General features: G+C 26.5%; 6 protein-coding genes and 5 long non-coding RNA genes across 18 annotated transcripts in view; 6 read left to right on the top strand and 5 right to left on the bottom strand.

Moving 5' to 3' along the window:
- Window positions 1-1,853: 1,853 nt before the first annotated feature.
- On the top strand, window positions 1,854-2,410 carry LOC135926489 (uncharacterized). 2 transcript variants are annotated; one of them, XR_010571895.1, is made up of 3 exons: window positions 1,854-1,991; window positions 2,048-2,171; window positions 2,220-2,410. It is a non-coding gene; the product is annotated as an uncharacterized LOC135926489 (long non-coding RNA). The 2 variants fall into 2 exon arrangements; XR_010571894.1 differs by lacking the exon at window positions 1,854-1,991 and having other exon boundaries at window positions 1,998-2,171.
- Window positions 2,411-44,765: 42,355 nt separating this feature from the next.
- LOC135926886 (solute carrier family 2, facilitated glucose transporter member 1-like) lies at window positions 44,766-67,689 on the bottom strand. The gene is made up of 8 exons (XM_065462820.1): window positions 67,308-67,689; window positions 56,508-56,786; window positions 55,715-55,902; window positions 55,156-55,459; window positions 50,889-51,016; window positions 46,514-46,623; window positions 45,110-45,127; window positions 44,766-44,778 (listed from the first exon to the last, which is right to left on the bottom strand). The coding sequence occupies exons 1-8, from the start codon at window positions 67,687-67,689 to the stop codon at window positions 44,766-44,768; spliced, it is 1,422 nt and encodes a 473-aa protein (XP_065318892.1).
- Window positions 67,690-87,347: 19,658 nt separating this feature from the next.
- LOC135926885 (uncharacterized) lies at window positions 87,348-109,995 on the top strand. Its single transcript, XM_065462819.1, has 7 exons — window positions 87,348-87,604; window positions 87,644-87,759; window positions 87,868-88,050; window positions 99,767-101,008; window positions 101,149-101,227; window positions 108,240-108,388; window positions 109,849-109,995. The coding sequence occupies exons 1-7, from the start codon at window positions 87,523-87,525 to the stop codon at window positions 109,993-109,995; spliced, it is 1,998 nt and encodes a 665-aa protein (XP_065318891.1). The 5' UTR covers window positions 87,348-87,522.
- A 2,013-nt stretch (window positions 109,996-112,008) lies between these two features.
- On the top strand, window positions 112,009-132,248 carry LOC135927168 (small G protein signaling modulator 3-like). Its single transcript, XM_065463120.1, has 10 exons — window positions 112,009-112,055; window positions 114,203-114,430; window positions 116,592-116,696; window positions 118,114-118,172; window positions 121,419-121,524; window positions 121,664-121,740; window positions 122,624-122,675; window positions 131,222-131,307; window positions 131,397-131,519; window positions 132,054-132,248. Exons 3-10 carry the CDS (start codon window positions 116,631-116,633, stop codon window positions 132,235-132,237), a joined length of 753 nt encoding a protein of 250 aa, XP_065319192.1. The 5' UTR covers window positions 112,009-112,055; window positions 114,203-114,430; window positions 116,592-116,630; the 3' UTR covers window positions 132,238-132,248.
- Window positions 132,249-138,781: 6,533 nt separating this feature from the next.
- Window positions 138,782-140,976, bottom strand: LOC135926884 (GATA zinc finger domain-containing protein 4-like). The gene is made up of 4 exons (XM_065462818.1): window positions 140,682-140,976; window positions 139,432-139,564; window positions 139,091-139,357; window positions 138,782-138,980 (listed from the first exon to the last, which is right to left on the bottom strand). Exons 1-4 carry the CDS (start codon window positions 140,974-140,976, stop codon window positions 138,782-138,784), a joined length of 894 nt encoding a protein of 297 aa, XP_065318890.1.
- A 6,469-nt stretch (window positions 140,977-147,445) lies between these two features.
- On the top strand, window positions 147,446-226,670 carry LOC135926042 (4'-phosphopantetheine phosphatase-like). 7 transcript variants are annotated; one of them, XM_065461700.1, is made up of 19 exons: window positions 147,461-147,490; window positions 147,711-147,727; window positions 147,771-147,850; window positions 147,894-148,087; window positions 177,086-177,272; window positions 180,276-180,368; window positions 187,855-188,012; window positions 188,136-188,719; window positions 191,788-191,975; window positions 192,145-192,226; window positions 206,030-206,139; window positions 214,128-214,283; window positions 214,847-214,959; window positions 215,429-215,516; window positions 215,650-215,776; window positions 217,441-217,632; window positions 225,498-225,652; window positions 226,009-226,178; window positions 226,295-226,669. In XM_065461700.1, exons 1-19 carry the CDS (start codon window positions 147,465-147,467, stop codon window positions 226,509-226,511), a joined length of 2,937 nt encoding a protein of 978 aa, XP_065317772.1. In that variant the 5' UTR covers window positions 147,461-147,464; the 3' UTR covers window positions 226,512-226,669. The 7 variants fall into 7 exon arrangements, with proteins under 7 accessions (XP_065317773.1, XP_065317771.1, XP_065317769.1 ...); XM_065461701.1 differs by lacking the exon at window positions 147,711-147,727 and having other exon boundaries at window positions 147,446-147,558; window positions 215,650-215,719; window positions 226,295-226,670; XM_065461699.1 differs by lacking the exon at window positions 147,711-147,727 and having other exon boundaries at window positions 147,446-147,516; window positions 147,774-147,850.
- A 12,343-nt stretch (window positions 226,671-239,013) lies between these two features.
- Window positions 239,014-240,049, bottom strand: LOC135927496 (uncharacterized). The gene is made up of 3 exons (XR_010572100.1): window positions 239,962-240,049; window positions 239,680-239,841; window positions 239,014-239,151 (listed from the first exon to the last, which is right to left on the bottom strand). It is a non-coding gene; the product is annotated as an uncharacterized LOC135927496 (long non-coding RNA).
- Window positions 240,050-240,123: 74 nt separating this feature from the next.
- On the bottom strand, window positions 240,124-240,440 carry LOC135926049 (uncharacterized). Its single transcript, XR_010571777.1, has 3 exons — window positions 240,382-240,440; window positions 240,278-240,334; window positions 240,124-240,173 (listed from the first exon to the last, which is right to left on the bottom strand). It is a non-coding gene; the product is annotated as an uncharacterized LOC135926049 (long non-coding RNA).
- Window positions 240,441-241,727: 1,287 nt separating this feature from the next.
- Window positions 241,728-242,040, bottom strand: LOC135927390 (uncharacterized). Its single transcript, XR_010572071.1, has 3 exons — window positions 241,915-242,040; window positions 241,846-241,881; window positions 241,728-241,747 (listed from the first exon to the last, which is right to left on the bottom strand). It is a non-coding gene; the product is annotated as an uncharacterized LOC135927390 (long non-coding RNA).
- Window positions 242,041-280,797: 38,757 nt separating this feature from the next.
- On the top strand, window positions 280,798-281,480 carry LOC135927399 (uncharacterized). Its single transcript, XR_010572072.1, has 3 exons — window positions 280,798-281,092; window positions 281,143-281,270; window positions 281,316-281,480. It is a non-coding gene; the product is annotated as an uncharacterized LOC135927399 (long non-coding RNA).
- A 5,037-nt stretch (window positions 281,481-286,517) lies between these two features.
- The window catches only part of LOC135926882 (probable serine/threonine-protein kinase clkA), a 3,435-nt gene continuing 1,594 nt past the window's right edge, over window positions 286,518-288,358 (top strand). The window contains exons 1-2 of the mRNA XM_065462816.1: window positions 286,518-287,142; window positions 287,405-287,541. Coding sequence (XP_065318888.1) covers window positions 286,518-287,142; window positions 287,405-287,541 — 762 coding nt within the window. The remainder of the gene's footprint in view (window positions 287,143-287,404; window positions 287,542-288,358) is intronic.

Raw genomic sequence — 288,358 nt, 5'->3', positions numbered from 1 at the left:
ATAATCTTTATTTAAGAAATATTTTTTTAAAAGTTTATAAAATTCCGATGGCGGGTATTAGGAACATATCGCAACCAAATCGCAACCAACATTGTGCTGACTCAATTCTGTAAATACACTCTGTTTTTACCAAATTCACTGAGGCATTATCAGATCAGAAAGCTGACATGCAATTTATGATAATCTCGAATCTGCTATATTTACCATTATATGGTTAGCTATGTCTTTGGATTTTTCGCTATTTCAGGGAAAAATTTAATAGTATTATTGAAACGACCTTAATTTTGATGAAATAGCGGAGGAAATATTTCCCTTATTAGATGCATTTGTTAGAATTGCATATGTGTGCTCATTTTTAAAATCGTCAAGAATTGACCTCCTAGATTTAGGTCCTAAAACATTGATGATAGCCTTGCTCATTTTTGTTCTACAAGTATAGTTTTCATTTATATTAGAGTCATTAAATATTATAGGAAAAAGATTCTACCGCGATGATAAGTATCTCTGAATGTTGTACTACAAGATAAGTGATTACAATTCCCGCAACTGTAGTTTCATCTGTATTATTTTTTATTTGGAGTACCTTATTATGTATTTAAACGTGATACGTAATAATTAAGCGTCTATCCCTATAATGTTTTACACACATACACTGTAGATTACCAATTGCGGTCGTTTTGCGGGACATTCGCATAAAATATATTTTTAATTGTAAAATTAAAATCGTTTTTTTTATAAAATTTTATCTTGTTTACATTCTTTTATATTTAAAAAAGATCCTTGGTATTTTTTATAAATTAATATATTTTAATAAATCAAGATGTTATTTTATTTTAAAAAATAGTTACCGACTTTGTATTTATATAAACTAAATAAAAAATAATAGGCTCCCGCAAATTTTTTTTTTAGCAATTTTTATATTTCTACCGCAATTTTTATATTTCTCTCTCATAATACCAAATTTTTCCCGCAATTTGAAAATTTTGACCTGATACCCCACCCATCCTCGCTCAATGTTTTTAATTACTTTATTTAGCAATCTTTTCCTTGTTTCTTTGGAGTTCAACTTGACCAAGATTTATATCGAGTCAATTTATAGCTTAAATTTTTAATGCTTGTTTCTGGTCGTTATCTGACTCTATACTTACTAATGAAGTTTAGATAATGTATCAGCCACTATGTTTTCTTTTCCTGAACGATATTCAATTTCAAAATCATATGCGGACATTTTCCATGCCCAGCGCGTTAATCGATTATTGGATATTTTTGGTAGTTTATGTTTATCACCAAATAATTTTCCCAAAGGTTTGTGATCTGTTCGCAATATAAATTTTAGTCCAAAAATGAAAGTATAAAAATTTTTCCATTCCAATCAAAAGTGCTTGTGCCTCTTTTCTTTTGGTGCATAATTCTTCTCTGACTCCAATAATGTTCGCGAAGCCAATGCGATAAGTCTGCTAGAACCATTTATAACTACTTGAAGTAGCACAGCTCCAAAACCAGAGTTAGAGGCGCCATTCTAATATAATTGGCAAAGACGAATAAGGAATTAAAGTTTTATTTGTTGACAAAAGCAGCTTTATTTTATTAAATACATCTTGTTCCCTATCAGACAAGCTCCAGGAACTTTTAATATGTAATGGAGCGGCTATACCATGAATGTGGTAAAAATCTCTCGTGAAAATTCACAAGTCCTAAAAAAGATTGCAATTGGTGTACATTCTTAGGAGTTGGTATCCTCGAATAGCAATCATGATAATATATTCCAAATAGAATGTAATATAAAATGAACTATAATAATATTATATAGTATTTATCACAGTAACTATCCTCGGCCCACGGTAATATTAATATTTTCTGCTCCATGAGAGCCGACCCTCTCTCTCTTCAACAAGAAACATGACATGTATGTAATCTTATTTTATAGTAGGCACAAGTATATTTATTTTTCAAATTCTGGTATAACTTGTGGAAAAATAATACTATGACAAGTAATCAAAATACACAGGATCAAATATTTATAAAATAATATAATAAATATTTACAGGGGGTAATCAGAGGGAAAAGGCTCGAGAAAAAAATATGAAAAAGCAGAAGGATAACGAAAAGTCTAAAACAGGAGGAGAGAAAGGAACAAACCAAGGTCAGACGTTACAATCAAGGCAAGAAAGGTAAGAATTATATTTAAACATTTAAAACATTTTACTAAATTTTTTTAGAGATGCACAATTGATGAGAGATAAACAAAAAAAAGCAGAAGAAAAATAAACTGCCATATAAAATTTTCCTTTAACATATTCACAGACTATTGTATATCAATTTTTTAAAATTTAATATTATTTATGACTATGCTTTTATATTAATATATCATTTAGTTAACTTTATCTAATAAAATTAAAGCTTTTTAGTATTTTAATTATATATATATATATAAATCTAAAGCTTAGTAAGGGCTTGAAATTTAAAATATTGAAAGAGAACTGGCATATTAAAACAAACAGCATGCCCAGTTAAATATTTTGCCTGGCCTAGCTTGAAAAAAATTGGCTTAACCCATTTTAATTTTTTCTAAAAAAGGACCAGGGGTTTGAACTCGCCAAGTTTTGCAGATCTCTAATCATGATATTACAGTGGCTTATCTATGAACCCCTGTTGAGAAATGCAATTTTTTATTTAAATGCCATTATTTTCTTAATAACTTTTATATAAATATCCATACTTTGTTGCAAATTATTTTAAAAATTTATTACACTTTTTTCTAAAAATTATATTTTATCTATAGAATTTGATTAAATAAAAATTGACCTTGGAAATTAAGATATTAATACAATTTGATATTAAATTATTTTAATGCAAAAAATTTATAAATTAGTTACTTTAAAATTGGTTTGTCTCATAGATTTAATAATTGCACCTATTATTTAAAACAGGGCCAATTATTTATTGACAATCATTTATAGATATGATATCCAATTTTTTATTCTTAGCAATTCTTTAGCTAACCTACCTTTTTATGTTTCCTGATATGTTTTTTAGTTAGTTTTATATAAGGGCTAAGCTGGTCATTTTATTAACCCTTTAACATCTCACGATTTGTTTTGACATCATATAATATAATAATATATTTTAAATTTATAAAAGCCAATAGATTTAATTTAACAACATATGATATAAATATAATAAAAATACTTTTGTATTTTATTAAAATTATTAACGCATATTATTTTTAAATTTCATTCAATCATATATTTAATTTTATCTTTACTTTTTTTTACTGAATTATATGATTTTATAATGACAATATAATGAATTCTGTGTAATACTAAATAATTCTAAATTTTTTATTCATTGTTAAAGGTAAGAGTATAATATTATAAATAATTATTTTATTTTATTAAATAAAAATGACTTAAAGTGTATGACGTCAAAACAAGTCATTGGGATTTTAGAATACCTTTTTTAAACATTTTTTTTAAAAATATTAATAATAATTCTATAGTTATAATTATATTTCACCATAAAATATATTCTAAATCCAATCAGATGATACCAATTTTGAATTTGGCATTGATAAGACCTATGTCCTCTTACGCATATTATAATTTTACATTTATTATATTTTTTAAAATGATTCTGTATAATTCATAGATGCCAAATAATTTAATACTAATCGAGGGAGACATTTCGGAAACTAACCGATGAATCAGATAATGAAGAAGATATTTTGCACAATCTTTACTATGATTCTCCTTCAACTTTTTCAATTCCAACATCTAATATTCTTCAAGTTGAGATAAAAGATCCAGAAAATAATGATAATTAGGGATGTACCGATATTTTTTATCAGATCGGGCCGATATTTTACCCATTCTAAAATATCGGTTATCGGCCATTATAAAATTTTCCGATCCGATCCGATAAAAAATGGCGTCTTTAACAAAAATAATTTTATAAAATTTTTAAAAAATGTTATATCTAAAATCATTTATTTTTAATAAATAAAATCGAAATATTTTTATGGATATTTTTTTAATAATAATAATTAATTAATAAACATTCTGCAATATTATTTTTTTTTTGCGCATTCTGTTTATAAAAGTGTGCGATTATCTCTTCAGAATCTGTATTTAGTGAAGCTGGTGATATTGACAGTTACCATCGCCTCAGGCTGACCTCTGATAAATTGGAAATTTCGCCTCAGGCTTACCTCTGATAAATTGGAAATTTTGATATTCCTAAAAAGAAATCTTCGATATATTAATGTTAAATATTATTTTAAATATTTATTTCAAATTTCATAATATAGTTGTTTATTACTTATTATTATGTGTATAGATTAATGTTATATAAAAGTGATTTAACAATAAAAATATTTTATATACTTTTAGAATTGCATTTGAATTGAATATAAAATATAACTGATCATTATAATATATTTAAATGACATTAGTTATAGTATAGTTAAATTAAAAGTATATTAAAAATTAAAACAATTGGTATCTTTACAGAATACAAAATAGATATGATATCGGATCGGTAATCGGCCGATATCAGCTTAACATCGGATCGGCCTTTAAAATGTGGTATCGGTACACCCCTAATGATAATATTATCATCCAAAATAATATGAAATGGAGAGCATGTGATATCCATCAATTGGACACAAATTATACTAATAAATTTTCCACTTCAACCAATATATTAACTCCATATCAATACTTTAGATTATTTATTTCAGATAATATACTAAATAATATACATAAGTGAACAAAGTAATTTATACAATTTTCTGCAAATAAATCGATCGCTAAATCTTGATATAAATGAATTGGAACAATTTTTATGCATACATCTTTTTTCTTCTTTAGTTAGAGTTCCTTTATATAGACAATATTCGTCTACGGAATTGGCTTTCCCTCAGATTACGGAAACTATGACCTGGTTTCAAATATTTCGAAAATATTTACATTTTAACGATAATTCTCAACTTATCCAAAGAAATCAAGATGGATATGATAAATATTTTAAAATTAGACCCTTTATTTCAGGGATTCAACAATATGCGAAAATTAGAGATGGAGGAAAGATTATGTGTTGATGAAATAATCATCCCGTTCAAAGGGTGGAGTCTTTAAAACAATATATAAACTCAAAGGCTCATAAATGGGGTATCAAAGTTTTTGCATTAGCAGGATCCTCCCGTAATATGATTTTAAGGTTTATGCCGGAAAGCAAACTAATCCAACACCATCAGAATTAGGGATAAGTGGTGATACATCCTTCAATTAGCTAAAATTATTCCAAAATTTCAAAATCATAAACTCTTTTGCGATAACTACTTTTCTTTAATAGCATTGGCTAAAAAATTAAAAGAAATCGGTATATTTGGTAGAGACTATTAGAAGCAATCGGATGAAAGATTTCAAGTTAAAATGCGATAGAGACTTAAAAAAAGAAGGTCGCAGGAACTATATATGTAAAGTTGATAAAAAAGAAAATATAATAATTGTCAAATGGTATGATAATAAGTTTGAGCATGTAATCTCATCTTTTGTCGGTGTTCATCCGATAGTAAATGTAAAAAGATAGTCACTAAGTACAAAAAATATATCGAAGTGCCAAGACCAAATATATTAAAAATATATAATGAATGTATGGGAGGAGTCGATTTACATGATATGCTTGTTGAATGCTATCCAGTAGATATTAAAGGGAAAAGGTTTTACCTGTAATTTTTCATCTCATTGATATGTGTGTAGTAAATTCATGGCTTTTGTATAGGCAACAAATATGCCATGGAAAAGAGAATAAATTCATGAAACTTATCAAATTTAAAACACATATTTTCAACGCACTGTTATCGGCGGGCAAAATTAGTAAAAGTAAATCAGGGAGACCTTTGAATGAACCGATAATTAAAAAAAAAGTTCTTCTATAATGGCTCATATATCTGGTATCAGATATATATGACAACATTGGTCATTTGCCGGATGCCTGCGAAACGAGGAAAGATACAAGTTATGCATAAATGCATACTCCAGAACAAAGTGCCAAATGTAATATATATTTATGTTTTAATCAATATAGAAATTGTTTTCGAGATTTTCATAATAAATAGATATTTTTTATTACAATATGGCTGATGATGTCAAATTGCATCATTATTTTTTTCTTACCTTTAGGCATCTATGGAAGTGTATAATATAAATGAATAATTTATAGAATTTTTTTTTTAATTATTAAAACGTTGGGCGTCAAAGGGTTAATAATGTTATAATATATATTGGTCTTTTTTATTGAGACTATTCCTTAGGGATACAAAATTTTCATAGAGAAAGATTAATGGAATCATAGTTTAGCTTAATATGGATTTATATTTTGTAGCAAACTGTAACTGCCATAGATTTTTTCCACTTAAGCAATCCCACATTATATGGATTATTGTTCCTTAAAGACAATCAAGATAAATAGGTTCAGATTGCACTTGAATGACTTTAGTGTTGTTAAATAGCTTGTTGAGCTAATTTCAAAAATCGCTACCTCAATATTTTGGCCATATAAATATTGTCTAGCCTAAAAATTTTTCAAATAGATGTCAAAACCTTTGGCCACCCATGAGCAAAATGTTCTGACTTGTTTAATATTTTTCTGGATAAAATATTAACTTAGTTGTTTTTAAAAATTGACTTAAATTATAATAATACTAATGACTGTATTCAGAACACTATCTAAATTAATGTTATACTCTGATTCATTTCTAAATATGATATTATACTAGTATATGTCAATTAAATTAATATCATTATTCACTCAGTTTAATCTTTTCTTCTTTTGATTGGCACAAATATATTTACTCCATTCTAAATATATATTATTGATATAGAGTGAGACATTATTTTTCTTAAGATTCATTGTTCAATGAATGTATTAATTTTTGGACTCCAGGATTTTTAATTACCTTTATATTACCATTACTACTTGTATTTAAATGATCTAAATTTAAGTCAGAAATCTGTCTTCCAGATATTCCCTTAAAAATATCAAATGTTGCTCTTGTATTGAATGATAATGTATTATTTTTTTAAACATGTAAAAATGAAGGTGACAACCAAGCATATTTGGAGCAAGTAACAGAGTTATTGATCATTCGAAGCAATAAACTTTATTAGATGGTCATAAAAATTAAAAAATTTTTTTATAGTTTGTTTGAAAATTAATTTATAGTGAAAATAAAACATTTACATTTGGATATATTTTAATTTGGGTGAGAAAAATTGTCAATTTTTAACCATAATTTATTTTAAAAAGTTTACCCCTTTTGCTACCTGTTGATTTAGGCCTAGTTATGTTAATATCATTTTTAGAGTTGTTATAGTATCTTTTTTATTGGTTTTATGGGATCTTTATTATATGCAGAAAATTCTTATATATTATTTTTTATTAGCAGTATCAAGATCAGTGCTTGAGACCAGATTAGTACTTTCTTGACTGAAACATTTAGTAGAAGCAGAGATGCACCGATTTCACTTCTTTTCTTAGCTGACGCCACTTCTATTTAAAAATATAAGCTACACACAGAGATGCACTCCCACCATAACCGATACTAACATGGTGTAGGCTGATTTCCATACCAAGCAAAAATATACATCAATTTTATGCCTTTGATAAGTGCAAAATGGATTTATTTCCAACACGAATCTAGGAAAATAATTCCCCGAAAAAAAATCCCAGAAAATAAATCCCCGGAAAATAATTCTCCAGGAAAAAAATTCCTTTGGAAAATAATTCTCCGGGAAAAAATTCCCACAGAAAATAATTCCCCCTTTTTTTGATATTAAATTATTTTTAGAAAATTAACATAGGAAAAAGAATCACCAAATAAAATATATAAAATTTTTGTTATAATCAACAAATAAAAAAAATTTCTATAAAATTTTTTTTAAAAAAATTTCCCAAATAAAATTATTAAACAAAATTATAAAATAACTAGTGATTAATATTAAACCTAACCAAATTTTTAATTTATTATTAATTAATCCTAACAAATATAATGTATAATGTTTATGACATTCTGAACCCAGATATGGTGAAAATTAAACAAAACAATATTTGTAAAATAAACGAATTAGATACCTAGTCTCTGTCATATTAAGCAAAATATTTTTATAAGCTAAGTAATGATAATGACCAGCCCAGATTTTTTTTGACCCGGATTATAAATTCATTCCATTTTTTTGACCTGGATTTGCATTACTTTAATTAAATCAAAATGTTTCTAAAATAAAATGGGTCATTCCATGTCAAATCAATCACATTTCGGCCGACCCCTTTCGATTTCGATGAAAAATCGTAGGCTGGTTATATATGTTCCCATTAGATTATAAACAAAATTTTAGCGCATTAGCAACTATATTAGCGGAGATATTCGGGGTTAAAGGTCTAAAAAACGTCTTTTTTTGCTTTTTACTGATGTTAAATAACTAGTTTTTAATTTTAAACTAAATATGATCAAATATTGAATATAATATCAATAGCTAAGTTAATAATTGATGATTATGGCGAAAACATCAAAATTAATTTTTGATAAAATATGGGTCATCTTATGGTCAGTTGAAAACTTGAAATTAATATTTCGAAATGTATATGATCTCCGATTTTTAATTTTTTTAAGAAATATTATCCGTTTACTATTTTTTTAATAATTTCTTCAACAATTAGCATGGCTGGATATTTATTTTAAAAAATATTGCGATTTTTATACTTTAAAAAAAATAGATGGCGCTATATATAATAGTTTTAATATGTTAAAATTCATTTTTTTTATTGATTAAAAATATTTTAATGTATATATATCATACTAAATCGATTACAATGTCCATTATATATTTTTATTTGTAATTCAGATCATAAATTTTTAAAATCTTAACAAATTTAGCCTAATTTAGATAGTTTATAAATTAATTAAATCTTACTTCATCTAAAGGAATACAAAGCCTGGCTAGCTTGTGAGATTTCTTCGGGAGATAATATATATGTTTGACTGGTAGGAGTAGAAGGATTGACCAGCTAGAGTATATGAGATTTAGGCAACACTAAAATATCATCTTTCAGAGGAAATTTAAATGCGGCTGAAGGTCCACAAGGGTGTAAAAATTGGATTTTTACTTCTTTATTTATATCATTTTTATCGATTATATATCCTAACCACCACTTATCATCATATACACATGTTATATATCCATTAATATTTTAAAAATTAATTTTCTCATTTAAATACGAAACTTGTTTTATATTATATTTTTTGGAATTAGAATATATTTTGGTTTTTAGTCTATTTTGATCAATGGGAATAACCCCGTGAATTTTTTGGGTCCCATGTATAAGCAGTGCATTAAATCTTTTACGAAGGGCTAATTCCTCTTCGATATATTCTTGATTGGATACATATTCAAATTGAATTCCATTAATATTTTCTTTAGCGTAATTATATAATTCTAATGGGGTTAGGATTTGATTTTTATTTGGCCTTTGAAGACTAGCTCTGGCAACTAATCTTTTGACAGTTCCTCCAATACCGTCACATGCATTTTTGCGGTGAGCAGTGGCAAAGAAATGCCATTCGGCAGGAATATTAAAATCGTATTTATGAAGACATATGTTCAGAAAAATTTTGCGATTCTTGTATTGAGACGCTGCTTCATCTGAAAAATATATTATTTTTTCTGGTTTAGAATTAAATTTGGATAAAATAACAAAATTTATATTTTTTAATTCTTCTCCAGATTTAGAATATGCTACAAATGGATGTATAGTGGCCTGCACGTTGTTCCAATGAAATCCCTGAACTTCATCTTGTAAAATGAAGGAATAATTCTCAGAATAATCTAGAATTGTTAAAAATTCCCCATCTATTAAATTTTTCTACATTTGTCATCAATTTCACATTCTGATGAATGGCGCAGACACAAACAGTGTGTGTGCCACTAGCTCCAACTAAAATACAGTTTTTTGGTCTAAGTTCGGCAAATTTAGAGAATCCAATTGATATATTTGGGTATTCTTCCTTAAACATATTGAATATTTATTTAAGCTTATTTAATATAAATCTTTGGACTGATTCTTTCTCGCCTTTAACAGATACACAATCTTTTATTCCAGGCATGAGTCGGCTTATTTCATCAGAACTATAATTTTGTTTATTTTTATTACTTAAAAAATTTTTCAAAATCTTCGAAATTTTCTTTATCTCTGGTTATTTTAATAATTTAAGATAATGACAATTTCATAACATTCTTGATCTTGATGGGTATGACTTAGTCAGGGGGGGGGGTATACATGATAATTAATGTGATTTTCGATTTTTCCCTTAATAATTTTCCTTCACTCCTTTAATCCTGCCTTTTTGCTCGTATGCTAGTCGGATTTTTTAATTATTTTTAATTTACATTGCAATATTAAAAAAATTATTAAATTTTTTTATCCTGCGAATATCTCAGGGGAATAAGGTTTACAAAGTTATATAATCCAATTTTATGATATATTATACATTAAAATATTTTTAATCAATAAAAAAATGAATTTTAACATATTAAAACTATTATAAATAGCGCCATCTATTTTTTTAAAAGTATAAAAATCGCAATATTTTTTAAAATAAATATCCAGCCATGCTAATTGTTGAAGAAATTATTAAAAAAATAGTAAACGGATAATATTTCTTAAAAAAATTAAAAATCGGAGATCATATACATTTCGAAATATTAATTTCAAGTTTTCAACTGACCATAAGATGACCCATATTTTATCAAAAATTAATTTTGATGTTTTCGCCATAATCATCAATTATTAACTTAGCTATTGATATTATATTCAATATTTGATCATATTTAGTTTTAAATTAAAAACTAATTATTTGACATCAGTAAAAGCAAAAAAAGACGTTTTTTGGACCTTTAACCCCGATTATCTCCGCTAATATAGTTGCTAATGCGCTAAAATTTTGTTTATAATCTAATGGGAACATATATAACCAGTCTACAACTTTTTATCGAAATTGAAAGGGGTCGGCCGAAAATCTTGATTTTTTTGCTCATTTGACATGGAATAACCCAAATATCCTCAAAGATTTGAGGTTTCAAATAATAAAATGAAAGTTTAAATCTAGTTCACACCCATTTTCATCAACTTTTATATATTTATTGAATATCAAATTTTTATTTTATAAAAATATTTATTTTTACACAAATTATAATCATGTCCATGAAGTTTTTAGAAATATATTAAAAATTTTAATCAGTTGGAGATAGAGGCTTTTCACAATTGCCAAAAATAGTTAGCCAATTTTTCAATTGGTATAATTTTGTTATGTAATATATGAAGTGTTTTTCTGATAATTTTTAGAATATAAAATATATTGTGTTCTATGTCACAAATTTGATATTTGTAATTAGTTGGCAAAAATAATAGCATGACTTTTACAAACTCTTGAATAGCGCCCTTTTTGTTTTTTATGCAAATGATAGGCTATTAAATGATATAAATAAATATATATATTTCCATATCAAATCAACTGAAGATTTAACCCGACCCTCTTCGATTTTTTTTTAAAATTTGTATGATGGTAGTATATATACTAACTAGTAAAAAATTTAATTCTCAACTCAGCTTACTTCATGAGATATGGCCATCTTTAGAAACGCGGAAATTCCAAAATACACTATATTTAATTTTAAATATCTCAAAAAGTAATTAAGCTAAAGACATAATTTAATTATTAGATAGCTCTAGAATAGCCCTTTAATATGATATAAAATTTATTTTATTGGAAAGTCTATTATTAAAAACCGGAAATGACTATAAAATAAAAATTGCTCTTTTTTTTCTTTCAAATTTTTTTTACAGATATTATATTTCTTAATATTTGTACAAAATCCTAGATTGGGACGAGTATTGGGCCAAAGTTATTACACTTTAAATATAAGTGGTATGGCTTAAATCCTATAATATTATACGAAATGTATAGTTTACGAAACAAATAAAAAGAAAATTTGATTGGGATCGGGCCGGATATAATTTTTTATAAATCCTTATGACCGTTTTAGAAAAATTAGGCCGTATGTAGATCACTAGTAGACATTGTATCATATTTAACATAAGTTTAGCTATTTTATTTTAGAAAGAAAATAATTGTAAAAATATTTATAACTTTATTTAGTTAATTATTTATATTACATGAATATCAATGTGAGATTAATATTGTAATAACATTAATTAAATAATACCATACATTAAATAATCTAATGAATTAAAATAAAATTTAGTTTTCATTTTTCCTTCCATTGTAATAAATGAATTATATTTTTGTGTCCCAGGAATTCGTTTGACCGTTAAAATCTATTTTCGAGATTGGTTTCCATTCTTAAATATTCAACGTTGCTGACAAATATGTAATTAATCCCCGAGATATTAATTCCTGCATAATTATATAAATCCATAGGAGTTAGTATATTATTTTCATAAGGACGTTGCAGGCTTGCTCTAGCCACCACCCTCTTAGTAATTCCCCCTAAACTATCGCAAGGAGTTTTGCCATGTGCAGTTGCAAAAAAATTCCATTCTGCCTTGGTCCCAAAATAATATAATGGTTGTAGAGGTTTACAAAGTATTTTTTGTTTTTATACTGGGTAACAGCTCCATCAAAAAAATAAAAAATTATTGAAATCTTATCAGATCTTTCTTTCAAGAATAGAATTAATTTTATTTGAAATAAATAAAAGGAACAAGTATTGTGTTTTGATATAACCACGTAAGTTACGTTTGATGATATCGCTTTCGCGGTAATAAATCGTAAATGGATAAAGTGTTGCCTGATTATTAATCCAATGGAAACCTTGAGGGTGATCTTGAACTACAAAAGCGTAGTTCTCTGCAAAATCGGATATTATTAAATATTCCTCATCCTTCAAATTCGATTTTAATGTCTTAAAAAATGAAGATTGTTCAAAAGAATTCTATGCATGAGGAATTAAATATAGATTATAGAACATTTTAACAATGGTTGGCGGCAGACCATACCATCCTCGAAACGTTAACTAAGTCCGCTAGCGAATTTGTGGAGTATTTGATTGAAAAATTAAATATTGTAATTCCTCATATTTCGTATAATATAGGATTTAAGCCATACTACTTATATTTAAAATGTAATAACTATTGGCCCAATACTCATCCCAATCTAGGATTTTGTACAAATATTAAGAAGTATAATGTCTATCTGTAGAAAAAAATTGAAAGAAAAAAAGAGCAATTTTTATTTTATATCCATTTCTGGTTTTTGTTAATAGACTTATTTTCAATAAAATAAATTTTATATCATATCAAAGGCATATTCTAGAGCTATTTAATAAGATTTAAATTGTGTTTTTAGTTTAATTACTTTTTGAGATATTTAAAATTAAATATAGCGTATTTTGGAATTTTCGCATTTCCAAAGATGGCCATATCTCATGAAGTAAGCTGAGTTGATTTATATTTTTACTAGTTAGTATATATACTACCATCATACAAATTTTAAAAAAAAATCGAAGAGGATCGGGTTGAATCTTCAGTTGATTTGATATGGTATACAACATATATATATATAAATTCAGTGGCAAAATAGGAAATTTGCGATTGAATCTGGTCTATACTGAAATATTAAATGCCTACTATAAGAATTTAACTGGCTGAATACAAAATAAATATAAACTTGCCAAATTATATACGCCCAATTAAAATAAATATTGACAAAACTAATAAAAAAATGTTGACCATTTTAATCAAAAAACATATATTTCAGACGTGATTATCAGCACTGAGTATTATATATTTCAAATTTATAATTATTATTATGAATTTTTTTCAAAATTTACAGAAAAGAAATATTTTTATTTTATTAAAATGATATATGAAACAATAGAAGTTATATTATTATTAATATATGTTCTCCAATTGAAGAGAAAAAATTAGGTAAGTCCCTTCTCTCTTCTAAAAAATCAATACATAAATTTTTCAAAATATTTTGTTTTGCGGCATAACTACGATTTTTTGGGAGTGTAGGTCTCACCATTGACCGATTTTGCCCATGTCGACGGCTATTTCCATCCTCACTTTACGATTAGTTCCCATATCTTAGGCTTTTTGTGACCTATTATATGCTGAAATCGATTATTCCACCCTTCACATACATTATTTATTCGATTTTCCCCTGAATTCGTAACGTTAAATACCCTCCATGTTTCAGATGTAAAAAATGGCTCTTGCCTTTGAGAGTTTTTCCCATTTTTTAACTCTCCATTCATATAATTTTTATCAAAATATAACAATAATTCTCTGTTTCATCCGATACATTCGCCTTTAAATACTCCATCCCTCGTTTAATATCATGGACAGGTAAGAATGCTAATCCATCGATCATTGCTGCAAATAAACATAACAATGGATAATTACATTTTGATTCTAATCCTAATTCTTGAATCTTTCTATGGGTAGATTGAGTTAGATGATAGAAACAGCCTTGGATGGTGATATCTCTACCTAAAAGCTGAAAAAATAAATAGATTAAACTTTTTATATAGGGTTTATTTAATATTTATGTTTTTATTAATTTTGAATAATACAAAATTGGTTTAATTTCTTGACGCTCTTGTTTACTATTTAATTAAAAAAAATCTTTTAACAGTAGCTATGTATTATTTAAATGCCTGCTTTTTTCGATGAACCAGAGCTCTAGGATGTTCAGACAAACCATGGCTTTATTTTTAACTTTTTTTATTGGGATAATATTATATCCCACAAAATTAATTTAGCTATATCACTATTTTACAAATGAAATTTATATTTAATTACTTAAACAAAGGGATGCTAACCCGGCAGAAATTTTAGCCAAGTTAGGTTTGAATCCCTGCTTTTTTTTATAAATCATATGTTTTTTTTAAATTATTCTACCATAGCGCGCGATTATTAAATTTAATGTGATGTGATTCAATGCAAATTTATTCACCGCTCTGTGCCATTTTGATTATTTTATTAACTCCACTAAACGAAAAAAAGTAAGAAAATATAAAAAAACAGAACAAATATCTTAATTAATAATGACTAATTTGAAATATTCGTATTTACGACTCATGTTGCAAGCAGGGTTGCCATGTCTCCCCCCATCAGCGGGAGACTCCCGCAATTTTTTAATTTACACGCAGATATCTCTCCAGCAAAACTACCGCAATTATAAATCTCCCGCAAAAACCTACCACAATTTTTTAATTTCTCCCGCAATTTTATTTAAAAGTATTTTAACGTTTTTTAATATATAAATAATAATTTTGAGAGACATTAATTGATTATTTTTATATTTTTAAAATAAATTTTAAATATTTATTCGAAAAACATGTCTAGTTTGTAAATTTCTTTCTATCCTGTTTTAATCAACATCATTTCATTCATATAAGTCAGTACAGGGGAGTATATCAGCATCGTTTGCAATACAAAAATATTCTCCAAAAATAATAAATAATAAAGACGCAACTACAGTTGCGGAAATCGTATACATCTATCATGTAGTTCAACATTCACAGAGTTATATCATCACAATGTGGGTCGAATCTTTTTTCCATGATATTTAACGACTCCAATATAAGTGCGAACCTTACTTGTGGTAGATCAAAAATGAGCAAGGCTATCACAAGTGTTTTAGAACCTGAATCCCAGAGGTCAATTCTAGACGATTTGAAAGATGGGCATCCATATAATTCTGACAAATGCATTTAATAAGGGAAATATTAAAACATTTCCCTTGATCTTTCGCTATTCCAACAAGAATAAGAACATTTCAATAAAACTATTAAATTTTTTTCCTCGGATAGTGAAAAATCTAATGATGTAGCTAATCACATAATGTAAATATTTGATTCAGGGTTATCAATGAATTGCATGTCAGCTTTCTGCGCTGATAATGCCTTTGTAAATTTTGGCAAAAACCAAAGTGTATTTACCGAATTGAGGCAGCAAAATAATGAATTAATATCAATTGACTGTATATGCCATATACTACAATTCTTGCAAGAAGGCAATTATCTGTGGATGTCGAAATAATTATGATGAGGTGTTTTAACAAATTTATTTCACCAACGAAAAGAGTTAATGAATTAAAAGAGTTGGTGGAGTGATCTGACTTGGAATGGTGTGAGTTGTTGCGATATGTACCTATAAGGTGGTTATCATTAATATTTGCCATCGATAGAATATTAAAATTTTACAAACCCTTAAAAAAATACTTTTAGATTTTAAAAGCTGTCCTAAAATTTTGAAAAATTTTTTTCAAGTATGAAATGGCAAGAAGTATATTTGGGATTAGTTTCACATGTAGAAAATCTACTTCATGCAGTTAATATTCAGTTGCAATCAGAATATTCTTTATTATTAAAGATTCACAAAATCATGCTACAGCTCTTTTTATCTCTACAGTTAAAAATTGATAATAAATTTTATGGCGCTATTCTTAAAAATATTAAATGTTCAAATAATACTCTAATTAATACATTTTTAAATGAAGCAGATATTTTTATTAAGACAATTTTAGAATATTTACAATCAAAATTTGATTTACAAATGTATAAATATTATGACCTTGGAACAGAAACCGTCAATTGATGGTTTTTGTAATTTAATAAATATATTAAAAATACCGTAAGACATTGATGTCTTGTTTGAGGAGATTGTAATTCTCTCTATTTTTTATGATTCGTCAGAATACTTAAAGTTAGATTATCTAAAAGCAGAGGAGAAACACGTAGAATTTTTTCGTAATAACAATAAATCCCCATGCTTGGAAAAAAATTGCGAATATGTCTTCTCCTTACCTCATTTTAATGCCTCAATTTTAGCCTATGAGGACCGCGTGGAAAACGGATTGCTTTAACAACATTAGAACCCGAGTTAATGGTTAAACAAATTTATAATATGTCATACCAGGAATTTTATAAATATCTCAATAACAATGTAACGTTTAGTTCCATTATTTAAATCTCAAATAAAATATAATTAACATTATATTTAATTTTCCATATTTTTTTATTTATACATTCGCATAAAATAAATATATTTTTTACATTGTATATCAAAAATAGAGAGCATTATAATATCCCCAAACAAGACATCAATGTCTATCGGTATTTTTAAAATATTTGAACATTTTAAAATAGTTTTAGCAATGGCGCCATAAAATTTATTGTCAATTTTTAACTGTAAAGATTAACACATCTGCAGCATAATTTTGTGAATCTTTGTTAAGATTCTTTGATTGCGACTGCACATTAACAGTATTTAGTAGATTTCCTATACCTCTGCCATATTACTGAAAAAAATTTTCAAAATGTTAGGACAGCTTTTATAATCTTTATTTAAGAAATATTTAAAGGTTTATAAAATTTTAAAATTCTATAGATGGCGGGTACTAGGAACATATTGCAACCAATATTGTGCTGACTCAATTCTGTAAATACACTCTAGTTTTTTCCAAATTCACTGAGGCATTATCAGATCAGAAAGTTGACATTTAATTTATTGATAATCCTGAATTTGCTATATACCATTATATGGTTAGCTATGTCTTTGGATTTTTCACTATTTGAAGGGAAAAAATTTAATAGTTTTCTTGAAACATCCATAATTTTGTTGTATAGCGAAGGATCAAAAGAAGGTCAATTCTTGACGATTTGAAAGATGGGCATACATATGCAATATTCTAACAGATGCATCTAATAAGGAAAATATTATAATAGAATTCAGGTTCTAAAAAATTGATGATATCTTTGCTCATTTTTGTTCTACAAGTAAAGTTTTCATATATCGGGGAGAGATTCTACCTACATTGTATGATAAGTAGCTCTGTGAATGTTGTACTACAAGATAATTGATTACAATTGCTGCAACCGTAGTTGCATCATTTCTTATTTTTGGAGAAAATTTTTGCTTTGCAATGTATGTAGATTCACTCTCCCTGATTATTATAATGTGATTGAACAATAATAAATAAAATAATTATCATTGTGTACAATATTACCTTATTATGTATTTAAATGTGATACGTGATAATTATGCGCCTATCCCTATAATGTTATACACACACAAGGTAAATTTCCAATTGCGGATGTTTTGCGGGACATTCGCATAAAATATATTTTTTATTTTTACATTGTAAAATTAAAATCGTTTGTTTTTTTATAAAATTTTATCTTGTTTACATTCTTTAATATTTAAAAAGGATCGTTGGTTATTTTTTATAAATTAATATATTTTAATAAATCAAGATGTTATTTTATTTTTAAAAATAGTTACTGAATTTGTATTTATATAAACTAATTATAAAAAATAATAGGCGGATAATTAAGTCAATTCAAAATCTCGGCCCGGCCGGGATTTTGCTGGCCTTTTTAGCAAATTTTTTATTTCTACCGCATTTTTCATATTTCTCCCGCAATTTTCATATTTCTCCCGCAAAATACCAAATTTATCCCGAAATTTGAAAATATTGATCTGGCAACCCTGTTCATGACTCAAGTAATTTTGGGTTGGGTCGATTTTTTGACCCAAAACTTGGCTCAGTTTTTCACTAAGTCGATTAACAACAGTATACTCAAAAATAATTCCTAAAAACATCAGGAAAGAAAATAAGAAATTTAAAAAATTTCAAAGTCCACCGCTCCAAGATATTTTAAAATCAAGGAAATATTATATAATTAAATCATTAGAAGAAACCTAGAATATTTTCAATGGCATTGATTTCGGCCTTTTCAAAATCCATATAAATTGTGGTAGGATCTATCACTAAATTACTTTCTTGAGCTTTTTTAAATGAAATCTTAAAAATTTCTTCATACGTTTTGTTCTATGCGTTTTTTTTGTAGTAATAAATATGCCGCTGTAACAAATAGCGTTTTCAAAGGTATTCTAATTACATAGTTGCAAAAATAAATGAGGAGTCAATTTAAAATTTCCGTCTATATACCAAGACATGATTTCGGCTAACATCTTGAGTATATAATCGGTAGCAAATATAATTATTCGTTCATCTGCATCTTCGCCATTATCATGCAAAAGAAATCTCGTTCGTGGGAGATCCCGTAGTAGCCCAATCCTCAATATTAAAAGATATTTTCAAAAAAAGAATATTATTTATAGGCTTAAATATGATTTAACCTGAAATGCTTAATTATTCTAATGTGGTCGGAATAGAAGGAAAATTCTTTATTTTGTGATTTCCAAGTGTACGCTTGATACTATCCTCATTCGGAAGTGTTTTTCTGGATTCGGAAGACAATTTAAACATTTCTTCTGCGTACATTTGGCAAGTATTTTGATTTGTTTCAGAGGCTTTTCTTTTCATAGTGTTTATAGCATCAATTATATATTCATGTGGGTTTATAGGATGAATATGAAGCATATTTTCCAATGAATAATCATTTTCACTGATATTTCAAAATAACTGGGAATTTTTTCAGCAACATTACATATTGTACATTTGTATCTTTTAAAATTTATCGTAATTTTATGATAATTGTAGGAATAGCTTTCATGAAAAATTTTAGCGTGCTTATTTAACGGAAGAATAAACATAAAAAATTAATTTATTAAAATTATCAAAAATATTTTAAATGGTAAAATAAAATAAAAGTAAATTTTATAAAAAGTATTAAAATAACAAAATAAAATTCGTTTGATTCGAAATTACAAACAATATACCACCCAAATATATAAATTTATTTGAACATAACTTTACTTTCAATGTTATAAATAATAATAATATCAAGGAACAAACTAGGATTATGTAATAGCATTTCCGGAGTTGAAAATTTTTCAGATAAATATAGTTTCTATTTTAAGATTATAGTCTCTGGTGTTTTCTTAATTGAATTAAATATATTTAAAATAATAATATTTATAAAAATAAAAATGATTATTTTTTTAGAATAAATAGTATATTTTTTGGGTTCCATGTCAATTCAGCGAAACTTTTATCGCGAAACACTTTTTCCCAAAACTTTCATAGCGAATGTCGTTTATCGCGAATGAATTTTATAGCGATACTTTTATCGCTAATCCACATTAGAGAATACTTTTCCGTGAAAACAATATAGCGAAACAAATATCGCGCATTTTTTATAGCGAAACTCTTATCGCAAAACCTTTAAAGCGAATACATTAGAGCGAAATTTTTATTGCCAATCAATAATCGCGAAAATTTTATAGCGAAGTCAATATTGCGAAACATAAATCACGAAAATATAGCGAAAACTATTTCGCAAAATATAATGCGGCCTATTATTATTTTTTCATTTTTATAAAAATAATTTATTTTATTTATATTTAATGTTGATATTTATTTATCAACAAGTAAACATATTATATGATATATATTTTTTATTTATATTATTACGTGATACGTGATAAAAGCGTTTTCGCCCTCTGGTTGTGGATACAACAGAGCTACGCTAGGTTTTCCTCAAAAATCCATCAAACTGGATAGTTAATTAAGGGGAGAAAAAAAATGAGGAGCCCTTCACACGTTTGTGGGCAAGCCGCACGTACTTGTACGCGCAACAGTCCGAGAACTGTTGCTTAAACGTCTATAGAACAAAAAGAAATGGGCAAAACAAAATATTGAAATGAAAAATGGATTTCTTTTATTTGATATTTTTTTAATAAAAAAAATGATATGCTACTATTGTAATATTATTTTTGTTTCAATTTATTAGTGATTTTCACGCTCAAAATTTTAAGCAAAAAATATTTTTTGAAGTTCAAAAAGATTTTTAACATATTTTGATAAAAATTTTAATATTTTTTGAGGAATTCTTTTGTGAATTTTATAATAAATAAACAATCTTTTAGGTGAAATCTTTTATAGTTTTTTTTATCATTATTAAAATTATCTATTTTTTTAAGTATATTAAAAAAGAGGTGGGTTTTCTAAATAATATTTTTAAAAAATATTTTTATTTAACTTATTTATGTTATATGATCTTTTTAAGGAAAATAATTTAATCTGACAATTTTTATATTCGTTATTGAAAATGTTCCTTGAAAGACAATTATCATAATCGCTATTTTAAACATATTAGATTTTTTTTTTAACGGTAAAATATGTATTTTTAACATGTTAAATTAAAATTTTAATTAAGATGCACCATATAAAAGTGACAATTATCATAATCGTTATTTTTAAAGTTTTTTGACGTAAATCGGTTAAAATAAGTATGGTCAACATGTATTAATAAAACTTCAGTGAAGATGTACCCTAGATAAGTGACAATTGTCATAATCCTTATTTTTAAAGTTTTTTGAATTTTTTTGATGAAAATGGGTAAAAATATTAATTGTAAACTTGTTAAATTAAAATTTCATGAAGATGTACCACAGAAAAATGACAATTGTAATTATCGTTATTTTCTTTTTTTGACGTATATGGGCCAAAATAAGTATTGATAACATGTTTAAATAAAACTTCAGTATGTACCCAAGATAAGTGACAATTGTCATAATCGTTATTTTTAAATTCTTTTGACGTAAATCGGTTAAAATAAGTATTGTTAACATGTATTAATAAAACTTCAGTGAAGATGTACCCTAGATAAGTGGCAATTATTATAATCATTATTTTTAAACTTTTTTTGACGTAAATGGGCCAAAATAAGTATTGATAACATATTTCAATAAAACTTTAGTGAAGATGTACTTTAGATAAGTGACAATTGCCAAAATCGTTATTTTTAAAGTTTTTTGTATTTTTTTAACGCATATGGATAAAATATATATTATAAACATGTTAAATTACAATTTCATGAAGATGTACCATATAAAAGTGACAATTGTCATAATCGTTATTTTTAAAAGTTTTTAAATTTTTTGAAGCAAATGGGTTAAAATATAATTTGCTAACATGTTAAAATAATATTTCAGTGAAAATGTACCCTAGATAAGTGACAATAGTCATCATCGTTATTTTTTAAGTTTTTGAATTTTTGACGCAATTGGACAAAAATATAATCGGCAATTGTAATCACTTATCTTGTAGTACAACATTCACAGAGTTACTTATCATACAATGTAGGTAGAATCTTTCCCCATAATATTTAACGACTCCAAGATAAATGAAAACTTTACTTGTAGAACAAAAATGAGCAAGGATATCATCAATGTTTTATAACCTGATAGGTCAATTCTTGACGATTTGAAAGATGGGCATACATATAAAATATTCTAACAGATGCATCTAATAAGGAAAATATTATAATATTTCTTTTGATCTTTCGCTATTTTAACAAAATTAAGGACGTTTCAAGAAAACTATTAAATGTTTTCCCTTCAAATAGTGAAAAATCCAAAGACATAGCTAACCATATAATATAAATATAGCAAATTTGGGATTATCAATAAATTACATGTCAACTTTCTGATCTGATAATGCCTCAGTGAATTTGGAAAAAACCAGAGTGTATTTACAGAATATAGTCAGCACAATATTGGTTGCAATATGTTCCTAGTACCCGCCATCTATAGAATTTTAAAATTTTATAAACCTTTAAATATTTCTTAAATAAAGATTATAACTGTCCTAACATTTTGAAAATTTTTTTCAGTAATATATGGCAGAGGTATATTTAGGAATGATTTCACATGTAGGAAATCTACTACATACTGTTGATGTGGAATCGCAATCAAAGCATCTTAACAAAGATTCACAAAATGATGCTGCAGATGTGTTAATCTTTACAGTTAAAAATTGACAATAAATTTTATGGCGCCATTGCTAAAACTATTTTAAAATGTTCAAATATTTAAAAAATACCGATAGACATGAGGATATTATAATGCTCTCTATTTTTGATTTACAATGTAAAAAATATATTTATTTTATGTGAATGTATAAATAAAAAAATATGGGAAATTAAATATAATGTTAATTATATTTTATTTGAGATTTAAATAATGGAACTAAACGTTACATCGTTATTGAGATATTTATAAAATTCCTGGTATGACATATTATAAATTTGTTTAACCATTAACTCGGGTTCTAATGTTGTTAAAGCAATCCGTTTTCCACGCGGTCCTCATAGGCTAAAATGCGTTCGGATGAGGCATTAGAATGAGGTAAGAAGACATATTCGCAATTTTTTTAAGCATGGGGATTTATTGTTATTACGAAAAAATTCTACGCGTTTCTCCTCTGCTTTTAGACAATCTAACTTTAAGTATTCTGACGAATCATAAAAAATAGAGAGAATTACAATCTCCTCAAACAAGACATCAATGTCTTACGGTATTTTTAATATATTTATTAAATTACAAAAACCATCAATTGACGGTTTCTGTTCCAAGGTCATAATATTTATACATTTGTAAATAGAGTTTAAAATTAAAACGCTCAAAAAAAATTCGAGAATAAATACTCAACTTTTAGAAAATACTGAATATAATTTTTTAGAAATATTTTCGTTAATTTAGCGGTGGGTTTAAAAAAATTATTCGGATAATTTTTTTCCGGGGATTTATATTCCCCTATATTTTATTTAAAATCTAAAAAATGGAGAATATTTTTCCGGGGAATCATTTTCTATGGGAGTTTTTTTCCGGGGAATCAGTTTCCAGGGATTTTTCTCCGGGGAATTATTTTTCGCTTACCTTCAAACACAGTCTCTTTTTTAAAAATAAACTGAGGGTGATTTAATTTGTACTCATGTTTAATAGAATCTAGCCATATAAATATTTCATTTAGTAAAAAGCCTAAATTTTCTTCAGAATAAGAAATTCCAAGTTAGGATTGTCATTTAAAAGCCGGGGTAAAAAATAAATAAGGTGTTCTTACCTTTATTTTAACGCATTTAAACTAATACTTATATTAATATAAGTAACACAAAATTTCATTAATTGCTGAAATATAAGTAACACAAAATTTCATTAACTGCTGAAACTAGGCATAGAGAACTAAATTTGTTGGGAGGTATATAAAACCAAGCGGACTGAAGGTTGCTCTCCCACTTATCCCTTACCCACTTTTAATTTATCCTCTATCCCTTTATAAAAGACTTTCTCAACCTGTGGCAAAATATCTAGTGTATTCAAACAAATTAGCAATGCTCAAAATTTTATTAAAGTAAGAGTGCACCAATTTTTAAAAAATATTGGTGGGGTCAACCATGTGCTGGGATTAGGCAAATCAAGTGAATTTTTTTTCTTACTTAAACAATATATGTGTTGTACAAAAATAAAGACCCATTTTATTTTTTATACAATAATTCTATCCTAATTATTAATAGTGTGAGGAAAAACATATATTTTATTTATTTCTAATTGACAATAATTTATCATATAAATAATGTATAAAATGAAAAAATGACAAATAAATTTCGTTCTAATAAATATATCTTTTATTTTATGTTTTATCATTTTCACATAAAAGAATATTATATGAGTGAGCGCGAAATACTTTAAATTAAATAATAAAATTTAAAAAAAATAATTCCAGTAAAAATATCATAAATTTATACCAAATCAGAATTCAGCAAAATGGGAGATTTGATGGAAACATTCATGGGAGGGGGGGGGGGGGGCTAATTGTAAATATTATTTCATATAATTTTTTTAAAATTAGATATCATCTAAAAATTGTATAACGTAATCATTGAAGAATATCAGTTGTACAATTTTAAACTTATCATAAAACATGATACTTTACAATTTTATAATATTCTTTGGTTGCATAATTATTATATTTGTACACAAATAAATTTTAAAAAATTAAGCGTGATTCTGAAACTCTTAATATAATATGTAATTATTATTGAATAGTCAAAATATTGAAAATGTTTAAAATTCTAACATAATATTACTAAATTTTGCAGGTTAAATGACTAGATATTACCCATAAAATTAAATATGCTAAAGAATTTTTTCTAATATATAGAGGAATAATTTATAAAATTTATAAAGAGTTTTCCGTTCTATTGGGGTCTTGTATTCTATATAATCAAATTAATTTAAACAAAGAATATCACCGCGAAATTAAAAACAGTTTTTCCTTAAAAATAATATATAAAAAAAAGTTTAGGAATAACTTTTGTAATAATTAGATCTTTTTTTCATTTACGATAGATAATTATTTACAATTTAAAAGGCATGATAAATTTATAAGTGCCATGTTTTACTTATAAGGAAAAGAAAATATCAGATTAAATATCTTAAAATAAAGTGATCTGACAATTACCTTATTTTTTAGATAAATTTTTTGAATCTTTTTTCCATGGCAAGTTTTGATAAAATAATACCACTTCTATCAACTGTATTATATCCAAAGAAAACGTTAGTAATTGTGAATAACCTATTTTCGAATTACTTCAGTTTCAACCAGGATATCGTTAATTATTTAAAAAAATATATACTGAACATTTTATATGGCATTCGAAATAAAATAAATTGGGCCGAAACCAAGGAATGCCCATAATGAGGATTTTTTATTGTGAGAGATATTAAAAAAATTAAATTTAAGTCTTGGAATATTTTATAGAGTAATTATATATTTATAAAAATGAGTAACGCCCATTTTTAATATAAAAATTTTAATTTGCATCATTGTTGTCAGCAATCCCAACTCTTGCCTTTTCTAAGAAAATAATGTATATTATTTTTTCACGCGTATTATATTTTATGCTTGGGCATTCCTGGTTTTAGGCGCATTCCTAAATACATTGTCAAACACATAATAACTTGTGAAAATCAGAAAATTTTCCAAAGCTATTAAAGTAATTGTCATACACTTCATTTTCAGATAAATCTATTAAATTCATATTATGTTGATAATTTTCAATTTTTTTTTAAAAGTAAAAATTAAATTTTATAAAAAAGTAAATGATTGTTAAAATTTTTATGTAAAATAAAGAAAACCAACAAAATATAATGCCCTTAAATTTAAACCACCTTTTAAATGGGAAATATTATGATTTGAATGAAGATTTAAAGATAAAGTATTGATTTTTTTAAAGTTTTCATTCGATGAAAAGATAGACAAGATATAAAATTTCCTGAAATAGGCAATAATTTGGAAATCTGTATTTTATAAAACAATCCTGTCGGGAATGTATACAACAATATAAATACTTTTTGCTAAAATTGTAAAAGACTTTTTTTTACCGGATTTATACTCATAAAAATTCAAAAAAAATAAATAAAAAGTCGATATAATTACTGCATATTTGATTGCAACATTTTCTGACAATAAACTATACCTTTATCAAATAGGAAATATATACCTATAGCACCACATAATACTTTTTTTATAATTTATATATAATTTAATAAGTTAATACATTTGTTCATTTTAATACTATACCGTATTCAACCAATAAATAATTATAATTTGATGGCAGTATTATCCTGGTTTAAAAAATTAACTAATTTAAAAAAAATATATGTGCTAATTTATTTAAATATGAATAAGGGTGAAAAAATATTGTAATATTGGACTAATATTAAGCCCTCATAGTTTTATCGGTATCGTAAAAGCCTTTATCATCCCCTAATGGTTCTTTAGGGGATCTTTTAAGCGTTATAATTAAATTAGATGTTAGTGAGGACATCTGAGGATTGGAAGGACCGAGGTTGGTATAAAAATCTGATTGGTTATCATTATTTTTGTTATCTGAATTTACAAGTTTTTGGCATCGGGAGGATTTGACATGACATGAATATATGTCTAAAGAAGGATTTGAATTATATAATATGCACTTAGAGGTGAAGTCCTTTGGACTCCATATTGAAGCATCAAAGTTATTTAAATTAGTGAAATATGGAGAGGTTGTATTATAATAAGATGGAATGCTGGGTGGGTGTATGGTTGAGACATTGGCGTTTCTTAACGTATGATCAGGATTCTTTTTATTAAAAGAGCCCATGTGATCATTATTCATATTTTCTTGTGAAGATACTTGGAGACGATAGTCTGAGAAATATTTAATAAAATCGATACTTTTCTTATTAACTAATAATTTTGCCTTTGGCGATTGTGTTTTGCAGTTTGGTTCATAATTAAAAGTGCCTGGATAAGAATTTTGAAAAGTTGAGTTATTTGAGACAGTTATTTTAGATATCTGACGGTTATAACGTTCGATTTTAGATAATCGATAAGGAAATATAGGTGCATCCGAGGACCCAAATGGTGAGTCTGATTCATTTAAGTCAAAATATCGTATAGGTTTTAATTTATCGTGAGTAGGGTCAGATTTACGTTGATAATTTAAACGGGGTGGTAAATTAATTTGACTTATATTCGACCCGACGTTTAGATTTAACTCATAGGGTAATTCTTTATATTTATTTTGGCCAATTATGGAATATTGTGTTGGTAAAGAATATTTTTTTTTTTGAAGGTTGGTTGTATTTTCATCTAAGGTATTCATCATAGTGTGATCTACCATATGTAAAGGATTGGAAATATCTTTAAACGAATATATGTTACGATTAATAATTGCTGAAGTACGTTGCGAAGTCTTATCCATTTGTGATTGAAAACTTCGGCCCAATATAGGTATATAGTCTGTAGAAGAATGAAAATGGTTTGGCGTATTATGCAAGGATGTTTTATCTTCTCTTATATTGTGTATAAATGAGGCCACGTTTATGGTGCTTGATCGATCTCTAAAATCTTTGTTTATAGATGTTGTGACAGATATGTTACTAGATTCTTTAAAAAAAATTCCAGAGTTTTCAATTTCCCAGTGCCCTTCCGGAGTTGATCTAAATTTATTGTGTACGTTATTCCATGTTGGGTTCATATCTTCTGCTCTAATTCTTTCAGATGGATAATAGGGTTTGTTTTCATCATGTCGCAAAACAAAAAATGAATTTCTAGAAGAATCACTGCTATTTAGACTACCTGTATGAAAACTACTACGCCCACTACTCATGTTTACAAATCCTGAATCATCTCTTATATTCTGTTGAGCTATAGAAGGGATTTGATGTTCATAAGTTACAGATTGCAAAGCGGAAGTACAATCTTTGCTAGATTGAGAAGAGGGTTTTATATGCAGCATATCAGATTTTAAATTTTTGGCTAGAATATGAGGTATAGTTCGGAACCAAATAGCGGTATCTGAACCTGTCATACATATTGAAGAGCTATTCCTCCCGTATTTAATATTTAAAATTGTGGCGGCTCTTTCGGCCTCAATTACTGTTGGATATTCGACAATCACAAAATTAGCCATAGTCTCACAATGGAATTGATTTAGGAAATTAAAAGTGTCGTTAGGCATGTTAGAGCCTGCCATAAAAAGCTTATACCATACTGCGTCGCCTTGAGAATGAGTGGCTTGCATCCCGAATTTACTATTTTTGCCTATATCACCTTCATTATTCATGTTAACTATATGACGAATCAAACTTACAAGTACATCCGAGTCAGTGATTGGGACGTTGTAACCCATGACTAGGCGTGAGTTATCGAATTTAACATTCCATAAATGGGGCATATTAAGACGCTTCACTTTTGTGCACTCTTTGTTAATCATTAACGTTTTTGACCTTTTCTGAATGCTATATAGCACATCCTGCCAATCTTGAGTTAATCTCTTAATCTTTCTTAAAGCACTAAGTAATTTAAGATTGACATAACCTTCTTTATTTCTCAGTATATGTTTTAACATGAAAGTGTCTCGAAGCAAATAATCATCAGTAAACATATTCTCTATTCTGTCAACTATTAACTTTTGTACCTCTTCTCCTGGAGGAATCCATTCATAGAGGCCTGATTGAGAGGGTTTAGTTATGTTTGAATATTTATTCTTATATTTGAGCGGAGGTAATGAGATGCAAATTTCATTCTGTAATTCCTTATGAAAATTTTGTAAAGGGGAAGCGTTAATATTGGTTGCATAATTTTGGATGCGGGCATTAGTAGTCTCTAATCCATAAGGTGGTAAATGGGACCTTTCGATTTCAAAGGGTGTTTTTGTTATGGTGTCATTTCGGATATAACGTTTATTCTGATAATTATCTCCGCAAATTTGAGTGGGGTTATTGCAATTCCTATATTCAGAGGCAAAGGAATTCTCTTCGAATGGAGAAAGAAGGTAGTTTATATCTTTTTGGAGATTATTATAGTTAGCCTCGTTATATACTTGCATATGAGGAGCCAATACCTGGGTTAAATTCTTCTCAATAAACTCTTTTCTTGCTAAAAATGTTGAATTATAATTTGGGGGTGGACCTATGCACATATTACTCGAAGGATTAGAAACCAAAATAGCAGAAGAGGGATACAAAGATATCAGATCTCCTCTAAAAACAGGCACATATTGTTGCTCTTGATTGGACTGATATGAGGATATCTTTCCATTACCACCAGTAACCAAACTTTGATTCATTTTAGGAGAAAAGGCTAAAGATTGTGTGTAAAACGATGTTGGGTATGGAATTGGCGGTGTGGGAAATATCTGAGGCCCGGTTAAAAAGATAGGCGGAGGTGTAGGAGTTAACGATGGTGATATAAGAAATGGCAAAGAATTCAAAGGCGTTAAGGGGGATGAAAGAAGTCTGGGAAAGCTTGTTCCATATAAATAATTATTTCTAGAATTTTGAATAGGAGTGCCACCCATCATCTGATTTTGGGCTTGTTGAGGTAGTTCAGACAGCATCATGGGGTAAAAGGGAATGAAAGGAATACTGTAATCTTGAAAATTATTAGGATTAATGAATGGAGTGGTGTTATAATCCAATTTATCATTTTGAGCACTCTTAGCATTTTTGTTAACATTATTATATGTATTATGAAAGTTGTTGTTTTTGTTAAACAAAGGGTGTGCTACATTTTGATGTATTTGTCTTATTTGATCTTCAGTGGGATCCATAAAACCTTAATTAAAAAAAAATTTTGCTTTTGAATGTAGTTCTGTTATTAGAAATTTAAGAAACAATATGACATACTTTTATCTATCTTTATTACAATAAAACAAAAGTTAAAAAAATTTCTATCAATTATTTTTAATATATTTTATGAATTATGATAATTAGTTGAAAACGCAAATAAATAACGTTTCTAAAGATAAAAAAATATTACAGGTTAGCCTACAGTGATGTGGGCAGGATTTGATCTAGGTTGGGGAGGGATTACTAAATTTAATTGAGACCTGCACCCTCAAACCCCCATATAAGCTATTTTTTAATTTCTAGTAAATTGCACACTAATTTAAAATCTATGCCAATAAGTGCTTTATCAGTGCCTATGGTATTTTAGCCAATATAGCAGCAAGTATTATAAAGTGGGAAAAATTATCAACAAAAAAATTTTGGTCAACCTTACGTAAACATTTATTATGAAAATTTTATCTATGATTAGGCCTTGCCTCGTTCATTTTTTTTTTGAAACTTATTTAATTCAGATTTTAAACTAGGACACATAATTAGCCTTCTTTTAAAAATTTTGTTTATATATAGACGGCTAAACCGATTTCTGTTTAGAAATAAGACAAACGAGGTTATATATTATTTTAACCTGTTTGATAGATACTAGAAAGAAAATAGAATTATTGGCAAAATAAGAAAAAATTTGCATCATACCAGAATGGATATAGAAAAACTAAATATCTGGTTTGCGCGAATATTTAGTGCCTGATTAGTATTTATCAATTCCTCAATCAGTTTTATGCACTGCATGAATTGTAAACAATCAGTGAGGTGTCTTAAGAAATTTAGAAGTTGGCATGAGAGTATTATCTTTATGTAGTGAATCCTACGATTTTATAGCGAAAATCGTAGAGACTATTATGTAGTGGAGTTGTAGGGGAGACCAGGGCAGTCGGTGCAATTTTTGTCAAAATCATCATAGCTCCGAAAATAATGATCATATAAGATCTTACAAAATACCAATAGATACCTTAAACATCTACCTATAAAAATACAATGTTATATTTTTTAAATATTTAATAAATATTTCTCTAAAAAGGTTTTAGCAAAAGTCATTTTTTGAATCTAGTAGCCCCGAACCCGTGGTTAGTCACATCGATGGGGCTAGTCGAATCAAGTGGTTTGTTGGGACAAAAATTTTTTTTTCAGATTTTAATATATAACCATGATACTTTATTTATATAATATTCTATTTACAATTATAACAAATAAAATAACAATCTTTTTTTGGCAGAGAACTACTCTACATTGAAACCAATCTTCAGAATTATGAAAACTTTAATAATCATGTTTATATATAATACACACATCTTTTATTAATTTTTTATTAATAATAATTTACTCAAAATTTTTCAAATTCTATATTTAAATATAAAACATCATTTTATTTTATTATCAGGCTAAAATATAATCTGATAACTAAAATGTTCATATCCAATAAAATGAATTAATTTGAATCATAATTATATTGTCAATTAAAATAGATATATATAAAAATATTTGTTTGCTAGATATAATTCATTTTAAATAAATTGATATTATTATCAGGCTAAAATTTATATGCTAAAATGTTAATATCTAATAAAATGTATTAACTTGAATCATATTATATTGTCAATTAAAATATATATAATATATTTATATATATTTGTTTGCTAGATATAACTCATTGATAATAATTGATCTTATTATCAGGCTAAAATTTATATATGCAATATATATAATATCTGTGGCAAATATATTATATTATCACAATATATATGAAGATTTTAGTTTGCAAGATATTTATTTAGGTCTGATATTATATTAAAATTGAAATGTATTATGAAAAATCACATTAATAAATTTATAAAATAATTATTATTTTATATGTTACATTTATAAAATATTATTTTTTAACCTGTAATAAATGGTATATTTCTTATGAGATATCATTTTCATACAGTTTTATAGCTTTTTCATCCTTTTTTGTTAAAATTTCCTATTTTGAATTTTGCATATATATTTGGGTACCATAATAATATAAAAATTGTCTGATTGCTCCGACTAGCCACGATTCGACTAACCTCAATGGTGGTAATATTATTATTTTGATCTTATTTATGCATTATATATCAATCTGAAACTTTCCCAAATTAAAATAGATATTTAACTTCATATAATGTCCATTTTTGTCATGTTTAAACTTTTAATTTTTTAATACAACCTAATATTATTAAGTGAAAATATTGTAATTTTTACGTCAAAAACATGTTATAACTGATAAAAATTTAAATAACTAAATATTATAAATTATTTTCTTCCAAAATATGGATATTTTAGAATTCTATTTTAGACCTAAATTTCAATTTTTAATCTTTACTGGGTTTAAAATAAAATCCTTTGAACCGACAAGTCCCTTGCGCCGACTACCCCTGGTCTTCCCTATAGAAGAAACAGTTATGTAGCGAAAGTGGACGTACAAAATTGACAGGTTTTATCAGTTTTGCGGAGATGATGAGAAGGATAAAATGCTAATTACGAAAAACAACAAGGTTTCATGTGGATGACAGTACAAATGAAATTCAGAGGAATACTTGGAGAAAACAGATTTAATGAAAGTGGAGGATATAAATAACCAATTAGGAGGATTGAGGATGAAGATATAATCAGGGGGTGGAATTTAATAAAGTTTAGAAGAACTCTACTAGTGGCAGTTTAAGATGCAGGAATAATCAAGGAGGATAGTAAGAGTCTGAAATTTAAAAATAATGAAAGAGAATTAAAACAGGTATAGAAAAATTAGTAGGTAGATATGATCAAATTTCTTAACAAGAACTTGAGTGTTATTGGGTGATTGTAAAAAAATAATATTATATACGTTTTTAAGTATAATCAAATTTGCAAATGGGGAAAAATGAGACCTTTGAATCTCGTAAAAGGAAAGAGTTGTATTTGGAGATGTATCTATATTATTATTTCATGATGACATTTGGTTAAATGTTAGATATGATTTGGTGACATTTAGATGATATTATTTAGTTAAACTTAATAACATGTATTAGGAGTCTATAATAGATGACATGGTTTTTTTGATGTAAACCTCCCGCCCATATATCTTTTGTTTAACCCGTTCGCCTAATATTAAAAAAAATATTTTTATGGTTGGTCTGGGACTTTATTTTTTTATTTTAATGTATTTTTATTTAAAGTTAAACTTATAAAAAATTATGAAATAAAAAAATGATTTTTATTAAGAAGTATGTTCTGCTCATTTCACCCAAAAACATTTAAAAATTCACACGCCGATTGTTTAATAAATATTTTTTAACCAGCCCGCTCACTCGCTCAATGTTGTTAAAGACTACTTTTAAAAGTAGAACACTTTTAGGCTACTTTATGTTATGTTCTATCTCCCCACTTATCTCGTATAACTTATTTCTTTTCTTTACGTTTTTCTCCACTTGTTTTTTTTGTTTTCCCATCTTCCCTTTTTTTTGTTATGAAATTGATATTATACCTTATTTTTATATTGCATTTGAAACTGGTTCTAACCAGTTTCAAGAATGATTGTATAACGATTATATAACAACCTTTTTTTTCCTTTGTTTTAAAAATTATAAAGGTTGGAAAAATACCTTTTTCTGGACCATTAAATATTTTCTTTTGATTGTGTATAGACATTTTTTTTATGAATAATTATTGCGCGTAGTTTTATTATTTTGTGAATTGTGACATTTAAACAATAAAGTAAATACTAAAATTATCCTGGATGATGACTAAGATAAAAATCGGTCCCAACGTCAACCAACCTGAAAATCCCGGTCCCACAAATTCTGCCGATCCCACTCCATATCCCACGGTAGAACCGCTCGCGGTCGTAGCCCCAAACCCAACACTTTACAATTTTTTAAAAAATATCTTTTACTTATTTCTATTTCCATAAATAAAAAATATGACTAAAATTTCAAATATATACATATAATTTATTTATTTTTTATTGTATCTCAATAATAATACATTCTAGACTGTCATCCCCAAGTCTAGAGCGACGATCAATGTATAAGCTATAACTAAATAATCGTTCAACAAACAGCACGCAATGATGCAGTTTTAAATTTAATATACATATTTTTTCGGGATTAATAAAAAAAATTTCGTTCGGGATCAGAACGGGCAGGATAAATTTTTTTAAAAAAATTTCGGGCCGGGCTTGAAAAATTAGGCCTGATGCAGATCACAAAATATCTTATGGCCATGAATCACCATGCTTTGATTGGGCCAGAAAATCAACTTTCACATAAACTCATCTACCTCAAAAACTATTATAGATACAGCTTTGATTCATTATTTTAAAGATTACGATATTAAATTTACTTGATATATTACTTTGAATGTTTTTGCTGAAACTACTAGTTTTGTTTAATGATAAAACCTTCCGCCACATCTTACAATGAAATTTATACCCTGTGTTAGTTTTTTTTATCGAGATTAAAATTCAGGAAATGGAAATTCCATATTATCATCATTTTTAGGGGAAATTACTCTGTCATGATCTGTACTAAAATTATCTTCAATATCAATCTCTATGGTCAACATTTAAATTATTATAAGAACTTGGATTTATTCTGCAGATTTTTAAACATAAATTTAAATTTAAAAATTAAACAAAAAGATAATTTTTATGTGTATTTATTATATAAAATTGAAAGAGTAGTATTTATGGCACAAAAATTTCTACTTATGTGAAGAAAGCTTGGAAATTAATTGAAGTGGACTAAAGCTCTGTTTTTTAAATAACAAAAAAATATTGAAATTAGAATATTTTTAAATAAACTTGATGAAAAAATTACTTATTGTAAGAATTTTGCCTATCAAAAAAATTTACAACCACCCATTTATTTTAAATATTGCCCAGGTAAATATAGAAACTTAGAAATTAATTAATACAAGTTTTATTAGTATTGAAGGCATTCTTATGGCCTATTTGAGAAAATAGAGACTAAAAAAAAATTTCAGAAAAAGAAATAAATAAAATTTTTGAAATTCAAGTTAAGGCTAAAAAAATTCTTACTTTAAGTCAGAATGGTAAATCATTGACTTCTAACACGTTTCTTGCTAGAATATCCATTTCAACAATAAATATATATACGAATTTACAAAAAAATATTAAATAATTATTGACGGTCCTATATTTTCAACAGCATTATTATTTTTATATATGATTTTTTATCCCAATTTTTAGGAAAGGAAAAACAAGATTAAAATTCAAGTAATTTCCGCTTCCAGTGTTGTTTATCGATTCCCAAAATCGAGAAAAAATAAATCTGCCTCCAATTATTCAAAAATTAATAATCAAGAAACAAATTTAAAAAATATATATTTCATTAACAATGTGTAAATAATATATTATATAAATTCGGGGTAAGTCAATAATAAACAAAAAATAAATTATTTTCTTTTTAATTGACTTTATTTAGCTAGCCCGAACCTCAACTTTATTCTGATTTACTACCACCCTCAAATTACAGATGGGCCTACCCCCCCCCCCCCCCCCTTTCCCACCCTTATTTAACTAATTTTAAATAAAATAATGTATTTACATCTCAATCGAATGTTAATATAATACATTTATAATTTGGCATATAATTAAGAGAAATATTTAATTATTTTTTTGGGGGTGGGAAATAAAATATAACATTATTTTTTTAAATGTCAAGGTTGATGAAGAAAAATAATGATTTCGTCCTTTGAATCTTTTATTTTATTATAGATTTTTTTACAAAAAAATATTATACATGCATTTATTATTTAGATAGATAGAATAAATTTTATATATTTTATCTAACTAATAAACGAGTTAACTTTTGTAAATATTTATCTAGTATGGCAAATAATTATATTAAAATGTCAGATAATATATAAAATATTATAGGGAAAAGATTAAGATTAAAAAAACAGGAAAGAAGGAAGAAAGAAATGAGAAAATGCTCTTAACCATTTCACCTGAGTCCAAGGTAATTCTACTCTCCATAAACTATAAAGATATCAACCTATTCCTTAACATTTACCTAAAAAATAGGGAAATCCAAATCAATTAACAAAAAAAGGAAATCAACTTAGCATACTCCCTACTTCTTTATTTTCATTTATCTCCCTCTTGCCCCTTTATTCTAATGGTGATAACCTCTTCACAACTCCCTTCCATCCTTCAATTCAGTGATGATTTCGCGCTTTACACTCCCCTCCCCCTTCCCATCATGGTAGATGTTCCTTCCTGAATCGAAATTTTAGCATTAGCTAAATTCTATCACATATGACTGAGACTGGATTATTTAATTTCTTGCCAATATAATGACTATTGTGTATATAATTTTTTAATAATTTTTGTATATATTCAAATTGCAGGCTAATTTTTTTTTTAATGTAAATGGAACTAACAAGCCTGTTAGGCAATTTAGTTACTGTATTTTTAAGTCGAATTAATTTTATTAAGGGATCCGGAAGAGGCATTTTTTGCAGTTTCCCTTACGGCCAAAAAATATGATCTTCCTCGTCCCGTTTAACATCCTGGAACGCGTTCCTAAAAAATATCTAATTTTATTTCTATTTTATTAAAATATATATTTTTATTTATTAGTCCTTAACATATAAATCAATTATTATTTCTAAATATTAATTAGGATATTCTGTAATTAATATTTATATTTGTGCGAGTGTATATAAATTTGAGTATCAAATGTCAATTCTCAGCGTTATAATTATGCAATAAATATAATTAAATTTTCTTATTATTTTTCGGAACTTGTCGAACATTCCTCCCAGAATAATACCCTTACTTCCCATATTTTTTCCTAAGTTCCATCGTATCCGGAACGTTCCATTTCATCATTGTATCCGGAACGCTCCTTTTTATCGTAGTTTTATTTCTTTTATTTTTAAATAATTTTTAGTTTTGCCATATAAATTAATTAATTAGAAAAAGTATTATATATGAGGGAATTTCTTTTTTTAAAGATGGCAACATTCTGTTTATTTATGGACGTCTTTTGAACTTAAAAAATCAACTAACTCTTATAATATTATAATCTTCACTTTTTTATAATAAAGTTGTAATGTTTTTCTTTTAAAATCCTGTATCTCGAGTTTGAACTCCATTCACAGTTAAGTCTTACTGGGGTAATAACAGGACCCTTATTCCATGTCCTGTCATGTAAGGATATTTCTGATTGATAGGCGCTATTAAATGGAGTCATAATTGATTGGAGGCCGACAAACAAGTTTCTCTAGCCACCAAAAATAGAACAGGTATTGAAGCCTAAGATATAACATCGGTGCAGCAAATACTATAGATTTAGGGAGATGAGTTACCGGCCATTTACCTTATGTTTTACTATTGCTCATAGATCAAAGGAGAAATTTTTTTAATCATTATTTTAAACTACTGTGGTTCACAAATCTATGAAAAGATAAAAATAAAAGTGACACAATGATTGATAGAAGAAATCACTTGGCCGATATAAAAAAAATAGTTTAAATAAATTATAATAAAACCTAAGATTTTCATAAACAAATTGCTATATCATATTTAACAGATATATGAGATTATTTCACAGCGTGGGGCACATTAATTAATTTGGCTGGTATATTGACAGTTTCGAGCTGATATATAAAGTCTGTGTATAAGGGAAAAAATATTACTCAGGACACTCTTTATTTCGAGGATAGGTTAAACTAACGAAGCATTAGAACTAGGAAATTCTTTTGAAAGAGAATATGATTACCTATGCTTTAACTTAGTAGGCGGCGCTAGTGTCACTAAAAAGAATCTTCTATAAAACACCAAACAGCCACCAATCATATATTCAAAAATTAAAAGCAATCATTGTAATCAAGAAAGGGAGTATAATAAATTACCACGACTCGTACTTGTAATCGAGAACATTATAAAGGCATTAAAAATTAAATGAAGCAACATATTATTCCAATTTATACCAATCTAGCTTTTCCAATCATAGCACTTTTACCACCATAAATGATGGCCGCTGTTATCTACCACCCTCACTAAGATTGTATACCATAATAATCCAAAGATCGCATACCGATTTAATCAGTGGTGTATTCCTTAAAAACGGGGGGGGGCGGTTACGATTTTTTTTATATATTATCATTATTTTAAATATTATGTAGCAAATAAATATACCACCGAAACCGATATTTATACAAATTGAAATATATATAAATATGAATTAACATAAATCTTTCATTTCATCGTTTCCCTTTGTTGTATTTTTCTTTAAAAGGATTTCAATCGCCTGTGATGATTCCTTCTCCATATTTCGATACATAGATATGTAGTCCATTCTATATCGAAGGTGCATTAATATTCAAGAACATTAAATTTTGCAAATTATTTACTCTTAAAGTCGTTAGTTTATTTGCCATGATCAAAATAAGATAAAAGCCCTTTGCACACTAGGCAGTGGGATTAAGTATCCACATTTATGAATTTTTAAAACTCATTAGGAATATCTTCATCGATATATTGTCGAAGCCCATCATATTCATTTTTTATTTTTGGCAGATTATTTTTATTTGCTTTTGGCCAAATCGCTCATCAAGGATCTTAGGCCAATTTTTTTTGGAATAAAATATATATCGGAAAGAATTTCTAAAATAAAAAAATAATTTTATTAAAATTTATTCAATCTATCCTCGTTCTCAAAGTTATCCATTAGACGGAAATGCATGATGCCTTCTAGAGAAATAATAAATTGATACTTTTAATCTTACCTGTTTTGGATTTTTTGTATATTTTAAATAAAAGTTGAATTTCTGAATCAAGGGACATATGTAAATCTTTACCCAGAGAAGGATAGTTCCCCATTTTTTTTGAAGGGCAATAGAAGATAAGCATCCAAAGGAGGATAGGGAATATTAAAAATAAACACTATTTCTAGATTAATAATTGATATAAAATTTACATTATTAATAATTTCTTTCTCATTTATTCACAGATAACATTAGTACAGTTTGAAGATATACATGCTCGTGGCTAATATTTAGAACACGGTTAGTAACAACTAGTTCTAATGATTATTTGTTGTTCCTGGCCTAAATAATCATGAGGCCGGAAGAGTATAATAATTGTTTTGAAGTTATAAATGATGGCTCATTATAAGATTTTTAAAATGAATATCATAGAGTTGTTATAGCATAATGGGTGTGTAAATATCGCAGCAGAAAGTCGCAAATTTTTTTTATAGGGTTATGGGTAGATTTTGAAGGGGATTTTTCTCCAAAGAACTTTCGGTCATGTAGACGCTGCCTACTTAATATTTTATTATTGTCATCATGTTTATTATGATTTTTTTTAAAAAATCAGTTAATCAACAAAAACAAATGGTTAATTGGCAAAATAACACTGAAAAACTTAATAAAAATATTCCAATTTATTATTTCTTTTAAAGTAAAATGATATATCATAACCAACAACCTACCTAATTGGAAATTTCAAATTCCTATTTAAACATTTAAATGTTTTGTTAAAATTGGACTATTTCTCGCCTGTAATCTTGTTAATCGGCGAAGTCCTAACAGTTGAAAAATTCGTAAAATTTAGAGTCAAGAGTATATTTTCCAAGATTGAGAACTCCTTTAAGTTTAAACCTGCATATAAGCTAAGGTGAGTTTTCGCTTAAGTTGGCTCAAAACATTTTAATAATGTAGCCATTTATCACCATTACCTGTTAATGGTTAATCTCACTATACTTTAAATGAATCAGAAGTGGATGCGACTTATAGGGATTTTTGTAAAAGTAATGAAAATAAAACTTTCTCTATCTTCTATATGGTTAAAAAAATATGAAATAGATTTTTGATTATATAAAAAGAAAAAATCAATTCAAATTCAACATTCTTGGAAAAATTAAAATTTTTTGCCTCGGAAAGGGAAGGGGGGCTCAGCTCCTTCTCAAAATTTAAAAAGGGGGTTGATAAAAAAGAATAGTGGGAGAGGTCTTAGCCTCCGTACCACTCCCTCGCAATACACCTGATTTAATAGAAATAGATACATGATCTTCAATATCGATAAAAATGAATTAGGTATTTCCTTCAAAGATTTTAAACTTACTAAATAAAACAATAATATCTTTGAAATCTTATTACTATTGCATTCCCTTAATGATAGAAAATTTATTAAGAGCTAACCTCCACCCCTACCCCCATAAAAATATCGAATAGTAAAATCGATGATGTTAGAAATATTATATAATCCAAATTAATTGAGGCAGTATTAATAACCTCTATCCAATAAAATCATAATCAAAATATTTAGGTATCATAATTTAGGATAGGAATAACAAATAAACATTGATTGGTGATAAATGTTTAGCTATTAATGTGAGTATAGTCAAAATTGTTACCTGAGCATTAAAAATTTTTTTTTTATTGATAAATTAGAATTCTTTTGCCAATTATTTTGTTCTTAATCTACAAATATTATTTATTTTTATTTACTACCCACCTACCCCCTTTGGATGCCTACCCATTCCTTTCATAAAAATTAAAGGCAAATTAATGGCTTCTACCCATTCTCATATAGACACTGGCCATGGGTTACGTTAATTCATTATGAATTCTATAATGTATCTCATTATGTAAAGATTTATGTAAAGATTTATGTAAATAAGCAGGAGCACTGCCTACATTCACATGAGAGAGAAATTTATTGGAGGCAATCCCCTATGACTTATCCACCTAAAAATGTTGTAATCTATTTATAATTTTTTGATAATCATTTTTTATTTTCATAAAAACAAATATAACTATATTATAACCTATTTACTATGAAAAACGTTCTAAACATATTAAAAAATTATAATTTAATTTGATTCTATTCTAAAAATCAAAATCGATAATATGAATTTTTATTCGTGGAAGTTATTGTTTATAAAATTTAGAATAAAATAAATACAGTAAATTTTGCACTAGATTAAAAAACTTTTATGTTAATAAAGAAATTAAAAAAATTATATTAAAAATGCTCATATATAAGCTGTCGAAAAGATAAATTCTTTTATTAGTATTTTGGATGATCTTTTAGAAGTCAAAGCAAAGTGTATCAATAAAAAAACAGAAATTTTATACCGCATACGAATTGTTTATTTTTACTTGCTCATAACTCTTCAGGAATCATAGCAGGGATGTGAACCCTTTAACAAAAAAAGAGGGTCGGGGTTCAGAGATAAAAAAAGTTCAGGTTCAGTTCGTAGTGCATAAAGAAATATTGACTCATAATCTGGACCTGCAGAGGTATCATTTGCAAGGACCAGTAATAAAAATTAGCCCAGCCCGGATTAAAATTTTTTTTTAATTTTTAAACCCCCTTTTTAAAATATATTTTATTCTTAATTTTTAGAGATAATAATGTCAATTTAAAATATAATGTTTTAAAATATTCGGCTCGGTCCGGGTATTGTTTTAAAAAAAGCAAATTAATGGATATCCCTAAACTAATTTCCAGGTGAAATTGAACTTACATTAATTGACAGAACCTAAATTCATAAGAGCACGTCCAGTGTCCCAATGCCATAAAGCCCGGATAAATGAAGGGTTACGCAAATAGGAATAACGATAATCAGTTATAGATATAGAGTATACTCAAGATAAAGGAGCTATTTGGCACTTGAGAGGAAAAAAATATTTTTTGGTTATTATAGGAAACATACATAAATTCCAATAGCCAAGGCCAGCACCGAGATATTGAATATTAATCCAAACTTAGGGCCATTTATATTCAGAAGACTTCCATTTTGGAATAGCGGAGACACATATAGTTTTCAAGGGTTCTGTTATAATAATCTCTGGGTTAGCAAAAACGGTCCATATCTGAATGGCAGTTCCATGTCAATTCAGCGAAACTATTATAACGAAATAGTTTTTCGCGAAACTTATCGCGAATGAATTTTATAGCAAAACTTTTATCGCAAATCCACATTAGCGAATACTTTTCCGCGAAGACAATATCGCGAAACAAATATCGCGAATTTTTTATAACGAAACCCTTATCGTGAAAAATACATGACAGTGAAACTTTTATCGCGAATCAATAATCGAGAAAATTTTATGGCGAACTCATTATCGCGAAACTTAAATCGCAAAGACAAGATAGGGAAAACTATTTGGCGAAATTTATCGCTGCCGTATTAATTATTATTAATTTATTTTATTTATATTTAATGTTAATATTTTATTTAGCAACAAATAAACATCTGATATGATTTAATATTTTTTATTTATATTACGAAAATGTTCTTTTATTTGATGTTTTTTTAATAAAAAAAAATGATATGCTACTATTATTGTAATATTATTTTATACAATTTATTAGTGATTTTCATGCCCAAAATTTTAAGCAAAAAATATTATTTGAAGTTCAAAAAGATCTTTGAACATATTTTGATAAAAATTGTAAATCTTCGAAATAAAATCTTTTTTGAGGAATTCTTTTGTGAATTTTATAAATAAACTTAGGTGAATCAGAGACCTTCATGGGCCTTAATTTTTTGACCAGGCCCGGCCTAGGCCTGCACTAAAATTTTTTTTTAGGACCAAGCCCGGCCCATATCTAATGTTAAAAACAATTCCTAAATCCGGCTCAAGCTCATGATAAGTTTCAAAAAAATTTCCCAAACCCGGCCCAAGCCCATATCCAAAAATTTAATTTTTTTTTATTTAATGAAAATAAACATTGTTTAAATATATTTAGGCAATCAAGGGCCTGCCGTGGGTCTAAAATTATATTTCCTAGCGGGCCTGGGCCGGGCCTGGATTTTTAAATTTTTTTTAATGGGCTTGGGCCCAGGGTTGCTAGGTCAAAATTTTCAAATTGAGGGATAAATTTGGTATTTTGCGAGAGAAATATGAAAATTGCGGGAAAAATATGAAAATTGTAGTATATGTTGATAAATATTGATGTGATAATAATAAAATATTTAAATATAAATAAAATAAATAAGGTCGATGCTCGGGGGTCAATTTGGTTGCTTTGATTTTGGAACATTTTTTCGACCAAAAACACAATCAAAAATCATGCTAATTCGATTCAACCAAGCAATTTAACCACACTAATTTTACCTTATATAAAAATAACTTGAGACCGAACAATATTCGTCTTTATTCGCAATATACTTACTGTTTTGAATAATATTTAAATATTTCTAGAATTTTTATTTACTGCTCAATAAATAAGCTATTGATAAATACTCATTTATATTATGGCGAAACATTAATTTTTTTTTAAATTTACCCACTCTACCCCATATATATATAATGTATTTTTTTTATATAAAACTTTAATATCTAATGTGTGATTCATCGGTATTTGTTATTCACCACTAATTGTGATTCATGGCTATCTCTGATTCCGTGCCATTTGTGTTGTGATTTCCATGCTACACTCTCCCCGGCCGAAGTCCGGGCTAGGGCGACATACTAGTTTATTTAATCTTCCAATGATAGTTATAATTTCATTTTTAGCTTCCATTTAGAAAATGTTAACATACATCATCTTTGCAAATTCTTAAGTAAAATTTTTTTTCTATAATATTTTCACCAAAAAAAATACAAATTGGATTCTTTCAATTCTTGGTAAATAAATTTGATTATAAAAAAAAAGATAATTTTGAGATGATGAAAAATAAATAATGAAATTGAAAATTATGATGAATCAAAAGGGAAATGAAGTTGAATAATATAAAATATTTAACTTGGAATTAAAGACAAACATAACATGATATTTAACATTTATGAACATATTATAGCATCATTAAATGAATTAAAAGATTCTAATGACCCAAGTACCTCTTCCATTGACGATGACTATTAGCAAGTATTATGGATGAAAATTTTATATTAAGTCTATTTATTCTGAAAGAAATATTGATAGGCTCACATGGGGCTTGTATTGAAATGTAGGCAGTTGATAATGATTTGGCTATGGTAACCAAATTAATACAACACACAAAAAATATTACAAAGACTAAGAGGTTAATATTAGTTACTATTTCTATAAATAATATTAAAATGTAGCTAATAGGGACGATATTTTTTAAAATTACATTACATATCTAAACAGTTATTTGAAAATGAATAATGTTATAACTGGTTTCTATAATATGAAATCAATAATTCAAATTATATCAAACAGAATTCAATAATTATGTTGAACAAAAAAAACAAGTTTAATAAAAAAATATTTCAAATTATTATTTAGCTTTATAGATGAAATATTTTTCCCTGTGCTAGATGCCATTATTAACCACTTAAATGATTAATTTAATTATGATTGTTTAAATTTTTTATCATAAATATCTATTTTTACTACCGCTGGAATTATGGATAATAAAAAAATAGAAGGATGGCAAATATCCAAAATTTGTCACACTCACTTATCAAATGAATGACCAAAATATTATTCATGAATATTATGATTTTCGCTCTTTAAATTTGGAGTCCCAAGCAATCATTTGTTGCGGAGATCTTTAGAAATTTAGAAAGATTGACGCATATATTGATGAAAGTAATGTATTGATATTTTACTTGAATTGTATATAATTAAAGGTATTGCAAACTAGAAAACCACCAAAGAAAATAACAACGAAATCATAACCAAAACAAAAAAATGGATAAAATATTCTTTTATATTACCATACCGACTTTTGAATCAATTAAATTCTTACTCTAATTTAAATTTATTATATAAATATTTATTAACCCTTCCTACTATTTCCTGTTCAGCCGAAAGAGCTATGAGTAAAGTAAAAATAAACAAATTCGAATGTAAAATTTAGGACCCTTTTTTAGAAAATTTACTGTTAATATCCAGCGAAATTGATGTTTTTGAAAAATTTACAATTGATGATATATAACACAATTTGCCTTGACATCTATAAGGTTATCCAAATTATTAATAAGCTAATATATATGCTTTTTTGAAAATGTTAATTTAATTTTTATAATTCCAGTGCAAAATATACCGCATTCATTTTATTCTAATATTTTATATAAGTTCTATGTACAATTAAGGTTTTAAATTAATTAAAAGTAATATAGGTATTTAGAATCAAGCCAAATATACCTCTTTAAAATTACTCGTCTTATTTTTACAATATTTTAGATCGTCTTTTATAGAAATATTATATTTTTTTTATGAAAATAAAGTGATTATCAACCAAACTATAAAAAGATTGCATTACTTAAATATAAGTTAATTTATACACGCTTGTGGCTTATTTTAAAAAAACGGATAGTAACAAGTTGATTATCACCAACAAATTTTAAAATTTTTTTTCTCCTAAACAGGCTTGAAGAATTGTAAATAGAACTATGTTGTAAGGTAATAAATGGATTCTTTTTATAATACGGCCGCGATATTTTTTTTATGGGGATAGGGGTAGATTTTGGAAGAGGGTTTGCCTCCATCAATTTTTCTGCCATGTAGACCCTGGATAGAAGATTTATTTTTTTTAAAACATGAGATCTTGAACTAGTGTTAATCAATGACCCAATTTGGGTCGATTTTTAAAAACGGCCCGATTAAGATTTCAAACAAAATAATATTATGTAAGCCCGTTTTTTGCTGATAGCAGAAAGAGAAAAATATTGAGACTTACATAATACTATTTTGGCTAAAATCTTAATATGGGGTTAACAACATTATCACAAAAAAAAACACGATTTTCAACCCGGTCTCCTCAGATTTTTCCTAAATATCAACAAGAGTTTGTATATTATAACTAAGAAAAAAAAACTTAGCCCCCAACTCCAAACAGAGGTTGAGATATGGGCCTCTAAATGTAAAAAAAATGGGGCATTTTTGGGAAAATGGACTCAATTTAATCTTAAATATTTTCGATATAAGTGAGCTAGAAGCGTTATTTAAATTTCTTTATATAGTCTAATGGTAGGCATTTAAGGTTATATAATGTCATATTATTTATAAATTTTAAATGTCAAAAACCGGATTTATATATTTACACATGTTATAAAAACATTACGGTTTTTAAGGAAAAAGGTTTTTAAGGAAAAAGTCAAACTATATACAACGTTTAATATCTAGTATATATTTTGGTGCAGCACGCTTAATTTGGCATAAAAATATAAAAATTTATTGTATCCAAAAAAACCTTAGCATAACTCGTTTTCAAGTTATATTTGTTTCTAAATTCTAGATCATTGTTTTAATTTATTAGGGGTGGGAGGGGGGGGGCAACGCATTTTATTATTTTTAACATTTTATATATAATATATATACAATAAAAATAAATGAGATATGACAGAACGGTGAAGGTATTCTATTTTGTAGACAATTTGAATCTATAAATTTAAAGTTAAATCAATATTTATAAGTTTTGAAAAAGACTCAAAATATTTAAATTTGCTGGAAATAAAACAAAATTAAATTTTGTATTTATTATTTTATAGACTTTCGATTGAGTTATCTTGAGCAAATAATTCATCATCTGTCATAAATAAACGAGACAGTTCATCGGAAGTTTTATTCTTAGTTTCTGGTAAAAATTTGTAGGTGTATAGCCAGAAGAAAACGAGAAGAACGGTAAAGATCAAAAATACGTAGTTTTCGAGGTATTTCTGAAAATATATTTAATCATAAGATACTTATTTGATAAAAATGTGCATCAATGACCTATCGGGATAATCATAATTTCAAAAAATTATCATGAGTGGTCGGTATGGGAATCCCGAAAATAAATAAGTTGTGACCCGCAACTTTTCGTAAATCACTTAATCATAATTTTTCGTCACATACGACTTTACTTATCAGGATTTTCAAAAATTAGTCGAGGTCAATAAGTCAGGAGGTTATACCCCAAAATCCAGAAAATATAAAAAACTATCAAAAAGAATATAGGAAATATTTGGCCAAAATCACGAAGATGCAAAAAAAATAGTATTGTTGATAAAAGCTTACAGTTTCTGAGCAAAGATTGTAATTAGATAATTGAGCATCTTTATTAATAAATAAATATAGGAGAGACTGGGGTAAAGTTTTTGACGGAGTAACAATGTTCGCAAATAACTTCTTAACCCTTGGCATAAACACTCTAAATTTAATGTGTGTATCTAATTTCTAACCTATGTTCATCTTTTGAAGAGCTTTCCAGGTTTGACATATTTTGCCAAAAAACCGTCTTTTACCCCAAAATTATAAAAATCACCCTCAAGTATTCTTTGCTTTTGGCAAAATATATAAAGGCACAGAATTTAAAAATTCCTATACATGTTCCTTAAGCCATAGCTATAAATTAAAATTTATCGGAAGTTTATAGCTAGAAGTCACGTAATAAAGATTTGCCCAATATATATCACCTTGGGGTAAAGTTGCTCTGGGTAAAACGGTTAAAATATTTCGTCTGATTTTAGCTGTGAAAATTAATTTTTAAATATTAACGTCTACACCATATAAAAAGATACTTTTGTATAAAAAGAAACATTTAAGCTTGGGTGCTATTTGGAATAAAATTTTATGAGCAGAGAAAGAAATATTGATGTGTTTGATGTGCCTAAAATGGGCATATTCAAAATATGCTACTTTTTATATAATTTTTTACATTCTGGTATTGTATTGATTAGTTTATATTAAAAGTAATGAATAGCTATCAAAATTGCAATATTTTGTTCAATTAAACAATATAGTTATGTTCAATTTTATTTTAACCTCTTTACCCCGAAGCTTAGTCATTTTACCCCTGGGCATGGATAAAATGATACACTTTACATAATCAATCGCAGCTCCTAAAGTATTATAGATAGCGAGCTAAACATTTTTTATTTTGTAGATGAGGGATTTGTCTACTTATAAATATATTTTGTTCTGTTTTGTTAATGTTTCAAAATATTATGGTTAAAATGCAAAATACCAATCGTTTTACCAGGCCTTCCCTTTATATATTTATATATTGAAAATCCTATATAATATTTACTTTAAAAAAAAGATTATTTTTAAAATTAATTTTAAATATTTTAAAATTTTAAATAAATATATAAATTTTTAATTCGGAATCACCAATTTGCATTTAAGGATGTATATATCAAATTAATATATATAAAATATTTTTGTAAAATTTTTAAGAAGATATAGAAACTTATATATATTTTATATATCGATATTTACATCATTAGATTGCAAATTTTACGGAAATTCTAGATATATATTTATATATTTATTTATTAATTAAAGATGTTCAATTTTTTAATTACTTTATTTGATCCGAAACTGGAAGTTTTTATCAACAATATTATTTTTTTCATTTCTTATATTTTTTTTTCCGTCATTTTGGCCAAATATTTTTATGAACAAAATTATTTTTTAAAATTTTCCCTATTTTCTTTTACATTTTCGTGATTTGAGCAACATGATATTTTTTTACATTTTTGTGATCTTAAGGCAACACGAAGTCAGGATGCACATTAATATATGGGTGTGAACCGTGAAATTACTCGGGAATGATGGGTCACAGCGTGAGTGTGAATAAAGTTTAATTTACTAGGTGTGCCTAGGCGTGACGAGTTCCTCTAAAATTATTACCGGGTGTGATTGGGGTAAACATAAATTTCCCATGAATCACAGAAATTTTAATTTTAAATTATTTTTTATGATTAAATATTTTATATTTCATAATTAAAATGAATATTTTCTAATTTGATTTAAATCTTTAAATAAAAGGGATAATTTTTAAAAACTAAAATTCTTCCTCATTTTATATACAACATTTTTTTCCCCATCCAATTATAAAATTAAAGATGAAATAATGGGTTAAAATGATTTGAAAATCAGAGGCGGTAACTATACTAGAGACATTGATAAATATAAAACGCCAGAAAATGGGAGGAGCAAAGTTTGGGATAATTTTTTAACAATATGCAATAAAGGAAACCTACAAAATTTTGGGCAAATTGCCAAAACGTTATGTCATATAAATGTTAATCGGTACTAGCACGTTATTAAGGCATAAATATGTCTTAAAAATACAAAACAATTGTCAGACAAATCAAAAGCTGTCTTACAGAATCCAGCTATATCTTATTTTAAAAGATCTTAAACTTCTAAATGTAACAGAAAGTGAAGGGTTGTACTAGCTGTAATATTAATAAGGACAACAAAATATAAAAGATATAATTGTGAGCATAAAAACTCGAATGAATACTATAGTTCTAAAAATATAAAATTAGGATTAAAAGCGTGATCAGAAATAATTATTTGTCTATAACTACCGATTTGTGGACGGATGACTGTAAAGACCAAGTTTTTTAACCATTGCAGCACATATTATCAATATGAATTTTGAAAACATTAGTTTTGGTCACAAGGGAAATGAATGAAATTAAAGGGTAGTCAATTAAATTTTAGAAGAGTACATAGAAAAATCAAATTATAAAAGTAAATGTATAGTAGTGACGTGACTGATAATTGTACATATCCTATAAGCGCCTTCAAAGTGCTTCTCTGAATAGCTTCATGTATAAATGGTGAAAAAAGATAGTGCAATATTTTAAGCAATCTACAGCAAACAGCAAGCTAAGCCTTTAGCAGGATATAATAAAGAGATGAAACTCTGTATATATCATGATACAAAGTTTTTTAAAACTATACGATCAAATGTTTACTTGCTTAGCAAACAAGAATTTTTCAGATTGGCGACAATTATATAAGCATCATACGCGAGTTAGATAATTTTCTATCAATATTAATCGTATAATCTGAGCGCAGATTCTCATCCCACATTAAATGAAATTTATCTATGGAAACAAAAATTAATGAAATTTTGTTAACTTTCAGAAGATGATACAATAACAATAAAACCACTAAAAATAAAGCAATATCTTATAAAAGAAAGATTTATCATGCAGCCACTCCACAAGGTAGGCATAATTCTTGATCCAAATTTTAAAAGTCTTGTGTTTTTAATCGCCGAAAAGGCGACAAATGCTTAATATATTAAAATTTGATGATATGCATAAGGTAACCAACTCTCATTTTTAAATTTTCTTATTTGATTTCCACCAAGCATTTAGAGAATTTCTACCATAAAAAAAAGTAAAAATCAATAAATTTAAAGTTTACGAAGCAGGAAAATTTTCTTCCATTTTTAAGGAAATTAGCCAGTAATTTAGTCAGCCCCAGCAACAGTAAAAGGTTATATTATTCGAGGAAAGACGAATACAATTAAAATAAAAAAATATGGGCATTCTTCTTTTTTTAAATAAAAATTTTGATTTATAAATGGTAAATATTTTTTTTGTTATTTATATGGAATTAAAGAAATAAAAAAAGCAGAATTATAATAATTTAATGAATAAAAAACTGAAAGGATAGAATAAATTCAAAAAGACGTAAAAATTTTAGCAATAAAGTTTTGAGTAAGACAGAAATAAAACACCGTGAATTATTGTCTTATATAAGCGGGTGGGTCGGGCCAAAAAATTTTGAGCAGTGGGCGTGTAAGGCAGTGAATTTTTTTCTTGCCAGCAGGCGGGCCATGAATATTTGGTCGTGCCCCTCTAATATGCAGTTAAGATTGTTCGATTTTAACCTTAATTAGACAGCTTATGCTAATTTGAAGAACATTTATATCCATCTGATTTTTGTTCTATTTAATTTTACCAACAAAAAATAAATAAGCTTAAAGTTACCTAATTTTAATTGCACATTTAATTTACCACTAAAAACAAAAAGATCGAAAACTCATTATGTATCTATGCCAATTATTGTGATAAATTCTTTAATATCTTTTACCTTTAAATGAAAAGGGCTTGGTTACTTACACTAACAATAATTTTTACCTATAGGCTTAGTTATTTTCATAATGCACAGACAGTAGTTTAAAAGTCCTTACATGAGCCAAAGGAAATAGCAGGCCAACTAAAAAGTTTCCTAACCAGTTGAAAATTACAGAAATACTCATAGCCTTCGGTCTTGATGCTTGAGTGAAAAGTTCAGCCGATATAAACCAAGCTATAACACCTGTTTATGAAAAAATAAAATATGATATAATAATTTATAATTAATTTCGCAACACACCATTACCATAAAATTATTTCTGCAAAAAATATTACAGCGAATTTCGATTATCACGAGAAGATATTTACACAAATATTTTGTGTCGAATCTATTACTGCGAAGGTCCAGTAATACATCACGGCAAAAAACATTGAATGTATTACCGAAAAATTGTTATTATCATTAAATTACAGTCAGTGTATTACCGCTAATGCAGTACTACAAAAAATTACTGAGAATGCATTCCAAGTCAAGTGGCTAGGGGATTTGGCGTTGCAACACTTTATCACTTAGATATTTTATGAAACAACACTTAATAACGAGAATATCATCATAACACATTTAATCACATTTTGAAAGACTATTATTTTTATTATAAATATTTGTTTCCTCAAATTTGTGCAAAAATTTTGTAAGTTAGTGCAAATGGTCATAAAATATTGTATGTTTATCACAAAGACCTGACTTAGAATACTTTTTTTGTAAAATCTGACTTGGGCTTATTGAAAAAAAATAAAATATCAAATTAATCAGGTTTACTCATTAAAGTGAATTCACTGTTAATATTTTCAATTTTCCTTTAGAGCAGTTTATAAATCACTCAAAATTATTAACAATGAAGTTTTAAAAATCTTGGTCAGGTCATAAAATAATAAATCCTAAATTCTGGCCGCTTAAAAATAAAAATCGGGCCGGAATAATGTTTTTAAGAAAATTCTGGGCCGAGTTTAAATGTTCGACTTCTGCAGGTTTCTGATTTAGATATTCTAAAAATCGAAATTCGCTATGCTTCAGAACTGTAACATAAATTATTAGCCAATATTTGTTCAACTTTTATGATAAAAATTTATAATTAATAAAAAAAACAATAGAGTTCAGTTTTATAAGTCTAATTTTATAAAAAAAATTTATACCCGGTTCTTATTTATATTTAAGAATATAATTTTTTTGAGAGCATTTATTTTCACCCTTTTTTGATAAAAAAGAAAACAAATATTTATTTAAATAAAAATAAAAAACTTTCAAAATGTGATAAAAGTTATGTGATCACGTGCCATGTTATAAAGTGTCTCATTATCAGATATTGTGTGAGGAGTCTGAGTGATAAAGTATGACGGATGAAGCATTGTGTGACAATTAGAATAATATAAATTAGAATAGTATATAAAACTTTTTCTTAATTTTCCCTAAATAATACGGGCTAAGATGTTAATATATATTTGATATTAAGTTAGATTAAATCAATGGTTAAATAAGAATGTTTAGTTTAATTTTACCAATAAGGGCTGAGACAAGGTTGCTCGTTGGTATAATTCAGATTGGCCAGTCAGTAAAATCAGATATATACTTATGGCTACCTTTTACGGTAAAATAGTGACGAAAACAGTGGTAATGGTTTGCGAAAATAATTTTCTATTCGACTATAATGTTTTCACTTAGATATTTGAGGAAATCCATTCACGTAATTATCTTTTCTTTGATATCAACATTCACGATAATACCTTTCTCAGAATATGTTTTACACTATTGACATGTTATCTTAATTTTACATAAATTTTAATTAACTAATTAAACATTTTATTTATAGCTTAACTTCTGTTAAAATAATTTCCTGTTCATAAAAAGCAAAATTAGTTTTTTTTTCTATCAACTCTTATCTAGAGGTCAAACATCTCCCTTGAGGCGTGCAGGTTCCTAATCGATCAGTCTTTCGAAGAAAACCAAAAAGAGATTTTTTTAAAATATAATAATATAATTATGCAATTCAATGGATATTTGTCTCCTATTTGAATTATTTAAAAAAAATACTTTAAAATTTAAAATCCATGCCAAAAAATGTAAGATTGGACTCGTTGGAATAACATTCAAATGGAAACTTTTTATGTTGATTTCCAAAGGCAAATAAATAGATAATTTTAATTTCATAAATATAGAATATTACTTGCCTAATAGTCAGATAATGAGGGTGACATTACACAAGTCAAGAAGAATGAAAAATTATATAATAATATTCAAATCTGATGTAAAATTATTCTGACTAAGCTTTTTAAAAAATTCCTTAAAAAGAAAGTTATACTGTCAAAGTTGTGATTATTGAAGCTACCCTGCATTCATTTTAAAACGGCTGTAAAAATTTAGGGGAAAAATTAAATTTTAGAAATGAATAACATTGTTTATGTGTGTATCCAGGAATATATAGAGGGTGGGGGGGGGGGTTTATAATTTTTTCGAAACATTAAAAATTTATTATAAGAACCAATTTAGTGTTTGCATGGTTCAGTTCGGTCCGACTGAAGACATATTAAAAATAAAAGTTTACAAAGGATTACTTTTTAATGTGCATGAACACTTAAAACAGATTATTTAATGCCTAACATTTTGTAATATCTCATTCATTGTTTGCTTTCTCTATTCTTTTGCATTAAGAAACAATATATAAAAATATATATTTATTTTATTAATCAATATATTTATCTAAGGAAATATTCTTGAGGGATAGAAGAGCCAGGAATAGGCTCACGGTGACTGGGACATCAGAGGAATCTAAAAAAGATGATATAAATGATCTAAAGCTACAATATTTTATTATATCCAATTAATTCCAACAAATTAGATTGGTGGTAAGGGAATCAATATCGATAATTCTGGCCAAAATAGCGACTATCTCCCACTACAGACTACATGTTCAATCTCTAATGTAATTTTAATTATGGATAAATAATGCGATTTATTTTTCTGAAGATTATTAGAATATTTATATGTAAATCAATTTTATGTTATAACCAAATATCTATCACATATTATATATATCAATATGCAATTAATTTATATTATTCAATAAATTTGGTATTAAAAATTATTTAATGATATAATTAAGATATTAGTAATTTAACACATTTGATTTTTAATAAATTTAATGAACAATAAATCTTTTATAGTATAACAAAAAAACATATGTTAAATGAAACCGGTCTAGCGGTTCAGTCTCATTTTATAAAAAAGACCGGACCGGATTGCTGCAGACACTAAACCAATCATATTTAAAAAAATATTAGAAAATACAAAATTTTAAGAGCGATTATAATATTGTTAAAAAATATTATAGCTATAACCGCTATATAAATCATAATAAAATAGAGAATTAAATATTTTCTTAAAAAGTTAATCAGTATCGTTCATAAATCAAAATTTAATCTTCTTTGAGATTGCGTTAATTTTCAATCTGATATATGATAATTTGCAATTCACAATTCATAATAACCTTTTATATTTTGTCAAATATTTTTGCTATAGGGAGAGGGGGGTTACCCTCTCTTCCTCCGCAAGATAGGTGCCTGACATTGCGGCTTAGATATGAAGATCGTGAGATAACGGAATCGAGTTCCAGACTAAGGCGAAAAGGTAAAATTATATAATGAACATGTAAACAATTTAAAATCAAAAATATATCATGGCTTTGAATAATAATTTTTCTATTCTATAACTATTGGTGAATAAATATAATTCCAACAAGCGATCTTGTAGAGTGATAGTTATTATCTAGCCTAGGCAGATTTATTTTAAAAGAAAAAAAATACTTAGGTTGAAAAATAATATTTAGTCGATTAAATAAAAATTTATTGAGCCCAAATGTTAGAGGAAAGATATTGTGTTAATATATTATTGTATATGTTTTCATTTAAACTTATTTGATCAATATTTGTATATCATAATTATTGAATAAATCTTGTATCTTATAAAAATTATATTAAAAATTAAAAGTTATTTAGATGATTCAATGCAACTAGTTAATTTGAAATTTAAAAATAGAACCAATTATTTAACTAGTAACTTGCTAGTGAGAAAATGCACTTTTGAGCATAAATCATTTGTCAAAAATAACTAACAATTAAGTGTTACTAATAAAAAAAATTATATTTTATTAAAAAATTATTTGGAAGCAAAATTTAAACAGGGACAGATGTGAACAGCTCTATATAGCATCTCTAGAGACACTCCTCAAGTTTTAAGTTTTATGTTTTTTCTCGTGTTATAAAAGAAGGGCGGACATTTGACCTTCATTTATTATCTAACATAAATTATGGGGAATGGCTCATACTAACCGGGTCCGATGGCGAAGAAGCACACAAAAACAATCACAAATGCTACCGAAAAATAGGAAGCGATTCCTTGTTGTTTTTTATCTCCTTTAGAACCAAGTGCTAAAGTCAGGGTCAACAATATACTGCACACCCACATACCAGCCAGACCTAAAAGATATAAGGTGCGACGCCCGGCTTTTTCTATGATAACCATGGATAGAACTGTCATCAGAACATTTATGGTTCCCATACCGCATGTCGCATATATTGCTGAACCACTGCTCAGTCCTGCGCTTATGAAAATTCCAGTAGAGAAAAACATGGCCTATTAGCAAAAAAAATTTGAAAGAAATGTGAATAATGTAAAAAAAAATTTATGATACATACCATAATCATTAATATTTAGTAGTGAATAATCTTCAGTTTTAACCATTATAAATTATATAGATTATACCTAGAAAAATTATAGATATATTTAAGTACTCTAACAAAAAGGTTTACAGCAACTCATACTCATTTTTTATAAAATTTTTTATATTTAAATAGGTATTTTAAATTTCAAAAATAATTGAATTCCTACCGCATTAATGCCACTGAGCTGTTGTGAAATATGGGTTTCACTAGCAATGATCAACGGTTTACGATATATGGGTTTTGAAAACATATCTCTCCAGGTGACTGGAGGAAGTCGTCCTTGTTCTTCTGCCTCCTTCTTCATTTGATCTATCTCCTCTGTGACATCATCTGTATTACGTAACTTCGCTAGTGCTAATATAATATAACGATATATTGGATCATTAAATCAGAAAAATGTTTTTGTTTTAATCAACAAATAATTTAAAAAATATTTTTTAAAGCAAAGAGCACCATCGGGTCGTCATCTTAATTTTGAGAACAATTATAATAATTTAAAATTGTTATTACATAAATAATAGTTAAAAAATTAAGACCTATATAAAACAGTCGTTAAACTCACCATTAACCTAAATATATACCAGCATACTTTAATAACAGGTAAACTCGTTACAAGGATAATATGTTATCGGAAGAGAAGTATTTTAGAATTTAGATTTAAACTATTGTAAATCTATTTGGATTATAATGGAAATAACATTTATTAAGAAATTTTAATTCAGATATATATAATATATTTTTTGAATGTTACAATGACTTCTACAATCATTTAAACCAATCCTAAAGCTTTATAAAATGACCTTCTTAAGAATTATCAAATAACCATAAGTAAATATAAATATAAAAATTTTATTTATGACCTTATTTAAAACCAATTTGTTTAGCTTTTTTTCTCATTTCTCATTTTTATTAGTTTATAAAATTTGCTATTCCTAAAAATGCAAAATATAAAAACTCACCATATCTAGCCCTGATCTCGTCATTTTTAGTGATTAGCAAATACCTGGGGCTTTCCGGCATAAGCGGGAGAAATAGGCATTGTATTATCGCCGGAATAGACCCAAATGCTAATAGTATAGGCCATTGGTTTACGCTTCCCAGTAGTTGTGGCATGCCCAATATTTGTGAGAATAAAATAGATATAGTTATGGCTAATTGGTGGACTGCTCCAATTGCGCCTCTCATAGATACAGGCGATATCTCTGCCAAATACATTGGAACAGCCCCGGAAGTGATACCTATATAGTATTTGTACACATAAACAAGTATCTTTAAAATTTCCTATTTTAAAAATTGAAAGAAACTATTAATTTTTTTTTTACTCATATATTTTTTTTCCTACAATAATTCTAAGAATCAGGGACCCAGAGCAAGCTTTATAACAGGAACAAACTTTTATAATTTTCTGAACTGTAACCGAACCTTTATGCCAAATCGCAAAAAGAAGATAAAACCCTTTATATTTTTTTTGAACCGGTATAAACCTTTTTTGTTTATAGAAATAAATTATAATTTAGACCATATATTTAATAACTAACACCTCACTTTTCCCTAGAAAGTTTTTATTAATTTTATAATGGTCCTTTTTTCTAATTTTCTTGCTAATCTGATAATTTTTTCATATTTATTTTATCTTATTCATAAATTTAAATCTAATAATATTGCAAATTATAGTATAGATAAATAAATTTTAAACAAACATCAATTATTTCTAAGGTATTTGCAAGGATTTTGATTAAATAAAAATATAGATCTATAGAATAGAACACAATAGAGGATGTCATGTTATCATTAAAACCATTATATATTCTATCTGTGATTCTCCAGACACAATAATTAACTTTAGGTGATTTTTATCCTGGCTAAAATCCATAATGGAAACAAAAAAATTATTGCTTCTTTAACAGAAGCAAGAGAACTCAATATAAAATGATGCGTTTTGTTCCACGATATATCTGGATCCTAGATGTCAAGTACATTTGTCGTGTGGTGAAAAGGAAAAAACTAACCAATATCATTGAGCAAGACATCGCAGGATATCCATCTTCATAACACTGAAGTTGAAGAAACTGGTCTACTATGTGAAAGTATAATTCAAAGAAGATGAGAAAATAGAAAAATTTTCTTTCTCAAAAGAATGTCTCAAGATGTGATGTGAGGCTTGAAATTGGAAATAACAAAAGATTCCCTAATTTATATCATAAGGTTGAAAGAATCCCGAAAGATACTACATTAATGGCCTACTGGGAGTCTAAAAATATGAATATCCTTAGTTATTCCAGCTAGACTATCAGACTACGCAACACAAGTTTCAGTTGAAAAATCAAAAAATTTATTCTATCAGAGCGTACAAATAAAAATTCTAAACTTTTAGAAAACATATTAATTATACTTATTATATATTCACAAATAAATCTTAAATAATTATTATACTTTGTAGTTTGTATAATTGAATCCCGTGAAAAAAAACCCGAAAAAGAAACCCCCGGAAAAACCCCCAGAAAAAAAACCCCGGATTTTTTTTCCCATATTTATAGAATTTACTTAAGACCTAATAATATAGGTTTTTATTTAGATTATAATGGATATACTCATATTTATAAGGTATAGACATAGTATTTTATAAAAAAATATTATAAATATATAATGTATTATAATAAGCTAAATTTTTTAGGCCCTAATTCATTATTTAAAGATTATTCATATACCTTCCAAAATGCTTAAACAAGATAAAATGCTGAAGTTCAAATTGGTATTGGAAAAAAATACCCCAGTAAAATAACCCATGTATTTCTTATTTTCGTAAAAATTATTTGCTATAGTAATAAATACAATATCCATCCTTAATTAAGATATTAAGTAGACTAAATTTGACAAAATTTTGTTATAAAATATATTTATTTTATTGGAAATCATGACTATGTATATACAAATATAATAATTTAGAATAATAATTATATGGGTTGACATCGAATATTGAAGGAAGTCACTGTTATATAATCTGGAAGGCTTCGCACCGCATCACGGTATTCCTCGCAAAGTTTTTAACCGAATCTGGGTATTATAACTCTCTGATTTTGCTTTAGGTGCCCAACTATCTACAAGCCATCGTTCAAGTTTGGTTTTATCGGAAGCCATTAGGAATTTCATTTTTTTAATCAATACCCAGATTGATCGGTGTTTAATCACAACCAGATTAGAAAAACAATGATTCCAACTTTCGCATTGATTATTTGTGCGTTCTTCGTCGGATAGAGTGTTCTGATTCATGTTCCAAGTTTCTGGAGGAAATCGAGGCTTAATTCGACGTGGTTGGAATTGAGAGTTGCTTCTTGACCTCCCTTGATGCTCCATTGATATAATTTTTAATTATTTATCAATATAATATATTGCCATGGACACTCGCTTATAAATTTATTTATCAATATAAATTATTGCTAGGTTATGCTAAAATATAAGAGTGTATAAAAACAATCCTCCACTTAAAAAAAATATAAAATTCATATTTGTAATAAAAAAAATTTCAAGTAAAAATTAGCAAAAAAGTAAAAATCAAAACAACATTTACCTTGCTTTACCCAACCCCCATATATTAATACGATAAGCATCCCTAATAATTGCAAATCCTATGTTATATGTGAGATTCAAAAATTGTTATTTATAGCGTCAAATTTGATAAAAAAAATACTAATTAAATTTGAAATTTTTAAAGTTTTATTTCCGGGGGTTTTCCATAAGGTTTTTTCTAGTGATGTTAAGGTAACTAGTTACTTGTAATGGCTAAAAAATAACTGTAACTAGTTATATTTTTAAAATTGTAACTAGTAACTGTAACTAAAATTTTTGAAATGTAACTGCCAAAAGTAACTAGTTACTTTTAAAGATATATTCAAATAATTAATTTTATTTTTAATATGTTGTGATAAATTAATTTTAAATTAAATTTATTTTTTAAATTAAATTTGTTAATTTAAAATTTTGTGAAAATGTCTGATTGTTCCTAACAATAACACAAATACTTATATGTATGGCAGATGTGCAGGGATTAAAATATTGTCAATCTCTAAAGGATACTATATTAGCTAGTATTGAAAAAAGGTAACTAAAATCAAATAATTATTTATAAATTAATAATATCATGTTATGATAATGACAACATCATTGCTGCAATTCTTCACCCTTTATTTAAAATTGACTGACCTTGGATTATGCAAGAAAGGAATAAAGCAAAAAAGGAGGAAATTTTAAATTTAATAAATACCTTAATACCTCAAAGTGAATCCCAGATGAATGAATCATGCTCAAAACCAACATCACTTGATGTAGTTGGATTTTATGACCGAAAGCGCCAAAATATTCTGGATAATAAACTTATAGAAAACTTTATCAAATCTAATAACAACACTTTTTCTTTATATAACGATTTTCCAAAGTTAAAATTACTCTTTATTAAATATAATGTTGTTCTAACATCAAGAGCTCCCGTAGAGCGCTTATTTAGTCTAGGTAAGCTCATTTTTGGAGATAAACGAGCACGTCTCCTAGACAGGGTTGCCAGGTCAAAATTTTCAAATTGTAGGAAAAATTCGGTATTTTGTGGGAGTAATATAAAAATTGTGGGTGAAATATGAAAATTGCTAAAAAAACGGGATTTAGAATTGACTTAGTTATCCGCTTATTTTTTATAAATATAAAATCGAATCTCCCAAAATAAAATGGTAATTATTTTTCAAAATAAAATAGCCAACTATTTTTCAAAATAAAATAGCCAACTATTTTTCAAAATAAAATAGCCAACTATTTTTCAAAATAAAATAGCCAACTATTTTTCAAAATAAAATATCCAACTCTTTTTCAAAATAAAATAGGTAACTATTTTCCAAAATAAAATACGCAACTATTTTTCAAAATAGGTAATTATAGTACGTAGTGAAGGTCACGGTCCGGTCTTTGGTCCGGACTGGACCGATACCCTCGGACCGGACCGGACCACGGTCCTTAAAAAAGATCGATCCAGACCGTGGTCCTAAATACCGGTCCAGGACCGGGTTTTTATTTGTTTAAAAAACATTTTTTTTTTAACCTAATATAATTTGTTTTATCATTTTATTAAATATAAGAGTATTATATAAACAATATAAAATTAATTATGAATAATATAATAATTAATACAAATATTTAATTTAAATAAATGCTAATGTCTTTGTTTGTAGAACTTCCTTGGAAGGAATTAGAAGAGGGACTTAATGGAGGCGGTAGATCTATTCCATTCTTTAACCAAGAGCCCATACACATCAAAGCTTGTATTGTTTTGTTTGAAAGCCTATTCCCTTTTTTAGTGACAAGATCTCCTGCTTTCGAAAATATTTTTTCACAGGGGACAGATGTTGCTTGAATTGCTAAAAAATTTTTAGCTGCTAATGAGAGGACTGGAAATCTATATAATAAACTATATTGACTATTTAAAAAATATAAAGGACCTTACACTATTGGCTTTCCACCATACTAATATGTCATCCTTTAATGAAACAAGAGGTTCATTCAAATAGGTGTGAAGTTCTGATATATTTTCTTCAATGATTTATGCCGATATATAATCCCCTTCTGAATTTCTTTTTTGGGATAAAACTCTTTCTAAAAAACTAAATTCATTGATTTCCTCCTGGCACAAATGTTTGAAAATTAGGATTTAATAAATAAATATTAAAAATATACCTGAGAATCCGTTATTCCTGTATTTTTTTTATTTTCTATTTTCCTTAAATATTTTGAAAATTTGGTCATATACTCAATTCTATTAAGAGTATTAGGCATGTAAACTTGTTTTAATCTCGGATCCAATAAGCAAAATAATTCTTTGAGATATTTCTGCATTTTAACCAGCATGTTATTAAGAATTTCTTTTCTTGTATTGTTATTATCCTTTTTTATATTATTTAAAATTTTATTATTTATATTCTCCATATATAACATGGAAATCCCAACTGTAGGGTATTTGGATCCTGATAAATCAAGTGTGGTTTTATTGAAGGGACTTAGAAAATCTACAGCCTCTCTAAGGTCTTCATTTTCACACTCAGTAAAGAAAACCCCTTTAAATTGTTTGTAATTCAAAAAAGTACTTCTTTTATAGCATCCATGTTCTAAAAATTAAATATTTTTTAAAAATAATTGGATAAAAATGTTACCTCATAAATTGTATTCATCATTAAATAGGAGCTATTCCATCTAATAGGGATATCAGAAGAGATTTTAAATTTTGTAATACCCTTATTTTCACATATTTGTACATATATTTGATTTATTTTGGGTGATTTATTTATAGAAAAGGCTGTCTCTATACTTTTCTAGGATAGTTGTAATATATAATAAACCTTCCTGAGATATTAGGTTTAGAATATGGGCACAGCATCTAAAGCCTTTAAATTTTTGTTCCTTATAAATATTCTGCAAAATATCCATGCTTTTTAGAATGTTATTGGCATTATCTTTAGTACAGGCCAGTATATTCTCCTACAATTGATATACATCAATTACTTCTTTTATAGCTAAGGATATTTCTTCAGAAGTATGAGGAAATGGGATATGATTTATATCAAGTAAAGTATTTTTTAATGTAAAAGAAGAATCAATATAATGTGCAGTAATGGCTATAAATGAAATTTTATTTATATTGCTCCACATATCTGTGGTAAAGCTTATTAAAGAATTATTTTTATTTAAAATATCTTTTAGAGAATTTCTTAGTTTCTGAAAATTAGCTGTATAAAAATTTTTAACTTTGATTTTTGACCAAATTGTAGCAGTTGAGTTTAAATATTTGATTAAATTATGAAGACCTGAACTTTCAAAAGTCTTCATTGGCAGAGAGTCCATTATTACCCATTTTATTATTAATTGGTTCATATGTTCAGTTTGAAATTTATCCAATGGTATTGAAGAAAGTGATTTTGTGCTTGTGAGGGCATATTAAAATTAAGAGTAGATTGTGTTTTTGAGATATTTCCATTTTCATCATTAGAAGTATATATTTTATGTTTTATCAGATGTCTGCTTAATGTACCTAATTATTTTATTAAGAATAAGGTTAAATTATTTTGACAATGAATTATTCAGACAGTTTCTTAAGAAAAAATAGATATATAAATAATAACCAAAATATTTTAATAATACTGCTTATTTTGATTAATTTATTGCTTAAAAAATTATAAATAATTATTTTGTTACTTGTTGCTGACGGTATGTTAAATTTGGTATTACAGTGAACACATATTCTATGTTTTTTATTAGGACTATAAGTAAAATGTTTCTTGGACAAACTTATGGTTTTCATATTGTAAAAAAAAAATTAACAAAATCTAAAATAACTCCTACAGAGTTGTTAAAAGATCTAGATACATGTATCTAGATCCTGTATCTAGATATAAAAATGTGGTATCTATATATGTATCTAGATAGATTTTTGATTAAAATATAGGTATCTAGATATTTTTTAGAAGATGTGTATGTATCTAGATCCATTTAAAAAGTATCTTTTAACAACTCTGAACTCCTATCATAAAATAAAATATACAAAAAAATTATATTAATTGAATAGTAAAGTAAACTTAAATATTAATAAAAGACCGGCCGTAAAAAATAAGACCGGCCGTAAAAAATAAAAAGACCGTCCGGACCACGGTCCTCAACAAAAAGATCAGGGACCGGACCGTTGACCTTCACTAATAGTACGACACAAAATTTCTTAAATACTATCTTTATTATTAAAATAACATATTGATTTATTATAATATATTAATTTTGTTTAAAAATAATAACCAACGATCTTTTTTAAATACAAAAGAATGTAAACAAGATAAAATTTTATAAAAAAATTGTAATTTTACAATGTAAAAAAATATATTTTATGCTAATGTATAAATAAGATTTTATAAAAAAACAAACAATTTTAAATTTACAATGTAAAAAATAATTATAATCAGTGCGGGGAAGTTGTTCTACAGTATTTAGTTAATAAAATGGGGGAAGGGAATATGATATTTTGAGGCATCAAAAATCTTCAAAGCATAAATCAGTAGAGGGCAGTCTATCAACATCTATTGCAAAACAAAAATATTCTTCAAAAATAAGAAATAATACAGATGCAACTACAGTTGCGGAAATGGTAAATACCTATCATGCAGTACAACATTCAGAGAGCTACTTAACATCACAATGTTGGTAGAATCTTTCCCCATAATATTTAAAGACTAATATAAATGAAAAGTATACTTCGTAGAACACAAATGAGCAAGGCTATCATCAATGTTTTAGGATATAAATCCAGAAGGTCAATTCTTGACGATTTGAAAGATGTGCAAACATATGCAATTCTAACAGATGCATCTAATAAGGAGATATCAATACATTTCCCTTGATCCTTCCCTATTTCAACAAAATTAATGTCATTTCAATAAAACTATTAAAAAATTTTTCTCCAGATATGAAATATCCAAAGACATAGCTAACCATATATAATGGTAAATATACAGATTTGGCATTACCAATGAATTGCATGGCAGCTTTCTGATCTGATAATTCCTCAGTGAATTTGTCAAAAACCAGAGTGTATTTAAAGAATTGAGTCAGCATAATGTTGGTTGACAGGTTCCTCCTAATACACGCCATCGTAGAATTTTAAAATTTTACAAACCTTTAAAAAATAAATAGATTATAAAAGCTGTAATATTTTGAAAAAAATTTTCAAAAATAAATGGCAGAAGTATATTTAGGAATTTTACATATAGGAAATCTACTATATGCTGTTAATATGCAGTTGCAATCAGAAGAATATAATTTAATAAAGGTTCACTAAATGCTGCAGAAATACCAAAGTAAGAATATTATTACTATTATCGGATAATTATTAATAAGATTTAATATGATGTCATGTTAGAGGAGATTGTAATGCTTCTTTATTTTTATGATTTGCTAAAATATTCAAAATATTAATTTTACAATGTAAAAAAAAAATTTATTTGATTTTATGCAAATGTATTAATAAGATTTTATATAATATAGAAAGTCAAATAGTTATAGTTAATTATATTTTATTTGAGATTTAAATAATGGAACTAAACGTTTACCGTCGTTATTAAGATATTTATAAAATTCCTGGCATGACATTTTATAATTTTTTTTAACCATTAACTCGGCCTCTAATGTTGTTAAAGCAATTCGATTTCTCTCCTTTCTCCAGGCAGTCCTCATCAGGCTAAAATGCGCTCCGATGAGGCATTAGAATGAGGTAAGGATAAAACATACTCGCAAATTTTTTCCAAGCATGGGGATTTATCGTTATTACGAAAAAATTCCACCCATTTCTCCTCTGCTTTTAGACCATCTAACTTTAAGTATTCTGGCGAATCATAAAAAATGGAAAAAATTACAATCTCTTCAAACAAGGCTTCAATGTCTATCGGTAATTTTAATATATTTATTAAATTACAAAAACCATCAAATGATGGTTTCTGTTCTAAGGTCATAATATTTATGCACTTGTAAATAGTTATTAAAATCAAATCTTGATTGTAAATATTCCAAAATTGTCTTAATAAAAATATTTGCTTCATTTAAAAATACGTTAATTATAGTAATATTTGAACATTTTAATATGATATTTTTAGCAATAGCGCCATAAAATTTATTATCTATTTTTAACTGTAGAGATGAACAGAGCTGTAGCATGATTTTGTGAATCTTTATCAATAAAGAATCTTCTGATTGCAACTGAATATTAACTACATGAAGTAGATTTCCTACATGTGAAACTAATCCCAAATATGCTTCTGACATTTCATCCTCGAAAAAATTTTAGGACAGCTTTTAAAATCTTTATTTAAGAAGTATTTCTTTAAGGGTTCGTAAAATTTTAAAATTCTCTCGATGGCAGGTATTAATGATAACCACCTGATAGGTACATATCGCAACAACTCACACCATTCCAAATCAGACCACTCCACCAATTCTTTTAATTCAGTGACTCTTTTAGTTGATGAACTAAATTCGTTAAAACATTTCATCACAATTACTTCGACATCTACAGATAGTACATTCATTGCCTTCTTGCAAGAATTATGCAGTATATGGCATATACAGCCAATTGGTATTAATTCATTATTGTGCTGCCTCAATTCGGTAAATACACTTTGATTTTTAGCTATTGTTGAATAATATATCAATTATATTTATAATCTTTTGCTTGACATATACTTTATGGAATAGTATAAAAGTAAGTAGTGAAAAATATTATTTAATCAATATTATTCATCCACTAACTTTATTTAAAAGAATTAGAGATTAGAATAATATCCACTTCTAAAAGTTCTATTCTTCTAACACAAAAATTTTGAAAATGTCGAGTGGAGCACTGCAATTTTAGATAACGATATAAAATATATTAAGTAATTTAAAATATATTTATAATAATTATACATACTGTTCTAACTTCTATTCTTTCTAACACAAAAATTTTGAAAATGTCGAGTGGAGAATTTTATAAAAAATATATTTTAGAGCGGAAAAATAAAATAAAAGAACTAGACATATTTTCGAATAAATATTTAATTTTAAAATATAAAAATAATCAAATACTGTCTCTCAAAATTATTATTTATATATTAAAACCATTAAAATGCTAAAAAAAAAATTGTGGGAGAAATTAAAAAATTGTGGGAGCTTTTTGTGGGTGATTTCTAATTGTGGGAGTTTTGTGGGAGTGAGATGTATGTGGGTAAACTAAAAAATTGTGAAGGACTCCCACTGATGGGGGGAGACATGGCAACCCTGCTCCTATATAATAACTTTGAAATTAATTTGTTGTTAAAAGCAAATAAACATTTATTAGATTCTAATTTTTATGAAAAATAAATGTTTTTTTTTCAATGCAAATATATATTTTTATATTCGATGTAAATATTCAATTTTGCGATATTTTTTTATATAAATAAATTGTATATTATTTTAAATAACTGATTATACTTTGTTTATCCTAATTTTTTTTATATTAAATAAATGCATTCAATAAATAAATAATGCGCATATGAAGGATGTATAAAGTAAGTAACTAGTTACTTTTGAAAATAACTGTAACTAATAACTAGTTACTTTTGTAAAAATGTAACTAGTAACTGTAACTAGTTATGTTTTTGCCAATGTAACTAGTAACTGTAACTAGTTATGTTTCAAAAGTAACTTTTAACATCACTAGTTTTTTCCAAGGTTTACTTTCCATGGGATTTTTTTCCAAAGGGTTTTTTCCATGGGATATTTTTCCGGGGGTTTTTTTTTCCTATTACCATAAGGACTAGTATATTTTATATTATCTTAATAAAATCATTTTTGTTTTTGTGGCTGTCTGTTTTTATTTAAGTTTTTTTGATATAAATAAATATGATAAAACATGAAAAAACTTTTATAATATTTTAAAACTTTAACCGAAGAAGAATCTTTATAAATTTATAACTAAACCCTAACCGAACCGGAACCTTCATAATTTTTGCCCCTGAATCGTAACCGAACCGAATCCTTCATACATCACGGTTCGGGTCCCTGATAAGAAGAATAAAAAATTCAACTATAATGTAATATTAATTTATTATACTATGCCTACATAACCTATTGTATTTATTAGGTATTACAAAATATATATCTTGGTAACCGTTATATATACAATAATATCTAGAATTTAAAATCTACTGAAATATAAGACTTGTTATTACCACAATTGAGTCCTATAACGAGCCTTCCAAAAATTATCATTTCATAGGACCGAGTAGCTTTGGAACATCCCATCAATAGCGCAGCCAAAAATGCAGAACTGTTGTTGAATATCAAACACCCTTTCCTTCCAAATCGATCACAAAAATAGCCCGAACAGAGACCACCAATCATTCCACTTATACAAAATATGGATACCGTAAGTCCCCATAAAATGGATAAACGAGTCGAATCTAAAGTTTTTCCTGCGTGTCTTCCTTCGTATGAACTTGAATACCATTCTCGTAGAATAACTTCGGGAGCGTTGACCACACCTATGCTGTAACCAAATTGGAAAGAACTTAGGGCTACAATAGCCACTGTGGTGGCTAACATGCGAGTCATTCCATATTCCTTAGAATAATCTATAAGAAGTCAATTTGTCATGTATAAGGGATATTTCAATTATCAATGTAATTTTTAATTTTGTATTAAAATAATGTTTAAATGCCTATAATTTTCTTACCATTATCTCTCATACTTGAATAGCTTTATGGCAAACTCGGGATATTGCTTTACTTGTAGGTAATTATTAATATTAATATTATATTATATTATATTTTACGACAAATTATTTTTTTGAAATTCTAGAATATCAATTCACTTAAATTAATAGAGATTTTATATATCTCTTTTTATAAGTTGGTTTGCCGAGAATGAGATAAAATATTTAGACAAAAATATTAGTATATTATTTAGAAGTTACATCAGGAGCCTCGATATTTAGCCTAGCTTTTTTAGAACCCTCCTATTTTATGATAAACTATGTAAAGCTTCAAGCATTTTATTAAATACTTTTTAACATATCAACATTTTTCTTAAAGCAAAATCTCACATTTTAGCATTGTCAAACCGTACCTCCAAAACCGAATCTATATAATTTAATATTTTTAATGAATCTGAACTGATCCTTTTTTAAAAAAAAATTAAAGGAGTTAACCGAACCTTGGTCGATAAACTTTAAACTTCATATAGGTTTTTATTTTATAAATTTTAAAGATTATATAAAAATTTAGGGGTATGCCTATATTAAATATTGGATCGGATAGGCAAAAATATTTAGCGATTTCAAAAAATAGTAGATCGAGCTCATATTTATATTGTTTTTGTTTATTTTATGATTGTATATAAAATTATATAATTTTTTTTATTTTATAAATAATTTTATAAATAATTTCATAATATAAACTAATGATTAATGAATGGAACTAATTTACAATTAATTTTTTATAATATTTAAAAAAAATAGTTAAAAATTGTATTTTTGTTATAATATAAGCAACAAGAAAAGGATTTTAAAATATCTATTGAGTCACATTAGTGTTAGCTCGTTGTTTAGCCAATCTTTAAAAACGATGAACTCAAGATCTTGGTTGTAAGTAAATTCCTCAGACTTATTAATTTATCCCACAAATGGCAGAAATGTTTGGACTTCTATGGGCGAAATTTTGAGGCTTCGGTAATAATCCTTTTAAAAATCGGCCAAATAGAGATGTTTAGCAACATTATATTCAGCCATAAACATTGGAAATATTTTAAATGTGATCATTAACTTTTGGAGAATAAAAAAACAAGATACATTTAATCATTCGTGAATAGTAGGTTCTTTGAAAATAGAAAAAATTGATATTTTTATGGTATTGGTTCAAAGATAGATGGTAAATAAAAATAAATATCATATCAGTATCGGATCTGTTTTATAGTAATTTAGGAAAGAAGGATAGGTGAAAAATTTGTGGATGGGCACAGCCCTAAAAAAATTATATTATTGTTATCTTATCTCTTTGGCATATTTATCTATAGGCTTTATTTTTTTATATTTTTTATAATTTTTATTAAAACTATTGTGTATTATAATATGTTAAGTAATCTAATCTACTATATATTATATTAATAATTTAAAATTTTATAAATAAATTAAAAAATATATCAATTGTCTTTAATAAAAAAATAAGATGATTCTATTTTTCTATCTTATATTGCACGATTTGAAATTACCAATTTGCAATTTCTTCCATAAAATCAAGGAACTAATAAATGGTACATCCTGTGCACTTATATATCTTGATCCCCGATATCTAATATAATTGTCAGATGAACAAAAAAGCAGGTTAGAAAGTACTCTATAAAAATTAACATATAATTAAGGCACTTGAGGATGAATGTAGTATTGTTAAAAGGCTCGTTTTGAGCCGATTTTTAAAAAAAGACTAACTCAATATTTTAGCCAGAAAAATATTGCCTAAGTTTCGAGATTTCGCTAATAGTTGTCCAAAACAAACAAAATCTTCAGGCTTGCGTTATATTATTCTGAATGAAATATTGAGTTTGCCGTTTTAAAAAATCGGCTAAAACGAGCCGTTTAACAACACTAGATTAATGTTTAATGATCCGGCCCTGAAATTTTGGATTTTTATCGCAAATAAAAAAAAATATCAAAAGTCAAATGTCATATAATATAAAACAAAAGAAATGAATAGGTACCATTATAAATTCTTTTAATACAAAGGATTAATAAAAACACTGATAATCTGAAAATTAGAGCAACCGAACTCTATAGAAACAATAACCATGTCTGCCTTAGCTACAGAGATTTTGATCGAAAGAGCATTTTCAGGATTAAAATATATTTTATAACTACAAATAATAAGATGGCTAAATAATTGTATGATGATATTTTAATTGTAAGTTGTAATAACAATTGTAACCCGTCAAGAATGACGGGGAATCAGAATTTTCTCCTTATGAATAAATAATAAATGTTACTTTTATTTGACGATGAATGAATCAGAATAGTCAAATGAGAGGAATAGATTATCCGTATTCATTCTTGATTTTTATAAATTTAAAGGCCAAATATATTATGAATATGGAATAAAAAAATATGATTTGTGAGTTATGATATTTATCAATTCTTTTAACAAATTTTCCCACATCCAGACGCTATGGTTTTTGCCCTCTCACTTCGTATAAATTCTACATTCATCAGAATCATTTAAATGCTTTAAACTTTCCTAAATACTCTTTTAAAAAAGACCTGCCATCATAGATCTAATCAATTATGGGGGCAAACCTGATTATCTCACATTCACTGTGGTGATATTCACCCCATTGCAATGGGCTATTTAGAAGATTATTAGCAAAAATAATTGCTACGGGTCAATATCCAGGGTCGGGTTTTAACTTAGTATACGTATCAATTAGGATTTAATGTTAAGGTATAAGGCAAAATAGCTTCACATGCAGGGTTGCCAGGTCAAAATTTCCAAATTGCGGGAGAAATTTGGTATTATGTGGTAGAAATATAAAAATTGCTAAAGGCCCGAAAAGTGCCTGCCTTCGACCGGGATTTTGAATCGATTTAATTATCCGCCTATTATTTTTATAATTAGTTTATATAAATACAAAGTCGGTAACTATTTTTCAAATACTTCTTGATTTATTAGAATATATTAATTTATAAAAAAACCAACGATCTTTTTTAAATATAAAAGAATGTAAACAAGATAAAATTTTATTAAAAAAAACGATTTTTATTTTATGTGAATGTCCCGCAAAATGACCGCAATTGGAAATCTACCGTGTGTGTGTATAACATTATAGGGATAGTCCCTTAATTATCACGTATCACGTTTAAATACATAATAAGGTACTCCAAAAATAAGAAATAATACAGATGTAACTACAGTTGCGGCTTTTAATCACTTATCTTGTAGTGAAAGATTCACAGAGATACTTATCATCACAATGTTGATGGAATCTTTTAAACCGTTTAAATGAATTAGCCCTTTTAAATATTTATAAGGATAGATAAAAATTTGATTCTAGATGAATTAGCCAAATCTCAGAGAAAAGTAGACCTCTTTTTATAAATTCAAATCTATGATTATCATATTTTCGTAGTCATAAAATTTTTATATGCAAAACTTAATTATAAAAATTCTTAGTCATAATATTTATGTATTTTTAATAAAAGTATTGCTTTTCAATAAGAAATATTTATAGATTATTTTGTATTAATTATAATTGTTAAATTATATTTTTTAAAATACCATACAAGAATTACTTATATTTTATTGAATTATATATTTTTTAATATAGTTATTTAAATTTTTAATATAATAATCTACATAAAAATTTCTACATTTTGAAATTTATTTTATTGTATATTATCATTAAAATAAATGCATAGTTAAATAAAGAGATTTTATTTATACTAAAGTATTTTAATAATAAATAAAATCTATATCTAAAATTTAAAAAAGAATTATTTTTAACACTCAATCAGGTATATTGAGTGATCTTAAAAAATGTAAGGTTCGGGGAGCAAATTTTTTTCTTTCTAAACTATATGGATTAATTTACAATTGACTAAACATAGATTAAATTTTTAGAATAATGTTTTCAGTGTTCAGTCGCTTATTAATCATAAATTTAGCCAAAATTTTTACTAATATTTTTTTTATTCATGCTTGTTACTATAGTGATTAGACACTAATAAAGCACATAATATTGTAAATATTTAAAAGTAAAGTTTGGGGGCTTCGCCCCCCAAAAAAATTTAACCCCCCCCCCATCATGGATAAATCCTGGCTACGCCACTGACTGGATTGAATAAGAAGTTTTTAAAATTTTTGCATTTGTTTATCTTTTTAATTTCAGCCTGTGTTATTAAATTGAAATTTATGTTTGAAGGGAATGATGAGACACACGTGTAGTCTTATATGAGTGATTTGTCGAGGGCCCAAGGTATGGTTGTCATACCATCAGGTCTTAAACCATCTACTTGAGATAAATTTGATGGTTCAAGATTGTTTGGAATGTGTGCAGCTGTTAAGCTTCTATTTATTATATAGAATTATTAAAATCAAATTTTGATTGTAAATATTCTAAAATTGTCTTAATAAAAATATCTGCTTCATTTAAAAATGTATTAATTAGAGTATTGTTTGAACATTTTAATATAATATTTTTAGCAATATCGCCATAAAATTTATTATCAATTTTTAACTGTAGAGATGAACAGAGCTGTAGCATGATTTTGTGAATCTTTTTTAATAAAGAATATTCTGATTAACTGCATGAAGTAGATTTCCTACATGTGAAACGAATCCCAAATATGCTTCTGCCATTTCATACTCGAATAAATTTTTCAAAATTTTAGGACAGTTTTTAAAATCTTTATTTAAAAAGTATTTTTTTTAAGGGTTTATAAAATTTTAAAATTCAATCTATGGCAGGTATTAATGACAACCACCTGATAGGTATAGATAAATTTCGAAGCTTAGAAATGACACCCCGGTCACCGATAGGCTTGGACAGCCGGACCAACTCTTTTAATTTATTAACTCTTTTAGTTGATGAACTAAATTCGTTAAAACATTTCATCACAATTATTTCGACTTCAACAGATAGTATACATTTATTGCCCTCTTACAAGAATTATGTAGTATATAGCATATACAGCCAATTGGAATTAATTCATTATTGTGCTGCCTCAATTCGGTAACTTTGGTCTTTGCCAAAATTTACAGAGGCATTATCAGCGCAGAAAGTTGACATGCAAATCATTGATAACCCTGAATCAGCTATATTTACCATTGTGTGGCTAGCTACATCGTTGGATTTTTCACAATCCGAGGAAAAAATTTTAACAGTTTTATTGAAATGTTCTTATTTTTGTTGAAATAGCGAAGGATCGAGGGAAATGTTTTAATATTTCCATTATTAGATGCATTTGTTAGAATTGCATATAGATGCCCATCTTTCAAATCGTCAAGAATTGACCTCTAGGATTCAGGTACTAAAACACTTGTGATTAGCCTTGCTCATTTTTGTTCTGCCACAAGTAGGTTTGCACTTATATTGGAGTCTTTAAATATCATGAGAAAAATATTCGACCCACATTGTGATTGTTGCATAATATATTATTAAAAAAGATTCACTTAATATTATATTGCATTTTTATATACGAAGCCTTTAGCAACAATTGATTGACCATAAATTGATTTACGATAGATATATATATATTGAGATTTTGTGAAAACGTTTTTAATTGTATCACTTGTTTTTTTTATATTCGATTCTATTTTTATATAATAAATTATTCTGGATTAACACTTTCAAATAAAGACGATATATTTAAATTATTCTGGATTAATACTTTCAAATAAAAACGATATATTTAAATTACTCTAAATTGAACACTTTTCTCTTTTGTTCAATATGGTGGAGGATAGTAATAATAACATAAAAGTCTTACTCAAAACCCTTGACCTAAAATTTATTGCCGAAAACATAACTGATGAACCTACTAAGAAATATAAACTGTTCGAGACAATAAATGAAGATTTGGCGTTGAGTATAATGGATTCGATTGATAATTTATCTTATGAACAAATGAAGGATTTAATACAAAAAAAGGTTGAAAAGAACAAAATTACTCGTATAATGGAAGTTTTTAGTACTAAACCAGATAGATTAGAGACATCCAGAGAATATCTGGATAGGCTGAAGGTGTGCGGATCTGGCCTTAATTCAGAATTGATAGCAGTTCAATTCATTATTAATTGTCACAATGAGAGATTAAAAACAAGATTGATAGAAGAAAACACGATAGACTTGATTATCATTGAGGAGATTGTTGTCAAATGTCAATCATTGGAGTTTAATAATAAAAAGTCCTTCATTGAAAAAGATACATGGAGAAAAGATGACAGATATGGTGCATAATTCTATACGACATGGAATGAAAACAAGCATTATGGTAGGACCTACAACAACAACAACAACAACAAAAACAACAGCTACAACGATAACAACAACAACAACAATTTAAAAAAACAAGAAATTATACAAACGCCATATAATTTGAGGCCAAGGAATAAGATAAATTTTATTAATGATTTTATGATTAATATGCAACTTAATAATCTTAATTTTTCTTTTTTGATAGATACGGGTTCTCCAGTGACATCCTTGCCCATTAAAGATTTTGAAAAATTGGAGAATTTTGAAGAAATTGAGTTGGAAAATTGTTCTATAAAATTATTCTCTTATGAGGGTTCTCCTATCACAGTCGTTGGTCAGGTCTCGAATATTAAGGTTAAATATTTGAATACAATTAAATATTTAAATTTTTATGTATTGGATGGGGAGGGACCACCTCTATGTGGTCAAGACTGGATTAAAGAATTTGACATAATCAAATTCAACGTTGATGTAAACACTATTATAAATAATGAGATAGGAGATAGAGTAAATTTTTTAACTTTTAATAATCCGTTATCGCTTCGATTAGGAATCGGTTGATATAAAAAAAAATAAATAATAAAACATTTTTTTTTTAATGACAATGACTTTAATTTACGACCTTAATTTTAAAAGAATAAAATTTTGAGAATTAACTTTACACAACTCCGTTTTTGTTAAAGTGAGCATCAATCAATTATGACGTGGGGGTATTGTCACTGAGAGGATCAGTAATGTCATTGGAAATTCAGATTTTCTAAGATCAAAATTGTTAATTTAGATCATAATGTTTCTTTAATTAGAATTGTTTTCTATGATAATACGCTTTTCTTATATTTTTTTTATAACCATCCCCAAATTTTATCATATATTTTCATGATTGTTTTTTTTTGATTAAATAATTTTCTTCATTATATTAATTTTATTCCAAATATTTTTATTGTTTATTGGCCACCTATAGTGTTAATTGTACCTATCGTTAGTGTAATCTATACCTTTTTTAAGGGTAATTACATAAAAAAACTATCATGTACAACTAAAGTGCCATTTCCCCATTAGCAATTTTCCTCATTATATGAATTTTATTCCAAATATATTTATTGTTTATTGGACACCTATAGTGTTAATTGTACCTATCGATAGTGTAATCTATACCTTTTGTAAGGGTAATTACATAAAAAAACTATCATGTACAACTATGGTGCCGATTCCCATTTATTCATATATTTTCAAATCAAAATAATACATAATCCGTTCCCTCATTATTAATCTATGTTTTCCCAGTTGACTAACCATATTTTTAGTTTATATATATATTTTTTTTTGTTGTTTGTTTTTTTTTGGAGGAGGTGCATGTTGCATAATATATTATTAAAAAAGATTCACTTAATATTATATTGTATTTTTATATACGAAGCCTTTAGCAACAATTGATTGACCATAAATTGATTTACGATAGATATATATATTGAGATTTTGTGAAAACGTTTTTAATTGTATCACTTGTTTTTCTTATATTCGATTCTATTTTTATATAATAAATTATTCTGGATTAATACTTTCAAAATAAAGACGATATATTTAAATTATTCTAAATTGAAGATTTTCCCCCTTGTTCAATAGTGATGATATAGCTCTGTGAATGTTGAACTACATGATAGATGTATACGATTTCCGCAAATGTAGTTGCATCTGTATTTATTATTTTTGAGAATATTTTTATATTGCAATCGATGTTGATTGATATACTCCCCTGTACTGACTTATATGAATGAAATGATGTTGATTTATTTTGGAAAAAAATAAAACAGGATAGAAAGAAATTTACAAACTAGACATGTTTTTCGAATAAATATTTAAAATTTATTTTAAAAATATAAAAATAATCAATTAATGTCTCTCAAAATTATTATTTATATACTGAAAATGTTTAATACTAAAAAAAAATTGTGGGAGAAATAAAAAAATTGCGGTAGATTTTTGCGGGAGATTTTCAATTGCGGTAGTTTTGCGGGAAAAAGATGTCTGCGTGTAAACTAAAAAATTGCGGGAGTCCCCCGCAGATGGGGGGGGGGAGACATGACAATCCTGCCCATACTTCTTATTTAGCGGGCCTTAGGCCCGATTTTGTCCGGTCTTCGGCTGGGTTTTATATTAATATATTATACTTTTTAATTGAAATTTACAAATCTGAAAAATTATTCTGAATTTATATTTGTCAATTATTATACATACAAATAATGAAAGTAAAACATTACAAGAATAATATTTTTAATATTAAATATTAAATATTTTCGATTGCGGATATAAAAAAATTTATTGTTTAAAGAATTACAAATGATAAAAAAAGGTTGACCTCAATTGATAATGGTTTTTAAAACCATGCAAGACAATATAATTCTTAGTAACCTACATTGACAAAAGGTCATTAACGTTATGTTACCATTTTAGACAATGTTTTATTGAATTGACTAATAAGGAATAACTTGTAGGCCTAACCAAATCAATAATTTTCGAAGAAGAGAATAAACGGCTAATCAAAATCATGAGACTATATGGTGGTTATACCTAGATAACAGTGAAAGATAGATAAGTAATCGAAAAAATTATTTTGAAATATTAAATTTCTAGAAGATTATATTTCATTTTTAATGATATATAAAAGACTAGATAGTTGATCATTATTTCTCATCTAAATTATACAATCAAATGCTCTCAGCTTAGCAGCAGGAGTAACTTAAATTACATAGCCACACAAATAATAGATGCTGTTTAATTTGCAGTCATAGCCATGACACTCACGATAAACTTATGTAAGAATCTATTATGTTATGTTAATTGATAAAATAAAAACACTAAAAATCTTAAGAAATAATTATGCAAATATATTGAAGCCTTGAGTTATTACATGGTAAGGATGCCATATTAGAAATGAATCATTTGGTAACTATAAAATAAGGATATAAGTGATATGATAAAAGCAATTATGATTTTATATATTATTGTCGCACCACTTCTAGTTAGTATATTATATCTTAAAATAATAGTAGTTTGTAATAATATCAAAAATATACTCATATTAAAAATTTAACTCAAAACTGTTTAAATAGCTTTCCTAAAAACACATAAAAAAAGAGATGGAAATAATGATATCTAATAATCCATTGTGAGAATATTTTTTAATATAAATAGATGGCGTTAAAGAATTGAATGCAAATTGTTACTTATATTTATTATTAAAAGCATTGATTTTTAAAGTGTTATAAAATATTAACGATTATATATTATATAACTATATCTAGAGAACTGCAGGGGCTGTCCGTAGTCCGACCCGATCCGAGCCTCGGTCTTGGGTCTGGTTCGGACATTAAAAAAATATTTTTAAGGCTAGGACTAGGGTCGGGTTGTTAGAGCTGTGCGATCCAAAACTCGACCCTACTCTAACCCGAAGAATAAATATTAATATTAATATCCTAAGTAATCATTATAATTCATAATGTCAATTATAAAACCATATCATTTTTTAATTATCAAATTTTATCCTTAACATGTCAATCAGAATAAGATGTCAATCTTAATTATTATTTTATAATTTATATAACAAATAATACCAAACTATTTTATGTGATTATATTTTAGTGCATTGCATTACACAGTTAACGATATTTTTACACAGTTTACTTTCATCATATTCTATCAAATTATATAAAATATATTTTACTAATATCTATTTAATTAAATAGCCTCATATTTTCATAATAAAAAATTCTTTCAATGGATGTAAAATTAAAAAAAATTAGTGAAAAAATTAAGAGCATTATGAACTAAGCGAAAAAACGCCAATGGAAAATCTGAGGTCTGGAAAAAGTTTTCATTTATATACGATGAAAACAAAGAGAAACCTAATTATGTCAGTTGCAATTTTTGCAAATATAGTTATTTATAATTTTACAACAATAGGTTAGTATATGTATACAGAAAATATTTGATATTATTACATTTTAGGCCCCAATCAACTAAAAAGGCATAAATGTGTATTTACAATAGACAGTAAAAAAAAACTTAATTAAAAATTAATAGCCTTTTTGAAATTGATCCCAAAAACTCAAAAATTGACCAAATTAGAAAAAAAAATTGTACAAAGGTGTATACCATAATTTGTGGACGTGATTTGAGATCATTTGATTCAATTCATGGAAAATGATTTGTTGGTTGCCAATATTTTGCCAAAATTGGCTCAATATATGGAAATATTGATGTTAAAAGGATCAATCCAAATCCCATTACAATTTCTAGAAATTTAATAAATATTGCTGATGGTATACGCAATAAATTATTCCCAAAGTTAAACGCATATATGAATGAGAGTCGATGTGCTGGTAACAAATATATAAAAATAGGTAAAATTATTTCTAATTTTTAAATTCGATTATATTTTAGCTTTTTTATAATATTTTTTACAAATTAAATAAAATGCGATTATAAATCTTGATTAGTTCATGGCCGTTAACAAACTTTTATTTAAGGTGGTGTTGAATAAACATACATAATTTTTTTTTGATTATTATAATATTCAAACTCAATTCGTAAAATTTTATTCGGATTGGACTAAAAAATGCGTGCTCGGGTCGGGCTCAGGCAAAAAGTTTTTTAAATTCGGACTCGGGTTGGGCTAGGACTGCGAAAAATTGAATTTGCAGACCTCTAACTATATGTCTGTAAAAGGGCATTTTACCTAATATTTTGTAACTAATTCTATATAATAGAGGATTATCAATTATATGTATACTTACTTTTTATAAAGAAATTTCTTATACTTGTTTATTTCTGAATATTTTCAGAAAGAGGCATGGTAATTATGATATTTGATATATTAAGCGCACTAGCCCTAAACGTCATATATATACCAGAGAGATATATATAACAAAGCAACGTATGGTTTTCTCATGAAAAGCCCATCAAACTGGGATAAAAGATTGGAAATAATTAAGAGACCATTCACATTTTTTGGGCAGGCCGCAGTTACCTTTGCGCGCAAGAGGCAAACCTCTTACTTATGCGCCCATGGGAAATTAGGGTAAAAGCTCATGCCCGATTAAATAAAAAATGCAATTATGGAAGGGTAACATTGGCTATATTAATTTTACTTCAATTAGTATTGCGAGAAAACCTAGAAATAATGATTAAATAAAATAAATACCAGTATACATACAGAACTATCACTTATTTTTATCTCTCCTTAAAATCTCTCTTTAAAGATAGAGACAACAAATCAAGTGTACATAAGACTGGCTGCAAGAATAAATAGACTCAGTCCATGAATATGAATAGTTTGGCACGAATAATAGGAAATTTATATTAGTTAAAATAAAATTTGAATAATATTCAAAGACTTAAGTAGAGAAATATAAAATTGAATAACCATCTAAATGAGTATAAAAATTTAGGTTTAGGTGTAAATAAAATATGTTGCAAACTCCGAAATTGTAATGAGATAAAAGAAGAGGAGGAATAGAATAACTAAACCAGCAAAAGGAAGGAATATTTATATAAGGAAACTAACGGTTCATAAGATAGTTGGTTTTTAAGTAGTTAATTAATGGAGCCTTTGTTGTTATTTAAATGAGTGAACTGAGTTAGGCTTATATTCATGTTTAGAATGTCTAATATAGTTTTGTTTAGCCAGTAAGTCTTGTAGTTGCAATAACTTTTGTCCTTATATATTGGAAGCCAACTAAGGGCTTCACAAGGCAGGTTATTTTCCACATTCCTCAATATATACGCGAACAACTGAATTCTTCTTTTCTATGGTTGTACTGAAACAGGAGTATGTTTTGATAATCTCCATAAACCAACTTTTGATATAATTCTTGGATATATGTAGCCGTTTATAAGCCTCAGACATCTATTAACAAAAACCTAGAGTTTTAGTTTGTGTTTTGTTAATATCCCATGTATCACATCCGTACAGAAAAATGGGGATGATCATTAAATTAAACATCTGATCTATTCTTCACCGATATTTCTCTAGCCATCCATAGGTTGAAATATTTATAGAATACAGATTTTGCGTGCTTCAATCTCATTTCTACTTCATTTTTTATGTGACCCTTTATTATAAAGATTCACCCCAAGGTATTTGAATTTATTAATCAATCTTATTCCTAACAACTCTATGGTGTGATTTAAATCTATCTCTGCCCCTGGAGAAGGCATAATATGTTTTAATTAAGTTTATAAGCCCAATTTTCTTACTATATGATTTCAGTATATCGAGTTTTCTTTCATAGATTTAGTGATAATAACTATGTCATCAGCTAAGGAAATTATGCGATGCTTCATGGAGGTTATATTGAGAGGATAAGCTTAATAAATTGAAAGCATCAAGCGTATCTGCAATAATTTTATTCATAATTATATTAAATAGGATCGGCGACAAGACACACCCTTGCTTAACGCCTTTACGTACCATAAAAGATGGAGATTGAACATTGTTAAAATTAGACGATAGAGAGCCGTAATGATTACTAAGAATTTTTATAATTTTATAGTCCACGCCACTGTCAGTTAGGATTTTTCATAAAAATTTATGTTTAATACAATCAAAAGCCTTCCTGAAATCTATGAAGATAAAGAGTAAAGGTAGTTTATATTAGTAACTTTTCTGCAAGATAGTTTTTAATGATAAAATTGGCTGCAAAATGTTTCTGCCAGGTCTATATGCACAAATATTGTTGGAAAGCAAATGCCTCGTAGAATTTAGTATTCGGTTCAGTTTTTTATAAGTACCATAAAAACATTTGATGCTATGGAAGTAAGCGCAATAGCTCTATAGTCATCGAAAGCAAATGGGTTTAAAATTTTTGGGAAATTACAAATAAATGATAGATTCTAATCTTTCGGAGTGACGCCTGAAACTCAAATTTTATTAAAAACCATTAGTAGGAAAGTTAATATTGTCAGGGAAGACTTTTAGATATTCAGTTCTAATACAATATGGTCCAGCGACTTTATTATTTCTTTACTTGAATATAGCCTTCTTTATCTCTAACGTAGTAAAATTTGGAGATTTGGTCACTCCTCATAGATGGTACAGGGTATTAGGAGTTAAACTTTTTAAAATAGTAATCAAGCCATAGTTTTATTTGCTCTTCTAGGTCACGGATTATATTATTGCCTATTTTAAGTTTGGGTAGACATTTGAAATTTGTAGATTTACAGAAAATCTTTAGTTTCTTATATGCATCTAACAGTCTATTGCATTTCATATCAACCTCTATCTCTTTAGCCTTATCAACAATATACTTCCGTCTATCAGACCTTAGGAGCCTTTGTACAGTTTTCCATAGATATTTATCTTTATGACTCTACTTTTAGTTCTAATATCTTGGAATCCATTATCGGGGAAATATATTCCTTAAGAGGAGAGCCCAGCGTCTACATGACAGGATTTTCACTTTATACAAACTCCCTTCAAAAACCTTTACCTACCCCTCTAAAAAATATTTATGTTTTAGATAATAAATTCAATTAAATCCTCCATTATTTACAATGAATTCATTATTATAACTTTATGAGTTTGCTTAAATATCTAAACCTTTTAAATGTAATTTAAAAGGATAGCAGAAAGTTTTATTTGGAAAACAATGTGTATGATTGTTTGCAATATATAGATTTGGTCGATGAATTGTATTATAATAGTTCTATAATAAAAGTATTAATTTTTACAGCAATAAATTTTGTCCTATTTCATCACAAAATTCAATAGATAACCCCCCAAAAAATTTATCCTACCCCCATTAGAGCCGCCTACCCCATATCCCCTTAAAACAATAGGATGCGAACTGTTCCTACCCCTCCCGCTCACGCTGGGAGGGCCTCTGACTCTTGTATATATAGTCTATACAAGTACATAGTAATATGTGCTTAAAGTCACTCCAACACTTTTCCAGAGTTGAGTTCCCATTAGTTATCATGAATTGATTAATATCTAACGAAAGCCGGGTAGATACCTCATCCTTGACTAGGGGGAGTTTTAAGTTGTGAAAATTATCTTTAAAGTGGAGTAGACTAGGTTATTTTCTCATATCAGTACAAATTGTATTTTTATTTCTCCCTGTGACTCTTAATCATTAAGTGCCCTTGGCCATTTTATGATCCAAAATATTGATGGTTGTGATCACTCTTACGTCGCAAAACCATTTATAGATATTAAACAATATAATCTGTGAAGAATATTTATTTCTGTAAAAGGTAAAAATATGTTGATTTTTATGTTGAAAGAAAGTATTTTCGATTTTAAGGTTTTTGATTTTACATAATTCTAGCAAAGAAAAACTATCTAAACCTTGTTAACCGATCTTTTTAAAACGATCGAATCCCGATCACGATCTTTTCAAAAAAAGAGGATCGACATCCATGATCGACCTTTTTTTAAAAAAAATATCGCGATCACGATCTTTTTTTCTATTTAAATTTCTGAAAGAAATTTCTGACCGATGCAAATTTAACTAATATATGTTATAAATTTATTGTAATTGAATAATAATATAATATAACCTATGCAAAATTAACTAATATAAAAATAAATTAAATATGGTAGAAATTTATTGTAATTGAATAATAAATATAACAATTATAATATATTTATTTATAATTAAAATTAGCTTTTAATAATAAATTTTTTTCTAAATTATCATAATTTAAACATCCGCGTCTTTCATTTAGAACATGTTTAGCTTTACTTAACAAGCGGGCAAAGGTGTATTATATTCAATAAATATTTTTTTAAAATTAATATAAGTATTAAAAATATTCATGGAATCATCATTTGAATAAAAATTTTTTTTAACGGAACAAGCATTTTGTACAGTATTTTCCCCCAAAAAATCATCAATATCATCCATACATTCATTTGAGGTATCCGCATATGGTCTTTATTGCATATTTTCCAAATGGGCAACTAATCTTTCTTTTACCATCATATTTTGTGGCAGATTAATATAAGGCCAATTAAGTTTAAATTTAGGGTGAATCATGGCTGCCAAAATGTTACTGTCTTCATACAGTGAAGGAAATCTATATTATGAAATGATAATTAATTTATTATTAAATAAGTGTTCCTCTTATTCATATAAATCAAATCAAGTATCTGCAAAACTTAACCCTTTAAAATTTTACAGTCAAGTCTGGCACATCATCTGTATGGTATTTATTTATATTTGGATCATATCATAAATATTGATTAAATGTAAACTTAATACTTAATATACAAAGAAATTAACATTGTAATTTATTTACAATTTACAAAGAATAATAATCAAAATATTAGCTTAAAATTCAAATAATCTAATAAATTTTTAATGTCTTCAAAGGCCCATTAATATTTTATTAGATATCAAAGGTTTAGTAGAACTGGCCTGTTAAAAATATTTTACTAAATTTGCCAGATCTTTATTTTTTAATATATTTTGCAGATATCTGATAATATAAAATAATTGCATAAAAAAATATTACCTTTTATCAATACCTCTAAGAACACTATCTACAAGGGGCTTACAATACCTCAGGCAGCTAAATTGAGTTAGATATCTCTGCTCCATATTATCCTCCCGTTCCAAAATTTTTAACGAGATCGCCAAAGGTTCCATAACCTATAAAATTTAAATTTATTTAGAGAATATCATTGTATTACTGTTGCTTACTCTTTAACAAAAAACATTTCTCTTGCCTAAACATTGCAAATCCATTTGATCACATACTTGTTCTACTTCTGAAAACTTTTCAGAAAGCATCTTATCTATTAATTTCACGGATTGATAATAAGAATTCCATCTTGTCTTGTTGGGAGCTATTAAATATCTTCCCAATTTCTCCAATAAAATATCCGCCATTTTTGACGACATATTTTGTTTATTAACTAAAGCAAAACATTTTGCAAAAGTGGATCTAGATATTCATTTATAATTGAGATCACTATCTGCCATCTCAGCATCTGTTGTTGCAATAAGGTTAAGATTATGGCAACAACAACGTTGATGTTTTGGTAGACTGATAGTAGGAATAATTGGGTCATCAACGGATAATATGTCATCCAAATTTATCAATTCCATATCCTCACTACTATCTTCTTCATTTTCTACAAAAACTCTAGAAAAAATAAATTTATTTAAATATTTTTTGCTAAATATAAATATTACTTAAATGCCTTGACAAAGTTAGTTCCATTGTCAGTCACCATCTTTACCACCTTATTATGAATTTTATAGAACTTGTGGACACCCATGATTTCGTTGGCCAAAACATCATATGTTTGCCACCCAATTATCCTCCTCAGTGCCAAAGCGGCTGATCTTCTCTTGAGGGTTAACGGTTCCATACAATGTGCAGTAAGTCCAATAACAGCCCTAATAAAATAAACATTATAAAATTCATATAAATATAATATACCTTTGATGGCCACTCCAACAATCAGCAGTGGTGCAGACAAATCTCTTATAAGATTTGTCGTCATATAAGAGAAGGAAGTAGATATCCTGTTGCCCAGTGTTTGGCGACAAATAATTTTTGTCGCAGGAGAAAAAGTTTTAATCATTTTTTCAAATGAAGGATCATCAACCAGAGACAGTGGTTGGAAGGTGTCAATAATAAAATCCATGATAACCTTGTCTGCTGTTTTTTGCGATACAGCTGGAATGTTTAGATTGTTAAAATTTAATTTAGATTGTCTGGATGTGCAACCAGAACCCCTTTAGTTTTGCAGTGATATGTAGAGAATTCGTTGAGGTGTTTGGTAATCTCATTTTTAAATTCACTGTGCTTTTTCTTTATAAAAGAAAAAAATAATATGTATCAAAGTTGGATGAAAATAACTTCTCCTGAATCAAATTTCATTTTTAAAATTTTATATGGAAATTTAAAGTTAAAAAAAACAATGTACAGGCTAAATATAAAACCTATATAAACAAAAAAATGATAAAGGGTTCAACACAAATTTTGTTAAACATATTAAATTATATTATTTAATTTATATATGGTTAAAAAAGGTTCATATAGGTTATTTTAAATTTTAAGTTTACAATATTGTCTTTATCTATCATTATTAAAAGTTGCCCAAGATGATATGGGCTAAAGATTTTGATAAAATATTTTCCTATATATGAATATAATTAGCCTTTTTGGCATTTATGAACTATGGATTAAGGGTTCAACAAATTTTGTTAAACATATTAAAGTATGTTTTATTAGTGGTTAAAAGGGGGTAGGTTATCTTAAAAATTTAAGTTTACAATATTGTCTATCATTATTAAAAGTTGCCCAAGATGATATGGGCCAAAGATTTTGAGAAAGTATTTTCCTATTATGAATATAATGAGGCTTTTTGGCATTTAAGAACTTATGGATTGAGTCAAATGATACAAAAAATACTTTCAATTCAAAATATATTATTAAAAAAAGCCCTAAAAATGTTTTCAAGAGGATTATATGATCAAGCTCAAACTGAAACTATAATACTAATTGATTAGATTTAACATATAATAAAGAAATAATAGAATAGATATTTATTTTTCTTTTGGTGAAACATTGCTAAGTTCAATACAAATTACATTGAACTGGATGTTTTAATTATATTAAAGAAAGTCAAAATACATTATAAAGGCTTAATTATTAGTTATTACACTTCCATTTATTATAAATACTCTTCTTTTGAAAATTAAACTAATATAATAGTAATATTAAAAAAGAAATGCCTAATTATTATATATAAATAACAAAACCAAGATGAACTCTTCATCAAATATTTTATTAATTATACTGTATCTAATAATTGATTTTTTATATAAAGAATCTGTATCTAGATTCTATTTCTGTAGGACCTGCTCAACTCAGGAATGTAATAAATTAAATTTAAACATGTTGACATTAAGATTATCAAATAAAAAAAATTTAAAAGAATTACTTGTAAATGTCTCTTTAAGTTCGAGGATGATATTGGAAGATAATATTATCTTCTTACAGAGACGGCATTTGGTGCTGATCATATTATAAAAGTTGCTTTCATCCATTTCACATAAAGTAAAATACTTACGTAATTTCAAAAATGTTAAAAGATTCTCATTCTCACTTATATCTGCTGTTACATCAATAGTAGAAGCAATAGAATCTTCTAAATCTATAATGGACATTTACATTTACCTATTAAAATAAATATTAATATATTATTATAAATTTATATTAAATAACTTGTAAGAGCTCTAAATCTCGTAAAATTTAGGAAATGAATAAATATATAATAAATGGTGAAATGGAAGTTTATAATGGAAGTTGATAAAATATGAAGATAGATATTTTTTTTAAAAATAATATTTTAATTTAATTTTCAAAATCTTTATTTTATTTATTGCTTTTTAAGTAAAAAATTAATTTTTGAAAAGATCGGGATCGAATTTTAAACAAAATGATCTCGATCCTCAATAAGTCAGAATCATAAATCTCGTAAAATTGACAAATTTGCGATCGAATCCAGGATCGTCGATTGATTCGATCTTTTAACAACTCTGGTTAGGGCATGACATAGTAGCGTTACCGATAATATTTTTCTTGTAAGATACGTCTTTACCAATTTTAGCAATAAAATCTCCGAAAATAATCAGATTGTACCTTTTGGGTAATGCATCAATAATATTTTCTAGCTCATCAAAGAAAAGCAGTTTCTCTTTTAGAATTGGGGGTGCATATATATTTAAAAGAATTGCTGGTTTAAAGGCTGTTAATATATAGGGCAGCCATTCTTTCTGACATAGGTACTTCCTAAATAATTGGTAGATATTATTCTTGATCAGAAAGGCAGTACCCGACTAATTGTTCATAGTCGTTTTAAATTTAGCAATGTAAAATCTCTAACAACAGCTTTCATGTCGTTTCTCATATGAGTTTCCTGCAGGGAAATCAGGTTCAATTCTTCATTAGAGAGTAATTTGGTAAGAAAGATATTTTATTATATAGACCGTTTATGTTATAGGTAGATAATATTCAATTTATAAATAATTAGTCAGTATTTAATATGATATTTTAAGTTATATTAAGAAAGCTCTCCAATATTATTTAGCTCCTAGTATTTTAAGAAATGTTATTCAGCTTCTATATAATAAATGCTGTTGAAGGAACTTATAAAATAATAACTATTTTATATTTGGAAGAAATAGCCTTCTTTTCTTCTTTTTCTTCTTATCTTCACTCTTATATTACTCATAACTCTACAAATACTATAATCGGATAAAGTGTAGTTCCACTCTTTTATGATTAAACTACTGAGTTACAAGGTTTGTTGGTATCATTGAGAATCGGCATAATTATATGGAGGGCGGCCCTCCATGTATCACGTTCATTCACTTTGGGCAGGTCTATGACCAACGAGCTTGATATGATATGATATTATCTTCTATTATTATGGATACTGAAAAAAATATTAATGACCAATATATCTACCAAACTATTTTTGCAAATATGAGTAATATCATATGAAAGATTTTATAATTTTTTTTAATAGATGATAAAGATATTAAAACTTTATTGTTGGAAGAAAAAGCCTCTCAAAATAACTGGATAAAATTCTATGGTCTATCTCCCATCTTAGACCTTTCAAAAGAGTTTGATTTAATAAAAGTATTTAACATTACATTCAACGATTATATAATTATATAAAAACGAAGTTATTTGTTATTAAACTTCTAGAAGATAAATAAAAAATACAGTATTTATATTTTTTTGCAGATTGATAATAGCTGTTCAAAACACTCTTTACAAAATTTGAAATACCTTATAGTTAGATCAGGCATACCCATTAAACTAAGACCTTTGATATGGAGTATATTAATTGATACATCTAAAATTAACACCTATAAATCTACATTGAAAGTTGATTACAATGATTATTTTAGCCAAATCATTAAAAAAGTAATAACTGTCTTGTAAAAATATATTTTTTGCCAAATTATTATAAATGAATGATTAGGTTAAGCATTGATATGATATTTTTGAATTTATAACTTGCACGTGTATTGTATTAAATGTAGTTTAAAGTCAAAATGCATAATTGTAAACCAAATATATCTAATTATTCTACTATTTGTTAATATATTGTAAATAGATTTTATATAATTTATTATTTAAATATATTGCTATATTAATGATGACATATTAGTAAATGTTTACTTTTTTAAAATATTTCTAGATTATATATAAATTAATGGGTGATAAAATGTATTAATGAAATTTATATAATTCTAATGCCCTAGATAATATATAATTTTTAATATAAGAATTTGCTGATTTTATTTAACAATAAAAATTAAAAAAAAAATTAATTAAAGAGTTTGCAGATTTTATATATTTTTCCTTTTTGGGTGGTAAGCTTCTTCAATATTCCATTTTATTTATTCATACAATTCATTTTATATAATTTATATTTAGTCATTGGCTTTTTTTTTGTTGATCCATTGGAGTTTTTGCCTTCTCTTTCATTTACCCATCATATCTAAACTCTTAACCTTGTTTCTATATAGTTAGGCCTTCTCATCATACGTCTATACCACCTAAGATTGATCACCATATCTTTGTTATAATGGGCATTACATGTTAACTTCCCAGTTATTTGTATTTCTTATCTTATCCTTTTTTGATACCCCTGCCATCATTCTCATCTCCATTGCCATTAAACTTCTCTTGACTGATTCTTTGCTTGTCATGTTTTTGAATTATATAAAATAGTTGGTTGTATTATGGAGCTTTGTATCTTCACTTTTAATTTGTGAGGAATTCCTTTGTCAAAGAGCACTCCTAATAAATTTGACTGTGGCTGCTTGCAACCAAAAATCGGGTAAATGGAAAAATTTCATGTACCCCCATTAATGGTGCAAATAGAAAAATATAAACTTATAACCTTATCTATGGTGCAAATAAAATTTTTTGGGGTAAATAGCAAAATATAAAATTATAACTTTATTTATAGTGCAAATAGAATATGGGGTTAAATAGAAAAATACAAACTTCATTTAACCTCATCTATGGTGCAATTAGAATTTATGGGGGTTAAATAGAAAATATAAACTCTTATAACCTCATCTATGGTGCAAATAGAATTTAGTAAATAGAAAAATATAAACTTATAACTTCGTGTATGGTGCAACAAGAATTTATGGGGATAAATGGAAAAATATAAACTCATAACTTCATCTATGGTGCAAATTAGGGATGTACCGATATTTTTTATCAGATCGGATCAGGCCGATATCTCATCCATTTTAAAATATCGGTTATCGGCCAGTAATTTCCTATCCGATATAAAATGGCGTCTCTAACAAAAAAAAAATTATATCTAAAATCATTTATTTTTATAAATAAAATCTAAATCCAATGTAATATTTTTTTAATAATTAATAAACATTCTGCCATATTGTTATTTTTTTTGGGGCATTCTGTTTATAAAAGTGTGCGATAATCTCTTCACTCAGGTTTTGTGAAGCTGATGATATTGTCAGTTACCATCGCCGCAGGTTGACCTCTGATAAATTGGAAATTTTGGCATTTCTAAAAAGAAATCTTTGATATATTAATGTTAAATATTGTTTTAAATATTTTTTTCAAATTTCATATATATTTGTTTATTACTTATTATGTATTTTACAGAATACAAAATTATACATGATATCGGATCGGTAATCGGCCTATATCAATTTAGTATTGGGAATATCGGATCGGATCGGCCTCCAAAAATGGTATCAGTACCATCCTAGTGCAAATAGAAAATATAACTTTATCTCTGGTGTAAATAGAATTAACTAATATTCCTATATTAAGAATACCCTATATTTTATAAATAATTTGTAAAATCATCAATTATAATTATGTCTAACAGCCATTTTTATTTCGAATATAGCAAAAACTTAAAACATTAAATAATTTCAACATTTCGGTTTAAAGAAGATAAGACAAAATTAAATTTTTTTCCGAGGTTTTTTTGTAATATTTTCACAGCGAAAATGGTACCGATTAAGATACATATCGCACATGACTGATAAATCATCATTTAACAATAAATGACATCCATGGCATAGCCATGGTTCTGCTAGTATATTTTAATATAAATCTTGAAGTTTTTTCCAAGCATCCAGGTGTAAAAAGGGTGTTCAAGGATATCGATAACTACAACGTTATTTTCTAGGCATCGCATATCGAATGTTGTTTTAATTGGTATATCGTCACTGCAAACTAATATATTGTTTCCAATTTTCTTTATGCGTTTAATTTACATACTTTGTTTAAAATCCACACATATTTTCCTATTTCTGTGAGTGAGACATAAGCCTTAGGTTTCATTTCTGATAAAAATATATAAATATTTTATAAAAATAATTTACTACCAAGATTATTAGCAATATCTGGTATATTATCTGAGGACTCTTGTAAAATCCGATTTTGTATATTAAAATATAGCCAATAAAAAATTAATATAAAAACTTGAATAATATTTTATCCTTTATTAAGAAATCAATAAATTCCTTCCTCAAATTTTGTGGTAGTGAAAATAATTTTATATAAAATAAAATACAAAATCTTATATCCGTACTTTCTAAATTTTAACAATTTTATTTTTCTAAATTTTTCTTGATAAATCTATAACTGTAAAATCCAATTTTTTTTATGTCTTACCTGTCTTTTCATCCTGGCTGGCAATTTGATATTCATTATCTCCATATTTTCATTGCCTAAATTAGTAAAAGAAAATAATATATAATAAATATATCAATTCCAAATAAGATTTACATTCTTTCTCTTTTTGTTTATCTCTATCATTAATCATTTTAGATCTATACTAAATTTTTATTTGAATATAGAATAAAAAATACAAGATAATTTATGATAACAGGATGTCACAATCATTAACTTGATTATCTTAATTAAAAATATTTTAAAATAAAAAAATATATAGATGGTACATTAGCAGGGTCTGAAATATATAAACGATTTTAATATTTTAAAAATGCCAATCTCATATGCAGAGGCAGCAAAATCGTAGAGAAGATCAGATGGGACATTAAATAAAATAAATAAAAATATATAAAAGATTTTAATATTTTGAAAATACCTATCTTTTATCGAGAGGAAGCCAAATCTGATGGTATAACATAGAATAATACATCATCTTGATTACGTTTACCGTAATGTCTATTTGTTTTTCTATAAATTTAAATTTATCCTGTGGGAGATGGGAAATATATTGAGCTTGTGAAGTAAGTTTTTGAAAAATATTATAATATTTTTCTCATTGTGATAATTTATTCTTGGGAATAATTTTTAATGTATGAGTATTAATGGAGATATCAGATTGGCACATCGACAAATTTTATAGGCCACATGATAGAATAAGCTTTAGTCGATCTCTTGCTGCACAGTTCAGGACAGTATTTGTCTAAATTATAGGATGCACGCAGAGCCATTATATGCCTACATGGCAGGGACATTGTGGATGGATAATTACACGTACATTTCTAATGATACATTTAAAATAATCCTGTATCATATATCTCCACCGCTCACCAATTTCATCAATATATTTTTTTAAAGGCATAAGTTGTTAATATGTATCTACGTTCAGGAGATAAAGCATTAAATGAAAATAGAAACTTTGTTTTATATTTTTTTTCAAAGTTCATAGAATTTACAATGGCTGACGCATTTTTGAAAAAACTATTTAAGGTTGAGAAGATTGTAATAATCTTTTTGAATTTTTGATTCGGTACGATTATTTGTGGCATTATAAAAATGAGACACAGATGGAGGGAATCAAATCACTCATTCTTTTTTGATATGATGAAAATTTGTTCACAAGAAAATTTTCATTAGAATAAATATACGCTCTGAATTTATATGAATGTGGTAATGAGAAAATAATATTACACATTTTTTTAAACCTGGGGCAATGTTCTCTGAAAAATAAAGTATCCATTTATTTTCACTGAACTAAATTTGATATTTTATCATTTTGTTCGATGAATGTACTTAAAGATATTCCTGAAATAATTCATCCAATTCGATATTTTCAATATTAAAAATTATCAAGTGTCATAAATCGAAATTTTCTCATTGTTTGTAAATTCGTATTTTTTTTCTAAATATGATATGATTTGATGAATATATTAGCTTCATTTTGAAATGATGTTATTTTATCATGATCCTCCCATGAATTTGTTTTTCAACCGGGCCATAAACCTTATTGATAACGGCTTTTAATGTTGTAACTAATTTATGCTTTATTGAAAGCATCACCACCGCAATTGAATTTTCGGATAATTTTTTAAACATGGTATCTAGAAGATAAGCCTCGGCCAACTCATTTTCAAAAAATATATTTAATATTGAATTGGAATTTTTTAGAAAAAAAAATAGAATTTAATAGATAAATAATTTTTATAAAGTCCTTCTAGAGCCGATATTAATGTTAGTCTTCGTGTTGAATTCGTATTTTTCCTAAAACGGTTACCCTATTTGTGGATCCTGAATTCGGCGTAACATTTAATAATAACTATATTCCTCCATATCTATAGATAATAAAGTCTGCCCCTTTCTGCATTATAAATTTGGAGAAATGTATATATTTGAAATTAATGATACAGTCATTAAACTTTGCTTTATACCAAAATTTATCCCACTATCAGCACAAAACGTTATTACATTTGAAAGTGAAAGGCTACAAGGATTTCTACGAGTCCAACGAAATATTTTAGAATTTTACTTGAAACATCACTTTTTTATTTAAATTGCACAGAATTATTGGGAATTTTTCGTATTTTCCTTATTAGATGCATTCGTTTATAAAGAAAATGGTGACTCTTCTTCAAATGTTCTAAAATGTTTTAGTGTTGTTAAACGGCCCGATTTTTAAAAACGGTTAATCCAAGATTTTAGCCAAAAAAAATTATACAAGCCTGGAGATTTAAAAGGTTTGGACATCTATTAGCGAAATCTCGAGGCTTATATAATATTATTTCGACTAAAATTTCAATTTAAAATTGCCGAAATCAAGCCGATTAACAACTTTAGATTTCTTCGTTTCAGGTAGAGTTGTTAAACGGCAACTCAATATTTTAGCCACAAAAATATTGCCCAAGCCTCGAGATTTCGTGAATATATATCTAAACCTTTATTCCTTCTATGAGCAAATTAGTCAGGCTTAATCAATATTTTTCTGGATGATTAATTGAGTTAGCCGTTTATATAAATCGGCTCAAAATGAGCCGTTTAACATTATTTCAGGACCTAATATTCCTATTTTTGATGCCTTTGTTCTTCCACATTTTAGCTGTTTGAATCAGGAAAGAGAATAGGCAATTAGTTTATAGTGCAATCTATAGATAAATAACTAAGCAAATATCATGTGACAGATAATATCGTTTCGGCTATTGCAGTATTATCATATTATAAATTATTGTTTTTAAAGTATGGCTGGATATTATTTAATGATACCTTATTTTTTTATTTTTACCTTGTTGAATGTTGTTTTTACATTCGGACTCTTCCATGGATATTTAATTTTATATTGCATATTATACGAATTGCATTTGAATTATTTTCTTTATCTTCTCTAATCCATGAATAAGTGGAATTCCAGATATTTAGATGTTACGATTTAAATTCTTTTCAATAAATTTCTGTAATTTATATATAATTTAAATTAATTGGGTAAAATTAAAAACGAAATGAAATATCCAACTAGATGAAAATTTTACTTAACTGATTAAGAATTATCAAGTTAAATAAAATTGTAAATTTTTTTAATAATATTTTTTAAAAATGCAGAATTGCTATCCTTTTAAAGTATCATTTTTTTTATATTGAATGAATTTTAAAAATTATAGAATACTTATTCACATAAGATCATTCAGAAGAAGTAATTATTTATCCATAGACTTATATTAATATAGACTACTCAATGAGTAAATAAAGAAGTCTATAAAATAATCGCCATTTGTAAAAGGACAACCTTTATACTAATAAATCTTGTTTAAAATGATATTAAGGCTTCATTTTCTTTATATTTTATTTAAATGGAATATAAATAGCAAGATATAAAATTTTTCAAAAAGATATAATATAAAAATAATTAACTATTTTTAAAATTCATATATAAATGAATGTAAAAAATTATTATATAATTTAAAAAAATTTATAATAATAATATATAATAAGAAAATGAATGTAAAAAATTATTATATGAATTAAACAATTTTTATAATAATAATATATAATAAGAAAATAAAGTAATAAAAAATAACCTCAAGATGGAGCATTTTTTAAAATTTTGTATATTTTTTATTACAAAAATACGAATCGAATATTTGCATTATTTGTATTTTCGAATTGGATAAATATTGTTATTCATACGAATAATAAAAACATTATTTTATTTATTCATTAAAAATATAAAAATAAAAAAATCAAGGTATTTTTTGAAATGAATCTTTGAATATTTTTTTTTAAAAAAATTGTCATTTCATTTTGGAAGATATCTTGTGCATGAAAATTATAAAAAGTTTACTTAATAATTTTAAATATTTATGAATAAGTTTTAATATGAATAGTTTCGAATATTTCGAATAATGTCTGTTGAATATATAAGGTAAATTTTGAATAATATCAATTTTTTAAAGTTTTTTCTTTGTTCTCTTTCCTAAAATAATAGATAGTAAAATAAACAAAGATGCTTTTTTATATGTATGACTGAATTAAAATAATAAATAGCTGTGTAAGTTTTTGGTTAGCCCTATAAGTCCCCTCATGACATCAATATGATGCAATACATTATTTAATGAAGGTATTCAATTCTTATAAAGTACAATATAAAAAATTTTAAAATGGACGCTGCATCAAGTGGTTCAAATTTTATACACCTTATCTCTAGATTTATAATTTCATTTACATAATTGCACTGCAATACAAGAATATATTATCCTTTGCATGTATATTACTCATAAAGCGTTTCTAGCTATTAAATTCTTTAGAAGATATAATGCTTGAAAAGTAGTTTTATATTTGCACTTCCGCGACCGAAAGGGTTAAACTAATTTTAATTATTATATTTTTGAAAAATTCATAAAAAAATCTGAGAGTAATTTTTTTATAAAATATCGAGAAACATAATTAAATAGACAACGTATTTTGGTGTCAAGAGTAAAAAAATCAGGAGGTTTGCATCAAAATCAAGATCTACAGGCGCGTAGCCAGCGGGGAGAGGACAACTCCTCTTGTAGAAAATATTAATGAAAAATATATATAATGGCTTTGAATTGTGAATTGTAGAGTATTCTATTTCAAATAGTTATATTCTATTCTAAATGTTAGCAAAAATTTAAAATTAATTTAAATATTTATTTCTTATATATTAATATTTTATCTTACGAAATTTTAAAGTCTATTACTGAAGGATTGATTACAAAATCTTTACAGTGTGTGAAATGTTCAGATACCCAAATAGACAGAATTCGCTGAACATAATTATTTCTGAGACAAAAGAAACTGCAAAATACCTGCACGACAAGATGGAGCCTTCGACATCTGGATCTAGAAGAGTCTATTTTGTATGCCCTTGGAGAAATATCAGAATCATCTGAAACAGATATTTCATTTGATGCTGCATTATTAAATTAAATATGATTGCCGATTTTTTTATTATAATGTATTAATAAACTATTTATTGCATAATAATTTTATACAATTCAGAAAAATGGAGTTGTATGAAGTTACGAGAATCGTGAGTATTATTATATTACAACTTAGAAAACCAAGTGATAATATCGACGAGTAATTTTTCGAGATTTTTGTGATTGTTGAGGTGAAGCGAAATTATATGATTTTAAAATTTATAAGCCTAGACTTTTGCCGACACAAACAAATCGTTTCAATGGACACAATTAAATATTACTATAAAAATAACTGTTTTTATTCCACTTTTGGATTTGATTTTGATTCAAATCAATAACGATTTGTGAATTATCAAATGACTCTATCTAATTTACAAATATTATATCTTATAACTCCCTCTGATCCGAGGACATATCAAATCTTGATTTTGAAAAATTTTAATTTATAGGATATAAATGTAACTTAAGGCCAATTCATTTCAGAATTTAAATGGTATGAAAAATTTAATTTTTTAGATATTCCTCCAATAAATAGAGTGAAGGCATTGCATACTTTAATATATCTTATAAGTTTTCCATATATATTAAAATTATTATATATTTTGGCAACGATACTAATTAGTTCAAGCACAAATGGGAGGACCATTTCTTCATTACAGAAGAATAAAAGCCTATATCAAAAGTATGACATTTGAATGAATAGACTAGTTGTATTCCTCGAGAGCAAATTTTCAACACAGAACAAATTATTAAAAAATTGGCGCAATCAAAAGAAGCTTGAATTTTCATTTATGAATGATATTTTGATTAACTTTTTAAATCATTAAAAATGTTTAATTTCATATTTTATTGTGATTTACATGCCGATTTATAAGCTATAATATTTTTTAACCATATTATATTCGCTCTTAATATTTTGTATTTTCCATTATTTTATTATTTATGTTCTAAATTATATTCAAATATAATTGATTTCAATTAATTTTATTTAATAACTAATTCTAATAAATTTTATATGATGTTTAGTTCTAATAAATTTTTAATGCTCTAAAAAAATCATTTCAATATAAAAAAATCCCCCCCCCCTTTCTAGCTACGCGCCTGAAGGTCTAGCAACCCTTATTTTAAGTTATTATTTGTCAAATTTAATATTTATTTTATCTCAATTTCTATAAAACGACTCAATCAAATTTAAAAAATGAAGTTCCATATATTCTTTAATAAAACACGAATAAGGATTTCAAAATGCGACGATATTTTTGAGCCAGCCAGTATTATACCTTTTTAAATAATAAACATGAGCACTTTAATTTTTTATTCTTTATTTTATAATTGGAATTCAACCAGGCAAAAAAAGGTAGAATATGTAAGAAATATAACATTTAAATTTTTCGGGTCACTGTCCGCTCTTGTACCATTAGCATATGGCCTGGCCAACTATCTAGAACAGTGGCGTAGCTACGGGGGTGTTCAGGTTTGGACCCCTCCCAGAGCAAAAATTTTTTTTTAGATTATACGTTCAAAAGACTTAAAAGTGATTTTATATGAATTATATTTTTCTGGTTTTGATGTTTGCGAAAGGATATTATATTACTATTGAAATTATTCTGGATAGTATTATTATAAAGTCATTGAGAATAATCTACTAAATTATAATAACATATTATTGATGCATTTAAAAAATAAAGGGCCGAAGGCCCGTTAAAGGGGGTCTGGGGGGCAAAGCCCCCCAGCTTTTATATGTATGGACCCCCTCTAAGGAAAATTCCTAGCTACGCCACTGATCTAGAAGAACTCTAGTTTGTTCCATTTATGCTTATAAAATTGGAGATCATCTACATAAGTTTTTTGATAAAAATTTTGCTCCACTTTCACCATAAACATAAATAGGCAAACTATTATGGCTTCTTGATCCATATTTTTGCCTTAATGATCAGTTTATAGTATATTGTATGTATATAATTAAACTACAATTGTTTGAATTTGTTTTTAATGTTATGCATTAAATTTAAATATTCAGCAATGACTGATAATTTAATGAAAGTTATTTATTTTATTTAATATTTATAAAATAAGATATAAGGAATATATTTTTCACCAGATTTTTTTTAAACCTTTTCTTATTTTTTAAAATTTATTATATAATTGTGATATTCAATCTGGCAAAAATAAAAAGTAAATATAAAATTAATATTTTTTGGGCCACGGACTAGGCCTACATTATATTTATGATGTTAAAACCCGCCCAGCAGGGGCTGCATACCCATCAGTACTCTAATTGGAGGAAAATCAAACGTAATATTTTAGCCAAACAATGGAAAAATCTTCTGATCCAATTTTATCTTTAAGAAAATATCTAAACTCTGGTCAATCTGTTTCTAATTTCTTTTGGATCTAGAAGATATGCCACAAGCATAGTATTGCTTGCCATAAGGGAAAACCTTTTTTTCAAATAATAATTTAACTATTACACTTATCCTCGAATTTGTAAAATTAGTGAAATGATTCCTTCGATTTTCAAGCCGGGGATAGGAAGAATTAATTGGTAGTATTGAAATTTTTAGAGATGCTAGAGGTCGGTGGATGCTTGTGTTGATGATAGAAGTAAAATATCATTTTTTCTCGAGCATTTATCATTTTTACGCTGTCTATATTACGTTCCTTTAGTCTGCTCACTCGAAGACGGAATGTGTTTTGAGCATATTTATTTTACATTCATAAATTCCTATTTCTCCCGCAATAAAAAGTTGTCGCATTGATGAGATTTATATTAGGGCATATAATTTAAACATGAAAATTAAGAAATTTATAAAAGAATTCCTAATAAATAATTTCCATTGTTTATTGAACATTTTCACCCAAATCTTATATAAATATTTTATAATATTTTTGCATGTTTTAAAAAATAAAATTTTTAAAGTTTTTTTTTTTAATATAAAAATAATAGCTAGATTGAAAAACAATCTCCATCGTTCGGTGGCTTTGTAATTTTTCGTATTTTCCCCCTTTTTCTTTTCTTTTCCCCCTTTTTCTTTTCTTTTCTTTTCCCCCTTTTTCTTTTCTTTTCTTTTCGTTTTTTAATATTTTTTTCATTATTTTTTACGTAATTATATGTTTAAAAAACATGTTTCTTTTGTTTTATTTTTTTTGGTTTTAAATTTTAATCCGAGAATTGTATTACTTCTAAAAAAAATTGAAAACTAACAACTTGAATTTTTTTGAACTAAATTAAACTAAAAAAATAAATCTTTCCTCCCAATATTTATTGATATTCTGTATAGGAGCATTTTTTCAGGATGGATAAATACTATTAAAAAGCTATATAGTACCCCTCTAATTAGACGAGTATTTAAATCAGACAGGAATGGCTTAATAAATGTTAGGTCTTGCTTATTAAATAGATTCATAAACGTGCAACGGTTATAGAGCTCTTTGATATTTCGCATGAAAAAAAATTGATATTGCATGTATGCTTAAAGGTAAAAAATAACTCCATTTGAGCCGATTATTAAAAACGGATAAGTTAGTATTCTGTCCAGGAAAATATTATGCAAGCCTGAAGATTTTGATAAAATTTTTCTGGCTAAAATATTGGGTTAGCTGTTTTTACTCAAATGGAGCGATTTTGCATCACTACTTGAAAGAAATTCTAGAAGGTTAAGTTAAACAATCATCGTTTAAGTTTTAAAAATATCTGACTGGGTAAAGCTAATGTCTATAGATAAATTTCTAAATTTCAATATCTTAGATAAAAATTTTACATGCGGAGTAATTCAAATTCAACCCTTAAAAATTGCAATATGTTTTTCATTATTCTATTCTTTATTTTATTCTAACTTAAATATAAATACTAAAGAAACTCTCCAAAAAACAAGATCATCATAATTAATTATATCTATATTTATTCCCCCCCCCCCCACACTCCCACCCCCTCCAATCAACCTTCTTCACTCTCTCTATTTATAAATGTAAAGCAAGTGACCAAACTTGCCACCCAAACATGTTTCTTACCTTTAGCTTCCTCTTTCGCTTCCAACAATCCCTGTACCCTATTTCGTATAATTCATACTTCTCTATTCCATTCATTTGAGAATAATTCCAAAGAAATGTTCTTTCCACATTCAAATATAACAAAATTATCTGCGTATATGGGCATAGTGTTCTCGTCGGTCTTCCCCGTAAAAACACGTGAACAAAAAGCTTGTGAAATGATTGTAACGATGATAACGAATTCTGGATATTATGAAAAAGGGGTTTGGGATGAGAACTTTGAATATTACTTTGAAGATTATATTGAAACTGAAGTCAAGCAGTTAATGGAGAGTAATAGGAATGAGAATATCCAACAAGTTGGTACTAAACCCTTTGATGACACTAAAATTATTGATGAAAAATTCAATGTTAATATGTTGAATAATAGTTTTACTAAAGTGGACAAGTCAAGTAACTTGATTAAAATTAGCAATGTTTTGAATATACCCGATGAGGACAATTTATCGAGTAAGGATATCCTGAATTTGGCAGATGATATTTATTTTAAATTATCAAAATCACTTAATAAAAAAGTGGATCATGGAGATCAGCAATGTTTTTCAAATGTTATATATAATAATATATATTCTAATGATGCTAATACTAAAGGAACTTTAAAATCTTTTGGCTTTAATAATGAAGAAGTTTCCGATGTTATAGATGTAGCTAATAATTACCCTTATGATTTCGGAAATAGAATTGAAACGAATATTAATGGTAGGGAAGTATCCAAAAATACTAGATTGTGTAGTAATTTGGAAGATTTGATAAGAAAGGGGAATATTAAACAGAAATGGGTTGAAGTCAATTTAGGAAATAATGATATTGATGAAATTAAAAAAATAATTTTGTTGGATCCCAATGATATTTACGAGGAAGGAAGCGAAGATGTAACAAATGTTTTTATAAAGACACATGAAAACTTTAACAATAATAGGATTATAAACTTTAATAGAAATGATATAGTAATCGATGAATATGGAAATAAGAGAACAATAACACGAAAATATGGGGACAATGATATTCAAAAACAGAGGAAGAAGCTAATCGAATATACATATATTAAGGATTACTCCCATAATGATAAATATTTTAAAAATAAAAACAAGGATAAAAGTATAAATAATTGTATTTGGATAAAGTCACGATCACAAGAATCGAGATATACGTGTCCTACAATGCAGGTTACTTTATTGAGCAATATTATAAAAGTTTTATTTTAAACTTAAAACTATATTTAGCTTTTTTAATCTTAACTTATTTTGAGAATGGAATTACAAAAATAATATTGTAAACGAATAATATTATATTGTTAAACTTTTAGGCTGATATAGATGTTATATTGCGCTCATTAGAGATTTGGGAACCAGAATTATATATGTTATTAAAGCACCATTCAATAGGTTATTTCACTTTTATTGCTATATAATAATGCCATGTTTGAATAGTTGAATTTTAATAAGGTTTTAGTGAATCAAGAATATAAAAAATTATGCAGGGGAGATCGGGGTCAGAAGGAAAAGAATTGCTTTGTGGTAAATATTTATTTAGCTACCGAATTTAGTAATTGCCTCGTATGTTAAAAATTAGGAAACAAAATAAATAAAAATCAGATCTTAAGATTTATAGGAAGTCAATTTTTTGTCAACATGGTCCATGCTCTGGTTTAATGCAAGGCATATTGGTAGGTACTTCTTCATCTTCCTAAGCCAATAATCATATTCACCACAGACCACTTATCAAATCAAAATTAGCAAAAAAAGAAATAACAGGCAAAAAAATTAATTAGTAAAATGAATAACCAAATCATAATTAGAAAAAAGGAAAGAAAGGAATGCAAATAAAAAATAGCATACTCCGAACGCCTTTTACATTCTTTCCCTCCTATTTTGTTCGCATAACGATGGCGTTTGCATAAATCTTTACTCCCTTCAAACCATGAAAAACATACATCTTAAATTAGTGGCTCGGTCTGATTTGGTCTAGAACCGATTTTCAAAAACACCGAACCCTAAATCACAAAGTGAATACTAAACTGAACTATGAAGACTAATATAAAGAACGGATTATTGTTCAGACTAATTTTTTTTTTAATGAATATCTATATAAATCTAAATATAATTATTATAAAATTGGAAAATTTCATTCATTTATTTGCAAATATCAAAATAATAATATGATAAAATATGACAATTAACACGACAGTAATTTTCATTGGCTTTAGAGGGAGAGGCAGTAAAGAGGGGCTAGAGTACCCCCCCCCCCCACCCTTTAATTTTTATTATTATTTTTGAACATCCACAAGGTTCAGGTTATTTTAAAGTTGTCAAAATATTTTAGTAATTATAAACAAAAAATTAAGTCTTTTTTACAATTATTTTTATGGGCCCCCGATAATTAAAAAAAACTAAGGTTTTAATCGCTTCTAAAAAAACTAATGATACCTCTGATAACAATAAATATTTATAATAATAAGATTTGCTTCAATAAGATTAGAATATATATTTTCTTCATTATGATAGATTGTAACATCTTGCTTGATAATGTATTTATCTTCTTTATTACTGTCACCCTGCGTGAAAAATAATTGTTTACAGAGCTGAAGTTGATTGAATTGTTTATTTTAAAAAGATACAGGGTTTCCCATCCAAAAAAGGAAAAGGTTCAATCAAAAAAGGAAAAGTCCCAATCAAAAAAGGAAAAGGTTCAATCAAAAAAGGAAAAGTGTCAAACAAAAAAGGAAAAAGTTTAATCAAAAAAGGAAAAGGTCCGATCAAAAAAGGAAAATTGTCAATCAAAAAAGGAAAAGTCCCAAAGGTTAAGGAAAAAGTTCAATCAAAAAAGGAAAAGTCTCAAACAAAAGAGGAAAAGGTTCAATCAAAAAAGGAAAAGTGTCAAACAAAAAAGGAAAAGGTCCAATCAAAAAAGGAAAAGTGTCAATCGAAAAAGGAAAATTCCCAAAAGAAAAGGAAAAAAGTCAATCAAAAAAGGAAAATTCCCATTCAAAAAAGGAAAATCGTTATTTTTTAAAAAAAATATATAAACTTTTCAATTTTTCTTAAATTTATTTATTTTTGTCATTCCTTCTTATTTTATTTCTAACTTTTTGCGATTTGTTTATTTTATTTGTATCTTTTCTCACTATATCTTTTCTCAATTTTTTTCTTCTCATTTTTGTGGTTTGACTGAAAGTCTTCATTCTTGGTCTGGATGGGTATGACTTGGTTTGAGGGTGGGGGGGGGGGTGTAAAAATAAATTTTTGTTTCGTACTATATTAAATATATATCGTAATTGTAATTAAATAATTTCATATGTAAAAAATTATAATAAAAAAGTTGTCTGCCAAAAATTTAGTGAAAATTAAATATACTTAAAAGAATTATCAAAAATGAGAAGAAAAAAAATTGAGAAAAGATACAAATAAAATAAAGAAATCGCAAAAAGTTAGAAATAAAATAAGAAAGAATGACAAAAATCAATAAATTTAAGAAAAATTGAAAAGTTTATATATTTTTTGTTAAAAAAATTACGATTTTCCTTTTTTTGAATGGGAATTTTCCTTTTTTGATTGACCCTTTTCCTTTTCTTTTGGGAATTTTCCTTTTTCGATTGACACTTTTCCTTTTTTGATTGGACCTTTTCCTTTTTTGTTTGACACTTTTCCTTTTTTGATTGAACCTTTTCCTATTTTGTTTGACACTTTTCCTTTTTTGATTGGACTTTTTCCTTAACCTTTGGGACTTTTCCTTTTTTGATTGACAATTTTCCTTTTTTGATCGGACCTTTTCCTTTTTTGATTGAACTTTTTCCTTTTTTGTTTGACACTTTTCCTTTTTTGATTGGGACTTTCCCTTTTTTGATTGACAATTTTCCTTTTTTGATCGGACCTTTTCCTTTTTTGATTGAACTTTTTCCTTTTTTGTTTGACACTTTTCCTTTTTTGATTGAACCTTTTCCTTTTTTGATTGGGACTATTCCTTTTTTGGATGGGAAACCCTGTATTTTTGTCATTCCTTCTTATTTTATTTCTAACTTTTTGCGATCCCCACCCTCAAACCAAGTCATACCCATCCAGACCAAGAATGAAGACTTTCAGTCAAACCACAAAAATGAGAAGAAAAAAAATTGAGAAAAGATATAGTGAGAAAAGATACAAATAAAATAAAGAAATCGCAAAAAGTTAGAAATAAAATAAGAAGGAATAACAAAAATAAATAAATTTAAGAAAAATTGAAAAGTTTATATATTTTTTTAAAAAAATTACGATTTTCCTTTTTTGAATGGGAATTTTCCTTTTTTGATTGACCCTTTTCCTTTTCTTTTGGGAATTTTCCTTCTTCGATTGACACTTTTCCTTTTTTGATTGGACCTTTTCCTTTTTTGTTTGACATTTTTCCTTTTTTGATTGAACCTTTTCCTTTTTTGTTGACACTTTTCCTTTTTTGATTGGACTTTTTCCTTAACCTTTGGGACTTTTCCTTTTTTGATTGACAATTTTCCTTTTTTGATCGGACCTTTTCCTTTTTTGATTGAACTTTTTCCTTTTTTGTTTGACACTTTTCCTTTTTTGATTGAACCTTTTCCTTTTTTGATTGGGACTTTTCCTTTTTTGGATGGGAAACCCTGTAATTATTAATAGTATAAAGAATACAAGAGTGGTGACCTTATATTTTATAATCATAATATCCAAACTCATAAAATAGTTTCCAAAGTGCCATTATTAAATCAAAATTATTCGAATTTTGATTTTTAATAATGTATGATATCAGTTAAAATGACTTTATAATCTAATTTTAAAAAAAATAGAAGGTATCTTTCTAAGGAAAAGAGTGTCCAAGATTATTTATAAAAAAAACTTTGAATAGCAAAAATGTAAAAAAACTTTCTTTTTCTATTAAATAACACGATAATTAATATACGTATATAGCTTTTTTAGTCATAGAGTCTTCTTTTTCAAACACAGTGTCTTTTTTCGATTAATTAGCCTGGTTAAGAGGTCACCTAGTTTCTAAAAAAAGTTATTCTGTTTTTGGAAGAGGGTACTATGTGATTAAAAAAGCTATATTTGTAAAAAATTAAAATTCATGTAAAAAAAGAACCAAGCTTTGTTTTCAAAAAATTCTAAAATTTGGGTAATTTTTTTTATGACTATTAAGATTATTTAATTATACCTATTAATTTTTTGTCAGTGTACTGCTTCGCTTCGTTTTTACATAGTTGTCTTACAAACTAATCTAGCAATACATAGCACAACTAATTATTTGCCTAAGCCAATTTGATGACCTCTGTGGTTTTGTGATTACCAAAATTTTTTTTAGAATATACTTTGTTATAGCAAGAGTAGCTACAAAAAATTTATAACATGAGAAGGAAAATAGTATGTGACGTTGCAATTTAATGGATTTTTCTTATAATTCTTAAAAAACTAAATAATTTAATATATAAAAAGTTTCGTTAATTTAATATGGTAAAATATAAAGTTTTCGAAAGCTAAAAGTAAAACAATACTGACACATGAAAACAACATAAATACGGTACAACTAAAAAGTGGGATTAAAATAGTAATTTAAATTACCTCAAATCAGGAGATAGCCATATAATTTTTTTCAGAACCGATTAAAAAAATAGACTAAAAATATATACCTCAACTGAGGTATAAATGAATTAAACAATACTTCGCTCTAACCTAGGACTATTACATATCAACTAAGAGCTTTGAATAGCTATTGATTTTTGATTAAGCTGCAAAATTCTAATATCAAAGGTGCTTTATAACACTCATATGGACACCTATTCTACAAACTTTTAATTATCCTTATTCAAAAGGCAAAATACTCAGGGACTATGCAGTCAATTCGAGTAGAACTCTGAAAGCTCTTTCTTACTAGAGACTGGACCTTCTGACATCAGTGTTTACAGCTAAACTATACCTTATGATATGATTCGAATCTATTGGAATCAAGATATACCCCAAGTTTGTATTACAATTCCTTGGACAGTTTTGTAAAGTCCTTTTCATTTAACTCCATTCTGAGGGCACAAAATATTTGAACCAATAAATAATGTAACCTAAATAGCCTTTCTTTTGTTCCCATAATTTTCGACACTATTGACTCATTCGAACCTCAATCACAGAAGATCCAAACAGGTTACTATATGCGCCAAGGATTTCCATTAAGATCTGGCACTAATTACGTTTCAATCCACTGATCATGAAGTCCTATTGACTTATCTTAAATGTTGTTGTTTAAAAAAAAATAGGTTAATAATTATATTTATAATAATAAACTAATATAAATAAAAAAAGTATCGGTATCTTTTTGAAATTTATCTTAATAAATATACAAATATTTGTATCGTAGATAAAGGATGCATATTTCGAAAGTGTTAAAAAAGATAAACTAAAAAATATCAGCAATACTTCCAATAATGAATATATTTTAACTACACAAAATAACTGGATTCCAACCTCAGCAGTATATTTTCATATAGATTAAAAAATAAATATTTATAAAATATATTACAAGTTATGGAGTTGCAATTAAATTAAATGTAACCAATTATTACAATAAATTTAAAAGAATACCCCAAAAAAACTTTCATAATTGTTATTTATTAATATATAAATATTTGTAAAATTTGTATTTTTTGATATAAAATATTTTTAATAATTGGATAAATTTTGAAAAATTTTTCTAAGTGAGCCCCTCCTCCCCTGCTTCTGCTTTAAAATCTAGCGACGCCTTTGACTTTGGTAACAGTTTCCTTGTACTCTTAATATTTAAATAAACAATTGCATTATTTTAATGTAAATATAGTATTATACTTATTGTTATTATTACTATTAGTACATATATATCTTTTAAGATACATTGAGTCTCTTTTAAATATTAAACTCCCACCTCTCGCTTGGATGCAAGCTGCTCTTACGCCAAAGTTTATAGACATCTGGAGCAAAAACGCTCCATTCAGATAATATGCAAATTAGGCAAGACAAAGAGACTGGACAGCATTCCGTTGAATACTTATAATCGGATCCTGTTCAAAGGAAATCTCCATCGCGCTTTATTATTTAAACCAAACACCCAAATTACACAGAATGAAAACTATACGACTCTTGGCAGATCTAATAATTCCAGCCTCAACCATATGCTACCCAGGTTATGAATAGCTAGAAACAATATCTAGCTCTAAATCAGGCTTCTTACCTACTAACGAAGAACTTAGAAGTGCTATCAGCCTTCGATTTGACTGCAAAATTGTAACACTAACATCATGCGCTCTCTGACACCAATATCGATAGCCTTGGCTATTACTTTACATTGTCGCCTTTTAAAAGGCAGATTACCCAGGAACTAATGCCATCAATTCTTTCATTAATAGAACGTTGAAATACACAAATATTCCTTCCACGCTGAAACTCTCTTGACTCATTGACAATCAAACCAGACACAATGGAGTGATCCTTGTTCCCTGGAGTATACCCCACGCTTAGTGATTATACTTGTGTAAGATCCTTGTACGAGATCCTTTTCTGTTAACTCTCATGAGAGCAGAAAAAGTAAAGACCAATAAATCTAGCCACCTAAATAATCGATTGTTAGTTACAGTAGGACACCTGTGGAGGAACTCTCCCTAAAATTATTCAAAACAATAGGGAAAGCATACATTAATCATAGTTAATTCAAAAGGGGGTTTCTATATGCGAGAATTGAAATTTGCCAAGAGTCATTAAGCCTCATTATTTTAAATAGTTTTATTTTTTATAGATAAGGTATAATTTTTAGATATGTATATTTTTCAATATTCATAATCAAAAATTTATCTTATTGTAATTTTCTAATATTGAATTTTAAAATAAAAATGTTAAAGATTAAAAAATATATTAGTGTAATTTGTAAAAAATATTTACGACCTGACCCAATATAAAAAATAAATGAAGATTATTTTAATAAAATTACTAGGTGTAGGTATAAAATTTATAATTTGAATTAAAAATAATTATAATTATGTGAAAAATTTGTAAAATATTTAATTTTTATTTTATAAACTTATTAAGTATCTTCTAACGAATAAAATAGTTTTGAAATGAAAATAAGATAAGAAATACGAGAAGTAAATCAATGTTATACAACAATTTTTATATACAAATATAATAGTCGTGATTTTAAAATTCGACTCGACCCGGGTATTTAAAAAAAAATTTATTAGGTCCTAAAACAATGTTACTCAATTGGAATATGTTTAAAAATGATTATCTTTAATACTACAATTTTCAATAATTCGCAACATAACTATACACTACTATTAGATGAAATTCTATTTTTAATAGTCCTAATTTTTAATCTATAATTAATTTAATATAATTCAATTTAAAATATATAATTCATTTTCAAAAAATCTTATGTTTTTAGATCTTTCAAAAGTTCTATACCAGTGGTTTTCTATATATTTGGCCGAATGCATTCCCAATTTTAATGTTTTGCTGAGACTTTGGGATTTGATTTTAGTTTATGGTCACCATATCCTACTAGTTTTTGTAGTGTCCCTGCTTCAATTTAAGGTTTGCCACTTATATATAAATATATTTATAGTATATATGTTGTAATTTTATAAAACCTAGAAATAAATATATTCCCTATTTCAAGTAACATATTGATAAATAATATGGTCGCTTTAGTATTATAGCTTTTAACTCCTCTTCTATAAATTTCACAGGAGATAAATTTTAAAATATGTCTTATATTATAAGAAATATATAATTGATTGCATAACTATATATTTGATTACATAGAAACTAATGTTGTAAAGTAACTGGTTGAAAATACAACTATATTTTTGAGAATATAACAAATAAGTAACTAGTTACATATTAAATTAAAATATGAATAATTGCATATATTTTAAGTAAATTTAATTTTTTTTAAGATCAATTGGATAACCGAAAATTATTATATTTGAATGATGTTTCCCAAATTTATAATTACTTTTTATCGAATATAATGTCTCACTCACATCAAGCTTTGCTGTTTTCTGTAGAATAAATGTTGGGTATATTTTTTTCGGTACAATTATTTCTTTATTTAAATGATATTTATGTTTATTTTCCTAATCATATTATAATAATAAAAAAAATTAGGAAAAGACATTCAATAAATTATATATTAAAAAGGAATAAAAAGTTAAATTTTTTAAAATATTTAGATTAAATCCATGAGAACTGTGGAAGCGAATAGTTTTAAAATCTCAAAAATATTTTGTATATTAAAAAAAAAGATATACCGAAAATGATGAGTTAAATGTAACGTACAATGTAACTAGCTACTTTCAAATATAACTATAATTAGTTGTTTCTAAAAGATGTAAAATTATTTATTTTTTAAATTGGTAACTAGATACTTTACAATATTAACTTTTTATAATAATAATAAAAGCATTTAAAATTATCTTTTGAAAGTTTTTTGAATGAAAAGGGTAGGAGGGGATCTCTAAGAGTAAATGACCCTAACTTTATTTCGATAAAAATGGTACTAGAACCCTGCAATAATCAAACAATAAATTTTGATATTCCAAATTCACAGTACACATAGGCGTAGCTAAGATTTTGCTAGAAGGAAGGGCACCATTAAATTGGTTCTCCCAAAAATTATTGGAGATATTTACGATTGTCTTCAGGCCTTTGGCTACGTTATATTTTTTAAATAATAGTTTTTTTTTCACTTTTTATTATAAAAATGATTTTTTTTCTAAATTTTAAATATTATATATTTTTAAAAGATTTTTTCAAAATTTAATATTTCATAATTCAATATTTATTAAAATTATTTATTTTTTTACTATATTTTTAATTCAATAAATAATAGTAAAAATCATATAAATAAATGAGTTTACATAGTTATTCTTATCTATCAACGAAGAATATGAAACTGATGTAGAGATAGATCGAATTATATTAATTGTTATTCCTTGCCAAGATAAAAGCCTTCGTTTGTATTTTTGTTCTTCGATGTTGCGATATCTTAGATTCTTGAAAAAGGCTCGGGAGTGAATGTTAAAAGAATTAGCATTGTAGCAATTATTGGTATGAATAAATGCTTGGAAGGTAAAACGGAAGGATATTTGGTAGATTTATGTTTTGCGTCAACAATAGCATCTTGGTTTAAGTCATGAAATCTTAGATAAACCATCAGGAAGCTTTCCATTAGCGTTACAAAGTCCAGTCGGCTCAAAAGTTGAAGGAATTCCAGAAGATTTTATGGAATATAGTATCATTACATTTTGTATCTCTAGGAAATCTACCCTTACATCTTTTTAATGCAGGGAATGACGACCTTTTAAGTCAAAAGTCTGACAAAATGACCAGGTGTATGGTATAACCATATCGCAATTAAGTCTGAATCCGATGGCATGACGTAGCTCATCATTTATAAGTAGTAAATCAAGATTACTTAAAGGAATGGCTTCTCGAAAATCATAACCGTTTCCCGATGAAGTTGAAAAGAGAAGGAACACAGGTTGATTTTTCGATTTAAGAAATGCGACAAAGTTGCCAATCAATATTTAGTCATTATTTTAAAAAATTATTAATTTTTACTTATTTTTCTATCAAATTATTGTTTATAGTGATATATTGTATATATTTTTGGAAAAAGGGGGTGGAGGAGTGTGGGGGAAATATTTTATTAGCGTAAAATGATATTTACAAGATCACGGACATTTCCAAAAGGTATGGGAAATCTTCCCCGATTCTTCTCCTGGCTACGCTTATGCAAGTAAATATAGTAGGTTTTGATCTAAATAATAACCTTTTTTTAATAGTAATTAGCGTTTTATCTTATATGTTAACTAGGGTTCACTTTCACAGTAGTTATAAATTTCATAGTTTAAAAAGGTATACTTGTTATTAAGAAGTTTAAAGGACACAATTATAAATAGATCTTAAAATAAAAAAAAATTAGCTTTAAAAGGTTATATATTCTCGCTTAGAACTAATTGAATGTTAAGATATTTTATTTTAAAATTCATTATAACTTTATTAGTCCGAAAGTTTGAAAAATATCATGAATAAATTGGCTCCATCGAAAAACGTCAATAAATTGATTATGCGAACACTTAGCCAATCCCTAACACTATTTGATTCGGCTAAAAAGATAGATGACTTAGTAAAATATAATTTTACCTTATATAAACTACTATGTTGTTATTTAATATGTCTGAAAAAAGTATATCGAGCTATATGTAAAAAAAATAAGATATTTCAATATTGACAAAATTAAACTGCAAGTTTAATGGAGATTTTAAATGTTCAAAATATAACATATATAAATTATATTAATTTTAGTAAATCTTAAAAAAAGGGTTAAAATTATTTAATTTTTAATAATTATAAGCCCGCCCTGCCCCTCACGTCCACAAAATATATTGATGTATGCCTACCTATCCTCCAATATATTATTCACCCCCTTAACACCACCAATTTAGTGAAAAATATTATTTAAACAACAAATGTAGGTGGGAAAATTGGTTTTATAACATTTTATGGACGAGATGGATAGGATGGGCTTGTATATATTAAAAATAATCTTTTTATTTAAAAGTAAGGTATTGCATATTTTACAAATATAAGTAAATATATTAAAATAAAATATTCAAAATAAATGTAGAATCCAACCAATCAATTTAAACAATGCTTTGGAGAGTTTTTCACGATCAGACTGCAAATTATATTTTTTTTAAATTGTGAGCCTATAGCTAAAATCTGCCCATTGCATACCTATAGTCAATATATTTTATTAAATAACCGTTTGCTTCTTTAACGTAATTAACCCAGCAGTTTTCACATACGATATAAATTTAGTACTCTTTCTAAATGTTGTTATTTCAAATAGATTTTTTCTCCGTCTCCCCATACCAATTCAAAGAACTCCGTAAATGATACTGATAATAATATAGTATACGATTTTGATAGTTTTTCCAATATGTGCTGCACCCTTTTGGAGTTGAGAGAGGTTTATTTACAAATTAGGTTATTGGAAAATGGATACTTTTTGCCTTCAACTAACCAAAAATGTCATAGTAATAACTGTAAAATTAACATTCCTGAAATTAGATTGGGCGGTAACTTGAACTTAGTTAGGGACAAAATATTAACAAAACTGAGAGAAACAATCTTGGAAGTCAGACATTTTTTCGCTTCGTTGCAATGGGAATGTAGTCATCACACACATTATGTAATAATTTACTCAATATATTTATCTTAACATGTATACTATAATTATTTTTTGAATTGCGATAATTCAAATTTTCAAATTTGAATGATTGGAACATGCCTATATATATATCATTTGAATAAGTAGTATTTCGCATTATATAATGTATTCTAGTTTAATAATAATAGTTTAATTTTTTAGTTTACTATATTTTGAATTATGGATCGCTATTATACTTTCCCCTATATTTAGCCTCAATTTTTATAGATAACTCATAAGGAATTTTTTGTTTATAGTTAGTCCGAATCCCTGTAAGTTGTAATAAAACAAATCAATTTCTTATCTAATATCTATAAAGCTAATTTTAAAACTAGATAAATCAAAATCATTAACTAAATTTTCCTGGTGAATCTTTTATAATCAATTATTAAAAATTTTGTTGAAATTAAATTTTGATGTCAATTTCAAAAGATTTTTACATGACAAAATGTTAATTTTATAGTTATATATACATTTACATATAAATTAAATTTTACAGTAAGTTTCAACTCTCTTTTATAATTTGAGAAAGTTTTATAAGTATCTATTTTGTCTAGATATTATTTCAATCATGATAAGTCAATTTAGAGCTTTGAGGGTCTTGCTAAACCATGCACGTCAATTATGGCAGTCAATATGAAATATAATATTTTAAAATCTTGAAAATAAAATTTCATGTCTGTGTATGATTGGTATTTAGGATTTATGTTAAGAAATCACAATCTCTCCTTACTTTTATTTGGCCAAAATATTTATTAAAGTGACCAAAATTAAGTTTCAATTTTTATATATAATGTAAAATTATTTTATATGTATCATTATTAAAAAATAAAAACTCCAATTCATTATAAAACTATTGGTTTAAGAAGAAGCTAATAAAAAGTTTCCCCTACACCTTCCCCCCCCCCCTTTCCAATGCATACAACATACATATCACTAAAATCATTGAAAAGGAAGAATTATAATAAATTTTTAGAAAAAAGCTTTTTTATGTAATAAAAATGACAAACCAAAATTATTTATATAAAAATCGAACATTGTCAAAGACATAATATTTGGACTTAAAGACCTCCAATAAAATTATAGAGTAAAACCCCACCTATTCCCTTCCCTTGGAAAAATTCTAACTATGCCTTTGTCTGGAAGTGTGATACCAGAGTTGTGTATTAATTTTTTTTCACGCCTGACTGCCTACGAAGATAGAAAAGATTTTACACTCTTTAGACATGGCAGAATTTAATTCTCTAAAAATTATGCTCACTCATGAAATATTACATTTTACTCATGCCCAACACGCCCTCTTCTATCTTGACATATTTTCAAAATGTTTGTTTATTTGACTTGTATTTTAAATATATTATTATAACATTAAAGAATTAGTTGTAAAGAAGCAATTTATAAATTTTTATGTATATAATTAATAATCTAAATTCTTTGAGATCCTTGTTTGACGTCATGGTAAATCGGAACTTGATATTATATGAGGTATTGAAAACCATCCTTGAAACATTAAAAAATCTGTCAAAAAAATATTTTTTTAATTTTCACTTAGTTATCTGTATACTGTGAACCAGAAACAAAAAATCCATAAATAAACAAATATAAATATAGCATAAAATATTAAATTTCAAAAGTTTATTTTATTAATTTTATTAAATGATCTGAAAATTAAATTTTAAACTCCATCAACGTGAAACATGAAAAATCGTGAAATCAAAAAAGGTTAACTAGGATTTTTAAAATTAATTATTAAAAATGCGAATCACGAGTCATGAATTTAAAAAAAATTACTACCCATCAGATAAAATTTGAAATAAAATTATTATGCCCACTCAGGATTCCAATATTGCTGAAAATTTTAAACTCGAAGCACAACTATAGTTAATACACCTTAACTTGCTGGTGTTTCTGACGCAGTTTCGAATCTTAGTCGGGAAAATTTTATTTTGATTTACCATTGGGATATGTATATGTCAGACAAAGAGTGAAGGTCTAATGTGGGCTAGTTCTTAATTTTTTTATTAATATGTTTTTTTTATAACTTGCTAGCCAGAATATATTTTATAGCCTTTAATATTGCAAAAAATAATATATGTTAAATATTACCCCCATATAAACAAATTATTTAGAATTGTCTTCCCGATCATGACGTGTTAAATGTTACTTCAGAAAAAATATCCCAGTTTAAAATTTGCGAATTAAATAAAGTTATAAAAATTGAACAAGATAAAAGAAGCAATAATAATTGGGGAAGAAATAAAATTTTCAAGGTCAAGAAGAAGAAAGGCTTTGCTATTCATGCATTTGAAGGCAAGGAGAAGGATGAATTGGCATTCGCTAAGGGTGACGTTATATCGGTAAGTTATTACAATAATTGTATTCTTATTGTTACAATAAATTTAGAAATTTAATAACAATTTAATATTAATTATAAAATAGAGTTGAAGTTTAAAAAATATTATATTTTTCTAAATAACTTCTTTGATGTGAAGTTACTTTATTTATACTATTTATAAAAGAAAATTTGAATCTCCTCAAACAAGACATCAATGCCTATCGGTATTTTTAATATATTTATTAAATTATGAAAACCATCAATTGATAGTTTCTGTTCCAAGGTCATAATATCTATACATTTGTAAATCGAGTTATTGAAATCAAATTTTGATTGCAAATATTCTAAAATTGTCTTGATAAAAATATTTGCTTCGTTTAAAAATACATTAATTAGAGTAATATTTAAACATTTTAATATGATACTTCAGCAATAGCGCCATAAAATTTATTGTCAATTTTAAATGTAAAGATGAACACAGCTGCAGCATAATTTTGTAAATCTTTTTTAAAAAATATTCTTCTGATTGCAACTGCATATTAACAACATGTAGTAGATTTCCTAAGTGTGAAATCATTCCTAAATATGCCTCTGCCATTTTATTCTCGAAAAATTTTTTCAAAATAGGGCAGCTTTTATAATCTTTATTTAAGAAATATTTTTTTAAAGGTTCGTAAAATTTTATTGAGGCGGGTATTAATAACCACCTGATAGGGACATGTCGAAACAACTCACATTATTCCAAGTAAGATCACTCCTCCAACTTTTTTTAATTCATTAACTCTTTTAGTTGTTGAACTAAAGTTAAAACATTTCATTACAATTATTTCGACATCCACAGATAATACATTCATTGACTTCTTGCAAGAATTATGTAGTATATAATACAGACAATTGATATTAAGTCAACATTGTGCTGCCTCAATTCTATATATACACTTTGGGTTTTGCAAAATTCAGTGAGTCATTATTAACGCAGAAAGCTGACATGCAACTCATTGATATTCTCAAATCTGCTATTTACCATTATATGGTTAGCTATATCTTTGGATTTTACACTATTTGAGGATAAATTTTTTTTAATAGTTTTGAAAAACCCTTATTTTTGTTGAAATAGCAGAGGAAATATTTCTTATTAGATGTATCTGTTAGAATTGCAAATGGATGTCCATCTTTCAAACAAGAATTGACCTCCTGTTTTCAGGTTATAAAACATTGGTGATAGCCTTGCTCATTTTTGTTCTATCAAGTTTTCCCTTAGCGTGGAGTCGTTAAATATTACGGGGAAAAGATTCGACCCACATTGCTATGATAAGTAACTCTGTGAAAGTTGTACTACATGTTACGTGTATGCCATTTTCGCAACTGTACTGTATTATTTCTTATTTTTGGAGCATATTTTTGTATTGCAATAGATGTAGATACACTCCTCTGCACTGATTATAATAATAATGTGATTGTACTAAAATAAATTAAATAATTATCATTGAAATAAGTACAATATTACCTTATGAATTTAAACATGATACGTGATAATTAAGGGCCTAGCCTTATAATGTTATATATAAACACACATGAAAATGATAAAATGTGAATGAATGATGATGATTTATTATTGGATAAAAATAAAACATATGATTAAGGTAAGGATAGAAAGAAATTTACAAACTAGACATGTTTTTTGAATAAATATTTAAAATTTATTTTAAAAATATAAAAATAATCAATTACTGTTTCTCAAAATTTTTATTTATATATTAAAAATGTCAAAATGCTAAAGAAATTATTGGGGGGGGGGAGACCTGGCAACCCTGTAAGGAAGGCCAAATTTGCTAAATAAAGTGTTCATTTTAAGACTGATCAAATAATATATTCTTTTACAACTCTAATATTAAACTCATATCATAATTAAAAAGAGCTTAGTATTTGGTACTGTTATAAAATAAGTTGGTAGGAAGGGGGAATAATGGCTCCAGGGGGGGGGGGTATATAACTTTTGTTACGGTTACAAAAAAAAATCTTTGTCCTGATAATATAGAAATTGAACTTTGGTATCAGATCATGCTTGGGCCTATTTGCCATAGGGCTCGGGTCGGGTTAAGGCAAAAAAAACGATTAGTACTCTATAAACCCCTTCTATTTAATATTTAAAGCACTCTTTATTTAAATTAAACGCATATCAGATACTAAACTCAAAAGATGACCATTGTTGGTTGGGAGAAATGAACGGTGTTAGAGGCTGGTTTCCTTCTGCTTACATAAAATTAATCAAAGAATCCTTCAAAATAGTTACATTTATTTTTTTTCAAATTTTATATATGATTATGTACAGTTAGGCAGTATAGCAAATACTTGTATCTAATATATAAGATACTTTTATATTTTTTGTAAATTGTAGCTTTGACATTTTTAATAAGATTTTTGAATCTATAACTAATATAATTTATTATCAAAAGAGACTCGCATCTTTTCCTTGCCAAAAAATACAGAAACTGATACTTATATAATTTGTTTAAAGGATTCAATATTTATTTTTAACCATATTTTTTTCGTTGATTCTTGCATTATTTTCTTCGTTATATTTTTCTTATTTATACAATTTTCCATATTTATATTAATAATTTTATACTTTTTTGGCAAATTTCGTCATACTTTATTCTAAATTAGATATTTCTACAAAAAGTGCTGGTCTACCTGTAGTTGCTCATAATGAATAGGCTAATATTAATATTATATTTGAATTCATATTTTATGATTATGTCTTTTACTTTATCTACAGTATTCTCTATTCTGAAATATTTTATCAATTATCATTATATTAAAATAATCTTATATAAAAAGAGGTGGTGGTTGGGAGGATAGAACATATTTATTTATATTTCGCATAGACTGCAAATCCGGCCCAAATACACGGGTCGGGCCGTATATTTTAAGACTGGATATTTTAAAACGTCATTATTAGCTATATAAATTAAAAATAAATGTAATATTTTAAAAAAATCCGGGCCGGGCGGTGCAAATAGTGCCTCTGCAGGTCTCTGATATTTCGTCCAACATCTTGGATTATCCTTTAGTCACAATGTAATATTTGGGTTAACCAAATTCTTTAATTGTTTTGTCTAAATAATTCTTTTTATAATATTTTGATTATTAATTGTAAAAAAATTATATCGTAGAATATTATGAGAATATTTTTATTTAAAAATTTTTTCTAAATGATTCAAATAATGTTGAGATAATTCCTGAAAGAATAAATCACCGAATTTTATGATAACTTTCATAAAAAGCATCTAGTATCTAAGATACTCTTATTTAAGAAAAAAATAAAAGTATGTATCTTTTTGACATTTTTAATAAGATATTTGTATCAGTACCTAAGATATTTTTTATAAAGTATCTTTATTTGGATCCCTTTTTAAAGGACCTGCCTAGCTCATTATAATCTCCTAGTTTTTAATAGTCTAAGTTTTTTTAAAAAGAAAATTTATGTTATTTATTGCAGGAATAAACATTCTGGAAAAGAAAAACAAATAATGGGTAAATTAATGAATAGATTGAATATATTTATAGAAAAAAGATTAAAATAAGGATAAAATTACAAACTATTAGAATGAAATGTCAAATATGCTGGTGCGGATCATAGTTTAAGGAATAAATATCAAATACTTTCTTACAAAAAAAAATTGTATTATTCATTAATTTTAGAGTTGCGCAGCTGGTGACGATTCAATACATGAAATGGTAGCTCATCTCATTAGAGGACCGTGAGTGAATTAAATTTATATTAAAAAATAATTTTAAACAATCGATTATGATAAACATAATTTTAAACAAAAAATTGGGTATTTTAATATATTAATTCTAGCCAGGCGCGTATGGAAGAATTCACTATGGGAAGGGGGGGGGGTGTAATTAATTTTTTAAAGAATCATTCTATGATTATTTAGGAATATTTTAAGTTTCAGAAATTTATTAGGACTAGTGACTATAAAATATTGATAATTTATAAAACACAAATTTAAATATAAATAAAATAATAAATGTATATAATCGGCGTATGAATCACTACACTATAAAATAAATGTCTCGAAAGAAATTTATAAAAATATATAAATTATTTTAAGCATTTAAAATTTGATATATAAATTAGAGATCTGCAAAGTTAGGCCCGAGTCCGGCCCGGCCCTAATATTTTTAAAAAAATTTCAGGCCGGGTCGGGTCGGACCTTGGAAATTTTATTAAATATATCTAAATTTATCAATTTTATATTGAATTTTTTATGTAAAATAAAAATTGTTGATTTAATTTATTGAAACTAAACGCTATATAACATATGTCTTTTATTTTAAGTAATTATAAAAATTAATTTCTATATTTAAATAAATTCGGGCCTGGCCGGTAAATTTTTTTAAAATAAATTTCAGGTTCGGGCCGGGCCGGCAAAACTTTTAAAAAAAATTTCGGGTTCGGGCCGGGCCGGCAAAACTTTTTAAAAAAATTTCGGGCCGGGCCGGGCTTGAAAAATTAGGCCGGATGCAGATCACTTATAAATTACGTTTTTAAAAATAGATGTTGAATATATAGAATAGTTCAAAAAAATACTCTTAAGAATTATTGCTTATATAGAAACTTATAGAGTATTCATGAAAAAAATAATATGGTGCATTATAAATGGGGGGAAATATAATTAACAAGCATATTATAAATTTATAATGTAAAATTCAATCGTCTTTGAGATTGAGTTAAGTTTATATTATGAAACACCCATTCAAAATATTTTTAGAGGTATTACTTCTCATTAATGTTGCTAAACTGCTTGATTGAGCCGATTTAAAAATATGCCTAATTAATATTTTATCCAGAAAAATATTACGCAAGCCTAAAGATTTTGCTTATAGATGGCACAAAGGTTTGGACATCTATTAGCGAAATCTGGAGGCTTAGACAATATTTTATTATTTTTCCGGCTAAAATATTGGGTTAGCCGTTTTAAAAATCAGCTCCTATCCAGTCATTTAACAACAATACTGCTCAGGTATGTTTTTATTCTTGTTAAAGAAGTAAATGCTCTTTCATTGGTAGAAGTTAGGTAGAGTTGTCAATATTAAATAGTCTAAAATGATTTGAAATTATGCGAAGCATCGATAACATTTTTTTTGGAACATTATTAACCATATTTAACCATTTAGACGATAGTTATCATTCAGCTAGTAATGCATCATGGGATACTTTAATCTCTTCGCAATAAAAATCTGTCAAAAATTTAATTTTTTCTCTATCAAGATTTGAAATAGATTCGGAAGATTACAGATTTGCACGTGCTGCCTGATCAACAAACCTTTTATTCACTTGAGTTATAAAGAAATTCAAGAGGGAGAGTTTATTTTATTGTATATTTCTACTGAGCTTATTAATAATATAACGACGGGATCGCCTTGCTGCGGTAGACAAATATTAAATTCATAGAGCTTTGCTTTTGACTCAACAATGACATATAATTTATGTTATTCGTCATCTACATTTGCCCTAATTTCCTTAAGTTCAAATATAATTTTTTCAGCTATTCTCCTAATCTCGATCAAATCAATGTCATTTTTTTGAAATATTTTACTTTCGTTTTAATGAAAAAAATTTCAAATGATTTGGTGGAAATTTTATAATGGTAGATAAATATACAGCGCTGAGGAATATTTGAAATCGATATTAATACATAGAATAAATTAATAGCATATTTATTTCTGCTGTGAATATAATAAATAAATATATATTGGAATATAACATGATAATAGGAATCGGTAATATTTTTGAAAATTAACCGGCATCTAAATTTTTGGCCGGAAGGTGTCCCTTCCTCCGCTGCATATCCGCCTGATACTAGCAGTCATAGAATGACAGCTATGATGATCATTTACTTAGATTGCTCCTTTTTATCATTCAAATAAAATATAAAATAATTTTCTATAATAGATTTAGTTCGATTGTCATTAATACTACTAAGGCTGAGTCCTAGTAGTGTTATTAAAATCTCGATCTAGTCAATTTTAAAAAATTTAAGATTTCGCCAAACCAAATATCTAAGCTTCGATATTTTGCCAAATGATGGGAAAGAGATTTAGCTCTCTCTAGGAAAAATCTTGAGGTAGAAATATTTGTTTGGCTAAAATCTTGATTTAGATGTGTTTTTTAATTATAGGCTAAATCGCGGTTTTTAAGAACATTACGTCCTAGCATATTTTTTAAAAGTAAAACTTTTTAATTGTTTTTGTATCTTTATTATTAACCAAAATTTTGAATTTGTAACTCCAAAGAAATTCTAAGCCGTTAGTTAACCAAGGGGTGAATGTAAAATTTTGTAAATGTAGCAAATTATTGGTACCCACACACCTCCCCCATCTCAAAAAATGAAGATGAAGAAAATATATATGTAATTATAAGTAATAACTTTTAAAATATTGACTATAATTTTTCTAAAAGGCACATAGAAATTTAACTATATAGTGAAAATCAATATTATATATAAGAGAAATGTGACCTGACACTGTTGTTAAACGGCTTGATTTTTAAAAAGGCTAACCATAAATTTTAACCAAAAAACATTAAGGAAGTCTGGAGATTTTGCTCATAGATGGCATTTGGACAACTATTAAGGAAATCTCGAGGCTTACGTAATAGTATTTTAGTTAAAATAATCAAGCCGTTTAACATTATCTGGACCAACGTCAGATGTAAAGTTGGCATAAGACTTGCGAATGACGCCCCTCCCAATAACCCTCCCCCCTAGCAAAATCCTGGATGCGCTTATGATTGGGACCTTAAAAGATATATAATATAACTTTTTTAAAATCATACTAGGGCTAGGCTCATGCAAATTAGAATTTTATGGGCTGCCAAATGTTGTATCGAATTTTATTATAAATTATTTTATAATATATTCCATTAATGAGGCTTGATTTTTTAATTAATAGATAAAAAGGTGGAAAAAAATATGATTAACTCTTTTTAAACACAGTTTATGTTCCAGCGTGCAAGATATATTTAAACACGGTTTAATCTCCAAATCAAATTTTTCATTCCTCTCAGCAAATCCAAAAAATACTTGGGAAGTAATACAACGGGTAACAAGACAACAATATATTTTTTAAATAAAGAAAAGGAATTTGTTTACAGTTGAAATTTTAATGATATTTTTTGGCAATAGATAATCCTGAGTTATATAAAGCTGTTTTATATATTCGTATTTATATTTGATTTTAGGTAATACAAGAGATATCCAGAGATAGTAAAAATAATGAATTTTCAAATCCAAAGCTTAATCTATGCAACGCCTACAAGTCAGACACCATATCTTTTTCTTTAATTTTTTGCACTATAATTAATTGAAGATACGAATGGATAAATTATTATATTTAAATGGCATTTTTGGGATGTGGGTTAAAGGTAATCTAGATTTTGGACAAATGCTATATCATAAGTTTAAATTTACACATCAAGGTTTTAAATTATTTTCAAATTTTAAATAACTAATTGACTAAGAATCCATAAGGCTCCATCTTAGCTTCTCTTGTTATTTTTATATTTCTAAATGGCTGTCCGAAATAATAGAATGGATTAGCCCAAAAAGTTAGAATAGGTAAATCATTAAACACATACTAAAGTTATCATCATCTTATGTAATTTTATTTTTTTGGCACCCTAGCTGTTTTTAATATATTTTAAAATAAAATATTTTTAGCACTATTTTTTTTTTATATTGGCATATACTCAAAACGCGGAAAACTGATATCAAATACATTTCTGAGCCCCCCCCCCCCCCAAATTTTTCCTCCATAATGGAATTTATGAATCTATTTAATAGTTTTACTTAAATAAAAAAATATTACATAAATTTAATTAGGCTTTCTATTAACAATAAAATGACTTATGAAAAAAAAATGTTTACAACAGTTTATATGTACATTTGCTATCAACATTTTAGAACAATATAACTTTGTATTCTAAAATCAATATTATATTAAACTAGAACTATGAATTTTAGCCTAATATAGACAAAATATTCACATTTATAATACCCTACCCCTCCCGGCACTTTCATCCCTACCTTTTCAGTGAGAAAACTTGACTACGAGCTGACGATTATAATTGATTTTTTCCGAGTTATGAATCCAAACTACTAGTCTTTTAAATTTGTATTTAAATATATAAATAATCATGTAGCTTAGACGATAATAATAAGGCATTACTAACACCGATTCAGCTATTGGAACAGGTTTCTATAAAGATATTTTTATTTATTCAAATATTTTAACTCTTCATCCCTTCTACTTACAACTAAATAAATTTACATTATATATTTAGAATTGATCATTTTAAATAATATCTATTAGATAATATTTATATTCACACGTTTTAAAGTAGGTGTATTGCTTAAAAATTTGGTGATTTATTTTCCGAATGAATTTTTTTCCCAAAGATTTAATTTCGGGGAATTTTTTTCAATGGTATTATCCGGAAATTATTTTCCATTGAAAAACATCTGGGAAACTTTTTTCCGAGGAAATCTTTGGTGATGTTTTCATAAAAAAATATTTCTGGATTTTTTCTCCAAGGTATCATTTTCCGCTTACCATAGTATTATATGGAAATCCATAAATCAATTTCTTTTATTTTTTATTTTTAAGTTTGTAATAAATGATTAACAAAGACAAAAAAAATATAGCTAACGAAATATCGCAAAAATAAAAAATACTATTAATTGAATGATTTCCATATTGCATAAGTATTATTATAAACTCATCCTACATTATATCTCTCTCATCCCAAGTTATTACCTGTCAGGCCTATCCTGTCCATATCTAGTATCGTTTAAATTAAGCAAAACTATGATTTTGGAAAAGCAACAGGACAGGATGATATTCCAATCGAGGCCATAAAATAAAATTTATAGGTGATAAAACAATCAAAATTTACCCAAAATAACCTTTGGTCAATCCCTAATCTAAATGGTTTATAACTGGATGCAAGCCTTACTTCCAACTTTTATTAGTTTTACCCTCCGTTTACCGATCGGTATATCAGCTTTCCTTTCATTATTTGCAAACTTTAATGAAGCCCTGACTCTCACATTATTGATTCCCATCAAGTCATTGCAACTAGCATGGAGTAGAAACGTCCAAAATACTACATATCTCAGCTCGTACAGACAAAGTGAATTACGTGTAATACCTACATTTGAAGTCTGTGCAAAGGAATTTTATGCTCTCTTCCATCATTTTAAAAATCTGTCACGAGATAGCCATGTGAACATATTAATAACTGACTAACATAAAAGTCAGAATTTATATATGCCCCAATAAACCATCACCCTCTGTGAAGACAAACTTTTAATCTCTGCCATCAACTCAATAGAAAGTTGAGAGCTACAAATATCCCTTCCTGATTGTAACCTCTGACCTCAGCTCCGGTAACCAAATCAAACCCAGTGTAATGACCCTTTTATATACTTCTAACTTGGAATAGAATTTTCGTAAACGTTTTGCCACAATAATTTCTATTAACTTTATCATGAGAGCCAAAAGTAAAACCCAATATATAAAGTCACCCAACCATTTATTATTTGTTCCGATAGTTTCAGACACCTATGGTTCATTTGAATCACACGCCCAAAATATTTAAAACATAGGAACGCTGGTTTAATCATAGGTAATCCAAAAAAGGGTTGTTACTTATGGCAAAGAATATCTATCGGAATTTACCTACCCAAATGTATTTCAAAACATGAAAAATTAAATCCTGATGACTTAACTTAAATTGTGTTTATTTATTAATAATTTATTTATTTATATATTTTATGTGTAGAGAATGTTATATATTATGTATATATTTTTAAATATAAATTTTTAACTTCAATATTTTATTGAATCCAAACCCTAACTCTTTTTTAAAATTAGGGTTCAGGGTTCAATAACTTTATTTTAAATATTGAATTTTTATTTATTTTAAAATATATATTAAAAATAAACAATTAAAATTAAAATATAAAAAAACATGTAAATTTTTAAACACAATTTTTTTTATTTTCAATATAAAAGCATTTTCTGGTGAAAATTATTTTGCGTGGAATCTTTTTTATTATATTTTAGAGTACTCCATTTTATGTAAAAATTTTAAGATTTTACCAGCATATTTTGTAACTATTTTTTTAACAATAGATAATAATATATATTTAAGGAATATATATTTTTATTAAATTAAAAGTAAGACTAAAGAAAAGAACATAATCACAAGGTAAAATAGAATGATAAATTATTTTTATGGTAAAGCCCAAATATGGTAAAATAAAGTTTATAAAAATTGATGTTTCTATTTTTACTAAATTTTATAAGTCATTATTTTTCTGGACCACGAACCCTGAACCCGGATCTGGCTTAGAGATATTTCACTGAACCAGAACCCAAACCTGAACCATTGAAGGAGGGTTCACAGCCCTGAAAATATCATGTATGCCTAAGAATATCAAAATTTGAAGAAATTATAAATATTTTATTTTTATTTTCTTAATGTTATTTTTGATTATTGACATATATATTTGAAAAATAAATCTGTGAATAATTTGTCCTTCTTGATTGATTCAAAAACTTATAAAACAGGGAGTCCAAAATACAATGTGCTTATCCACTCCACGAGAAGAATGAATAAACAAAATTTTAATTAATATAACTTGCCCGAGTTATATAATTTATAAAATAAGTCATTATAAATTAACAAATTACAGAGGGGTATGGATATAATAAATTTCTACCTTTTACTAGGAACCCTGTTTAAAAGTATAGAATTTTTAATATTTTTTTAAAAAAATTATATGTATCCAATCGAATTTGTTTAACATAAAAAATTAAAAAAGAACAATTCTGGAGTCCCACAACTTTCATGACGGTTTAAGTTAAAAAATTTAAGCCCTCATTTTATATCCCTATCGATAATTTAATTGTGAGAAAATTATTCACGAATAATTGGTCTCTTGAATATACCCCCGAAAATAGGGCCTTCTCAATAAAAATTCCCGAATATTTTAGAAATATTTTTGCATTTTATTAAGTTAAGAAGAGAATAATAATTAAACCACAGTGACAAAATATAAAAAGCACATCTATTTCTAATTATAATTAGTGCTGTAAACGTTACTTCAAAAAAGAAACGCGTTAATGGTTATGTTTGAAAAAAAGAATGCATCATGTGGAAAGGAATGCGTTACTCGTTAAAAATACTAAATATTATATATAAATTTTCTTTTTATTTTCATTTTTTTCTCATATTGATAATAAAAATAAAATTATACAAAAATAAAATATTATAGGATAAGTTCTTTTTGTAATAATTTATTTTTAACATCAATTATTTTTCAAAATTTTGATCAGATAAACAAAAGCGCTTAGTGCTCAACACATCGTTTGCTGTACGTTCAACCATCGCAGAAGATGCGAGGGTTCTATTATATTTAATAAGTTAGAATTTTAATTAGGGGAATTTATTATAATAGGTTCTATTTCAAAAAAACTTATATCATCTTCACAAGAATCTTCACTCGTAAAAAATTTTTTTTTCAGCAAATATAAAGATATATCCTTTCCATATGTATAGGCATATATTTATATATATTTTTTTAAAACTAATAATTGCATTCTGAACTTTTCTTAAGCTTTTGACAATATTTATATATTGAAAATTAAGTTAAATTTGAATTATAATATATATTACCATGAGTATAAATATAATTTTATATTTATTATTAATATTATTTTTTGCTATTCCTCATCAAATTTTTTAAAATTTTTATCAGAATTAAATATGAATTCATAGTTTTACCTTCATATTGTTTTTAAAAATTTGAGCTGTTGGACATCGTGGTTGAAATATTTAAATTAGGATACAATCTACACTTAAAAAGTGTAGAAAGGATGCTGTTAATTTTCTTTATTGGCGTAAGAAATGTTTTAAACTGGAGCTATGGCCTACTTAATATTTTCATCTAAAGAAATAAAATAAATATGCAACTAATTACCTGGCGGCTGTGAAGCTGTTGTTCATCTAACGAGAATACACTTAGAAACCCAGCCAACCAACGAATCTTTAGTCAAAATCGACTTCAACAATGCTTATAACACTCTTTCTCGGAATTCCTTTCTGAGCTCATCCAAGTATTCTCTTTCCTGGTTACACTAAATTCTTTTATTAATGCTATCAACAGCCTTCCACTCTCCAATTTGATACCTATAAAATTCCTTAGATTGACAGCATACAACAGGGAGATCCTCTAGGTTCTTTATTTTTCTGTTTAGGGATCAATGAAATTGTTAAATCTATTAACGAGGCATGTTCATTATCATTACATGCATGGTACATCGATGATGGAATCCTTTGTGGTCCAAACGACGAAATCAATAAAGCTGTAATGATAATCACGGATGCAGGGCTATCCATTGGTCTATCAATCAACTATGAAAAATCAGAATTCATTCCAATTAATTCATCTGAAAACAATTTTCATAATTTCAAACAGATTAATCTGGAGGAATTATCTCACTTAGGTGCTCCCGTTGGTGGACACACAGCCATATCATCCTTCCTACAATCTACACTCGAAACCCTTAATGAGTTGGCTATTTTCCCTTCTCCCCTCTCATAAAGCCTTTTTTCTCCTAAAATATTTCTTCAATATCCCAAAAATTCTTTACGCGCTCCGCTCTACCCCTATTTTTAAATTTCCCACTTCCTTAGGCATTTATGAAAATGGGATTAAAGTCCTAATTGAAAGTATCCTTAATCTAAAATTCCATGAATTAGCATGGACACAAGCCACCCTTCCTACCAAGATGGGAGGACTAGGCATCAGATCCCCTTCCGATCTTACCTTAACTGTCTTTATATCGAGCTGTCTTTTAACCAAAAATTTAGTCAATCCTAATTCCTTAAATTCTGACCTTTCCTTTGATAGTGCAATCATTGAATGGAAATCTCGATTCATTGTCGACCACCCAATTCCAGAAACGAACAAGCAGAAGGACTGGGATAAACCCATTATTGCAAGCTGCGTCGAATCTCTCCTTTCCAGTATGCAATCATTGGACCGTCCCTTATTCTCCTCTCTGCTTAATGGTTCTGGACATGAGTTCCTCGAAGCCATTCCATCCGCGAACTTACAATTACAATTGACCCAAAATGAGCTAACTCATTCTATAGGCATCCGTTTAAATTGCTTAATAACCCAACCCCACATCTGTGCCGGCTGCAGTTCTGCTGTTTTGAGTAATGGAAGGCATAGTCTACATTGTCGTTCATGTAAAGGCCGCATCGTTAGACATAACATTTGCAATTCTATAATTCTTAGAGCTCTGAGATCCGCTCAAATTTTTTCTATTCTCGAACCCTCTGGTCTTTTCAGATCTGATGGGAAACGCCCTGACGGGATCTCTCAAATTCCCTGGAAGCGAGGTCAATTCTTGGTCTGGGATTACTCTTGTATTAATTCTTTGGCTCCTTCCAATCAATCCCTTAACATTCTGGAGAACAAGGAGCTTCTAAAAATTGCAAAATATTCAGAGATATCCCAAGATCACTTATTCATTCACATCATTTCCACTACCTTGACTACCTTTGGGAATCGTGCTCTTTCTTTCTTCAAGGAACTTGGATCGCTAATCCGCAAACTAACAGATGAACCTCGTGAAGGCTTCTTCTTAAGACAAAGACTAGCAATAGCAATTCACAGGGCTAATTACATCAGCTTCATTGGCAGCCTCATCTCACATGATGATTAGAATATATTTTATATAATTTTAATCGCGTAATGAATAATTTATTTATATAATAACTTTTCAATGTTCATTTTTATATTATTAAACATTAATATAATTTTATTTATGTACATTGTCAAAAAAATAAAAAAGTTATATTTATAAAAAAAAAAATATTTGAGAATATAAATAAACATACCCTGATTGATTCAATATTAATTAGATTAACAATCTTGACTGTACAAAATTCAAAAACATAAATGTAATAAATAAAATTGAAGAACCTTGATAGTTGATTTGAATTAAAAACTCAGATTAAATGATTTAAATTTAAAAAATATATAATAAAATATATTTCATATTTTTTAAGAAAAAATTTAAAGTAACTAATAACGCTCTGCGTTACCTTTATTTAAAAATACGTATTACTAGTTACCTTTGAAACAAGTAACGAATTGTGTTCCTTTCTCTAAACGAGTTAACTTTCATCTACATTAATTTACAGCATTAATTATAATAAACTTTCATAATGTACATAATGATTCATGGACGTAACAAAATTCTCTAGCAAAAATACCCCGTGAAATGAAAGAAACTTTCATAAGAAAAACAATGCCCAAAACATTTTTTGAATATACCGGGTGGCTCAAAAAAATGTCGCGTTTTGAAATACTTTAAAAAACTTCGCTCATTCTTTAAAAATAAAAGTTCATATTTTATTTAAAGGTATATACTGACTTGTTAATCAATCCTTAAAAGGATCGAATTCCGATCATTATCTTTTCAAAAAAGGGATCGGAATCCATGATCGTCCTTTTTTTTAAAAAAAATATCGCGATCCTTTTCTTATTTTATAAATTTCTGAAAAAAATATATGCTCGATGCAAAATTACTAGTATAAAAATAAATGAAATATAGTGTCATTAAGAACATATTTAGCTTTACTAAAGTGCTCCACAGGAGCGCTTGATGGCAAATGTGTTATATATTTTTATTTATATCAGTAAACAAAATATCAATTAAATTATCATTTAAATTAAAAAAAATTATTTAGGGAAAGCGCATTTTGAGAAGAATTTTTCCCAGAGAAATATTTTGTATACAATTATTTGAATAAGTATCAATTAAGCTTAAATTAGGAATGAATTATTGCTGCTATATGCGATTGTACTAATAGAATGAAGGAAATCTATATTTTAGGAAATGATAATTAACATTATTATCGCAGTTGAAGAAAAGATAAAAGATTCTCATCTATATCTGTCACTTCAATAACTGTATATGCATTATAATCTAGATCTATGGACATTAGTAAATATATACAAATAATTATTTTATTTTTAATTCAATAAATAAAACTTGAGGTTGTATATCAAATTCCTATAAGAAAAATATAAAATATGGTGGAGAATGGTAAAATGTGATGGAGATAGATTTTTTTAAAAAAATAATATTTTATTTTAAAATATTACATTTTATAAATTTTTTAAGTAAAAAAAAATAATTTTTTAAAAGGATCGAATATTTAACAAAATAATCTATATCACAATCCTAAATTTAAGAGGAAATCATAAATCCGGGTAAATTGCCAAAATTAGGATCAAATCCAGGATCTAGTATGTTAAAATTTGGCAAAAAATAACCTATGATCTAAAAATAAATAAATAAATAAAGAGATAGATAGATGTTCCAAGGAGGAAGCAGGCAGAAATAACTCCAATAACTATGTGAGTCATGGTCAACCCATGAGTTAAAAATAAAATTTGAATTAACCCGTGATTGGGCGTAATATGCTTTTCCAAAGTAAGAATAGAAATATTGCCTGAATCACGAAAATTTTTTTTTAGGAATATAACCTTTTAATAATAATATAAATAGCAATATATTTTTTTAAATTTAAATTTAATTATTTTAGAAAAAGTAATATATCTGAAAAATAAACATTTTACCTTACATTTTCTAAATAATTAATATAATTTTTTTCCCCAATAAACTTTTAGGTTACGTTTAAACCCTCATTAAAAGGTTTTAAAACTTTAAGGAAACCTAATGAAAAAGTCTTGAATAATTGCACAAATATGTTTTTGCAATATTTTTATCTTTCTATTAAAAAAGTGTATTTCGTGTTTTTCGATAAAGTTTATAGTTTTCGAATTAAACTTTTTTATGTATTGGACACAGCCTTAGAATACCATATATAAAACCTGATTTTTTCTTACAAATTCAAGAACTTTCACAAATTTAATAAAATAATAGAATAAACCATTAGAATTTAAAATTTTTATAAATGGGTTATATGTTATTTTTAGTCTTTATTTATTAAAGTTTTAGAATTTTATCAATTTTAAATCTTTCCTTCTTTTATCAGGAAATATTCCAGAAAAAATTTAGTCATATCTTTCCGGTAATGATTATTTTCTAGAGCATATAATTGTTTACTAGAGAAAAGACGAACGAATTAGTAAAATTCCGTTTTAATAATAATGATTGTAATTCCAAAGATTTTCAGAATAAAAGCATATTAATAAAATCAAAATTATTTTTTAAAAAATGTAACGAAAAACCTGCAATAAATGAACTTGTTACAATATTTTAAAGAGAAAATCCTCTCTTGGTAATGCTTTTACTAAGTAGAATTCTAAATCTTCTACGGTAAAAATATATTAGTATGCTTTAAAAATTTTAGAAAAAAATGAAATCGAATTTGAAAATAGTCAATTAATTTTTCGGTCCTCAAAATATTGTCTTTCATAAATGGGTGCAGCGAGCTTAAAAAAATAAACATTCTGGACAAATTGATGTAAAATCTTTAGTACAAGTCCAAGTAGGTGGGGGTTAAATAAAAAATAATTTGTGAACACCTCTTTAAAACTACATACCATTCGCCAGAAGATTTTAGTTTGTTTTTATAAAAATTGTCCTCATATTAATTTACAGTAAAATTCATTTTAAAAATTAATGTTTTTTATAACTTGTGGGGCTCATAAATTTTCTACAACTCAATATATTTATAATATAAAAGTCTTTAGAAAATATTGAGGCTACCCACTACAAATTCAAATCTCCACCAGAGATAAAATTTCGAAGTTTGATATGTGCCGGATTAAAGTAAATATTTATATTTTTAATATTTTTCTTTTTCGCATTTTTCTTTTCTAAACTTTTCGTTTAATATAATGTTATCTTTTTTTACCAAGCCACAAAGTATTGCATCATTGGTTTGAAGAAATTACCAAATATCAAAAAGTTTTAGAAAAATGGTATGATCCTTATTCCTTTCTAGTGACACCCGTTAGATTCCATATTATAAACGAATTCAAGTACATATTTATATTATATATTTCTATAATAAAAATAAAAGTTCTATAAAGGAAATATATTATTAAGATATTAAAGAATTTATATTAAAATTTAGGGTAACATTTAAATCATTTAAAACTTTTTTAATTTTAAAGACCTAAGTGCCAGAGTTATGGTCCAGTGTGTGTAAAGTACCTTACCTACCATATGAATTTCAGAAAATTTAGATTAATCTTAATTAATATATAAAATCTTGAGAAAATTGATTAAATTTGGTTCAAAATCTCATGAAAAATTTTCTGAAATCATATAGTAAGTACTATTCGCATGCTGTAATAGAATTAACAAAATTAAAACTTTTAAAATTAAGAAAATGGTACAAGTGCTTTAAATTAAAGCCTCCAACATCTACTGAATTTCATTAGGCTATACAACATATATATTCTTTTTTGAATTAAAGTCACTCCATTTTTATATTATTGCTATTATAATATTATTGATATTTCAATGTTTACAACTCTTACATACAGGTATTTATCGCATTTCAATTTTAGGCTAAATCTAGAATGGGAATTGCCTTTGAATTCTCCTAGAAACTGCCTTTCTCAAATCTTTACAAATAGAGCCCCCTCACAAATAACGGATAAATTCATTGTTAAAGATACGAATTCTTATCAGGATAATATATCGCGAATTCAATTATCTCTCAAGCATAATTTATTTAGTTATGATTTGTAAATTTTTATGCTACTAGATATTGAATTATAAAAAACATTTGATATATTCGTATATATTTCATCACATTCTATAGTATATTTTATATTGTATAAATTTTTGAGAGAGGGAGGGGGATAAGAGGGGGTAGGAGATAGGAGTGGAAAAGGAAGAGATTAATCATTCGAATTTTATTTAAAATTCTTAAATAAAATATCATGCTTTTACGTGATAGGTGATAAAAACATTTCGCCCTCTTGTTGTGGGTACAACAGAACTATGCTAGGTTTTCCAATCTAACAAACTGAATATTTAATATAGAGGGAAAAAATAAGGGACCTTTTACACTTTTGTGGGCAAGGCGCGTGTATACTTGTACGCGTAATTGTCTTAGAACGATTACTTAAACACTTATAGTCTAAGATAAAAAGAATTTATGTCCGAAACATATATTTAATTACTTTATGGGGTAGGATAAGGGCTGATTTTAATTTTAACTGTCTATGTTAAATAAGCTGTTGGTATTGATGTTAGCATTTGGATAAATTTAAAGTCTTGTTGTCGTTTTGACCATTTAAAACATATATAATTTGATAAATAATTAATAATTTTTTAATTCGCTATTCCATTCCCATTTCAATTTGTCACTTTTTATTGCTATTCTATTGAAATTCCTGTAGTGATTAGAAATTACAAGTATAATTGCATTATAATACATAAACAAAAGCGTAGCCAGGAGGGGGGGGGGCAAGGGGAAATTTTCCCCCCTCTTCAGAAATTTTGCATTTTTTGTTTTTTGTGAATATTATTTTAAGCTAATAAAAAATATCCCCCTTAGTCCTTTACCCACTCCCTGACCCTCAAAAATGTATGCATATATCTTAAACAATAATTTGAAAGAAAATATGTAAAAGTTGATTTTTTTTTATAAAACTATTCATCATAATTAATAAATTTTTGGAAAAAAGCATTGACCCTCAAAAATGTATGCATATATCTTAAACAATAATTTGAAAGAAAATATGTAAAAGTTGATTTTTTTTTATAAAACTATTAATCATAATTAATAAATTTTTGGAAAAAAGCATTTTTATATATAAAAAGTGAACCAAAATGGTTTTTTAAGAAATGGAATATAAGCCAAATATAAGTCTTAAGACAAAAGTGAAATGTATTATAATTATTAATAATAGATCCATAAAAATACTAAATAATATAATATATCAAATATTTTTATAAAGTGAGAATTTTAATTTATTTATCTTAATAAAAGAAAAATATAATTATAAAACTATTGATAAAATTAAATCATAAATTAAATAAAAAAATTAAAGCATAATACAAACATTGGAATATTATATATCGTAGATTTACAGTATATCTAATTTTATCAATTATCATATGACAAGTTATTTTACAGAAAACTATAAAATATTGATAAGGACATCAGAGAACATCTTTTAAAGACATTGTGGGATGAATAATATAAAGATTAATTTTTAATATCATTTTTTATTTAAAATAAGTAGATGGCGTTAAATAATTGAATGCAAATTGTTGCTATATTTATTATCAAGAACATTGATTAGTAAAATTTGTTAAAATATTAACTGTAATATATTCTCTAACTGTAAAATATGTCTGTAAAAGTGGAATTTTACCTAGTATTTTGTAACTATTTCTTTATAATAGACAAATATCAACTATATGTTTACCTTTTATAAATAAATTTCTTATACTTGTTTAGAATAAATTATTACCATGCTATTATATAAATGTATATACAAGTAATTTATTATATTTTATATAAACTAATAAAAATATATTTCATATAAACTAATAAAATTACATTTCATATTTGGGCTTTTTTTAAATTAAAATTAACCTCCTATAAAAATATTTTATGACTATATAGACTAAGGTAATCCGGCCAAGGTTGTGCAAAAGCGGGCCGAAGGCCCGTCTAAAAGTGGGTCTGGGGGTGAAGCTCCAGTAATTTTTTAATTCCCCTCCCCCTCCCTTTAGGAAAATCCTAGCTACGCCTATGTACATAAATATATATAAATAATGTTGATACAATGAAAATATATGTAATAATATATAATATTATATTATGAATTAGTATATTCGTTAATTAGATGCTATATGTTTATATAAAAATATAATATCGGGTGGTATTGTTTAAATGCCTAAGATTATTAGAATGTAGTATCCTGCCTTTTATTGTATGTGTTATATTGATGACGTGCAGTGGCGTAGCCAGGATTGATCCATGGGGAGGGTTTTAAATTGGGGGCTTCGCCCCCAAACCGCATTTTAAAAATTTGTCAATTTTGTGCTTTATTGGAGTCTATAATCACTATAGTAGCCAGCATAAATGAAAAAAATATTAGTAACAAAATTTTGGCCAAATTTATGATTAATACGCGACTGAAAGCTTATTCTGAAAATTTTATAAATGTTTAGTCAATTGTATATTAATTCAATCCATTCGGTGTAGAAAGAAGAATAAAATCGCCCCCCAAACCTTCCATTTTTTATGATCACTCAATATATCTTATTCTATGTTAAAAATAATTATTTTAATTAAATTTTTGCATATAACAAAATTTTGCAGAGAATTTCATTATAGATTTTATTTATTATTTATACAATAAAATAAATTTCAAAATGTATAAATTTTATACAGATTATATTAAAAATTTATTCTAAATAACTATATTTAAAAAAAATAGAATTATACTAAAATATGAATAATTCTTATTCGTATTTAAAAAAATATAATTTCACAATTATAATATAATTAATACAAAAATGAGTATATTAATAAAACAAATTCTTATTAGAGATCCGCAAAAGTAGAAAAATCGGGCTGGGTCGGGCCTAATATTTTTTTAAAAATTCGGGCCGTGTTGGGTCGGGTTTTGAATTTTTTTTAAAATATATCTAAATATAATGTTAAATATTTAAAAATATTTGTTTTTATTTATAAAAACTAGACACCATATAACATATATCTTTTATTTTGAGTAATTATAAAAATGAATTTCTATATATAAATAAATTTGGGCCAGGCCGACAAAACTTTTTGAAAAAAATTTCGGGTTCGGGCCGGCAAACTTTTTTAAAATAATTTCGGGCAGGGCCGGGCTTGAAAAATTAGACCCGATGCAGATCACTAATTCTTAGTGCAAATGCAATATTTTTATTAAAAATAGTATAAATATTATGACTAAGAATTCATTATAATTACTTTTTGAATATAAAAATTTTATGACTAAGATCATATATAATAATTTAGCAATTTTAAAATTTGAATTTATAAAGAGAAGTCTACTTTTCTCTGAGATTTGACTAATTCATCTAGAATCTCCTTATAAATATTTAATATTGCGAATCCATTTAAACGGCTTTCACCGGTGCTATTTCTTAAATAGGTTTTTAACCTTTTCAAAGTTGAAAAAGACCTTTCATTAGTGCAGGTGCTAATCGGTAAGGTAGCTAAGATAAAAACAATGTTTTGATATTAGGCAGGGAATCTAAAGTGCAATTATAAGAAAGGGCCTGCAAAGCATATTTTGGTCTCAAAGAGTACTCTATTCTGTCAAAATTTTTATACCAAAATTCAACATCACAAAGTAATTTATCATACGATCCTGATAATTCATCAGATTAAAACTCTGAGATTTTCTTAATATCCTCTCGCGTTTCAAGTGTATTTAGACTCAACTGGAAAAAGAAAATGAACGCTGTTTAAAATAAAATTGTGAATAATAAATCTTTCATTTAATTGAAATTAAAATGTATCAATAAAGGGAGTAAAAATATTTATTTTATAAAAATTCTCAATCGTAGATGCATCAATATTTAAGCGATTGGACTATCTAGAAGCTACTCTAGTTTTAAAATTTTTAATCCCAAACATATTAGCGATCACCTTTACTTTCTCATTATATTTACCAAATTAAATGATTTTTCTTTTATTTAAAAATTATAAAAAATTAATTAGAATTTTTTCTTAATTATTTTAACATTATAAATTTTATTATTAAATTTATAAATATCTAATTTAACTATGCCAGAAAAAATTTACGTATCAGGTCAATTCAGCGAAACTTTTATCGCGAAACACTTTTTCGCGAAACTTTTATTGCGAATGTCGTTTATCGCGAAAAGTTTTTATAGCGAAGGTAAAATCGTGAAACCAATTCTGCGAATTTATCTCCGCGAAACATCTATAGCGAAGACAATTTCGCGAAGCCATTGTCGCGAATTTATTTCCGCGAAACCTTAACCGCGAATTTATTAGAGCGAATACATTTTAGCGAAACATTTTACGCGAACACTTTACAGCGAATTTTTTATCACGAATATGTTTGCGCGAAGTCATTATCGCGAGCGCATTACCGCGAAACAATATATATATTGCGAACGCATTTATTTAAAAGAAAATAACATATTATTTATTATTTGATGTTTTTTAATAAAAAATGATATGCTACTATTGTAATATTATTTTTGTTACAATTTATTAGTGATTTTCACGCCCAAGATTTTAAGTAAAAAAAATTTCTTGAAGTTTAAAAAAATTTTTGAACATATTTTGATAAAAATTTTAAATCTTCTTTGTAAATATATTTTTTTTGACGAATTCTTTTGTGAAATTTATTATATACAATTTTTAAGTGAAATCTTTTATAGTTTCTTTTATCATTTTTGTAAAATTATCTATTTCTTAAATATATTAAAAGAGGTGGGTTTTCTAAATAATTTTTTTTTAAATATTTATATTCAACTTATTTATGTTATTTTATATGATCTTTTTAAGAAAATAATTTAATGTGACAATTGTCATATTCGTCTTAAGATTTTTGAAATTTATGACTCAAAAGGGTAAAAATATCATTTATATTGTAAAGATGTTAAATTATAATTTCAATTAGGATGTACCATATAAAAGCGACAATTGTCATAATCATTATTTTTAAAGTTTTTTTACAATTTTTTGACATAAATGGGCAAAAATATAAGTTGTTACATGTTAAAATAAAATTCCACTGAAGATGTCATAGATATAAGTTACAATTGTCATAATCGTTGTTTATAAAGTTTTTTGAATTTTTTTGTTGCAAATGGGTAAAAATATAGATTGTAAACATGGTAAATTAAAATTTCATGAAGATTTTACCATTGAAAAGTGACAATTGTCATAATCGTTATTTTTATAGTTTTTAGAATTTTTTTGATCAAAATGCGTTAAAATATATGCAAATGTGTTATAGCATTCTCTCTTTCTTAATTGGTCCAGGTGTTTCCTTGTAATACCTTTTTCTGTATAGACTTGAAACATAGTGTCGCTTTCCTTCAAATTAATTGTCCCTTTGTCCCACGTGTCATTCCCTTGTACTTTATACCAAACAAAATCTCCTATATTAAAGGTTCTATTTCGTGGTAAAGTAACGTTTATTTTATTCTCCTTCTCCTCCAACGGTCTCAATAAGTCCCATTTAACTCTAATATAACGGTTGAACATTCTCTTAGATGGTGTAACTCCTGTATGTCATTACGCGTATTTCTGTAATTAAATAAAAATTTGTCATGATTAGCATGAATCCCCTTGGCGTCGATATCATGACCCAGGAACCTCACTTTGTTTTTGAAAAATAAACTTTTCTAACCCGTACTATAATATTCTCTCAAAGACCTTTTTGATGTTGTTTAAATGTGCTTCATCGTTATTTCCAGTTATTAATAAGTTAACAACATAAAATATAACGTCTGTCATATCACCGAAAATCTGATCCATGATTTGTTGGAATATAGCAGATGAAGTTTTCAACCCAAAAGGAAGTCTGGTAAATTGGTAGTATCCCTTATGTGTAGACATAGTCAAAAATTTTCTGCTATTTTTATCGATCGGAACTTGTAGAAAAGCATTTTTGAAATCGATTTTGGTAAATTTTTTTCTTTCTGAAAGTTTAGCTATAAGTTCATTTATACGTGGAAGTGGGTATCTAAAGTCTTCGAGAGCTGGATTTATAGTGTCTTTAAAATCTGAAAGCCTGATGCTCCCATTATCTTTGTATACGGCGGTTATAGGACTCGCCCATCGCACATCACTTACAGGCTCATAATTTTTTCGTGTATCCATCTATTCAGTTCTTCGCCCACAAGATCAATCTTTGAATACGGTATACGTCTTGGTGGTATTATTTTAGGTTGGGCGTCACATCTTAAATGTAATTTAACATTTACTTTGTATTTGCCGGCCCTAAACCCGGCCCGGCCCGTTTAATAAGTTTATTGATTTCGTCTTCATAATTGGTGTCAACATTTCCTATGAATTTATTTAAAATATTTTTAAAGGCATTGATCCAGATTGTTCCTAATATCGCATTCTTTCTCGCCTCTACAACTACTGCTAGTAAATATTTAGTGATTCCTTCATAACTTACTTTAACTTGAGTTGTCCCGATGATTTTAATCAAGTTTCCGTCGTAGGCTGTAAGCCGCAAACTGAATTTATTCATTTCTCTTATACCAATTTTTTTAGCCATATCATGAGGTATTAGGTATACTTTGATCCAGTGTCAACCTGCATAGTAGTAGTAACATTATTTAATTTCAAAGTAGTCATAAAAGCACTGTCATCACCTTTGTCTCTATTTTCAGCCAGGTTGTTGACATTGAAATCATTCTCATTATTGTCTTTGGCAGTGCCAACTTTATTTTCCCCAACTTCTTCAATGTTCATATTACAATTATTGCTATCGTAGAAGTTTTGATTATCATACTGGATTTGTTTTCTTTGATTAAAATCCTCCGATTACGATCGTCATATTCGATTTGTTTTCTTTGGTTATCCTTATTATGCTACCTGTTGTTTCCTTCATTATTATTTGAATTGTTGTTAAAAGATAAGTAATTATTATGATCTTGATAGTCAGATTGAATCTGCCTCCTATGATTATAATTAAACCAGGCGTTGTTCCTACCATAGTTGTTGTTATAAGATTGATGATTATTATTATGAAAGTTTCTGTTGCTATTGTTATACCGATAATTGTAATTTTGATAGTTACTATCATAATACTGATTATTACTATTGTTGTTATTATTAATATTGTTATTGTTTCTAACGTTACTATATTAATAATTTATAATTACATATTAATAATTTTTAAAATTATTTATATATTAATAATTTAGACTTTTTACATTTTCATCATATCATTTAATATCTCGCTATTTTGATAATCGTTATTGGGTTTAGTTAACGTATATTTGATAACTTTGCCATTTTGCAAGGAAGAACATGTTCCTGAAGTACTATCATCATGCCATGCTCTGTCTACCGAATATCATTATTCTGCTTTATCATTTTAATAAATCAAGTGAGAGATAAATGTTTTTCATTGTTTCCCTAGTTTCGTCACTGTTATAGGTATTCACCATAAGTTATGTTAAAAGTAGCGCGCTACATTTTTTAAATAGCGATAAGTTAGTTACTTTATTTTTATAAAAATAGTATCTAATTAATAGCGCCGCCATTTATTTAGAGTAGCCATAGCTAAAAAAGAGGGGAAGATTGATAGTTGTAGAGCAATCTCTGAAAATATTTAATACGTAACTTATGATATTAATTTATTTTTAATATTTAATTATAATTTTTTATAGGAAAAAATTGTAGTTTAATTAGTTTTTTAGATTCCTTAACTTTTATTTCTAGTAGACTCTTTTATTTTTATTTCTAGTAGACATTCCTTTTTAAAAAAAAATACAATTTTCGAAAAGATAAAAAAAAAATTATTTTATAAAAAAAATTATTAAAAATACGCAATGAAACAAAATCAATTTTATTACGCGAAAAAAATTAACTAAAAATCAATATATTCAAAAATAATCTAGTTTTCCTCTTTTTCATATAAAAATAAATTACATCCTTGACATTATCTCTTTTTCATATAAAAATACAATATATCCTTGACATTACTGTAATAATAACCTACTAATATAATAATAAACATAATACTACAACACGCCCCCTTAACAAAAATCCTGGGCAAAATTATATATATTTTTTATATCACTATTGCAAAAAAAATTAATCAGCGTATAAACATTCAATAAATGATTAACATATTTTTTTCTTTAAACATTATTTTTATGTCTGTATTTTTTCTTTATCACTTCACACACTCAATCAGATCTTGGTAATCATCTCAGTATTTTTTTAGAGGGTCGATTCTAACGTTGCCATCCTCCTCTCTTTTAGGCGATTTTCATAGTAGCCGTCATAAATTTGTTGTCATCCTAACATTATGTCGTTCCTCTTTTACGTTGGACGGTGTTCGTGGGCAGTGGTTGCTTCTTGATTACACGATTATTTACACCATTGAAGTCTACGTTATTTATTAACCGGGAACTTTCCTTAAATATTTTCCTTTTTTACAATTTTCTTTTTCAACCATTTCTATGCACTCTCTTCCGTAATTGATCCCTGTGCCTGACACCTTCACTATTATCATTAAATTTTACCCTATTTAATTTGTTTCCCAAATTTTCTATTACTACACCTTTCTCCCATTTTCTTGAACTTCCATATAATCTAATCCATACTAATTGTCCCACAGTATATTCCAATTTCCATCTATCAATATCCTCTACAATTACCGCCGTTTTCCTGGGTATTAACATATCTAAAAACATCCTTACTTTCCGACCTATCATTTCTTCGGCCGGAGACAAACCATCATTACCCATCGCATTATTATAATACAAATGCTTCTCCCACATTTCTCCTTTTCCACTTTTTGTTTTCTTCTACCATCTTTTAACCGTCGCTAGCATCCGTTCCACCTGTCCATTGGAACTGGGATGATACGGTAGCGCTAACACATGATATACACCCGTTTCACAGAATCTCTTGAATTCTTCACCGATAAAAGCTGGTCCACCATCCGATACCACAGTTTTCGGAATACTAAACTTCGACCATACTTTTTTAAAATGTTTAATCACAATATTCGCCGTTAACCCATGAATTTCTTCAAATTCTATCCATTTGGAGAGCGCATCTACCACTTAATATATACTTCTTTCCTTCATATTCGAAAAATCAACATGAACCCTCTCTCCTGGTTCTACAACTTTTGGCCATGTACTATTTTTATCCTTACGGGGCTTGTCAGACCATGCATTGCAAATCTCACATTCTTTTCCCAATTTATCAATATCCTCGTTCTTTTTCAGCCACCATACGTATTCTCTTCCCCATTGTTTCATAAGAGTAACTCCTTGATGACCTACATGTATGACATTCAAAATTTTCTCCCACAATTTTCGGGATATAACAGCTCGGGGTCCCCTCATAATACAATCGTCCACTATAGTTAATTCTGTTTCAATATTTTTGAAAACTTTATCATTATTTTTCCATGGTCTTTTTCCCATTAGACATAATTTAACTACCGCTAATTCTCTATCTTTCCTTGTAAACCTTTGTATATCTTCCCATGTCGTTGGGCTACCTTTTATACTTCGCATTACCGTACGTACAAGACATTCTTCCCGATTATCAATTTTAAAAACCACCGATTCATCCAAACTTTCGCCAGCACCTAACCTCGACAACAGGTAACTGGTTTTCTTTTCCCCTTCGATATTTTAAATCCAAATCAAAACTTCCTACTAACAATAACCATCGCTGAAGTCGAGGTGATAACATCAACTCTTTGTTATCTTTTTAAATAAATGTATCAAGGGCTTATGATCTGTAAATCAACAAACTTCCTACCTATAAGGTATTCGCGACATTTCGTTTATCCAAAAATCACAGATAAAGCCTACTGTTCTATCACTGAATACCACTTTTCTACCTCTCGAAACACTCTCGAGAAAAATAAAACAGGTCTTTCTATTCCATCTATCAAATGCAACATCGCCCCACCTACTCCTCTATTACAAGCATCTACAGCTAAAACTACTTCCAGATCACTATTAAAACACACCAGAATGGGCTCCTTCCAATTCATTCTCTCTTTTAACGTTCTGAACGCAATCTCTTGTTCCTCCTTCCATTCAAAATGTACCCCTTTCCTTAATAATTCATATAAAGGAGCAGCTACTTCCGCAAATCTCGATATAAACCGATGGTAATAATTTACCATTCCCATAAACGACTGGGCCTCTACTTTACTGGTCGGCCTATTCGAATTCGCAATACTCAAAAAATTCTTATCTAACGATTTAACCTCCATTCTATTAATTCTATGACCCAAATATGTCACTTCAGTTACTCCCAACACACTTTTTTCACGACTCGCCTTTAATCCTTTAAGTCGAATTCTAATAAATACTTCTTCTAGCCTGATATTATGTTGTTTCATTGTTATTCCTACAACCAAAACATCATCCATATAATAAAAAACACCCTCTAAACCTTGGAAAACAGCAGCCATTGTCCGCTGAAACATAGGGGCTGATACACTTAACCCAAATGGTAATCGACAAAACGTAAACAATCCCTTGAATGCCGTAATCGTTAACAACTTCCTAGTTTTGACATCGGTAATTGCAAAAATGCACACGAAAAATCAATCTTTGAAAAATATTTTCCCCCTTTCAAACTGGCCAAAATTTCTTCTATTCGCGGTAACGGATATTTCACCTCTACAACCCAAGAATTCAATGTCACCCTAAAATCGGCACATAACCTCAATTTTCTATTAGCCTTTCTCACAGGTACCAACGGAGTTGCCCATTCACTGTACCCAATAAGACAAATAATTCCATCTTTCCCCCAGTTATCCAACTTTTTTTCCATTTCCGCCCTCCATTCAAATGGAACTCTTCGCACCGGACAATACTGCGGTACACAACCTTCCTTTAAACGGATATTAACTTCATAATCCACTAAACACCCTAATTTCTCCTCAAAAATTTCACTATAACTATTCATTAACAAGCCTCCAATTTTCCAAACTCGAAAATTGTTCCTTTCCTTCCCCTCCATTAATTCTTTTTCCTCTTTTTTTCTTACAAATTTCGCCGGGAAATTCTGTAACACTGGTATATCTTTCTTTTCATTATCCAGTTCCTTACACATTTCTTGACTCATAATTTTCTCCTCTATTTCTTCTGTTTTCGTGTCTATTTTTATTTCATCATTATTTCTCTCATTAATACATTTTCTACGAGGTATTTACCTCTCTAGGCTTGTCATTTTCCATAATATTAACACTTTGCGACAACTCAGTATATCTAACCTTTCTTTTTTTTAACTGGAACTATCCGCGTTTGAGACATATTTTTTTTTACAAACTCACTTTCCCGATTACCCATCATACCTTTTCCAATGATTTCATCTTTTATATGACACTATTCTTGATTTTCTATTTTAACGTTCTGAACTTCAACCATTTCATCTCGTTTAATTTCATTTGAAAAATTACCAAAAATTATTTAATGGACCAATCTTAACAATCCATTCCCACCCCATAATCGTCTCCACCTTTTTATCAACAATCCACAAATTTAAATAATCAACTATACCATTTATTACAAACGGTATTTCAATTTTTCCTTAAACCTTTATTTCCAATCCATCAAACTGTTTAACTATCATCTCCTCTTCAATTATATTCTCTTCTGGCCAATATTCACAATAATTTTCATAACTTGCAATCGATATCGCCGCACCTGTATCCAATAGCCTAGATATTTCTCTACTTTCTACAACTACTTCTACATGAGGACATTTATCCTTCTCACTTTTGCCCTCTAATTTTAAAATAGGAATTCTATAATTTTTCATATTTTCACCATTTAACAAATTTATATTTCTTTTATCTACTAAATTTCTTTTAACTTCTACATCTCCACCGACCCAAAATTTCACTTCATTCTCTAATGCAATAACTTCCATTTTACTATTTTCGCTATCATTTAGTCACCTCTCCCGACATTCTATAGCCCGATGTCCTTCCTTCCTGCTCTTAAAATATATACTTTCATCTTTATCTTCTTTCAAAATATCATTATTTTGTATCATTCTTACATTAGATGCCGGTGCTAAGTATTTCACTGCCGGAAATGCTTCCCCATTTATCGGTTCTCTTACATAACAATTCTCTTTTCTTTCACATTAAAATGTTCTTTGATTATTTCCAATAATACGATACGTCGGGACATAACATTTTTCACTACTACGTTCAACTCCTCCACATCTATTACATTTAATCGGTTGCTTATTAAACATAGCACCGTTCTGCACACAATTTCTACTTATATGCCCCAATTCCCCACATGAATAACATCTTACATTTTGCATATTAATCTTTGGACGATTAAATCTATTTCGGAAAAAATTTTACTTTTCCCAACTTTCCTTTTCATTTCTCAGCAAGTTCATTGACGTATTATACTCTTTTAAATTATCGTATTCCTTATCATTCATTCGATCCTCTTTTTTGAAATCCTTTTCATACCTTCTCTCACAATTTTCTCTATGACTATAATTATTTGGTTTATCATCTCTCATTCCATGTTCATCTTTAATCTCTATTTCTCTTTTATTATCAATACCTTTTCGTTCATTTTCCGACCTAATAATATTGATACTTTTCCTCATTATTTCTATCATATTTTTATTTAACATTTTAAATATTTCATCTTTTAAATTTAACATCTCTTAAGTCATTCTTTCATTTTCATTAAAGTTTTTTAATTCCCTTTCATTTTTTCCTTTTTCCTTTTCATTACTTTTGATTTCAATTTCTTCCGTGATTTTTATTCTATCTCTTTCTATAACTTCATTTTTTTCCGATGTAACACAATACCAATTATCCATAAACATATCACTACTACAGCTATAATACAATAATTTCTCTGTGGAACCATTTTAACATAATGCCTTGACAAAATTGGTTCCATTGTCAGTCACCATCTTCACCACCTTATTATGAATTTTATAGAACGTGAGATATACCTTCGATGACGACTCCAACAATCAGCAGTGGTGCATACATAAGAAACTTCAGACAAATCTCTTATAAGATTTGTCGTTATATAAGAGAAGGAAGTAGATATCCTGTTGCCCAGTGTTTGGCGACAAATAATTTTTGTCGCAGGAGAAAAAGTTTTAATAATTTTTTCAAATGAAGGATCATCAACCAGAGACAGTGGTTGAAAGGTGTCAATAATAAAATCCATGATAACCTTGTCTGCCGTTTTTTGCGATACAGCTGGAATGTTTAGATTGTTAAAATTTAATTTAGATTGTCTGGATTTGCAACCAGAGCCACTTTGGTTTTGCAGTGATATATTTTTTTATGTAGAGAATTCGTTGAGGTGTTTGGTAATCTCATTTTTAAATTCACTGCTTTTTCTTTATAAAAGAAAAAAAAAGTATGTATCAAAGTTGGATGAAAATAACTTATCCTGAATCAAATTTCATTTTTAAAATTTTATATGGAAATTTAAAGTTAAAAAAAACAATGTACAGGCTGAATGTAAAACCTATATAAATAAAAAAACAATAAAGGGTTCAACACAAATTTTGTTAAACATATTAAAATATATTATTTAATTTATATATGGTTAAAAAAGGTTCATATAGGTTATTTTAAATTTTAAGTTTACAATATTGTCTTTGTCTATCATTATTAAAAGTTGCCCAAGATGATATGGGCTATAGATTTTGATAAATTATTTTCCTATATATGAATATAATTAGCCTTTTTGGCATTTAAGAACTATGGATTAAGGGATCAACAAATTTTGTTAAACATATTAAAGTATGTTTTATTAGTGGTTAAAAGGGGGTAGGTTATCTTAAAAATTTAAGTTTACAATATTGTCTATCATAATTAAAAGTTTCCCAAGATGATATGGTCTAAAGATTTTGATAAAGTATTTTCCTATTAATATAATGAGGCTTTTTGGCATTTAAGAACTTATGGATTGGGTCAAATGATACAAAAAATACAATTCAAAATATATTATTAAAAAAAGCCCTAAAAATGTTGTCAAGAGGATTATATAATCAAGCTCAAACTGAAACTATAATACTAATTGATTAGATTTAACATATTATAATAAAGATATAATAGAATAGATATTTATTTTTTTGGTAAAACATTGCTAAGTTCAATACAAATAACATTGAACTGGATGTTTTAATTATATTAGAGAAAGTCAAATATACCAAGATTAACTCTAAATATTTTATTAATTATACTGTATCTAATAATTCATTTTTTTTATAAAGAATCTGTATCTAGATTCTATTTCTGTAGTACCTGTTCAACTCAGGAATGTAATAAATTAAATTTAAACATGTTGACATTAAGATTAGTAAATAAAAAAAATTTAAAAGAATTACTTGTAAATGTAGCTTTAAGTTCGAGGATGATATTTTGGAAGATGATATTATCTTCTTACAGAGACGGCATTTGGTGCTGATCATATTATAAGAGTTGCTTTCATCTATTTCTCATAAAGTAAAATACTTACGCAATTTCAAAAATGGTAAAAGATTCTCATTCTCACTTATATCTGCTGTTACATCAATAGTAGATGCAATAGAATCTTCTAAATCTATAATGGACATTTACATTTACCTATTAAAATAAATATTAATATATTATTATAAATTTATATTAAATAACTTGTAAGATCTCTAAATCTCGTAAAATTTAGGAAATGAATAAATATATCTATAAAATAAATGGTGGAATGGAAGTTGATAAAATATGAAGGTAGATATTTTTTTTAAAAATAATATTTTAATTTAATTTTCAAAATTTTTGTTTTATTTATTTCTTTTTAAGTAAAAAATTAATTTTTAAAAAGATCGGGATCGAATTTTAAACAAAATGATCTCGATCGCGATCCTCAATTTAAGTCAGAATCATAAATCTCGTAAAATTGACAAATTTGCGATCGAATCTAGGATCGTCGATCTTTTGATTCGATATTCCCCGTCATTTTTGACGGGTAGTTTTATAATATTAAAATGATTTATATATATATAATAATTTATACAACACTATTAATAAATAAAACTTATATATGTTATATTATAATTATATAATAAAAAATAATATAATAAAATGATTTGTATATTTATAATTTATAAAATGATTTATATTTTAGTAATTTATAAAATTATTTATATATTATTAGGCTTTTTAAGATTTTCATTCATTTAATTCCTTGCTTTGCTATTTAGAGGTGGAACCAAATTTCATATGCTATCTTTAACCTACCTAGAAAGGTATTGCAATAAAATGGATAAAAATAGTAATTTAAAAGGAAATATAGATTGGTTTTCTATTGATATAGGTATTTAAACATTAAATTTATATGCTATACTGCCTAAAGATTTATATTAACTACTGCTTTGCTATAACTAACAAATGCTTGATTAAAATGCAACATAATATTGATATTAAATTACATGATAATTTTTTACAAACATTGCAAAATGCTCAAAGAGTATCTATTGATATAGGTATATTTTCTTGTTTTCTTTTTTATATGCACATTATTTTAAGGAGGCTCCTTGGCAAAATTAGCATACCTAGTCAATGTACCTAGGAAAAAAACTATTTACAACATTGATGGCAAGGAAGATGTATAAGCTTATATATTCTTTAGATTATTTATATTTTACAAAGATCTGTGAAACAGAAGAAATGGGTGCACAATTACATTTCATAAAATTTGAGACAAAATGCATAGAAGCATGTTTAGATTTCATACAGAAACATATAGCAACCTTACCTGAATTTCAATCTTGTAAAGTTTTAAAAGCTACTGGTGGAGGAGCTTATAAATATATAGATTTGATACAGAAGAGTCTTAATTTCAAGTAAAAATAAAATTATATAATAATGACAAATAATCAAGTTTGTTAATTTATCCTTTTAAGGATTGAGTCAAGATCAGATTCTTTTCAAAAAATATAAAAAAATAAAGATAATAATTTTCAAAAAAGGATCATGATTTTTTAGTGGATAATGTCAAATTTTGAGGCATGACTAAAATACGCGCCCCTGAAAACTAAGCGTCCCTACGCACCCCCTATGAAAGAAGCTTAAATTAAATTATATTAATATAGAATCATAATAAACTTCAAAAGATTAATCAGAAAATGTTATTTTTGATTTTAATTAAAAAATGGTAGTAAAATTAAAAAAAATTTTTTTTTTTACATCAATAAAATACGTGCCCCTACGCTGTATCAGGTCAATTCAGCGAAACTTTTATCGCGAAACACTTTTTCGCAAAACTTTTATCGTGAAACACTTTTTCGCGAAACACTTTTTTGCGAAACTTTTATCGCGAAAAGTTTTTATAGCGAAGGTAAAATCGCGAAACCAATTCTGCGAATTTATTTCCGCGAAACCTTAACCGCGAATTTATTAGAGCGAATACATTTTAGCGAAACATTTTATGCGAACACTTTACAGCAAATTTTTTATCGCAAATATATTTGCGCGAAGTCATTATCGCGAGCGCATTACCGCAAAACAATAAATATATTGCGAATGCATTTATTTAAAGGAAAACAACATATTATTTATTTTTGATGTTTTTTAATAAAAAATGATATGCTACTATTGTAATATTATTTTTGTTACAATTTATTAGTGATTTTCACGCCCAAGATTTTAAGTAAAAAAAATTTCTTGAAGTTTAAAAAAATTTTTGAACATATTTTGATAAAAATTTTAAATCTTCTTTGTAAATATATTTTTTTTGACGAATTCTTTTGTGAAATTTATTATATACAATTTTTAAGTGAAATCTTTTATAGTTTCTTTTATCATTTTTGTAAAATTATCTATTTCTTAAATATATTAAAAGAGGTGGGTTTTCTAAATAATTTTTTTTTAAATATTTATATTCAACTTATTTATGTTATTTTATATGATCTTTTTAAGAAAATAATTTAATGTGACAATTGTCATATTCGTCTTAAGATTTTTGAAATTTATGACTCAAAAGGGTAAAAATATCATTTATATTGTAAAGATGTTAAATTATAATTTCAATTAGGATGTACCATATAAAAGCGACAATTGTCATAATCATTATTTTTAAAGTTTTTTTACAATTTTTTGACATAAATGGGCAAAAATATAAGTTGTTACATGTTAAAATAAAATTCCACTGAAGATGTCATAGATATAAGTTACAATTGTCATAATCGTTGTTTATAAAGTTTTTTGAATTTTTTTGTTGCAAATGGGTAAAAATATAGATTGTAAACATGTTAAATTAGAATTTCATGAAGATGTACCATAAAAAAGTGACAATTGTCATAATCGTTATCTTATAACTTTTTTATATTCTTTTGACGTAAATGGGCTAAAATAAGTATTGCTAACATGTTAAAATAAAACTTCAGTGAAGATGTACCCTAGATAAGTGACAATTGCCAAAATTGTTATTTTTAAAGTTTTTTGTATTTTTTTAACGCAAATAGGTAAAAATATAGATTGTAAACATGTTAAATTAGAATTTCCTAAAGATGTACCATAAAAAAGTGACAATTGTCATAATCGTTAATTTATAATTTTTTAAAATTTTTTTGACGTAAATGGGCTAAAATAAGTATTGCTAACATGTTAAAATAAAATTTCAGTGAAAATGTACCTTAGATAAGTGACAATTGTCAAAATCGTTATTTTTTAAGTTTTTTGTATTTTTTTAACGCAAATGGGTAAAAATATAGATTGTAAACATGTTAAATTAGAATTTCATGAAGATGTACCATAAAAAAGTGACAATTGTCATAATCGTTATTTTATAACTTTTTTAATTTTTTTTGACGTAAATGGGCTAAAATAAGTATTGAAAACATGTTAAAATAAAATTTCAGTGAAAATGTATATTAGATAAGTGACAATAAAGTTTTTTGAATTTTTTTGACGCAAATGGGTAAAAATATAGATTGTAAACATGTTAAATTAAAATTTCATGAAGATGTACCATAGAAAAGTGACAATTGTCATAATTGTTATTTTATAACTTTTTGAATTTTTTTGACGTAAATGGGGTAAAATAAGTATTGCAAACATGTTTAAATAAAATTTCAGTGAAGATGTACCCTAGATAAGTGACAATTGTCTTAATCGTTATTTTTAAACCTTTTTGAATTTTTTTGACGCAAATGGGTTAAAATATAGATTGTAAACATGTTAAATTAAAACTTCATGAGGATGCACCATAGATAGGTGATAATTGTCATAATCGTTATTTTTAAAATTATTAGACGCAAATGGGCAAAAATATAAATTACTTACATGTTAAAATAAAATTTCAGTGAAGATGTACCATAGATAAGTATCAATTGTCATAATCGTTGTTAATAAGGTTTTTTTGAATATTTTTGTTGCAAATGGATTAAAATATAGATTGTAAACATGCTAAATTAAAATTTCATGAATATATACCATTGAAAAGTGACAATTTTATAATCGTTAATTTTAAAGTTCTTTGATGTAAATGGGTTACCCTGAATTCAGACTCAGCACTATTTTGCCACGAGTATACAAAAATATTTGTTTACTGTGAATGCAAGGCTATACATTTTTATAATGTAGCATTAAAATTTATTAATTAAAGGAATAAGATTGTGAATCCATATCTTAAAAGTTTAGAATTTAACATAGGTTACAGCTATCTTTAATAATCACTTTGCATATTTTTATCAAATTTTAAGCAGGATAAAAGGAACAACGATTATGAGAATGAAAATATCGATTTGTTATATTGTTTGGACTGAAATTTTATTTTAACATGTTAACAATTTATATTTTTGTCCAATAAGTCAAAAAATTCAAAAACTTTAAAAATAACGATTATGACTATTGTCACTTATCTAGGGTACATCTTCGCTGAAATATTATTTTAACATGTTAGCAATTTATATTTTAGCTTATTTGCTTCAAAAAAATTTAAAAACTTTTAAAAATAACGATTATGACAATTGTCACTTTTATATGATACATCTTCATGAAATTTTAATTTGATATTTTTACAATCTATATTTTTACCCTTTTGTATCAAAAAATTTCAAAAAACTTCAAAAACAACGATTATGACAATTGTCACTTATCTATGGTACATCTTCATTGATATTTTATTTTAACATGTTACCATTTTCAATTTTTGCCCATTTGCTTCAAAAAAATTTAAAAAACTTTAAAAATAACGACTATGACAATTGTCACTACATCTTCACTGAAGTTTTATTTAAACATGTTAGCAATTTTTTCTTTGCCCATTTGCGTCAAAAAAATTCGAATAACTTTAAAAATGATTATGACAATTGTCACTTATCTTGGGTACATCTTCACTGAAGTTTTATTTAAACATGTTATCAATACTTATTTTGGCCCATATACGTCAAAAAAGTTTAAAAATAACGATTATTACAATTGTCACTTTTCTGTGGTACATCTTTATGAAATTTTAATTTAACAAGTTTACAATCTATTACCCATTTGCATCAAAAAAATTCAAAATAAATTGTCACTTATCTAGGGTACATCTTCACTGAAGTTTTATTAATACATGTTAACAATACTTATTTTAACCGATTTACGTCAAAAAAATTTAAAAAACTTTAAAAATAACGATTATAATAATTGTCACTTTTATATTGTGCATCTTAATTAAAATTTTAATTTAACATGTTAAAAATACATATTTTACCGTAAAAAAAATCTAATATGTTTAAAAATACCGATTATGATAATTGTCATTTTTCCAAGGAACATCTTCAATAACGAATATAAAAATTGTCAGATTAAAATAGATCATATACATAAATAAGTTAAATAAAAATATTTTTAAAAAATATTATTTAGAAAACCCACCTCTTTTAATATACTTAAAAAATAGATAATTTTACAAAAATGATAAAAAAAACTATAAAGGATTTCACCTAAAAGATTGTTTATTTATTATAAAATTCACAAAAGAATTCCTCAAAAAATATTAAAATTTTTATCAAAATATATTTAAAAATCTTTTTGAACTTCAAAAAATATTTTTTGCTTAAAATTTTTGGCGTGTGAAAATCACTAATAAATAGTAACAAAAATAATATTACAATAGTAGCAAACTAGCAAGCATATCATTTTTTTTATTAAAAAAATATCAAATAAAAGAAATCCATTTTTCATTTCATAATTAATATCAGAGACCCGCAGGCCCGGCCCTAAACCCGGCCTGGGCATGGCCGGGCCGTATTTTAAAATTTTTAAATATACCCGGGCCGGGCCTGAAAAATATTTTTTTAAACATATCCGGGCTGGGCCGGGCCTAAAAATTTTTTTTTCAAATATATCCGGGCCCTGCCTTAATATTTTTTATAAAAATTTTTACATTATGAGTTAATAGTTATAAGATTATATTATATTATAGTTATGATTAATATAATATTGGGTGATGGTTAACACTACCTAACAACCCACAGATCGATCTAATTATTAATTTCCTGCAAATTTATTAAAAGTATTAATATATTTTTTTATAATTCATATCTAAATTTTTACAACATATTTTACCAAAACAATCAAATAAAGGAATATCTTAAATAAGCCCCAATATTCAAGTATTATTAATATATTTTTTTATAATTCATATCTAAATTTTTAGAATATATTTTAACCAAAACAATCAAATAAAGGAATATCACTTCTTAAAGTTTGTAATACCTTTCAAAGCGAAAAGGAGAAATAAAATTGATTTTACTTAATATAAAGTATTTTTTAATTGAAAAATTTGTTTTACAGTATCATTTTATTTCTCTTTTTCTCTGTCCCAAATTCAAGCAATTACGTATGTAGTCAGGGACAGATCGCAAAATGACGGAAAACTATATAAAAGATTATATTAAATTACAAGAGGCTCAGGAAGTAAATGAAATACCATCGACCAGTCAAATTACGACTGTTGTTAAACAAACTTAATCATTTTATAACAAATGGGGCGATGGTAATTCTGATAATATGTCAATACCGGATGATGAATATTATATTTACATAAATGATAGATAAAACATTTAAGGTGGATAATTTGTTAGAGTAATGGGCGGCTCATCAAAGCGAATTTCCAATTTTAGCAAAATTGGCAATTCCTGCTTTAAGTGCAAGCTGTGAGCGGAATTTTTCCACTACTGGGAGAATTCTTGAAGAAAGAAGAAGTAATCTTTAACCTGAAAAGATAGATATGCTTCTCTTTCTTCATGATAATTTGTGAATTTTTAATATCTTTCTTGAGTATAGGGTTTCGTTTCGTCAATCATGCTGGTTTTTTACTTTGCAAACTGTCAAATATTTATTGCATTTATTATATTTACCTTGAGTCATGAAAGTTTTTAATCCAACATTTTTCATTATTTTTTTTTACAATATTATATAATACTATTATCTTCTTTTTTTAAAAATTTATATTATAAAATAAATTATATTAATATTGTGCAATTAGATTATATTTTCAAAATACTATTTATTATACATGCATTTTTTTAAATAGCGATTTATTTTTATTTTATAAATTAAATAGTAAATTAAATACAATATATTATATTCTCAAAATATTTTCCATTTTTATAAATTAAATATTAGTTTTATTTTTTTTAAATGTAATATAAAATATAGTATATGACAAATATTATTACTATTTTTATGAATATTAGTTTTATTTTTATAAATGCAATATAAAATATAGTATATTCTCAAAATATCCATTTTTATAAATAACAGTTTTATAATTTTTATAAATTCAAATATAATATTCTCAAAATATTAGCTTTTTACATGTATCTTTTAAATAATAAGCGATAATACTCGCTGAAAAATATGGTAAAATACCTCATAGGTGAATTTTGGTATATACCAGGTCGAATATAATTTTAAAAAATTCCGAGCCGGGCCTGAAATTTTTTTTTTAAAAAATATCCGGGCCGAGCCTTAAAAATTTTTTTTTAAAAATATCCGGGCCGGGCCTTAAATTTTTAAATAAGGGCTGGGCCGGGCCGTAAAAATTTTTTTTAAAAAATATCCGGGCCGGGCCTAAAAAATTTAAAACCGGGCCGGTCCGGGCCGTGCAAATGGTACCTCTGCAGGTCTCTGATTAATATAAATAAAAAATATAATATCATATAATGTTTATTTGTTGATAAATAAAATATAATATAAATAATATAATAGGCCGCGTTATATTTCGCAAAATAGTTTTCGCTATATTGTCTTCGCGATTTATGTTTCGCGATATTAACTTCGCTATAAAATTTTCGCGATTATTGATTCGCGATAAAAATTTCGCTCTAATGTATTCGCTTTAAAGGTTTCGCGATAAGAGTTTCGCTATAAAAAATTCACGATATTTGTTTCGCTATATTGTTTTCACGGAAAAGTATTCGCTAATGTGGATTCGCGATAAAAGTATCGCTATAAAATTCATTCGCGATAAACGACATTCGCGAAAAAGTGTTTCGCGATAAAAGTTTCGCTGAATTGACATGGAACCCCCCTACGCGCCCTATTAAAGAAGCTTAATTTATAAAAAATGAATGTAGAATCATATAGAGCTTATTAAAAGGTGTAAAAAATGTTAATATCATATTTTAAAACTTATTATAACCTAGTGGGATTTTGAAAAACAAATTTTTTTTGACTAAACTACTCGCCCCTACGCGCCCCCTATCAAAGAAACTTATTTCATAAAACATTAAAGCATAATCGTATTAAGCTCATTAAGAGGAATCAAAAAATGTTAAAATTAAGTTTATAAATAATTTATAACTTATTGAGATTTGGAAAAAACACTTAATTTCTTCTTTTTTGACTAAATTACGCGACCCCTACGCGCCCCCGTTAAATATACATTATTTTTAAAAAATGAATACAGAATCATGTATAACTTTTCAAGGAGATTCAGAAAATGGTATTATTTATTTTTTTTTAAAAATGTTTATATTATCAAAATAAATTTTTTTTTGACTAAACTACGCGTCCCTACGCGCCCCCTATCAAAGAAGCTTATTTCATAAAAAATTAAAGCATAATCGTATTAAGCTCATTAAGAGGAATCAAAAAATGTTAATATTAAGTTTGTAAATAATTTATAGTTTATTGAGATTTGGAAAAAACACTTAATTTCTTCTTTTTTTGACTAAACTACGCGCCCCCGTTAAATATATATTATTTTTTAAAAATGAATATAGAATCATGTATAACTTTTCAAGGAGATTCAGAAAATGGTATTATTTATTTTTTTAAAAAAATATTTATATTATCAAAAAATTTTTTTTTTGACTAAACTACGCGCCCCTATGCGCCCCCTATCAAAGAAGCTTATTTCATAAAAAATTAAAGCATTATCCTATTAAGCTCATTAAGAGGAATCAAAAAATATTAATATTAAGTTTATAAATTATTTATAACTTATTGAGATTTGGAAAAAACACTTAATTTCTTCTTTTTTTGACTAAACTTCGCGCCCCCTATCAAAGAAGCTTATTTCATAAAAAATTAAAGCATAATCCTATTAAGCTCATTAAGAGGAATCAAAAAATGTTAATATTAAGTTTATAAAAAAAACATTTTTTTTGGAAACTTATAACGTAAATAACGAGGGCTCCTAACGATTTATAGCATGTTTGGAAAAATCAATTTCATTGTCTAAATCCTATTGATAATCTAAACTAAATTCTTTATAAGTAGCGTTATATTTACCAAAAAATTTCGATGTTTCTAATTATATTTTTTAATTGGCAAAGTGCTAATTCTGTATTCATTTATAATGTATATTTAAGGGGGGCGCATAGTTTAGTCAAAAAAAGAAGAAATTAAGTGTTTTTCCCAAATCTCAATAAGTTATAAATTATTTATAAACTTAATATTAACATTTTTTGATTCCTCTTAATGAGCTTAATAGGATTATGCTTTAATTTTTTATGAAATAAGCTTCTTTGATAGGGGGCGCGTAGTTTAGTCAAAAAAAAATTTGTTTTTTCAGAAGCCCACTAGGTTATAAAAAGTTTTAAAATATGATATTAACATTTTTTTACACCTTTTAATAAGCTCTATATGATTCTACGTTCATTTTTTATAAATTAAGCTTCTTTAATAGGGGGCGCGAGGTAAAAAAATTAATTTTTTTAAATTTTACTATGTTACCATTTTTTTTAAAATCAAAAATAACATTTTCTGACTTATCTTTTGAAGCTAAATACGATTCTATATTAATATAATTAAATTTAAGCTTCTTTCATAGGGGGCTTTAGTCATGCCCCAAATCTCAAAAGATTTTTTACAGAAAAATTGATTAAATTCGTTTGCGCATTCTTTAAAAAAATCTTCAGAGATCATAGATTTTTTATTTTGATGAGCATTTCTAGTGTTGTTAATTGACTAAGTCTATGAGCCGAATAAATCTATCCTAAACTGACTTAATTTGTTAACTCAGTTCTTAAACAATTATGCACTTAAGTTGTTAACTCAGGTTATGAACTAAAAGTTGAATAGTTCAATTATATATTAAAATCAAAATTATTGTCCAGTATTAATAAATTAGAATCTTTTTTTATTAATTTTTCTCATCTTTATTGTATTTAGTTTATACAACCCCTCTTATCTTACCAGGTTAGGTGGCAATTATTATAATTTTTATTTTACAACTTTTAAAAAAAAATATTTTAATTATGTTGCAATATATTTCCACTAACAATATATCCTGATTAGGTGAGAGTTGTCATCATAATCTTTATTCTATGGCACTTTCAAAATTTTTTATGAAAATTTCTAAAAATAAATATATATTAGAGATTAGCAAAACATGACCCATAATTGGGTTGGGCTTAATATTAAAACCAGACTTGATTTTTAATTGTGAAAGAAATTGATATATTTTAAAAAATCTGCAGAAAATATAAAAAGTGAAACAAATGCAAATACATTTTGTATAAGTATGGAAGAATTTTTTGTTAAATTACATATTTATCAATCTTTCTTTAAGTATTTGCTTATTTATAACTTTCTTTAAGTATTTGCATATTTATAAAGTCAAAAAATGAAATACAAATCTTCATATATTTAAGATTCTATTTTGCAAGCTTATCTTTAGAAATAAATTTTGTCAACTCTTCATAATTTATGTCAAAATTCTGCTTTTAATAAATTGAATGAGAATGTAGAACTATTTCTTATTAAACTAAAAATTTTATGGGGCTGCATTTGAATGGGGAATTGAAAATATATAAATTCAATATTTAAGTTTATTAATTGATTAAAGTTTAAAAATTTTATCCATTTTTAAGATATAAACCTAATAAATTCTCAAGCATATTCTGCAAACATATCCTTGAAGTTATAAGATCAAAGCTATCTTTCAGAATGTTTGAACTTGAATGTATAGTCAATGTATTCTTTCTATGCTATGACTTTTCTTTGTCAAAACACTTGCTTAATTAAGATTTTACAATTTTACTATAAAATAGTCTAATATTGAGCTGTTATTAAGTTAATCATATCCTTTATTTGACAAAATATGAATGAAATAAATAGTTTTATTTAATATAAAATTTCATATATAAACTAGAGGATTTATGACTATTGGGAGAATTTTTTAATTTTCTTAATTTTACGGGACATTTGATTGCTTTATTCTTTATGGGACAATTCTCAAATGTTTAAATCAAAACACTCCTTCTTTCTTTTGGAAGTTAGTTTTTAAATTATAATTTAATCAATATGATCAACTTACAACTTCACAATTTTATCCGATTAATATTTAACAACACTAAGCATTTCAATCTCTAAGTAACATATATTTTCAATTTCTCATGGAAGAAACCGGGAATTAATAAAATGAAAACTATAGCGTCACACTTTTAACGTGAAGTGAAAAACACAAATTCTGAAACACATACTTAATTAGTACTTTTATTGCTATCTGTTTGGTGGATGGAAATTTGGGAAAAAAAATTAATAAAATTAGGTATCATCAGAGTTGTTAACCTTCCTTTTTTAAAAGTAGAAAGTTCCTGCACCTACCTTTTCAAAAGCAGCTAGCTCCCACTCCTGTCACTAAATTTTTAAAAGGACCTAGCTCTCGCTCCAAGTAATGGAGTGCCACTCCATAGCCGCTCCTTTGAATTCCATTTTTTAGTAAGTACATGAAACAAAATCATATTTTTTTATCGAAAAAGTTTTCTTTATAATAAATTATATAATCAAATTTATAATCTTTTATTAGCTTTTAAAAGTAATAAATTTTCTAAATTTGAATCTAACAAACATCCACACCTTACCCCTAAAACCTGTTTAGCAATACTAAACAGGAGCACTAATGGGAAGCGGGGTATTGTATTTCATAAAAATATTTTTAATCAAGGAAATTATCAAAAATAGTAATTTTGATATTATTATTTAAGAATATTTGTCCAATATATTATCTTCCTGATGATCAATTTCATGGAATTCAAGAAAATCTTCCAAATAATTGCAGGGTTCCCGCGAACTAATAACTGTTTTTGCATCAGGAATTTGTTTTCTTAAAAAATTAATCAATTTGTTCTTTAGTTCCATATTTGCATTTTTATCCATTCACAATTTAATTTTAAATGCAGGATGGATAATAGCGGCAATGATATTTTCATCATTATAATCTTTGAAAATCTGCAATAAAGTTATTTAAATGGATAATTTATTTTATTTCTATTTCTTTTATGATGTCTGGATCTATAATATCAAAAACTATTTTTTATCATATATCTATAAAATGAATATTAATATGACTTGCAAGAATTTCCAAGAAATTTTCAATATAAAAAGAAAGAAAAACTTGATGTTTAATATTTTAACTGATTAGATGAAAAACCAATATAAAACTCGGTTCAACATTTAATATTGCATAAATTTAAATAGAATAAAAATTTATTTTTATTGAATATTAATTAACAAATAAATAGATTAAAAAATAATGATTTAATTTATATATTAAATATAAAAGAGCCGTGGAGCGGTGCTCCTTCACTTCAGCCCTAAAAAAAAACTAGCTCCCGCTCCTGATTTTTAAAAGAGAGGGCGCTCCAGTTGTTTTTGGAGAGCCAGTCCTTAACAACTCTGGGTATCATAGGACAGAGAATATCAAAGTTCTAAATATATACTTTGCATTAATATTTAGTGTCTATAGTTCTTCAATCCATTTCGACAAAAAGAGTAGCCGAATTATAAGCTAAATAAAATCAATCATATCTGTAATGCTTAAGTCAACCAGATTTCTTTAAGCATTAATTCCGAAACTTATATTATTAATTAATGTATATTTAGTACATTTTAAGTACTTCAATTTGTATAGTAGATCGTTTAAAGAAAGTCGAATTATTGGCAAAATAAGAAAATTGTCAAGATTGACATCATTCTTGAACCAAAATGATAGAACCTGCACAGGTATTGCTCGATTAGTACTTACTAATTCATTAATCAGTTCCAGTCAGTCAAAAACAGAAATATAAGCTACCATAACACGCCTTAGCCTGAGTAAATATCGGATTTTAAATTGCACAAAAATCATATACATATAAATATATTACAGTTTTCCTTTTCTCCGATTCAAAATTTACGATCTTTACAGGTATTATTTGTTCTTTTCTGTTTATTCAGATAAGTAAAATAAGTAAGATCTTATTATGTTTTGAATTGAGTTATAAATCCAAAAATTCCATATGACTTCTAACTCTCATTTGATCGCAATAATCCTACAGTTAGGCGAATATATAATGCTTAACTAGTATACATTTTAGTTTATATCTTAAATTCGTTTGGTAAATAGTATAAATAAAAAGATTAATAACCCTTCAATACTTCTGTGAAAAAAATGACTAAGTGCTCTGATGGGGTCTAAGATCCCAATTTAAAATGTATATATCTCTATTTATATTCATTATTTTGGTTTAATATTTGGATATAATGATATTGAACTTATCTTATACTTGATAAAATATTTATTTATTATGCTAAGATTAAAGATGATAAGGATAATGTGCCAAAATTTTCTAAAAATAGCTTACTTTTTTTAAATTTAAAATATTAAATTTGAAAAATAATTTATTTATCATATAATCATAAGTTATAATTTTGTTCTTTATTCTTCAATATAAAATTTACACTAATACATTCAAATATAGAAAAAAATATAAAACATTTAACCCTTCAATAATCCGGTGAAAAAAATGACGTTAGTACTTGGGTGGGGTTTAATAAACCCTAATTTCAAATGTATATATCTCCAGTTATATTCATTATTTTCATTTGATATTTGGATATAAAATAGATCTAACCTTAATCTTGATAAAATATTTAAATATTTTTATTTCTTAAGCCTAGATTAAAGATGATGAGGATAATTATAATTTGTGCCAAAATTTTTAAAAAAGCTTACTTTTTTAAAATTTCAAATATAAAATTAAAAAAATAACTTATCCATCATATAATCATGATAATTCATAATATAGATCTTTATTCTTCATAAAAAAAATTACACTAATACATTCTAATATATAAAAAATATAGAACATTGAAATATGCTAAATTTGACATGCAAAACATTTATTACATAAAATATTAATGTGTTCTAAACATAAATTTATTTTACATATTTGACAAAAATATTTTGTTTTTTTATAAGGAGTATAGTTTGCCATATTTTGATGGTTTATTTGGCATGTATTGACTGAATGGGAATTTACCATGAAATGCTGGAAGCATTTCATATAGGGTTGCATATTCCGATATTGTATAAGATCTGTAGCAGTTATCAACAAATTCTTGAAAAATATTTCTAATGTGAGTTGCTTTGTCTACCATTTTTCTCTCTTCTCTTGTTAATATGTCATCAAATCTTATTGTATGAATTAGAAATCTGAATCTTTTGAGTGTCATTGTTGCTCTAAATATCTCAATTCCAAACCCATCAGATTTTCATAATTGAGTCACCTTATTTTTAGCTAATTTTATAGAGAAATAGATATGATAAATAATTCCATATTTACCTAAATATTTAAGTTTATTGTCTGTTTCAACTAGCATAAGCATATCTTCTTCTTCATCTAATTCAGATTGTGTATCATGATCACTATCATAAATAAAATCTTATTCCTCATTATCAATTAGATAGTCATAATTACCTCAAATAAAATGATATTATACCTTAAATAATTTTTTATTTACTATCAGAATCTGCAAAAATCATAGTACATCTTATCTTATCTAGCACGTAGGTCATAGACCTGCCCAAAATGAGCGAACGTGAATTTTATGAAGGCCCACCCTTCATAAAAATATGCCGATTTTTTTTCTCAAGGATACCAACAAACCTTGTATGTACCCAGTTGTAGTTTAACTAAATGAGTGGAACTTACCCTTTCCGATATTGTAATAGTGAGATTTAGTAATTATTATTATAAAGAAATATAAATCTTATCTGTTTTTGAGTCTTGAATAACCATATTCATGATAAAGAGTGAGTTAAGAATATTTGAATCCATAGACATAAAAATTCCATTTCATTTTTTAAGTCATATTCTTCCAAAAAATGAACCGGAAAATCTTCGCCATTTGGGATGGATCAAATCATAGTATATAATAAAAATAATTTGAGAAATGAGCCAGATGGTGAAAGTAAGAATAAAATAACTCCACCAAAATGTTTAAGTTTTCTTTTTCATATATCTTAATCAAAATAAAAGATATTTAAATTTTGTTTCAATAAATTTTATAATAGTATATATTTGTAATTTTAAAAATTTAAAAATAAAAATTTCTTGAAAAATTATAAATTTACTCTGGTGGGGTCTCACAAACCCCAATCAGTCACAAAATGCTTATATCTTAAACTCAACCAAAATATATGAAATTTTGAATATAGATTCTAAGATATATTTGATGAAGCTACTGAAGAATCCAGATCATAATATTTAACCATTTTTATGTAATATCATTTCTAGCATGCCTGGGGTTTCATATACCCCACCAGAGTATTGAAGGGTTAAATATGTTAATTTTGGCTTGCAAAACATTTATCACATAAATTATTAATATGCTTCATACATAAATTATCTTTATTTCTAAGACACATACTACATCTTCCATGAGTGGTTACTCTTCCCATTTTGTTCTTTGCTTAATATTGCAAATAGATTCTTTCAGAAGTCACAGCAATTTGAGACATTTTCATACTTAATATGGACTAATAAGTTCCATGTTGATGTTATGTTAAGAAGTGTGTAAAAAATTTCTAAGGGTCCTCGATTTGACCTTCTTGAAATTGAATAATTTTCTGTCATTTGATCTACCATATTTACCTCACCTTTGGTCATATTATAAAATGTTAAAATTTCAGTTTTGCTTGGATTATTATCAACATTTTTATTGTGATGGAATGTTGATAGTATTTTGACATTTTTCCTTTTCTTTTGAACATGATAATGCTGTTATGTCTTCCTGAAATCCAAATATGCTATTATCCTTTGTTAATATTAAATCATTAGGAATTTGTGGTTTACTTTTCCTTAACATGCCCTTTAATATTAATTTATTTGTATCTGCAGTATCATAATTTGTAAACCAATTATCCATGGTTATATTGCTTTAAAGAATTAATCTTTCAACTACATCTGATGACTTTTGTTAATTGGGCCCTCCGGTTGATTTCCAGTATACATTTCGAGATTTAGAGTGTAGTATGTTTTGGCATCCACCAAAGAATATCATTTTATGCCATATTTTGATGGCTTATTTGGCATGTATTGTCTGAATGGGCATTTACCACAAAATGCTGGAAGCATTTTATCTAAGGTTGCATATTCTGAAATTTTATACAATGTGGAGCAGTTATCAACCAAAGCTTGGAAAAAATGAGTTGCTTTATCTATCATTTTTTCATCAAATCTCATTGTATGAATCAGAATTCTAAATCTTTTGAGTGACATTGTGGCTCTAAATATATCAATTCGCAAACCCAACAAATTTCCATAAAGAATGTCCAATAATGCCTTGAATTCTGTTACATCAACTTCTTTAGTAGAAATTTCAATAAATATAGTTTTTACTTATAATTTTAATTTTTTCATTGATATGATAAATATTTTCAATCATTTTTGGCGATTTGAATTAATCAAAATATTTTTCTGGAGTGTCTGCTTCTTTCCCATATTCCTGGCAAATGAATAAAATTTTTATTGACGAGTCTTATTCTTTGATTAAGAAAATCCTTTTTCCAATTAGTAACCTTATTTTTAGCTAATTTTAAAGAGAAATATACTACGCGATTACATATTGTTATATATAATTACATTTTGTTTTATGCCTCACGGTGTGATTTAAAACATTTTAGTTTTGTTTATATTTTATCGTGATACAATTTATATTTTTTATTATTGTATCATGCGTAATCGGCTAATTTTAGCCGACTACAAAAAGGCTTAGCCGAGATTTTAGGTGAAAAAATCGGCTAAGCCTAATTGGGTAAAGAAATGTCCTAAGCCTAATTAGGTTAAGCCTAAAAATCGGTTAAGCCTAAAAATCGTCTAACTAAGCCTAAAAATCGTCTAGCTAAGCCTATAAATCGGCTAAAATTAAATTAGTCAAAATTCTGCATCGATGAGCATTAATTATTATTTATTGATTTTAGTAAAATAATTTATTTTATTTATATTTAATGTAAATATTTTATTATTATCAACAAATAAACATGATATGATTTAATAATTTTTATTTATATTATTATATGAAATGAAAATAAATTTATTTATTTGATGTTTTTTTAATAAAAAAAATAATATGCTGCTATATTGTAAAAGGGCCATTCCACGTCAAATCGATCACGATTCGGCCGACCCCTTTTAAAATTGTTAAAAATTTCTGGAATTATTTAGATAGGTAAAAGAGTGAGAAAGCCGTTTATTTTAGCTCGCTAGCACACCTGGTTCTCGAGATATAGGGAAAGGTACAAAAAAGAGCCACTTTGTAATCTGTAAAATTTTTAAAATGCTTATATCTCAAAAACTATTTATAGTAAAAAATATTATAATATATCATTTTGTAGGTAAAGAAATTCTCTAATGGGTTAACAAAGAATAATAAAACGCCGTAATTGAACATCCTATGCATAGTATAGACTTTGGCCATTTTGTTGCATATTATTATAATGTTAGCGTTAATTTATATTAATGTATAATTAATCAATGTTATTTAATTTTATTAAATTATTTTACTAATAATCCAAATTATGTTCTGCTCTTATAGGCTTTTAACATCCTGTTTGCCTAAATTGCTTTACCTGTATTTTTAAGCAAAATAGTGAGTTTGTTTTCGATTTTTTTTTATTGTTTTTTATTTAGACACCTTTGCTAAATATATATACAATATCAAAACCTTAGCGACGCTATCGACTCCAAAAATTTACAAAAAAAATAGATGGCACTTTATAAAATTACGGATTATGGTAAAATTTTGCTGCTAACTTATCAATAACCAGATATTTTCACTTTTTATATTAAAAAATTTTGATTTTCTATTAAATATACTAATTGACTGAGGAGCAGAGTGGACATATGCCCATTAGACACTTAATAATATAACAAATTTCCAATAATAAATATCTTTCATATAATTTTTTTAATTTTTAAGGTATCTACAATTTCATCGAATTTTTCACATTTGATGAAGAAAGATAATGGTATAATTTCAGTCGTTAAAACTTTTTTTTACTCTAGATATTTTTTTCTTCGAATATTTCTTTTCTTCACATAAGCGTTTTCTTTTAATGAGAGATTCCCCATTTGATTGTAGGGATATATTAATGTTATCAATAGCCTCTTGATTAATATTATGAAGGGGAGAATCAATATCTACATTGCCATTTGAAGTATAAGGAATGTTTGATAATTTTTGTCGCCATGAAGAGCAACATATCTAAATTGAATGGTAAATTTTTTTGGGTCATCCAGGGTAGAATCTTTCTTAGATTCTCGCGATAATAAGCATATCTCTGTAGATTAAATGGGTTGCAACATTTTAATATTTGGTACGTCCATCTGTGATATAGAATAAAATTTTAATATCTACACCTAGAATACATGTTTTTGCACTCTCCAAATCCAGATTGTTATTGGTAGACAGACGATAAAATTAATGTGAACGGACAGGTTAAAATTATTTCTCATAAAGAGAGATCGTTTTAAACAATTTATTTTGTAAAATATAATCGAATATATGCCTAATATTTTTACTGCAGCTGTTATATATTATCGAGCTAATAAGTCATTCACTCGCTATAGTAGCAAAGTAGAGATCTAAAAAATGTAAAACATTTTAATGATAGTGGGAGGGGGGGGGGAGATGGCAGAATTGGAAAATTTTATCATAATTCTTATAAACGTATCAATATTTTCATTTTCCTTAAGAATAATATTTTTCAACCATTAGCGCCATCTACTTTTTTCTTCAATTTTTGGTAAAAATGTATATTATGGAAAATTCGATAACGTCGCCAAGGTTTTGACATCGTATATATATTTATAAAAGGTGTCTAAATAAAAAGCAAAAAAAAATTCGAAAACAAACTCATTATTTTGCTTAAAAATACAGGTAAGGCAATTTAGGTAAACCGGATGATAAAAGTCTATAATGGCGCCAAATGCCGCCAATATTTATTATTCTTTGTTAGCCCATTAGAGAACTTCCTTACCTACAAAATGATATATTATAATTTTTTTACTATAAATAGTTTTTGAAATATAAGCATTTAAAAAATTTTACAGATTTCAAAGTGGCTCTTTTTTGTACCTTTGAGCCCCTATATCTCAAGAACCAGGTGTGCTAGGGAGTTAAAATAAACGGCTTTCTCATTTTTTTACCTATCTAAATAATTCCAGAAATTTTTAACAATTTTAAAAGGGGTCGGCCGAAAAAGTGCCTTTTTTGATCGATTTGACATGGAATGACCCAAAAATGTAATATTCTTTTTAATAATTTATTAATGATTTTCACAATCTTCTTTGTAAATACATCTTTTATTGAGGAATTATATTGTAAATTTTATTAGATAAATAAACAATCTTTTATAATTTTTTTTTATCATTTTTTTAAAATTATCTATTTTTTATTAAATGTGGTGGATTTTATGAAACTTTTTTGATGTTATTTTATATGATCTTTTTAAGGATAATATTTTAATGTGACAATTGTCATAATAAGTTTCTTGCATTTTTTTGAAGAAAATATGTTAAAATAAGTATTAATAATATGTGTAAATATAAATTTAGTGAAGATGTACCAATGAAAAGTGACAATTGTCATAATAGTTATTTTTAAAGTTTTTTGAATTTTTTTGACGACAATATGTTAAAACAAGTATTAATAACATGTTTAAATAAAAATTTAGTGTAGATGTACCATAGAAAATTGACAATTGTCATAATCGTTATTTTATAAGTTTTTTGAATTTTTGAAGAAAATATGTTAAAATAAGTATTGATAACATGTTTAAATAAAAATTTAGTGAAGATGTACCATAGAGAAGTGACAATTGTCATAATCGTTATTTTTAAAGTTTTTTGAATTTTTTTGACGAAAATATGTTAAAATAAGTATTAAAAACATGTTTAAATAAAAATTTAGTGAAGATGTACCAGAGAAAAGTGACAATTGTCATAATCGTTATTTTATAAGTTTATTGAAGAAAATATGTTAAAATAAGTATTGATAACATGTTTAAATAAAAATTTAGTGAAGATGTACCAATGAAAAGTGACAATTGTCATAATCGTTAATTTTAAAGTTTTTAGAATTTTTTTGACGAAAATATGTTAAAATAAGTATTAATAACATGTGTAAATATAAATTTAGTGAAGATGTACCAATGAAGTGACAATTGTCATAATCGTTATTTTTAAAGTTTTTTGAATTTTTTTGGCGAAAATATGTTAAAATAACTATTGATAACATGTTTAAATAAAAATTTAGTGAAGATGTACTCTAGATAAGCGACAATTATTATAATCGTTATTTTTAAGTTTTTTGAAGCAAATGGGTTAAAATTAATGCTATAATTAATTTTATAAATTATGAAATTAAAATACAAATATTTTTTTTTTAAGCTAAAGATAATTAGATTAATAAATAATCAATTATTAACTCGACATTTTTTTTCTCTATTTTTTCATAAAATTTGATGTAAATATTAATAAATTTTTTTTATTAAATATTTTTAAAGGTGATTTTTATTCATATAAAGTGTTGTTTATAAATTTTTAAATGTGGTTTTGTAAATAATTTATTTATGAGATAGCAGTAGAGGTGTTATTTGCATGACCCTAATTTTTAAAATATAAAAATTTATCACTTTTCTATGGTACATCTTCACTAAATTTTTATTTAAACATGTTATTATTACTCATTTTAACATATTTTCGTTAACAAAAATCAAAAAACTTTAAAAATAACGATTATGACAATTGTCGCTTATCTAGAGTACATCTTCACTAAATTTTTATTTAAACATGTTATCAATACTTATTTTAAAATATTTTTGTCTATGAAATTCAAAAAACTTTAAAAATTACGATTATGATAATTGTCACTTTTCTACGGTACATCTTCACTGAATTTTATTTAAACATGTTATCAATACTTATTTTAACATATTTTCTTCAAAAATCTTTAAAAATAACGATTATGACAATTGTCACTATTCATTGGTACATCTTCACTAAATTTATATTTACACATGTTATTAATATTTATTTTAACATATTGTCAAAAAAATTCAAAAAACTTTAAAAATAACGATTAAGACAATTGTCACTTTTCATTGTTACATCTTCACTAAATTTTTATTTGCACATGTTATTAATACTTATTTTAACATATTTTCTTCAATAATTCAAAAAACTTATAAAATAACGATTATGACAATTGTCACTTTTCTATGGTACATCTTCACTAAAAATTTTTTTAAACATGTTTTTAATACTTATTTTAACATATTTTCATCAAAAAAATTCAAAAAACTTTAAAAATAACGATTATGACAATTGTCACTTTTCATTGGTACATCTTCACTAAATTTTTATTTAAACATCTTATTAATACTTATTTTAACATATTTTCTTCAATAAAATTCAAAAAACTTATAAAATAACGATTATGACAATCTTCACTTTTCTATGGTACATCTTCACTAAATTTTTATTTAAACATGTTTTTAATACTTATTTTAACATATTTTCGTCAAAAAAATTTAAAAAACTTTAAAAATAACGATTATGACAATTGTCACTTTTCTATGGTACATCTTCACTAAATTTTTATTTAAACATGTTATCAATACTTATTTTAACATATTTTCTTCAAAAAAATTCAAAAAACATATAAAATAATGATTATGACAATTGTCAATTTTCTATACATCTTCACTAAATTTTTATTTAAACATGTTATTAATACTTATTTTAACATATTATAGTAAAAAAATTCGAAATACTTTAAAAATAACGATTATGACAATTGTCACTTTTCATTGGTACATCTTCACTAAATTTATATTTACACATGTTATTAGTACTTATTTTAACATATTTTCTTCAAAAAAATTCAAAAAACTTAAAAATAACGATTATGACAATTGTTATATTAAAATATTATCTTTAAAAAGATCATATAAAATAATATCAAAAAAGTTTCATAAAATCCAGCTCATTTAATAAAAAATAGATAATTTAAAAAAAATGATAAAAAAAATGATAAAAGATTTCACCTAAAAGATTGTTTATTTATCTAATAAAATTTACAATATAATTCCTCAATAAAAGATGTATTTAAAAAGAAGATTGTGAAAATCAATAATAAATTATATTAAAAAGAATATTACAATTTTACAATATATATCAGCATATTATTTTTTTTATTAAAAAAACATCAAATAAATAAATTTATTTTCATTTCATAATATAATATATAAATAAAAATATTAAATCATATCATGTTTATTTGTTGATAATAATAAAATATTTACATTAAATATATATAAAATAAATAAATAATAATTAATGCTAAGCATTTATGCAGAATTTTGACTAATTTAATTTTAGCCGATTTATAGGCTTAGTTATTTTTAGACTTAGCCGATTATTAGGCTTAGGCGTAGTTTTTAGCCGATTACGCAACAATATGTATCACTTAATTTAAAATATTCGTTTTTGCGTACTAAAAGTGACTAATCACTTTTCAAATTTCACCATTAGACACAATGAACATACAATTTACCACATGGAGTATTTATTAAATTATTACACATATTTACCTTAATAATATTTAAGTCTATTCCAGGTTTATTAAAATTGATATTACATAAAAACAGTTAATTATGATCTAAAATTTTTATTAGCTTCATTAAATATACGATTTATATTCTAAATTTCATTTATTTTGGTTAAGTAGTTTTTAATATTATTTTGTGACTGATTGAGGTCTGTGGACCCCTCCAGAATAAATTTGTAGTAAACTATATTATAAAATTTATCAACACAAAATTTAAATATATTGTATTTCGAAATGCAAAATTTTTTTCAGGTGGAGTTATTTTATTTCTATTTTCACCAGATGACTCATATTTAAAATTATTTTTATCATTTACTATGATTTTTGCAGATCTGATTTTAGATTAAAAAAATTTTAAAATACAATATCATTTTTCATATATCTAAAATTAATATAAAAAAATAGCATTATTATGTGCTCCAAAGAAAGGAAAAAATGTCATGGTCTCAACTTTCTAACAAAATAAAAATAATGATGCAAATAACCTAAGCTGACCTGAAATTATAACATTTTACAATATGACTAAAGGGATATGATTAATCAAATGTCAAAAAATTATTAAATTTCAAGAAGGTCAAATTGATGGCCCCTAACAATTTTTTACACTACTTCTAAACATAACATCAATTATTCATATAATATAGCCAGCATAAAAATATTAATTACAATAAATAATTTCATAAAAAAATTATCAATGGAACTTATTTTTGGAAGTAAGTCTCAGATTGCCTTGACTTTTTGAAGGAATCTATTTGCAATATATTAGAATAATGTCCACTCAAGTGGAAGGTCTGGTATGTGCCATAGAAATAAGGATAAGAAAACTAAATATTTTTGTCAAATATGAAAATTTTTTTATGTTTGGAGCATTAAATTTTTACATGATAAATGTTTTGCTTGAAATTAACACATTTCAATGTCCTATTTTTTTGGCACATTTTATAAATATTCATCATATTTAATCTAAGCAAAATAAATTTATAAAGTTTAAGTATATTCTATGTTATATCCAAATATAATAATGAATATAAATGAAGATATAAGCATTTACAATTGGGATCTATTAGATTCCACCAGAGAAGAAGATATTTCTGAGATGATTTTAAAAATTAGAAATTAAGGAGGGGGTTTTGTCGATTTAAAAGGAATGAAAGCAAATTTTTTTCTAAATATCAATATAAAAATATTATGAAAAACGAAAAATTTGCCAAGCATATTTTCCATCCCCGTATATGTCATTGCATCTGCATACAACTGGGTGATTCCACGTCAAATCGACCAAAAAAACGAGATTTTCGGCCGACCATCTCAAAAATGAATAAAACGTGGCATGTTAGTTATTTATATTGTAAATGTTAATAATCAAAATTTTAGAGCGCTAGCTCAACCAGATCCAAAGATATACGCCTTCAAAGTCGAAAATCGTTAAGTGCGTGATTCATTAAATCTTGTTATTTTAAAAAATACTAGGTAGAGTTACAAGTTATATATCATTTTATAGCCCTTAAAATTTTACGTTGGAAAATATTTAAAAAAATAAAAAATTTCAAGTGTTTTCTTATTTTCGGTGAAAATAAAAAAATTAACATTGTTAAGAAGGGATTTTTTTTGGTGTTAATATTCACTAAAAATGTTTATTACCTTTATATTAAACTATTTAATAAAAAATCTCGATAGACATTTTTGTTTTTTTAATTTTTATTATATTTATAAATAAAAAATGTAATATAGATGGCGTTATATTAGTTTTTTTTTATAATATATAATTTTTAATAAAATATGAATAGTATTGTGTTTAAATTAAAGAATCAATTGAGTATAACCAAGAACGACGTCCTGGGGCGATATGTAAGCAGGCAGCCCATACCGATATTATTTTATTTGTAAAATAAGCATTTTAAAATTACACTGTGTTACAAATTTCGACTTGATTTTTTGGGAGAAAATAAAATAAACATGTTTTAAGACAGTTTTTTATGCATATTCTAAATCCGCTCTCAGTTTTTTTTCTAGCACGTCAGGTTTTTTATTTATTTTAGGTTAAAGTGGCCAAAAAGGTCATTTTTTGCACTTTTTGAAGGTTTATAACTTCGGTTCTAATGATCCCTACAACTAAAAAAATATCTTAATTTTTGCAGCAAACCAACCTTCCTTATTATTATTATACATTTTTTTTATAAAATCCTTACTCAATTTTTAAACAACCTATATTTTTTAAATTTACCTTTATTTAAAAAATCTTACATTTAATATACTTATTTATTGTGGCTTTCGTTCTTTTCGCTACACTGCACACGGTACGATTCCCAAACAATTTATTTTAAATGAAATAGTTATTCTCATATTTAAATAAATATATTATGCCAAGCTAACCTATCTCATATTTTACTTTTAATAAACCTTTTATCGGTCCGTTGTCCCACCCTCTCCTTCATTATTATATAGGATTAAACTTGTAATATACAATAAAATTATTGAATTTAAAACAAATTAAACAATAACATAAAATTTATCGAATTTAAAAACATTTAATGGCAAATCTAAATATATTTCCGCGAATATGAAGTTGATGATTTATCTTCAAAAAAAATACTCCAGCAGTAGTCCGCCAACATATTTATACGATTCTTGCCGTGATAAAACTTTTCGAGATTTTCTATCTGTTGATAGAACCGCTCCCCCATTTCTTCTGACACAGCACCTAAGTTTTCAGGAAAAAAATCTTAATGGGAATGAAGAAAATGGATTATGAGGGACATTCGGCATCCCATTTCCTTATAATTAGTTAATAGGTCATCAATTTTCTCACGATAGTCGGCTGATTTATGATTTCCAAGGAACGATCCGCATATCCATTTAAAAGATTCCCATTCTTTTAATTCAATGAGTAACAATTCATCTTCAAAAAACTGTCCTTCATGAGTTTTCTTATTTCGGGGCCCACTAAAATCCCCTCTTTTATTTTTACTTAAGCTTGGGGAAAAGGTTTCTAAGGTATATCGTGGGGCCCTCGGACAATTTTTTGATAAAATTTTTGATTAGTACTAATTTTATGTGCAAAGGAGGCAACAAAATCTTATTTTTAGAAACAAGCGGGATATTTACGCGATTTTTTTCAAGAACGTTGGGACGATCCTCCCATTCAGATACTGTATAATGTTTTAGAGTTTCTCTGGAATTCCAGAGACAAAGAAAACACGAATGCTTGGTGTAGCCTAACTGAGCGATCATTTTGAGATCGCAGCATATCTTAAATTCGTAAATGGAATAATTTATTTTTGACAATAAATATTTCATATTTTCATATGATTCATTTAACTGGTTGGAATAGGCGATGAGAATTAATGGCTTAGAATTTCCGTTATGAAGAAAAACTGCTTTCAAGCTGTTTTTGCTTGAATCGATGAACAAGCGCCATTCATCGGGCACCAATTCAATATTAAGTTGTAAAAAAAGTTGACCTAGATTGTTGGAATAGTATAAAAAATTTTCGTAAGAGGGACAAAATTTTTAAACGATGCTCCACGGAATCGGTATGAAGTTCGAACTCCATTTTTGAAAATTTTAAAATCATTAAGCCTTGAGGCTAAAAATTCGGACTTTCTTTTTGAAAGTTGTAAATTTCTGGTTATGTCATTTAGTTGCTCTTGTGACATAAATGGCGAATCCTCTTCTGGATGATACTCAAGATCAATATTGTCATTTTCCTGGCAACGTAATTTTTCCAGCTGCGAACTATTAAAAAAAGGAACTGTTGTATGCATATTATATTTTACCGGATAAACAACCGACGAAATTTTAGGATAACGAATTTTCTTCTTATTTTTTTTTGTTAAACCCAAATGTACTAATCGAGCAAAAATCAATCCCACGAATGATTTCTTGCTACGTGCCAAAATGCAGGTTTCGAATAAGGCAAATATGACCGTTTTCCATTTACCCATGAATTAAAAGAATTATAACATGTTTTACATATGTAATTAGGGGCAAATGGTTTATCCAAATCGCAGAGTGGAATATTGTAATAAATTTCATAAATCCTTTGAATGATTGGAGAAATTGGACATTTTTGTGCGGGCAATATATAGCCCGCACAGATGTAACAAAATTTAGAGACACACTTTAAACAAGGGGACCTCGGCATTAATTTTTTGTAGAATATTATATAAGGAGGGAATTTGAATAATATTTAAAATCCAATTTAAAAAAAAATTAATGAAAGAAATTAAATGTTTATAAAAAATTAAGCGCAAAAAAAAGTAATTCTTCTCCTTTCTTCCTACTCGTTATTTGGCCTTATTATTTATTATCCATACTACGGGTTCAAGGTACTTCATTGGAAAATCATTTTGATATAAATTGATTAAAAAAACAAATATTCTTAAATACATCTAAAAAAGATAAATATTAATAAAAAATATGAAAAAATTACCAATTATTGCATTTTAAATGAATTTTGCTTCAAAAATTCTCAATTCAAAATGAGTACAAATTAAAAAAAGTGGGTACATATATCTGATTTTGGTATAAATTGATCATAAATGCATAAAATATTACTAAATACAACTAAAAAAGATAAATATTACATTAATTTTTCTTTAAAAATGCTTTATGCAGAGAAAATTCAATAAAAGTGTGCAAATTAAAAAGTTCGAAAATATCTGTACCGACTTTTTTAATTTATAATATTTTGGTTGAATTTTCTTGGCATAGAGTATTTTTGAAACATAATTAGAATTAATATATAATCATGAGCATATTTGAAGCAAAATTATATAAAATTTATCTTCTAAAGTTAATAATTTTGATAGTAATTTAAATTGAAAACTTAAGACTCCCAAAACGAAATTCTTTACCATTTTTCTCAAAAACCAATCGATAAAAAATTATTAGTAAATTTATAAAGAAATATAAGTTTAACACTATCACCAATTTTCAGGGATTTTTATTTGATACTTTTTAAAGTATATCCGTATAAAGACCTAAATTTGACCATTTTTGAGATTTCGAAAATTTGTCTTTATACGGTAATATTTTTAAAACTTGACGTGTAGGGAAAATTTGGACAACGGATTCGAACTCAGCGTCAAATTCTGCACCAAAACTTGTTTTTATTTCAAACTATTATAATTTTCCAAAACTTAAACATTTTTTACAACCAAATGAATTTATGATAATTTGTTGATATCTCTGAAAATTATGCATTTATAATCCAAGACACTGTTCAAGAATTCCACTGGAATAATAATCAAGCCACTATCTATCCTATGATAGCATATTTGAATAATGGCAATATAGGAAACCTTAATTATATGGTAATATCAGAGTCACTTCAACATAATGTTATGCAGTACATTTATCCCAGACTAAAATGATAAAATTTTTGACCATTCAATTCAGCAAAAAGCCAAACAAAATATATTACTGCTCTGACAGATCAGCTGCGCAATATAAAAACAGGAAATTTTTTTATAAATCTGTGTTATCATAAATCAGATTTTGGTGTAGAATGGCATTTTTCAGCTACATCCCATGGAAAAGGTCCATGTGATGGCCTTGGCGGAACATTAAAAAGATTAGTAGCACGTTCAAGCCTTCAGCGAATCAGTTCTGGACGCATTTTAACGCCAGTTTATTATATCAGTTAGCAAAACAAAACATACCATCAGTAAATTTTACATATATAACCAACGAACAATACAATTTACAAGAGATTAAACTATGAGAAAAATTCAATTTAGCTCGTCCCATTCCAGGAACTCGGGAAATACATGCTGTATTTCCTTTGAGTTAAAGTAAGCTTAAATCAAAAATATATTCATATGCAGAGGACTTTCAAATTAACAATATTTCAAATGCCGATAATTTGACTTTTGCCGATATTAAAGAATTCGTAACATGTTTTTATGACGATTTTTGGTGGTTAGCCACAGTACTAAAAAAAGAATGAAATTACTGAGGAGATATATATTGCCTTTTTACATCCCCATGGACTATCACCATTCTTCTTTTACCCCACAATTGAGGAGAAGCTATGGTTACCCAATAATCAAATAATAACAATAGTAGATCTTATTACAGTGACAGGACATACCTACAAATTATCGTCTCAAGAAATTCTATTAATAAGCACAAAATGGGATAAGATTAAAACAAGAGGTATTTATTTTTATATTGTTTGTGTATAAATTTTTAAAATATGTTTATTTTACAATATAGCGTCCTAATAAAATCATATCTGTATGGGCTGCCTGCTTACATATAGCCCCAGGACATCAATCTTGGTTATACTCAATTGATTTTTTAATTTTAATCACAATACTATTCATATTTTTATTAAAAATTATATATTATAAAAAAATTAATATAATGCCATCTATATAACATTTTTTTATTTATAAAAATAATAAAAATTCAAATAAAATTTAAAAAACAAAAATGGCTATCGAGATTTTTTATTAAATCGTTTAATATAAAGGTAATAAACATTTTTAATGAATATTAACACCCAAAAAAAATCCCTTCCTAACAATGTTATTTTTTTATTTTCACCGGAAATAAGAAAACACTTGAAATTTTTTAATTTTTTTAAATATTTTCCAACGTAAAACTTTAAGGGCTATAAAATAATATATAATTTGTAACTCTACCTTAAGTATTTTTTTAAAGTAACAAGATTTAATGAAATCACGCACTTCGCGATTTTCGACTTTGAAGGCGTATATCTTTGGATCTGGTTGAGCTAGCACTCTAAAATTTTGATTTTATTAACATTTACAACATAAATAAATAACATGTCAAGTTTCAATCATTTTTGAGATGGTCGGCCGAATCGCTGGTTTTATAATTATATAAATAAAAATGACAAAAGGGTCACATCCGAACTAATTTTTTTTAAAGGTCTTTGGTCTGAAAAGACGGATTATGACTATCTACACTGATATATTTTTACTCTTTTATTAGTAACACATAAAAAAATAAACAATTATTGAAAATTTTATGATATCATTATGTTTGTTAAATAAATAGATATTTGTAAAATTTTTACATGAAACAAGGCAATAATGTAGAATATTTTTTTTGCAATCATGATATTAAATTTTTCTATATTTAAATAAAATCGGAAGGGCCTGGCGGACAAATAATTTTTATTTCAGATAGGGCTTTTATAAAAAATTCGCTTAGGATCTAGTAGGTTCGGGCAAATTTTTTTAAAAAAATTTCGGATCAGGCCTGAAAAATTAGCCCCGATGCTAATCACTAATATGAATAGTTAACACATTATTAAGAAAAATAGAAAAAAAATTAAATTTCATTTTATATAAATTAATTTTAAAATTCAGTATCTGATCGACATTATTTAAAGATCGTTTGATCCGATATCAATATTAATATTAATGCAGCCATAATATTCATCATGAAAAACTATGTTTTATTCAATTTAATCTCCTTAAAATAACACTTAGAGTTGAAAGGGAAGATGAGATGGATTGTCTGGTTCTGGGTTGCAATTTTTTACTTAAAAACATCCCGGATGAAGCTTTTTCCTACCACAAATGTCGCAATCCTGAATACGAGTTCCAAAATATAAATGATAGTGATATCTACCCTTATCTGCTCGTTAATATTGGATCTGGTGTCTCTATACTCAAGGTTATCCGATTAAAAAGCTTTTATGTTATAATCATATTTAGTATAAATTAGAAATGGGCACAACCCGGTCTGTTAAACCTTTTATTTTTTATATTTCTGGCCCGGCCCATTAAATTATTTTGTACGAGTTACGCAGTGGGGCCTGTAATATAATTTTTTAATGGAAATTATCATACATCAATTGAGCCAAATTTCAAAAAAAAGCTTGTAAGTTTAGTTTAATTTTTTTAGATGTATACTGGATTCAATTATTTCTCCGGTACCGGACTGGATTCAATTTATTTATATAACCGGCCGAGTCTGATACCGGATTTATTTTAAAAAATATTAACTCTTATATGTATTATCAGAGGCAGCGGTGACTTAATATATTTTTGTTTTGTCAATGATATAATATAATATTTGTTTTTTTATTTCATTTTTATTTTTTAACAATATTCATTACCACGCTTATTCTTTATTAGAATTTAAAATTTCTGCATGATTTAGTGGTTGCTATTACAAGTAAAACTAAAACGTAAATAAGATTTAAGACGTGCAAGTCCTAAAACTATGTTGTTAAACGGCTCATTTTGAGCCCGTTTTTTAAAACGGCTAACTCAATATTTTAGCCAGAAAAATATTGCCTAAGCCTCGAGATTTCGATAATATATGCCTAGACCTTTGTTCCTTCTATGAGCAAAATCTTGAGGCTTGCGTAATATTTTTCTGGACGAAATATTGAGTTAGTCGTTTTTTAAAAATCGGCTCAAAACGAGCCATTTAACCATTACCTAAAACAATCGTTCTGCAGAAACGTAAATTATTAATAGCATTTTAATAAATTTTACATACTCTAAAAGAATCAAAATAATTTATTTCATACTTTGTTCCATTTCTATGAAGAAATGAACGATTTCTTTTAAAATCAATTCTATAGAAAACTGAAACATCATCAAGTTTTTGGATCGCGAATTGCTCCATATTAATTAAATGATCTATACTGGTTCTTTAAAACTATTTTTTATACTTACAATTGTGTGATCTAAAACATCAAAATTAATTTGTCTATAATATTTATTAACTGACCTGAAGTTATGGTTTGATAAATTCAAGTCTTCTTCGAGTCTTATAGAACTTCTCTCCAAAACTTATCCAAATTATCATCTTGTTGTATTGCATCTAGAAATTTTATCAGGATTTCTATTTTATATTTAACATTTTAAAAAAGTAATGAAGAATTATTGATTTCAGCATTTAAAGCTTCTAATGTCTCAAATATTGTTATAACCCTTTTAAGAAAATAAGTTTTCAAAAAGCTTTATTTGGTGTAATACATTTTTTGCTCTTATAGCACCTCACTGCAAATGTATTTATAATTTCTAATAAAAGTTTTGATTATGATTCTAACACCAGTGCGTAAGGCATAATGGCCTTAAATATTGAACTATTATTTTCATCTTGGATGGAACGAAATATCTCCATCTGTTTTGGTGAATCTCGAACAAAAAATAATAAATCTTTCATTAATACTATAAAATGCAAATTTTTGTAATAGTATTAAATGAATCTTTATACAAGCCTTAATGTACGACCTGCACAATGTCCCTAGATTACTCTAGATTCTTCATTACGAAGACGCATTTGTAAACCAGATATCTTTCACTAATGTTAGATGCTCCATCAAAACATTGATTTGAGATGTAATAAAGGGATAGACGAAAGAGCATAGCAATATAGAAATAATATAAAAATTAGTTTTTCTCTTTGTTTTATTTTGAATGGGATAATAATTCATCTATTTTTTATGTGGGCAGTGCCCCCATATTCTTCTTATAGATAGCGCGAATTCGCGGCGATGAAAACAAATGCCACTAATTCTCGCTAACCGTGAATGCAGATATAGAAAGAGCCCCGCTGCCCCTATATGTCGACCCCATGCATAGTATGTACAATAAATCGAATTAAAACAGTAAAATAGTGTTGTGCAGATTTATTTCAAGACATTTCCATATTTTTTAATTCGTTTGTAAATAAAATTATTTAACTTGTAAAAATTGATAAGAAAATATAAATGTTATTTTAACAATTTTTTATAAGTCAAATAATTTTATTTTCAAATAAAAAAATATGGAAATGTTTTCTATCAAATATGGTCAACACTGTAGAGTCATATATCGAGAGTATTATAGATTTGTATATCATAGTAAAAAATACAAAATATGTAAATTGTAATTCTCGAATTTATAAAAAAAATACATCTTTTTTTGTGTACATTGTAATTGTTAATTATTTCACAATAAATTTTAAACAAAAGAATATTTAAAAAATTGTATTTGATTTATTCATAATTTTTTAATTAATATAGTATATAAAATGGAACCGGCTATTTTTAATAGAAATGACCGAATCCAAATAAGGAAGATCCGTTACATCTCTAATTTTTTGTATCTGGATTGACACGGCCCTTTAAAATATTTTGTACGGGCTTCAAGCTAGCCACTGCAGATCTCTAATCGAAATAATGTTTAATTATATTAAGAATCATAGTATTTTTAATACTTTTCCCACAAAAATCATCAATTAAATTTTTATATATTATATTGAATTTAGTATTCTTTTAAACTTATTTATTACAACAACCATTGTTTCATTATTATAGTGTTCTGTCATCTTTTCGGTCAAAATAGGTTTTGTATAGATATATTTTATTATATAGGGATCTTCTTTATCTATTTTGATTCAGAAATTTAGAATTTCTAAGCATTTTATAAGTTTTGTTAAAATTGGGCATTTTGTTTGAGTGTTCTTTTTATCCATTTTTTTGTACCTAATTTGCAAAAAAATTTTTGGCAATATTTTAATTAAAAGAAATGTATAAATTATGAGTAAAAATAAATAAAGAGGATTTCTTTGTTAGAAATAATTAATCTTTAACTAATTTTTCACTAAAATGGATAAACTATATTTATTTTGTTTGTTTAAAATAAATTTTATATTATAACTACTACAAATAAAAAATAGGTTGAGAGCGAAACAAAATACACAAGAATAGGTGGTACATCTATGGGAGGTGGTACGTTTTGGGGGTTAGGCTCTTTGCTGACTCAAGCTAAAGTATTCCATCTCAAAAATCAATATGAAAATCCAGAAATAAATAATGAAATATAAGATAGATATGAAAGTGTAATTATTTTTATAGTTATGACCATAGGCGTAGCCAAAACTTTCTTGAGGAGGGGGGGGGAGGTCTTCACTCATATTTTTTGTCCGTTTTTCCCAGTCCTATTCCTGATCATATTTACATCTTTTTTTAACTAGTCGTTTTAATAATTTAATTAAAAGTATTATAACATGTAAACTGATAGAATTATATATATTTAAATAAATTTAAGAGCCATATCAAAAATATTTTTAAAAATTAACATTAAATTTTAAAAAAAATAAGCTAAAAATTATCATCCTCTAGCAGGGTTGTGCATTTGACCGGTCAAATACGTTTCGGTCAATTGACCGATATTTGACCGGCCAAATATGGTCAAATGTGGTCAAATTCAAATATATTTTTTTAAAGTTAATATTAACTTTATTTTGAATATGATAGTAAAATGAATCTATAATATTAATTTTTTAAATTCATTCAATAACTAACGTGTAGCTATCTGTATCAGAGTCTTGTTCTGATTCATATTCAATATTATCATTTTCTTTAATATTTTTTAAACAATTTTCCTGATATCTTATATCTTAAATCGATTTCTATTTTCATAAGAATATTAACCCAAATCGACCTATTTCTTTCTAAAGAAGAAGTAGAACTAGGAATTGTTAGTCTCTTAATGGGCAGGGTAGACAAAGTTTAATCTATTAACTTGAGGTCGGAATTGATTGTTTCTGGAAATTACTACTTTCCACATATTTTGCTACATTAAACATGCTGTTTTTGCTTCTGAAATTAATTATATCACTTAAAATATTTTGGTCATCACTACCTTGTAAAATAGCTAATTCTTGAATTATATCACATACTTCATTAATTACACTACTAGTGAGTTCTCCTCTTGATATTGTGGACCCGAAAAATAAGCAAACATTGTGATCACATGTATTTACATCTTTTTTCCCTTTTTTAAACATATTTTTAATTTATTTTTCCTTTAAATTTTTTAGAGTATTTGACCGTATTTGACAGGTCAAATACTCCTCCGGTCAATTGACCGAATTTGACTGGTCAATTGACCGACTTGCCAACCCTATCCTCTAGTGATGGCCTTTAATCTTTAAATAATTTAAAATAGTATCGTAAAATTTAAAGCTTACTTTTTGTTTGATCAAAAGGGCCCTCAAGATTGAGTTTAAGGACTCCGAACATTATTTTGATTAGGGATTTAGGCTCTTCCCCAAATGAACAGTATTTTAGTACTACATGGGTAAATATGTTGTCTGCTAGATGTGAATATTTTTGGGATTTTTTCGTTTATACTTAATTGAGTATCCATTATTATATGGGGCGAAAATGTTTATACTTGTAAAGTCCCATTTCATGTGTTTCCTCATATTCCAGGTGGTTAACTTATGCCCATCAGGCCACAAATCATTAATAACAGTCTCTCAAGGTTAGTTATATGCATTGGTTTTGAATAATGACTTTTGGATTATTTTATTAATTCTTTCGTGCGTTACATACTTGTATCTGTTCGCGAGATATTTAAAATAATATAAGTTAATATTTATTTTATTTTACACTATATTTTCCTAAAAATTTAAATAATATTAAATAAAATATATTAATTTATCAGGAACCCTGAACAAATACTTTATGAGATTCCTGTTCTTTACCAGCTTTTATAACCTCCCGGAACGCGTTTCTAAGAAAATATCTATTTTATATACTATGCAAATTTTATTCTCTAATATCATTTATAACTGGAATTGAAAACGAAATTATAATAAATATTAATAATGTTATATATAAAAACTAATTTATAGATTAATTATTTCCGTAATGTGATAAATTTAAGTAATTTCTCACCAAAAATACCAAGAGTAGTTGGTGACAATTGGGATAAAAATTACGATAGCGATGTCTAAATTTATTTATTTTCAAGATTTCTGTCGAACTAATTGTTGAGGCATTTCTGTTGCATCGTGCTCAAAAATCGATGCCTGTGTAATCCCGAGCAACTGGAAGACGAAGGTATTAGGGTGATACCTTAGGGTCTACTGTTGTTGCTTGAGCATAGATGAGGGTTCTAGGGTGTTTGGGATACTGTCCCTTTTAAGAGCCTTTGGGATTAAGTTATTTATCTTTATACGTCGTGGGAGGCGGCCTTTGGAATATTTGCAATGTAAAGAACAATTAATGCATTTGAAAAGAAGCGATATATCTCACCCGAGACGCTAAATAGCAATACGACGTTTTTTAGTGAGATGAAAACCGAGATTTATTCATTTTTTGATGGAAAGAGAGACGTGGTATCAATGATAAAAAAATCTTTTGGTGGGGAAGGGGATAGGTGGATTTTCTGATTCTTCCTTGCCTACACCATTAGTTGCGAAGAAATGTAGTGGTTAATAATATAACTTAATTTTTTTGGAAATAATTTGTAATTGAAGTTCTATTCTTTCTAAATACCTAACTACTTTTAATTTTGCAGATCAAAGTATGTAAATATTAATTAAATGTTATAGCAAAGTTATTATCAGAGTAGAAATCGGAACGTGATAAATTTAGGAATCGAAACCAGAACCTGGAACCTTCTTTTAAAATTTATTGGAACTGGAACCCATTTTAGAATTTGCAGGAACCGGTGAACCATTCCTATAAACAAAAATGCAAATAATTTACATGTATGTTGAAAATATTGTCTGAATTATTTTACAGGGTTTATTTTGCTTAAATATTTCAATTTTTTGATTACTTTAACAAAATTTGAAACAGGAACTAAAACCTGGAACCCGCGGAACAACATCAAATTTAGGAATTGAAACCAGAACCCACTTTTCAAAATTTTAGGAACTGAATCACATTTTTAAAAAGTCAAAACGGAACCAGAATCCTTTTTCGTCATGTTCCAAATTCTGCTTATTGTATATGCCACACTCTGCCTCAGCCGCCAGACCAACTTAAATTTCTCATCACACATTATTTTCGAAATTAAATATCACATGAAGAACTATTTTTTTAGATGAGACTTTAGAAAATTGTCTTAGAATTTTATTTATATTATAAAAACAAGATTTATTTTCCTTTAGCTACAAAATTATCATAAATTTGTAAATAAAATTTTTTATTACAAATGCAATTGGCAATGCAACACAAATCAATAATAAAAATATAATGAGAATTATTCTGAGTTAAATACATTTGATCTTGGAATAATAGCTTATTAGATATAGTTGTCATTTTATATAACCAATATATTACCTTGTTTACAATAAAAGTACGTCACTATGCAAAAGAAAGATGTTATCAATGCCCTCCATTATGAATGGATTTCAATGATAACTGGAAAATTATTTTCTATTGGCGCTTGTTGGCACTCATTAGCGTTTATTGGCGTTCCTTAGGCGAAATGCTTATAGGCTAGAAGCATCCCAACCATTTATTTTCGCAACAATTTAATTTATAATAAATCGATGAAATTAGTATTAATTATTCATACATTCTTATATTAAATTAATTCATATGTTAAGTATAAGATTTTTAAAAAAGAATATAAATGAGAGAGGTGGAGGAAAAAACAAGATGAGCCTTAAATATAGTTCCATTGATTCAATTAAAGAGAAATGAAGCGGATAATAATAGTGCACAATAATTTGCAACGCGTACATTTACATATAAATTAAATTATTATCCTATTGCTAACTTTTGAAAATCTATTTTCATATAGGGCTGTGCCGATCCACATATTTTTCACCAATCCGATATTTTCCGATATTGGTTCAAATCCGATCCGTTATTAATATTGATTTTTCACCACCCCTTTTTGAACCAAATGTAATTAAGAAATCAATATTTTTATGCAAAAGAATTATGAATTTAATTTTTTTTATTTCAACAAAAATTAAAAAAAATTACATTATAATAAATATAATAATATATTCATTTTATGTTGGTATGAATTATAAAATTGTAATATTTAATTATAAAATGATAATATAATTAGATTTTTTTAAAATAAATATAAGAGCCTCAAGATTTTCATTACAGCATTAACTAATAGGGGATATAATATCAATATCATCAATATTATTCGAGTTCGAGTTGTCTAAATAATGAACACAAATATAAAATTAGCATTTATAATATAGTGGGTTTCATACAAACCCAATCTTTTATTGATTTTGAAAAATAATCAGATATCACCCAAACAAATGGGTCAATCATAACCCAACCAAGCAATATTTGATTAAATATGAAAAATATATTATACTTTCTAGATATAAAGATTCTTTTAACTTTGATCATTGCTAATTGAACATGATTCCGTACTTATTTTTTTTGTTACTCTCTGAATTGTTTCCAGAACAACAATTACCTTTTCTGCTAATTCCCACTCATATAATGAGAGATTTCCCAAATTAGGATTATCGATAATGTACAGCTGTACCGCCCTTTTTGTTCTATCAATCTTTCGAGCATATAATAGGTAGAATCCCAACGGGTCGTCACGTCCTGGATTAATTTGTGCCTAGTTAGATTTAATCGAATTTGGATTTCTTTAGACTATTTTGTGCATTATTATAACCCGGGCAAGCATGTTAATAATAGATCTCTGTATTGCTGCCTGTGCAACCAATTGCAAATATGTGCAAAACACGAAACGCTTTGAAATTTGTCTTTTTTCATGGCCAAAGCTATATTGGGTGCATTATCTCAAATAATTAGGTGTATTTTACTTTTTTTATACCCCAATAATTAATCATTTCATCTAAAATTTGAACAATATTTTTTGCTGTATGCGACTCATCATATTTTTAAGAGCTCTATTAATTTGTTTAAAGTTTTGGTTTATATAGTGGCATGTTAGTGAGATATGAGAATCGCCACCTGGAATTCTAGTCTATATATTTAAGGTAAAGGAAAAATAATAAATTTCTTTACCATTTTTTTCAGAGAGTTTTTTATATATCTCCGGAATAACTCCTTGCGAAAAATACTTTCTATTGGGAATTTTATAATTTGGACATAAATGGTGTAAAAGCCCTTTAAAGCCGATATCCTCCAAGATAGAAATCGGCTGGTGGTCACACGCTATCATTTCCCCTATACATTTAGAAATTATTATGGATTTAGGATCAGAATATTTCCAAATATTAGTTTTATTAAGAATGGCTGATATTGTTGACTGACTTTCAGGGCTCTTTTTTTTAAAAAATTTGAATGTTTTTTTAAAAATATTTCTCGTTCTTTTTGTATTAGCTCTTCGAATTTGATGGAATCGCTTTAAATATTTACGGATATTGGTAATATTAAATGAATTTTTCAGTATTCATCCGTGTAAAATTAGAATTCTGCAGATAACGCATTTTGCAAAATTATCTTTGTCTTTTTTAAAATATTTCCATAATTCAGAAATCATATTTAAAATAATTCTTTTATTTAAAGTATAAATAATAAAATTGGTGTTATTTTTAAATAAATTTTAAATAAATAAAACTTTGGGTGTTCCTTTCTATTTTTATAAAAAAACTTTTAAAATCTATTTAAAAAAATAAATAACATTTGCTATGTTTAAAAAAAATTTATTTAGATAATATTATTAATATAAAATAGTAACTCACTGAAACTCAGGGAAATTTATTATTTTTATTTTTTTTAAAAAAATTTTTATTAAAAAATAATATATATGATGTAAGAATTGCATTTTTAGTAAAAAGATCGGATCAGGTTATTACAGGTAACAGCCTTATCCGATATTTTTGGAATACGTTAATATCAGTACCGATCCGATATTTTTTGGAATACGTTAAATATCGGTACCGGTCCGATATTTAATATCGGCACAGCCCTATTCATAAACCTAGTTTATAATGCTAAAATCGCCGCTGTTGAAAAAATAGGTATTATAAGTTTGTTTATGCATATCAAAAAATATATACAATCCCTTACATTTGAAAAATAAACATAATATTTCATCTTGCATTCTAAAAAAAATAACCAATTAAATTTTATTCAAAATTCCAGGAATTTATTTAGAATCTAGGTTCACTTGGAACACTTTAATTCTTTAGATTAAAAATTAAATTAATCTTTATAAAATCTTTCATGTGCGCGAAATTAAAATGAATTTTTTGGCAAGAAATATATTTTATCTCATATTTTATTTTAATAAACTTTGTAGATCATAGTTATTTAAATAATTGACTAATAAATTTTTGAACTAATTTAACATCATTAACTTGCATGTTATTTTATAATCACTAAGAACGATTAATAGTTTAATTAGACATTAATAATTTCAATTGTATTTTATTAATTCTCATAATATGGTTCAGTCATTTGGCCGATATTTGATCGGTCAAATTCAAATAAATGTTTTTCAAGACAATATTTACTTTATTTTATGTAAAAAAGTAAAAAATGAATCTATTTAATATTCAATTATATTTTTTTAAATTCTATAATTAATATTTCGCTCTCGCTGGCAGAGTCTTGCTCTGATTTATATTCAGTATTATTCTTTAATATTTTTAATCAATCTTAGGTTATGATATACTCTTACCAATTTTCCGGTTGTCGAGATCTTCAATCGATTTCTTTTCTTCATATGAATATTACCCCAAACAGACTAATTTCTTTCTGAAAGAGAAGTATAACTAGTAATTGTTAGTGAGATATTAGACACTTTTCTTAAGGTTCAAGATGGGTAAAACCCATTCCAACAACCGGATTATTTTTTATGAAAGTTACTGCTCCGCATATTTTGGCTATTAAATTTACCGCCGCGTTTACTTCTAAATTTTATGATATCATTAAAATATTTTGATTATTATCACCTTATAAAATAGCTATTGTAACCTAATTACATACTTTATATATTAGTTAATTAAATCAATATATTTATTTATCAATTAGAGTATTTGACCAAGTCAAATATTCCTTCGGTCAATTGACCGACTTGCTATTTTTAATTTTTCCTTATTTTTATGTTCCGATTTTGGCCAAATTATAAACCTTCTATTTCTTTTAGTTTTTATGATATACCTTCTAATGCTGTGGATTATACATAGAATCTGACAATATTTGTTATAATGTTAGCATTTTTATTTTAAGAACATAATTTTAGTATTTGGGTGCCCATATACACCTTATGTAATCATTTTTTTTATAAATACATTGTAAAATAAAATTTAAACTAGAAATTTTCCATCAGGAGTATAAATAAATAATTTATTTTAAAAAATTATTTACTCTTTAAAAAAAAGTTAGACTCTAAAGGGTTAATAAATTATGTAAAAGCTCCTTTTACATTTAGGAATGATTAGTGGGAGTTAAAAGAAAATAAGGTAAACTAATCAAATAAAAAAATTAAGTAAACTAATCGAATATAAGAAAATTTTATAAATATCCCTAATTACAATCAATCAATAAAATAAGGGTTTCGACGAACTTTTATCTTTGGCCGAGAGAGGGGATCACAGGAACGTAGATATGCTGGTTAAGGATATATACGGAGGGGATTACAATGCTCACAATTTACCAGCTAACCTTATAGCCAGTAGCTTCGGCAAAACTGTTAGAACATCTGCTGCTTGGTTTCTTATTTTATTTTTGTTTATTTATTTCTCTCAATCTTTCTTTCTTGCATATATTTCTTAAAAAACATTTTATATAATTTTTTTTAAATTTGCAAAATACAAAAATAATTTATATATTAGGTACCCCCCTGCCAACGAAGAACTCGAAAACTGTGGCCCTATATATTATGATGAATTGGATGTTAAGAGCGATTCTACTTATCCTTCGGATATTGATGATATCCATCAGTCTGCCAATTTGATATCTTTCGAAAAAATTACCATAAGAGATGTCAAAACCATCCCTCTTCTTTCACCACAAAATAGCCATAACATTAAAAAAACACCCTATATTGCAAATGGTTCAAGTAATTCTTCCATGCAGAATAATAGTTTTATATCTGAATTATACGACGCCGAAAACGATGTGAAGCAGCCCATGGACCAATGTTTTAAAGAAACGAAACTTATTGATTTTTCAAATAATTACGGTAACCAAAACATATATTCTGAAAATGGCGCGAAACAATGGCTAGGCCAAGGTTTTGAGAGGAAAGATTCTGAAAGGTCGAAAGGTATAAAAAACATAAGTGAATATAATACAAGGTCCGACTTGTTTTGGAAAAATACGAAACCCGTATCAGATGAAGCGAATGATAACTACCTAGCTTCGCAACAAAACACAACTAAAGAGGATAGCGGGTTGAGGAAAAATTCTTGTTCTGGTATACCTTAGTTTATTTTCGTTTCTTTATTTTTCTTCTTTCTTTTATTCTCTTTTATTAATCCATCTCCTTTTCCCTTCTCTTAGACATATACTTGATGAAATATTGACGTTGTATCTAATTTCGTTTATAAACAAACAGTGGTATATATCTATGATTTTACTTCAAGGGTGGAAAAAAGATATCACATATATTTTTGAATATATAAAATCCAATTTATAAGATTAAAAGGGTTTTTTAAATTTAAGAGAAATTTCGGGGAATTTAAGAGAAATTTCGGGGAATTTAAGAGAAATTTCGGGGAATTTAAGAGAAATTTCGGGGAATTTAAGAGAAATTTCGGGGAATTTAAGAGAAATTTCGGGGGAGAGGGGGTTGCAAATGCCCCTTTAAATACTCCACATAAAATCATATCTTTTTATTGATAGTTTACATACCTGCTAGATCTGTAAAATATTTTTGACTAGAAAAATATTTGTAGAGCAGGCAGCTTAAAATTTAAACATTGGACCTGGCGAGCTAAATATTAAAACAGTGAGCGATAAATTTTATACACTTTACGGGCAGAATTAGCTTTTCTCCATCCATCATTTGCGTTTTTGCGCTAAAATATCCCGCTTTGATCGTCGGTGACGTTCTTATATTTATTAAAAATTATTTTTTTATTTCATAATATTGCTTATTTTATATGCATAACCATCTATTGCGCGACATATCAATAAATGATATAATTTTTTAAAAAAACTTTTTTTGTCTTTAAAGGGCCCTTAATAAAGTAAAAATAATTTTTAAAAAAAAATATTTAAACTGTAAAAAAAATTTAGTGTGTGTATTTAAATACACAATGCGTGTAAAAAGTATCATATTTTTTCAATTTAAAATCTATTACAAAATAAAGACATAATTTTATTATTTGATAACTAATGTAATATAAAACGAATTTATATTAAATTTCATTAAATAATTTAAAACAATCGTTTTTTGTAGTAAAACATGATGATACACCATATTTGGTACAAATCACTTTCGTAACCAATTTACAGCCATGATTTTTGCACCGCGCCTTTACTATATTTTGGCCAATGTGCTATTAAATCCTGTCTTATTTCTTTCTGCATAATAAGACTTTTCGGCCCCTTGCTAGATTTTTTTAAATATTTAGTGTCAATTGATATTCGTTTTTTTACCTGAAATTTTAAATGTTAAAAATGGCATCTGTTCCGACCTTTAAAGCTACAAAACCTCGCATATATATTAACCAAGATTTATAACATCATATCAAGTATATGAAATACTATACGGTGATACCATTTACGTGATCTTATGTGAATCCACGTTCCAACTTTTAGAATTCTTTTTCAGTTGGAAACTGCCAATTATAAATTCTATTAGCCCTCGCTGTAGCAATACTCCCTCTTGGGAGAGTAATACTTGATGTTCTATACCCCAGAACCATTTATCAAAACACAATTTAAAATTGGAATGTAGTGGTACCAATAGTTGAAATACCGCATTTCCGCTTGAATCAACATCTGCTGATCTTGAATCGAGAATTTCCTAATCTTATGAGGAACTAATATTAGAATCCGAACTATTTTCTGAAATACAGTACATTTTGACTATAGATAGCAAATAAAGAACATCTATTAATAAAAAAAACAATCAAAAAAGCCCAAATTCATATTGCCTTTGTGCGCATTATGTATCTGGGTACACGTACCTTTTTAAATTTTAAGCACTATTAATGAATATAAAATCTATTTATATATAAAACATTTCTTTTATTTTATTTAATAGGATTTTTAACTTCCTGTTCCTTAAAAATTTGTACAAGAGAAATGACATAATTTATAAAATAGAAAAAATGCAACTATTCGAAAGTTGTAAACTACGTATTTTCGAATTTTTATATTGATAGCTGTCTTTCATTTTTGACAAAATTAACTATAGAAATAAATAAAATATATGTTTATGTTTATCTATTATACATCATGTGTATTAAACTATAAAAAATTTTATATTAAAATTTATACCTTTTTTATAGCATATGTATTCACATATGATGTACGCAATAAAGGGTTAAGTGAAAATATAATTAAAATAAATAAAGCGCCAAACCAACCAATCAAATAATTTTTTAAATGGTAAGCTGGTGGGAGAGATAAACAAAATTTTTAATAAATGGGCGAGCGTGTAAATTTTAAAAATAATCATGGTTAGGCGAGTAAATCCCGCGCATTGCAAGTAAAAAGAACCACTCCGCTCAATTATAATATTTTAACACGTGTAAAACTAGCCCATTACAGACCTCTAGTTGGTATAATATTATTTTAAAAACTAATAGTTTTTATTATTAACCCAAAGATGCGGCGATGCCATCTATATTTATAAAGTTTTTACCAACTTTATCTTTATATCTTTTCTTTTTTAATGTAAATATAGTTCTCATCATTGTGTCTTCCCCACTTATTCCAAATTATTTTTCAAATAAATATTTAAACCCTTGTTCAAATGATATCTCACATGTTTGTTCTTTTTTTTTATAATTAATATAAGAAACTTGAAACAGATAAAAAATAAGATATAAAGCAAGAATATTTTTTTGCACAAACTATCAATGTTCAATTATTTATATTTCACATAGATTTAGATAGGCAGACAGATGGATAATCCTAATAATTTAAAGAAAAATTTATATGATATTATGAGAAAGTAGAATAATTGTGATAAATTATTAAATAACAATCTGAAATATTTTTAAATATAATTATCGGCCAACAATATTGATAAAATTACACTATTGCTTCGCTCTGCATCTCGCAGTTTTTTAAATAAATTTATTATGATAAAATAAGGAATGAGTTAGGTTATCAAGATTATTAACTTCTTAAAGCTAACTATTTATACTGGGCATGAAAACTCCAGGCTAAGAAATATTATTAACATTGGTCATAATTCCCAAAATGAAGAATGTTCGTCTATAAAAATTGTTAAACCAAATGAATCATTAGGTGGATTTGTAACTTTCTATAAAACTATAAAAGCCAATTTATTTCGTTTCTTCAAAGGTAAGAGGTTTAGGGAGGAGGATATTGCGCATTCTTTACTCATAGCCATAAGCAACGACATAGGTCAAATAGCCTTCCTGAACGCCCAACTTCACCGGTTAACCAAAATTTACTTTGGAGGATTTTTCATAAGAGGTCACCCGGTCACTATGCACACCATAACTTACGCTATCAATTTTTGGTCAAAGGTATTTTGATTTATTAGTTAATTGAAATTTTTTTGCCCATTCCATTTCTGCCTCGAAATTTGACATTTTTACCAAATATAAATGGAATATCTATATATTCAAACAAATTTTTTAAAATATAAATCTAGGGAAAAATACTATAACGGTCATTCAAAATTTTCTATATTAGGGTCAAATCAAACCATTATTCTTAAGACACGAGGGATATTTGGGCGCTGTAGGAGCTTTTCTTAAAGGACTCAAGCCAAATGGTTAACATTTCTAAAATAAAATAACAGTGTTGTTAAACGGCTCGATTTCGCCGATTTTAAATTAAGATTTTAGACAAAATAATATTACGCACAGGGTTGGGCAGTAGCGCATATTCTTCTATTTTAAATACTACAAAATATAAAATATTTTTTACTATTTTCAGACAATTAGTCCATAAAAAATTAATGAAGCAAATCTTCCAAAATGTTTGATTGTAGTTATATTCTTTACATTTATCACTACTGTAGAAATTGATATTTTAGAAAAAAATTTAAGAATTATGAAAAACACCTGGGGTTTATATATATATATATTTTTTTAAATTTTTTATATAAAATATTAATCCTAATTAAATGAATCAAAATTCATTGTCAAATGTTTGTACCATTTCCTCCATATTATTTATATCACTTGAGAAGAAGTTGTCACTTAAAGCCGAAAAATGCGAAAATCATCTTTATATTGCCATTTGAGACAAATTCATGGCTTCTAATGTTCATAAATTAGTTAAAAAAAATTATTCAAATAATCCCTGCTTAAAAATAGCTAATACGCACTCCGCCAAAATCTGCCCAGGTCTTCATATTAATTAAAATTTAATTTCATTGCCATAAATATTGTCAATATTTTTTATAAAATTGTTACTTAATCAATTAGAATTGAAATTTAGTCTGGTAACTTTTATAAATTATTGCTTTTGACTTGCTAAAATATTAATTTGCATTTAAAACTTTCATGGGCATATTTCTGCGAAACATTTTTAGAATTATTGAAGCATCTTATTAAAATACATTTATAGTTAAATTTCAAATCACAAGGTTTACTAGTTTTAAAATTATTTGAGAAAAAATTACCTACCCCGGGATAACGCTATCCCCGGTTTCCCCTACTTTTTTTATTATAAATTAAATTGAATTATAAAATATAAATCCACATTTATTTATTTATTTAAATATTAAATTTGTGCGAGTTATCGAAAAAATTAACAACTTGTCCATCAAATCTTATTTTATTTTTAAAATGAGTATTACCGAATTTGAAACCGAAAATGCAAGAAGATGAGGAAGACTTAGGAATTGAAGATAAGTAGTTTTTATATGCTATTATGTTTATAAGATATTTTGCAGTGATTTTGTAACAACGTCAACATCCTCTAAATGTAATTTGATAATTTTGAATGGAAATTTTTTCAAAATATCATCAAAAATCAATAATATAGTGAAGGCTAGATTAAAAATCTGCTCAACAAAGAATAAAACTAAAATCATAAATGGAGCGATTTTATCCAATAGCTATTGATTCGAGGATTGATAAACCGTTTGTTCCTATATATGAGTGTGAAATTGGGTATTAGAGGGAGCATGTAGTGTAAAAAAAACATATTTTTGCAGCATATGGTTTTGGATGAAGTATTATTAGATATTTTATTTTTATTATATAATTTTAATTCCGTATCTGCAATATTCATTTTATTCTTCAATATAATTCATTTATTTTGCATTATAATTATGCTTATATTTATTACGTGCTCTATGATATGCTACTGCTATAATTATATTATTTATGTTTGTATTACTGAAATATACAGGGTTTTCCATTCAAAAAAGGAAAAGGGTCAATCATAAAAGGAAAAGGTCCAATCAAAAAAGGAAAAGTGTCAATCAAAGAAGGAAAAGTCCAAAGGTTTAGGAAAAAGTCCGATCAAAAAAGAAAAGTGTCAAACAAAAAAGGAAAAGATCCAATCAAAAAAGGAAAAGTGTCAATCAAAAAAGAAGGAAATTTCCCAAAAGGAAAGGAAAATGTTAATCAAAAAAGGAAAATTCCAATTAAAAAGGGAGATCTTTATTATTCTTCTCATTTTTGATAATTCTTTTGTCATTTTAAAATAATTTATAAATTTTCTGTTATTTTTCTTCATCTCTCTGCCACATATTTTTAACAATTCTTTACTTTTATTTTGATTTTTTCTCCTTATATTATAATCTTTTACATACATTTCTAACCTTTTCAATCTCTTGAGGTCATTTTTGATCTTTATTTTTTTGATCTTCTCAATTTTATTTTCTCATTTTTGATAATCCTTTTTAGGAATTTTTTTTAAAGGAAATTCAACATTTGTTCAAAAAAATGATAAAACACTAAAATATTAAAACAAGTATATAAAATTACTAAATATAATAAATATATTTATATATTATAAGTATCGGAGGCTCTAAAAAGAGCTTAATTTAATAATGAATATGTACATAAAAAACAAGTATAATTGTGTTTAAAAATTTATAGTTGAAGTTTTTGTTTAAGAAATATGGATTCGCGATTTTCGTTTGTTATGTTAAAAAATTTTCGCGATAAAGTTTAAAAAAAAAATATGTAGACTGTGAAAAATTGCCGTTAGTTGATATGACTATTGGCTGAAATATAAAGTAATTTAATTTTGAATATTTATTAATTTTTTCTATTTTCCCCGCAAGTAAGAGGATTTGAATTAATTGAGGAAGGAAATGAGAAGATGCAGGTTGCGTCCCAAATAAGATATTTCCCGTTGGACCAGGGGGTATAGGTTAAACCTTCGGGTCTTAGGCCATCCGGTAATGAAAGGTTGATTGGTTCGAGGATGTTGGGTATTTTTGCCTTATTAAAAGCGTTTTGGTTGAGTTTATTAATTGCTTTATGCCGGAGATGGTGACCTTGGCTGCGGGTGCAGTGTAGGCCGTGTCGGGCGTTAGGTTGAACGGGTAAGTTCATTGGTGGCTATGTAAACGAGCATCCAAGTTTAAATAATATAGTAACTCTCAGTTGGTCATTGGTTAAGAATTTATCTAAGGTTTGGCTTGGAAGTGCTTCGAGCCATTCATGCTCGCCATATTTATCGTTGGATTATAATAGTTGTATATCGTTAATATCGGTTGGGTTAAGACTATTTTGTAATTTCTTTATTAGGGATTCGATGATAGATTTGTTGGAAATGTATAACCGTCTGGGGTAAGAAGATTCCATTGTTAGATTGCTGCTGCTAGAAGATCATCATTGGGGGTTATGAATGATGAGATCGCAGAATTGAGGGATAGGCGATTTGAGATAAATAGAGATAGGGAAAGTAATTCTAAGGGGATCATCGATACCACCTAGTTTAGCGGGCAATTGAGCTAGGTGACAATTAAAGTCTGATAATGAAAGGTTGAGAATCCTTTCTATAAAGGTCTTTAAACTAATATTGTTTTGAATGAAAAATTTTGAGGAGGATGAGTGGAAGAGATGCGAAATTTTAGGAAGATATAAAGACTTTTTTAATAAGTAAAAAAGCTGGTGCGATGGAATGTGGTTGATGAACTTTTCCATGTTTTGCATCTCAGAAAAAGTTTTATCGATAATTTTTTCGGATATATTATTATTAAGTAATGGGGAGCCCAAGAGTTGGATATCTTCTTTTTCGATAATAGTGTAATCTTTAAATAAATCAAAGGGAATCTCGGGGTTAAGGGAGCATATTTCTGTTTTGGTTTTGTTTAATTCTAAACCAATTTTAGTGCATTCTGTTTCGAGGTAGCTTAGGAATTTGATGTGAATTACCGCAAAGGGTGCCATCATCTAGGTACCATAGGTTAAAGTCGAGTCAAAATCTAATTTAAGATCTTTCATCATATTGTGGATAGCTAAGCAGAAAAGAATAGGGCCGAGAGGGTCGCCCTATTGTACTCCCTCTTCGGAATATATAATGCTACTATTAAAATGAGGGGAGTGCTATTGTTATAGTAGATGTCTACGAAGCGTGAGTATTGGGGGAAATTATCGTAAAAAGATTCGAGTGCCGAGGAACGTGAAATTGTATTGAAGACATTCTTAAAATCGGTGGATGTTGAAGGTAGATTCGTAGGCAGTGAGAAGCTATATTTACGCCTCCTTTAGTTCACATCCTAATTGATATTTGCCAAGCAAGGAATGAGTATCGGGTTTTATTTTTTTTGCAATAATTTTAGTTATCAGCGTCTGAAAAGTGAACCGATTGCGATTGGCCGGATGCATCCATTAGGTTTTTCAAAAGCAATCAAGTTTGCACCAAATATAATTTGATGAGCTAATGTGGGAATATCTTTAGTAGTTATATTATTAAGGAAGGTGGTAAGTGAGTTAAAAAATTATTGGAATTATGAGATTTTAGTAATGTTTGGAAGTAAGATGGTCTATAGCCATCCGGGCTGCTGAAAATTTATTAAATTCACTTTTTCGCAAATATCTTGGTTTGTAATTATGAAAGAGGGGATATTGAACGGTGGGTCTGGTAAGCTAGTGTAAGAGGCACGTGGGTGAAGGGAGTTTAGGTTGTCAAGGGTCTCGTCGTTAAATGGGGCGAGTTTTGATTGTGAAGAGATTAATTTTTGTGCACCGCATATGTCGCCTTCATTTATTTTTTGGATATTTTGTTGCAGGTACTACTGAAACTTTCATTAGAATTATTGGGATTTTTAATGTATTCTAACTGTGTTAAGTTTTCCAAATGTTTGAGTCTGTCTTTTATTAGGTTAGATAGTGAGATAGATTTGTTATCTTTTGGGATTGAGAGGCATTTTAAAGGGAATGTGAAGAGATTATTCAATGATTTAAATTTGACAAATCTTAGATATTATCAAATAATTTAATAAACTGGTCAGTAATCTGGTAATTAACGCTAAATGGGATGTATTTTATTGTTGTTATTTTTTGATAAAGATAAATTCTTCTAAAGATTCGTTATTTACCTGTATGTGTTTGGTATTAATTAAGGGTGTATTAGTTTTGTGCAGTGTATTAGAACCTGAGCAAGTGAAGGCTTGGGGGCCATGTTTGTATAGATGGTCATCTTTTTTTTATATTAATAAGTTTGTGACAGGATGGGCATATTCCTTTGATACTTAGGATGAGAAGATGGTTAATACCTGAGAAGTTTGTTAATTTGAGTCTAAGACAAGAACATTGGAGTAGGGTTATTTGCTGGTATGTTGGTATATAAGGGTTTTGTTATAGATAGGATCAGAATGATTAATTATGTATAGTGCATGTAAATTTTGTATTTTTTTTATTCTATTTCCAAGATAATGTGTTGTTAGTAGTTACAAATGAGAGTAAGTTTGTTATAACTCTGAAGTTATAGGTACAGGTGGTGTATGAAAAATTATTTTTAATCCTTGAATATTGATGTTAGTTTTAAATGTATAAATCACCTTTATATAAATATTGTCTAAATGGTCTGTCTAATAATTATAAATAAATTTAGGATAACCAAATTTGTTCTGAATTGAGATTTAGCATATTTTGGTAATTGGTTGAATTCTATTTTTATTAACCTTAAATCGAATTTTTAATTGCTAAAGAATTATTGTTATTTGATTAAAAAATGGAAAAATTTATAAAGTTATCATTATTGTGTGATAGGTAAAATATATATTAAACTTGAGTATTTTGCTTGTGAATTAACTTATATAAAATGAGAATAGTATGCTTTAATCGATTATCAAATATATGAGGTACGCCTTGAACTTAGAGCAGCAGCGTTCAGGTGATGCAAATGTTAGTTGGGATAGTTATTGGTATTATTACTTAATACTGAATACAATTAAAATTGTAAAAACTTAAGTATTTTGACCTCTAATATTGGCTGAGTACAAAATTGTAAAAACTTAAGTATTTTGACCTCTAATATTGGCTGAGTACAAAGCATCTCTGAGACAATTTAATAATGAGATTATTATCTTTAGTTTGTATTGATTAATTACAGAATCATGATATATTGCATCTTTATCTTTTACGTGAATTATATGAAGGCCCATCTTGCATATAATTATGCCGATTTTTTTACTCAAGGATACCAACAAACCTTGTAACCCAGGTATGAAGTATATGAGGAGAACTACATCCGAGCCATATATATATGTGAATAGTGAGTATAGCAAAGGAAGGAATAGAATATAAGAAAAGGTCCTTCCAAAAAAACTTAATTATTTTATTTAATAAATTTAATTAGAAAATTGTAAATGTTAAAAAAAATTTGGATATTAATAAATAAGTTATTTAAAATATATTTAATATTATTTGGGTATTATTATTGGAAGGTAAATTAAATAAATAAATAATAATATAGAAAAAAATTAATAGTAAATAAAAAAATGGTGGACAAGAGAAGATACATAAGTTTAGTAAAAAAAATTAATGATCTTCTAAATTAGAAAATTTTTTATTTAATTATTTTTTATTATTTAAAAAAATTTAGATTATAAATGGTGGTTAAAATAAAAAAAAAATGATGGATAAATTAAAATAAAAAAATGGTGGAAAAAAACAATATTAGGGATAAGAAAGGTTATTAAAAAATAAGATATTAGTAAAAATAGTAATTTTGATTATATTTAATTTAAGAATTAATTAAATTAATATTAAGAAATTTGGAAGAAGGTAAAATAAAGAGAGTAGTAAGATTATAATTATAAAAGAGTTATAAATTTAATCATATTATCTATTTTGAATCCATAGAATAGTCTATCAAGTATGAATATTAAATATAGAATTTTTACAAATTAAATTCATTTGTCATTAGAGTATTGAAAGAATTAATGTTCATATCAAATTTGATTTCAATTTCCCATCCAGGGGCGTACGCAGGAATTTGGTCTGGGGGGGGGGGGGATAATAAAAAAATTTTAAGAAATATTATTGTTAATTAAAAATACTAAGCATAAATTTATTAGGACTAATAACTTTTCTAATACACAATTTTAAACTAATGTGAATTACAAAAAAAATATATATATAAACCGGCTTGAAAAACTGTAAAGTAAAGGTGCAATATAAAATATAAAGTAAATATAACCACGATATGAATCACTTAAATGACCCAAAATTGAAATTTGTTTTTGAGCCTTTAAAATATATAAAGTATAAAAAATTTAAATGTTGAAAATATAAATTAATACACAAAAAGTTTCTTAGGAATAATTGTATTTTGTATGTTTTGAGCTAATTTTTAAATTATCTATCCTTGTTTGGCGTTAAATGCCTATGAATATTCAAAAGATACAATTCATTCAATCTACTTTCAGAAGTTGTATTTCATAGGTATGTTTTTCAGAGACTTGCAGGCCCGGTCCCCGAGCCAGACCGTATTTTAATTTTTTTAAACATACCCTGGCCGGGCCCGAAATTTTTTTTAAAAAAACACCCAGGCTGGGCCTGAAAAATATTTTAGAAAAAATATCCGGGCCGAGCTGTATTTAAAACCAAATATTTGAAATCGCCATTATTAGCTATAAAAATCAAAAATAAATATAATTTAATTTAAAAAAACGCGGGCCGGGACTGAAAATCTTATTTTCAAAAAAATCGGGCCGGGCCGAAAAACATATTAAAAAAAATCTGGGCTGTGGTTATTCTTCTTAAAAAAGAGAATGTTCTCTCATTAGTTTACTATTGGAAAGAGTTGCTAATATATATAACCATTTTAATACATTCGGAATATAATCTAAAATGTTTGAAATAATGCAAAGCATTCATAGCATTTTTTGGGACTGTATCAACCATAGTTAATCTTTTAATCATAGTTATTCAGCTAATAAGGCATCATAAGATATTTTAACATCATGATAAAAATCTAACAAATATTTTTTTCTATCACCATCGTTGGAAAGGCTTTTGTGGAAGTAATATCTGCGGATTTGTAAGTGCTGCATGATGAATTAAAAATCATTCATTTATTTGGGTTATAAATGTATCTGAGAGGGGACATTTGTTTTATAATACTCTTCTACTCATCCTTTATTAATGTTTTGACGATGAGCTTGCTTGCTGCAAATTGAGGAGGACAAATATTAAACAGTATAGCTCTGCTTTTGACTCAACAATATAAAATATGAAATTCTTCATCAACATTAGCTCTAATTTCCTTGAGTTCTAATAAAATGCTCTCCGCTATTCTCATCTTCTTAATCAAGTCAATGTCATGTTTTTGAAAAGTAATACATAAAATAGTTGTATAATTAAATGATAAAATTTGGAATAAGTATTGAATCCAATAATTTTCTTGCTTCCGAGGAAATATTTCTTTCAAGCCATTGTGATATTTCAGTAATAGCATTAATAATCGGCTCTTCTAACTCCATAAAAGCTGTTACTGCTTGATGGCGGAGACTCGATCTCGTTAGACAAGCTTGCAATTTCTTTCTCCCTGTTGGACAAGGAGTTTCAGAGATAATAATTATTTGACTAGAAATTTAGATAAATATTACGCCCCTAAAATTTGGAAATAATAGGTAAATTACGCCAAGGAAAACTTGAAATCGAAATTAATTGATAAAATAACTTAGATGAATGTGATAAATAAGTATAATTAAGTATATATATGAGATAGGAATAAATATTAACAAATATAAATTAATATTAACAATAATATTTTTGAAAAATATAATCCGGCATCTGCATTTTTTGGCTTTGGGGATCCCCACGCACCTGTTTCCATCTAATGTGTTAGCTTAATTATTCCATCTGATTTCATCTTTGCAGATATTATTTCAAGGGGAATGAATCACACCAAATTATATAATAATAAGTAGAATCTTGTCGCTTCGTAATCTTAATAAAATTATATGTTAAATCTTTGAAATTTATAAAATATTTCCAGAATTCTTTTTCTCGATATATTGCATCATCGTCATATTAAATATTTTTTTCCAGGGATAGATGAACTGGTCAGAATATATAATATATTTAATTTTCACTAAATTTTTAGTAGATAATTTATTTTTATTAGAATTTTTTGCATATCAAATTATTTAATTACAATGTATAATAAAGTAAGAAACAAAAATTTATATTAATCATGAATAATTTCCCCTCTTCTACATTTTGGAATATAGGTCTCCATATTTCTAAAATAATTTTTTGCATTCTCCTCAGATATTCCTCTCTCTCCATGCTCTGAATTAATTTTTCCTCGTTACTGGGATTTTGATTTCTGACAAAATCCTTCCATTGAAAAAACACATTTTCAATGCGATTAAGATAAGGACTGTAAGGTGGTAAGTATTTCAATATGCGCCCTCTTCTTTCTATCGATTTCCTAATTGTATGATTATGATGAAATGGAACATTATCCATCACAAAAATCATATTCATCATGTTACCTTCTTCAAAATGATTTAATATTTCATTTACAAAGTTGCTAAAGTATATAGCGTTGCAGGGGCCATCAAGAACTTCGAATCTGAATATTCTTGCAATTGAGAGAGCAGCAATGATAGTATAATTCATTGTTTTTATCCCTTGAACATTTTTAATAGCCTTTTTATTTATTTGTGAATATCCATATAACCGCCTCATTGATATTGAAAACCCGCTCTCATCGATAAATATATATATTTTATTCCATTTTTGAGATGGGAGAAATATTTGTCACTGTCTTATAGCTTACTTTAATACATGATGCTATATTTTTAATACTATTCTTTTTTACGTCGCTGTTTTTTCCCCTTGTTTTTACCATATCTTCATAATTTTATTTTATAAAACAAAAATAAATTTATTTTTAAAATATATATTTAACAAATAGAAGGAATGACAAAAAAGTCTAAAATCCTTATATTATAACACATACCTCATTTTACGTTTATTCATAAATCAAAGAATATAGTTTTAAAAATAATTACAAAAAAAAATTATTTACTTGCTCAAAAATATTGAATACTTCTTGCATAAATATTAAATTTTAAAAATAAGAATTTGATTATATTTTATTTACATATCGTTTGGTATTACAGTTCAAACTTATTTAATTTTAAAAAGGTACATTATAACCAAACGATTAATTTAATTTTACAATTGTAATTAAATAATTTGATATGCAAAAAATTCTAATTAAAAAAATTGTCTGCTAAAAATTTAGTGAAAATTAAATATAATTCCTAAAAAAGGATTATCAAAAATGAGAAAAAAAAATTGAGAAAAGATCAAAAAAATAAATATCAAAAATGACTTCAAGAGATTGAAAAGGTTAGAAATGTATGTAAAACATTACAATATAAGTAGAAAAAATCATGAAAAGTCATAAAAGTAAAGAATTGTTAAATATGGAGCAGATAGGTGAAGAAAAATAACGGAAAATTTAAAATTATTTTTAAAAGACAAAAGAATTATCAAAAATGAGAAGAAAAATAAATTGAGAAAAGATATAGTAAATTTTTAAAAAATAACGATTTTCCTTTTTTGAATAGGAATTTTCCTTTTTTGATTGGACCTTTTCCTTCTTTGTTTAACACTTTTCCTTTTTTGATTGAACCTTTTCCTTTTTTGTTTGACACGTTTCCTTTTTTGATGATTTTTTCCTAAATCTTTGGGACTTTTCCTTTTTTGATTGACACTTTTCTGATCCGATCTTTTCCTTTTTTGATTGACCTTTTCCTTTTATGATTGAAACTTTTCCTTTTTTGATTAGGACTTTTCCTTTTTTCAATGGGAAACACTGTAATTGAAGTATTTTCGATATAATATTTTAAATTAGAATGTTATATTAGAAAACTGTTAGTAAAATATTTTTTAAGTTTAAAAAAATTGATTGTGGTACTATAAAGACTTGCAAAATATATTCGTAAAAGTATTTTTTGTGCAAAAAATATTCATCCATCAAGGTATTTGTATTAAACTTAACGTATGTGTATTTATATTTAAAATAGATTTTTTTTAAACATATTTGTATTTAAATTCAATGTCTTTTTTGAAGTATATTTATATTTGAATAAATTTTTTTTGAAAGTCTCGATATTTCATTATTAAAAATCTAAACCTTTCTAACATCTATGAGCAAAATCTTTAGGCTAGCCTAGGCCTATTCAAAAACGTATTCGAATCGAATAGTGCATTATTCGTAGAATAATTTACTATTTGAATTCGTACGAATAATAAAATCTATTTGTATTCTATTCGAATAATTGAAATGAATTTTCTTAATAAAATAAATCAATCTCAAATATATTGACAAATTTTTTTATTGCAAATTTGATTTCAAACAGAAAAAATTATAATAATCCGATGACAAATAAATATAATCAAGTTATAAACAAAATTAAAATATTATATTATTCATTTAATTTATAATTTTAAGCCAATTTTTAAGGCAAAGGGTTCTTATATTTTCTTCTTTATACGACATGCGGTTTTTTGACAACAAATTAGTGCCAACTGAGAAAAGTCTTTCACACGCAGTTGATGTTCCTTGTATAGATAAATAATCTCTTGCCATTTTTGAGAGTATAGGGATCCTATGTGCATTTGTCTTCCACCACATTAATGGATCAGTATCACTCTTTGATCTTGGTTCACTCAGGTAAAAATCGATTTCACATAGTTGAACATAATTTTGTTTAAAAACAATGTCAAGCCTGTTTTGTTGACTTTCATTCTTATTTTGGCAGTTGTAATTATCAGCAGCTTATAAAATAAAATGATATGTATTTAAATAGGGGTAAATTAAATACCTGTATATCTGCTGTAAATCTCTTTAAACTTGTCTGTTAACCTGGATATATCAATATCATAATCAAGAGATATTGATTTAAAATATTCTATTTTGAGCCTTGGATCCAATATTGTAGCTATTATTGCATCATCTGCAGTTAAATTATAATAGCCCAACAATTTATCACATGCCACTTTGAAATCATTGTTAGAGGTTTTATGGAAACAAGGTTTCTCATTTTTTAAGTGTTCAAGAATTAGAATATAATAGAGTATAACCAAATTATAAGTAGGATAATTTTCCCCACAAACCATATATGTAGTCTCATACAAAGGCAATAGGATAGATTTAATTTTTACAAGATCGTCCCATTCCTCCTGTATGTTATGTTAATAAAGTATTATTTACCTATTTATAAATTTTAGTTTACCTCTGATAATTGTTTTTCTTGAAGAATTATAATATTAGTTATAACTTCATTAACTAATTTTTTTTATAGCAGGCTTTAACAATAAGCCCCTTTCAATCATTTGGTAGGTGCTATTCCACCTTATTTCACAATCCAATTTGGGTTTTAAAAAATTTATAAGAGGATGTAGTGAACTACATATATTTTTTAATAAATTTAATTTTTTAGGAGAATTACGTATCATCCTAATAATGTTTCGTAGTTTTAAAATTGATGGATTTAAAATTTCTTTGGATATTAAATTAATAACATAAGCAAAGCATCGAATGTGCCCTATTTTTATTGATGGATATTTTAAAGAAAATGTATCAATAAATGTTTTATTATTAGTAGCATTATCTAGAGTTATATAAAAAATTTTATTCTCCAAATTATAATTTTTAATTATTTTAATAAAGGCTTTAAAATGTTTTCACCTGAATGTTGTTCATTTTTGGAGCAACATCCAAAATTTGTTATTTATTTTAAAATTATCTTCAATAAAATGGGCTGTTAACCCTAAAAAAGGAACCTGAGTTGGGCTAGTCCAAATATCAGATGAAAAATTAATCTGACTTTTATTTTTGGATATTATATCCTTTACCAACTGTTCTTTTTCTGCAAATGTATTATACATATGCAATTTAAGAATATTGGAGCTTATTGATTTTATAGAAGAATCAAGATCATTTATAAAATTTTTAAAATCAGGTGAATTAACAATTTTAAAAGATAAATTATTATTAATAAATAATTTTAGTAAGTTATCTTTATAATTAATTTTTTTAGATAAAGAAAAAGGTGATATAGGCTTTAAAAAAGTGTCAATTTTATTACTGTTTTTACAGAGATGTGAATGAAACCTATTATAATGATTAATAAGAGGCGATGTTGTTTTGCCTTTGCATTTAATAATGCTCTTGCAATGATTGCAAGCAGCCTTTTCACCATTGAGTTGATATTGATCCCATATAATCGCTCTTTTTTGTTAAGAAATTTTGTCAATAACTATTTCATCAAAATCATTCTCCACTAACATAATTAGGCTGGCTAACAATATTTTATTATAAAAATATAATATATTTTTATATACCTTTGGTTTGTATATATTTTAATATACTTTTGGTTTGTGTAATTTTTAATATAATTAATTTTGAAAAAATAAGGGATATTAAAATTAAAATTTTTGCTAGTCTTTTTATAAACACATCATCTGTCAGATTGGCAGGTTATCAAATAGAAATGACAAATGTTAGATAATTTAAAAAAAAAGCAATTTATTAAATATTACGAATAATTCGTTTTATTCGAATAATTCGTTTTATTCGAATCGAATAAATGATTATTCGTATTCGGATAAAACAAATAATTTATTATTCGTATTCGTATCTATTCGAATAGAATCGAATTTTTTTTGAATAGGCCTAGGCTAGCCTAAGATTTTTTAACTAAAATATTGCGTTAGCCATCTAATAACACTATTTACATTCCAGAGAAAATATTATAAAAATTTGTTCGTGATGAGATCTCATCATTCAGGCATGTTACGAATTCGTGATTTTTTTTTATTTAGGCGTGCTTAAAGTTAAACACATTTATAAAAATCACTGATTATTTTGTACTAATCTCAGAGAAATGCAATTTTAGAACCATCAATTTTTTTTAAATTTAAGCCAGAGTCGTCTCGATATTTTTATATATTTTTTTAGGCCCAAGCCATTCACCGATTGTGGCTGGGAAGGAATTAATACATAGTTAGCTTCGGGTCGGGCTCAGGCCTGAAAATAAATTTTTTCAAATTTAATACAGTATTGTTAATGATATTTTTGCAATCTAGTAAATTTATATGGTATCTTTGATTAAAATGTTTTCTCTCTTTAGAAGAAAACAGTTCATATTCGTGGTGCGAAAATTATGTGGGAAATTCGGATATTCAAAATCCTCTTGTCCATGATTTCAACCTTAAGCATTCTCCTCCTTGCTTGAAAAAGGTACTTTTTTAAAATTTAAAAAGTCATATGTTTTATTAATATTTACTTTATCCAATTTAGTTTTACCTGGTATCAAAATAAATCGGTCAGGCAAGGTTTTCTAAATCGGCCTTCATCGATTGAAAATTTGATCTATCTTCACACTTCTTGTTATCAATCTTATTTATGTTTCCTTATCTATTTTCCATCAAATGTCCCCATTTATCACATATTATATAAAATAATAAAGTTTACATTATAACTTGAAGATTTTAAAACTCATATTATCCGACACATTTATCACTTGATAAGGATAAGAAAAATTAGTTCCTTGAATATACGATGTTTCTGTAAACTATTTATTATATATGGGCTATGGTAATGTTAATTCATCTGTGAATTTTCAGAATCAAATGGTGATGATGAAATACAATCTATGCCTATGCTAATCTATAAAATATAAATTATATATTCAAATTAAAATGGTAGGCTAAAAAAATTCAAATTTGATATAAGAAACAGCTGATTAAAAAATAATCCTTTTTTCATAAAAAACTTCGTAATAATAATTTACCATTCCCAAAAACGAACGTATTTCTTTAACATTAGACGGTGTTATACAATTTTTTATAGCATTAATCTTATCTTAGGTAGGGTGAATTCCGAATTCATCAATAACATGACCAAAATAAGTAACTGACTTTTCTCCAATTTTAATTTTATCGGTCGACATTGTCAGTCCAGCCTTATCAAATCTTCTTAATACTTCTTTTAGATTAACTATATGATCAAAATTATTCTCGCCTGCAATAATTACATCGTCTAAAAATACACTAACCATAGGAATTTCCTTTAATAGGTTTTGCATAAAGCGTTGAAATATTATCGGAGCGCTAGTCAGCCCAAAGGGGATTCTTTGGTATCGGTAATAACCGATATGAGTCGAAATTACTAAAAGATTTCTACATTCTGGACTAACTCCGAATTTAAAAATGCATCTCTTAAATCTATCGTTGAAAATATTTTACCACCCGCGATCCTATTTGTCAGGTCGACGAAAGTTGATAGTAAATCGTTATCTATCGCTAAATATTTGCTGATTGTTAAACGAAAATCTCCGCATATTCGCACAGCACCAGATTTCTTTAAAATATTAACCGTTGGCGTAGCCCAAGTAATTGGAGTTATTGTTGGATCCACCTTTTCAATAAGGCCTTCGTCTAAAAGTCTGTCCAACTCAGCTTCAACGGTTCAACGCAACGGAAATGGAATTCTTCTAGATAGCGCAGTTGGCACTGTATTTGGTTGTATCTTGATGATGGCTTCCTTTAATTTTATTTGTCCTAATTTTTTTTAATAACTTGTGGAAATTTTGAAACAATAGTATTTAAACTGGAATCTTTCATATTTATTATTAATTCGAACTTTTTCAGGAAATTTTATATCAAATTATCTAAGAAGGGCCATTCCAAAAATAAGGGAATTCTCACCCTTAACTACCCAAATAGGTAAAAATTTTGGAATATTATTTACTTCGACTTCCACTAAACATTTACCCAATACTTCGATCTTGATATGATTATATTCTTTTAGTTTATATGCAGGTGATAATGATGGTTTGCCTATGCGACTTCAGGTAACCTCATCTATCACACTACACGCCGCGGCAATATCAAATTCCATAGTAAGCTGCAGCCCATTTATCATCGATTGTAACTTTATTAGCAAAAGACAGGCGAGGTGTCCGTGGTAAAATCATTTGTATAGCATGCGTTCTACACTCTTTCACTATGCGGTTTGCTTTTCCGCCCTAAAGCATATTACTTTTTTTTGACTGAAATTAGGTTTAAAACTTGGTTTATAAAAATTATGGTTGATTTTGTTAGCATTATAATAATTATTATTATTGCATTTGTTTACGTTATTATAATTATTCCTAAAATAAGTATTTTTGGAACCTTGCATAGGCTTATGTTTAATTATTTTATTAACTTATGCCATTCGGCATATTTTGACCGAAGTTCTTTGTCCAGCTCAGGTAACCCAACTCCTAAGATGAAAATATCTCTTAAGAGTTCATCAACCTGCGATTTAAAATTACATAAAGAGCAAATGCTTTTTAATTTGATTGAAAAACTGACTCTTTAAAGTATAAAAATTATTGCAATGTAGAAAAATACTCGAAATTTTTTTATATTTTTTCTAAATTGTCAAGTAAAATTGGATAATTTATGTTATCAATTATTAGGAAAGTAAAAAATTTTAATTAAATTATCAGTGTCTATATTGGCTAATAAATCTTTTTTTTTATTTTGATCAACAATATTTTTTAATTTGAAAATGAGTTCTATATTATATAGGCAATCCTGAATATTAGCTTTTTCTTTTATGAATTCAGGAATATGAAATTGAGTAGGTTCTTCAATTTTCTTCAGAGGCATAGTATAATTTTAATCTTTTTATTTAAAATAATTCGTCGTCGTCTTGACTTGAGATGAATCGTCGCCAAATGAAATGAATTCAGATTAATAATATAAAGTGATTTATTTTATATAATAAAATATAAAATATATTTATATGTTTTTCTATTTTGTCTATTATTATAAATTGTAGCTTAAAGCAAATATAAAAATCAATTTATTTTAATACATTACAATTTTTTAAAATTGAACGGACGTAAAACATGAACACGTTTGTCAATAAAGTAACGCGTTTACATTAAAAAAGATAAGAGGAACGGAACGCCATTCATCATTTTTTCAAATAAAAAACTTCATTCACGAACAGGGTTGCCATGTCAAAATTTTCAAATTGCGGGAGAAATTTGGTATTTTGCGGGAGAAATATTAAAATTGCTATAGAAATATAAAAATTGCTAAAAAAAAATAAGGGATTGTGAATTTACTTAGTTATCCTCCTATTAATTCTTATAATTATTTTATATAAATATTGACAAAGTCGGTAAACTTCAAAATAAGTAATATTTTTCATAATAGGTAACACACTTGAAAATGATAAAATAGGAATGAATGGTGTCGATTTATTATTGGATAAAGATAAAACATATGATTAAGGATAGAAAGATATTTACAAACTAGACATGTTTTTTAAATAAATATTTAAAATTATTTTAAAAATATAAAAATAATCAATTATGGTTTCTCAAAATTATTATTTATATATTAAAAACGATAAAATCCTAAAAAAAATTGTGCGGGAGAAATTTAAAAATTTCGGTAGATTTCCAATTGCGGTAGTTTTGAGGGAGTGAGTAGTCTGCGTGTAAACTAAAAATTGTTGGAGTCTCCCGCTGATGGGGGGAGACCTGGCAACCCTGTTCACGAATGCGTTCATCATTTCCAACATCTTGGTAAAATTCAAAATTATGTTTTCAGATGAAATAATTAATATAAAATAGAACCAAACAATCAGGTTTCGCATAGAAAGTATTTTCAATCATCTGAAGTGATTCCAAACTTAAGAATCGTTTAGGAAAGCTAGTTTTTTAAGCAAATAAATTCAAATACCAATGTCTTAGAAATTGTCTGTGATTGTTAATCTATTATTATTAGATTTTTTAATTTAACACTAATTATTTATTTAATTTTAATGGATAATAGATTGCCCTACATTACATAATGAAAATATTTTTAAATGTTAAATTAAATATTTTTTACAATTAGCAATTATTTTATTAAGCTGTAAAGTATTGTTGATAAAAATAACATCGTTTTGTTTTAGAGGAAAAGGAACGTTATTCGTTACTTGTTTCAAAGGTAACGAGCAATGCATTTTTTTTGAGTAACGGTAACACAAAATCTCGTTATTTAAAATTTTTCTTAAAAAATATTTAAAAAATATATTTTATTTTAATATATTCTTTAAATTTTGTAAATTAAGCATAGTTTTTAATTCATATCAACAATCAAACCAAAGTTCTTCATTTTTATTTTATTTATTACATTTTTGTTGTTAAATTTTATACAGTCAAGATTGTTAATCATATTAATTTTAAATCAAACAAGGTTGTTAATTTATATACTCTAATATTATAATTTATTTGGTAAAGAATATATTATTTCTTCAGATGAAAATAATTTGACTCTACCCTTCCCCAGTATGAAACAATTTTTACAAAAAAATTTAAGGGCAGTAAATCTACACTTGTAAGTATAGATTATGTCCTTTCAAATATTTCAACCTCGATGCCCAGCAGCTCAAATCTAAAACATGAAAGTAAAAATATGAATTCAGATTAAATTATGATAGAAAAAAACAAATTGATGGAGATTCTTGTGAAGATGATCTTATAAGAATTTTTGAAAATATCAATCACTTTTTAAATATTTTTAACAAATTTCTTTAATTAAAATTTTATATATTAAATATAATGCAACCCTCCTGCGCAATTTAAACATAAATTTAGTTGTGTTCAGCACTAAGGATATGTCCTAGATCGGCATAATATTAAATAGCCGGCTTTTAAGTATCGGCTAAATAAATTAATATTTAAAGTAGAGATCTACGAGCCGGGCCTACTTTTTTAAAAAAGAAATCGGGTTTAGGCTGGATCGGGCCTAATATTTTTTAAAAAAAATTTAGATCGGGCCCGAATTTTTAATGTAAAATAAAAATACTTGATTTTATTTATAAAAACTAGACGCCATATAACATATATTTTTTATTTTGAATAATTATAAAAATTAATTTCTATAATTTAAAAAAATTTTGGGCCGGACCGGGCTTGAAATATTAGGCCCGATGCAGATCACTAAATTTAAGCATGCCACTCATTTAATTTTCTAAATAACGATTGTACTTATAAGCTTAAATTATATTTATATGAGCAAACATGCAAATATACCGAAGAGTAATAGCTAGTCTTTCTTGATTGCATATTGTATGTCTTACAGATTTATGTTGCATAAATGTTGCGATCATATAGAATATAATTAAAGATTGTAATATTCATCCTCATATATTTATAGAATTGTATGTCATTTAATAATTCACTAAATGAATTTTGAAACCATCCTTTATCATAGCGATTCAAATATATTCTATTTATTGAGATATTTCTTATGAATCAGCATAGACAGCTAGAGCGTAGATTTGCGGTAACTGTTCCATGAAAATTATTTACTCTTTTTAAATTATTACTAAATCATCAATGAGAGAGGAATAAGAGTGTTAGTAATTATAAACAAAAGTAAAATAATTTAAATATAAGCAGACGATAAAATTATAAATAGTAAAGAGACGATAATATTTATAAATATATAATTTTTTTAATATTTTGGTATATAGTGTTTTAAATATAACTCCAATAAATAGGGGTCCTCGTTCAAATGCTTTTTACCCTGTACTAAAAGCAATTAGATATCCAAATTATGCCAAAACCTAAGCGCTTTTATTTATTTGAACAAAATTTTGAAGATCAATTGTTAAAAATAAGTAAAAAAGATCTTATCATTGTATATTATTTTTATTATCTATGGAAAAAATAAATTTTAAAAAAGATTATATATATTGTTTATTATTTTTTAAGTAACGCGTTACTTTTTTGAATAGCGAGTAAAGCGTTTTTTTCTTCACATAACGAGTAACGATAAAGCGTTCCTTTCCCCAAAAGAAACGATTAACGCGTTTATTTTTTGAAATCAAATATAATGGTAAGCGGAAAATAATTCCCCCGAAAATAAATACTCGGAAAATAATCCCCAGGAAAATAATTACTAGGAAATAAAATACCCGGAAAATAATTCCCCGGAAAAAAATTCCCCAGAAAATAATATAATTCTACGGAAAAAAATCACCGGAATAAAATTCCCCTAGAAAATAATTCCCCGGAAAAAATTTCCCCACTATATATTGAATTGCTAATGCATTGCTAAACTGCTTTGCTAAATGGCAATCAATCATAAATAAATCAAAATTTTATTATGTATATTTTATTAATGATAATTTTTTAAACTTTTTTAAAATATACTTAAAACATTTTTTTATTATAAATGAAGAATATAATAAAAAATCATATAGTATATAATTTTATTTTTATTTAATATTATTAGTAAGAAATATATTTTTCTAGCTTATTAAAACAAAAGTACATTTTATTCAATTTTAAAAATTAACAAATATATATCCGTAAGAGGGCGTTATATGTTTTAATATGAATCATTTTAGGAAACCGGAATGATGATTGGATAGCACTTTTTTTATATTTGGGTATATATACATATGAAAAACCTAAAAATTAAAAAATTTTTTTAGGTTTCTTTGATGTTTAATTTATGAGTAGGTTTAGAATAGTAAAACAATGGAAATTTTCTAAAGTAAATATTGCTGGCATTATTTATCAAAATCTCTTCATTTTTGTTTTATACGTGTATATTTACGTGCTAAGCATTATCCTAAAAAATATTTTGAAAATAATTTGATTTGACTGATTGCCAAGCTCAAAACCGACCTCTTACTAAATATTCGATTGATCATTACTGGTAAGCGGAAAATAATTCCCCGGAAGAAAATCACCGAAAATAATTCCCCGGAAAAAAATCCTTGGAAAATAATTACCCGGAAAAAAAATTCCCGTAGAAATATATGAAAATTATGATAGAGGTAATTTAGAATTGGAAAGAAAAATGTGAAAGCAAATTTTTACTGAGAAAGAGAAAGGTTATTTCCTTTATCTACTTTTCATCTAGACTTGAATAGATATTAAACAGGTAATTAAACCACATTATATTTACCATGCAAAGGGGGTGGTTATTTCTAACACGCTACTGTTAAAATATATATAACATTAAAATAATATTATGACACTATTCTGTTCCGTATGTTAATATCAGTTTGAATCCCGGACAAAAATAACATAATGGAAATTTTTATGTTTAATTTTTAAAAATTGTATCTGATTATAAATTTTCAAAAAAAGTATTAATATTAATCACTGATTACAAAAGCTTATTTAATTCAAAGACTATCTCAAGTAGAACATTACAAAAAAATATACTATTTATTCTAAATAATATTTGTTTATTTTTATAAATATTATAATTTTTAATATATTTAATTCATTAAAGAAAAATGAGGGACTATAATCTTAAAATAGAAACTTTTTTATTTAAAAGTTTCCAACTCCGGAAATGTTATTACATAATCCCAGTTAGTTTCCTATATTATTATTTATAACGTTGAAAGGAAATTTATGCTCAAAAATAAATAAATTTATATATTTGGTGATATATTCTTTGTAATTTTGAAACAAACGATTTTCATTTAGTTTTTTTTATTACTTTTTATAAAATTTCTTTTACTATTTTAAATATTTTTGATAATTTTAATAAATTTTTTATGTTTATTCTTCCGTTAAATAAGCATGCTAAAATTTTTCATGAGGGATATTCCTACAATTATCATAAAACTACGAAAAATTTTAAAAGATATAAATGTACATTATATAATGATGAAAAATGCCCAGTTATTTTATAATAATAAAAATCAAAATTAATCAAGTATTTTTTTTTTATTTAATAAGTAATTATTACTATAGTACAATAGTATTTTCATATAATAATTATTTAATTCTGGAATAATCTAAGCCTTTGTCTTTCATTATATTAAGTATCTTGATCAAATTTAGTAAATAGTTTTATTAAATTAATTTAAAACACTGATTTTTAATGGCCAACATTAATTAATCTAATACATACAAGATTCATCAAAAAAAATAGTAAACTTTGTTGAAAAAAAGTGTTCAAGAACAAAATGTAATATATATTTCTTCCTTCCATCTACTTCCTTTTAATCCCTCTCCCCTTTTCTTCGTTATTTAAAAAATATTAAAAATACTTCATCACTAAAGATAAAATATAACGATAACTGAACTCAGAGAAACTAAATCCATTTCCTTAATTACCCATTTCCCTCATTATTTTCATATTTTACAAAAAAGAGTGAAATATTTAAAATTTTATTTATTTTTTAAATTTCTATATTGCATTAAGATGGATTTCTTGATGTTCGAAAGGTTCGAAGGCAAATTATGCCGACTGAAATTATTAGCTAATCCCGAGGAATATATTCCTGATCTTGAAGATTTAACAAGGGATACGGATGGAAGAAACTATTGGTTTGATCTGTTCCTTAAATCGCTTGATAGGGTAGATATAGACATATATATTAAACATATACTTGGGTGGTCCATTTAACCTACCCGGACCCACATGGCCCCTCAAAATTTTTATAGATGCCCAGTCCGGTCTTTTAAATATTTCCCCAAAAAAATATAGGTAAATCAACTATGAGCGTTAAATAATTTGCCTTCCCCTTCAAAAAAAATTGCGAAATATGGCTCATATTTATCTGTCCCCAAGCTATGTGTATCTAAGAAAAATTATATACATCAATAGTATGGCATAACATTTTTTTATTGGATAACTATTATTGTTTTAGAATAAAAACATATTGAAAATTAATTTTGGGATGGAAATGAAATTGATAAAAAATCGATCTCTATCCCTACTATAATAAGCAACTACTTAAAATTTATTTTATTAAATTATTTTACTAATAATGTAATAATATCTTATTATTATAATGAATATAATATTTATATTTTAAATATAGTGAATTGATCTTTATTAATATAAGAAGATGGAATAAAAGAAAATTAAGGAAATCTATTATTTTTTTTTAATATATCGTTACCAATAACATTATATAGTACGCTGATCAAGCGAAGGCAAGTCAGCCTGATGTCCCCGATGTTGAGAGCAGGGTTAAAAAATTCAGGGAACTCTATTGTGCTCGTCTCATCTACCTATCTCAAAATATCTAGTTTTTTTTTTTAAAATTTTATGAGTAAATGAAATCCATTTTCTGTTTTTATTTACAAAATTTTTTTAAAAATTATCATAACATTTTTAAGATCTATATAACTTTTGAGATAAAGAACGGAAGAAAGAAAGGAAAGAAATATCAGTTTACTAAATTTTCTTATTAAACTTAATATACCATTATCAATTTAGCATAATTTATAAGGAGAATTTATTTAAAAAAAGACTAATTAATGATGGAGGGGAATAGAGAAGGGGTTAATAAAGGAATAGCTGGCATTAGGGTGTTTATGCAGATAGATTTACTAGGAAAAAATTATTATTTTATTGAGACTATTTTATAATTGTATTATATAAATTTGTACTTAAAGAATGGGTTTGAAATATTCTTTTATAACATTCATTCACTCTTTTTTATCTTTAACCAAAAAATTTATTCTTTATATATTTTTTTGAATAATTTTTATTAGTGCATACGGGCATTTATCTGTTCGCATACTACTGGACACTTGTTTACAATGTCTATCTCAATGCGGCTTTAATGACCCATACTTAAAAGTTTATTATCATTTAATATGTAAAGAAAGAAATAAATACAAATTATGGCCTGAAGTATAAAATTTTGATGAATTATATATTTATATATAAATTTAGATATTAATAATATTCAAATTTTATAAAATAATTCAAGGAAAAGAGACTTGAAAATGAAGATGCCCTTAAATTGCTTCCATCTTATTATTCTCTATACATTCTTAAAGGTTCGGGTTCAGATTTCATTAATAATTCTTATTCAAATGATGTCGGAAATTTGAAAAGTACAAAAACTATCTTAAGTTTATTATTAATTAGTTTTTATATTAATTTCTAATCTGTGAAATTTTGAAAAAATCAAACTATTGGGATAAATAATTAGATATTAGGTTCTTACGGTGACATTGAAAACTGGTATTATGTTATTCAATCTTATTTTACTTTTGTTAATGGAAGCAGCCCTATTATAAAATTTTACATTAATCATTGTTGCCATACTTTAACTTAATTAGTTCTTAACTGATATTTTTATAACTCTATATAAATGTCATAAAGAAGTGTTGCGAGAGCCGTCTCAATAGTTTATTTAATATGTTTTTGCTTACCAGATTATATTTTTATCGCTTTAGTAAGACTTATGAATTGAAAAGTCAGAAATGATTAGTGTTTCTTTTTCGAAATTATTATTTGCATCACTATTAGTGCCATTCATTATTTTATTTTTATAATTATATTTCCATTATTTTTTATTGTGTTTGTTTTTCCATGTATAAAGCAATGGAATAATTGGATTTTAATTCATTATTTTTTTTCCTTAAATAAAAATCTAAAAGGATATATTTATGTATATTTATTTCTGGAAAAAAAGTTAAGAACTGATAACTATTGTTATGAAAAGTTGTAAGCCTCTTCTGCGAAAATCTACCCTTCTTGTGGCACAACGTAGTCAATCGCAAGAAGTTCTACTAACAATCATACCTTTTCCTCAGAAATAAATTAACATAAATGAATCCTTTTAGATTTTTCCAATTTTTATTTAAGAGGAAAAATAATGAATTAAAAATCCAATTTATCCATTGTTTTATAAATAAAAAAACAGAAAAAAATGCAAATACTACCATATAAATAAAAACATATCAATAAAATAATACAATGATTGGCACTAATAAAATAACGATATAATTATAATTTTGAAAAATAAAAATAATTAAAAGATTAAAATATAATGTATATGGTAAGCCATTGAATATAATATAGTATCTGCTCTCATGACAAGAAGGATTAATATTCTTCGAGCCATGGGCCAAAAAATGCAAAATTTTACGCCAATATTTATTTTTTTTACCAACAAGTTAAAAATTATAAATAATTAGAATTTATTTTCTTTGATTATTTCTATTTTTGAATATAAATCAGAGACCTGCAGGCCCGGCTTTAAGCCCGGCCCGTGTTAATTTTTTTAAAAATATACCTGGGCCAAGCCATATATTTTAAAATCAAATATTTTTAATCGCCATTATTAGCTATAAAATTAGAAATAAATAAAATATTTTAAAAAATCTGGGCCCGGTTGGGCATGAAAATGTAAAACCCGAGCTGGGCCTGGCCACGGGCCGTACAAATGGTTCAGATATATATGACTTGTCAAAGAAATTTTGATATTGTAAATCACTGAATAGATCAAGAAGATTTTACAGCATACAGAGCGCCAATTTTATTTTTTTATTAATAAAAGGACTCTGTATTATAAAATTGCATATATATTTATGCAAAATAGCATACCGTATATTTATTTTTTCCCCAAACATCCATATAAAAAAAACTTCGATAACAATTCGGTCAAAATTTTTAAGTGTAGCATTAAGATGTTAATTTAAAATATTTATAATTTTAAATTTATTTTCGTTACATGTATACCATTGATTTTTTTAATATAACACTATATTAGAAAATTACGACAGATTACCTCTTGAAAATGTTATTATATGTCCCGACAGTCAGCTGACTCTGATACGTGGCATCTTGGCTGGTAACATATTCGATTGGGGGTCACGTGACATCCTGCCCTTGCTAGAATCACGTGACCCTGAAACAGGCCAATCAACGCTTACCTTTTCTAGTGCGCTGAATAAAATACCACGTAAATATATTTTTTAATATTGTTTTTGCAACGTTAAAACATTCTCAAAAAATCACCTTTAAATTCAAGGGAGGATATAAAATTATGCACACTATATCTTTATGAATTCTCTACTATACTCATAATTTTCAAAATCATCCAAACTCAATATACTATGAAAAATATTCCGATTATTAATGCACTCATATGTTTATTTTAACTTTTTCTTTCCCAAAAATAACGGTAGTTACTACAGGTAATCTTAATTTTTTTCTTAACCTTCTTGTTTTTTATCTTACTGACTCCCCTTTGGACTCAATTTTTTTTAAAAATATTACTGGCCAGCTGGTGGGTATTTATTTTAATTAAAATTTTAAAACTAAATCCTATCATACCATCTTTTCTAAATATACTATATAGGTTAAATATGTTTTTTATGTTGATTTAAAAAAAAAAATTCAATTGGGTTTTATTTTAATAAGAGTGTAGAATTTTCTGATTTAAAGAAATTAAAAATATATTTTGTGAAAATCAAGACTGGAAAAAATTTTAGTTTTTTTTCTTTTGAATAAACAAGTTTTTTTTGTAATACATTTAATTTTAAAAATACTTAGTATAGGCAAAAAAGGAGGTCAATTCTGATATCGGTTTGATTTGAAGCTTTAAAAACCGGTTCGAACCTTTTCGCATACAAAATTTCTAGAATTCTATAAAAAGAACCATATTTTTTTAAATTTTATTATTTCCTAAAATATTTTAAAACTAATTCCCTTCTTCAAAATATATCGCCATTTCCAGACATAACGTTTTTTCCAAGCTGTTTCAGAGACATGCTTCCATCAATTTTTTAATATAATATTTATAAAAAAAACTTGATGATCTCAGACGCCTAATAAATAATTCCCCAAATAAAAAATTTAAAAATTTTAGAAAATCAATAAAATAAAAAAAATTTTCGGAAAATATATTCCTGAAAAGATTTTCCAAATAAAATTGTTAACTAAACTTAATTTTCTTTAAAATATTATCGAATAACTCTCTAAACCATATAATGTGTAACGTTATGGTCTTATCTCGAACTTATTTTTTGTGAAATTTAAGCAAAAAAAATATTTAAACTAATGCTTAACTATATCATACCTCTAACCTTAATTATTTCTATGATATTAAGCAAAATATTATCATGAGTTAACATTTCATTGTAATGGTCCGGCTCGGATTTTTCATTTTTACAGATTTTTAAGATCGATTTTTGGCCCTGACCATCAGGTCTCTGCTTTAAATAAATCTAGAATTTGTTTTTTAAATTCACTCGAGGTTTCAATAATTAAATAAATTTTTATTTGCTTTTATTAAACATTTTCCCCTTCAGATATTTATGGGAGAGAATTTATGGCTTATGTCAAAAATCTAGTATGTTATCAATGCTAAATTACAACAGTATCAAAGTTACCACCAGATTTATCGAGTCTCATTTTAGAATTAACCTATTTATTCGCACAAAATTAAAACTAAAATATTCCTTAAAATATTCAAAGCTCAGAAAAAATATTGAATGTCCACAACAAAATAGAGAAAAAAAGAAACTTAATTTCAAAAATCTAAAAAACTAGCTTACTTTCAAAAATCTAATTATAAAAGTAAAGTACTTTCAAAAATTATAGAAGTACTTCCAAAAATAATTACTTTCAAAAATACAAGGAAAACTTACCAAAACTCAAAATAATCCTTTATATCTTTATTAAAATATATTAAAAAAACTCCAGCAAAAATTAATAATCTATTATTCAAATAAAATTTTAACACAAATTGATAAAAATACTTTGAAAAAAATCACAGAAAAAATTAATTGTTTTCGAAATTTAATCATAAAAGTAAATAATTCAATTCATTTTTGAAAAAAACGAAGAATGGATTCATATACAAAAAAATGATTGACATTTTAATAATTTCTTATAAACAAAATAATATATTACGAACTAGGACAGTCCAGAATTATTTCTTAATGCTCAAAAACGGAATGCCGAGAAAACAGATATTCTGTTTAATAGATAAATCAGAAAAACACATAAAAGAATAAAATAATTATTTCTATTGATTTTAAGAAAATAGGTACTATTAGCAATTATCGCGATATTGCTTTCTCGCTTTTTCCTAGATATGACTCTGCATTATAAATTCGCAAAATAGTTTTCGCTAAATTATCTTTGCTATTTGGTTTTTCCTTCTCTATATTAGTGCGCACAAATTGAACGTTTCAACGCAGCGTTTCAAAACGCAAATAAAAAAATTAAACATAAATTGAACCGTTAATTTTTATTTTTTTAGTATGAAACGTCTAAATTTAAAACAAAAAAAAATGCTGCCCAATTTTAACGAATGCATTATTTGCGTTTTGAAACGCTGCATTAAAACGTTCAATTTGTCCGCACTATAAGATTTTCGCTATTATAAATTGGCGATAAAAGTTTTGCTAGAAAAAATTCTCGATATGGTCTTCGCTGAATAGCATGCGAATGTGGATTCACCATAATAGTTTATCTATAAAATCAAATCGCTTTAATAAACATTCGCGAAAATGTGCTTTATGATATAAGTTTTGCTGTCTTATTGGTTTGTTAAATTTAAAACTTAATTGAGTTTAAAAATTAGCAAAAATATTTTCAATATTAACTGTGTGATTTCAACTTGAGAGATTTTTTATGTACAGAAATTGCAAATTTAATTATATATAAAAGAACTTTAATAAAAAATATTTGGAATTTTTGGGTAAAATTTGATCTATCTATCTTCTGATTTTTGTTCAAAATATTTTCAAGATACAATGAAATTTTAACAATCAAGTTTAAATTATTTTTTAACCAAGAGCCCTTGAAATCATAGACTTATTTTCTTTAAAATAGAGTTTAAGAATAATAATTATGAATTGTCATATATTTCACCTTCACTGAAATCATATTATAACATATTTAAAATTTATTTTTACCAATTTGCTAAATTCTAAAAGATAATTGAAACTAAAATAGTATATCTTCAATGAGATAATATCTTAAGAAATATTTCAATTTTTTTATCGAAAAATGGGGGAATTTTTTCCAGGCAATTATTTTTCGCTTACCATAAAATCAAAATTTTGGAAATAAAAATTGACCTCAGAAACCTCTTTAAAAAACGCTCTGTATAAAAGAAAAAGAGAAAAATTTTTATTGTTGAGAACCAGGGACCCAAAACAATGTCTTTTTTGCGTTCCTGTTCCGTTCAGGCCGAAAAAGTTTGTTCTTTTTCATTCTTCTGAATTTTCAGTTCCAGAAAAAATATCAAATTTCATATCATATCTATTTTATTAATATATAAATATCGGAAACCTGCAGGTCCGGCCCGGGTACACTAGCCAGACCGTATTTTAATTATCTAAATATGGCCGGGCCAAAAAATTTCAAGAAATACCCGGGCCAGGCCGTGCTAATAGTACCCCAGCAGGGCTCTGATAAATTTTATTGATTGATCTTAATACAAATCAATTATTATATCTAAGCATCTATTAAAGACATTCTCTAAAGATTATCAGTTATATGAATGCTGCGCTGTTAATTTAAATTTAATTATCCACTTAAAATAAAATAATTATTGTAATTTAAAACTTTTATAATATATAGGATATTCATTTTATAATAAATTAAAAATTTTTTAAATTTAATTATAAATAAATGTATTTTATGCTAATTAATGAGCAATAACAATAATTGTTAAATATTGTTATATGATGCAAACTGGAATTTAAAAAAAAAATATTTATGAATGAGCCATTATAAATATTATAACTTTTCTTTACCGTTTTTCAGTTTACCCTCTGATCCTTTTTCTCCTCTTTACTAATTATATCCTTGTTTTCATTTCACCCTATCCCTTTCATCCACAGAACTGTTTCAAGAATAACCGTTCCCGTTTCATCCTTGTTCCATAATTTTCCTCAAATTTTGTTCCATGTCCCTGTTGTCACTTCTATACGTTATAGCTGGCACCTCAAATAGCAATATACTGAAATATCTAAAAATTGTTACTGACACTTATCAATCAAAATTGATTATTAATAATCAAAGGGTTAGGATATTAAACAGTCCTACCCAGTCTAGACACTTTTAGAGGTTCACTTTAGGTTTGGGTAACAAATTTTTTAGCGGTTCGGGTTCGATTTTGATCCCAGGTTTAAAATATTGGAAATCTTCGTTTTCTGAATTTTTTTCTAATCGAGTATTGAATCTAGGTTACAGTAGCAACTATGCTATCTCATTTCCATTAATTCTAAACCATGTCAATATTATTTCATATAATAACATTATATCCTATATGATATAATGAGAACTCGCTATACTGAACCAAATTTTCTAGCTCCATCGTGAGAAACTTATTAATTCAAATGCCTAGTATAGTTTTTAAATGATGACTTTTCATTTTTTTAAATCGTTCTCTTGTAAAATTACGAATCACCTCTTTATCATATGCAGAACATTTTGATAAGCATTTTTCCAGGATGATACCTGCCTTATGCATTTGAATAAAGAATAGGTGACTTCTGAATATTATTATTATAATCAGGGGTTCGAACCATAACGAATATCGGTTCGAGTTCAGATAAAAATACGGTTTATATTCGGTCATAAAATATAAATATCAATTCTTATTATCAGGGGCCCCTACAACGGGGGGGGGGGTCCGAAGCAACTGCTTCAGTAAATTTGAGTGGGGGTACTTAAAAAATTTTTTTATTTTAATTTTTTTAAAATTTAAAAAAATTTTTTTTTTACATCCATCATGATCATATGATTTCTGGTTTATAAATGTAATAATAAGACCCCCCCCCCACCACTTAATATTTATTAGTAAATTTTATTTATCTCTTAACCAAGCCTACTGGGGCAACAGGCAACAAGAAGGCAATATGATGGCAGATTCTGAACCTATACTAAAAATGTATATACAGCAAAATGAAGAAAGAAAAAAGGATAAAAAAAATAAGGGATTAAAAACGAAATTATATTCAAACCTATTATCATATAATAACTGTTATTATATGATAATAGGTTACATAAACATTCTCATTGAAACCATGAAAAATATGGTTATAAAAAAAATTCAAAATGAGATTACATTTAACAGGTGCTTTTCAATCATAGTTGATGGCACATACGATGTTTCGAAATCAGAAGCAATAGCTTTGATAGTAAGATATGTTGAAAATAGTGAGACGCCGAAGCCTGTTGAAAGACTGATTGACATATATTGTACGGGAAATACCACAGGTCTCGATATATAGCATAATATAATATCCAAACTTGGCTCGATGAATTTACCCCTTGAATATCTAGTTGGGCAAAATTATGATGGCGCCTCAAACATGAGTGGAAGAATCAATAGTATGCAAGCCTTGATTAGAGCAGAGGCGCATAAGGCATCTTTTATTTGGTGTTATTGTGATCGATTAAATTTAATCGTTGTTCAATTATGCCAATCAATTAAAGAACTTCGAAATGTTCTAGGAATACTAGATGAGATTTATGTCTATTTTAATGGTGTAAAAAGATATGAGGTGCTCAAAAAATTTCAGTGTAATGATCTGAAAAAATCGCAACGATTTCTACGCGTCAAGAATACCACTAGGTAATAGTACCTTATTTATTTAGATTTAAAATGTTTTTTTATTTAGAAGCTGGTTATCCTCATATAAAGCTATTGTAAATTTTTTTATGGTGCCTTGAGGGCAGAAGGATTCTAAAGATCCTGCCACTTCCACTATGGCTAGTGCACTATAGTCTTTAGAATAGAAAAATTTGATTTTATTTATCTTATCACTTTGTGTTTTGGATAAAATATTGTTGATAACAAGTTTAGCTTGTACAAAATTGCAAACCATTTCGAAGGATATAGGGTTTGCAATAAATCAATATCAATTGGCAAAAGATTGCTTGATTAATTTGAGAAGTATAATATAAATTATACTTTGTCTTAATTATTTTTTAATCTAATAGATAATAACACTGAATTTTTGGATATTTTTTCAAAGGCAAAAGATTTTATGAAGGAGAGAAATCTACCTTTTGATTTTGAAAGTTCTAAACTTCAAACATTACAATCCAAAAAGGAGAGGTATATATACTTTCATCATTAAATATAGAAATTTTTTTTAGCTTTAAAATAGGTGTGTTTTATGCTGCACTCGATAATTATTGCAGTTTAACGAAAGATTTAATGATAATTCGATGAAATTTTTACATCAAACATCATTTTTTACGCCAAATAATGTGGCAGAAAAATCAATTAATAAGGAAAATATCGAGGATATCTGTGAATTTTACAATTTAAATTCAAGTCAAATTTTCGAAGAAATGGAAGTTTAGAAATATTTATAAGATGGCCAAAATGGGGAATGTAATTATTACTCATGAGCTAGAGGTTCAAGAATCTAAAGATTTGTCAGATTCTGAGAATTGTAAATTTAAAATTAAAATATTTTTACCAATACATTATTTAGCTTCTTCTGATGATGATGATGATAATTCAGGGACTTACGATTCAGATTGGAAAAACTATACATTTATTTTACCTTATCGTTTACTTTTAAATTTTTCTGCTTTCCCTAATTTAAGAATTTTATATAAATATTTATTAACCATTCCCACAACCTCATGTACTGCCGAAAGAGTCATGAGTAAAATTAAATTAATTAAAACAAGACTGCGCAGTACCATGAAAGATTCTTTTCTTAATAATTTAACCATATTATCAATGAAAATTTTTTTATTTAAACAATTAAATACTGATGAAATTATGAATTCTTTCACTTTCTCTTCCCCTAATTTATCTAAATTATTAATTTAAAAATAATATTTATAAAGTTATATTTTTTGCATTTTATTTATATTATATATTAAAAATTGATGCAATAAAAATTATTTTTGAAATTTATGGGTGTCATAATTATCATTTTTTCGAAGGGGGGGGATACTTTTCATGGGGGTATTCTGCTTCATTCGCTCAAAAAGTGTAGGGGCCACTGCTTGTTATAACATTTAAAAATCGGTTCGAACCTTAAACTGATTAGAATTATGTATAGAGATATATGTATATTTTGTAAAATTATCGCTAAACCCATATAAGGCAACTAATGATATTTTATTATTGTAAATACAAATATGCTTTATTTATAAATTATAACAAATAAAAGGTTTTATTATCTATAATATAAATAAATTTTTTTCCAATAGTTGACAACATTTCAATATGCTAGCTGTCACCTAAATAACAATATATAAAATATCTAAAAATTGGGACTGATACTTATTAATCGTAATTGATTGCTAGTTATACTTTAAATCGCTTATATCTTCAAAGTGGTTCACCTACCTTTTAGAGGTTCGGGTGCGTATGGTAGTAATTTACTACATCAATAAACATAGCATTTTACTAATAAGGCTCAAGTTTTAAATTCAAAAACACCCATTTATGATCATTATTAACCATAACTCACTGTTCCCCTTCCAATCCTAAAACCTATTTGTGATTAATTTATAAAGAAAAACTTTTCCAAAATGGATTCGAACCTGTTTACAGTTTCTCAATCATTTAATCTCTGTGCCAGACATCCACTCCAAAACAACGCTTTTTTATATAAAGAGATAATTTACCACGTTATCTAAAATTTTTATTAAAAACCAATAAAGTTTGAGTTCAAATCATTAATTCGGTTTGAGTTCGGTATATAATAACGGCGAATACCGGTTTAACGCTTCGGTGTGGATCCCTGATTATATAACGTGACAAAGCATATATAAACCAAATAGAAGATAAAATTATTGCACATCTATTCTATTATATAAATACAAAATTAGCACGACCTTGGTTAATAGATGATTGCGAAGCATGGTTTCAAAACGTTAGTCATAAAAGTTACAAATGTGCCGCCATCTTTGTTGATAATAGTGGAGCCGACCTTATCCTGGGCATATTTTGCTTCACCGATAGATTATTAGCTCTAGGAACTAAAGTAAAACTATATTGTTTTAATTCTAGCCTGAATCAGGTCTTAGTTTTGATCAAGAAAGTAAAGTCAATTAGATACTTTCATTTAATTTTAGTTTTACTGACTTTACGATTTTTTCAATTTTCTGGCCATTTTATTTATAGTTTTTTTTTTATTTCTGGAATTTAGTGGGTATTTTTTTTCCTGTGATATTTTTCTGGAGATTTATTTCCGGGATATTTTTCCCGCTTACCAGAATTTGAAACAAACTTCAAACGAATTTGTATTTTAGCCGATTTATTGTATTTGTTGTTTATATACTTGTCACATTTTTACTACTTCTTAAATTAAATCCATTTATATGTTATTTTTAAAAATAGGTAATACTCTGCGCTAATTCGAAACCAGCTTTCAACGATGTTACATATCCCGAACTCATAGTTTTGGCCAATAGAGTTGGTGAGCATTTGCCTGTCGTGCGTTCTTCCCTTCAAAATGGTTTTCTCATCATTATGGAGACGGGTAGTGGGTCACCTTGCATTGATTTTATGTAAAACTTGCTATTTAAAAAGATTTAAATTCTTTTAAAATAAAATCTGATTTCTTATCACTAAATGTATATTTTCTAATAACAAATTTATAATTTTTTTTACTTTCTCATTTAAGGCGAATTAACGACGAATTGAACCGCATCTTCGAAATTGAAGGAGTAGATCTTCTGGTGCTTGAAGGGATGGGCCGTTGCGTTCACACCAACCTTAACGCCCTTTTTAAGTGTGACACTCTTAAGATCGCAGTCCTAAAGGACGATTGGTTCGCTAAAAGATTGGGAGGCCGTATATTTTCTCCTATCTTCAAATTCACGCCCGCCTCTCGATTATAATTTCAATCATTTTAATTTCCAATTTGATGTGCATTTTAATCATTCATCTTGAACAATCTTTGTGAATGTATTACTCACTAATTTTCATATTTTTATTGCCGAATTTAGTCTTTCATTGTTGATAATATTTATCAGTCAATCAAACTATAAATCCTTTTTTAAATTCCCAACTTATATGTCATTAAAAAAAGGTTAACCTCAATTGATAATGGTTTTTAAAAACCCAGGGCGATATAATTCTTAGCAACCTACATTGACAAAAAGTTATTAAATTAATATAACGTTGTGTTACCATTTTAGACCATGTTTTATAGAATTGACCAACAAGGATAAATTTGTAGGCCTAACCAAATCAATATTTCTTGAAGAGGATAATATAAACGACTAATCCAAATCATAAGACTATATGGTGGTTAGACCTAGATGACATTATAAAGCTAGATAAGTAATCGAGAAAATTATTGTGATATATTAAATTTCTAAAAGATTATCTTTCATTTTTAATGATATATAAAAGACACAGTTGACCATTATTGCTCATCTAAATTATGCAATCAAATGCTCTCATCAGCAGGAGTAATAATATTAAATTACATAGCCACACAAATAATAGATGCTGGTTAATTTGCAGTCATAGCCATAACAATCACTATGTAAACTCTTATCAGAATTTATTATGTTATATAAATTGGTAAAACAAGAAGACTAAAAATCTTTAGAAGAAATAATTATACAAATATATTGAAGCCTTGAGTTATTTACACGGCAAGGCCATATTAGAAATAAAACATTTTGTAATGTAACTATAAAATAAGGACCAGAGTGATATGATAAAAGCAGTGCCCCCTACAATGTTGGGGGGGGGTCCGAAGCAACTGCTTCTAAAAATTTGTATGGGGTACTTTTTTTAAAAAAAAAATTTTTTTTAATAAATTTTTAAATTAAATTCTTTTATTGATTTGCTACATCCATCTAAAACCAAGTGATCTCTAGTTTATGAATGTAATAATATGACCCCACCCCCTTATTATTTAAATATATATTGACGGAAATTTTGGTTGATGTTTAGTAAATAGATTGTTATCCGAGTTTCTTGTCATAAAATTATTTTTCCAATTTCAAAATATGCCCAAAAATATTAACGAAAAAAAATACATGCTTAATTAAAAAATTGCACATCGCATAATATAAGAGATGATAAATATTTAGAATTAGGAGCTCTCCAACCTAAATGTTATTTACTAAAGATATTATTAATAGAAACAGATCCTTTAATGAAAGTTTTTATGAGAAAACTAATATTGACAATAGCAAAATTGCTAGAAATTTGATTATATATAGTAAAAATGAATAAAGTTTTTGATTAACATGTCTCTTATTTGGAGGTCCACGCCAATTAATGGACATGTGAAGGTCTAAATAAATGGCAAAATATTAATCGTGATATTATTGTGCATGAATCTTCACAGTCACATATGATGGCCGATTATGGAAGACTTTCTCACGATAAAAATTTCATATTACAATTTATAATACCCCAGAAAGAATGTGTGGACAATAACCGTTCTATCGTCAGAATAATAGATATCTAGGTTTTTTAATATCTTGTAACCAAGACTTCTGGGGGAACAGGCAACAAGAAGGCAATATGATGTAGAGATCTGCAAAGTTAGGCCCGGTCCGAGTCCGTCGGGACTAATTCTATTTAAAGTAATAGGGTTCGGGCCGGGCCTAATTTTTTTAAAAAATTTCGGGTCGGATCGGACCTTGGAAATTTTATTAAATATATCTAAATTTATCAATTTTATATTGAATTTTTTATGTAAAATATAAATTTTTGATTTAATTTAATGTAACTAAACGCTATATAACATATGTCTTTTATTTTAAGTAATTATAAAAATTAATTTCTATATTTAAATATTCGGGCCAGGCCGGGCCGGTAAATTTTTAAAAAATAAATTCCGGGCCGGGCTTGAAAAATTAGGCCCGATGCAGATCACTAATATGATGGGCCTTATTAAACTCATTGCAGATTCTGAACCTGTTCTCAAAATGTATTTACAACAAAATGAAGAAAGAAGAAGGAAGAAAAAAATAAGGGATTAAAATCGAAATTATATTCAAATCTATTATCAAATAATAACATAAATATTCTCATTGAAACCATGAAAAATATGATTATAAAAAAAATTTAAAAGGAGATTAAATTTAACAGGTGCTTTTCAATTATAATTGATGGCACATATGATGTTTCGAAATCAGAAGCAGTAGCTTTGTAAGTACGATATGTTGAAAATAGTCACGTGCCTAAGCCCGTTGAAAGACTGCTAGACATATTGTAGCAGAAATACAACTGGTCTCGATATTAAAAAGAATATAATATCCAAACTTGGCTCCATGTATCTATTCCTCGAATTCCTAGTTGGGCAAAGCTAGTTAAAAATATTACGCAGGAAGAGAGATTGTTTTAAACAGTTTATTTTGTAAAATATAATCGATAATATGCCTAATAAAATATTCGTTTTTACTGCAGCTGTTATATCGAGCTAATAAGTCATTCGCTATAGTAGTAAGTAAAGATCTAAAAAATGTAAAACATTTTAAGAATGGTGGGGGAGGGGGCAGAACTGGAAAATTTTATCCCATTACTTATAAACGTATTTTCATTTTCCTTAAGAATAATATTTTACAACCATTAGCGCCATCTGCTTCTTTCTTCAATTTTTGATAAAAATGTATATTTCGGAAAAGTCGATAGCGTCGTCAAGGTTTTGACATCGTATATATATTTATAAAAGGTGTCTATAAAAACAAAAAAAATTTCGAAAACTCTTTTTTGCCTAAAAATACAGGTGAAGCAAGATAGGTTAACCGGATATTAAAGGCTAAAATTGGCTCCAATTATTAATTTATGAGATCTTTTTACCTACAAAATGATATATATACATTTTTTTACTAAAAATAGTTTTTGAGATATAAGTATTTTAAAAATTTTACAGATTCCATAGTGGCTCTTTTTTGCACTTTTGAATCCCTATATCTCGGGAACCAGATGTGCTAGCTAGTTAAAATAAACGGATTTCTCATTTATATACACATCTAATTCCAGAAATTTTTAACAATTTTAAAAGGGGTCGGCCGAAAATGTGCCTCTTTTGATCGATTTGACATGGAATGGCCCATGTGCAATTATTAAATAAGCATTTGTATTATTTTGGTTAATATTTTTAGGCATATTTTGAAATTGGTAAAATAATTTTATGACAAGAAATCAACCTAATTTGCTAAACATCGACCAAAATTTATTAAAATGTAATAAGACCCCATATTTATTATTTAATTTAATATGTATACGGAATCACGAGGTCGAGTCCTATATCTTAAACCAGAAATCACTTGGTTATGGATGTAAAACAATAAAAGAATTAAATAAAAAAATTTTTTAAAGTACCCGCATTCAAATTTTTAGAAACTGTTGCTTCGGACCCTCACCGTTGTAGGGGCCACTGATCCCCGGGTAGGGTTCACTCGTTCCCAAAATAAATTCCAGAAAAAATAACATTTTGAAAAAAGTATTAGATATATATTTTTGAAATTTAAAACTTTTATAAAACTAATCCATTTTTTCTAGTATTTAATGATTTAAAGCATAAAAGTAATACATATTAAATATCTCTAAAAAATAAAATTTTATGGTGCCAGCCAGGCGGCAAAAAATAAAATTTAATTGTTTTTTAAAGAAAGATTCCGAATCCCCTTAAATATTTTTTTTAAAAAAATTTATTTTTGTTATAAATATCTGAACAATAACCGTAACCGAATATAATTATTTTTTGAAGGAGTAAAAAAAACCTTTATAAAAACGGTTAAACCGGTTCAGTTTTTATATTTTAGAAATTGAAATAATTTGAATATCCAGAATTATATAAACGTGCTCTTATAATAATGGCGGTTCCTACAACACAAGTTTCTGTAGAAAGGGCTTTTTAGGGGCTAAAATTTGTGTTATCGTCACAACGAACAAAAAGGAATCCATTTATACTTGAAAATATATTACTTATAAGTTCTAATAATTTTTTAAAAATGAGTTATTTTGTATATATTTTTTTTATATATATAATTCATAGATGCTTATAATATAAATAAATTAGAAGATTGTGTTGCTTCAATAAAAAAAAAATTCTAACCGTAATGAACTAAATCTTTATAATTAGCTACCGAACTGAACCTCTATAAATTTCTTCTCAAGAACCGTAACCATTATAATTTTTTACAAACTGAACCGTAACCAAACTGAACCGTGTTCGAGTCCTTGCTTAAATGTTCAACGAAAATTGTTGCAATAATTCGGATTTTTTATAAATATATTTATTCATATTTTTTCAAAAAAGTCTTAATCTGATCCTTTTTCATTCATTATATGCCTTAATGTTATACTATTTACTTTTTTTTAAATTCCCTTTTTAAATCCCTTATTTTGGTCTTTTAATTATATGGTGCCATCCGTAAAAAAAGAGAAGAAAAAGTAATTATATTATTTTTATTTTTTTTCAAAGGGATTCGGAATATTTTCTAAATATGTTTTAAAAAAATATTTTAAAAAAAAGATCCCGAATAAAACGTGGGTTTGGGATTCCTAATCCCACATGATTCCATATCCCAACATATACACTAACTAGTAAAAATATAAAATTTTAATTCTCAACTCAGCTTACTTCATGAGATATGGCCATCTTTAGAAACGCGGAAATTCCAAAATACACTTTATTTAATTTTAAATATCTCAAAAAGTAATTAAACTAAAGACATGATTAAAATTTTATTAGATAGCTCTAGAATAGCTTTTTAATATGACATAAAATATATTTTATTGAAACCAAAAACCGGAAATGGACATAAAATAAAAATTGCTCTTTTTTTAATTTAAATTTTTTTACAGACATTATACTTCTTAATATTTGTACAAAATCCTAGATTGGGACGAGTACTGGGTCAATAGTTATTACACTTTATATATAAATAATATAGCTTAAATCCTATATTATACCAAATATAGAGTAATTATTTTTTAAAAAAGTGGGCAATATATGTGAATTATAGCATTAAAACTAAAATCCTAAAAAATCTTATTATTATGCATTTTTTAAATGTTAAAAAACTCAAAACAACATTTACCAAATTGTATGTATTACTTTAAATATAACGCAAAACGCCTTAATTTGGAGGTATTATAAGGAATAAATAATAAGATTTTGTAAAAAGTAATAAAGTAACAACTATGATAATAAAAAGTGAGGTCAAAAATCTCTTCACCCCAACCTAAAGATTGTATTCGTCCCAAATTTCATCTTAAATTCGAGATTTTTTGACCTGGCAACTCTGAGTGAATGATGAAGTTTACAAAGTCTGCCAACGAATTTGTGGAGTATTTGATTGAAAAATTAAATATTTTAATTCCTCATGCATTTATTTCTTCGAAACAATCTTCATTTTTTAAGTCATTAAAATCGAATTTGAAGGATGGGGAATATCGAATAATATCCGATTTTGCAGAGAACTACGCTTTTGTAGTTCAAGATCAAGCTCAAGGTTTCCATTGGACTAATAATCAGGCAACACTTCATCCTTTTATGATTTATTACAGCGAAGGCGATATCATTTAAGTTACGTGATTATATCAGATTATCTCAAACACAATACTTGTTCCTTTCATTTATTTCAAATAAAATTTTCTATTCTTGGAAAGATTTGATAAGATTTCAAAAATATTTTATTTTGATGGAGCTGTTACCCAGTATAAAAACAAAAAAAACTTTGTAAACCTCTACAACCATTATAATGATTTTGGGATCAAGGCAGAATGACATTTTTTTGCAACTGCACATGGCAAAACTCTTTGCGATAGTTTAGGGGGAGGTTGGCGGCTAGAGCAAGCCTGCAACTTCCTCATGAAAATCATACAATAACTCCTATTGACTTGTATAATTATGCTAGAATCAATATCCCGGGAATTAATTATATATTTGTTAGCAACGTAGAATATTTAAGAATGGAAATCAATCTTGAAAACAGATTTTTAATGGCCAAACGAATTCCCGGGACACAAAAATATCATTCATTTATTCCAATGGAAAGAAAAATGAAAGTCAAATTTTATTCTAGTTCATTAGATTTTTAATGTATGATATTATTTAATTAATATGTTTATTAGAATATTAATTTCCTATTGATATTCATGATATAATATAACTAAATAAAGTTATAAATATTTTTACAATTATTTTCCTTCTAAAATAAAATAGCTAAACTTATATGCTAAATATGACACAATGTCTACTAGTGATCTGCATAGGGCCTAATTTTTCTAAAACGGTCAGAAAGATTTATAAAAAATATATCCGGCCCGATGCCAAACGAATTTTCGTATAATATAGGATTTAAGCCATACTACTTATATTAAAGTGTAATAACTTTTGGCCCAGTACTCGCCCCAATTTAGGATTATGTACAAATATTGAGAAGTATAATGTCTATCTGTAAAAAAAATTTAAAAGATAAAAAAAGAGCAATTTTTATTATATAACCATTTCCGGTTTTTGGTAATAGACTTTTTTTCAATAAAATAAATTTTATATTATAATAAAGAGCTATTTAATAAAATTTAAATCGTGTCTTTAGCTTAATTACTTTTTGAGATATTTAAAATTAAATATAGTGTATTTTGGAATTTTCGCCTTTCTAAAGATGGCCATATCTCATGAAGGCGATTTGAAAAGTAAAATTTGACATTTATATTTACCAACATGCAAATTTTTAAAAAAATCGAAGGGGGTCGGGTTGAGAATCGACTTTTTTTGATTGATTAAATATGGAATACAACATATACTTATTAATGAATTTTAACTTTATGTAAATTTTTATTGACCAATAACTAAGAAAAAAAATAAAATTCATAATTAAGCTAGAAGCTTTATTTAAAATCTCTATAGCATATAGATAGTAAAGGTATGCAAAACCCAGGCTGGGTAAAGCCTGAAAAAAAAATTATTTGAGCCGGCCCTTGGAAATTTTTTTAAAATATACATTTGATGAATTCTGATATTTAGAGGGATAATCCATAGTAGTGTTTTTAATTTAATCACTCCCCAATATTATAAATAGTTGTTTATTTTGGTATTCAACAACATATATTTTGGGTTAGGCTTTGTTTTAAAAAAAAACAGTGCCAGGATGGGCAATGTAAAAAATTGAAAGCGAACTGGGCAAAAATAAATTCACACCATGCTCGGCCTAAAAATTTTGCTATTTGCACTCTAAAAAGTGATATAATGTAAATAAATGTCAAAAACCGAAAATAATCATAAAATAAAATCGGCATGTTTTTTATTTCATATTTATTTTATAGTTAACTCAAAAAATTCATAATGAATATCTGATATTAATCTGTCAAAAGCTATCAAAAATTTTATTATTTTGCTTGATGCAAAGGTAGTCTCTTTATGAAATTTATAGGATATATTTCTAACATGCTACTGAATAAACTAGGTCTGGATTTCTACCTCACTACCCCTGCAAGGGATAAAATGCCAAATTAGTGAAGCAAGAATTTCCCAGGTTTTGTTGTAAACACATCAATTTTGAGTAGGTTTTTATGAAATATACCTAGGCTACACGAGAAGGGGGTAAGAGCCATTTGTTTCCAATATTTTTACAGGGTAAATAAACAATATTTGTACATTTAGCAAAGGAAAATGATTGGTAAAACAAAAGATTTTAAATCTAAATTATTTAGATACCTTTATTTGATTTCACTGCTGAATTAAATGACTTGAATTCACAATAAAAATCAAGTTTTTACTGAAAAACGGGGTTTATATCAAAAAATTATCTAGGCAAGCCTTCCCACATTCTTAATTTTATTTATTTCTATAAAAAAGAAAATAAAAATTAATAACTATTTTTTAATTTAAGGTCATAATGAACTACATTCTTAAGTTCTTGCTCAAGTTCTGAACTAAATTAGTCAACTAAATTGACTACAGGCTCTAAGTCGGAGTGAATGCATTCAACTACTAAACAACACTAATCATATCCAACTAAATAGAAAAGTTTATAAATAATATTAAACAATTATTATAACTTTTGTAGAACAGAATTTAATATAAATTGTTACCTAATAAAATGTAGTTCAATATCTTTATTAGATCCTTATGCTACAGTGGCGACAAAAGTCATAGTAAAAATGTAAAATACTGAAAAACCCAAAGCAAAAATGATAAATATAGAAATTATGATATAAATAAAATCTGACATAAAGAAAATGGAGCAATAATAAAAATGATAAAAAAAATGTAGAAATTAATAAAATAAACCTGACACAAATAAACAATAAATCTATCGAAATGAACAAAATTGAAATTGGCAATTATCGATTAAATGATTTAATTCCAGAACATGAGATGATAAATTCAAAATAAAAAAGAGTAATTAAAATAAATTTATAATAAAAATAGATTGAAAAATAAGAAATAACAGATTTAATCATTAATAAAATACAAATGAGAATAAAGAAAGAATAATATTAACATATAAAAAAAATATATTGAGATAATCCGATGATTGCAAGGTCCGATGATTACCTCTTTTCAACCCTGCTATCTGAAGATTATGCCTTATTATCTTCTCTCGGCCAAGGTTCTGGATATGAATACTTAGACACCATTCCCTCTAAAAATCTTGACCTCGAGCTGTCAAACCAAGAATTCAGCTTTGCAGTAGCCATTCGCTTAAATCTGACAGCCTCCATCTCATATAAGTGCACCAAGTGCAAGAATCCAGTAAGTCAAACTGGTTGTCAAAGCCTCCAATGCATCTTTAGCAGTGGACGTTCAATTTGACATAACAGATGCAGTGCTCTCATAAAACAGGCTTTACAGTCCACAGGTTTTCCTGCCACTTTAGAACCCCCAGGTCTTTTTATGAATGGGAGACGACCCGATGGCTTTTTTTAATTTTATAGTAACGACTGAGATTTCCCTTTTTTACAGATGAATTGTACTCCTAAATTAAAATTTTGAATCTCTTGAATTCATTATATTGAGATAGTCCACACATGTATTTGGAAACATTCTTATTTGCATTATTCTTAATCCTATCATATCAGACAGAAAGATAATATAAATAATATACAAAGATTAAAAAAAATTAAATGTGCTAGAACTGGAACATTATTCATTTTATAATAAATTCTTATCATATCTGACAAATAATATTATATATTTTAAAAATTAATAAAGGGAATGTAATGTATATAATAGAATGGAATGTTCTATTCTAATTATTATTATAACTTTTGAAGAACATTAATTTAATTATAAATTATTTTCTAATAAATGTAGTTCAATATCTTTATTACTTCATATGATACAAATATAATAATGTATTTGAGAAGAAATAAGAATATCATTTTTATTGGATCTTCATATATATTTAAATGATCATATAGATTAAAATTTAAACAAATAATTATAAAATATTCAAATATAAATTTCTTTCAGTTAACTTATAGAGAAAGTGACTAATTTGATTTTGGTTTGAAGATATTGAAATCTAAAAAATAAATTAACTTGCATATTTAATATATTAAAATACTTTTCCATGTATATCATCTGATTTTCCTGAATTTATTTTTGTTACTTTGTAAACAACATTACAAATTTTATTCATAAATGCTTCAATTTTATATTCTTCTGTAATTAGACTGGATGGATGTGGTATAAAAAGTCCCAAAATAATATTTAAGTTTTTAGATGATTTATATTTTATAAATATATAGTATACTAGATTTAATATCTTGCTTAATGATTGATTCACTAACAATAACTGTGATAAATTATCAATTAAAAATGCACTTTTTTCATGCATATCAATTAAATCAATAAGTGATTTTATCAACTCCACTTGGCATTGCTCATTATTACTTAAGAAATAAGAAATACTATAACATTTTAATCTTTTCCTATCAATCTCCTGATAAAGGTTCTTACCATATCGAATCAAAAGTTTATAATAGTGTGCTATTGATTCATCAAAAGTGATTAATATAACATTGTCACAGAAATTTAAATATTTAACTAAATAGTGGCTTATAATAAATATTCCTTCGTTTTCTTCTCTGATTAAGGCAATGCAGTTATTATTTTTATCAATATAATCGGATGAATATTTGTCAACATCTGTAAGCATATAAGATATTTTTAAATTTGCGAGTAATGATATATAGCGTTGGTCGTCATGTAACAATTAAACAACAGCCAAATTTGCTAAACAACAGCTAAATTTTATAAACCAACAGCTAAATTTGCTGAACAATGACAAAATTTATTCTCCCCTATATTTTTTTATTATTAGACCTCACCCCCTCCCAATAAAAATTTTTTAATACTTTTTCCAAAGTTGAAAATTTCCCTTTTTCTTTAATCGAGCAAATAAATGTTAATTTTAGACGACTAAACTATGCATCGAGCAAATAAATGTTAATATAAAATTACTAAACTGAGTATCGAGCAAAATGTTAATTTTAGACGACTAAATTACGCATTGAGCAAATTAATGTTAATTTTAAATTACTAAACTGTGCATCGAATAAATTAATGTTAATTTTCGATGACTAAACTACGCATTCAGCAAATCAATGTTAATTTTAGATGAACGATGCATCAAGCAAATCAGTGGCCCCTATAACGGGGGTGGGAGGGGAGATTCCGAAGCAACTTAAAAAATTTTTTTTTAAATTTATTTAATGTTTTACTTGGTATATGATATCGGACGACCTCGTGATTCTGTTAATCCTTTAGGTTCCCTGATAAAATTAATATGATGCAACACGATATTTAGTAATTTTTTTATTGATTCATGTATAGTATAATATAAAACCCACAAAAAAAATTATTTTAATTTAAAATGGCGGCTCTCTCTGGTGGTTTCAAATTCATATCATAGAAACCTTGTGAAAACTTTCGAAACAGTTTCTATTTTTATTTAGACATAGTGGTACGTTGCATTAGCATATTTACCTTTCTTTTTTAAATCGGATAATATAGTATAACTCGTAAAATATTATGATTTTGAAGTCCTTCGCAAAACTTTGTTACAATATTATAACCTAGATTACTTAAAACCTCTTCATATTTCCCAGCATAGATATTAAAATCATTCATATATCCTGAATTATCACACCTCATCCATACCTAAAAATATAGTTTAGTCGAAAAAAAATATTGTTGTAAAGTGGCAATGATTAGGTTAATATACCACATTAAAAAGATCAAAGTAATATATAAATATTATTTATTTGAGGAAAAATAAATATTAGAAAGATAGATAATATAGTGAGGAATATATATATTCAAATAATATTTGATGAATATACTGACTTATAATTAAATTTACATTTTAAGAAAAATGCCCGTTGAAAACGTATTTTGAAATAAATGCGCAAAAAAAAAATTAAAATATAACTCCTCCACAAACATATGAAAAAGAATATCTTTTAATATATATTCGTGATGGTTTCATTTTATATGATTAACTCCTTTAGAAGATATAAAGGTCGAAAGATGGTTTTATATTTGCAATACCGCCACCGAAAGGGTTAATACATATTAAATTAAATAAGTGGGGGGGGGGGGGTAATTATTATGCAGTTTAATGAAAGATTTAATGATGAATCGATGTAATTTTTAAATCAAACATTATTTTTTACACCAAAGGGAATGGCGGAAAAGTCAATCGTTAAAGATGATATCGAATCGAGGATATCTGTATTTTACCATTTAAATTAAATTCAATTTTTGAAGAAATGTTGAAGTTTCGATATATTTATATAGGAAGCCTAAGACGGGAAATGTAATTATTACACGTGCCCTAGCGGTTAAAGAATCTAAAGATTTGTCAGATTATGAGAACTAGTAGATAGCCCGTCAAAAATGACGGAGAATGAGAATTTTATTCGTTTTTTTAAGAAAGATGTTACCTTTTATTTAAAAATCATATCCAATTTATATAATCTGAGGAGAAGAACGCGAAATGATATTTCTGCCAAAGTGTCAATTTTGGTATACCCCTCTAAAATAGAATCATGAACGACATTGTCAACTCAACCATAAAACGGTCGTAAGTATTGTTATAAAGGCCATGACAAAACTATCGCATATTTTCCCATTAATAATGTTAATGAAATTGGCTGCACTACACATTCACGTTTGAACATCTCTCTAAATATTCATGAAAGTTCCTCAGGGAATCGGATAAAGTATTATTTATAATAACTCCTAATGAGGTGAATGATAGTGGAATTAAATGCTTATATTTGTTAAAAATTAGGTAGAGGTGGCATAGGGATTGTGTTAGTGGATAGAAATATCATTTGGAGGCAACTGGGTGTATAAAATAAACAGATAGATATAAAACATTAGATAAAAAACAAAATAAACCTCCAGAGGAGTTCACAGTGCCTTTATCTTGGCCACCAGTAACTCTAGAACGGGTAAGGCGTTTGTTGAATCGCCATTTTTTCCTTTGCTTATCTTTAATAATAGATTCATCATGTTTGGTAATGTGAGGGATTAGGGTTAGCCTAGACAAATAAAGAAATCAGGCAAAAATATAAATATACTATTGTTGAAATTAAACAAACATTAAAATAATGTAAAACCGGTAGAAGGGTCAATATTAGATGCATATTTCTAATAAGTTGGAGGGCTATCATCAAATAAAATTTTTGGGGGACTTATCAAGTCTATTATGATATTATAAAAGTTAAAAAATAACATGATAAATGTAATGTTATTAAGATAAAGGTTAATTAATTGTAAGGTAATTAAAAAATTAGATTAAAAATCGGGGGAAAAAGAAGGTATAAATTATTATATTATATTATATAAATTAAAGGTGATAAGGTTTTGAGATATAGTGGTTAATAGATAATAGAGATAGAAAGAAAAGAATGAGATAATAAAATTTAGTGATAAATAAAAATGTTTATTTTTGTTAAAAAATAGGTGGAGGTGGCATAGGGATTGTCATAGTGGTGATAGAAAAATCATTTGGAGAACTGGGTGAAAATAAAATAAACATAGATATAAAACATAAGATAATAAAAAACCTCCAGATGAGTTCATTTCAAGCGTAGTTCTTTATTATTTTGTCTACCAGTAACTCTAGAACGGGTAAGGCGTTTGTTTATTCGTCATTATTTTCTTTGCTTATCTTTAATAATAGAATCATCATGTTTTGTAGCAATGTGAGGGAATAAGGTTGGGTTAGCCTAGACAAATAAAAAAATCAGGCAAAAATATAAATAAACATTATTATTGAAATAAAATGAAGATTTTTTGGAATAGATATAAAATAATATATAATATTATTTATAATAAAAATAATGTACTATGTATATTTTTTGTGCGTTATACAAAATAATCAGCAGGGATAATAGAGCAATGGTGGATCCGACAAAATGGTAAGCTTTTAAAAAAGTAGGAACCTTAAAAATTGTTATATTCATTTAGTTAAATTTTAAAAATGTACTTTGATATAATTTTCAATTAGACAAAATATTCATCAGAGATAAAAGGGCATATTGAGCGGCCTGACAAATATCTAAAATAAAAACAAAGAATAATATAAAGAATATAAATGCAATGAACATGATCTAAAATAAAAACAAAAGAATAAATAAAAAATAGAGTCAATATTAGGTTAACCTCTCTAGAAATAATGGGAATACAATCATTAACTGAGGTTAGGACATGGCTTGTTATCTAAAATAGAAACAAAAGAATAAATAAATAAACTAAATGCATTGAACTTGATGAGGAGTCAATATACCACCTGTACAATCATTAAATATGGGTAAGACAGGGCTTGCTATCTAAAATAAAAACAAAGAATAATATAAAGAATATAAATGCAATGAACATGATCTAAAATAAAAACAAAAGAATAAATAAAAAATAGAGTCAATATTAGGTTAACCTTTCTAGAAATAGTGGGAATACAATCATTAACTGAGGTTAGGACATGGCTTGTTATCTAAAATAGAAATAAAAGAATAAATAAAATAAATAAATGCATTGAACTTGATGAGAAGTCAATATACCACTTGTACAATCATTAAATATGGGTAAGACATGGCTTGTTATCTAAAATAGAAACAAAAGAATAAATATAAAAAATAAATGCATTGAACTTGATGAGGAATCAATATACCACCTGTACAATCATTAAATATGGGTAAGACAGGGCTTGTTATCTAAAATAAAAACAAAGAATAATATAAAGAATATAAACGCAATGAATATGATATAAAAAAAAAAAAAAGAATAAATAAAAAATAGAATCAATATTAGGTTAACCTCTCTAGAAATAGTGGGAATACAATCATTAACTGAGGTTAGGACAGGGCTTGTTATCTAAAATAGAAACAAAAGAATAAATAAATAAACTAAATGCATTGAACTTGATGAGGAGTCAATATACCACCTGTACAATCATTAAATATGGGTAAGACAGGGCTTGTTATCTAAAATAAAAACAAAGAATAATATAAAGAATATAAATGCAATGAACATGATCTAAAATAAAAACAAAAGAATAAATAAAAAATAGAGTCAATATTAGGTTAACCTCTCTAGAAATAGTGGGAATTCAATCATTAACTGAGGTTAGGACATGGCTTGTTATCTAAAATAGAAATAAAAGAATAAATAAAATAAATAAATGCATTGAACTTGATGAGGAGTCAATATACCACTTGTACAATCATTAAATATGGGTAAGACATGGCTTGTTATCTAAAATAGAAACAAAAGAATAAATATAAAAAATAAATGCACTGAACTTGATGAGGAATCAATATACCACCTGTACAATCATTAAATATGGGTAAGACAGGACTTGTTATCTAAAATAAAAACAAAGAATAATATAAAGAATAGAAATGCAATGAACATGATATAAAATAAAAACAAAAGAATAAATAAAAAATAGAGTCAATATTAGGTTAACCTCTCTAGAAATAGTGGGAATACAATCATTAACTGAGGTTAGGACATGGCTTGTTATCTAAAATAGAAACAAAAGATTAAATAAATAAACTAAATGCATTGAACTTGATGAGGAATCAATATACCACCTGTACAATCATTAAATATGGGTAAGACAGGGCTTGTTATCTAAAATAAAAACAAAGAATAATATAAAGGGTATAAATGCAATGAACATGATCTAAAATAAAAACAAAAGAATAAATATAAGTCAATATTAGGTTAACCTCTCTAGAAATAGTGGGAATATCATCCATCATAAGCTTATGATCATAAAAAATGAACAAATAAATTACTTCTTCTGATTTCAGGAATTCAAATAAAATGATAATCTCTAAAAATTGGTATCTGGCACTCCGATTTCAGTCAAGGAAAATGATAGTCTCATAAAAAATCAACAAATAAATTACTTCTTCTGATTTCAGAATTTGGTATGAACATCTGTTTAAAAAAATATAACAAATAAAAAATAAATAAATAAATACGTACCGATGACATGACGTAACGATGACATGACGTAGCGATGACATGACGTAGCGATGACATGACGTAGCGATGACATGACGTCACGATGACGTAGTGAGGACATCGGAAAATTATAATATAGATTGTAAATTTATTTAATTAAAATATTTTAACTAATACATTAATTAGCTTTTTCTTCTGACGATGAGAATAATTCTGAGACTTATGATTCAGACTGGAAAAACTATTATTTAATTTACCTTAACGTCTACTTTAAAATCTGCTTTCCCTAAGTTAACAATTTTATATAAATATTTATTAACCATTCCTACCTCTGTACTGCCAAAAGGATCATGAATAAAATTACAATTATTAAAACAAGACTTTGTAGTACCATGAAAGATCCATTTCATAATAATTTAAACATTTTACCAATGGAAAAAAATTTATTTAAACAATTAAATATTGATGAAATTATCAATTCTTTCGCTTTCTCTTTCTTTGTCTAAATTATTAATTTAAAAATAATATTTTTAAAGTATATAATTTTTTTATATTTATATATTTATATTATATATTTTAAAGATAAATAATATATGTTTTATAAAAAATGACCAGCCTTTTTAGAATTTTTTATAATATATTATATTCACAACTATGGAAAAAATAAAATTATTATATAAATCTATAATTTTTTTTTTAATATAATATCCTTTTATTACTTCTATCAAATAAAATAATATTAAAATTAACATATCAAATATAAAATAAAATAAAACAATATTTTATAAAAACGGAGGTGGGACTACAAGTTCCCAAAAAACATGAATAGTTATATTTTAAAATAGTTATTTGTAGATTTTGTTTTAAAAAATAGTATTCTTTTGGTTCTGATGTAAAGGCGCAATAAAAATTATTTTTGAAATTTATGGGTGTCAAAAAATAATTATCCATTTTTTTGAAGGTGGTTGGGGGGGGGGGGGATTTTCAGGGACGGTATTCTGCTTCCATCACTCAGAAAGTGTAGAGGCCACTGAAGCAAATTAATGTTATTCTAAGATGACTAAACGAAGCATCAAGCAATTTAATGTTAATTTTAGATTACTAAACTGTGCTTGAGCAAATAAATGCTAATTTTAGATGACTATACTACGCATCGAGCAAATTAATGTTAAATATAAATAACAAACTATTATTTTCTTCTTTAATACTTATTTTTGTAAAAAAATATACAACGGTGTCGCTATCCCTGCTTAATTCGATATGAACGTATGATAATAATTGGTAGCTCCTAAAAACGATTTTTGGTGTTCTCATGCTCATAATTCTTTTAATAATCTATGTAATGGGCGCGATTTAATTACCCTTAATTACATGGCTAAATATGTTACTTCTTTTACTCCAAATATGCTCTTTTCTTGTTTTAAGACTAGTTTCCAAGATTCTATCTAGAATAAAATTAGTCTCCTATCTTGTTATTAATTATCTGATATAGATATATCATTTAAATAATATATTGTTCCACTTAATCCCTGAAAAATAGCTGATATCGTTTTTTGAAATTAGTCTCCTAAATGCAAACAATCCATTGTGTTTTAAAAGTTAAATTTAACTTGCCATTCACCTTAATCTGCAGATATGTATTAGAAAAATCATCTTTGAAAATATTAAGTCTCCTTTTAGCCAACAATTGTTTTATTCTTGGTAAAGGATTCTTAACAATTATTATCCATTGATTTAGTGATACCCTCTTATATACTTAATCTCATTTTGCTATTGGATTTGGTCATGTAAAATAATGGGGTCGCTCACTCTATATACACGATTGGCCTTATCATAAGGTAAATTGAATTTTCGTTTAAGATTAAGAATTTGATTATTCAACACTCTCCTCATTTAGTATCTCTTTTTTGACAACTTTCCCTCCATAAAATTTATATCTCTTAATATCTTCTTCTCTTCTATATCTTATTTAATCTCTGGTTATAGATTTCGCAGTTTATCGAGAACTATCTCTTGTTTAACGTCTAAACTAGGTGATTTAGTCTTGTCGCTAACGTTCTGCATTATTTTTAGATCCCTATTATTGATTTCCTAGACAGTTTCAAACAAATTCTACCAATTTTAAGAAGGATCTAGTGTGCAAAATCGCTTCTAAGCCAGCTCAGCTTGCGCGCGAGCCATAAATGTCGACTCAGTCTTAAAGCGCGAGCCGAATAGGTTCAGCCTTAAAAAATCGAATCGGTTAGCCATAGAGTTGGAGCTAAAAAATTAGCCTAATTTTGGCTAAACCTTGCAGCGCCAGCCGAAAAAAATGGCTTATTCTAGGAGTGTAGATATTTTGCTCCTAATGCTTATGATGATATATTATTTAAAAATTTGCTTCTATCTAGATAATGAATGTAAATAATTTCTATTTTTACACAAGCCGCTCAAAATTGAAACCTATAATAATACTCTTAAAGACAACTTGTATTGTTTTATATTTGACCATTTTTTTAAGAAAAATAAAATATCGATAGGAAAATTTTATTGGTTTTGAGAATATTAATCTTAAACTCTAAAATATTTTAGGGTTTACCTTTGGTCAAATGGTTATCATCCAAGGATACTTTAAACAACCTATTCTCACTAAAATATATCTAATTTTATTATTTTCATTAAAAATAATATTATGTTGTCTCCTTTCACATTTAATCATACCAATATGATGTTCAAAATGTCGGATTTTACTTTTATCTAAAATATGCAAACCTATATATAATATTTCTAAATATTAATAGAGAACGTAAACACAATTAATCACGATACTCTTCTTACCAATTTACATTTTTCAAGCCTTTTTTTAACACAATTCTAACAAAAAATTTTTTATATTCGCAATCGAAAATATTTAATATTGCAATAAATGGAAAAATTATTTGGATTAAAAATATTTTATTTAGAAATTCTTTGTATTTTTTACTTTTACTATTTGCATGCATAATAAATGACAAAAGATAAAATTCAGAATAATTGTTCAGAGTTTGCAAATTTCACTTAAAAAAGTATATTATATTAATATAAAACGCCGGACTAAAGCGGGCCGAAAGCCCGCAAAATAGTGGGTATGGAGGCAAAGCCCCTTTAAAAATATTTTTAGTTGAGCCCTCTATATTGTAAAGGCTAGTGACGGCCTTAATTGTAAACATTGGAAAAGTCAATTTTAATTAAGGACTAATTAGTAGATTGATTTTCTAAGTGAATTTAAGTAAGTTATACAACGGCTTCACAACCACCAGAAATATTAACCCCTAGTTTGAAAGGGTTGAGAAAACGAGATACTTCACGTTTTATCGTTGAAGATATGATTTTAGCAACTAGGTGACGAAAGACAAAACAACTGTAATGGGCTGAATTTATTTATTGGGCTTCAATGCAATTAGCCTAGCTCTAGAAAGCATGGGGGAAAGAAATAAAATTTGGTACTCCCCATTCATTATTTGATTGCAGAGGTTATTAATTTCAGTAAGGATAGTAGTTTGTGAGCTGATTGTGGAAAAGGTGATGTCCTAAAGTAATAGGAATGATACCATTATGACCATGGGAGGAATTTTGATAAAGGGAGATAGCTTTCCTCACGTTTTCAGGAGTGAGTTGTGAAGCACATATAAAATGAGATTGAGAGGAAAATGGGTAATGGTTGTGGTATGGTGTTTTTGGAAATGTTTATTTATATCAACTTATGTTATAATAATTTGAATATTCGAATTATTTTATAATTCAATTTAGTATAATTAAAATTTCACTATCATATTATTCTAATTAATTATTTAAAAAAGATTTCATTTTATATAATATAATAATTTATATAATACGTTCGAACTCTACTAAAATTTAGGGGAGACCGGAGTAAAGCGATTGACGGGGTAACAATGTTAACGCGAATAACTTTTTAACCCTTGAGCACAAAGATTTTAAATTTGGTGTGAAGATGTATTTTTATATCTAATTTCTTACCTATTAAAAAACTTACCTGGTTTTATATATTTTGTCAAAAAACTGTTTTTTACCCAAAAAATATAAAAATCATTCTCTAGTATATTTTGCTTTTAGTTAAATATACATATCCTCATGATTCAGAATTTGGCACACATGTTCCTTGATGTATTAGCTATAAAATAAAATTTATCTGACATTTATATCTATACTAGAAATCACGCAGTAACGATATTTATAGAATGTGTCACCTTGGGGTAAAGCTGTTATGGGTAAAACGGTTAAAATATATAAAATTATTCACATTATATTTTAATTCATTTATTATAATTTTTTATTGTATTAATCAAATAATGAGAAATTATAAAATAAAAACCAAATTCAGAGATATAACTATAATAGATGAAGCTATAAAATATAAAAATAACAAATAACACTTCATTGAATTTGTCTGCTTAAAAATATAACATACCTTATACAACATTGAGAAGAAGATATAAAAATGGTATTAAAGGTTCAGTTCATCATAAACAAATATTTACAAATGAAGAAGAATCTAGATTGTATGACTAAATATTAGAAGAAAATAGGTCATTTATAGGATTAACGCTAAACAAGTAATTAAATTATATTGTTTGTATATGAATTGAGTATTAATTATTAAATATATTATATATTTCAATTGAGCAATAAGGTTACTAAATTAATATTGAAATTTGAAATTTTTATTCAGAGAAGAAAAGGGGTATCAAAAAAGAATTGTTTATGTGTTATTTGCAATAACTATAAAAATAGTCACGAGGGCGATGAATGGTTAAAATGTACAATGTGCCTTGAATTGACACATTCTAAATGTGCTAATTATGATAATTACTTTACATGTCCTTATTTTATTGATTAGTTTGTAAATAAAATTCATAAATATATCTTAAATTTGTAATATTTGTTAAATAAAATAAAAAATATATTTCAAATATTATTTTAACCACTTTACCTCAATGCTTATCCATTTTACCCTGGGTACAGGGTAAAATGGCGAAGTAGTTTGACATATTTAATCATAGCTCCTAAAATATTATAGCTAGAGGAATCTACTTTTTTATGTCTAGTAGATGAGGGATGGGGCTACACATTGATCTATAATTTGTTGTGTTTGCCTCTTGTTTAAAATTTTTATGGTAAATATGGAAAATGCCTATCGTTTTACCCCGGTCTCCCCTACATACATCTTTAATTTTAACATCATTTAAGCGTAAAGTTGGTCGGACAAACCTTTGTCAATCTATTGCCATCTTAGTAGATTTTTGACAGTTCCTATATTCATTGACAACAAGAAAATATAAAATATTATTATATATAATGGTCTATGGCACCTCAGGGAAAGTTATTTTATTAAAATTTGCATTATAATTTTATTTTTTTTTAAACGAAATATATAATATATTTTTATAAATGGATGCTAATTTTTAAATAATAAGAAATGAATCCTAAGCCATTATATATTTTCTTAGAACTCTATTCGTTCATGCCATTTTCTAATTTTATAATAAAAATAACGTCTAACAAAATACAAATAGGTAGAAATATAAAACTTAGATAGAAAACCATGTGTTTGATAGCGTCTTTTTGGAAAAATTGTGTAGACATTTACACAATATTTATTATTTCTAAAATCCCAAAGTAAAGGAATTTAACTTTTTGAAAAGATATTTTCTTATTATATATTAAATTTATTTATAGAATCTATTTTTATATGTCATTGTTTCTATAAAAAAATCTATTAAGTCATTATGTGAAAACATATACTTATTAAATGAATGAATTGGCTTCATCACTAGATAAGGATTTGGAAAAGATAAAGGATGTTATGAAACAAATAGATGATATGGAACATAATTTAATGCGATTAATACAATTAATTAAAAATTCTGATGAGTATAAATCGGCGATAACGGGACAAGACCCAAACATATCTCATCTACTTTCCAAATTAGAAAATTCTCACAAGATGGGCAATGTCAAGGTAAAATAAATAAAAATTTTAAACCACGTTTAACGACCTTATTCCAGGAGTTCAATTTTCTACTGTAAAAATAAAATAATGGTTTACTAAATAACGATCATATTAAATTCTTTTTTTGATTATTTTTTTTTTCGTTGAATAAAAAAAGGTATTTTTTGATGATTATATTCTTTCATTTGCAAAGTTAGGCCTCGTTTATAGTAACCGCGATGCGCCAGCGACAATTTATGACACGATTATCACTACTACACTATATTGACGACACCTTATCACGACTACACTTTATCACTGAATCATTTGATAACGCCAGGGGTTCGAACCGAACCTGAACCCGAAAAAGAAAACCCGAGTTTTGGGGAAAATTTTGAACCCAAACCGAACCTGAACCCCGTTTATAAAATTTTCAAAACCCCGAAACGAACCCGGAAATTTTATTTGAACCCGGGTTCAACCAGGTTTAGTGTATTGTTTAAATTTATATAAGATATTTGTATAATTGTAAACAGAAATATTAATAATTTACATGACATTTTATAATATTTTCAAATTTCCATTTAAGTGAAGTGTTAATAAATTTTAAACAACTCAATTCATTTACTCCATTTTTAAATTTTTTAAAATTTATTCTCAAAGATTCCTATTGGATTGTTAATAAATATTAAACAATTAAATTCATTTACGCCATTTATTTTTAATTTTTAACTTATTCTCAAAAATTATTAATTAGAGTAAAATGAAAGTGAACAAGCCAAAGTAAAAATTATTATATTGGATATTGTTAATTTAAAGAAATACGTCTAAATAAAATTTTTTAAATCTATACATGACTATGTTTTGTATTTTTAGCTATATTTTGCCTATAAATAAAATAAAAAATTTATTTTTTATACCAAATTTATGTCTAGTTTTTTAATTATGATTTAAATATAGAATATTTTTTTTATCAATTCAAAAATTCTTAAACCAGAGCTGAACCCACCTGAACCGAACCTACTTATTTTTATTAACCTTAAACCGATTTGCCGGGTTCGCATCCCTGGATACCGCGTCACTTTATCACTAGACTTTATTTATTTTTTAAAAATATTTTTATATTGTAATAATTATTTAAAATAGCAATATGTAAAAAGTATAATTAAAATAGCAACATAATAACCATATTATGAAAATTAAGAAATAAGGAAAAATAAAAATATATTATTATAAATCTAGAAAATGGAAATATAAAAAATTAAAAATTTTATATAGGCATAATCATATTCCAATCATAAACTAAAATATAAGAAACTTATTTTTTCCTACAATTTTTAGGAAAAGTGATGCTTCATTTACCTAGAGTGTATGTGGCAAAAGGTAAAATTAGAAGTTTTAAGGACCGTAATTGATAACATGCGCTGATTTGATTCCCGAATAAGTCATATACAAGGATGATAAACATAAACATTATGTATTTTAATATTCAAAATTTAGGAGCTGGATTTTGAACAGTCACCAAGCTATTTCCATCTAAAAAATAAACAATTAGGGACTAAAATAAGTCTAAGTCTAATGATGACTTCGGATTGTATAACAGGGGTTTATCGGACCTTGATTATATCCCAGAGGATAATCTCGGAAATTTATTTAATGCCTTGGCAGAAATATTTGAAAAAATGAACTTAATTCCTATTGAGAATACCAATATCCGAAGACGTAGAAATCCTAGTGAAAATTAAATTTTTAGTTATAAATTATGCAACGAAACTGTAGCTCATCTCTATAATGCTAAATGAAATATATAACATTATAAGTTAGATGGTGTCTCCATAACAACAAATTGTGTTGAAGGCTGGTATTATAGAAATAAATCCCTATACCAATGTTCTCACCCGACGTTTTAGAAATTTTTGAAGGGGTCATTAAGATATGCATAAACATAAGGCCTATATCTTCAATTATGGGGAAACACCGTACTTCTCAAAAAAATATGTAGATATTAAAAACGAGTTCAATTATTTTAAATTATGGCAGGTTTTTTCACATTTTAAAAAACGATTGCCCATATTTCTTTCAACTAAATTTTTTATTTATAATTTAAATTTTATATATGATATATTGATTTATGATTACTTACTAATAAAGAGTATAAATTAAATTATCTTATTGCTTATTTTATAAGATGATAATTAGGTAAGAATCTGGGCACTTAATTATCTTTAGAAGAACTACTGATCTGGCCTCCACCTCAACATAAATATAATCATCCCACACGTTGATGGTCAAAGACGCCATTAATTGCAGTACTCAAGAGGCAAACATTAGCACCATCTTGCATTAAATGTTCTCGTATATAAGGTCCTTTCTACTACTATCATTCAATTAACACTAGAACCTCTAGAAATCAATACCTTAGACAACAAACGTCCAGATATAAAAATATCTTCTTCTTGGTGTAGAGAACTACCTCTAGACTATACCTGTATGGACTCATTTACTAAATCAAATCATTATATCTCTTAATCATGGTCGCCGAAACTTCGAAACACCTCGAACATTCTTTCTTACAAATGCTATATTTTTACCTTATCACTCTAGGTAACTTTGGCATTAAAATAGTTTTTCTTGAAATCTTTAGGGGATAAAACTCTCTTATGGTGACCCGAAAATTATTATCTCCTGATGTATCCATTTGCATCATCTATGCCTCTATAATATTTTTCATTTTTTTTTCATTTTATAGATTTTAAATCATTTTTTAATTTTTGTCATATATTTTTTTATATGTTGATTGCTATTTTAAATAATTATACTACTTTATATATATATATTTTTTTTTAATGTTGAATGAAAATAAAAATGATAAATAAATTTTTAAATATCTAAATTGAGACTGAAAATTCAAAATATCAGATATTATTAGTGCTGCAAACATTTCTAAAAATATCGAACGCGTTTAACGTTCATAGATAAAAATCGAACGTGTTCACGTTCGCGTTCACCACGTTCGCGTTCACCACTTTCACATTCGTTCAAAATATAATGATAAATTATTTTTAAAATATAATTTAATATAAATAAATATCCTATATATTTTAACACATTATATAAGCCATGTTAAAAAATAATATAGTTTTATTTTGATAATATAATTATAAATGCAATATAATATAGCGAATAAATAATATTTTTATTTATAAAAAATTTTTCTTATTAATTTTTAATGACAATGGTTTTTCGAAATTTTTATCTGATAGACAAAAACGATTGGCAGTTAATACGACATTAACTATATTAAACATACGCACTACGCAAATGTGGGATTGTGGTATTATACTTAATAAACATCTCTCCAAACGCGTGGAATTTATTTAAAACATTTATTGTTCTGCCCCTTGCTTCAAATAATTGAGATAATTTACCCTCCTCCAATCCATTATCTACAACCTAGTCAAAAAAAAAGGATATCTCGTAATTAACAGTTCTTGAATTATCATTTCTAAGGTTTTCAATATATAGGTTGTATAATTACAGAAAGATTGATCTTCATATATGTTACATTTAATATTTATTATTGTAAGATATATTTAAAGGTCACCTTATATTTGTATATTATATTCTTCCGACATGTATATTATATTATCGAGGTTAATCAAATTGCATATTATTAGAAGTTAAATTGGATAATTATATAAATGTATATATACCAAAAGAATTACAAATAAAAGTATTATAGTTTTTTTTAAAAACTTAATCGATATATTATTTGGCGACGAAGTAAAAGGTCGCGCGGTTTTCGGTCTTCGGTCAAGTTAAATATTATATAGAATTATAATTTTTTTTTTGGTAAAAAATAAATAAATAAATAAATTGATTTAGCAATTATGGATAAAAAATGAATGAGATATATTATTCCGACATGTATATTATATCGAGGTTAATCAAATTGCATATTATTAGAAGTTAAATTGGATAATTATATAAATGTATATATGTTAGCGGCAATGTGAAATATTCGGCAATGTGAGGTAGTGGTAGGCAGGGTAATTTTGTTATTTCGGCAAAGTATACATTGTCGAAATAGCCAGGCAATGTATTCTATTTTACAAATTAATAAATTTAGATTAATTTATTATTATTTAATATTAATTTATTATTATAAATTTATTTTATATTTTTTTTAAAATATATTTTAATTTGTTACAATATATTTTTTGATTGATATTTTTTTTAATATATATTTTTTTTAATATATATTTTGATCGCTAATTTTTTTTATTTTTTGTGTTATATGTTTTTTTTTATTAAATTTTTTTAAATATATTTTTTTGATTGATATTTTTTTTAAAATATATATTTTTTTTCTTGATATATCATATGATCGCTACTTTTTTTTATTTATTGTGTTATATGTTTTTTTAATAAATTTTTTTAAATATATTTTTTTGATTGATATTTTTTTGATTGATATTTTTTTGATTGATATTTTTTATTTTTTGTGTTTATATGATTTTTTAATAAATTTTTTTAAATATATTTTTTTGATTGATATTCTTTTTTATATTTTTTATTTTTTGTGTAAAAAAAAAAATTAAATTTTTAATCCTATATTTTGAAATCTAATGATATATAAAAAAGAAATATAGTACATACTCGGAAAAAAAATATATATATATTAAAACATAACTGTTTAATTATAACGAAAAAATATTTTTTTTTGTGGTTAAAATCTAAATATAGTTGCGATGCAAAATATATATAAAATTAACAATGACTATATTTGATAAACTAGGAGGGAAATGGGAGTGTTTCGAAGAAACATTTGTAGTTCCCCTTTAGGATTTCAAATTGGACTTTTTGTTTAAGAGATAGGGACTCGTTTTTGACCCCTGTCCTTAACGAAATTCTTCTACCCAATTGATTTAAGAACATATGATTTTTTTTTAATAAATTTTTTTAAATGTATTTTTTTGATTGATATTTTTTTTTAATATATATATTTTTTTAATTTATATTTGATATATCTTTTGATCGCTAATTTTTTTAACTTTTGTGTTATAGGATTTTTTTAATAAATTTTTTTGATTGATATTTTTTAATATATATTTTTAAAATGATTAATATATATTTATATTTTACGTAATTTAATCTATTATATATCTTTTGATAGATAATTTTTTAGGTAATAGTGACAAATGTCATATTCGTTATTTTTGAACTTTTTTGGGTTTTTCCAAATTAAATAGGTAAAAATATGTTTTGTAAACTTGTTAACTTAATATTTCAGTGAAAGTGTCTTATAGAAAAGTGGCAATTGTCATAATCGTTATTTTTGAACTTTTTTGAGTATTTTTAAGGTAAATAGGTAAAAATATGTTTTAAACATGTTAAATTAATATTTCATTGAAAGTGTACTATAAAAAAGTGACAATTGTCATAATCGTTATTTTTAAACTTTTTTGAGTTTTTTTAAGGTAAATAGGTAAAAATATGTTTTGTAAACGTTAAATTAATATTTCAGTGAAAGTGTACTACAAAAATTAAGAGATTTTGATTTATAACGCCAGCAATTCAGTATTTAGTCATTGGGTGAGCTACGAGTCGGTTATCCGCCAAATCACGATATTTTAAAAATATTTTTTAGGATTATGTTTTATACGTATTTATAGATATATAAAACGAAAATCAACATTTTTCAAATATTACTAGTTGGTCAATCGAATATTTAGTGAGTGGTCGGTTTTGAGCTCGGCAATCGGTCAAATCAAATTATTTTCAAAAAATTTTTTAGGATAATGCTTAGCACGTAAATATACACGTATAAAACAAAAATGAAGAGATTTTGATAAATAACGCCAGCAATATTTACTTTAGAAAATTTCCATTGTTTTACTATTCTAAACCTACTCATAAATTAAACATCAAAGAAACCTAAAAAAAAATTTTAATTTTTAGGTTTTTCATATGTATATATACCCAAATATAAAAAAAGGGCTATCCAATCATCATTCCGGTTTCCTAAAATGATACATATTAAAACATATAACGCCCTCTTACGGATATATATTTGTTAATTTTTAAAATTGAATAAAATGTACTTTTGTTTTAATAAGCTAGAAAAATATATTTCTTACTAATAATATTAAATAAAAATAAAATTATATACTATATGATTTTTTATTATATTCTTCATTTATAATAAAAAAATGATTTAAGTATATTTTAAAAAAAGTTTAAAAAATTATCATTAATAAAATATACATAATAAAATTTTGATTTATTTATGATTGATTATGATTGATTGCTATTTAGCAAAGCAGTTTAGCAATGCATTAGCAATTCAATATATAGTGGGGAAATTTTTTCCGGGAAATTATTTTCCAGGGGATTTTTTTTCCAGAGAATTATTTACCGGGGATTTATTAACCGGGAATTTTTTTTCCGGAATTAATTTCCGGGGATTTATATTCCGGGATTTTTTTTCCGGGGAATTATTTTCTGCTTACCCCTAATTATATTATATCTAAAAAAAATATTATATATTAATCAAGTAAAATATTAATCTTAAAAAATTATAAATAATAAGGAAAAAATTATTAATAATAAGGAAAAAATTATTATTAATAAGGAAAAAATTATTAATAATATAATATTACAAAAATAATACATTGCCTCATTTAACCAGGCAATTTGTACATTGCCGAAATAACAAATTCACCCTGCCTATTACTATAACCCTTTGCCGGAAAAAATCAGTCAATGTACATATTGCCTAAAACAACACATTGACGTAAACATATATATATAATTAATTTGAGTTATATTTTTCCTAAAAGCTAATCATAGGTAACTAGTTAAAATAACAACACTATAGTTAAAGTTATATATAACTTTCTAAAAATGTAAATGGCTACATTAACAATACTAAAAAGTATAAACTCATAAAAAGAGATTGTTATTAAGCATTGCATAGTTGCCTAAATCAGCAAGGAATATTAAAGAAATCTCATTTCGGCCTTTCCTTTTGCCAAAGGTTTTAAATACTGTTCGATTTCGATTTTTCTACCTAAAATCTTTAGTGTATGGTGGGCTACCTGCACACTTTTGTTAAAGGCGATGCCATCCTTCGACCCATTATTTGATCATGGCAATCTGTTGCAAAGTTTAAAAATAAATAGCAAATTAAAAATAATAACTTATTAATATAATATTCATGATTTACTTTCATATTGGTTCCCTACGGTTCTAGCGAATCGACTGATTCACCCCATTTATTCTACCAACATAGTTATTTCTACATAGTTTATTAAATTATCCATGTTTATACGTCTCTTACAAATTTAAGTAGCATTGAGTAACATCTGATTTCAAAAAAATTCCAAGGCTATTTTTTTAAATTTTGAAATCTTCATTGAGGAAATTTATTTTTAATTTGTTATGGAAGTCATCAAAAGTATTGAAATAATTAGAATGGACATGCATGAGCTTTATTTCAGGGAATTTAAACAATAGCATTTTGTGCTTTAAATTTGAAATATGTTAGAAGTGCTTTAGAATGATATTTCTATTATTGTAACTACTTTATTGATATAAATAAGTCATAATGGAAAATAATTATAAAAAATTAGTAAAATTTGTTACCAATTGAAACAAATAAAAAATGGATTAAAATTGCAACAGGATCCATGTGCCCAAAAAGAGCATTTATAACATTGGAACCAGTCCTCACTATTATGAAATTCGGGGATGGTGTGTTTCCCGAGCAGATATTTCCTTCTCAAATAATTTAGAAACTAATAAACTTTGAGATTTAAAATTAAGCTAAATATGTATTTTAATAAGGTTCCTAAGTAGGTTTAAAAATGTTTAGGACAAAATTGCTTTTTAAATGCAAAATTTAATTTTAACATACCAAAAGTAACTTCTCAAAATTTTACATTTTCACTAAATACTTTTTTTTATAAAGGTTGTTCAGACTTAATATTAATTCTAAATGATAAGAAAATCTTCATCTCATATATAAAAATATTGACAATATTTATGGCAATTTAATACCTTCAATTTAAATTTTAATTAATTGTGTAGACATGACTCAGATTTTGGTGGGGTACATATTAGCCATTAAGCAGGGATTATTTTGAATAAAAAAAAATCCAAATAAATTTTTAAAAACATTAGAAGCCACTAGTTTGTCGAGGGCCACGAATGACAATATGAAGATGATTGAATATTTTTTGTAAATTATATGAAAGTTTAAAGTGACAACAAGTTCTTCCAGGTGTTTTATATAATATAGATAAATTTAATAAATTTAACATATTTGACAATTTATTTTTATTTACTTATAATTAATATTTTCATATAAAAAAATTTTTAAATCTACAAATAAAGAAGATATATAACAAGTACCCCGGGTGTTTTTCATAATTCTTGAACTTTTATTTTTATAAATTTCATTTTAATTAAAACTAACAGATTTTTTTTCTTAAATATTAATTTCTACTGAAAGATTGTAAAGAATAAAACTACATTTAAACATTTTGGAAAAATTGTTTAGTCTATTTTTATAGCACATCAATTTTTTATGGACCATTTAACTCCTCCTCTATACATATGTTTTTATTATGGATGTTACTATTATCATTGTTCTTATTATTATTTATTGTTATTAGCAGGGATTTGAACCGAGCCTGAACCAGGAGGAGTAACCCGGGTTTTTGATAAATAAATCTGAACCCGAACCGAACCTTAACCCCATTTATAAAATTTTTAAACCCCGAACCCCCAGGAATTTTTATGTACCCGGGTTCAAGCGGGTTCAGTGTATTTTTTAAAATCATATATTAAGATATTTGTATAATTGTAAATACAAATATTAATAATTTAATTGAGATTTCATAATATTATCATAATACCTTTTAAGTAAAATGAATAAATTTTAAACAACTTAATTCATTTACGCCATTTTTTTATTTTTTTTAAAATTTATTTTCAAAGATTCCTATTGGAGTGTTAAATAAATTTAAAGCAATTAAATACATTCACGCCATTTATTTTTAATTTTTAACTTAGTCTCAAAGATTACTAATTAAAGGAATGAACAAGTCAAAGTAAAAATTATTATATTGATTTATTTTTTGTTCAGATTAATTTTTAATATATATTAATGAAGTGTATATTATAATTGAAATTAAATTTATATATCTGTTTTTTAATTCTATGAAATTATTGCTATTTAAAATTTATCCTCTTTAACTCTTTTATTTCAAGGTTTAATAAAAGTTCCTCATTATTATATAGATTTTGTATTTTTAAATGTATTTTTAAATAAAATAAAAAATTTATTTTTATACCAAATTTATGTCTAGTTTTTTAATATCAATTCAAAAATTCTTAAACCCGAGCTGAACCCGAAACCAAACCCGGGTTCAAAAATATTTCCATAAACCGAACCCCAACCGAACCCACCTTATATTTTTTTACTTAAGCCGAACCCGAACCGAACCCGGGGCTAAAATTTTGCCGGGTTCGCATCCCTGGTTATTAGAAGCAATTTTCATAGCTAAATACTTGGTTTTCTTTTTATAGGGAGAGGGAATAAAATTATGATGATTGCTTATCTTTATTTAATTTTTAGTTTATTATATATTTTGGATATGGTATATAAATTTTAAAAGTGTCGCCCAAAAAACTCATATGAACCTCTATAAAATAATTTTAAATAGAATATGGTTTAATCTATTATATATTAGTTATTGGATAATTAAATCCATTATTATTTTTGATGATTTTCAGTACTTAAAAAGTTTCTTTTGAAAGTATAAATCTATTTAAAGATCCGATACAAAAAATAATCATAGCCGCCATACATAATTAGTTAAATATTTTTAGTTAAGGGATTAACCATTAGAGAGTACTTGAAGAAACACCTAAGGCTAGCAAGAACCTCGGACTCGTAAAATCTCCGGTTTCCATTATTTTAAAAGAATAAACATTGGGTAACCAAATAAAATTGCTTATTTTTTAAATAAATAAAGAAAAAATAATGCTAATGTAATGTGTAATTTTACTTTTAATTAATCTTTGAGGAGGCAAATTAAAAAATGCTTTTTTTTCAATAAATAAAAGAGAAATAAATTTTTTTATATTTTATATTTACCTTTTCTTTTTTTAAATAATAAATTTCTTTTTTACAGGCGACCTCAAAGAAGGATTCTATCTCCGCAGATTTCTCTTGAAATCTCTTTTTTTTTTAAATTTCTTTTTAATGTTTTTTATATAAAATTCATTTGTTATTTTTAATATATTTTATTTTGATATCGTTAAGATTTGTATTTAATTTTTAAATTGAAATCGCTTATTAAAAATAAATGAAAATGAATTGTGTTGAAAATTAATTAAAAATATTTTCACAATTGAAAAAAAATTAAACTTTTTAAATAAATGTAAAGATTAAGCTCTTCTGTGTTGTTGCTTAAAAGTATACTCAATAGAGCACGACACGATAGCAGAATCCCAATTCTTTTATGAACTGGTCACAGGATATTTTACAATCTGTTACGTTTTCTAACCAGCGAGATAACGCAAGATTAAGTAATGAATAATAGGTTGGTTTGATCAGATTCAGAATAAATTCTCGTTTACTTATGGAAGATAATATGATTGATACAATTGTAGGGATAAAGGAGAGCGTAACCCAAATCCTCCAAATTTTGTGAGAAGGGTAATTTGTAACCATATTTTCTGACAATATTTGAGATTGAAAACATCCTCTTTTAAGAATTTTTTACCATTTGATAGGTCTGATATGAAGGCTATTGCAAGAGCTGTGCCGCTTTTCTTATAGTTATTTTTTTTACCGTTTTCTTTTTTTTTAAACTCAAATATATTTTCTTATCCTTTAAATTTTCAAGGAATCGAATACTATATATTATTAACCAAATTAATCCTTTGAGATTATTCTATTTTTATTTATGAAGAAAAGAAAAATAATCTTAAAAATCTAATTTTTGGCTGTTTTATATGTGGAAAAATAAATACAATTATAAATAATGCCAACACTATAATATAAATATAACATAAATAAAATAATCCACATAAATAAAAATAATACCAATATAATAATCCCTTCTAAAGACGCGAGTGAATCATGACTCACCTATTAATAATTATATTTCAATTATAATTATATAATACTTTAAACAAAGAAAAATAACTCACATGGTTATTTTAATTAATCATAAATATCATTCCGATAATAAAGCATCGCGCAATAAATTAATACAAAAACTTAAATCATAATGGCTCAGCATAACAAAGGCAAGAGTTTAAGGATATTTTGATTTGGTGTTGGATTATGTAGGTTCTTTTCCTGAAATTTTTGGGTACTGGTTGACCCATCTATTGGTCACCCGAGGACACAGATATCATCTTTAGTCATAGGAGTGAATAAGTTTAGGATGGTAGAAGAGTAATTTGTTATTAGATTTAAAAAAAAAATTTTATATAAGTTTAGCTTCTGAAAGCTAAAGGTAATGTCGAAAGATATATTTATTTCGTTTATAGGGCCTGAGAATGGCGTCATCCAAATATCAAACGTTCAGGTTAAGGTCACAATTAATCATAATATCCGGAATTATTTTATTTATTGATAAACAGAACAAGGGTGGACCTAGAGGCTCATCTTGCTGAAATCCTTGCGTTGACAAAATTGTGCATTTTTATAACGATGGTGTTCCATAGATAAATTGTATGTAATCACAAAAATTCTGAATACTTTTCGGAATTACTCTGATTCTTAATGTTGTTGTATAATGAGTTGAAGGCATTTTGTATATCAAGTTTGATAAATAAATATTCTGAAGACAGATTCTCAAGTGATTTTAGCTGCATGACTAGCAGTTTCGCATCCACCTTTAATCTTAATTGGTTGGGTGCTAAAATATCGGATAAGGAATCTTTTATTCGTTTATTATTTTAGTGATAATCCTTCGGAACAAAATGGCGAGAGGCAGAATTAAAGGTCCTAACGGGTTGTCTGTAGACCGGCCTGAGCTCGGGTTGGATTAAATAGTATGATAACCCTCTATTGACTATGAGGTTGCTAAGTTATGTTATGATTTGTAATAGCAGGTATAAACCGGCATTAGCTGTATTAGATATCGAAAATATAGGACTGATGTCATCTAATCTCCAACTGAATCTATAGGAAAAGAGTTGATCAATTTCCAGAGATATTACTTTTCAAAATTTTCCGTGATTAGCGTAAAATTTGTATTCACCCCCAATCAAGCCTAATAATTTATTGGAAGCGTATATACCCATTTTTTAAAATATGAATAACACTAAATCATATCTGTCTAACCCTAATAATGCCCACTTTCATTTCAGGAAAAATTTTCGTAAGGTGAAGATTGAGCCTAAATGAAAATAAATAATTTAATGCGCCACTAAGGATAACTTAGGACGTTATCATATATTTTATAAAAACACTAAAAAATAAAGAAAACGTCAATTAAGCCTAAGAAAATAAAAATAATACTTATCTAGATAAGCGCAGAATGTTAGCCTATATAATTAGTAAATTGAATAACTGCCTTTTATAATATATTAGAATCCGATATTAAAAATTGTTTAATTTTATTTTAACGGGCAATCTTAATTTAAAAAAATAATAATGATATAAGATCATATTGACTGGTCTTAGCAATGAACTACAAAACCTTCAATTTAGTTACAAAGTTTGTGATACCAAAAATTTTAACTCCTCGGCATTGGATTTCGATTACAAAACGTTTTACAAACATTTTAAGACACGCAAATTGGAAAAGGGAGAAACCCTACTGAACAGCTCGTATTATGAAAAATAAAAAAATTGATACTAACATTGGTTATATAATGTATTGTTTTATAAAATAAAATTATTGTATTCCATTCTTTGAATTATAATATATCGCCAGCAAAGACTTCTGCAACCCCCCCTACCCGCCCGCCAACTACCCTATTTAATTAAAATTAGCAACAAAAAGTTGAAAATTCAAATTAAGGAATTCAAATTAAGGAATTCAAATCAAAATTACTCCCTCCTACCCTTTCTCACCTTCAGCTTCAATGACAATCTAATGGCATATCCTTATCCTGGGTCACAAAGTATATTTAAGATAAGCAAACTGGCATGACTGCCCCTGATTTTAAGAGTTTGGCTTAATCGAACAAATATAATATCAATCTGTTGTGAACAGGGTTGCCATGTCTCCCCCATCAGTGGGAGTCTCCCACAATTTTTTAGTTTACCCACATACATCTCACTCCCACAAAACTCGCACAATTAGAAATCTACCACAAAAAGCTCCCACAATTTTTTAATTTCTCCCACAATTTTTAGCATTTTAATTTTTTTAATTATTTAACGACTCCAAAATAAGTGCTAACTTTACTTGTGGTAGGACAAAAATGAGCAAGGCTATCACAAATGTGTTAGGACCTGAATCCAAGAGGTCAATTCTAGACGATTTGAAAGAAGGACATCCATATGCTATTTTAACAGATGCATCAAATAAGGGAAATATTAAAACATTTCCCATGATTCTTCGCTATTTCAACAAGAATAAGGGCATTTCTATAAAACTATTGAAATTTTTATCATCCGATAGTGAAAAATCCAACGATATAGCTAACCACATAATGGTAAATATAGCTGATTCAGGGTTATCAATGAGTTGCATGTCAGCTTTCTGCGCTGAAATGCCTCTGTTAATTTTGGCAAAAATCAAAGTGTATTTACCGAATTAAGGCAGCACAATAAATTAATACCAATTGGCTGTATATGCCATATACTGCATAATTCTTGCAAGAAGGCAATGAATGTACTATCTGTAGATGTCGAAGTAATTGAGATGAAATGTTTTAACGAATTTAGTTCATCAACTAAAAGAGTCACTGAATTAAAGGAATTGGTGGAGTGGTCTGATTTGGAATGGTGTGAGTTGTTGCGATATGTACCTATCAGATGGTTATCATTAATACCTGCCATCGAGAGGATTTTAAAATTTTACGAACCCTTAAAGAAATACTTCTTAAATAAAGATTTTAAAAGCTGTCCTAAAATTTTGAAAAATTTTTTTGAAGATGAAATGTCAGAAGCATATTTGGGATTAGTTTCACATGTAGGAAATCTACTTCATGTAGTTAATATTCAGTTGCAATCAGAAGATTCTTTATTGATAAAGATTCACAAAATCATGCTACAGTTCTGTTCATCTCTACAGTTAAAAATAGATAATAAATTTTATGGCGCTATTGCTAAAAATATCATATTAAAATGTTCAAATATTACTATAATTAACGTATTTTTAAATGAAGCAAATATTTTTATTAAGACAATTTTGGAATATTTACAATCAAGATTTGATTTTAATAACTCTATTTACAAGTGTATAAATATTATGACCTTGGAACAGAAACCATCATTTGATGGTTTTTGTAATTTAATAAATATATTAAAATTACCGATAGACATTGAAGCCTTGTTTGAAGAGATTGTAATTTTTTCCATTTTGTATGATTCGCCAGATTACTTAAAGTTAGATGGTCTAAAAGCAGAGGAGAAATGGGTGGAATTTTTTCGTAATAACGATAAATCCCCATGCTTGGAAAAAATTTGCGAGTATGTTTTCTCCTTATCTCATTCTAATACCTCATCGGAGCGCATTTTTAGCCTGATGTGGACTGCCTGGAGAAAGGAGAGACATCGAATTGCTTTAACAGCATTAGAGGCCGAGTTAATGGTTAAACAAAATTATAAAATGTCATGCCAGGAATTTTATAAATATCTTAATAACGACGGTAAACGTTTAGTTCCATTATTTAAATCTCAAATAAAATATAATTAACTATAACTATTTGACTCTATATTTTATAAAATCTTATTTATACATTTGCATAAAATCAAATAAATTAATTTTTTACATTGTAAAATTAATATTTTGAATATTTTGGCAAATCATAAAAATAAAGAAGCATTACAATCTCCTCAAACATGACATCATATTAAATCTTATTAATAATTATCCGATAATAGTAATAATATTCTTACTTTGGTATTTCTGCAGCATAATTTAGTGAACCTTTATTAAATTATATTCTTCTGATTGCAACTGCATATTAACAGCATATAGTAGATTTCCTATATGTAAAATTCCTAAATATACTTCTGCCATTTATTTTTGAAAATTTTTTTCAAAATATTAGGACAGCTTTTATAATCTATTTATTTTTTAAAGGTTTGTAAAATTTTAAAATTCTACGATGGCGCGTATTAGGAGGAACCTGTCAACCAACATTATGCTGACTCAATTCTGTAAATACACTCTGGTTTTTGCCACATTCACTGAGGAATTATCAGATCAGAAATCTGCCATGCAATTCATTGGTAATGCCAAATCTGCCATATTTACCATTATATATGGTTAGCTATGTCTTTGGATATTTCATATCTGGAGAAATTTTTTTAATAGTATTATTGAAATGACATTAATTTTGTTGAAATAGGGGAGGATCAAGGGAAATGTTTTGATATCTCCTTATTAAATGAATCTGTTAGAATTGCATATGTTTGCACATCTTTCAAATCGTCAAGAATTGACCTTCTGGATTTATATCCTAAAACATTGATGATAGCCTTGCTCATTTGTGTTCTACAAAGTATACATTTATATTAGTCATTAAATATTATGGGGAAAGATTCTACCAACATTGTGATGTTAAGTAGCTCTCTGAAAGTTGTACTGCATGATAGGTATTTACCATTTCCGCAACTGTAGTTGCATCTATATTATTTCTTATTCTTGAAGAATATTTTTGTTTTGCAATAGATGTTGATAGACTGCCCTGTACTGATTTATGCTTTGAAGATTTTTGATGCCTCAAAATATCATATTCCCTTCCCCCATTGTATTAACTAAATACTGTAGAACAACTTTCCCGCACTGATTATAATTATTTTTTACATTGTAAATTTAAAATTGTTTGTTTTTTTATAAAATCTTATAGCATAAAATATATTTTTTTACATTGTAAAATTACAATTTTTTTATAAAATTTTATCTTGTTTACATTCTTTTGTATTTAAAAAAGATCGTTGGTTATTATTTTTAAACAAAATTAATATATTATAATAAATCAATATGTTATTTTAATAATAAAGATAGTATTTAAGAAATTTAGTGTCGTACTATAATTACCTATTTTGAAAAATAGTTGCGTATTTTATTTTGGAAAATAGTTACCTATTTTATTTTGAAAAAGAGTTGGATATTTTATTTTGATCAATAGTTGGCTATTTTATTTTGAAAAATAGTTGGCTATTTTATTTTGAAAAATAGTTAACTATTTTATTTTGAAAAATAGTTGGCTATTTTATTTTGAAAAATAGTTGGCTATTTTATTTTGAAAAATAGTTAGCTATTTTATTTTGAAAAATAAAAATTTTTTTTTTAGCAATTTTCATATTTCTCCTACAATTTTTATATTACTCCCACAAAATACCGAATTTCTCCCACAATTTGAAAATTTTGACCTGGCAACCCTGGTTGTGAACCTAATCCTTAGTCTTCAAAATAAAATTTAAATCAAAGCTTTAGCTATAATAATTCTTTAGATAGATTAATTTATGTGAAAGTTAATTTTCAGCAAAATCAATACATGACAATGGCATATGACTGACAGATACCATGTGTAACTAACTATAGTATCTTATTTAAATATTGTATTATAAATATTACTATATAAAATAAGTTTATAAGAAACTTAGCATAAGATATATTTTTAAATCTATCAATAACAAGTTGCATCAATCACCCCCCGCCCCTTCCTATATATCAATCGGCTTAGCCGAGTCGGCTCGAACAGGGCTGACCCAAATTTTGGGTCGTTTTTTTCAACTCCGACTCAATGTTTGGGTCGTTTTTTCGACTTCGACTCTAATATTGGGTCGTTTTTTTCGACTCGACCCAAGTCCAAGCCGAAAAAAACGACTTCGACCCAAAATATGGGTCGTATTTTCGACTCCTACTCGAAGTTTGGGCCGTATTTTTCGACTCAGACTCAAAGTTTGGTTTGTTTTTGCGACTAAGACTCAAAGTTTGGTTTGTTTTTGCGACTAAGACTCAAAGTTTGGTTTGTTTTTGCGACTAAGACTCAAAGTTTGGTTTGTTTTTACGACTCAGACTCAAACATCGGGTCGCTTTTTACCACTTCAACCAAAGTTGTGGTGGTTTTATTCAATCCGACCCAAAATATGGGTCTTTTTTTTAAAAGACGACCTAAGGTTTGGGTTGCTTTTTTTCACCTGACCTGACCCATATCTACATTTTTTCGTCCAAAAGGCTTCTAAGTGTTGACTCCAACTCCAATAAATATATAAATATAAATAATATTTATTAGATATTAATATAAATGGGCGGGAAAGGTTACTTAAAGCTTCTATAAATCTAATCAATGGAGAATTGCAATTGTCATCGTTATTTTTTAAAAATTTTTTGATATAAATTAGTAAAAATATAAATTGTGAACATGTTAAATTAAAATTTCAATGAAGATCTACCATAGAAAAATGACAATTGTCATAAACTTTATTTTTGAACTTTTTCGAATTTTTTTAAAGCAAATATGTAAAAATATATATTGTAAACATGTTAAATTAAATTTTCAAGAAGATGACCCATAAAAAAATGACAATTGTCATAATTGTTATTTTTGAACTTTTTCTAATTTTTTTAAAGCAAATTTGTAAAAATATATGTTGTAAATCTGTTAAATTATAATTTCAGTGAAGATGTACCATAGAAAGGTGACAATTGTCATAATCTTTATTTTTGAACTTTTTCGAATTTTTTTAAAGCAAATATGTAAAAATATATATTGTAAACATGTTAAATTAAATTTTCAATGAAGATGACCCATAAAAAAATGACAATTGTCATAATTGTTATTTTTGATATTTTTCGAATTTTTTTAAAGCAAATTTGTAAAAATATATGTTGTAAATCTGTTAAATTATAATTTCAGTGAAGATGTACCATAGAAAAGTGACAATTGTCATAATCTTTATTTTTGAACTTTTTCAAATTTTTTTAAAGCAAATATGTAAAAATATATATTGTAAACATGTTAAATTAAATTTTCAATGAAGATGACCCATAAAAAAATGACAATTGTCATAATTGTTATTTTTGAACTTTTTCGAATTTTTTTAAAGCAAATTTATAAAAATATATGTTGTAAATCTGTTAAATTATAATTTCAGTGAAGATGTATCATAGAAAAGTAACAATTGTCATAATCTTTATTTTTGAACTTTTTCGAATTTTTTTAAAGCAAATATGTAAAAATATATATTGTAAACATGTTAAATTAAATTTTCAATGAAGATGACCCCTAAAAAATAACAATTATCATAATTGTTATTTTTGAACTTTTTCGAATTTTTTTAAAGCAAATTTGTAAAAATATATGTTGTAAATCTGTTAAATTATAATTTCAGTGAAGATGTACCATAGAAAAGTGACAATTGTCATAATCTTTATTTTTGAACTTTTTCGAATTTTTTTAAAGCAAATATGTAAAAATATATGTTGTAAATCTGTTAAATTAAAATTTCAATGAAGATGACCCATAAAAAAATGACAATTGTCATAATTTTTATTTTTGAACTTTTTCGATTTTTTTTAAAGCAAATTTGTAAAAATATATGTTGTAAATCTGTTAAATTAAAATTTCAGTGAAGATGTACCATATAAAAATGACAATTGTCATAATCGTTATTTTTGAACCTCTTTGAAATTTTTCAAAGCAATTATGTAAAAATATATATTGTAAACATGTTAAATTATTTTTCAGTGAAGATGACCCATAGAAATGTGACAAATTGTCATAATCATAATTATTATACTTTTTGAATTTAATTATGCTAATAGGTAAAAATATATACTTTGAACATGTTATTTATATTATTTTATATAGATGAAGTAGATTGAGAGTCAAGTGATGACTATTTATATGACAGCCTTCACAATTCGGAAAAAGAGAAGGATAATATAGATAGTGATGAGTGTGAAAATAACTATAAATATTGTTACAGTAAAATATACTAGCTTTTAATAAGTTTTATAAAAATATTAAGGTAAAGATAGCAAAAATAGTTTTTGAGATATAAGCAATTTAAAAATTTTACACATTCCAAAGTGGCTCTTTTTTATACCTATGAAACTGAGCCAAGTCGACTTAATCCTAAACTCAGCCAGTTTTTTAGCCGAAAATTCGACTCAAGCTCAAGCCGGCTGAGTCGAATCAGGTGTTGGTTCAAGCCGGCTAAGGAGTTCGCTCAGTTGACTTTTGAACCGATATTTATTTATTTGTGATTAGTGTTGTTAAACGGTTGATCCAATCCAGCTTCTTGGATTACTAATGTTGTCAAACGGCTGAGCCAAGCCTATTTAGCTCTAAAATCAGCCAGTTTTTAAGTCAAAAATTTGACTCAGGCTCAAACCAACTTTTGAGCCGAAATTTATTTTTTTGTGATTAGTGTTAAACGGCAGATCCAATATATAAATAATTTTTAATTTATTCAAAAAACATGTTTAGTTTGTAAATTTCTTTCCTTTCTATTCATATCTTAATCATGTTTTATTTTTATCCAATTAATAAATCAACATCATTAATTCATATTTTATCATTTTCATCTGTTACCTATTTTGAAATTATAAAACGTTTACCAACTTTGTTAATATTTATATAAAGTAATTCTAAGAATTAAAAGGGGGATAAATCCTATTCAAAATCACGACCGAAGGCCGGCACTACTCTAAAAAAACTTTTTTTAGCAATATAATTGTACAGCAATAGTTGCAGAGGTAACATTTGCATGGCTAGAATTTTTAAATAATATTTATATATAGTCCATAATTTGTATCATCAGGGCCATTTTCTTTTTAAAATTCTTGATTAAATTTTTTATATTTTTACTTATAATTTACTTAATTTAATAACCAATTTAAAAAAATAGCCACTATAGTTATCTTTTCTTACTTTTTACTTGAAATTTAATTTAATTATTATATTAAAACCTATTAGGCCTAAATAAACCTAAATTTAAATAATATAGCTAACTATTTTAAAATTTTTTTAATATTTTTAAATAATAACAATTTCTTTTTACTTGTAAATTCTACTAACTTCATTTATAAAATAATAATAAAAAATATAACAATGCAATAGAAAACATAATAATAAATAAAACATTAATCAGACTTTGCCAAAAAAAACAAAAATTGGTGGGGGAGATATTTGGTAAAAATTTTTACTTTTCAGCAGAATTATGAAAATCGAGTTTGTGAAAAAATGAATTGTTCTTAAACATACCCCTCCTCCCCCTCCTTTTGGATTAAATTTAATAGTTTATTATCAAAAAGAAAGCTCCGTGAAGTTGGCCGAACGTTTGAAAGCATTAACGATGAATCATGTCATTATTTAGTGCTTCAATCCTTATAGTAGCCGAATTTAAGGAAAAAAATTATGAGCAAAAATAAAAACATGTGCCAACTTCACGCTTAAAAGTCGATTGAAAGCACTAACGATGAAATTTATATCATCCTTTAGTGCTTCATTAGTAAAGATTATATGCTTCAATCAGTTTAGTAGCCGAATTTAAAATAGAAAAGTTATTAACAAAATAAACAAAAAATATATCAGTGACAAACATATTTTCACATTATTTAGTGCTTAATTAGTATAATTTAAATTTCCGTAAGGTTAAACACCCTATAAAAAGTCACAAGTCATTAAAAAATGCATATTATCCTTTTGCACTTAGCCTATCAATTGTTTCCGAAAATCATCTACCATGAGTAATAAAATGTTTCAGAAGCTTATATATATGTCGTATGGGGATTCGGATCTCTTGATTTTAAATCCTTTACCGAGGGTGATTTAAAAAATTTTTAAATCTGATTTAACCTGAAATGTATTCTAGCATGTGTAGAGTATTTATTACCCTATAAATTTTAGCCAATTTTGCCACGAACTTTATAACTATTTCTAATTTATATTAATTTTTATATGGATTTTTTATATAAATTAAAAAATACTAAAATGTCTGGCTAAAATTGGCTGATATTTATAGTAATAACTCTACACATGCTGGAATACATTTCCCGTTAAATCCGATTTTTAAATTTTTTCATGAGATTCCGAATCCACATACGACATATATTTATATATTAAGATGCCCACAATACATAAAGAATAGCTATAACATAGTCACAAAATATTATTTCCGACTAATGCCTAATCCATTAAACCCTATTCTTTATTTCTCCAATGCTTTTAGACCCTATATTTACGAGGATATAAAATAGAATTTTTAATATATTTAAAATTACAACATAATCTTAATCATTTTCTTACGCTTTGTCTTAAAGCGACAATATTGAGAATTGTAGATCCCTGCCTGATTTTTCAAGTGTTCCATTATCATAATATGTTGCCGTTTGATTAAGGTTTAAGATCTATCATAGATCTAATCTAGGAATTTATTAATATTCTTTTACGGTTTATATTATTTTTAAATTAACTTTTTCAATATGATGCTTTAATCATTCATATAATTAATTTGAGCCAACTCAGCCGACTCAATGAGCTGGCTTGACCCTGAGCAGGTCGTAGCCGAAAAACTCGGTTTTTTAACAACACTCTTAATAAGTCTTAAGTAAATTCGAAAAAAAAGTTTAGGGGTTTTTTTTCCCGGGATTCGTTATAATTTAAAAATTTCCTCGTTGAATCTACTAGTTATGATAAAAAACTTACCATCTGCACATCTTACAATAAAATTTAAACCTTACGTTTTTTTTATCGAGACTAAAATGTGATATCAGGAAGGAAATTACATATCATTGTAACCCTAACAGGGAAATAACTTTGTATATATTATCTATGCCAAATGTATCTTCAATATCAATCTCTATCGTTGACATTTTAAATTATTTTGGAAACTAGATTATGTAGATTTCTAAATATTAATTTAAATGATTAAGAATTTAAAATTAATTATATATTTTAACAATTTGTATGTCTATTTATTATGTAAAATTGAATAAAGCGAAGTAATATTGGAAAATAGCTCGTTTTGAACCTATATTTAAAAACCGTCAAGTCAATAATTTAAATCCTCAGATTACGATAATAGATGTCTAGACCTTAATACCATCTATACAAAAAATGTTATTTTAAATCGATTTCAATCAAGGACCCGTAACAAGGGCATTTTTGCGTTCCCGTTCCAGTGGTCAAAAAATGTTTCGTTCCACATTTCGGCACGTTGATATATAAATATATTTTATAATTAATCTTTATTCCTAAATTATTAAATTATATCCAAAAAAATTTATATTTTATAAATAAAAAAAATGCAGGAAATACTTATAAAATATATTAGTTTTAAAATTTTAAGGAAGTGGATTGACGGATATTTAATATTCTAAAATTAGAAAAGGAATTTTATTTTTATTTGGCGTGGTGCCAGCTAGACGGCTAATATGTTAAAAAAAAATTTCATTTTCTTCATTGTTATGTTAGGGAGATATTAATTATTATTTTTTTAACTTTCCCCCTTTTCTTACAATTAAATTATTTTTTTATTATTGTTGGGGCTAGGCTCTAGCCAATTCTAAAATTTTTTTATTTATTCATTTAATGTTTTTAAAATTAAATATTATTTAAAAAGTAGCATAATAATGTTGAGATTTTTTTCTTTTTCTTCATTGTTATGGAGATGATATTAATTATTATTTTTATAACTTACTCCCTTTTCTTAGAATAAAATATTTTTTTTATTATTTTCAAATCTAAAAATATTTTAAGGGGTAGGTCTATAAGTCGAAAGGCTTAGTAATACGAAAGGCTAAAAAATAATATTGAAAATAAAAATAACAAAGAAAATGTTTAATGAGATATTTGATTGATTTATTGCTATTTTTAGAGAAAAAATATTATAATAACATTATATTATTTATAATATATTAAAAATATGGAAATTTTAAGATCTTTTCAATTTTTTATTAATTCTTTGAAATAATTTGCGGTTTTTAAATATTAATTTATTATATTAATTTTAAAATTAATATTTTTAATTAAATTAATAATTGGTTATGAATTTATATATTGAGTAAGTATAAATATATTGTAATTACTTGATAAAGAAGTAAATGAGAAACATAAATTTTTTAAGGTATTTTTAATTTGAGAAAGCATTTAAGAAGGGAAAGGCTAACATCTTAAACGTAATTTTGAATATAATTATATCATTAAACTCAGAATTTAACCGCTTAGATGTATTTTTTTACGTTTCCGGTTCACAAAATAAATATTTTGTCGCGAAAGACATTTATAGGGGAAAGGCTAACATCTTAAGCGTAATTTTTATAATATTTATATCATTGAACTCAGAATTTAATTCTCTATCAAAAGCCGCTTAGATGTATTTTTTTACGTTTCCGGTTCACAAAATAAATATTTTGTCGCGAAAGACATTTATAGGGGAAAGGCTAACATCATACACGTAATTTTTATAATATTTATATCATTGAACTCAGAATTTAATTTTCTATCCAAAACCGCTTAGATGTATTTTTTTACGTTTCCGGTTCACAAAATAAATATTTTGTCGCGAAAGACATTTATAGGGGAAAGGCTAACATCTTAAACGTAATTTTTATAATATTTATATTATTGAACTCAGAATTTAATTCTCTATATAAAACCGCTTAGATATATTTTTTTACGTTTCCGGTTCACAAAATAAATATTTTGTCGCGAAAGACATTTATAGGGGAAAGGCTAACATTTTAGAAGTAATTTTTATAATATTTATATCATTAAACTCAGAATTAAATTCTCTATCCAAAACCGCTTAGATGTATATGTTTCCGGTTCACAAAATATATATTTTGTCGCGAAAGACATTTATAGGGGAAAGGCTAACATTTTAAGAGTAATTTTGAATATATTTATATCATTGAACTCAGAATTTAATTCTCTATCCAAAACCGCTTAGAAATGTTAGCCTTTCCCCTATAAATGTCTTTCGCGACAAAAAATTTTTTTGTGAACCGGAAACATAAAAAAATACATCTAAGCGGTTTTGGATAGAGAATTAAATTCTGAGTTCAATGATATAAATATTATAAAAATTACTTTTAAAATGTCAGCCTTTCCCCTGTAAATGTCTTTCGCGAAAAAATATTTATTTTGTGAACCGGAAACGTAAAAAAATACATCTAAGCGGTTTTGGATAGAGAATTAAATTCTGAGTTCAATGATATAAATATTATAAAAATTAATTTTAAAATGTCAGCATTCCCCTTGTAAATGTCTTTCGCGATAAAAAATTTATTTTGTGAACCGGAAACGTAAAAAAATACATCTAAACGGTTTTGGATAGAGAATTAAATTCCGAGTTCAATGATATAAATATTATAAAAATTACTTTTAAAATGTTAGCCTTTCCCCTATAAATGTCTTTCGCGACAAAATATTTATTTTATGAACCGGTAACGTAAAAAAATCAGAGTTGTTAAACGCTATTTTTAAAAGTAGCGCGCTACTGCTATAGCTATTTGTCAAAAAAAGTAGCGCGCTATTAGCTACTTTTTTTCAAAAGTAGCTTTAGCTACTTTTAAGCTACTTTTTATAAAAAAAAATTTAGAAATTAATGAAACAAATTTTTTATATTTTTTTTTTGCTTATAATGTAAATGTATAATAAATAATATATAAAAATTAACATTTGTAAATATAAAAATATAGTTAGTTTAGATTATAAAAAAATAAGCAATATAAATAAATATTTGATATGGAAATGAATCATTATTAATTAGAATTACTTCTGTATACACTTTTATAAAAGTATGCTCTTCATCGTTAATATATTCAATTTCAACAAGATCACAGAGATAATTAATCTCTAATCTTCTTTCCTCCAGAAAAAAAGAGATTAGTTTTATTGCTCGGTATACATAATTCCATCTTGTACGATTAGGGGTTAATAATTACCTCCCTATTTTTTTTTAAACATGTCAGAACTTTTAGGAGATTTGTTCTGCTTATTCCATAAAGTTTGACATTTATAAAATGTCGATCTTGACACCCTTTTAAAATCTTCATCATTTAAAGCTCCTTCAGCATCTACTGTTGCTATCAAATTTAAATTATGACAGTAGCATCTCTGATGGCTGGGTAACATTGTGGAGTTAGTTGAAGATCCTATAGAATATTGATTAGATTAACATGTATTATAAAATAATTTAAACCTTCTTCTAAGATCTCATTAATATTATTGGCATCAACACCTATTTCCTCCTCTTCCAATACATGTTGACTATCATTCTGTATCACATCTTCAGAATTATCCTCACCAAATATTCTATATTCATATTAAATAGGACAAATTAAATTATTCATCCAGTTTTAATAGAAATGTCTAGGAATATTTATCAAAAATGGTGTGGAAAAATCATTTCTTACTATTCTAAATTTTGAACCTCAGGAATTATAATGTAACTAAGCAAAAATATTTTATCAAATGAATACATTGAATGAATTCCCTGTACTGTATATAAATTGATGGCAATTAATCAATAAGAAATAAATATAGTAAAAATCTAATCATCCATGAAATATTCAATAACCATATCTTATTAAATGTTAGATTAGCTCAATGACACTGTACAATAAAAATTAATGAAATAATCCACCTCTGTTTTATATTTTATTAGTTAATTTCACTAATTTTATTTATAATTTGATATAAATTATGATAATCATAAAATTACTAAAATATGTGTGTATTTAGTTAATAAAAATTCTATAAATAATGTGAAATATTAAAATACTAAATATTTTATAGATTAAATAATAACCATTCCATTCTGATTAATTTACTGCCCAAAAAATCATAATTTAAAATAAATATTATAAATAAATTTGTGATATAACCTAAATGCCTTCAGGTAGTTAGACCCATTATCAGTAACCATCTTGCAAACTTATTATGAATCCTAAGTCAATAATTTTATTTGCAAGTACGTCATATGTCTCGCATCCTATAATCCTTTTAAGGGCTAAGGTTACAGATCTTCTTTTTAAAGTCTTAGGGTCTAAGCAATGGCCTGTGATTCCCAAATAAGCTCTAAAAATATTTAATCAGATCAATTTATAAATATAAATAAGTTTTTACCTTCTGTTATGTGTCCAACTATCTGCCGTGGTACATACATAAGATATATCTGATAACTCTACTATTAGAGCATCTTTCATCACTTTGAAGTTGTCGGCTATTTTATTCATAAGTGTCTGGCGACATAAAACTGTTGTGCCAGGGGATAAAGTTTTAATCATCATAGTAAATGATGCATTATCAACCAAGGACAATGGCTGAACTGTGTCAATAATAAAATCAACAATTACTTTATCAGCCAATTTTGTGAAATATTGGCATGTTTACTATCAGTTAATTTGGTTTGGATAGTATTTGATTAATGTAAAAATAACAATTTACCTTTAGGTGTTTCTTCAGGTTATAGCTACTCAATTGATTTGATGATATATTTTTTTACATTTTAAGCACAGGAATTTGAATCCAGATTTTGTTTTAATATTTATTTTAAAAAAATTTTCAAATCTAGGGAATGAGAAATCGTTAAGAGTTATTAAGTACATTTTCTTCCATTGAATCTTCCATGTCCGAATCACTTAAAGGATTTGGATATCCATGGGCGATGCCATTTTAGATTATTAACACAGATTGAAAATATAAATTAAAAATTGAAAATATATTTAAATTTCAAAATTAAATAATAAATTATAAAAATTATAATTAATTATGATATTATACTTAAATTTTCATGTTTATACTTACATTCATTAAATTTTTTAAAAGTAGCAAAGTAGCGCGCTACTTAGCTACTTTAAAAAAAAGTAGCACGCTAAAAAATTAAATAATTTTAAAAAAAAGTAGCGGCTATTAGCTATAGCTACCAAAAAAAATAGCGCGCTGTAGCACGCTACTTTAACAACTCTGAAAAAAATACATCTAAGCGGTTTTGGATAGAGAATTAAATTCTGAGTTCAATGATATAAATATTATAAAAATTACTTTTAAAATGTCAGCCTTTCCCCTGTAAATGTCTTTCGCGACAAAATATTTATTTTGTGAACCGGAAAAGTAAAATAATACATCTAAGCGGTTTTGGATAGAAAATTAAATTCTGAGTTCAATGATATAAATATTATAAAAATTACGTTTAAGATGTTAGCCTTTCCCCTATAAATGTCTTTCGCGACAAAGAATTTATTTTGTGAACCGGAGACGTTAAAAAATACATCTAAGCGGTTTTGGATAGAGAATTAAATTCTGAGTTCAATGATATAAATATTATAAAAATTAATTTTAAAATGTCAGCATTCCCACTATAAATGTCTTTCGCGACAAAATATTTATTTTGTGAACCGGAAACGTAAAAAATTATGCAGTTGTTTATAAAATATTTGATATAATGCCACATTTATAGACATATTTGACAGTTATGTAATATATTACAGTTAATATAATAAATTTTACTAATAAATGGTTTTGATAATAAATATAATAACAAATGGCATTTAAGTATTTAACGCCATCTATTTAGTTATAAATAATTTTAAAAATTAAACATTTTATTATTCATCTTGCAATAGATGTAATAAATTTGATATCTTTTTTCTCTTTTTTTTACATGTTTTTAGGAAAGCTATTTTTTTCTTTTTCGAAAAGCAGTCTTGAGTTAAATTTTTAATACAAGTATATTTTTGATATTATTACAAACTACTATTATTTTAACATATAATATACCAAGGTGGTGCGACAATATATAAATTCTTAATTGTTTCATCATATCATTCTGGTCTTTATTTTATAGTTAGAGAATGTTTCATTTCTAATATGGCATTGCTGTGTAAATAACTCCATGCTTCAATATATTTGCATAATTATTTTTCCAAAGATTTTTAGTGTTTTTATTTTATCAATTTATCCAACAAAATAAATTCTGATATTAGTTTACATCGTGAGTGTCATGGCTATTACTGCAAATTAGCCAGCATTTATTATTTGTGTTGCTATGTAATTTAAGATTATTACTATAACGGCTGAGAGCATATAATTGTATATTTTAGATAAACAATAATGGTCAACTGTGTAGTCGTTTATATATCATTTAAAATGGAAGGTAATCTTTTAGAAATTTAATATCTCACAATAATTTACTCGATTACTTATCTAGCTTCCATCATGTCATATAAGAGGAAGCTCTAACCACCATATAGTTTTATGATTTGGATTGGTCGTTTATACTCTCTCCTTCAAAAATTGTTGATTTGGTTTAGGCCTATAAATTTTTCCTTATTAGTCCATTCTATAAAACATTGTTGAAAATGGTTACAGAGAATTATACTAGTTTGATAACTTTTTGTCAATATAAGTTGCTAACAATTATATTTTTGCATGACGTGATTTTATATATGCCAGTTTATTTTGTATGCATAATATAATAAATGACAAAATATGAAAATCAGAATAATTGTTCAGAGTTAACAAATTTTAAAAAAGTATAATATATAAAACCCGGCCGAAGGCCAGGCAAAAGCGGGCCGAAGCCCCCCAAATTGGGGGGTTGGCGAAGCTTCCCCCATAAAAAATTTTTTAATTGAGCCCCCCTGAGATTGTGAAGGCTAGCGACGCCCCTGGTATTATGGCCTATTTCATCCAAAAAAAATAATTGGTAATTCCCATTAGATGCTTAACACCAACCCCCTCCTATAATGTTTGACCCTACCCCTTTAAATAATTTAGCCGCAAAATGCTCCTAACCCCCCCCCCCCCCCTTCTCTACGCTCATATAAACGCTGAATATAATTTTAAAAAAATTTGGCTAAATGATAATTTAATGTAACAAATGTAGAATTCCAAATTGTATTTGTGAATTTTGAGAATTACTCAATTAATTCCTATAAATCTTCCAGTTTAAATTTTATGTAATATTAAATTAATTTTTTTTATTAAATAACTAAAAGATATCCACTCAAAATAGGTTTCATTTATATATAAAATAAAAGAAATAAAATGATAGTAATTTACATTTTCCAAATCTTTCATTTAACCTTTAAATAAGTTGAATTTTATTTCCCTTCAAATTTTAAATATTCTTCTATTTAAATGTCTATGTCAACTCGATTTCCAAATGGGCACAGAGATATGGAGAACAAATTTACAGGCAAGTTTCAAATAGCATCTCTTAACATTAATGGATTGATGAATAAACTGGCAGTTCTTTTAAGGATGTTAGTGGCGGAGAAAATTGACATTTTGGGCATCCAGGAAACCCACTACCCTGGAGATATTACGGCTAATTTCAATGAATATAAGATGTTTTGCTCGGGTACTACCTCCAATAGTTGGTCAGGGATCGCTTTCCTCATTAATAAAAGAATGCAGAAATATGTCATGAAATTTGTACCCATCTCGGAAAGGTGTGGGCTCCTATACCTACATACGAATTTCAAGCCTACAATAATCGTAAATTTCTACGTCCCACCTAGAAGGAATGAGCGATTAGCCTTTGTAGATATAATGATTAACATAATACACTCCTTACCAGAGAGATATAACATCATAATATTGGGAGATCTAAATATGGATATAGGCAGAGAAGTGGAATATATGAATAGAAATGTCACTGGGCACGCTACCTTAGTACAGAGTAATAGCGAATACAGTAAGAAATTACTTGACTTCTGTTGTAATAAAGGTTTCAAAATTGAAAACACTTTTTTTAGTCATGGTGATAGGAATACGTATACCTTTGTAAGAGCTCAGCAGCAATCACAAATTGACTTCTTCATCTCGAATATTCATCGTTGGTTCGTGGATGTTAAAGCCCTAACTAATATGAACTTGTCAGATCATAGACTGCTTAGAGCAATTATTATAGTTAAAAATTTATGGGGGTATCATAACGGAAATAGACAATCTTCTACTAGATCTAGCGCTACTCCCTTGTGTAATGTAATAACTCGCAAACTGAGTAAAATAAGAACATTAGATGATGCAAGATATTTTGATGAGATATTAAGTGGGAAAGAAGCCAGCTACTTGAATACTATTAGGCTTGCAAGTGTTGAGAAAAGTTGGAATCTTTTTAAAGATGCCCTAGTCGATACATACAAAGTATTGCCAGATGTAAGTCTTATCCATAGGAAGGAGTGGATGGCGAATGATACCCTGGAGAAAATAAACCAGTTAAGAACAGCGTTTAGCTCTAATAAGGATCTTTGGAAGATGATACAAAGATTACTGCAGAGAGATAGACGGGTTTATAGTGCGAAGAAAGCGTTTGATATTGATAAAGATGTAAGAGAAAATAGACTACATGATGCATATAAGAAATTAAAATATTTTTGTAAACCTAACAGTTTTCAGAAGTTACCCTCAATAGTATTAAATGATGGTAAAATAATAATTGATCAAGATGAACAGATGGCGCTGTGGCTCGATTACTATATTACGGTTTTCGATGGACGTAAAGTAACTAGAGCAACTAGTGTAAATATAAATATGGCTTCACCACAGTCTGGGTTCACTGTAATGGAAATTATGAATGTAATAAAGAAATTACGAAACAATAAAGCTCCAGGGCTTGACAACATTACGGCGGAACATCTGAAGATAGCACCTAGAACGACATCTTCTTTCCTACTAGCCCTATTCAATAAAATATGGGAAAGCGGAAGTACCCCTACAGAATGGAACAAGTCCCTTTTATGCAATTTTCCCAAAACTGCAAACCCTCTAAAATTTACTGATTATCGTGCGTGTGCTCTAACATCTTGTGTGTCAAAGATATTTATGGTACTTATAAAGAATAAGATTGTTCATTCGACGCCTAATCTATTTTCTAAATATATTTGTGCTTACAGGCCAAATAAAAATATACTAGAACCTATATTATCTCTGAAGATAATAATGCAAAAGTGTTATAAATATAAGATTCCGTCATTTTACACATTTATTGATTTCAGTAGAGCATTCGATAATGTTAATCATGAAGCGTTATGGGAAACGCTTGTAGAATGTGGTATTGAAACCCAGATAATTCGTATCTTAAAAAATCACTATTCGAATTTATTCGCATGTTTCAAAATAAATAATAAAATCTCTCCCTTTTTCAGGATTAAAAAAGGGGTAAAACAAGGCTGTACCCTCTCACCTCTCCTGTTTAACATAATCATCAATAAAATAATAAAAGAAGTATTGGGAGCTGCAGATCTAGTAGACATTAGATCTAATGAGAAGATTTTTTTTGTTAATAGGATAATATCCTATGCAGATGATATTGTAGTGATTTCGAAAAGTATTGAAGAGACCAAAAATCTACTTTATCTAATTGAGACAGTAAGCTATAGAGTTGGACTTAGGATCAACTTTAACAAAACGGTTATTCTTCCCTCCCCAAACGCGCCTTCAATTCAAGATTTTACAGTTGGAGGGAATACAGTGAAAATAGTAGAGAATGTAAAATACTTAGGGGTAATCTTAGATAACAGAGGAAGTTGTAAAGATGAGATGAAGATGAGAATACAGAAAGCTAGAGGTGCTTTCTACAGATATATGAAAATATGGAAAGCTAGCGAAATTTCAGTGTTTACTAGATTGAGAATATTCAACTCGTTGATTGTTCCAATTGCATTATATGGTGGAGATATCTGGGAGGCAAACAAAACAGAGATTAGACGGCTTCAATCTTTTATAAATAATTGTCTTCGTACGATACACGGGATTTTCTATCCAAGAGTTATCTCTAACTCGAATCTTTGGAGGAAGTCTACTCACACACCAGTGAATATTACTCTTAAGAAAAGACGGATTCAGTTCTTAGGCCACGTAATAAGAAACTCAGATAATAATTTAGTCCACGATGCCATAACATGGCTGTACTCATATAAAGGTAAACAGTACACAAAATACAAAACATTATGGTACTATAAAACTATAAAAGATATAATGGATCTAAACGTTAACATGAAACAATTCATTAAACTGAATAACAATAAAAGATCCATTAAAAAACTGTTTCGCATCAAGAAAAGTTACCTTCAATGAGTATAAAAATACATTCTCAAATTATGTTACATTATCATCACCCATTAATCCTATCGTATATTTACCATCGTAATAAATTTCAAAAAATTTAAACTCATCATTATCAAACATTTCTAATACCATCATACATTCAAATCCTCTCATAAGTATATTTTGTATTTCCTTACTAAAAATTGTTTTAATATAGTAAAGATTTTTAATGTTAAATTGTCCTCAACCCACCACAACGTAATTAACTTTCACTGTAGTTATTGGGTATAGGCTCTTTTTTTGTCCCATTTCCTTTTGTATAAGCCTATAGAGGTTTAAGTAATATTTTTCGAAATGTTGCGCCTACAAGTACGTGCGGCTTGCCCACAAACGTGTGGAGGGCTCCTCATATTTTAAATTTTATACCCAAATTTAACTGTTCCAATAAGATGGAAATGAGGAAAACCCAGCGTAGCTCTGTTGCATTTCAACACTAGAGGGCATAAGCGCTATATATCACGTATCACGTAAATTAAATTTGATGACATGTTAAGACGCGACATTAAGCTCCTAGTCCTAGCCCTATTCGTAGTATATAAAGAGCAACGCTTTGTTCTCTCAAAAATAAAATCCATTAAACTGGGGAAAAAGCCACTTAAAGAAAAAAAAAATTAAATTTCGCGTCGTATGATCTCAAATAAAAATTTTTTAATAATTCTTTAACATCAAACATGTACCACAAAAAAGTACAATTGCTCTTTTGATCATATGCATGGTAAAGAAGATTTTGCTTCACTTATATATACTGGCAAGTTATGGTTATTTAATTATTGATTAGTGTATTTTCAAATAAATAAATTTATAAAAGGTTTTGATATAGTAAGATGTAATCTAACATGTTACAATTGCAATCTTGAAGACGATAGAAATTGTATCCATTTCGATAAAACATTAGTTCCTTCAAAATTCTGTATGGAAAATGAAAAATATTGCAATGTAATATAGATTTTTTATTAAATTTTTAAATTCAAAATAACATAGGTAAAAAGACTTGAACAGAATGGCAAAGTTACCTATTTTAAACGCTTATGCAGTAAAGAATGTTTATCAGAATGTATAAAGATTGATTCAAACATTGCTAGCATAAATATGTGTTACTCATGTTGTTCCCATAATCTATGTAATATTGATAATAGTGCAAATAACTTATCCTCATATATAATTTTCATATTTCTTTTTATATTTTACATACTATTTTACATGTAGAATAAATACTTTTTATTAATTGATAATGTAATTAAAATTATGATTATTAACTTAAAAAAAGGTATATGATTATAAGAAAAATTATTAATATATTGATTTTAAAATACTATTAAATAAGAAATAGTATGGATATATATTGTATATTTTTTAAATATAATTTAAATTCATTTATATTATAATATAGCCTTAAATCAGTTGTACTTATATTAGGATTGCAAAAATCAATTTTTTTGATTTAATTTTTGACAACAAGGTGGGAAAAACTATCTTTATTAAACAATTTGTTACTATACTATTTTAACTACTCCCAAACGTTTTATGATACTATTCTACCACTCATGACTTATCAGGTTCAAAACCTTTGATTAAAAAATTTACTTTTTTTCTCTGAAATAAAGAAAACTGTCACTATCAATTCTAAATCTTCCCCAAAGGTTTATAATATTGGTCTTCTACTATTCAGAACATTTTATTAAGTTAAAAACTGAATTTTTAAAATGTTTACATTAACATTATTGCCACCCTGTATAAAAAAAATTTATACCCTAAATGTAATATAAAAATTATAATTCATATTTATTTTGTTGTCAGTAAATTAAAAGATGTTAATCACATTTAAACAAATGATTTTAAGATAAAGATCATAATATATAATATTTCTAATATAATAAGCACTATTTTTTTTTATTAAATATTTTTCTTTAAAGATATGGTGATTGATACCAATGTTAAATTCATGAGCATAAATATAACAGGATTAATAACCCAAATTGACCAGATATTACTGAATATATACCCATTTTTTAAAAAAATTTAGGATTTAAGAATTTTTTTTTACTTTCAATATTAATTTTTTTTTTGGAATCATTTTTATTATATTATCAGTGGCGTCGCTAGAGGGGGGAGAGCAGGGGCTCGAGCCCCCTGAAAAATTTGAATAGCCTTTTGAAGCAAATTTTTTTTTTTTAATGACTCCTTAATATCGCCTTGAACTAAAAATAAATTTTTTTAATTGCTCCCTGAGCAATATCTTTTATAATTCTATTGAGTAATATATAGATTTTATTATTTAAAAATTAATAAGACTATCTAAATTTTTATTAAATGTATACTATTTTAATTATTAGATTAGATTAATACATATAAATTATATTTTCACTATGTCAGCTTGCGATCAAATTCTGTGATAAAAATATACCAATATCACTCACTAAATATTAATATAGCATTAACAGTTGAATCTTAATTGAACTTTTTTATTTAAATTATTATATAACCCTAATTAAATTAATATAATCATTTATTAATTGAAAATTAACAAATTTAATTGTAGTTAGCCGAGTTTAAAATCACTAATCAACTATATTATTGATTTTTAAATTTAATTATGTCTCTTTCTAAAATTATTTTCAAAGGTCCAAATCCAAGTAAGTATAAGAGATTTATTTATAAAAAGTAAATAGACATATAGTTTATAATCCTCTATTATATATAATTATTTATAAAATATTAGGTAAAATGCCACTTTTGCAGACGTATTTGTAAGTTATATAATATTATACAGTTAATATTTTTAAAATTTTACTAATCAATGCTTTTGATAATAAATATAAGTAAGAATTTGCATTCAACTATTTAACGACATCTATTTATTTAAAATATTATAATTAAACATATTATTCATCCCACAATGGATGTAATAAATTTGATATCTTTTCTTCTCTTTTTTTACGTGTTTTTAGGAAAGCTATTTTCTTCTTTGAAAAACAGTTTTGAGTTAAATTTTCAATACGAATACATTTTAGATATTATTACAAACTACTATTATTTTAAGATTTAATATACCAACTAGAGATGGTGCGACAATAATATATAAAATTTTAATTGCTTTCATCATGATATCACTCTGGTTTTTATTTTATAGTTACAAAATGCTTCATTTCTAATATGTCATCCTTGCCGTGTAAATAACTCAAGACTTCAATATATTTGCATAATTTCTTCTAAAGATTTTTAGTGTTTTTGTTTCATCAATTCTAACATAATAAATTCTGATATGGGTTACCATCGTGAGTGTCATGGCTATGACTGTAAATTAACCAGCATCTATTATTTGTGTGGGTATGTAATTTAAGATTATTACTAGAGCTGCTGAGAGCATATGATTGCATATTTAGATATGCAATAATGGTCAACTGTGTAGTCGTTTATATATCATTAAAAATGGAAGATAATCTTTTAGAAATTTAATATCTCACAATAATTTTCTCGATTACTTCTCTAGCTTCCTTTATGTCATCTCAAAGGAAGCTCTAACTACCATATAGTTTTATGATTTGGATTGGTCGTTTATATCTCTTCTTCAAGTGTTAATTTGGTACGGCCTATAAATTTTTTCTTATTAGTCCATTCTATAAAACATGTATAAAATGACAAAGAGTTATATTAGTTTCATGACTTTTTCTCAATGTACGTTGCTAAGAATATATAGCCTTATGTGGTTTTTAAAAACAATTATCAATTGAGGCATATGTATGAATTAATTAACCTTTTTTATCACTTGTAATTCTTTAGACGCAAATTTTTTTTATATCAACCATCGAAAATATTTTATACTGTAATAAATAGATTTTTGTAATAAAAAATATTATTCTTAGATATGTCTTGTATTGTTTTAATTATTTATATGTTAGTTTATTTTGTATGCAAAATATAATAAATGACAAAATATGAAATTCAGAATAATTGTTTAGAGTTAGCAAATTTAAAAAAAGTATAATATATTAATATAAAACCCGGCCGAAGGCCGGGTAAAAGCGTGCAAATTTAAGGTATGAGGGGCGAAGTCCCTCATAAAAAATTTTAATTGAGCCCCCTGAGATTGTAAAGGCTAGCGACGCCCCTATATATTTTATGTAAAAATTTTAATACCTCATTTTGTTAATTTTTTTATCATAGATAATTTATTTCTTAAGGATATTTATTGCTTTGTTGATTTTTTTTAATTTACCTTTTTTTATTTACAAAACAAATATAATTCATTAAATTAGAGCTATAATAATAACTTAGCAGAAGAAAGTTAATTTAAAAAATAAAGAAGAAATATAGAATAAAACAGAAAATAAGAAGAAAGTTATAGAAAAGCTCCTTGGAAACAAGATTGCCTCAGAATCTAAGTAGTTTTGTTTAGGAATGACTATGGCTAGCCCCATATGAAGAAGCCTTTTTGAGAATTGCCAAAGCTTTTGCATTTTTTTAAAAGGATAGGGTAAGTTTAATGAAGGAAGTTAAGGTAGTAGATATAATTAGAATGGATAGAAACAAAATCACAGAGTAAAATATCTTTATAAAGTGCATTGTCAAAGTTTGGTATAAAAAATCTACATTTTAATGTTTAACAAAATTTAAAAAAAAAACAAATAGAATATTAGTTCTTGTATTGTATTCTAATTTTTAGGGTGAATACTTGAAATAAATTTTAAAATAACTCACGTTTCTATTAATTATAGTAAAGTTTATAAATCCTTATTTTTCTCAACTCCAAAACCCTGAACCCGTCTTTTAAAACGAGGGTCATAGCCTGAATATAACACGCTTAACTCTTGATCAGTCAAAGATGGAAGGTTTTTCTCTCATTTTAAATAAGGAATGAGCAGTTTATGTACATATATCAGAAGTCATTGATGCTAGAGGTCTGCAATGGAGGATTTTTTGGCGAACGGGTTAAATTTTTTTAAAGAACGGGCGGGTTGAAAAAATATTTAAACTATGGGTAGGCGCGTTGAAAAATTTACAACTTTTATTTGTTATTTAAAATCATTTATGTAAATATTAAAAAAAATGCTCCATGAAATTTCAACATTTTTAATACCAATCGATATCTGAGGATATGTTAATATCGAAAACATGTATTTGCATGGAAGAATATAACATCAACGTGGATGAAAATTGTATTTTATACCCGTTTCTCTAAAAGCAAAGAAAATTAAATTAAATTATAAATGCAATTTTGAAATAGATACTATTCACGTCAAAGCATCAACAGATGGGAAGATGTGGCTGTTACAGAAGAGAGTAATTTACCTAATGACAACAAAATATTTAAATCTTAAATAGAGAGTTTTTGTATAATTTAGCAAGATTTTAGGCTACTGAGTTTAGCTTAAGTTTACCATTTATAAACAATTAATTTAAATACTTTTTTTAAATTTATTATTAATTGTTTCACTTTTTATTTAAATATATCATTTAAGTAGAGGATATACTTCAAACGGATATCCTACTTTGTTGGAAACGACAAGAAAAAATTTATCGAAGATATCAAGATTAACCAGTGCTTCTTCATAACGAAGAATTAACATTGCTGGAAGGTTTATAGAACAAAAAGGAACATGAGTGAATCCAGAAAATGTGGATTCATTATTATTTTTGCATTATAATTAGAAATAATATTAATTTTATATTTTTTACATAAATATTTTATTAAATCAAATAAATTCCTTATCCGTAATTTAAATTGAATATTTTTTTTGCTTAATATAGCAATTTCCTAAATTATAAAACTTTTTTATAGTGGTGTAGCGCTGAAACTGAATCATTTTTTAATTAGATTTTAAAAAAATTGAAAGAATAAGCTTATTTAAATTTTATGGGCGGCATGGGTTAAAAAATTTTTATATAATGGGCGGACGGTAAAAATTTTTAGACTAATGGGCAGGCGGATAAAGAATTTTAGACTCATGGGCGGGCTGGCGGGTATATTTTTTTAAAAACTATGGGCAGGCGATAAATTTTTTAAAATATTGGATGGGCGGGCGCTCATTGCAGACTTCTAATTGATGCCACATTTTTAGCCTAAATGACAAAATAAAATATAAATTTTGTAAAAATATTAATTTAACCTTAAATGAAATGGTTGAGCTATGAATTAAATTAGATAGTATCAATGATAAATCAAATGTTGATAATATAAGTTATATGAATAACGATAAAAATTCTGATAAAGATAAAAACTTTAACAATAGTAATAGAAATGACAATAACAATTATTTTAGACCTGATAATAATTTTAGAAATAATTATGATAATAGAAATAGAGATAGGAATTACAACACTAATTTTAGATACAATGATAGGAATTACGGTAATAATAATTCGAGATACCACGATTATTATAACAACTATAACTACAATAACTATCGCTACAACAATAATAATCAATCTAATTATGGTAGAAATAATACATGGCATGATAATAATCAAAGAAAACAGATCCAATACGGTAACGGAAATCGTAACAATTACCAATCTTATTACAACAATTCAAATAATTATAGAGGTAGTGACAATAATCAGAGAAAGCAAATACAATATAACAACAACTCAAATAATTATAGAGGTAGCGACAACTATAATAGAAAGCAAATACAATACAACAACAATGATTACAATATGAATATTGAAGAAATTATTGAAGAGAAAGTTGACTCTATAAAGAACAAAGATGATAACGATTTCAATGTTAACAACTTATCTGGTGACATGCTCAATGACAAAGATAATACATTTATGACTACTTTAAAAGTGAACGATATTGTTACATGTATGCAAGTCGATACAGGCTCAAAACATACTATTATACCTCATGGTCTGGCTAACTTAGTATTAGAGATGTTAAGAAATCCGAGTTGCAACTTACCGCTTATGACGAAAATTTAATCAAGATCATCGGCATCACTCAAGTTAAAGTGACTTATGAAGGTATCTCAAAATATTTACAAGCGGTAGTCGTTGAATCAAGAAAAAATGCCTTGTTGGACGTACATGGATTAATGCTTTCAAAAATATTTTAAATAAATTTATAGCAAATGTTGACACTAATTTCGAAGATGAAATAAAAAAATTGATTAAAGAGTGTGAATCCGATGACGTCATATTTTATATTGATGATTTACTTATAACTGGAAAAAACGATGAAGCCCAGCTTAACAACATAAAAAAAGTTTTGATAGAATATCATCGTTTGGGCTAATACCTAACTTCAATAAAAGTGTGTTCTTTAAAAACAAAGTGAGGTTCCTGGGTCATGATATTGACGCCAAGGGGATTCATGCTAATCACGACAAAATTAAAGCAATAATTAATATGCCAGAACCAAAATCAGCTGCTGAATTATCAACATTTCTGGGAATGGCTGGCTACTATAGAAAATTTTTGAACAATTTTGCAGAGATTGCCGATCCTCTATATAAGATTGTCAACAAAGAAAAATGGGCTTGGAACCTAGAACACTCTAAATGTTTTAATGATCTTAAGAAGTTGATTAGTCTTCCACCTGATTTGACATATTTTAACCCTGAATTACCTATAGGCAGTGGCGTAGCTACGGGGGTGGTTTTCGGGTTTGGACCCCTCCCAGAGCAAAATTTTTTTTTTAGATTATACGTTTAAAAGTGACTTTATATCAAATAAATACCATTAATATTTATATTTTTCTGGTTTTGATGTTTGTGGAAGGATATTATATTACTATTGAAATTATTCTGGATAGTATTATTATAAAGTCATTGAGAATAACCTACTAAATTATAATAACATATTATTGATGCATTTAAAATATTTATTTATTATATATTATCGAAAATATAGTTATGATTTGTAAGATAAACCCGGCCGAAGGCCCGTTAAAGGGGGTCTGGGGGGCGAAGCTCCCCAGGCTTTTATATGTATGGACCCCCTCTAAGGAAAATTCCTAGCTACGCCACTGCCTATAGGGATAGCCACTGATGCATCGAAATGTGGTTTAGGAGCTGTACTAT

The sequence above is a fragment of the Gordionus sp. m RMFG-2023 genome, chromosome 3 (genome assembly GCF_954871325.1).
Source record: "Gordionus sp. m RMFG-2023 chromosome 3, tfGorSpeb1-WG-v2, whole genome shotgun sequence".
In the NCBI taxonomy this organism is placed as follows: Eukaryota; Metazoa; Nematomorpha; class Gordioida; order Chordodea; family Parachordodidae; genus Gordionus; species Gordionus sp. m RMFG-2023.
The sequence above is the reverse complement of the archived record's forward strand: the minus strand, read 5'-3'. Positions and strand labels throughout refer to the sequence as shown.

Excerpts from the sequence above, each read along its gene's own strand:
- LOC135926886 (XM_065462820.1), bottom strand. The coding sequence starts at position 67,689 with ATGACTCGCATGTTAGCCACCACAGTGGCTATTGTAGCCCTAAGTTCT. Across the intron at positions 55,903-56,507 it reads CGAGATCAGGGCTAGATATG|CACTAGCGAAGTTACGTAAT; the intron begins GTGAGTTTTTAT and ends ATATTATATTAG. Across the intron at positions 51,017-55,155 it reads CTTCTTCGCCATCGGACCCG|GTGTTATAGCTTGGTTTATA; the intron begins GTTAGTATGAGC and ends TTTCATAAACAG.
- LOC135926885 (XM_065462819.1), top strand. The coding sequence starts at position 87,523 with ATGATATTATCTTCTATTATTATGGATACTGAAAAAAATATTAATGAC. Across the intron at positions 87,605-87,643 it reads AACTATTTTTGCAAATATGA|ATGATAAAGATATTAAAACT; the intron begins GTAATATCATAT and ends TTTTTTTAATAG. Across the intron at positions 101,009-101,148 it reads ATACGTGTCCTACAATGCAG|GCTGATATAGATGTTATATT; the intron begins GTTACTTTATTG and ends TTAAACTTTTAG.
- LOC135927168 (XM_065463120.1), top strand. The coding sequence starts at position 116,631 with ATGAACGGTGTTAGAGGCTGGTTTCCTTCTGCTTACATAAAATTAATC. Across the intron at positions 118,173-121,418 it reads GCTCATCTCATTAGAGGACC|TTTATGTTCCAGCGTGCAAG; the intron begins GTGAGTGAATTA and ends TTTTAAACACAG. Across the intron at positions 131,308-131,396 it reads TTGATATGTGCCGGATTAAA|CCACAAAGTATTGCATCATT; the intron begins GTAAATATTTAT and ends TTTTTTACCAAG.
- LOC135926884 (XM_065462818.1), bottom strand. The coding sequence starts at position 140,976 with ATGGGTAATGATGGTTTGTCTCCGGCCGAAGAAATGATAGGTCGGAAA. Across the intron at positions 139,358-139,431 it reads TTAAATGATATGATGAAAAT|TAACGTTAGAAACAATAACA; the intron begins GTAAAAAGTCTA and ends TTATTAATATAG. Across the intron at positions 138,981-139,090 it reads AATAATGAAGGAAACAACAG|CAATAATTGTAATATGAACA; the intron begins GTAGCATAATAA and ends CTTCTACGATAG.
- LOC135926042 (XM_065461697.1), top strand. The coding sequence starts at position 147,465 with ATGCTATCTTTAACCTACCTAGAAAGGTATTGCAATAAAATGGATAAA. Across the intron at positions 192,227-206,029 it reads TAAAGGACTCAAGCCAAATG|AAGAAAACAGTTCATATTCG; the intron begins GTTAACATTTCT and ends TTCTCTCTTTAG. Across the intron at positions 214,960-215,428 it reads TACCTATCTCAAAATATCTA|TGCATACGGGCATTTATCTG; the intron begins GTTTTTTTTTTT and ends AATTTTTATTAG.